General features: G+C 45.2%; 3 protein-coding genes across 3 annotated transcripts in view; 1 reads left to right on the forward strand and 2 right to left on the reverse strand.

Annotated features, from left to right (window-relative positions):
- LOC141088324 (musculoskeletal embryonic nuclear protein 1-like) overlaps nt 1–11847 on the reverse strand; it is a 123061-nt gene extending 111214 nt beyond the window's left edge. The window contains exon 1 of the mRNA XM_073574373.1: nt 11476–11847. Coding sequence (XP_073430474.1) covers nt 11476–11623 — 148 coding nt within the window. The 5' untranslated portion in view covers nt 11624–11847. The remainder of the gene's footprint in view (nt 1–11475) is intronic.
- Nucleotides 11848–44993: 33146 nt separating this feature from the next.
- Nucleotides 44994–190932, reverse strand: SFMBT1 (Scm like with four mbt domains 1). The gene is made up of 21 exons (XM_073574374.1): nt 190797–190932; nt 132354–132472; nt 127246–127340; nt 122193–122433; nt 117087–117175; nt 115093–115333; nt 114900–114994; nt 107431–107532; nt 104753–104906; nt 104159–104241; nt 97977–98103; nt 91085–91198; nt 87436–87475; nt 86021–86082; nt 78355–78491; nt 75350–75459; nt 72866–73041; nt 67350–67528; nt 65684–65881; nt 64158–64286; nt 44994–46668 (listed from the first exon to the last, which is right to left on the reverse strand). Exons 2-21 carry the CDS (start codon nt 132460–132462, stop codon nt 46528–46530), a joined length of 2622 nt encoding a protein of 873 aa, XP_073430475.1. The 5' UTR covers nt 132463–132472; nt 190797–190932; the 3' UTR covers nt 44994–46527.
- Nucleotides 48658–49250, forward strand: LOC141088327 (NADH dehydrogenase [ubiquinone] 1 alpha subcomplex assembly factor 2-like). The gene has a single exon (XM_073574375.1). The coding sequence runs from the start codon at nt 48704–48706 to the stop codon at nt 49181–49183; it is 480 nt and encodes a 159-aa protein (XP_073430476.1). The 5' UTR covers nt 48658–48703; the 3' UTR covers nt 49184–49250.
- Nucleotides 190933–288358: the final 97426 nt, after the last annotated feature.

A 288358-nucleotide genomic window follows, 5' to 3' on the forward strand; every position in this document is an offset into this window, starting at 1 on the left:
GGTAAGAAAACTTCTGTCCAGAAGAGGCTGGTTCTTACCAATTTGAAAGAAACCTATGAACTTTTTAAAGAAAAAAAATTCCACTTCTGCCAAAATCGGATTTTCAAAATTTGCTGACCTGCGACCGAAGAATTGTGTCCTGGCTGGTGGTAGCGGTACACACTCAGTATGCGTATGTGCAACACACCAGAACACCAAGCGCATGATTGAAGGGGGTAAGCTGAAAGATATTCAGATTGGCGAGTCCAACCTTGGCGATTACAAAGTATGTCTGTCTCAAATACTGTGTCCAGAAAAGAGTTGGAGTTGTTATCTGAATATTTGCAAAAAATGTCCTTCAGTGTTGGCTCTCAAAGAATGAATGAGGCAGTAATAAGCTTAGACTTTTCAGAGAACTGTTCCTTTGTTGTCCAGGATGAAGCACAGTCATTTCACTGGAACAATGAACAAACAACTGTGCACCCTTTTGCAATCTATATTACAATGAGAATGTAGAAATAAAGTACAAAAGTGTAGTTATGATATCTGAATGCTTACTTCATGATTCAATAGCTGTTCATTTGTTCCAAAAAAAAATTGATTTCAGTGATAAAAACAGACATCCTACCAAGTTTGAGCAAGGTCTACTACTTCTCGGATGGCTCTTCTGCACAGTATAAAAACAGGAAAAACTTTATAAATGTATGCCATCACAAGAAAGACTTGAGTGGAAGCTGAATGGCACTTTTTTGCCACTGCTCATGGCAAAAGTGTATGTGATGGCTTAGGAGGCACCGTGAAACGCCTTGCAGTCCGGGCTAGTCTCCAGAGGCCATATTCAGACCAAATCTTAACACCCATGCAACTTTTCAAATGGAGTGAGAAAAATATTCTTAACATCCAGTTCATGTATTGTACAAACCAGGACTACGAAGAGGAGAGTTTGTTAAAGCATCGGGTTACAGGAAGCAGAACGCATCAAAGGGACTCAGCAATACCACACTGTCATTCCATGTAGTGAAACAGAAATAAAAACAAGGATTTTTTCATTCAGCAAAGACAGTGAAGTGCATGAAGTGGTAAGATTGGCAATGGATGACATAACTGGTTATGTGACTTGTGAATATGATCGGCACTGGTGGCTGGCTACTGTACTCTCCAAAAATTGTGAAAATGAAGAAGTAGAAGTGACTTTTTGCATCCTTCTGGCCCAGTGACATCCTTTGTGTATCCAAGAAAACCAGACATTTTAAAAGTTAACAAAAATCAGATATTAACTCAGGTGGAGCCCAACACCATGACCGGCCGCACATACTCTGACACAAAAGGAAATGGCCATTGCTAGTAAGCGCTTATGGACCAGATTACATTTCACCCACTAGAAGGGACAAATTGATGATAAAAGGCCAGTTTAAAAATGTACTATTAATTGTTTGATTAGTTCATATTTTATAGAACGAGGATTTAGCTACTGTACTATTCTTCTTAAACACTTCATAAATGACATGTTTAGTGATGAATTGTTACATGTATAAATAGGTGGTAAAAATATTGGTTCTTTTAATCTTGTTTTTAACATATAATTTGGATGAGACCACTTAGAAAATCACACTTGAGGATATGATCACCTTTTTTCTTTTGGTTTGTTCAATGTATTCAGATTGAAAATGCTGAGCAAGTTGTGTTATGATGGTTAAGGTGGATTTATTCTGGCACTTCGGGATTTGTTTCTTGTGTTTCTTTATTGTTACATATAAATGTTGAGTTCAATACGTTGTAATTAGAAAAGAAAAAAGGAATAAACTCACAAACCTAAAATCAGATGATTCAAGGCTTAAGAAAAAAATACAAATTTGATAGGTCCCAAGTTGAATCCCTGTACAAATATAAACAAGAACACAAGTAACGCACATGCATTTTTTCACCATTTTAAAACATATGTTTTTTTCACAATTGCGCATCAAAATTATGAATTTGATTTCACAAAAGCAAAATGTAAAGAAACATAGTCTTGTGACATATCAAATGAAAGCCAATACCGTTCTGAGAAAAATGATGCCTCTCCCACCTTTGTATCTTAATTCTAGCCCAAGATATGATAAAAAATGTAAAGCCATACCAGGCCAAAATTCGCGCTCTCTCACAACTTTAGAAGTCTGTAAAAAATTAACTGATGAAGAAAAAAATTTAAAACTTTTAATTTGTAATTAACTAAACTTGTACTTCATAAAAACAAAAAATAAAAAAAATGTTATAGACATCAGGTAAAAAAATATTCATTTTTGGATCACTTAATAATAATAATAATCTTTATTTTTATATAGCGCTAACATATTCCGCAGCGCTTTACATTTTGCACACATCATCACTGTCCCCGATGGGGCTCACAATCTAAATTCCCTATTAGTATGTCTTTAGATATGGAATGACCCCAAATGAGCTTTAATGGGGATAAATGTAAGGTCATGCACTTGGGTAGAATGAACAAGATGTATAATTATGTGCTTAATTGTAAAACACTGGGCAAAACTGTCACTGAAAAAGACCTGGGTGTATGGGTGGACGACAAACTCACATTTAGTGGCCACTGTCAGGCAGCTGCTGCAAAGGCAAATAAAATAATGGGATGCATTAAAAGAGGCATAGATGCTCATGAGGAGAACATAATTTTACCTCTATATAAGTCACTAGTGCGACCACACTTAGAATACTGTGCACAGTTCTGGTGTCCGCTGTATAAGAAAGACATAGCTGAACTGGAGCGGGTGCAGAGAAGAGCGACCAAGGTTATTAGGGAACTGGGGGGTCTGCAATACCAAGACAGGTTATTACACTTGGGGTTATTTAGTTTGGAGAATCGAAGGCCTAGGGGTGATCTTATTACAATGTATAAATATATGCGGGGACAGTACAAAGACCTTTCTAATGATCTTTTTACTCTTAGACCTGTGACGGGGACAAGGGGGCATCCTCTACGTCTGGAGGAAAGAAGGTTTAAGCATACTCACAGACGCGGATTCTTTACTGTAAGAGCAGTGAGACTATGGAACTCTCTGCCATATGATGTTGTAATGAGTGATTCCCTACTAAAATTTAAGAAGGGACTGGATGCCTTTCTTGAAAAGTATAATATTACAGGGTATATACACTAGTTACCTTAATATTGCGTTGATCCAGGGAGCTAGTCTGATTGCCGTATGTGGAGTCGGGAAGGAATTTTTTTCCCCAATGTGAAGCTTACTATTTACCACATGGGGTTTTTTTTTGCCTTCCTCTGGATCAACATGTTAGGGCAAGTTAGGACAGGATATGGGTTGAACTAGATGGACTTAAAGTCTCCCTTCAACCTTAATAACTATGTTACTATGTTATTAAAAGTTAAGTTTTATGGTACCCCATGCTGTAAATCCAAGAAGAGAAGCAGCAAAAAAAAAAAAAAAAAAAATAATGAAGGTGGAGGAAATTTTATATATCACATCAAACAAATGTGGGGACCAGACATTTGATAGCTGCAAGATTAGAAGCATTGTAAATTGAACGTGAGAACGGGGCTTTACAGTCCTAAGGGCATTTTATAGATGTCCTGATAATAATAATAAATTTTATTTTTATAGCGCCGACATTCCGCAGCACTTTACATTTCAGAGGGGATTTGTACAGACAATAGACATTACAGCATAACAATAATCACATACAGTAGATTATAACAAATACCAAGAGGAAAGAGGGCCCTGCTCGCAAGCTTACAGTCTGAGGAAAGAGGTAGACACGAAAGGTGGGTGGTAACAGTTGCTCTGATTGTATGGACCAGCCATAATGTTAAGTGTGTGACAGTACAGACACAGAGGGATAATGGATGCATAAAGCATGTGGGAACATGATGCGGGAAATCTGGTTATGGTAAAACTTTTGGCTGTGTCACACAGGGATAGATTAGGTTAATGTGTTGAGGCGATAGGCCAGTCTGAATAAATGTGTTTTCAGGGCACGCTTAAAATTGTGGGGATTGGGGACTAATCGTATTGACCTGGGAAGTGCATTCCAAAGAATTGGCGCGGCACGTGTAAAGTCTTGGAGACGGGAGTGGGAGGTTCTGACTATTGAGGATACTAACCTCAGGTCATCAGCAGAACGGAGGGCGCGGGTAGGGTGGTATACTGAAACAAGGGAGGAGATGTAGGGTGGTGCTGACCCATGGAGGGCTTTGTGGGTGAGGGTAATAAGTTTATACTGAATTCTGGAGTGGATGGGTAGCCAGTGTAATGACTGGCACAAGGTAGAGGCATCGGTGTAACGATTGGTGAGGAATATGATCCTGGCTGCAGCATTCAAGACAGATTGGAGAGGGGAGAGTTTGGTAAGAGGGAGACTGATTAGAAGAGAGTTACAATAGTCGAGACGAGAATGAATAAGAGAAACAGTAAGAGTTTTTGCAGAGTCAAAAGTAAGAAAAGGTCGAATTCTAGAAATGTTTTTGAGGTGCAGATGACAAGAGCGAGCCAGTGATAAAGTGAGATGTACGACAGTAACAAAACAATCCACCAGAATAGAAAGAGCAGGCGCGGCTTCAAAAACCAAAGCAAGTGTCAACTAGGCAAAAAGAAAACCGCAGAAGAGGAGAACGTGGAAAAGAGGAAGCATCACCGCAACGATCCAACGCCAGCTCATGAAGCCAGTAGCCTTCACAGTCCCATTAAAGGGGGATTGACAGATTTGCTGCTCGCTTTCCATAGATAATTACTCACTCCATGTTTTGCTAATGTTGCAATACTTGTATGGAGAGGGTAAAAAAAAAAAAAAAAGGAGAGAGCCGATCTAAGCTCTCTCTGGGGGCCCTCGCTTGGCGGGGCCTATGGCATTGCCTTCAGGGGGAAAGCCAGCAGTTTCCCTTCCAGCGGTGACAATACCCTGTACAGCTCAGCACAGAACTGCTCTCTTCTTACCGAGCAAACATCAGCTGTTTTCCCAAGGACATAAGTTCCAGTAGTCAGTGCACAGGACTACACCCTTATCCCAGCTGCTACAGGGTCCCAGGACTGTCAGCGTGCAGCTGCATGCAGTGTATGTGCCAGCGGGGCAATATCCAGAACAGGATTACATTTGCTTCATTCGAGTCTTAATTTACCTAATTTCCAATTGCAGTAAGCAGCAAAATAATTATGTGGAATCAGTAACGGATTTAATCTTCATAGAAAGAGATAACAAAAGACACTTTGGAAAAACAACAGTCACCCACGGGATTACACTAAGTAGCAGCCTGAACGGAGTGCTGCACACAGCTGGGGTAACCTACTACACCAAGGGAGGGGGCCGCTGACAGCAGTAACGCAGCACCTTACCATCCTAACGGCGCTTATACACCAAGTGGGGACCGGAGCTAGAGACCACCAATGTCCAGGCAAGACCCCTTTTTGACAGTGCACAGAGTGTAGTGAGATCCAGCATAAAACTGGAGAAGGCTATGAAGTGGCAACCAATGTGGAGATTGGGCACTACATAGCACCCAATAACAGTGACTTGTGATGTCCTCCAGCCCTACAGAGGAGCCCCCCTCAACAATGAGGGACATAAGTACAGATAACATTTAGCAATCCCTGGCAGATGTCCAATGTCTCCCAAGATCAGACTCACTTCACATTTACACTCACAATTTGACACTAAACTCACACACCTTATACAGATGCCCACACGTCCACAGGACAGAGCTAGAAACCCTGTGCTATTTCTCCGGTGGTGAGCACAAGTCATTCAGACCTGGCTAAATGTCCACTTATGTCAATTCAGCCACTGGCTGCTGAACGGGACACATCAGCCGGCTACAGAGGGGGCAAAGAGTCAGGTGTTTATTGTGGCATTATTATGGAACCACTGTGAGTGCTGTACTGGGCCTGTGTGACCCCTCAGTATTCGGCGAGGGGGGAAGCACGCCATGAGAAAAAGTGCTGCCACTAATGGGCTCAAATCTGCTGTAACGTGTACGGTGACTATGCTCCAGCACTCGCAAGGTATACAGATAGGGTTAATATAGATATTTATAGTCTAATACTAAGGGACATACAGTGGCACATTCAGGGGTGGGTTACGTGTATATGCCCCCAGCACTGGCATGGATAGATATATTCTACACATACAGGGTAACATATAGTGGTGACCATGTCCCTAGCATGCCTGTATGTATCTGTATCACACACACTACACATACATTAAACACTAACACATATTATACACACACTCTACAAACTTACTATACACACACACACACACACACACACACACACACACACAATACATATATACACACACTATACATACATTCCACACACACTCTACAAACTTACTATACACACACACTATACATACACTATACACACACACACACACACACACACTAAACATACACACACTCTACAAACTTACTATACACACACACTATACATATTCACACACACTCTACAAACTTACTATACATACACTATACACACATTATACACACTCTACAAACTTACTATACACACACACAATACATATACACACACACACACACACACACACACTATACATACATTAAACACTAACACACATTATACACACACCCACTAAACATACACACACTGCACACTTACTATACACACACACTATACATACATTCTACACACACACTCTACAAACTTACTATACACACACTATACACATGCCATACATACACACTATACAAACTTACTATACACACGCCATACATACACACTATACACACGCCATACATACACACTATACACACGCCATACATACACGCCATACACACGCCATACACACACACTATACACACACGCCATACATACACACTATACACACGCCATACATACACACTATACACACACTATACACACACGCCATACATACACACGCCATACATACACACGCCATACATACACACGCCATACATACACACGCCATACATACACACGCCATACATACACACTATACACACGCCATACATACACACGCCATACATACACACGCCATACATACACACGCCATACATACACACGCCATACATACACACGCCATACACACACGCTATACATACACGCTATACACACGCCATACACACGCCATACATACACACTATACACACGCCATACATACACACTATACACACACGCCATACATACACACTATACACACACGCCATACATACACACTATACACACACGCCATACATACACACTATACACACACGCCATACATACACACTATACACACGCCATACATACACACTATACACACGCCATACATACACACTATACACACGCCATACATACACACTATACACATGCCATACATACACACTATACACACGCCATACATACACACTTTACACACGCCATACATACACACTATACACATGCCATACATACACACTATACACACGCTATACACACACTATACAAACTTACTATACACACGCCATACACACACACGCCATACACACACACGCCATACATACACACTATACACACGCCATACACACACACTATACACACGCCATACACACACACTATACACACGCCATACACACGCCATACACACACACTATACACACGCCATACATACACACTATACACACGCCATACATACACACTATACACACGCCATACATACACACTATACACACGCCATACATACACACTATACACACGCCATACATACACACTATACACACACCATACATACACACTATACACACGCCATACATACACACTATACACACACTATACACACACACTATACACACGCCATACATACACACTATACACACGCTATACACACACACTATACACACGCCATACACACACACTATACACACGCCATACATACACACTATACAAACTTACTATACACACGCCATACATACACACTATACACACACACTATACACACGCCATACATACACACTATACACACGCTATACACACACACTATACAAACTTACTATACACACGCCATACATACACACGCCATACACACACACGCCATACACACACACGCCATACACACACACGCCATACACACACACGCCATACACACACACGCCATACATACACACTATACACACGCCATACACACACACACTATACACACGCCATACATACACACTATACACACGCCATACACACACACTATACACACGCCATACATACACACTATACACACGCCATACATACACACTATACACACACTATACACACACACTATACACACGCCATACATACACACTATACACACGCCATACATACACACTATACACACGCCATACACACACACTATACACACGCCATACATACACACTATACAAACTTACTATACACACGCCATACATACACACTATACACACACACTATACACACGCCATACATACACACACCATACATACACACTATACACACGCCATACATACACACTATACACACACACACCATACATACACACTATACACACGCCATACATACACACTATACAAACTTACTATACACACGCCATACATACACACTATACACACGCCATACACACACACGCCATACACACACACACGCCATACATACACACGCCATACATACACACTATACACACGCCATACATACACACTATACACACGCCATACATACACACTATACACACGCCATACACACACACTATACACACACACTATACACACACACTATACACACGCCATACATACACACACCATACATACACACTATACACACGCCATACATACACACTATACACACACACACACCATACATACACACTATACACACGCCATACATACACACTATACAAACTTACTATACACACGCCATACATACACACTATACACACGCCATACACACACACGCCATACACACACACACGCCATACATACACACTATACACACGCCATACATACACACTATACACACGCCATACATACACACTATACACACGCCATACACACACACGCCATACACACACACACGCCATACATACACACTATACACACGCCATACATACACACTATACACACGCCATACATACACACTATACACACGCCATACATACACACGCCATACATACACACTATACACACGCCATACATACACACTATACACACACTATACACACACACTATACACACGCCATACATACACACTATACACACGCCATACATACACACTATACACACGCCATACATACACACTATACACACGCCATACATACACACTATACACACGCCATACATACACACTATACACACGCCATACATACACACTATACACACACACTATACACACGCCATACATACACACACCATACATACACACTATACACACGCCATACATACACACTATACACACGCTATACACACACACTATACACACGCCATACATACACACTATACAAACTTACTATACACACGCCATACACACGCCATACACACACACACGCCATACACACACACACGCCATACACACACACACGCCATACACACACACACGCCATACACACACACACGCCATACACACACACACGCCATACACACACACACGCCATACACACACACACACGCCATACACACACACACACGCCATACACACACGCCATACACACACGCCATACACACACACGCGCCATACACACACACGCGCCATACACACACACGCGCCATACACACACACGCGCCATACACACACACGCGCCATACACACACACGCGCCATACACACACACGCGCCATACACACACACGCGCCATACACACACACGCGCCATACACACACACGCCATACACACACACACGCCATACACACACACACGCCATACACACACACGCCATACACACACACGCCATACACACACACGCCATACATACACACACACTATACACACGCCATACATACACACACACTATACACACGCCATACATACACACTATACACACGCCATACATACACACTATACACACGCCATACATACACACTATACACACGCCATACATACACACGCTATACACACACACACTATACACACGCCATACATACACACGCCATACATACACACTATACACACGCCATACATACACACTATACACACGCCATACATACACACTATACACACGCCATACACACACACTATACACACGCCATACATACACACTATACACACGCTATACACACACACTATACACACGCTATACACACACCATACATACACATTATACACACACACTATACACTATACACACACATACTATACACACACGCTATACACACACACACTATACACACGCTATACACACACTATACACACACACTATACACACGCCATACACACACACTATACACACGCCATACACACGCCATACATACACACTATACACACGCCATACATACACACGCTATACACACACACACTATACACATGCCATACACACACGCCATACATACACACTATACACACGCCATACACACACGCCATACATACACACTATACACACGCCATACATACACACTATACACACGCCATACACACACACTATACACACGCCATACACACACACTATACACACGCCATACACACACACTATACACACGCCATACATACACACTATACACACGCCATACACACACACTATACACACGCTATACACACACCATACATACACATTATACACACACACTATACACACACATACTATACACACACGCTATACACACACACTATACACACACACTATACACACACACTATACACACGCCATACATACACATTATACACACACTATACACACGCCATACATACACACTATACACACGCCATACATACACATTATACACACACTATACACACGCCATACATACACACTATACAAACTTACTATACACACACCATACATACACATTATACACACACTATACACACACCATACACACACGCTATACACACACTATACACACGCCATACATACACACTATACACACGCCATACATACACACTATACACACGCCATACACACGCTATACATACACACTATACACACGCCATACATACACACACCATACACACGCCATACACACACATTATACACACACTATACACACGCCATACATACACACTATACAAACTTACTATACACACACCATACATACACATTATACACACACACTATACACACGCCATACATACACACTATACACACACCATACACACACTATACACACACACACACTATACAAACTTACTATACACACACCATACATACACATTATACACACACACACTATACATATATACACTATACACACACATACTATACACACACACACACACTATACACACACACATACTATACACACACACTATACACACACACATACTATACACACACACTATACATACACACACGTCTGCACAGCCCCACAGGACGCTCTGAGGAGGGCGCTCAGGCAGATACTCACACATCAGGATGCTGAAGGCCATCACAGCCAGCAGGCCCTGCAGAAAGATCCCAAAGCGTCCAGTGAGAGAGCCAGTGCTGCAGCCCGGGTGTGGGGTGGTGGGGCCAGCTCCGGTGGACATGCTCCTGTTCCCGGCTAGTGGGCCCATGGCTCCGTTACCGGGCCCGGAGCCAGCCCCAGCTGGTCACCGAAGCAACCACTGACTGGACGGGAGCCGGAATGGGACGTGTCAGCTGATCACGTGGTCTCCAGTAGTGAGCCACGTGATACAACTAGAGGTCCTGCCACACACACACGAGGGGGCGGGGCTGTTAGACCGAGACGCTTCCAAGCGGCGGAGTGCGGCCGGAGCTTAACCCGTTGCAGTCCCGTGTTGCCACATCGCGGATCTCTCTGCATCGGGTGGAAGAAGAAGTTACAGAATTGGTGACCGCATAAACAAGGAAACGAGCGCGCAGTGTCCGCGGCAGCCTGTCAGATCACTTGTTCTATTATGAAATCTCCTCTTGGAAAATGAAAGCCACATTCTGATTGGCTGGGCTGCTTCTATGGAAAAGCAAGTTATAAACAAAATCTGCTGTTGTTTTCCAGCTTCACCAGGACCCCGCGTGCTACAAAGCAGCCTGCCACTAGGGGGAGCTCGGTGTATAGGATTTACACAGCGTACACTGAGCAGTATATAGAGCTGTGAGCCGTTAGCGCCCTCTACTGGTGGCGGCTGGTAGCGAGCATTGCATAATTTATAGAATGTTCTGTCTACAGTGTTACATTGTTTGGAATATCAGGAAAAGTTACAAAAAAAAACAAGAGTATACTGACCATTTAATAAAACTGCCTATTTCTGCAATTCGGACACAGCCCTATTGTCGTAGGGGGCAGGCCATTGCCTTATATTAGAAATCCCCTGCAAATCACAGTTTGTAAAATTACACCTCTTAAAAGTTTTTACAAGTGTTTATGAATTCTTGTTAATTCTTCAGATGCTTCTCAGAAATGAATGTAAACAGAAATAAAAAAAATACAATTTTTCCATTAAAATGTTGATTTCTCATCAAATTTTTCATTTTTAGAAAGGATCATAGGAGAAAGCCCATGACAATGCATTACCCCATTTCTCCTGACTACAGCAATATCCTATTTGAGTTTATGCACTACAGGGGGAGCACACAGCCGGGCTCAGATGGGAAGGAGAGCTATGTGGCTTATAGGGGACAGACTGGAATAATATGGAAACAGACCAGGACGCTACAAGCCCACCAGTAAAGCCCCACACTATAAGAAAATGCATTACAATTACACTTTCTAATATCTACAGAGCTCCTGTATATAATGTCACTGGTGATCCCTGTATTACCTGTACACTGACACTATATACAGAGCTCCTGTGTATAATGTCACTGGTGATCCCTGTATTACCTGTACACTGACACTATATACAGAGCTCCTGTGTATAATGTCACTGGTGATCCCTGTATTACCGGTACACTGACACTATATACAGAGCTCCTGTGTATAATGACACTGGTGATCACTGTATTACCTGTACACTTACACTATATACAAAGCTCCTGTGTATAATGTCACTGGTGATCACTGTATTTCCTGTACACTGACACTATATACAGAGCTCCTGTGTATAATGTCACTGGTGATCACTGTATTACCAGTACACTGACACTATATACAGAGCTCCTGTGTATAATGTCACTGGTGATCACTGTATTACCGGTACACTGACACTATATACTGAGCTCCTGTGTATAATGACACTGGTGATCACTGTATTACCGGTACACTTACACTATATACTGAGCTCCTGTGTATAATGACACTGGTGATCACTTTATTACCTGTACACTTACACTATATACAAAGCTCCTGTGTATAATGTCACTGGTGATCACTGTATTACCGGTACACTGACACTATATACAGAGCTCCTGTGTATAATGACACTGGTGATCACTGTATTACCTGTACACTTACACTATATACAAAGCTCCTGTGTATAATGTCACTGGTGATCACTGTATTTCCTGTACACTGACACTATATACAGAGCTCCTGTGTATAATGTCACTGGTGATCACTGTATTACCAGTACACTGACACTATATACAGAGCTCCTGTGTATAATGTCACTGGTGATCACTGTATTACCGGTACACTGACACTATATACTGAGCTCCTGTGTATAATGACACTGGTGATCACTTTATTACCTGTACACTTACACTATATACAAAGCTCCTGTGTATAATGTCACTGGTGATCACTGTATTACCGGTACACTGACACTATATACAGAGCTCCTGTGTATAATGTCACTGGTGATCACTGTATTACCTGTACACTGACACTATATACAGAGCTCCTGTGTATAATGTCACTGGTGATCACTGTATTACCTGTACACTGACACTCTATACAGAGTTCCTGTGTATAATGTCACTGGTGATCACTGTATTACCTGTACACTCACTCTATATACAGAGCTCCTGTGTATAATGTCACTGGTGATCACTGTATTACCAGTACACTGACACTATATACAGAGCTCCTGTGTATAATGTCACTGGTGATCACTGTATTACCGGTACACTGACACTATATACTGAGCTCCTGTGTATAATGACACTGGTGATCACTTTATTACCTGTACACTTACACTATATACAAAGCTCCTGTGTATAATGTCACTGGTGATCACTGTATTACCGGTACACTGACACTATATACAGAGCTCCTGTGTATAATGTCACTGGTGATCACTGTATTACCTGTACACTGACACTATATACAGAGCTCCTGTGTATAATGTCACTGGTGATCACTGTATTACCTGTACACTGACACTCTATACAGAGTTCCTGTGTATAATGTCACTGGTGATCACTGTATTACCTGTACACTCACTCTATATACAGAGCTCCTGTGTATAATGTCACTGGTGATCACTATTACCTGTACACCGACACTGTATACAGAGCTCCTCTGTATAATGTCACTGGTGATCCCTGTATTACCTATACACTGACACTATATACAGAGGCCCTCTGTATATCACTGATCACTGTATTACCTGTATACTGACTGTATATACAGAAATGTGTATAATGTCACTGTGATCACTATTACCTATACATTATATACAGAGCTCCTGTGTATAATGTCACTGGTGATCACTGTATTACCAGTACACTATACACTATATACAGAGCTCCTGTGTATAATGGCACTGGTGATCACTGTATTACCTGTACACTGACTCTATATACAGAGCTCCTGTGTATAATGTCACTGTGATCCCCTTATTACCTGTACACTGACACTTTATACAGAGCTCCTGTGTACAATACCACTGGTGATCCCTGTATTACCTGTACACTGACACTATATACAGAGATCCAGTGTATAATGTCACTGGAGATCACTGTATTACCTATACACTGACACTATATACAGAGTTCCTGTGTATAATGTCACTGGTGATCACTCTATTACCTATACACTGACACTGTATACAGAGCTCCTGTGTTTAATGTCACTGGTGATCAATGTATTACCTGTACACTGACACTATATACAGAGATCCAGTGTATAATGTCTCTGATGATCCCTGTATTACCTGTACACTATATACAGAGCTCCTGTGTATAATGTCACTGGTGATCCCTGTACACTATGCACTATATGGAGAGTTCCTGTGTATAATCTTACTGGTGATCACTGTATTACCTGTTCACTTACACTATATATTAGACAGTATATAAAGAGCTCCTGTGTATAATGGCACCAGGGACCACTGTATATTGCTTATACAACTTACACTATATAGTATATACAGAGCTCCTATGTATAATGTCACTGTTGATCACTAAATATTATCCATACATTTACACTTTACACTATATAATAGAGTAGTTGGCGAAAATTTTCACTCCCTTGGCTTTTTACCTATTTGGTACATTACAACCTATGTCTAAATATTTTTGTAATCCAATTTGTGTGTGATTAATCAGGACCAAATAGTCTAAGGGCCCCGTTACAAGCTTCAATGTCCCAGTGATCCCACCAACGATCCGACGTGGATGGGATCGCTGGGACATAGTTAGCTGATCGCTGGTGAGCTGTCACATAGACAGACTCACCAGCGATTAGGACCAGCGAGCAAGCTGGTATCCAGGGTAAACAGTGGGTAACTAAGAGCCGCACGGCTCTTAGATACCCGCTGTTTACCCTGGATACCAGCTCCCAGCGTCGCTGATCGTTGGTCTCTCGCTGTCACACGCAGCGATGTGTGCTGCCCAGCGGGAGACCAACGATAGATTTATGGCCCAGAGCATTAGGCAACAATTAATGATCAGCCAACTGATCGTTGATCGTTGCTACATGTCACACGCAATGATGTCGTTTCGACATCGCTGCAAAGTCACCAAACTGGTGACGTTGCAACGATATCGTTCACAATATCGTTGTGTGTAACTGCAGCCTAAGTTGGTGAAGTGAAGTGAGAAAAAGGTAGACATACTGTATATTAAATTTATGGCATCAAACAATGAAAAATTGCCATGTGCATTCACTCTTTAGGCGATTAAACCACTAAAAATTTCTGGTGCAAGCAATTGCTTCCATAAGGCCGGGGTCACACTTTGTTCAGGCAGTCCGTTAGATGGACTGTGTTACACCGCGGTATAACGCAGTCCGTTAACGCTGCCATTGGCCCCCATTGTTGGGCGCATCGCGATGCATGCCGTAAAGCGGCATGCGTTCACAATGTGCCATCATTCAGTGACGAAGCCTGGGACGCGGGCTGCAGCATCTGAGGCTCCGTCACCGCTAGCGCAGATGAATCATCTGCGCTAGCGGGTATAGCATAACGCGTTCGCGTTCTGCTATACAGTTAACGCAGCTCGTCATCGCTATGCATTGAGCGGGCTGGGTTAACATAATGTGAACCTGGCCTAAGTCTCATGCTTAGTGACAGGACGTCGTCCTGTTTGCAATCTGTGTGTCACATGTCTGTCAGTATATACACTTTACCTTTTCTGAGAGGCCACAGAGGCTGAAACACCATTAACAAGAGGCACCACTAACCAAACAACACCATGAAGAAAGAGGCACCACTAACCAAACAACACCATGAAGAAAGAGGCACCACTAACCAAACAACACCATGAAGAAAGAGGCACCACTAACCAAACAACACCATGAAGAAAGAGGCACCACTAACCAAACAACACCATGAAGAAAGAGGCACCACTAACCAAACAACACCATGAAGAAAGAGGCACCACTAACCAAAAAACACCATGAAGAAAGAGGCACCACTAACCAAACAACACCATTATCAAGAGGCTCCACTAACCAAACACCATGAAGACCGAGGAGATCTCCAAACAAGTCAGGGACAAAATTGTTGGGAAGTACAAGTCAGGGTTGGGTTATAATAAAATAATATCCCAATCTCGGATGATCCCCCAGAGCACCAACAAATCCATTATCGTCAAATGGAAAGAACATGGCACCACAACAAACCTGCCAAGAGAGGGTGCCCACCAAAACTCAGCCTCGGCAAGGAGAGCATTAATCAGGCAGCACAGAGACCAAAGGTAACCCTGAAGGAGCTGCCGAGTTCCCAAGCAGACACTGGAGTATCTGTCCAAACGACCGCAATAAGATCTGCACTCCATAGAGATGGCTTTTAAGGAAGAGTGGGCAGAAAAAACCTTTACAAAAATTGTAAGGCTCGTTTTTAGTTTGCCAAAATACTACAAAATAAGTCAGCATCATGTTTAAATACTTAAAGGGAACCTGTCAGCAGGATTGTGCACAGTAATCTACAGACAGTGTCAGGTCAGCACCAGTATACTGAATAAAATGATACCTTGGTTGATGAAATCCATCTTTTGGTTGATTCTTAATCTTTATTTTCAGTTTTGTGTTAATGATTTGCTCATGCCCTAAGGCGTGGTTCATGTATGTGGTTTCATAATGCAGACTACTGACAGGTCACTGATCCCTCACTGACCTGCCCTCTAGTTTGCACAATGAATATACTAATGTGCATATTTGAAAAAAAGCAAATCACTTAACCAAAATAGCGGCACCTGTGCACACTCTCTTATCGGTTAGTGCCTATTATCTTCCTGAATATATAATCAGAGCACCACATAACCCAACCCTGCCTTAGGGCACGAGCATATTATTAACACAAAACTGTAAATAAAGATTAAACAACAACCACAAGACGGATTTCATCAACCAAGGCATCATTGTAATCAGTATAACGGTGCCGACCTGACACTGTAGGTTACTGTGCACAATCCTGCTGACAGGTGCACTTTAACATACAATATGGCTTAAAAGAATTACAGAAAGTAAAAAATTAATTGTTTATTAACCCCTTAACGACCGCCGATACGCCTTTTAACGGCGGTAATTGAGTGTACTAAAACCACAGCGCCGTTAATTCACGGCGCTGTGGAGAAAGTACATAGTGCCCCCCAGTGTCGGATTTTAACCGGGGTCTCGGCTGCCAGGGGTAGCCGAGACCCCAGAGAACATGAATCGGTCGGTTTTTACTGACCCCGCTTTTGCGATCGCCGTTATTAACCCTATAACGGCGACCGCAAAAAAAAGCCGTGATTATGCATTAAATTTCTCTTTCCTCTGATGTGATCGCACATCAGAGGAGAGAGAAATAGGGTTCCCGATCCCCCCGGTACCTCTCCGTGGCCCTCACTTCCCTCCCGGTGGTCCCGCGTCCCGTCTGCGTCCTCCGATGGGCGCCGCCATCTCGAAAATGGCGGGCACATGCGCAGTGCACCCGCCGGGAATCTGCCGGCTCCGGCTGGCAGATTCCATTCATTATTTTGATCACTATGATAAACGATCATAGTGATCAAAATAAAAAAAAGAGCACATAACCCCCCCGTTTATCACCCCCTTATATAGGCAAACATAATGAAATAAAGAGAATTTTTTTTTTTTCAGTTTTCCATTAGGGTTAGGGCTAGGGTTAGGGCTAGGGTTAGAATTAGGGTTAGGGCGAACTAGGATTAGGGTTAGAATTAGGATTAGGGATTAGGGTTGGGATTAGGGTTAGAGTTGGGATTAGGGATTAGGGTTGGGATTAGGGTTAGGGTTGGAGCAAGAATTGAGGGGTTTCCACTATTTACCAACTTTGGGGGTCTAAAAATTGGGGTCTAAAAAATCACTTTTGTGGAAATAAAAAAGACTTTTTATTTTCACGGCTCTGCGTTTATTAACTTCTGTGAAGCGCTTGGGGGTTCAAAGTGCTCACCACACATCTAGATAAGTTCCTTAATGGGTCTATTTTCCAAAATGGGGTCACTTGTTGGGGGTTTCCACTGTTTAGGCTCATTAGGGGCTCTGCAAAGGCAACATGATGCCCGCAGACCATTCCATCAAAGTCTGCATTCCAAAATGGCACTCCTTCCCTTCCAAGCTCTCCCATGCACCCAAACAGTGGTTCCCCCCCACATATGGGGTATCAGCGTACTCAGGACAAATCGCACAATAACTGTGGGGGTATGATTTCTCCTGTTACCCTTGAAAAAATAAAAATTTGGGGGCGAAAAGATCATTTTTGTGGAAAAAAATGGATTTCTTATTTTCACGGCTCTACGTTATAAACTTCTGTGAAGCACTTGAAGGTTCAAAGTGCTCACCACACATTAGATAAGTTCCTTAAAGGGTCTAGTTTCCAAAATGGGGTCACTTGTTGGAGTTTTCCACTGTTTAGGCACATTAAGGGCTCTCCGAACGCAACATGGCATCTGATCTCAATTCCAGCCAATTCTGCGTTGAAAAAGTCAAACGGCGCTCCATCCCTTGCGAGCACTGCCGTGTGTTGAAAAAGTGGTTTACCCCCACATATGGGGTATCGGCGTATTCAGGAGAAATTGTACAACAAATTTTGTGGTTGATTTTCTCTTTTAACACTTGTGAAAATAAAAAAAATTAGTTCTGAATTAACTTTTTTTCGCAAACAATTTACATGTTAATTGTTTCCTTCCACATTGCTTTAGTTCCTGTGAAGCACTTAAAGGGTTAATAAACGTCTTGAATGTGGTTTTGAGCACCTTGAGGGGTCTAGTTTTTAGAATGGTGCCACTTTTGGGTATTTTCTGTCATGTACACCCCTCAAAATGATTTTAAATGTGAGGTGGTCCCTAAAAAAAATGGTTTTGTAAATTTTGTTGTACAAATGAGAAATTGCTGGTCAACTTTTAACCCTTATAACTTCCTAACAAAAAAAAATTTTGCTTCCAAAATTGTGCTGATGTAAAGTAGACATGTGGGAAATGTTATTTATTAAGAAATTTGTGTGACACATCTCTCTGATTTAAGGGCATAAAAATTTAAAGTTTTAAAATTGCAAAATTTTCAAAATTTTCGCCATATTTCCGTTTTTTTCATAAATAAACACAAGACTTATCGAAGAAATTTTATCACTAACATTAAGTACAATATTTCACGAAAATATAGTCTCAGAAACAGCGGGATCCATTAAAGCGTTCCAGAGTTATAACCTCATAAAGGGACAGTGGTCAGAATTGTAAAAATTGGCCTGGTCATTAAGCTGCAAACCAGCTCTGTCGCTAAGGGGTTAATTCATGATTTTTATGGAACTAATTTGTAGACTTCCATGCGCTGCTCGACAAAATACAGAATCCCAATTATGGTGAAAGATTAATCATTTATTCCCAACGAGTTTCAAAGTAAGGACTACTTCTTCCTCAGGGGATGTTTGTCATGTCGAAACGCGTTGGGAATAAATGATTAATCTTTCACCATAATTGGGATTCTGTATTTTGTCGAGCAGCGCATGGAAGTCCACAAATTAGTTCCATAAGAATTGATGTATCAGCGGTCACTTGGTTGACCTTTGGACGTGCAGCAGCTGACTACGAATCTCATGTGCTTGATCTCTCCTACAAATAGGTGAGTGAATTTCTTTTCTTTTAATATTAACCCGGATAAGACCCTATTGCGCTTTTTTGTTCCTATAGTATATTGTATTAATTCATGATAGCATATAATAAATATAGGTTAAAACACACAAGAAAATACATGTACTACCACCTAAACCCCTCTCCAAAAAAAACAACAGTAAAAAAAAGACCTGCGCACAAAGACCATGGAACCCACACAATACAGATAATAGTGCACTTGGGTCGTTTCAATGCAATTGGGCTATCATATTCTAGAAATGTGCTGACACATTACTCTTTATGTGAACCTACCGCATTATGGGAAAAAGAGAGAAAAAAAAGAAAATCAAATCTCATGTACGGTAGTTTGAACATCATATTATAAAGAAAAACATTACAAAACATATAAACAGAAGGGAAGTTGGCTTCTTGTTCAATGCTCACATGGCAAAAAAAAAAGTAGAATAATCACTTTTGTTCTCCTTTTATGGTTCAGATAACTGAATTGGGGAAATATAACTTTCCCACAATCTACTGCAACAATGCAATCGAATACGAAATAAATGCTGAACCAACAAAATGTAAAAATGAGACAGAAGTGAAGGTCTATTTTCACTGCAAGATTATTGTAGATGAGTGTGTCTACCTCTTTTCCCAATACCCTTGCAGTCTAAAAAGGCTATTGATCACAGCAAAACACAAGTCGTATGGTGAAATAATCTTTTGTGCTGAAGAAAGGTTCATCGTTCTTGGCAGCACATCACGTTCTCGGTAGCACGTCTTGTTAAAAAAAACTCATGCTGCTGAGAACAACAGCAGTCTATGAGCACAGAACGATCCTTTGGTGATCCTTCAGTGTGCATCATTAAAGAGGACCTTTCACCAAATTAGTAATTTTGAACTGGACACATGATGCAATAGTGGATGCAAGCTAAATCCACCTTTTTTTTTTTCAATGGGAGTGTGTACTTCTTCTCCCTCTATGATGTTGACCAATTATAAGCAGGAAGAAACACTCAAAGGAAAGTAGTATGTGCCCCTGCAATAGCTTAAAGTGGTTTCTCAGTGTGTGAAATGTAGTTATACATCTCTAATCTCCTGGTGTAACCTCCTGTATGAGTCCATGTGGTGGGAGGGGCAGCACAGCTGAGTTTAGCTGTGTCACATTACAAACCCTTCTATCAGCTCTCCTGATTACGGAGTGTGTCAATATTTACACTAATGTCTGTTCCACTCAAGCAATTTGTAGTCACCTTGGAGTGAGATTAGGGCTGTCATTACATCTCTCACAGGAGTAACCTGCTTGTTCTAGACTGCTCGTGTCAGATGTAATGAGAACCTGCTTTGATCTCAAGGCACAGTGCTTACAAGACCCTGGCAGCAGAGTAGACATAAGTGTGATAGTGACACATGCCGAACATGCAGTGTGAGGGGAGGAGCAGTACAGCAGGGGTGACTGTACTGGGAGAGGATGAGAACTGATAGAAGGGTTTGTAATGTGCCACAGCTAAACTCAGTTACCCTCCCTTAAAGGGGCCTTTTCGAAAAGGTGTTTGCTATTTGAGCAGCTGACAGCAATTTCTAATCAAGTAGGAGGTTAAACCAGGAGATCAGAGCTATATCATTACATCTCGCAGACTGAGAAACCTGCTCTAAGCTATTGAGGGATGTGTTCTTTTTTTGATGTGTTGAGGAACTCATTTGTCAGACTGTGGTGCAAAGGGCCGACTCATTAGTTACACAAAAGTATTGCTTGACCAAGTTTACAAATTCCTGACCGACACATATTACATACTTTTGCATGGCTGCCTAGATTTACATGTAGCTTAACTATGAAATGTTCCTGCGCCAACAATCAATTTAAAAACTATTCCGTTTTCTGGTAAAAGGAATAGGAGTCGACTGATTCCCAACAGTTCATCCAAACTGGTTATTAATTTGTCTGCTGGTTCGGTGAACTTGTAGAATGCAGGTTGCCAATCTGGTACCCTGCTTCCTACATTCAATTGTATTTCTGTCTTTAAAGGGAACCTGCTACCTCTAAAACTACTATTTTCCTGCATTTACTGTATAGTGATAATCTGCAGGTGAATAGTGTTATATAATGTCTGCCTTATTGGAGCAGCGGCTATAAGGAGTAAGTTACGTTTTACTTTCCCTGCCAGTCATTGGAGTAGTGCAAGTAGCTGTGACAATCACCGCTCACTACACCGTAAGCTCGGTTGCAATCAATCCATTGCACATTGACTGACAGCATTGCACACATGCACACACAGTATGGAGAGAGGACACATGTAGAAGGGGCAGCATGGGGGGACAGCGTGAGGGTACAGTATGGAGAGGGAGCACAATATGAAGTGTGGGTAGTGTGGGGGAACAGTTATAAAAATGGGGTACAGTATGGAGAGGGGGCATTGTGGTTGGGTTGAGTGAAGATGGGGACAGCGTGGTGGGGGTTAGCATATAGGCCATAGTTCATAAGAGAATATGATGTGGCGGTTATACTAAACAAGGCAGGATCATCAGGATCATGTTGTATCATCATAGTTCATAAGAAAGGATGGTGTGTCATCATAGTTCACAATATAAATAGTGTAGCGGTCACGGTACATAAGGGTTGGACACAGTGGAGGTTATAGTTCATAGGGCAGATGGTGTGTCTGTTATAGTTCATAAAGGTGGACAGTGTCGTAGCTATAGATAAGGGAGGAGAGGGCTGTGGTTATAGTTCTTAAGGTTGGACGGTGTGGCTCTTATTGTTCATAAATGGAGATGGTGTGAAGGCAATGTTTTGTAGGAGTTAAATGTGTATTGGTAATAGCTATTAAGAGTGGACAGGGTGGCGGTTAGATCATGAAGAGGCATTTTGTGGTAGTTATAGTTCATAAGGGAGGACAGTATGGTGGTTGTAGTTCATAAGAGAGGACCATGTGGAAACAATATTTTATAGGAAAACTGGAGGCAATGTACCATTAGATGAGCCACAATTATTTATTCATGGACATTGATTTATTCAAGTGGGAATACTGAGAAAATATTATCAGGGAGACAAGGGCGCTTCCATGTGTAATACAATAACAACAGATATAGGTAGACTAGTATATTAAGCGCTCACCTGGTGAGCTATGCAACCTGACTTAGCGGTATGCAAAACTACGCAACTGCTGCCAGCTCCTATATGTATCAGCAACTTGGTCTGAGAGAACGAGTAGTGGATAAATACAAGAAATAGGAGTATAATGGCGCTGTCTAACCAAAACCACTTTTATTTCTGGTAGGATAAAAACCATGATAAAGTGTGCAAACAATTAAAATAAAGCTAAATGTACACATTTTCGTTCTTGTACGAGGACCTTCCTCAGGTTATGTAGTTCATAGTGATAACAGCAAGGCTGCGCACCCCTGAATGGAGGGAAAATGACAGGAATTTTAAAAAAAAAAAGTGTTTATTTAAATTACCTAGGCACACACTATGTTGAGTATCAGGCCGGGGTCACACTACCGTGGAATACGGCCGAGTGCTATGCGAGAAAACATTGCATAGCACTCGGCCCAGTGTTACTTTATGGGGCAGCTCAGATCAACTTTTTTTTCTCATGCATATTCGGCATGCGTGTAAAATCACAGCATGCTGCAATTGTACGTGTACAGTGCCTTGCGAAAGTATTCGGCCCCCTGGAACTTTTCAACCTTTTCCCACATATCATGCTTCGAAATAAAGATACCAAAAGTAAATTTTTGGTGAAGAATCAACAAGTGGGACACAATTGTAAAGTTGAAAGAAATTTATTGATTATTTTAAATTTTTGTTGAAATTCAAAAACTGAAAAGTGGGGCGTGCAATATTATTCGGCCCCTTTAACTTAATACTTTGTTGCCCTACCTTTTGCTGCGATTACAGCTGCAAGTCGCTTGGGGTATGTCTATCAGTTTTGTACATCGAGAGACTGAAATTCTTGCCCATTCTTCCTTGGCAAACAGCTCGAGCTCAGTGAGGTTGGATGGAGATCGTTTGTGAACAGCAGTTTTCAGCTCTTTCCACAGATTCTCTATTGGATTCAGGTCTGGACTTTGACTTGGCCATTCTAACACTTGGTTACGTTTATTTGTGAACCATTCCATTGTAGATTTTGCTTTATGTTTGGGATCATTGTCTTGTTGGAAGACAAATCTCCATCCCAGTCTCAGGTCTTTGCAGACTCCAACAGGTTTTCTTCAAGAATGGTCCTGTATTTGGCTCCATTCATCATCCCATCAATTTGAACCATCTTCCCTGTACCTGCTGAAGAAAAGCAGGCCCAAACCATGATGCTGCCACCACCATGTTTGACAGTGGGGATGGTGTGTTCAGGGTGATGAGCTGTGTTGCCTTTACGCCAAACATATCGTTTGGCATTGTTGCCAAAAAGTTCGATTTTGGTTTCATCTGACCAGAGCACCTTCTTCCACATGTTTGGTGTGTCTCCCAGGTGGTTTGTTGCAAACTTTAAATGACACTTTTTATGGATATCTTTGAGAAATTGCTTTCTTCTTGCCACTCTTGCATAAAGGCCAGATTTGTGCAGTGTATGACTGATTGTTGTCCCATGGACAGACTGTCCCACCTCAGCTGTAGATCTCTGCAGTTCATCCAGAGTGATTACGGCCTCTTGGCTGCATCTCTGATCAGTTTTCTCCTTGTTTGAGATGAAGGTTTAGAGGCACGTCCGAGTCGAGGTAGATTTGCAGTGGTATGATACTCCTTCCATTTCAATATGATCACTTGCACAGTGCTCCTTGGGATGTTTAAAGTGTTGGAAATAATTTTGTATCCAAATCTGGCTTTAAACTTCTCCACAACAGTATCACGGACCTGCCTGTTGTGTTCCATGGTCTTCATGATGCTCTCTGTGCTTCAAACAGAACCCTGAGACTATCAAAGAGCAGGTGCATTTATACGGAGACTTGATTACACACAGGTGGATTATATTTATCATCATTAGTCATTTAGGACAACATTGGATCATTCAGAGATCTACAATCAACTTCTGGAGTGAGTTTGCTGCACTGAAAGTAAAGGGGCCGAATAATATTGCACGCCCACTTTTCAGTTTTTGACTTGCCACAAAAATTTAAAATAACCAATAAATTTTGTTCAACTTCACAATTGTGTCCCACTTGTTGTTGATTCTTCACCAAAAATTTACATTTGGTATCACTATGTTTGAAACATGATATGTGGGAAAAGGCTGAAAAGTTCCAAGAGGCCGAATACTTTCGCAAGGCTCTGTACATCGTTTGAGACCCACCAATGCAAGCCTATGGGTGCGATAAAAAAAAAAAAAAAAAATCGCATAGCACACCTGTGTTCTTTGAAAAGCTGGCAATTTAGCTGCCGCATACAGTAAAATCACAGGGGGACCCAACAAGAAAGGATAGAATAGATATACAGTATACACATAGAATAGATAGATATATAGTTGTCAGTGACAAATGCAATTAGCACAGTGCGTGTGCAGCTTACTGTACATGTATTTAATTAATAAAAGATTTTTCTGAAAAAAAATGTGGGCACCCGCATAATTTTGTTAACCAACCGAGGGAAAGCAGACGACTGGGGGAAGATGTTTACAGCCTGGGAAGGGGGTAATACCCATGGAGCTTCCCAGGTTATTAATATCAGCTCACAACCTTATACTTAGCCTTTACTGGCTATTAAAATGGGGGACCCTTAAAAAAATGATGCAGGGTTCCCCTATAATTAATAACCAGTAAAGGCTATGCAGACAGCTGCAGGCTGATATTAAAAGCCTAAGAAGGGGCCGTGGACACTGCCCCCCAGACTAAAAACATCAGCTCTCAGATGACCCAGAATAGGTGCATTTCTAAGATGCACCAATTCTGGCACTTAGCCTCGCTCTTCCCACTTGCCCTGTAGCGGTGGCAAGTGGTGTGATAGTGGGGGGGTTGATGTCACCTGTGTATTTTGTCAGGTGACATCAAGCCCAGAGGCTAGTGATGGAGAGGTGTCTATAAGATGCCCCGATTTCTAACCCCATAGTCACATTGTATAAAAACACACATACCCAGAATAAAGTCCTTTAATTGAAAGAATGACTCAGACTCCTTTAATAAATCTTAATTAAACCATACTTACGACCTCGCCCATTCCAGTGACGCCAACGTCTCCTGCAAGAGAGTTAAAATAAAAAACAACAATATTCCTCACCTTTACGCAGAGAACATAATAATCCGTTTGTCCCACGACAGGTCCAGTTCTGCTACATCTAGATGGCAGGCTGCATGGTTGCATGATACGACCATACAGCCTGCCATCCTGCAGAGAAACTGAGCAGCATCTGCGATCGCTGCCCAGTGTCACCTCGAGGTGCTGTCAGAAATGTACTGGGAGTTTCACAGTCAATGAACTCACTTCACCTGACTGACGTCAACGCGAGCACTGTGAGAAAATTTCTAATGGAGCTATCGCTGACGTCAGATAGGTGAAGCGACTTCATTGGCTGTGAACTCCCAGGATCTATCTGATGGCAACATGAGCAGTTCTCCCCAATGCCCCATGAGGAAGCAATGATAAAGTGAAACGTACATTTGGGACAGTGTACAGACATGCTGCTGAAACCATACTAATGGATAATTGCTGCTTAATTTAACCCTTTTCTCATTGTTACCATCCTTTCTTCATTCAATCAACTGTGGTTGTCATCTTTCTCGTTTGAAACTATGTCTCCATTCAGTGTGTGGGTGAATTGGGATGTGAATTTACCTTGTAATTTACCATACTGCGCTAAATATTTGACATCCACCCCCATCCTATTTCACACTGAATACTGCAGACATATACAGTATACACTTGCCCTATACATGTTATACAATTGGTTTATCAGCAGGATGACTACTATCTGAGAATGTTTCTTTATTGATAACTTGTATGTGCATTTATCCTTGGATATTATGACTTGTACAGCATTTCTGGCTCTTTCAACTCTGGTTTAAATGTCACGGTTATACCTTAATTTTGCCCACTACTTATATGTTTATGCGTCTATACTTATTTATTTTTTTTCTAACAAAATTCATGTTTTTACTCATTAGCATGAACTGAGTTTTTTCCTTTTTTTAACCAGTAAAGCTGCCACGAGGGTGTCACATCCCCCGGAAGACCTGAAGTTAGACAGTCATGTTGGGTATTGAATCACAGGTCTTCTTTAGAGATGGTGTGATTCATGTCCTATTTTAAATGGATTTGGTTTCCTTCACTGCTGAGGGGGTTAAGGACTCTTTTCATACTGGCTGAGATCATACAGTCTGTTTGCTCTCAGCTGTTACTGCTTATCATTTACTCCCTCTACTGGCTCTGGGCGGTTAGTCTCTGCGGTGATTTATCTTCCTGTGCTGAGTGCTATTGTTAATTTGTTGTAGTAGTGTTGTTGTAGTAGTGTTCTGTGGTTTGCTGTAGTACGTGAGAGTTTATCTCCTGGTCCCTATTCCCATTTAGTTTATTTCTTCCAGTCCCTATCCTCCTCCCTATTGTTGGTTAGTGCCTTTGCATCATAGAGGTTTTCAGTTATCCCTGTTTTGTCTTTGTGTTTTGTTTACCTTTAATTTCTGTCCCATACCTCATGTGGGAGGGGACAGATCTGTCATGATCCAGGCCAGGGTTGGAGTCCTGTTTTTCCTTTTTCCCGGGCTGGTCATGTAGGGCTTAACCTTTCTCAGCCTCAGTATGGGTTCAGGTTTGCCTTTATCGCCGCTGCTTCCTGCAGGCAATATCAGTTATAGTTTTTGCCTAGGGCTGCTGTAGCTGACTCTGATTGGTCCTGCTAGTTTGCTATCTGATCTTGTGTGTCTGTTTTCCCCTATTCCTGTCCTGACTCAGTGTTTCCCTTTAGTGTGCTGACTCCCTGGTTTTGACTTGGCTTGTATCCTGACCTACTTCTGTCTTTTGTTTTTGTCTGATCCGCTTCCAACCATTGCTGATTCGTGAGGCTCAGTCTCTTGCTCCTCCATCATTGCCTGACAAGCTTTTTGTTCCGATTCAGTACCGGTTGAGGGTGCTTCAGGATTTCCATGATTCTGCTCTTAGTGGGCATCCTGGAATCTGGGCCACTCGTAGAGCTATTGCTAGGCTGTTTGGGTGGTCCTCTATGGCTTCTGATGTTGCTGTGTTTGTGTCTTCCTGTGATACTTGTGCCCATGCTAAAAGCTCTCATAACCGGCCAGCCGGGTAATTGGTGCCATTGCCAATTCCGAATAGACCTTGGACTCATTTGTCCATGGACTTTATCATTGATCTCCCTCCTTCCAATGGCAAAACTGTGGTCTGGATAGTGGTGGATAGATTCAGTAAACAAGCACATTTTGTACCTTTGGCGGGACTGCCTATTTCTGAAACACTTTCTAGGTTGTTTGTTGAGCCCGTGGTGTGACTGCATGGTGCACCTTTGAAGGTGGTTTCTGATAGGGGGTACAATGTGTCCAAATTCTGGAGGGCTTTTTGTAAAAGGTTAGGTATCACTTTGGCCTTCTCCTCGATCTATCATCCCGAAACCAATAGTCAGACGGAGAGGACCAATCAGTCTCTTGAACAAATTTTGCGGCGTCTTGCCATGTTCCAGCAGGATGATTGGTGGTGATCTTTGTTACCAGTGGCTGAGTTTGCCTTTAATAATCATATTAATCAGTCCACGGGCACCTCTCCGTTCTTTTGTAATTATGGCTTTCACCCCCATTTTGGCGAGTTTTCCAGGATGGACTCAGGGTGTCCTGGGGCTGATTCGGCTATTCAGTGGCTGAGGGAGGTATGGAGGGAGGTCCACAGGAACATTGGAGAAGCTCAGGGCAAACAAAGTTTGCGGATAAGCGACGGTCTACAAGACCCGTGTTCCTGGTGAGAGAAAGTATGGTTGTCTACCAAGAACATTTTGCTGATAGTTCCATTAAGTTAGGTCCCAGTTTTATAGGTCCTTATGAGGTTATTGAGGTTGTCAATCCAGTTGCCTTTCGCCTAGGTCTACCTCCGTACCTTCCTCTGATGGGTCTCCATCCCCTCTGCCTCCGGTTTCTGTGGATGGGCAGATGGAGTATGAGGTGGAAAGGATTGTGGATTCACATATGGTCCGTAGTTCCCTGCAGTATTTAGGCCATTGGAGGGGCTATGGTCCTGAGGATCGACCCTGGGTCCCGGCATGATCAGTTCATGCCGATCGATGGGTTCGGGCGTTTCATGTGCGGTATGCTGTGAAACCTGGGGGTCCGGTGGCCCCCCTTGAGAGGAGGGTACTGTCATGATCCAGACCAGGGTTGGAGTCCTGTTTCCCTTTTTCCCGGTCTGGTCATATAGGGGTTAACCTTTCTCAGCCTCAGTCTGGGTTCAGGTTTGCCTTTATCGCTGCTGCTTCCTGCATGCGATGTCGGCTATAGCTCGTTCTTAGGGCTGCTGTAGCTGACTCTGATAGCAAACGTAGCACGACCAATCTGATCCCGTGTCTCTGTTTTCCCCTATTTCCATCCTGACTCAGGGTTTCCCTTAAGTGTGCTGACTCCTTGGTTTTGACTTGGCTTGTATCCTGACCTGCTTCTCCCTTTTGTCTTTGTCTGATCCGCTTCCAATCGTTGCCGATTCCCTGGCTTGTCTCTGACCGCGAGTTTGCTTATTCCTTTGGTACTGCGCTACAGTCTAGGATTTGACCCGGCTTGTTTTACTATTCTGATGCCACCTGTGGTAGCCTCATTGCTGCACTGCAGGCCAGTTCTCTTTAGGTGCAGTCCTGCTTCCACTCTACTGCCAGCTTGTGGAGCCTGCACCTGCCTGCATTGCAGCAGCATGATAAGATCAGGGTTTAACAGGAGAATAGTAAGGTGTGAGACTCAGGCCTCTTTACCTTCAAGAGCAGGAATAATTAGGTTTCCAGTTCCAGGGACAGTTTGAGACCCCTCTTCCTTACCGAAGACCGTCACAGCATGACAAAAGGCCAAGCAAACAGCTGTGAGCTGTTCTTAATAGCCTGGGAACATTTTGGGATATTGTCCCTTTTCCCAGATTATTAACATCAGCCCCAAACTGTGGCCTTTCCCTCTGCTGCTTATGAAAATTACGCAGGAGCCCACATTTTTTTTTGTTAATTTAATTCTTAATTTTATACATGATGTACACAGCGGGTGCTGAATACAGCTCCCATCCTTGTTGCCTGGTCACGCTGATTTTAGGGAGACCAATGACAATGATGAGCGATGCCATCAGCAACCGGCGCCTAGGAACAGCATGAACTGTACTGCTTTTCCTAGGGGCCGGTACTTGTCACATGGATGTGACACACGGCCAGCAATCTGATACACTGATGTCAAATACGTACATACGGATGGCACATGGAAACAGATCACAGATCTCACCAATATTGGTTTTTCCAGTACAGAAGCCACCAGGACGTGTGAAGAAAGCCTTAGACAGAAAGGAGAGCGGTGAAAAACCTACAGAAAACATCATTGCATATTATTTATTGATGGCATATTAAGTTACACTGAAAAACAAGTCTTTGCTAAACTGTAGAATCATTTCCACAGTCGGGATATTCAAGAGAATTTATTCATTATGTAAATATGTCCGGATCTGCATAAAACAATTTTTCCATGTACATTAGCTAAATTTATAAATATATTTTCACATCCGACATTCAGTAAAATGTAATCAATAGATTAAGGTGACCCAATATAGCAAAAAATAAAAAAACAGGAATTCTTCTTTGAAAGATGAATATTTCATGTTACTTACTCATGTTATTTACAGAAGATTAGAAAAAAGAAGACTTCTACAAGAGAGACAATTGCATTTCCAGATCAATTGTTAGTCCAAGACACCCACAGGTTTTTATTTTTTTATAACTTTTTATTATAGTGTTTTCAAGCCCAATTTTGACCAAAATTAATATGTTGCTAGTAAAAACCTATAGACTAAACAGTAGGTTCAATACAAATTTTCTGCACTATTCTGTAAGCTTGTAAGCCCCCCATACACATTAGACCAGGTGTGCACAAGCTTTTTTTGGTTCAAGGGCCACATTTTCATACTAAACCAATCCAGGGTCCACACTAACAGTTAAAGGGGCATATACGACATATCAAAAGTATACACATGAGGTCAAAATTGTTGGTACCCCCCGTTTAAGGACAGAAAAACCCACAACGGTCACATAAATAACTTGAATCTGACAAAATTAAAGAATAAATAAAAAAAAAAAACTATGAAAATGAACAAGTGAAAGTCAGACATTGCTTTCAACCATGCTTTCACAGAATTAAAAAAAAAAAATAAAACTCATGAAATAGGCCTGGACAGAAATGATGGCACCCTTACCTTAATATTTTTTTGCACAACCTTTTGAGGCAATCACTGCAAACGATTCCTGTAATCGTCAATGTGACTTCTGCACCTCTCAACAGGTATTTTGGCCCACTCCTCAAGAGCAAACTGCTCCATTTGTCTAGTGTTTGAAGGTTGCCTTTTCCAACGGCATGTTTCAGCTCTTTCCAAAGATGCTCAATAGGATTTAGGTCAGGTCTCATAGAAGGCCACTTCAGAATAGTCCAATGTTTTCCTCTTAGCCATTCTTGGGTGTTTTTAGCCATGTGTTTTGGGTCATTATCCTGTTGCCAGACCCATGACCTGTGACTGAGACCAAGCTTTCTGACACTGGGCAGCACATTTCTCTCTAGAATCCCTTGATAGTCTTGAGATTTAATTGTAACCTGCCCAGATTCTAGACACCCTGTGCCAGATGCAGCAAAGCAGCCCCAAAACATAGCAGAGCCTCCTCCATGTTTCACAGCAGGGACAGTGTTCTTTTCTTGATATGCTTCATTTTTCTGTCTGTGAACACAGAGCTGATGTGCCTTGCCAAAAAGTTCCATTTTTGTCTCATGTGTCCATAGGGCATTCTCCCAGAAGCTTTGTGGCTTGTCGACATGTGGTTTGGCAAATTCCAGTCTGGCTGTTTTGTTTTTTTTTTTCTGACAATGGGGTCCTCCTTGAAGTCTACTTTGGCTCATACAATGATGGATGGTGCGATCTGACACGGATGTTCCTTGAGCTTGAAGTTCACCTTTGATTTGTTTAGAAGTTTTCCTGGGCTCTTTTGTTACCATTCGTTTTATCCATCTCTTTGATTTGTCATCAATTTTCCTCCTGCGGCCACGTCCAGGGAGATTGACTACGGTCCCATGGAGCTTAAATTTCTGAACAATATGTGCAACTGTAGTCACTGGAACATCAAGCTGCTTGGAGATGGTCTTATAACTTTTATCTATAACATGTTTGTCTGTAATGTTTTTTCTAATCTCCTGAGACAACTTTTTCCTTCGCTTCCTCTGGTCCATGTTGAGTGTAATACACACCATGTCACCAAACAGCAGAGTGAGCATCTGCAGCCCTCTATACAGTCCCACTCACTGATTCCAATATTGCAGACACCTGTGATGCTAATTAGTGGACACACCTTGATTTAACATGTCACATTACTTTCAGGGGTACTATCATTTCTGTCCAGGCCTATTTCATGAGTTTTATTTTTTTAAATTCTGTGGAAGCATGGTTGAAAAGCAATGTCTGGCTTTAATTTGTTCATTTTCATAGATTTTTGATTTATTACTTTTGTCAGATTCAAGTTATTCCTGTCACCATTGTGGGTTTTTTTGTCATCAAACGAGGGGTACCAACAATTTTGACCATGTGTGTATACAATAAATGTTCCATAGGTACATATTCTACTTACGGGACTCTTACCTCCATGAATCGGCACTCTGATACTTCACAGGTTTTTAACAAGGATTTAGAACTTGCTTCAGCTCCTAAATCCACACACATCAAATGCTCTTCGAATAAGTTTGACTGATTTTAATGGGAAAATTTTCTATATTTTGTTCACATTATTTTGAACATTTGTCAATAAAACCAGCAGGAAGCTTATTCAAAGAGTGTTTGCAGCATTTTTTTTCATGTGGATAGGCCCTAAAGATGTGGTGAATACACATGGCTCTCTAAAACATAGGTCAGGGCAGGGTTTTGTGCTTACTGCCTTCTGGTTCTCAATTCCCATAAACTACAGTGGAGTCACAGGTACTGAAGGAGACATGTCCTTTCTGGGGTGCCCATCAGGTGACGAGATTCCTTTCTTCTGATATGAGGCATCCAGAGATGCCATTAGTCCTTCCCAGTTCCTGATCCTAGGCTGCTGTCGCTACTCTTCTGCGTGTGGCTGCTCAGAAATTATCTGTGAGACAAGTATTTTTCTGCCTATATGGTTTGGGGGCCACACAGAATGACATCACAGAACACAGATTGTGCACCAATGTTTTAGACCAATGTTGGCTGAAGCCACCGATATCGACGGGTTCAGCCAATTGTATAATGTGTATGGAGGCGCTGGCCAACTGATGGTCGGGAAAGATGTCGATCATAATGTTCTCCCTGAGTCAAGCCACTAGCCGACGTGTCAGTTGGTGGCTTTCTCATATGGAACATATTATTGCGCAGCCAAAAAAACGTTCCTGTGTATGGGAAAGACAGCAGAGTAGCCGTCAGCCAATCAACTGACGCATTGTTTAGCAGGCAGGCATCTATTGTGTATGGCAAGCTTTACTTTAGCTTTTTGAAGGAAGATACCAGGGAAACTTCTAGGATAACGACATTGCAAAATGTTGAGCTCATGGTTTTCTCAGACTGATAAGATAAGACAAGTCCTCAGTTTAGATCGAGGCATCAACCACAGAGGATGTCCTAATGCTTCAAGAGTATAAAATTAGGGTGCTTTCACATTGCATTAGGCACCTGTTCAGTGGTCCTGTTGGGGCTTATATCCAAACCCCCAGCAAAACGGGGTCTGAACGCATGCGCCACCGAGGCCATAGCCTATAATGGTGTCGACAGAGCGAACGAGTGCTCTACTGTTCAGAATTTTCGGGCATATACACCTACAGGAGGTGGACACCCATATGCAGCTTACTACATCTGTGTGTCTCCGTCTCCAGTAGACATACACGACAGAAAATGATGCACGGCAGAGAGCACATTCACTTTGTCGGCACCATAATAGTCTATGGCCCCGTCGGCGCATATGGGATTCAGATGTAAATTCCAACTGGGTCTCTGGACATGTGTGTAAACACAATGGGAAAGAACCCTCAGAATGGAAAGTCTACCCAGATATGGCTGATTATAATAAATGTACATTTTGATATGTTGTCTGATTAGCTGTTGCTAATATGTTGCTATATTATACATTTTAGCCATCTTCTGTTTTAGTCTCTTTCATGCATTTTTAATTATCCCGTATTATTTCATCCATCTTGTGTGAATCCATTTAGTCCTGCAAAATCAAATTCATCATAAAACATCAGATCCTCTAGTCATATGCTTTGTTATTCAGTCCCAAAACAAAAAAACGAACATTGTACAATTTACCATCATGTAACACCCCATTTATTTTGCGCAGGACTTTTTCCTTTAAATCAAAGGTGGAGATTTGCTTTAATATTAAAGATGATCATAAATTATGTATCAGAAAACTACAGAATCTTTTAACATGTCGTCACAGCTATAGAGCAAGGGTGGAAACAAAATTATAAGCAGCTGGTGGATGGGGGAAATGACTAAACACAGTCATCGGATAATACATTTAACATTAGTGGAACCACTTTTGTTTTTCCTTTTATTTTTTTTCCTACTCAAAATCATTCCAAAATTTCCCTTCTTTAAAAGTCGTGTTATATAATGTATGATCACTTGAGGTCTAAACTCTGAGACGTCCACCAATCACGACAATGAAACTGTAGTGTTGCGCCCCATGCTAAGTTTCGATGCAGGGAATTGCAGTCAACGCGGCTTTACGGGAGAAAAACAGCAAAAGGGAAAATCAGCTGCGCCCCCCCCCCCTCAAATATGTCACATATCCCAGCAATATACCATCATTTTATAGGTTGGTAAGGCCTCTAAGAATGGAGCAAAACCAGTTTTAAAAGGTCAAAGGGATGTTTTTTTTGTAACAGTTAAAAATGTGAGAAATTTTGAAATGTAAAGTTTTGTCATTAGTAAAGATAATGAACTGATTTAATTACCATATGGAGTTGGTGAAAGTCAGCGTGTGCGTGGGTAGTGTAGAGCAAGGCGGGGGTGGGGAAAGTGGTACCCGGGAAAATTTATTTAATTTAAAATTTAAATATTTAATTTATTCTCCACATCTGAGAAAAACGGATGCCACGCTGATCAGTGTTTGACTAGATTATGATTAGCAGAATAGGATTGGTTTTTCTTAGATATGGAGAATGCGGTTGTGTGACCTTAGCCTAAGGGCAGTTCAGTTAAATCAGTCAAGGGATCAGATCTGCCAGAAGTAAAGCAAGCAGACCCCCGATTCATCAAGAATGGCAATTTTCTCACCCATCTTGATGAGGGGGCATGTTAGGGTCAGACGCTCCTGATTCATTAAGGCTGGTTTCACATTTGCGTTTTTTTTCGCGGTAATTTAGCGCTAAATAGCGCATGCGTTTTTTTTTCCTATACTTTGCATGGGATGCGCTTATGTGCGCATACACATGCGTTTGTACGCGTTTTACCGCGCATGCGTTTTTTTGCGGTATGCGCTCGGGCGCACAAAATGCAACTTGTTGCATTTTTTGTGCGTCCGATTTGCCTCAAAAAAACGCATGCGCGCGCAATGCGTTTTTTTACAGCAAGACACCCATTATAAGTCTATGGTGAGCATATGTGCGCATTGGCATGCTTATGTATGCGTTTTTTTGCACATGCGTTTTTTTTTTTACCATTAGTTTAGACAATGGAATTTAGGGGTTTGGGTAAAGTTAGGGTTAGTTAAGGGGGTTTAGGGTTAGGGTTAGGGTCAGGGTTAAGTATGGTTTGGTTAAGGGTTAGGGTCAGGGTTAGGGTTAAGTATGGTTTGGTTAAGGGTTAGGGTCAGGGTTAGGGTTAGGGTTAAGTATGGTTTGGTTAAGGGTTAGGGTCAGGGTTAGGGTTAGGGTCAGGGTTAAGTATGGTTTGGTTAAGGGTTAGGGTCAGGGTTAGGGTTAGGGTCAGGGTTAGGGTCAGGGTTAGGGTTAAGTATGGTTTGGTTAAGGGTTAGGGTCAGGGTTAGGGTTAGGGTCAGGGTTAGGGTTAAGGTTAAGTATGGTTTGGTTAAGGGTTAGGGTCAGGGTTAGGGTTAAGGTTAAGTATGGTTTGGTTAAGGGTTAGGGTCAGGGTTAAGTATGGTTTGTTAAGGGTTAGGGTCAGGGTTAGGGTTAAGTATGGTTTGGTTAAGGGTTAGGGTCAGGGTTAGGGTTAAGGTTAAGTATGGTTTGGTTAAGGGTTAGGGTTAGGGTCAGGGTTAGGGTTAAGGTTAGTTAGGGTTTGGGTTAGGGTTAAGTATGGTTTGGTTAAGGGTTAGGGTCAGGGTTAGGGTTAAGTATGGTTTGGTTAAGGGTTAGGGTTAGGGTCAGGGTTAAGGTTAGTTAGGGTTTGGGTTAGGGTTAAGTATGGTTTGGTTAAGGGTTAGGGTCAGGGTTAGGGTTAAGTATGGTTTGGTTAAGGGTTAGGGTTAGGGTCAGGGTTAAGGTTAGTTAGGGTTTGGGTTAGGGTTAAGTATGGTTTGGTTAAGGGTTAGGGTTAGGGTCAGGGTCAGGGTTAGGGTTAGGGTTAGGGTTAAGTATGGTTTGGTTAAGGGTTAGGGTCAGGGTTAGGGTTAAGTATGGTTTGGTTAAGGGTTAGGGTTAGGGTCAGGGTTAGGGTCAGGGTTAGGGTTAGTAAAGTCATGGTTTGGGTTAGTGTGAGGGGCCACCTAATGTTGGAAAAAAACGCAAACGCGGTAAAAACGCACTAAAAACGCATACAAACGCATAAAAACGCTGCGTTTTTTTCATGCATGCTCATAAAAATGCTTGAAAAAAACGCAGCAGTTGTATGCTTTTGTATGCGTTTTTCAATGCGTTTTTTTGCGGGAAAAACGCGCTGCAAAAAAAAGCAAGTGTGAAACAGGCCTAAGAGGCGCACAAGTCTCAGTGTCTGACAAGTGGCCCGTGCCTCAGTGCGCCTTGCCTAGTCTGGAGCGATAACAGAGACTGTATAAAAGACGAGATAGGGAATATAGCAGCCATTTTTAGGGTGATTCAGGATAATGAGAGAATGCCAGAGCTCACGGCTCAGCAATTTAAATAGGGAGAGAAATCCCTAAAACATAGGACAAATACTCCAGACAGCAGCATGTTGTGCAACTGCAGCACTGAAAATGATGATTGATCTGCGAGTAACAGAGATTTCATTGATAGGGAAGAGATTGATAGTGGTGATGAGTGAACCTGTTCGGATAAGGTGTTATCTGAGCATGCTCAGGTGCTAACCGAGTGTCTTCAGCAGCTGCATGTCTCGCGGCTGTTCGACAGCTGCAACACATGTAGGGATTGAATGTTTATCAGACAATCCATGCATGTGTTGAGGCTGTCAAACAGCCGTGGGACTCTAGCTTATTTTTCAGGCCCACTAAAGATACTCGGTTAGCACCTGAGCATGCTTGGATAACACCTTATCCGGCACGTTCGCTCATCACTAGTGTTGAGCTTTCCGATACCGCAAGTATCGGGTATCGGCCAATATTAGCTGTATCGGAATTCCGATACTGACTTCTGATACTTTTTTCGTATCGGATACAGGAATCGGAAGTTCCAAATAAAGCCATCAGCCTGCTCGATTTGATTAATGTAGTATGTATGTATGTTGTATGAATGCAGCATGTATGTTGTATGAATGTAGTATGTATGTTGTATGAATGTAGTATGTATGTTGGTGGTAGGTAGGTTGGTTGTAGGTAGGTTGTATATATGTAGTATGTATGTAGATGTATGTATGTTGTATGAATGTATGTAGTATATATGTATCCATCCATTTTAAGTTTATGCTTAGAACATACAACACTGCCCTTCACCTCTCCAAACAAACCTATTTCAACACCCTTATCACCTCACTGTCCAATAACCCGAAACGTCTCTTTGACACTTTTCATTCTCTACTCAATCCAAGAGTACAGGCCCCAACCACAGAGCTCAGAGCTGACGATCTGGCCAATTACTTCAAAGAAAAAATTGACCAGATTCGACAGGAAATTATCTCCCAATCACCTCATACCACGCACTGTCCTCCCTCCCCCACTGCATCTAGCTCACTCTATGATTTTGAACCAGTCACAGAAGAAGAAGTAAGCAGGCTCCTTGCATCTTCTCGCCCAACTACTTGCACCAGTGACCCATTTCCGTCACATCTCCTCCAGTCCCTTTCCCCTGCTGTCACCCCTCACCTAACTAAAATATTTAACCCCTCTCTCTCTCTTCTGGTATTTTTCCCTCCTCATTTAAGCATGCCATCATACATCCACTACTTAAAAAACCATCCCTCGACCAAAACTGTGCCGCTAACTATAGACCTGTCTCTAATCTTCCCTTCATCTCTAAACGCCTGGAACGCCTGGTCCACTCCCGTCTTATCCGCTATCTCTCAGAAAACTCTCTTCTCGACCCTCTCCAATCCGGTTTCCGCTCTTTACATTCTACTGAAACTGCCCTCACTAAAGTCTCTAATGATCTCCTAACAGCTAAATCAAATGGTCATTACTCCATGCTAATTCTCTTGGATCTCTCGGCAGCATTCGACACTGTGGATCATCAGCTCCTCCTCACTATGCTCCGTTCCATTGGCCTCAAGGACACCGTTCTCTCCTGGTTCTCCTCCTATCTCTCTGACCGCTCCTTTACTGTATCTTTTGCCGGTTCCTCCTCCTCTCACCTTCCCCTTACTGTTGGGGTCCCCCAAGGAGCGGTTATAGGCCCCCTCCTCTTCTCCCTGTACACTGCCCCTATTGGTCAAACAATCAGTAGATTTGGTTTCCAGTACCATCTCTATGCTGATGACACCCAATTATACGCTTCTTCTCCTGACATCATGCCAGCCTTTCTAGAAAACACCGGCGATTGTCTAAACGCTGTGTCTAATATCATGTCCTCACTATATCTGAAACTGAACCTGTCAAAAACTGAAATCCTGGTGTTTCCTCCCTCTACTAATGTACCTATACCCGACATTGCTATTTCTGTGGGTGGCTCCACTATTACTCCCCAGCAACAGGCCCGCTGTCTTGGGGTCATACTTGATTCCGAGCTTTCCTTTGCCCCCCACATTCGATCACTGGCTCGCTCTTGTCATCTGCGCCTCAAAAACATTTCTAGAATTCGACCTTTTCTTACTTTTGACTCTGCAAAAACTCTTACTGTTTCTCTTATTCATTCTCGTCTCGACTATTGTAACTCTCTTCTAATCGGTCTCCCTCCTACCAAACTCTCCAGTCTGTCTTGAATGCTGCAGCCAGGATCATATTCCTCACCAATCGTTACACCGATGCCTCTACCTTGTGCCAGTCATTACACTGGCTGCCCATCCACTCCAGAATTCAGTATAAACTTATTACCCTCACCCACAAAGCCCTCCATGGCTCAGCACCACCCTACATCTCCTCCCTTGTTTCAGTATACCACCCTATCCGCGCCCTCCGTTCTGCTGATGACCTGAGGTTAGTATCCTCAATAGTCAGAACCTCCCACTCCCGTCTCCAAGACTTTACATGTGCCTTGCCAATTCTTTGGAATGCACTTCCCAGGTCAATACGATTAGTCCCCAATCCCCACAATTTTAAGCGTGCCCTGAAAACACATTTATTCAGACTGGCCTATCGCCACAACACATTAACCTAATCTATCCCTGTGTGGCACAGCCAAAAGTTTTACCATAACCAGATTTCCCGCATCATGTTCCCACATGCTTTATGTATCCATTAGCCCTCTGTGTCTATACTGTCACACACCTAACATTATGGCTGGTCCATACAATCAGGGCAACTGTTACCACCCACCTTTCGTGTCTACCTCTTTCCTCATAGACTGTAAGCTTGCGAGCAGGGCCCTCTTTCCTCTTGGTATTTGTTATAATCTACTGTATGTGATTATTGTTATGCTGTAATGTCTATTGTCTGTACAAATCCCCTCTGAAATGTAAAGTGCTGCGGAATATGTCGGCGCTATAAAAATAAAATGTATTATTATTAATGCAGCATGTATGCAGCATGTATGTTGTATGAATGTAGTATGTATGTTGTATGAATGTAGCATGTATGAATGTAGTATGTATGTAGTATATATGTAGCATGTATGTAGTATGTATGTTGTATGAATGTAGTATATATGTAGCATGTATGTAGTATATATGTATGCATGTTGTATGAATGTAGTATTTATGTATGTTGCATGAATGTAGTATATATGTAGCATGTATGTAGTATATATGTATGTATGTTGTATGAATGTAGTATATATGTAGTATGCATGTATGTTGTATGAATGTAGTATGTAGGTAGGTTGTAGGTAGGTAGGTTGGTGGTAGGTAGGTTGGTTGTAGGTAGGTTGTATATATGTAGTATGTATGTAGATGTATGTATGTTGTATGAATGTATGTAGTATATATGTATGTAGCATGTATGCAGCATGTATGTAGCATGTTTTTGGTTTTTTTTTTTACATTCAACACATTAGCCGGATGATGGGACTACTACTGTCCCATCATTAGATAATGTGTCAATCACTGTCAGTGTAGCAGGCATCGTCCGATGGGACTTGTAGTCCCATCGGATGATGCCTGCACACACACAAGACCCCCGGCAGGCCCGAACAGACCACCGGCAGCCAGCACAGGCTCCCGGCAGAGGCCCCCCGAGAGGCCCATACAGACCACCGGCAGCCGGTACAGGCCCCCGGCAGGCCCATACAGACCACCGGCAGCCGGCACAGGCCCCCGAGAGGCCCATACAGACCACCGACAGCTGCACAGGCCCCCGACAAGCCCGTACAGACCCCGCCCGCACACACAGACACGCACAGTGTCTGCCCACGCAGCGCCCACACTCTTCCCCCCTCCCGAACAGGCTGTACAAGGCAAGAAAGCGGTTTTTTCAATTCCGATATTTCTGTCCCATTGACTTGAATGGGACTTCCGGGATCGGAATCGGCGATACCCGATACTTTTTTTTTTAGATCGGCCAATCCATTCCGATCTGATATTTTTAAGTATCGGGTGGTATCGCTCAACACTACTCATCACTAATAGATCGGACAGGTGCCAGACGCAGTCTTTTAATGAGACATAAAAGGGTATTTATCATTTGAGACACTGAGGCTAAGTTCGCACCAGCAAAACCTATGAGATTTCAGAAATCTCATGCACACACATTGGTTTTTTGTCATCAGTATTTTGTGCTCTGCATGGTTTTTTTTGGACATAGAGCATGTCACTTTCAGCATTTTTCACATTGACTTGAATTGGTGATGAAAAAAAACACTGAAGACAGACACCAAAAACGCAGGTATCCGGTTTTGCTGAGTTTTTTGTGCCAAAACCTGATTCTATGGAATAGGACTTTTTTTTCCCCCCCAACACTAAACTTTAGCAGCATGCACAAGAGACAAATCTAGCATGCCAAAACCGCAGCAAAAAAATGAACAAAAAAACACATCAAAAACAAAAGGAAAACATGCTTTTTTTCTGCATCTTCTTCCCTGCCAAGAGATTAAGCTTTCATGCAAAAAAAAAAAAACAAAAACGCCTAATGTGAACTTACCTGCAAGTTTTACTGTGGCCCTTGTGATTGATTCATTGTGACAAAGTGTTCCTCAGACCATGGTTTACATGGTGGACTGTGTGTGCAGTTTGGAGTGATGCTCTATTACTAGTTTGTTGTGCACATTTTCTAATATGAAGATTGCGAATAACATGCTCACACATTTACGATGTTGAATATCTATGACATAAAATTCCTGATTGGTGGCGTTGTAGCAATTAGGACAGTGACTTATTGGTTAGTCTTTAAATAAAGCTTTAAAGAGGCTGCACCTGAACATTCTCCACTCATGCACAGAGTGCGCTTTGGGGGCTTATAATACCGCTTCATTCACATGCTAGTTCAGTTCTAGGACGGAAGCCGGGCAATTATGTAAAACGTTAATTATACATGTTGCCTCTTCAGCGAGGAAGAGGACTAAGGCCATGTGCACACGTTGCGGAATTGCCACGGAAATATCCAGGGGAATTCCATTCCGAGGGAAATATTTTAATTCCTGCCTATTTCCCGTGGAAAAACTAGCGATTTGCAAGAGTAATTAGCTTGCAGAATGCTAGCGCTTTCCAAGCGATCTGTAGCATCACTTGGAAAACTGATTGACAGGTGGGTCACAGTCGTCAAATAGTGTTTGACTAGTGTGACCAACTTTTTGCTATGAGGCTGCCTATGCAGCATCAGTAGTAAAAAGATCTGATGCTAAAAATAAAATAAAAAAAATCGTGTTTTTCTCACCTTCCGGCGTCCCGAGCAGCGTTGCCGATCATCGCGATGCTCCTGGCAGGTCCCATTCCCAGTGAAGCATTGCGACAATGACTTTTGATGATGCAGCGAGACCGCAACAGTATCGCGAGACAGCGATGTCATCAAAGGTCGTTGGCGCAATGCATCACTGGGAACGGGACCTGCCGGGAGCATCGCTGAGGCCTGGTGACGCAGCGAGGGACATCACTAAGTGAGAATGACTATTTTAATTCTACTTTTCACAGGGATATCGTACCCAGAGCCTGGAGTAGAATCTCCTCTCCTCAACCCCCGGGTACCATCCGCAAATGTTCTGCTTACTTTTCGCATGGTGGGCACAGCCACACGCAGAAAGTAACCAGAACAATGCATTCCTATGTGTGCTATTTTTCCGCACAAAGAATGAGCATGCTGCGGATTTTCCAGCGATACAATTCCAAAGCGCAACTAGCGCACGGCCTGCGTACGATCTGCGCACCCTATGCTAAAGATAGGGTGCGCCAATCGCAGGCGCCGCTGTGCGCTAGGAGGCGGCGCTACAAGCAAGGGGCGGGCACGCCGGGCAGAGAGCCGGCTCGGGGGCGGAGCTACCCCCGGCCGTGCGTGCGCTTAAAAAGCGCTAATGTGAAACCACCCTTAGGCATGTTATTCTCCCAAGGAGAGACGTTTCCCCTTAGACCGCAGTCAGAGAGCTCTCACAGCCAAATCAGATTTCATGCTTTGCACTGAAGAGGGGCAGCACCCTGAAACATGTGTCTGCAAATTGAGATTCTGGTTTGACTTTTATGCCAAGTCATATGGCAAGGTTCATTAAAGGATCGATATTGACTTAAAATTGATTCTTCCAATAGATAATTGGAAGATATGCCATTGACATCAAGAAGGGGGCCATTCAGTGACAATCATGACACAGGCCCTGTGACCAAACATTGCTCTATGCTGTTACTACATTACAACACAGAGCAAGTGAAGGGGACATATTGTGATACACAAAAATACAGACAAGCAAGTTGCAAAAAAAAAAAAAAAAATCCAAACGATTCTGACATTTGGTGGTCTGCGGGTCGTGATGTGTCCCCATTTGCTTGCATTACGTTGCGGTGTAGGAGCGGCACTCAGTGGTCTTTGGCTGTGCAACCTGTGCATTCAAGCTGCAAAGCAATTCAGACAAAAGGTAAACTGAAGGAAAACGCAACAGAATTAGTTTTCAAATGAGCCGCTCTTATTAATAAAAACACAAAAAACAGTTCATGTTAAAATAGTACAAATTTATTAAAAACAGTGATTCAAGATATCAAGTTTGATTCGTTGTGTTTGAGTCTGTACATCATATAAACAGGTAAAACATTCCAAATATATATAGAAAAAAAAATCTAATAAATCGCGTGAAACTAAGACATTTTACGCTACAAAAACAGTAACTATAGAAGGTCGGCCTCCTATCGTTTGCAGCGCGTTCATTAAATAAATATATGTGTAACCTCCACCCTGGTTCTCATTTTGTCATTTAAAGAATTACGATAAATTGGGGAAGTTGAATGTTTTCCGACAATGTAATAAAAATAAATGCTGAGGATACAACAAAACACGACCTAAGAACATGACAACGTTCTTCTGATCTACCGAACTGTGTAGCACTAACATTTGCCGTTTTTTTTTTTTTACTATATTAACTTTTATAAATTATAGCTAGATTGCTTGGCAAATGCTAAAATAAAAAAAAATATATATAACACCGATTAACAATAAGTAAAATACTGTACACAGCAATGGCTCAGTGGCAAAAAAACCCTAAATATATATATTTAATATAAATTAAATATATATTAAAGATCAATGGGTTCTATAAATAAGCCTCATCACATAGGTAGCACAGATGGCACAGAACTGCGCCAACTCTAGTCTTTAAAAGTCCATTGTAGTTTCATGTAATAACACATGTATATATCACTGGGTCTTTTTAACTGGAGAGATTGGGGCGGTCCAGGCTGCTTAAAGGGTTTTGCCACAAGACAAGTGGAATGAGAGCACACGTGTGCCATTTGTCTAGACCAGTGGTTCCCAAACTCCAGTCCTCGCGGACCCCAACAGGTCATGTTTTCAGGATTTCCATAGTGTTACACATGTGAGAGAATTCGTGATGCCTTGATGATACTTCCATCACCTGTGAAATACTAAGGAAATCCAGAAAACATGACCTGTTGGGGTCCGCGAGGACTGGAGTTTGGGAACCACTGGTCTAGACTGTTCTTAAACTTTCAAGGCTTCCTGGACTTTGATGTAGTGTAGACAATACAACCGATGCACGGCTCCGTCCAGAACCCCAAAATATGTACAATTACAGAGACTTGTCTTTTACAAATGGAGGGAATGGAATAAACTGGCATAACCGGGCAGGCACTCCTTCCACTACGCAACATAAATTGCAAATCCTCAAAAAGAAATTCTGTGAAATTTAAATTTGCACTTGTGACTTTAAAATTTTATCCACTTGATTGTAACCGTTGGACTTTTTTGTTTTCTAATGTCATTACAAAATGTAATAAAAACTGCAGTTTTAATTTTTTTTTTTTATCCACTTGGATAAACAAATATTAGACTATGGATTATAAAGCTGCGTTATTTCTGCTACATGTGAATGTACCCCAATACATTAGAGGGAGTCTTTTCATAAACTCATTTGTAGAATGTGTGGAAAGCTGGAAGCAAGCAACAGCACCCACTACAGTGCCTCCGCAGGTGAAAAAAAGTATTACACAGGACTAATTGTGCATTAAACAGTGCTGAAAGCTATTTTTTTGTAGTTAGTATACACTCTGATGAGTGTCCTAAATAACACCCACCCCCTTCCCAGTTAGGGCCACATTACAGTGACATAGACCGGCTGATGGTCTCCCAACCCGAAGTCATTGGCATATACGAGTGGGTCAGGTTTGGGTCTGCAGACACATGGCCAAGTGTGAGATACTGATTTGTGAATCCGGTCTAACTCAGAGTACTACAACACTTTAAGAAAAAAAAAAAAAAAGGACGCTATACCTTAATCAAGTATTTTCCTTATGGAAAGCTGAAAGAAAGGATTCAGTTCCAGACTGACTAAACTGCTGCTTAGAGTTAATAATTTAAAAAACGCTTGACATCTTTGTATATAAATTTAGTAATATACACGTTTATAATAGACGCAAATGTATATACAAAAAAAAGTACAAGTAAAAAATGATAACTTTGTGCAAAGTTAACACAGAAAAGAGCTCAGCTAACCATCCCAAGGATGTTTTCAGATCTATATCATAACATTGTCCCTTTAACAAATATTAATGATCACTGTTTCTAGAAGTCTAAAATCAACAGAGGAAAAAACATGGCTGGTTCTGGGGTACCTTCATCACTTATTACAACATGTCACCCAGCTTGCTGTACTGCATTGCAGATCACGGGCCTAATAACCCATGGTAATGGCAGGTGTAGTCACCACACCTATACCCAAAGGTAAAATCGGTAGCAATGTCATCATACTCCCAACCCTAGGATGGAGAAAGCGTGAGGACTTGTAAACAAGTGACACATCTATAAAAAGTGCAATTCACTTAAGGCTCGCACAGAACGCCAGGGCTGTGTCAGACCAAAAATGTATGTCCACTCTTCCACAGTGGGATACTTTATCTAGGCAAGCTTTGGTAGAACGCCAGCTTCACTCGTTCAATGTGGTAGCACAGCCTAATAGCCATGGCAGGCTTGAGTTCCATACAGTCTTGAACAGCAGGTAGATTGAGCAACAAGAGTGCCTTCCCGTCAATTTCCTAGATGCAAAACAGAAGACCAAAAAAGGTTACTATGGCCAGATTGTCACAGTAAGAATATGTGCTAGCAAAGAGGTCTAAGGGGTAACGTTTCTCCTTGGGAAGTGTCAAGCCAAGCCTGGCATGTCAGTGAGGAGATTTATACGCCATGCATGCACCTCTGGAAAATTAAATATGCAAGTTGCCTCTTCAGAGAGATGGAGGACTAGAACTCTATCGCCACCTATTGGAAGCAGCCATCCTAAAAGTCAATATTGACCCTTTAACAAGCCTTGCAATATTGAGATTCTGGTTTGAATTTCATCCCAACTCATATGGCAAGGCTTGTTAAAGTGTCGATTTTGGCATTCAGGATAGCTGCTTCCTAAAGGTGGTGCTAGAGTTCTAGTTCTCTTGGTACCAAAGAGGAATTTCATCCATGACTTTATATTTTCCATGTCTTTATATTTTCCATGCCCACTAATGTTAGTAACCATCATTTGATCAGTGGCACTGTGGCTGAGAGCTTATCAGTATATATATGCATTTTAGCCCATTTGTATATTGCTTTAAAAGTGAGTATATGTAAAAGTAGAATGTCCCAGCCCAACAGTCATTTCTCCATGTGCCTTATTGGCTTCCACAACTGGGAAGACGCCCTCTCAGAAGAGGAAAGCTGGGATAGGTTCACACGACCATATATAAAAAAAACAAAAAAAAAAAAAAACACAACAACAACAAGTGTGGGATGATTTCTTTTTGTCACTTGTCATCCGTGTGCAGTCCATATGCAATCCATTTTTTCACAGAAGCAGATTTTAATTGTTTACAGGACCACTTTAAGTTTCCTATGTTACAGAATTGCAATGCATCCATAATTGGATGGTGTACTGGGTCATTCGATGCTTTTTCCACACACACACAGAACTGAATGCGCAAGTCTCATCCAATTCACAGAGGAAATTTGTACACGCTGCAATTTTTTTTTCACATGCAGATTTGGTCAGGTGAAAAATAAAAAAAATCAGTCATCTGCACTGCCTCATTGAATAACATTGGTCTAAGTGCTGTTCATTTTTTTTTCGAACAGTATGGTCCTGTGCATGAGACCTAAATGGAATAAAGTGCCTCCCTCCATGGACAAATGACAGGATTGTCCACTACATGGTTGCTACTGCTGGGAAAACATTAGCATATATGTTGTGCTATTGGGTCAATACCTACAGACACTTCCTTACAAATTAATATGGTAATATTAACCCCTTTCTGCCATTAGACGTACTATCCCGTCCATGTTACCTGGGACTTAATGCCCATGGACGGGATAGTACGTCACAGCCGATTGGCCGAGCTCACGGGGGGAGTGCGGCCGGGCGTCAGCTGATTCTCACAGCTGACACCTGGCACTAAGTGCCAGGAGCGGTCACAGATCGCTCCCGGCACTTTAACCCCCGGGACACTGCGATCAAACATGACTGCAGCGTTCCGGAACTGGCAGATCGCTGCCATGGAGACCCAATGTCGTCATGACGACATCCGGGTCTCCAGAGCTGAGAAACTTCCTATGCATGTCAGGAAGTATCTCAGGTTAGTGTATAGAAACTGCAGCGCTGACAGCTTCTATTGCATACAGATCTGTATGCTATAGAAGTTGGACACAGTGTAAAACTTAGAATAAAATAAACTTTTTTATAATTGAAAAAATATATATAAAAAAAAAAAAAAATCAATATTTATTTGATCACTTAGGCTGGTTTCACATTAGCGCTTTTTAAGCGCACGCACGGCCGGGGGTAGCTCCGCCCCCGAGCCGGCTCTCTGCCCGGCGTGCCCGCCCCTTGCTTGTAGCGCCGCCTCCTAGCGCACAGCGGCGCCTGCGATCGGCGCACCCTATCTTTAGCATAGGGTGCGCAGATCGTGCGCAGGCCGTGCGCTAGTTGCGCTTTGACCTGCGCTGCGCACTTTTGACGGTGCGCCGTGCGCACCAAAATCCGAAAAGTTTGATTTTGCCGGTAGAGCACGCTCTGTGTCTTCCTTGTTTACTCCCTCACACATCATGGACAAGCTGCGCTCCCTGCTGCAGAGGACACTGGGGACAGTGAGGCACCACATGGGCACGGACCAGTACGGGAATAAGTATTACTACGTGCCCGAGCAGAGGACATGGACAGGCCAAGCAATTAGAGCTAGAAGGATGGTGGATCCTGTGCAGAAAGAAGAGTACCTATATGAGACTGGACATATTCCTACAGAGTGGGAAGCGTGGATCAGAGGAAAAAGGAAAGACCCTCCGACAAATGAGGAAATTCTCAAGAATGAACAGTTAAGGAAGGAAATAAGCGCCAAAGGAGAGCAACTTTTGAAGATTGACGAGGCCATGTCACACACCGAAGGCAAACATGCAGTTGAGTCCATGAGAACTCAGATCAAAGGACATGCTTCTGCTCCAGTGTACGAAAAACCAGCCCCAACTGAGGAACCAACCAGCACCGCAAATACATTTGTGCCCGGATCGTGGAACCCACAGAAAAAGTAGCAGGGACACATGATATTAGGGCTTGTTATTGAGTCTCTACATTATCTCTGAGGGTTCTATGTTTTTTTTTTTTTTGCCACTGACCAGGCATATATATCCACATCGCTATATTTGACCTAAAGAGCTCATGCCTGACGATCTCATTTAATATGTTACCTACATTACATTGATAGTTAGCGTTTTGCTCGGTATATAAAACCGCATCATAACCTTCAGCAATGTGAGCAGGCGTCTATAAATAGCTACCTCAATATATGTAATCAACATATGACATATAATCCCATGTTAGACAGTCTGCTTAAGATATGGTACCTGTATTAAACTCATACTTCGCACAGAGCTAGATATAAATCGCGTCATAACCTTTAATAATGTGAACAGGCGTCGATATGCAACTACCACATCAAATACAAGGTATCCGCTCTCCCAGAATAGTCACTGTGAGAAATATGTGTATAAATATCTTACTTCTTACTATCTTCAGACAGTATACGCATTCTAAAGATGATCCCAACCATAGATCACTTAAATATTATAAATATGCGACTGCCCCATCAGAGTAATGTAGTGAGGACCTTATTAATAGGCAACAGGGGTTCAAATTAAAAATGCTCATAAATCCTATAGGGATATATCTACGGCAGTAAAGAGGGACTTTCTATATATCCAATATTCCACGACAATACATAGAGATTCCACTATAGCAGGGAACCAACAGAACAAAACCCAGGAGGCTGGTATCCTCCAGAAAAGGAGCATATAATTCAATTGTGGCTCATAAGAAACAGGCATATGACAGTTGCTCATTCAGCCCTCTCGGTTCGAGTGACTCCATCCTGAATATCCATTCACACTCTCTCCTAAGAATCACTTTATCCACATTCCCTCCTCTTGGGTTCACATGGACTACCTCTACAACACAGAATTTTATGTCACCGGGGTCACCTTTATGACACATCCACATGTGCTTAGCAAGCGGGGTTTCTCTTTTGTGTCTGATGTCTCCAAGATGTTCTCCCACTCTTCTTCTGAATTCTCTCCTGGTCTTACCTATGTAATTTTTTGGGCATGAACATGTAGCCATATAGATGACCCCTGCAGTTTTGCAATTTGAGAAGTCATGTTGAAAAAACACCCTACCAGTGCTCGCACTGCAGAAAGACTTCCCCGGTCTCATATATTTGAAAAAACTACAGTCCCCGCATTTAAAGAAACCACATGGTCTCCTGTCTAGCCAGGTACCACCAGCCAATGGTCTCCTATATTGGCTGTGGACCAACATGTCCCTAATTGATTTACCCTTTCTGAAGGTAATATTGGGACGCTCGCCAATTATATTTTTCAAATCTGGATCCAACCTGAGAACATCCCAATGCTTAGATAGGACCTTTCTGACCTCCTGATGGTTAACATCAAATGTCCCAATCACTCTTATTAATTCTGTCGAGTCTTCAGTCTCACGTTTCTGCAGCAATTTAGCCCTGTCTGCTTTTCTTGCAAAGTCATACGCAGTGTCAAGGACATGTTGCGGATACCCCTTGTTCTTAAACCGACAAAACATATCCCCAGCCTGTTTTTGGAACAGGTCATTCCTGGAACAATTCCTCCTCAACCGTAGGAACTGTCCCTTCGGAATGCCTCTCTTAAGGGGGACTGGATGGTGGCTCTGCCAATGTAACAAACTATTTGTACTCGTAGGTTTCCGAAATATACTTGTAGAGATGCCTCCCATCCGATCTTTTTGGATTTTAATGTCCAGGAATGGTATTTCCGTTTTCTGAATTTCTGAGGTAAATCTCAAGTTGACACTATTTTGATTCAGCTCTCTCACAAATTCTTCAAATTGATCTTTATCCCCTGTCCATACCATAAAGACATCATCTATGAACCTGTACCACATAGAGATCAAGCAGTGCCACCACTTCTCCTCTCCTCCAAAAACAATGGTCTCCTCCCACCAGCCCAGGAACAAATTTGCATACGAAGGGGCACAGGGGCACCCCATCGCGGTGCCCCTGAGCTGGTGGTAGAATTTGCCATCAAAACAGAATGCATTGTGGGTCAATATATACTGCAAAAGAGAGGACAAAAAATTATTGTGCCCTCTACAGGCTATTGACCTCTGACTAAGAAAGTGTCCCACACCTTTAATGCCTACATCATGTGGTATATTACTGTAAAGTGCTTCTATGTCAATGGAAGCCAACCAAGCATTCCCTTCCAGATGCACGCCCTCCAATTTTAGCAGTAGATCTGAAGTATCCCTCAAGTATGACGGCATACAAACCACAAAGGGGCGTAGTATCTGGTCAATGTACAGGCCACTATTTTGTGTCAACGAGTCCACTCCTGATACAATCGGCCTCCCCTTCAAGGGATTCAGGCCCTTATGTATCTTTGGTAATGCATAAAACGTGGCCACCAATGGGAACTTAGGAAGAATAAAATCAAATTCTGTCTTTGAGACCACACCCTCTGCTAAGGCCCCATTGAGGATCAACTGCAGTTCCTCTTTATAAGAGGCCATAGGGTTTTGCACAATTTTTTGTCCTCTCTTTTGCAGTATATATTGACCCACAATGCATTCTGTTTTGATGGCAAATTCTACCACCAGCTCAGGGGCACCGCGATGGGGTGCCCCTGTGCCCCTTCGTATGCAAATTTGTTCCTGGGCTGGTGGGAGGAGACCATTGTTTTTGGAGGAGAGGAGAAGTGGTGGCACTGCTTGATCTCTATGTGGTACAGGTTCATAGATGATGTCTTTATGGTATGGACAGGGGATAAAGATCAATTTGAAGAATTTGTGAGAGAGCTGAATCAAAATAGTGTCAACTTGAGATTTACCTCAGAAATTCAGAAAACGGAAATACCATTCCTGGACATTAAAATCCAAAAAGATCGGATGGGAGGCATCTCTACAAGTATATTTCGGAAACCTACGAGTACAAATAGTTTGTTACATTGGCAGAGCCACCATCCAGTCCCCCTTAAGAGAGGCATTCCGAAGGGACAGTTCCTACGGTTGAGGAGGAATTGTTCCAGGAATGACCTGTTCCAAAAACAGGCTGGGGATATGTTTTGTCGGTTTAAGAACAAGGGGTATCCGCAACATGTCCTTGACACTGCGTATGACTTTGCAAGAAAAGCAGACAGGGCTAAATTGCTGCAGAAACGTGAGACTGAAGACTCGACAGAATTAATAAGAGTGATTGGGACATTTGATGTTAACCATCAGGAGGTCAGAAAGGTCCTATCTAAGCATTGGGATGTTCTCAGGTTGGATCCAGATTTGAAAAATATAATTGGCGAGCGTCCCAATATTACCTTCAGAAAGGGTAAATCAATTAGGGACATGTTGGTCCACAGCCAATATAGGAGACCATTGGCTGGTGGTACCTGGCTAGACAGGAGACCATGTGGTTTCTTTAAATGCGGGGACTGTAGTTTTTTCAAATATATGAGACCGGGGAAGTCTTTCTGCAGTGCGAGCACTGGTAGGGTGTTTTTTCAACGTGACTTCTCAAATTGCAAAACTGCAGGGGTCATCTATATGGCTACATGTTCATGCCCAAAAAATTACATAGGTAAGACCAGGAGAGAATTCAGAAGAAGAGTGGGAGAACATCTTGGAGACATCAGACACAAAAGAGAAACCCCGCTTGCTAAGCACATGTGGATGTGTCATAAAGGTGACCCCGGTGACATAAAATTCTGTGTTGTAGAGGTAGTCCATGTGAACCCAAGAGGAGGGAATGTGGATAAAGTGATTCTTAGGAGAGAGTGTGAATGGATATTCAGGATGGAGTCACTCGAACCGAGAGGGCTGAATGAGCAACTGTCATATGCCTGTTTCTTATGAGCCACAATTGAATTATATGCTCCTTTTCTGGAGGATACCAGCCTCCTGGGTTTTGTTCTGTTGGTTCCCTGCTATAGTGGAATCTCTATGTATTGTCGTGGAATATTGGATATATAGAAAGTCCCTCTTTACTGCCGTAGATATATATCCCTATAGGATTTATGAGCTTTTTTAATTTGAACCCCTGTTGCCTATTAATAAGGTCCTCACTACATTACTCTGATGGGGCAGTCGCATATTTATAATATTTAAGTGATCTATGGTTGGGATCATCTTTAGAATGCGTATACTGTCTGAAGATAGTAAGAAGTAAGATATTTATACACATATTTCTCACAGTGACTATTCTGGGAGAGCGGATACCTTGTATTTGATGTGGTAGTTGCATATCGACGCCTGTTCACATTATTAAAGGTTATGACGCGATTTATATCTAGCTCTGTGCGAAGTATGAGTTTAATACAGGTACCATATCTTAAGCAGACTGTCTAACATGGGATTATATGTCATATGTTGATTACATATATTGAGGTAGCTATTTATAGACGCCTGCTCACATTGCTGAAGGTTATGATGCGGTTTTATATACCGAGCAAAACGCTAACTATCAATGTAATGTAGGTAACATATTAAATGAGATCGTCAGGCATGAGCTCTTTAGGTCAAATATAGCGATGTGGATATATATGCCTGGTCAGTGGAGCGTTTACTGTGTGTATGGGGTTAAACCTCAGAGATGACAATATGTCTGGGGTGCAGTGATTGGTGATTGCCGTGAGACTCTCTGTCTAAGGACATGTGACTGGTGGGTCAGCAGTGACGCTGTATGCACGCCAGGTGCAGTAACCAATCTAAGCCAGGATGACTGGAGAGCTCTGGGGAACCCTGTGTGTGAGGACACGTGATTGGTCATCATGACGGTGCATTAGAGATCCGTTAGCCGATTGGGGCAGCAGTAAATGGGTGGTGCTCAGAGATGCAATGGGATTGGAGTGGGCGGAGCTTAGGCTCTGCGCGGCAGGCTTAAAGAGTGGAGCAGTATGGAACATCGGTAAGCTATTTGCACCTTTATGGGACACGAATTATCGCAGCATCAGGCCTCCTGATGAGCCCTGGAAGGCGAAACGCGTTGAGGCATTAACTATTTGATGGCAGATGGCGACAAACGCAGATAAGTACCGCTGTTGCAGCTCTGCGTTCCCTATATATTTCTAACAGTGTGAGACTGTTGATGGCCTTTATAGTCATTTTTCAATCATCTTTTTGGGCTATGGCTTATTATTGAGTCAATGTAAAAGATGCCTCTCTTGGTTATGAATCGTCTGTACAAGATTTAGGCATTATTTGAACTGAGTTATCCCACTGGGTTGCCTTATGGCTGTCTGCTTTTTTGTGGGACTTTAATATGACCACCTAATGCCATGTGTGTTCTAAATTTATTTTAACCTCTTTTCTTGGGACACAGGGTCCTCTATAGAGTAGGTTGATCTCTGTCTAGAATTAGGGGTTCCCTTGTATCGAGTAGAAGGGACCACTAGTGGCTGTAGGGTTTGTTAGGGCCCCCAGGGATAGCCATCGTGAGCGGGGGCGCCACAACGTTCCCCCCTTAGGGTGCCAACCTCCGCAGCCAGGCAGGGTACAGCTTAGTAACGAATTAGGGACTCGTAGGGGTTACCTTAGTGTGGGCTATGTTTGAACACTAATTTTCAACTTCTGTCACATTTTTTCTGGTGTGTACCACATTTGTGGTTTTTAAACAATAAAGTATCGTTTTAGGGATTTAATATATGAGTTTATTTGAGAACCCTTGAAGGATTATATTTCAGATTTCCAAAGATTATGCCCCCATATGCTGCCCCATAAAATGCTCCATTGATTATGCCCCCATATGCTGCTGCAAATAAAAAAAAAAAACAAACAAAAAAACAACAACACGACATACTCACATCTCTGTCGCTGGGGGGCCAGGTGCCGGTGTCACCACTGGCTCAGGACCCGGCACCTGAGATATTCACCTGTCCGGGTTCCATCGCTGCTTGCCGCTGTCTGCAGAGTCCTCTGTCAGTGACGTTCAGGCAGCAGAGGGCGCGGCACGCACTAACCACATCATCGCGCCCTCTGCTGCCTGAATGTCACTAACAGAGGACGCGGCAGACAGCGGCAAGCAGCGCTGGAATGGGGACAGGTGAATATTGCATATGCTTACCCGCTCTTGGCACGGTCTCTGCAGCCCCATTCTCCCACGGTCTCCGGCTCCTTCCTTCAGCGGTCACGTGGTACCGCTCATTAAAGTCATAAATATGAGCATATTCATGACTTTAATGAGCGGTACCACGTGACCGCTGAAGGAAGGAGCCTGAGACCATGGGGCAAGCAGGGGGGCTGCAGAGACGCACCAGGGGGGGGGGTCAGTATGATCTGACACCCCCGCTCCCCCGCCGACCCCCTGGCGTATATGACTCACGTATAAGCCGAGAGGGGGACTTTCAGCCCAAAAAAATGGGCTGAAAATCTCGGCTTATACTCAAGTATATACGGTATATCAAAGCGCCAAATCATAAAAGAAAAGGTATAAATGAGGTATCGCTGTAATCGTACTAACCCGAAGAATAAAACTGCTTTATCAGTTTTACCAAACGCTACCCCCCAAAAGAAATTCATGAATTGCTGTTTTTTTTGTTTTTTTTTTAAATTCGTTTATTGAACCATAAACAGGTGCACAATACACATATTGGTTCATGACGTCAAGCATAATACAAAATATGCATGTTTCCTATGACATTAAAAAGTAAAGTAAAATGTACACATCAGTTATATGCAAATAAAATAAAGCATAATGCCTATTAAATCACAATGACCTTGTGTTGTTATTCCAGCAATGAAATCTACCTAACTTCTAAACCATGACAATTCCTACAAGAACAAAAACTAAAGCTACTCCGCAGCGTACTTTCACCTAATTAGCTATTTATGTGATATCTCCACTCTACAGAGTGAGGTGAGAGGAATTCCACCTTCTCCCAAATCTTTTCGAATTTACCTGGGCATCCTCTGTTCTGATACAACGTACGTTCATATGGGATAACTGAATTCACTGAATTGACCCAGGATCCAAGAGAAGGAGATGAACCCCCCATCCATCGCAACGCCAGAACCTTCCTTGCCATAAATAGTGTCTCCCTTAGGAAAATTCCAACATATTGACCCCATGTCTCCTCATTCCATACTCCAAATAAACAAACCAGCGGCTCAAGGGGAACAGGAGCTTGTACCAGAAAAGTCAATAGTGATGTCACCTCCCTCCAATATTGTGCAACGATAGGACAACTTTAAATCATATGGATAAAATCTGCATCTACGGAATGCCATCTCAAACATTCCAATGATTGGTATCGGCCCATCTTAAAGAGTCGAGTTGGAATCAAATATGATTGGTTCATAATATATAATTGTATCATCCTGTTAACAGATGGAGATACTCTGATCGATGACTCTAGAATTTCATCCCATTCCTCTTCCTGTGTATCTGGGATGAGCCTTTCCCATTTCTTCCTAATGGCGTCTATGGTAGATTTTGTCCCCACTGACAGCATATACGTATACAGAGAAGAGAGGAGACCCTGGGGGCCCTGTGATTTATGGATCCCTATCAAAGGTAGAGACAAGATAGTGCTATCCATACCCATACATCTCATGTGTGACTGAAAAGCCGACCTTAGTTGTAAATAACGAAAGAATTGGGACCTCGGGACATTGCGAGTAATCTGTAATTGTTCAAAAGAGATCAAAGTTCCATGATCATACAGATCGCCTATCATAAAGACACTATACTGAGCCCAAAACTCGGCAGATGGATGTTCAAGTAGCATCGGGAGATAGCCATTGTTCCACAGGGGCATCTCAGCCACAATATCCGCAAATCCAACCACTTTTTTTACCTGTTTCCATATTGATCGTGCAAGACGGAGCAGGGGCAACAATCGTGAGACACTGGCTTGCCTCATTTCCAAAAAACCCAGCGGGCAACTAATTTGTGCGGCATCAAGTAGATGATCTTCGGAATTAGGGAGGCGGCCGCCGGGCATCCATGTGCTTATGGCTCTGGCCTGCCCAGCCAGATAATACAGAAAGAAATCTGGTAATGCCGCCTCCCCTCCCCTCTTGGGTCTCTGCAGAGTGGATAGTTTAAGCTTAGGCCTGTTTTTTTCCCAAATAAAGGATGTGACCTGAGAGTTCAGATTAGCGAAAAAGGATCTGGGCACCACTACAGCACTGTGTTGGAGAAAATAGCTAATCTTGGGGAGTAATATTTTAATTAAATTAATACGTCCGGCTACAGACAGTGGAAGTTTACCCCAGATCATAAATTTAGCTTTGACCATCTCCAATAATGGAGATATGTTAAGTTGTAAATCCAATTTACTGTCTTGAGAAATATGGACACCCAGGTATTTAAAACTGGTTACAATGGGTAATGGGGAAAGAGTTTCAAGTCGTGGCATTGGAGCATGTGAGAGAAGCATCAGAGCGGATTTCTCCCAATTTATATCGAGGCCAGAATATTTACCAAATTTATTAATAATAGCAATCACTTTTGTCAGGGTTTCCCCTGCTTTGTCCATAAATATCACCATATCTTCAGCATATAAGGCTATGGTGTCTGTCTGATCCGCTATCTCTATGCCAGCTATGTTAGGGAAAGATCTTATGCGAATTGCCAATGCCTCAATAGCAAGAGCAAACAGAGCCGGGGAGAGGGGGCACCCCTGACGAGTTCCCCTATGCAGTGAAAATGGCTCAGATATGGAATTATTTACAATGACCCGGGCCTTGGGTTTCATGTATAAAATACTGACCCATTTTTGATATTTATCACCAAAACCATACGTCTGCAAACATGCCCAAAGAAAAGGCCATTCTAAAGAGTCAAAGGCCTTGGCCACATCAAGCGATGTCAACGCCCATTCGTTGTCCGGTACCAGAGAACTATATTGGACCACCGACTGGACCTGTCTAATATTAATGGAGGAGCTCTTACCAGGCATAAAACCAGTTTGGTCAGAGTGTATGAGGTCCAATATGACTGAGTTCAATCTTTTGGCCAAAATTTTTGCAAAAATCTTATAAATCTACATTTACCAATGATATGGGTCGATAAGATCCACAATCCAGAGGGTCCTTCCCCTCTTTAAGAACTATTATATTGGCCTCATAAAAGGATTCCGGCATGCAACCTCCCTCCCAAATCTCACGAAACACCGTCAACAAAAGGGGGGCCAGTATTTCCTGGTATTTTCTATACAGTTCAACAGGAAATCCATCCGGCCCAGGGGCCTTTCCAGAGGCCACATCCCTTATGGCATCCTCCACCTCTTCCAAAGTAAACTCAGCATCCATAAAGGCCTGTTGGGGGGGGCTTATAATGTGGGAAACTCCATATCTGACAGATAATTTAAACACTCCGGGCCATCACTATCAGCTTTTGAGTTATACAATGAACTATAATAATCAGAGAAGCATTTCAGAATTTCTTCAGTTGAAGAAACTAAAGTACCATCCGGACTGCGAATCTGCAAAACTGTATTGGTTGTATTATGTTGTCGTGCTAAATAGGCCAAAAATTTACTTGCTTGATTCCCCATCTCAAAATAAGATTGCCGGGCAAAAAATAATTTACGCTTGGTTTTAGTGTCAATATATTGAGTATATAGCCTTTGAGCAGTCAACCACTCTACCCTATTATTATTTGTTTGATTAGATATGTAGGCTGCCTCCAAATCTTTCAGACGTCGCTCCATCTCGCCATCCTCCCCCGATGTCACCCACTTAATATAAGAGATCGTAGAGGATAAACAACCCCTCAGATAAGCTTTAATAGTATCCCAAAATAGATTAATATCTCGGGGTTCAGGGTGGGACGAGACGAAGCAACGCAACTGATCGATCGTTCTATCTGGCGATTTTATCAACTTCAGCCAAAAGGGGTTCAGCCTCCATGTTGTCCTATTAGTCGATAGCCCATATTTAAGCTTAAGAACAACCGGACTATGGTCCGAAACCCCCCCCGTTGCCATGTTCAATACCATCAACCCATATTGCTAGGCTGCTGGATCCAAAAATGTAGTCTATACGGGACAGAGCGTTTAGTGGAGGAATGGCAAGTATACTCCCTTGCCTCAGGAGGACATATTCTCCATAGATCCAGCCACCCACTACCCGCCATAAATTGCGATAGCTGGGAAGTAGCCAAGGGGAGGGTCCCACTCTGTACTCCATCACCCAGTCTCAACCTATCCAGATGATTATTCATAACCAAATTAAAATCTCCCATAAAAATGACGTGGGCATCCGGGTAATTCAGGGCGAAACTCAATGCCTTCTGGATAATTGACATGTTGGCCGGAGGAGGGTTGTAAATACACAAAATAACATCTTTCTGAGAGTTGATCAGCGCATGCACAAACACACACCGTCCTTCAGGGTCTTTCCGGGCCTCTCTGATCTCCCACCGAACAACTTTATGCATTAACAATGAGATTCCCCTCGAGTAACTAGTGTGAAAAGCATGTATAAACCACTGTACCCACGGCTTCTGCACACACCGAACCGTATCCCTGGTCAGGTGTGTCTCAACCAGAGCCACAATATGAGGGCGATATTGTCTAATTTGTGAGAACACCTTGATTTTCTTTGGGGGGGGTTTATTCCTCTAACATTCCAGGTCATACAAATCAGCTCAGAACCCATTCCCACCTATCCAAATATGTTGCATCGCGGTACCCAAACAGAGATATCACCTAGAGAATAAAATTGGCATTGGCTGCGGCATTTACCTAAATAACTACAAAAACTACAATCCTTGAGAAAGAAAAAACAAAACAGGAACCTAATAATATAGGAGCATAGTCTCTCGCCCCTATCAAAAAATAAACAAGGGGATACCATCACTGCACACAGTGTCCGGTATTGTTGGTAATTGGATACTCGCCGAGAGAGCTCCAATTAGACCTTTACCCAAAAGGATCTCAATCAACAGTCGCCATATCATGGCTCCTTCGCTGGGGATCCCCCGTGGGATCGTAGCCACTCAGTCGCCTCCGCAGGATCCGTGAAAAACATAGAAGTACCTCCGTGAACAACTCTGAGCCGGGCCGGATAGATCATTGAATACATAATGTTTCTGTCTCTGAGCCGCTTCTTAATCTCGATGAACTGTGCCCGCTGCTTCTGCAACTCCATGGAGAAGTTCAGAAAAATGGATATTACAGCATTGTTAAACTTGATGGGACTCTTTAGTCGTGCGAGGCGCAGAATGGCATCTCTGTCCTTACAATTGAGGATGCGTGTCAGTAAGGGCCGAGGTGGGGCTCCCGGAGGCAGGGATTTTGTAGGGACCCTATGAGCCCTTTCAATGGCAAACACAGAGGAGAATTTATCTCCCAGGGAGGTCTTAAGCCAATCCTCCAGAAACTGCTCAGGGTGCTGACCTTCCGAGGGTTCAGGTAGACCAATAATGCGGATATTATTTAGGCGCATCCTGTTTTCCAAATCGTCCGCCTTTTTCTTCCAAGCATTCATAGAACCCGCCACCTTCGTTAACTTGGTCTCCATAGGCGTAATGGTATCTTCCACCCTGGACACCCTCGTCTCCACCTCCGTAATACGTCCCTTCATGGCCTGCATATCCTGGCGTAGTCTCCCCACCTCCCTGTACACATCCTCTATTTTCTCGGCCAGGGATGTCTTAGTCAGAGAGATAAACAAGCATCTCAGCAACTGATGCAGGCTAAGAGTCAATTCCTCCTGCTCCATCTCTTCCTCACCCCCAGAAGAGCAATTTTTGCATTGAATTTTGGAGGAAGTATTCCTATGAGGTCGTGCACTTTCGGAGGGATCAGGTCTTGCAAACTCCCTTAGCTTTTCTGCCACTCCCGGCCCTTTAAGTCGACTCATGGCCAGCTGTAATGCAATCTAGCCAAGTAGCCAGAAATGCACGTCTCGAACACTTGCCACCACAGAGGGCAGTCACAGCAGGGTTATTAATGGATCATAGTTCAGATCATAGAAAGGTGGCTATATGGAATTATGAGGGCAATGAGCACTGAACCAGAAAAGGTCTTTGTGGCCAGGGGAAGGAGAGGGGGCCCCTCACAGACAGCAGCAGCAGGGGAGGGTTCTCAGAGCCTCCCTCAGTAATGGCGCTAGCCGGCGCAGTGAGGATGGAGCTGAGGGGAAGTATCACGCAGGGCCCAATCTTGCAGGGCACTCACCGCGCGTCCCCTCTGTTTATCTGCCGGTGTCTTCACTGCACGAGCAGCGGAGCAGCAATGTAAGTCGGCGCCGCGGCTCTCAGCAGTTGAGCCGCGCGTCCCAAGATGGCCGCCGCCTCGTGGAGGAGCAGGACCAGCCACCCGCTCCAATCTCCCCAGCCGCCCGCTTACAAGAGCCACCCGCCCTCCTGCGGGTCACCGGAGGGATCTCGAAGTCCAGGGGGGTCCAAATGGCCGCAGGTAAGGCCTGTTTCACACTTCCGTTTTTGTGTCCGCCAAACGGATCCGTTTCCGTTTTTTTGACGGAAACTGATGCAAACGGATCCGTTTTTTAAAAACGGATCCGTTTTTTTGACGGATCCGCGGTAACCACTAATGGAAGTCTATGGGACAAAAAAACGGATCCTGCAAAAAAATGGCGGATCCGTTTTTTACGGAAACCAACGGATTTTGACGGATTTGAAAAAACGGAAGTGTGAAACAGGCCTTAGCCGCATAAAAAGGTGTCCAGAGTCAGGATATTACAGGATTTTGAGGAGCTCTCTCTAAGCGTCCTCTCTTGTCTGCTACATAGCCACGCCCCCTGATTTGCTGGTTTTTACTTACTCGGTCTTACAAAAATCGGAATAAAAAGCGATCAAAAAGTGTAATGTGCCCCAAAATGGTACCAATTAAAACGTCAGCTCGCTCCGCATAAAACAAGACCTCACATGACTCTGTGGGCCAAAAAAAGGAAAAATTATAGCTCTCAAAATGTGGTGATGCAAAAACTATTTTTTGCAATAAACAGCTGCCAAACATAAAAACCCGCTATAAATAATAAATAAAACCCCCCTTTATCACCCCCTTAGTTAAGGAAAAATAAAATAAATAAAATTTATTTCCATTTTCCCATTAGGGTTAGGGCTAAGGTTGGGGCTAAAATTAGGGTTACGGTTACAGTTGGGATTAGGGTTAGGGGTGTGTTGGGGATCGAGTTAGAATTGGGGGGTATACACCGTTTAGGCACATCAGGGGCTCTCCAAATGCGACATGGCGTCTGATCTCAAGTCCAGCCAATTCTGCATTGAAAAAGTCAAACTGTGCTCCTTCCCTTCCGAGCTCTGCCATGCACCCAAACAGTGGTTTACCCCCACATATGGGGTATCAGTGTACTCAGGACAAATTGCACAACCACCTTTGGGGTCCAATTTCTCCTGTTAACCTTGGGAAAATAAAAAACTAGGGGCAAAAACATCATTTTTGTGGAAAAAATATTTATTTTTACGGCTCTACACTATAAACTTCTGTGAAGCACTTGGGGGGGGTTCAAAGTTCTGACCACACATCTAGATAAGTTCCTTAGGGGGTCTACTTTCCAAAATGGTGTCTCTTGAGGCGGGTTCCACTGTTTAGGCACATCAGGGGCTCTCCAAATGCGACATGGCGTCCAATCTCAATTCTAGCTAATTTTGCATTAAAAAGTCAAACAGCGCTCCTTCTCTTTCGAGCTCTCCCGTGCGCCCAAACAGTGGTTTACCTGCATATATGGAGTTTCAGCGTACTCTGTACAAATTGTACAACAACTTTTGGGGTCCAATTTCTCCGGTTACCCTTGGTAAAATAAAATGATATAACAAATTTGATCTGAAGTAAATCTTTTGTGAAAAAAGTTAAATGTTCATTTTTTTAAAAACATTCCATAACTCCTGTGAAGCACTGGAAGGATTAAATAATCTTCTTGAATGTGGTTTTGAGCACCTTGAGGGGTGCAGTTTTTAGAATGGAGTCACTTTTGGGTATTTTCTATCATATAGACCCTCAAAGTGACTTCAAATGTGATGTGGTCCCTAGAAAAAAAAAATGGTGTTGTAAAAATGAGAAATCGCTGGTCAACTTTTAACCCTTATAACTTCCTAACAATAAAAAAAATTGGGGTTACAAAATTGTGCTGATGTAGATTGACATGTGGGAAATGTTACTCATTAAGTTATTTGTGTGCCATATCTCTGTGATTTAAGGGCATAAAGATTCAAAATTGGAAAGTATTCAGAATTTTTACCAAATTTCTTTTTTTTTTTTTTCCACAAATAAAACGCAAGTCATATCAAAGAAATTTTACCACTATCATGAAGCACAACATGTGTTGAACTAGATGGACTTAAAGTCTCCCTTCAACCTTAATAACTATGTTACTATGTCACGGGAAAACAAAGTCAGAATCACGGGGATACATAGAAGCGTTCCAGAGTTATTTCCTCATAAAGGGTCAGTGGACAGAATTGTAAAAATTGGCCCGGTCATGAACGTGCAAACCACCCTTGGGGGTAAAGGGGTTAAAAATCCTGGTTCACCTCTAAGTTGCAATCACCCAGAAGCTTAAATGTCAAGGACAGATTAGATAAATGCTGCAAATATATCATTAGTGTGTATGCCATCATGTGCCATTAACTAAAAACAAAAGAATTATACATTGCTTCTTTATAATTATGGAAGCCTTTAGATGCATTGATAACACACACCAAACAAACTCCGGTTCCCCTACATACTGCCGGAGTTGACAGCTCTACTTTTAGGGCACAGACAAATATCTCGTGGCCGCCGGTTCTCCTGAGTGGAGCGTGACAGTTGCATAGAAATACATCATGCTGTGACGCTCAGGTCTGGAGACCTGACGGCCAAGTCCGTGCAATGCAATCCTTGCACGAGAAATACGGCCGACTGTGTGCGCCTTCATGTTGCTTTCCTTCTGGTTCTGATTATCAGCAAAAAAGGCAGGGTGCCAAAACAAAAAAAAAAAAACAAATGCACCTGCCCATCTAAAAGTATCCCTGCAGTAATCCTATAACTAGTAGGTCATCCTTACCTGCTCTTGAAAGAGTCGTGCAAGATGAGCACAATCTGTGGACTTGATGTACTCCACTACATCATCAACAGTCCAGTCTATCGGAATTTCCTTCAGTGCCAAGGGTTCCCTCAGCTCAATACGGATATCCTGCAAAGTATCACAGTTTGTTATCGCCTAAACCCAACGTACACAAAAGAGACACTTTAGTCAATTATTTTAAAAGCAACTCAGGTTAAAAAATTGCTTAGAGGCACTAGATCCTTAAACCTTTCACACCATTGCCATTTTCCATTTATTCCTCCCCTTCTTCCAAGAGCTATAACCATTTTGTTTTTACGTCAATATGGCCGTATGAATGCTTGATTTTTACAGAATGGGTTGTACTTTTGAATGACATCACTCATTCCACTGGAAAGCAGGGGGGGGGGGGGGGGGAGAATCCAAATTCCAAGTGCGTTGAAATTGCAAAAAAAAAAAAAAAAAAGTCACAATTGTCTTGTTGTTTTCATTTACCATGTTCACTATATGGTAAAACTGACTTGGCCATATGATTCGCCAAGTCAGTATAAGTACGCAGATACCAAACATGTATAGTTTTTTTTTTATTTAAGGGGTGAAAAGGTTCGAAAATTTTCAAGAACTTTTTTTTTCTGCTTTTGTCGACATTTTCTGGGACATGAAACAATTTCATTTTTTCAGGCTATGGCGCTGTTATTTTTTGTGCCCTGAGACAACGATTTTACTGATACCGTTTGGGGGGTAGATGAGATTTTTGGATAGATTCTTACTGCATTTTATTACAATGTAACAGCAGCCCCTCAAAAAAAAGTTAAAAAAAAACAAACAAACAAAAAAAAAAAAACACAACGTAATTCTGGCGTTTCGATTTTTTTCGTTACGTCATTTACTGATTGGATCTATTATATATTTTAATAGATCAAACTTTTACGAACACAGCGATACCAAATATCTTTTAATGGTTTATTTTTAAATCAGAAAAAGGGGTGATTTGAACACTTTTTTTCCACTTTTTACAGGATTGAATAGTCCCTATAGGGACTAAATGCTTCTGTCAGACTGACAGCGGGATTTAACAGGCTAGCAGCCGCGAGCGAAGCTCCAATCCACACGCGGCTGTTGGAGGCATATGGCGGCTGATTAGGTCAGCTTTCATTTGCAGGGAGAGATGTGGTCTGGAAGCTGGCGTATGACGAACAAGTACGTTATATGTCGGTAAGAGGTTAAAAAAGTGGGTGTTTTTATGACAATTCTTGTTGTTTTCATCTTTATAGGTGATGTATAAAAAAAGTCCATATTTAATCTGAGTCACTGATCACTTAGGAGTCTGAAAATCATAGTTGCACCCAGATGCCACCTGTGCTGTTTGTTTTTAACAATGCAATGAACAGAAAAAGCTTTACAATTTTTTAATTTATTTTTTCATATATGTGAAAAACACTGATGGTAAAAACTGATGGAACAATGATGAAAATATAACCCAAAACTCAGATTGCTTTATTGTGAAGAATTTGCATTCACCATACCTTAGCTGACAGATTGTCACTTTCGAGCATCCAATGTTTTCTTTTCTTCTCACACTTAAGTGATTGTTCACTCCGGGTGGGTGAGGCTGATGATGACCCTTTTCCTGATATTTCTGAGCCTTCATGAGGTTCTTGGGCACTTTCTTCACTTGGGGAGTAATCCTCGTCATCGTCCTCCTCCTCTTCCTCACCACTTCCCTAGAGAAGAAAGAAATATTTAGATTATTGATATAAATGAAGAATAACTCAGGTGGCATCTCACAAAATTTGAATATCAAAAAGTTAATTTCAGTTCAATACAAAAAGTGAAACTCATATTATATAGTCATTACAGAGTGATCTATTTCAAGTGTTTATTTCTGTTAATGTTGATGATTATGGCTTACAGCCAATGAAAACCCAAAAGTCATTATCTCAGTAATTTAGAATACTTTATAACACCAGCTTGAAAAATGATATTAAAATCCAAACGTTGGCCTACTGAAATGTATGTTCAGTAAATGCACTCAATACTTGGTCGGGGCTCCTTTTGCTTCAATTCCTGCATCATTGCGGCGTGGCATGGAGGTGATCAGCCTGTGGCACTGCTGAGGTGCTATGGAAGCCCAGGTTGCTTTGATAGCAGCCTTCAGCTCCTCTGCATTGTTTGGTCTGGTGTCTCTCATCTTCCTCTTGGACAATACCCTATAGATTCTCTATGGGGTTAAGGTCAGGCGAGTTTGCTGGCCAATCAAGCACAGCGATACTGTTGTTTGTAAACCAGGTATTGGTACTTTTGGCAGCGGGGACAGGGGCCAAGTCCTGCTGGAGAATGAAATTTCCATCTCCAAAAAGCTTGTCGGTAGAGGGAAGCATGAAGTGCTCTAAAATGTCCTGGTAGTCTGCTGCGCTCTTTGGTCTTGATTACTGTGTAGGTTCACAGTGTTTTATCATGAAATGTACGGGCTATGCTCGCATCAGCATCATGGCTTCTGTTACGTCACAAGACAGATACTAGTGTCACCCCACTGAACCACCCTATTAACTTACAATGGGGTCAGTCTGGATTCAGCAGAATTACATTTTTTTTTTTTTTTTTTTACAGCAAAAATAGTGTTACATGTGGTGCTATTCTCACCCTCAAATCTCTTGACCAAGATTCCTTACATTGCCTCCAATACAAAAGGTGGTTAAGGGCAGAAGAATAGTCCATTAGATAGGTGATAACTTGCAGATTAGTAGGGGTCAGACTGCTGGGACCCCAACCAATCCTGGGTACACCGCTATGAAATGCTCTATTTATGGTCTATGGTACCGACAGGGATAGCCAAGCCCAGTGCACAGATTTTCCATCATCCTGAAGACAACAAAGAAGTGGCCACCCCTCCATCTGATGGGGCATTTAGAGTACCATGTGTGGAATCAGTTCTGGTTCCATGAGTCAAACCCCCACTGAAAAGCAAGTAATCAAGGGTGAGTAAGACAAGATTTGAAAGTGGTGGACAGACTGACCGGCGGCTCCCCTGACCAGAGCGTGACAGCTGCATAGAGATACATTAAGCTGTCACATTCAGGTAGGGAGAGCCGCTGGCCAGTTCTCTGCCTACGCCCTTAAAATAAAATCAGTATATGATGTCATTATGTCATTAAAAAGGATTGATGTTTTTGGGAAGGAAAATACATTTACCTGGGGACTTCCAACAGGAGTGTTCTCTATAGAGTTGGATGAGCGCTTCTTCTTGTGGACGAAGAATTGTTTCCTTCTCTTTCTCCTCTTAGTTGGCTTCTTCAGGGCTGCCTCTATACTGCGCAATATGCCTGTAGGATTGCTCAGGTTTTTTCCACGACGTTTTCCATAATAATGAGCTATTCAATACAAGATAAGAACACAGTGTGAAAATTCACTTACAGTCAGAAGAAATGCTGATTGTTAAAATGCACCTAAACGGCCCACATCAGAAGAGGGAATTAGCTCTAGTCAACATTACGTAAAAAAATCTCTAGTATAAATACTAATGGAACGTTATATTCCTTTTTTTCTTTTAGTCAAATGACAATTTAAACAATGTATTGCAAAGGAAAAAAAAAAGTATCCAGGAAAAAAAAAATTCTTCAGCCATGAAAAGCATGTGCAGAATAAAACGCAAAAAAGGTGACTGGTCGGGAACAGGGAAAATGGCCTGATCCTAAACTGGTTAATCAGTAATCACCTTTTTAATTTTTATTTCGTAAATCAATGGCAGATTTGAAAATAAACTTTGTAATATATCTTACCATTAGAGAAATTTGCTTATTTCTGCCCCTGGATTAAACTTTCACTCTTAATTGAAGGGTAAAATCTCTACTCCGTGAAGACAGATTTTACTCAATACTGAGAAAGAATCTCAAGGGTATGTGCACACGTTGCGGATTCTGGGCCTGTGGATCCGCAGCAGATTCTCCTGCGGTGTACAGTACCATTATATTCAAAGGTCAAATAAACGCTGTGCACATACTACGGTTTTGAATCCGCAGCATGTCAATTCTCTGTGCGGATTACTCTGCGTTTTTACACCTCTTCCATTATAGGAATCCGCAGGTGTAAAAACGCAGGTGAAATCCGCACAACATCTGCAGTAAATCTGCACTAAATCCGCAGGTAAAACGCAGGTCATTCTACCTGCGAATTTAGCAAAATCTGCGCGGAAACATCCGCAGCAGAAACCGCAACGTGTACACACACCCTAAAAGCAGCAAGTCTCATCTCCTATGGAGGGTGGGAACTAGAGGTGGACAGACATTCTGATGCAAGTTCTCAGGAAAAGACCGGTGGTGCTCAAAGTTCTATGGAAAATTGTATGACTATGTGCATATGTTACATTTTGTACATTTTGAATGTGGTTAGGAAAACACGCAGCATTTTACAGTACCAGCAAAGTGAATGAGATTTTTGAAATCTGATGCAATTCTTGGTTATTTTTCCCTTGAAAGTTTGCAGCAGATTTCAACCATATTAATGAGTGGGGGTGATATGCTGATTAGTAGGGGTCAGCCTGCTGGGACCCCAACGAATCCAGGGTACACAGCCATGAAATGCTCTATTTATTGTCTATGGTACTGACAGGAATAGCCAAGCTCAGTGCACAGATTTTACATCATCCTGAAGACAACAAAGAGGTGGCCACCGCTCCATCTAATGGGGCATTTTAGAGTCCCATGTGTGGAATCAGTTCTGGTTCCATGAGTCAAGCCCCCACTGAAAAGCAAGTAATCAAGGGTGAGTAAGACAAAATTGAAAAGTGGTGGATGGACTGACTGTCGGCTCTCCTGACCAGAGTGTGACAGCTGCATAGAGATACATTAAGCTGTCACATTTGAGTAGGGAGAGCCACCGGACAGTTCTGTCTGCCTACGCCCATAAAATAAAATCAGTATATTATGTCATTAAAAAAGGATTGATTTTTTGGGAAGGAAAATACATTTACCTGGGGACTTCCAGTAAAAATGAGCTCAGAGACGGGGCCCTCAGCAAGTCACTTGCTTGGTTGCTATTGACAATGGCAACTAAATGGTTAATCAGCTGGGATCCTGGTTGTTAGAGAAGATAGCCATGCACCCGCTCTACCCAACAGAGGACACCCACACAAGATTTATTCCACAGTGACAAAACCCCTGTGCTGTGAAATATGGCTCTATGGTTTCAGCAATAATAAAAAACAAAAAACAAAAACAACAACCTGTTAATGTGTCATGTTATGAGTTCAATTTCTCCTTCACCTCTGATGTCTGATGAACTCCCTCTCCTGGTGAAAGGAGGTAGTGAAATTGATCTGGATGGGAAGAACCTGTCATCTGAACAGGTGGAGTGTGATTGGACATCCGGAATTTCTGAGTGGATATAAGGCAGCCGACGCCCTGCAGGGTTTGCTGGTGATCCTTTCTGCTCTGAGCTCTGGCATCCAGTTTAGTTCCTGTCTACTAAAAGCTAAGTTTTTGCTCTGCTATTTTTCCATGAGATTTTGTCTGTTTACTTAGTGTTTGTGTTCAGCCTGCCCAGGTTGGGACAGGCTGAACTCCATTTTTGTCTCTGATCAGTTGATCTCTTTGCTCTGTCTTCAGAATATACCTGAGTGCTGATATAGTGATTTTGAAGTCTAGTGACTTCAGGGCCTTTTCTATCAGACGTGTTGGACATTATTTTTGGCAGGGTTTTTTGCGTGATTTCAGCCAGCATCTTTTCTGTCCTTTCCTATCTAGTTAGTTGGGCCCCATCATTTGCTCAGCCTGTCTCTGTCTGTGTTTGTGTTTTCATCTGTTTTTCACCGACAATACATGTTGGGGGCTGTCTATTGCTTTGGGGTCTGCTCTGGGGCAGTTTAGATTTCCCCTTTCTTTAGGCTTATTTAGCTCTCCGGCTGTGACGAGGGGTCTAGGGCACCGTAGGAACCCCTCACGGCTACTGTTAGTTGTGGTGAATAGGATCAGGGGTCTGCAATCTGCTAGCTTCCAACCTCTCCGGTTTTCTGGACTTAGCTTGTGTTTTTTTTTTTTTCCCTCCTCCGGTGACTCATTCATAACAGTGTCCAGTCTCCAAATCATAGAATCGTAGAGTTGGAAGGGACCTCCTGGGCCATCTGGTCCAACCGCCTGCTCAAAGCAGGATTCGCTAAATCATCCCAGACAGATGTCTGTCCCGCCTATGAAGACTTCTATTGAAGGAGAACTCACCACCTCTCGTGGCAGCCTGTTCCACTCATTGATCACTCTGTCAAAAAGTTTTTTCTAACATCTAATCTGTGTCTTCTCCCATTCAGTTTCATCCCATTGCTTCTAGTCTTTCCTTGTGCAAATGAGAATAAAGATGATCTGTTGTGAGTTCATTCTCTGGTTCACCAGTTGTGAGTTCTCCTTTCGGACTCCCTCTGGTGGTGACGGGAGGTAGTGAGGCTGATTTGATCGGTGGAGATCTGCCACCTGAGAATGAGGATGACGATTGGACCTCAGGAATCTCAGATTGGATTTAAGACAGCCGACGCCCTATTCAGTTGCTGGTGATTCCTTCTGGCTTGTCAGCTCTTGGTTTTCTGCTCTGTTCCAGTCATCTAAAGCTAAGTTTTTCTGCTAATGTTCACACTTGATTTTGTTGGTCTATTTAGTTTTTGTGTGGTCAGTCAGCCCCGGCTGGGGGCTGTGCTGAATTTCCACTCTTATTTTGCCGATTTGCTTTTTGTCCCTTACTGGTTTGGCCTCTTTTTGCTCTGTCTCAGAATATTTCAGAGTGCTGATATAGTGGGAGAAGTCTAGTGACTTCAGGCTTAATTTTGCTATCAGAAGTGTTGGACAGTATTTTTGTAGGGTTTTTTGCAGGTTGCAGACAGTGTCTTTCCCTTTCTAGTTAGTTTGGGCCCCATCGTTTGCTCAGACTATTTTCATGCCTGTGTTTGTGCTTTCATCTTGTTTCACTGTCAATACATGTGTGGGGGCTGTCTTTTCTTTGGGGTCTGCTCAGGGGCAGTTAGTTTTCCCCTTTTCCTGCTTTAGGCTTATTTAGTCCTCCGGCCGTGCTGAGGCGTCTAGGATCATCGTAGGTACGCTCCACGGCTGCTGCTAGTTGTGCGGTAGGATCAGGGATCTGCAATCTGCATAGATACCAACCTCTCTGGTTTTCTGTGACTTAGCTTGTTTGGCTTTTTTCTCCTCGGTGACCCATTCATAACAATGATCCTTCTGCAATGTGACAGCCCTTGAGATATTTGTAGACAGCTATTAAGTCTCCTCTCAGTCTTCTCTTTTGCAGATTAAACATTCCCAAATCCTGCAACCTTTCCTCATAAGACAGGGTTTGCAGACCAGTCACCATTCTGGTCACTCTTTTCTGAACTTGCTCCAGTTTGTTGATATCTTTTTTAAAATGTGGCGCCCAAAACTGGACACAGTATTCCAGATGAGGTCTGACCAAAGAGGAATGGAGAGCAATGACTTCACGTGATCTAGACTGGTAGCTTCTGTTTATACATCCTAGAATTGCATTTGCCTTTTTTGCTTCTGCATCACACTGTTGACTCGTATTCAGTCTGTGATCAATTAGTATGCCCAAGTCTTTTTCACATGTGCTGTTGCTTAGCCCTATTCCTCCCATTTTGTATGCTTTTTTTTTTTTTTAAATTTTATTGCCCAGATGTAGTACTTTGCACTTTAACCTGTTAAAAACCATTCTGTTAGTTGCTGCCCACTGCTCCAGTTTATTTATATATTTTTGAATCCTCTCTCTCTCTTCTCTAGTATTAGCTATCCCTCCTCCTAGCTTTGTGCCATCAGCAAATTTAATCAGTTTACCCTCAATTCCTTCATCTAAATCATTGATAAAGATGTTGAACAATACAAGATTTCTTCTGCTATCGCCTTCAGAATTCTGGGGTGTAACTCATCTGGACCTGGAGACTTAAATTCATTTAGGTTAGCCAAGTGTTTCCTCACTAACTTTCTGTTTATAGATATCCTGGATTCTTCTATTACCTTAATAGGACAGTGAAGAACCGTTGATGTTACATTTCCTTTCTGAGAGAAAACAGATGCAAAATAGGAATTTAAAAGTTCGGCCTTCTCAACATCCTGTCTTACCATTTCATCATTTTCATCCTGTAAAAATCCTATAGCATCTTTGACTTTTCTTTTACTTTTGACATATCCTCAAAATCCTATATTATTACTTTTGACATCTCTTGCAAGCCTCAATTCATTGTCAGCTTTAAATAATCTCATTTGTGCCCTGCAATTTCTGCAGACAGCCTTACATTCTTCTTTAGATATGCCTCCCTTTTTCCCTCTTTCTGGTTGGGGCAGCGTGACCTTGCTTACAGTTTTCCTTTTACTGTGCATATATATTTGGGAACAGGGCAGGACTTAAATGATTTCACTCAAATATGAGCAGAAACCAGTCAAGAAAATAATTTAAACAGAGTCTCCTTTATTATTTTTCCCCTTAGGACTGGTTGAGACATCCATACTTCATGGTGCGGATACAGAGCGCAGTGCCCAGACAGATTGGGGGTCTCTACACCTGGAATCGTAGCCTTAAAGGCATATTGTATAGCAGGTTGTAAGTTAGCATTAGGAGACCTCCGGTCAGACCGAGCCTTGAGGTTCTTTCACAAATCGTGATATACGGCCATCTGAACCCCACCGGACAGGGAGGACGGCAGACACTGCAGTGCTAATACTTACTGTACTTAGTCTTTGTTAGCACTGAACAGTTTTCAGAGCACTGATCATGAACCATCAGCGGTCCAAAGAGATTTGGGCAACATTCAAGTTTAATACAAGTTTTCCGACAGAACTCCGACACCTGGTCTGAGGTTCTCACCAGCTCCACTGTAGCACGGTATGTTTTACCTTTATATCTGAAAAGTAAAAAAAAAAAAAATCACAGCATGAAAAGATTAATAATTAGTTTCAATTTTAAAAAATAAATAAATGATATATTTTTGTTAACATAATGAAGAGGTTCTGCCAACTGAATATAGTGCCCTACTGTATAGAAAACAGGGCTCAGAACTCCAAGACTGCAGTTTTCTCGCAGTGCTTTTGTGTACCACTTTGGCTACTAGGAGTACACTGATCACTTACAAGGGCATTTGTCACCAACTCGTGCTGCCCGAACTACGACCAGCACAAATCAAATAAATCAGACTGTAAACGTGTGAATTGGTCACTATCAAAATGCTCAAGTCTGAGGTAAGATCTGTACGCCGTGAAGATGGACTTCACCATTACTGAGAGAGAGAGAAGATGGTGGCTGCTACTAATAAGATATCTAGATGGCAGGGTGAGGAGGGCGGAGCTCTGCCTCTAGCTCCTCCCATCTACATAGAGTTGCAGCCCAAATGTGGAACTTTTTTTGCAATTTCACCACACTTAGAATTCTTTTTTCCTGTTTTCCAGTACACAATGTGTTAAAACCAATGGTGCTACTGAAAAGTACAACAACTCATCCTGCAAAATACAAGCCCTCACATGGCCATATTGAATGAAAAATATAAAAAGTTATGACTCTGGGAAGAAGGGGAGCCAAAAACAAACACGCAAAAATGAAAATACCTCTGGTCGTGAAGGGGTTAAGGCACAGTATAAAAAGTTATGACTCTGGGAAGAAGGGGAGCCAAAAACAAACACGCAAAAAGGAAAATACCTCTGGTCGTGAAGGGGTTAAGGCAGGGGCACAACCACTGAGGTGGGCAGAAGCCCCGCTAGACCCATGCGTGGTGTGTGATCAGCAGTCACTGTGTGAACACGGCTGAGGCCGGCCACTCACTAACCAATGTGTGCATTCGCTAACTGCACAGGAAAACGCTCGCTGGTTATTTCAGGCTCCTTTCACATATAGCGTCCCGCTACTATGGAATTAATAATAAAACAAAAAAAAAAAACATACACAACTTTGGTAACCTATAATTATACGAACCTGAAGAAACATGTTACCAGGTCATTTTTTTTGGCACAATGATCACAGAACAACAAGACCCAAAAGACAATAACGGAATTACTATTTTTTTACCATTTGTCCTCACTTGACATTCCCCCACCTATTTTATTTCTTTATATGTGAAAATGAATGATGTAATTCATTACCACTAGTCATCTTGCAAATATACAAGTCCTCTCATGGCCATGTCAACAGAAAAATAAAATAAAGCGATAAAAAGAAAATTGGATATGTCCCTAAAACGTAATCTGTCAGCATGTTTTATGCTAACTCATCAGAGAGCAGCATGATATAGGGGGAGAGACGCTGATTCCAGTGATGTGTCTCTTACTGGGCTGCTTGCTGTTATTTTACGAAAACCGCCGTTTTCTCTCCCACAGATCTGGTAGTTCTCTGAATGTTGAGCTCTGTATAACCCCACCCACAACCCTGATTGCCAGCTTTCTGCCTATGCAAAGTGTACACAGAAAGTACACCAATCAGCAGTAAGGGCAGGGTTATACAAACCTCATGAATATTGAGGACTACCTGGCAGCAGGTTTAATAGTTCTCTAGTGATCATCTCCTCCTGATAAAACCATGACTGTATCAAAACTACACTAAGCAACCCAGCAATTGACATTACTGGAATCAGGGTCTCTGCCCCTACATTTTGCTGCTCTCAGATTAGGTGGCAAAAACCTGCTGACAGATTCCCTTTAAGCATTAACATGCTACCTCTGATTTCAATAGTGAAGGTGATCTTTAGAGCACTATAACAGCTAAACAGGGCAAGGGGGAGAGAAAGAAAACCAATCTAGTCTTCTTTCATATATCTATGGCAGATAAGACGGCACTCTATGGGATCTACAACAACCTAACCGTTATCACTATCCAGTGGGTAGGTAATAATTAGGGATGAGCGGACCCGTGGACGTTCAGGTTATTGTACTCGACCCTTATTCCAAAATTCGGTCATGAGAACTGTACCCGAACTCACCCTCTCTGCTCCCAGACTTCCCCCGGAACTTTGAACACTGCAACGAACGTCCGGGAGAAAACGTGTTCGGCGTTTAGCACTGGACACAAACTGTCTCGCATGAACCCCAAACTTTTAAGCTCAGGTTCGCTCATCTCTGGTGATGAACGACAAACATTTTTATGGAGAAACAATAGACCTATCCGATTTCTACTAAAATCTTACGCATCAAGGTAGTATGATAGCGGTATGGATAAGAGGAGCTTACTTGGCTTTCAGTATCTCTGCACGTTGAGGCCACAATGGCTCATCCTGTAATTCCAGTTCCCGCAGAACCCTGCTGGGCTTGTACGCGGCATTGATGATTAATGATAACACCTGTGGTTAAAGACAAAACAAGATATAAAGCTCTCAATATTTGTAGAGAACTCCTTGTAAATGTAAGCATTACAGACCAAATATACTCAAGGCAGAGCCACGATTACAGGGAACGAACGAAGAACAATCACAGGTCTGAAAAACTGTTCTTTTAACTGAACCTCTAATTAAAAGGGAAATGAACAATCAGAGAATAACCTATTAACATCCATTTTTCTGACGTTTTTAAAATGTGTATATGTAATGTATCTGTATATGAATGCCTTCCTGACATATGTGTACATTACATGTTGGTTATGGCTGTATGAAATGTGGAGCAAGCCCAACCCATACACTACGGCTGTCACCTGTGTCCTACAGCTGGCTCCGGATCGATTGAAGGTAGAATGCGCAGCAATTTAATAACTTGTGCAGACAACCGTATTATGGATCCAAGTGTGATATAAAAAAACATGAGTCCGAGGAAAAATTTGCAGCACGCCCGAGTTTCATCTGCTATTCAGATTGCGCTTAGCCATCCGATGAGTGCGTGGAAACCACCGGACTGCACTCGGATGACATACGATGCAGTCGGATTTTGAAGGACTGGCAGAATGGAGGAGACTGAAGTTTTTTTCTCCATCTTCTCCTCATCCAAGAGAATCAGATCACAGTAGGATCAGTCTCCGATCAGTGTCATTTGCATAATTGACTCGATTCTCACGGATGAGAGAATATACGCTCGTGTGACCCCGGCCTCAGATGTAGTTGTCAATGGCTAGCTAAGGTTAGATCAGCGGCATGTGGAGTGGGTTGAGAGAAAACGGACCAGGTCTATTAAGTCGATCATAAACCCCCCGCAATACAATCACAGATGTCATTTGGGTTACCATAGCAGCCTGGCGACTCTGTAGCCCTTATTGATGTTATTTTTCTACTCCTTTGAAGCAGGGCTGTGGAGTCGGTAAATCAAACCTCTGACCCCTCAATTTCCCCGACCCCACAGCACTGGTCACTACTGAGCATGTGCATAAAGTGCAGCACAGATTCAACTCATCTACGACTCCACAGCAATGGTCACCACTGAGTATGTACATAAAGTGCAGCACAGATTCATCTCCACTAGGACCCCACAGCACTGGTCACTACTGAGCATGTACATAAAGTGCAGCACAGATTCATCTCCACTACGACTCCACAGCACTGGTCACTGCTGAGCATGTACATAAAGTGCAGCACAGATTCAACTCATCTACGACCCCACAGCAATGGTCACCACTGAGCATGTACATAAAGTGCAGCACAGATTCATCTCCACTACGACCCCACAGCACTGGTAACTACTGAGCATGGACATAAAGTGCAGCACAGATTCATCTCACCTGAAATGCGACAAAAAAAAAAACAAAAAAAAAAACACCACACTGATCTGGTGCCGCTAGGCGAAAATAGATTTAACTGAACACAAGGTTCTTAGTTTAACATTCTGATCTGACTGCACAATGAAAGAAAAAAGGATGGCACTCACCGTTACCAAAAGTATAAGTCTTTATTTCATGGATAAAAATGCATGGGCTTGGGAGCAATGCAAAGAGTGCCATCCTTTTTTCTTTCATTGTGCTATTGGATTTTGTTATATTTCTTCAGGATTGAGCACCCGTTCCTGGGGTACGTGGCGTTCATATAGTGTGTGAAGGGTCTCTTTAGATTTGTTTAAGAGATCACGGTGGTGGAGCGGTGCCGAATCTGTTTCTCTTTTTTGGATTTTATTCTGATCAGACTGTATGAAGCCCACTGCCATGTCACAATGAACCTCTCAGTGGGTCCTAACTTTTATTACCTTAAAAGGCAGTGACAATGCACCAGCTGCAAGACCAAATCCCCATGACTAGAGATGGGCGAACGCAAACAGTGAAGTTTGGGGTCTGTACCAAACATGACTTCACAAGGAAGTCAATGTTACTGTTCAGGTTCGGTCCCCCAGGTGTTTCCCGCGCTGTCATGTGCACGACCAAAGAAAAAGATAGCTAGATTGCTCAGCATGCTTACGCTGCCATTGTTCAAAGCAGTAAAAGCCCGATTTACACGGGACGAAAAACTGAAGAGAATGATGATGCTTTATGCTGTATAAAAGATCACTTCACCAGATGAATTAGCATCTTGCGCGTTCATGAAATGATCGGCAGTTTGTTTACTTGGCAAGATAATCATGAAACAAGCATTAGCCCACAAATGGTCTGGCGTTTTTATTTTCGTAGAAACCCCTTTCCAGTTGTCAATTCATTATTATCAAAGGCAGCATTACAAAGAAAGATAGCACCTATAAATAGGTAAAGAATCACAACATTCACAATTAGTCATGGTCAAAGCTAACTTCCTCCCCTTCTCTGCTCAGTGATCTACGCATAAGAGTTCAAAGAATGGCCACAACACATTCTAACAAAATCAATGAGTAATCTCCAGACTGCGGGTTCCGTGGTCCACGCTGCAGTGAATCTCCTAAATACTAGAAGAAATCAAGGCAAGATGGCTGTCTCCACAATAACGTACTGGAAATAGAAATAAAAAACCCAAAACATTACAAAAAATAAATATGATAAATATGGATCACCATGTAGTTTTAATTATTACAAATGTAAAAAAATTATTGATTACTTTCATGAAAGGATTGTTATGCATGAAAACACATCTAGGCAATAACTGGGGACAATCGGCTGTGTTCACACTCAATTTCAATGTTTTTTTTTTGGAGATTACTAGTTTACACACTGACCACTCCAAGGTACTGGTGAAGCACTGCTTGCCAACATACTACCCGCCTTTTCATCCATTGCATTAGTGCAGGACAAAATATTGGCCCATATGACAATCTGAGTAACTTTGTCTTCCCATATGTTCTTCTAGGTTGCACAGTACCTCTTTCAGGACCAAAACACAGTTTCCCGGACCCACGGACTTGGGCAGCTCTGCTATCCTTCCTTTGTTTAGATAAGGACCTGAGAAGCAGCGATGATTGAAATAGATCTTGGGGCAGAGATATTTCCCATTAGATGCTGTGGAAGAAATTTTAATAAACATTTAACCAGAATGTATAGCTTTGTGTTGCATATTTTGCACATTGTTAGGATTTATAGTGCTACAATCACTTCTACGGTAAAGGGTATTTTTACATTAATCATGTAAATATGTACTTATCTGCATAACACATTAATACATTGTGTCCATAAATGGAATAATTTATTTTCACATCTGACATTCCTTTTAATGCAATCAACAGATTAAGGTGACCTAATATAAGAAAACGCCACACAAAATGTTGTTTAACAATCCACTTTTAAGAATGATTGTGTGAGGTCACTTAATGCAAAAACTTTACTAGATTTTCATGTCTTTTTTGGGAATTCAAAAGCAACAGTAAGTGACTTGTCACTGTCCAATATGATCTCAATTTTTTTTTATACTCAGCTTAATTTTTTACGCAAGATTCTGGTTTAATATAAAAGAAAATTTCCACTTTTAAAAAGGACTTTGTCCACTTATCCAAATACAGAAGGAAAATTCGTAGAATGTGGCGGAACACACAAATAACTACAGCACAATAGTAACATCAAATGAAGAATTTAGTTAAGTGTCCACCTTACTCTGTTACTCTAAACCCGGTCCTAACTTTTCTGCCCATTTCTTCATCTCTTTAAGACAGTTAATCAGGCCTCAATGACTTTTTTGTTTTTCTAAAAGGATATTCTGCAGTTCTCTAATTAGTAACATTTCAAAGCAGTTTGTATCGGCAAGTACTTTGAAATTTACATCTTCTTAAAATGTTTCTCCTGTCTCAAGAACAGAGGAATTTTTCGTTGTATTGCTTACCGCTCCATAACCTATGCTACCAGACACCCTGCTATCTACGAGTGGTGGTCGGTCTCCTAGGCAAGGAAGGCAGCGCTTACAAGCTATTCTTCAATAGATCTGAAGATGGACAGATCGCTTGATCCTGCTGGCTTTAGTTCCCATCTGCTAAGCCAACACTGCAGAGGCAAAACTGCCTGAACTTAAAGAATGGAAGTGCGCACAGCTCAGGTTCAGCAGTGCAACCATGCCATGGGTCCAAACTTACAATAATCAAGAGCACACCCTCTCTCAGGAAAGTGGGAAGCAGAGGGAATGGGGTGCGGCGCACTCCTGAACACAAAGGATGAGAAAACCCTTTTAAAAAGGGAACCGGTCATGTAAAATAATGCCATTAATCTGCATTTAATGGCGTTCAGGCACCTTGTAGTGCTGGCACTGAGAGCCCCGCTGTCAGGAGAAAAGATGGATTTTTGGTTCTTACCGTAAAATCTCTTTCTTGGAGCCTTCATTGGGGGACACAGATTACCATGGGGCGTATGCTGCTAGGAGGCTGAAACTATGCAAAAACAAGAAAATTGGCTCCTCCCCGGCAGTATACACCCGACAGATACCAAGTACCTCAGTTGGTGAGAAAGCAGTAGGAGAAGCCACGGAACTTTAAACATATGTACCAACCCAACAAGGAGCTCAAAGCCCAACACGGTACAACTGAAACAGGGAGGGTGCTGTGTCCCCCAATGAAGGCTCCAAGAAAGAGATTTTACAGTAAGAACCAAAAATCCATCTTTCTTTATCGCCTTATTGGGGGATACAGATTACCATGGGACGTTCCAAAGCAGTCCCAAGGGCGGGAACAGCAATAAGGAACGAAAGAACCGGAAAGGCTTAGGTCGGCCCGTGAGCCACCGCCGCCTGCAGAACCTTCCTACCAACAACTGCATCAGACGAGGCCTGGGTATGAACCCTGTAGAATCTCGCAAAGGTGTGCAAGGACGACCAGGTTGCGGCCCTGCAAATTTGCAAGGCCGAAGCCTGGTGACGAACTGCCCACGAAGCCGCCACTGCCCGGGTAGAGTGAGCTCTCACTCCTGGAGGGGGCCGTTTTTCCTGAAGTCGGTACGCTTCCAGAATGGTAGAATGAATCCAGCGAGCAATCGTGGATTTAGATGCCGGAAGCCCTTTCCGGCGACCTTCAGAGATGATCAGCAAGGAATCGGACTGACGAAAAGAAGCGGTCCTGGCGAGATAGACACGCAAGGCTCTAACTACGTCCAGTTTGTGGAGAGACTTCTCAAGAGGGTGAGAAGGAGCAGGACAAAAAGATGGGAGAACGATATCCTCATTGATGTGGAAAGAGGATACCACCTTTGGAAGAAAATCAGGAACGGGCCTGAGGACGACCTTATCCTGATGAGAATCAGGTAAGGGGAACGACATGACAAGGCCGCCAACTCAGAAACTCTTCTGATGGATGTAATGGCAATCAAAAAGGTTAGCTTCCACGAGAGAAGGGACAAAGGAATGTCCTGGATAGGCTCGAACGGCGCCTTCTGGAGAGCGCTAAGGACGAGATTGAGATCCCACGGGTCTATCGGCGAATGATGAGGAGGAGCCACATGGGTGACCCCTTGGAGAAAGGTTTTGACCTGCGGTAAGGAAGCGAGCTCTCTTTGGAAGAGGATAGAAAGAGCGGAGACCTGGCCCTTGAGGGTACTGAGGGACAGCCCCGCATCTAAGCCAGACTGGAGAAAACCAAGTATAGATGGAATGGAGAAGGACATTGGAAAGACTTTATCATCGCACCAACGGAAAAAAGTCTTCCAGTACCTATGGTAAATGCGGGAAGAGGCTGGTTTTCTGGCTCTGATCATAGTCTGAATCACCTGGTTGGACAAGCCTGATTCACTCAGGATCGCAGCCTCAATGGCCATGCCATTAAACTCAGAGAATGAGAATTCTCGTGGTAAAGGGGGCCTTGCGAGAGAAGGTCTGCACGGACTGGAAGTTTCCAGGGAACGTCCGCGAGCATGTTCACCAGCTCTGCGTACCAAGGTCGTCTCGGCCAATCTGGAGCGACTAGAATCACTGGTACGCCTTCCGATTTTATCTTTTTGACCACTCGTGGGATCAAGGCCAGAGGCGGGAACAGAAAAGGAAGTTGGAACTGGGACCACGGAATTACTAGAGCGTCGGATGCGACGGCTAGAGGGTCCCTGGACCTGGCTACGAAACGCGGAACTTTGTGGTTCATCCGAGATGCCATGAGATCGACGTCCGGAGTGCCCCAATGGTGGCATATCTGATTGAAAACCGTGGGATGAAGGGACCATTCGCCTGACGCTAGGCCTTGACGACTCAAAGTCGGCTGCCCAATTTTCCACCCCTGGAATGTGAACGGCGGAGATTGCCGGAACGTAACGTTCTGCCCAGCGGAGTATCTTGGCCACTTCTGACATTACTGGCTTGCTGCGCATGCCCCCCTGGTGGTTTATGTACGCCACAGCCGTGGTGTTGTCCGACTAAATACGGACCGGCTTGCCGGAGAGGAGAGGCTGCCAGTGAAGAAGGGCCAGGAAGATTGCTCTGATCTCCAGAAGAAAGGGAGAAGAGCTTCCTGTGGATTCCAGCGTCCTTGGGCCACTTTCTGATGGAACACGGCTCCCCATCCTAGAAGGCTGGCATCGGTGATGATGACTTGCCACTGAGGCGGAAGGAAGGACCTCCCTTGGAGAACTGATGCTGGCAGTGACCACCAAGTGAGAGATTGCCTCACCCTGAGAGGGAGGAGAATGGGACGGTCCAAGGACATCGTGGTCCTGTCCCAGGCTGAAAGCAGAGACCGCTGGAGGGGGCGAAGATGAAATTGTGCGAAGGGCACTGCTTCCATGGAAGCCACCATCTTCCCCAGAACCTTCATGCAGAACCGAATGGGAATTGGCCGTTTGAGAATTCTGATGCCCTTGGAAAGAGCCGCAAATTTTTCCCTCGGAAGAAAAACGCAGGCTAGATTCGTGTCGAATTCCATGCCCTGAAAGGTCAGATGCTGAGTGGGGATCAGAATGAACTTCTCCCTGTTGACTAGCCAACCGAGGCGGCAGAGTGTGTCCAGGGTTATCTGAAGACTCTGAAGGCAGTCCTGATGGGACGAGCCCTGGATCAAAAGATCGTCCAGATAAGGGATGATGAGGATCCCTCTGGAGCGAAGGATGGCCATGACGGTCGCCATCACCTTCGTGAAAACACGGGGAGCGGAAGCTAGGCCGAAGGGAAGAGCCGTGAACTGATAGTGATCTCCCTGAATCGCAAATCGAAGATATTTCTGATGTTGCACACAAACCGGAATGTGCAGATAGGCGTCCCGTATGTCCACAGAGCAGAGGAATTCCCCGGGTTCCATGGAGGCTATCACCGACCGAAGAGACTCCATTTTGAAATGAAGAATCTTCACGTGGCGATTGAGCAATTTGAGGTCCAGAATTGGACGAAGGGAGCCGTCTTTCTTTGGGACTACGAAGAGATTTGAGTAGAACCCTGAAAACCGGCGGAAAGAAGGGAGGAAATGGCTTGAAGGAACCCCGGAATCTGGGACCGCTGTCTTGGAGGCCGAGACCGGAAAAAACGTCTGTTCGGGGGGGAAGCAAATTCGATCTTGTATCCGGATGCGACGATTTCTCTGACCCAAGCGGATATGACTTTCGCTACCCAGGCTGATGCGAAAATAGGACAGAGGGAGGCACCGGATGCCTCAAAAATTGACTTAGCCAGAGATTCAATCTGCCTGTCCGTAGGCTCTTTAAGCGATGCCCCATCTGGCAGGGATAGAACCGTTTTAGAGGCTATCCGGGAAACTGGGGGATCCACCTCGGGAGCCTTGGTCCATTTTGTGAGCAGGTCTGCCTCAAAGGGGTAAAGCACGTCTAGGTACTTGCGGCCTGAGAAACGTTGCTCAGGGCGCTCCCAGTGTTTGGATAAGGTAGTATCGAACTCTTTGTGATTGGGAAAGGTTCGAGACGGAGGTTTTTCTCGTTTAAGGAGCACAGAGCATTCCTGAGGGGGAGCCTTATCTTGCTTAATTTTAAGGGTTTGAAAGATAGCCGAAATGAGTCTATCGACCACGTCCCGTGTTTTAGAAACGGAGTCTGCTTCTGAACTAGATTTCGATTGAGATTCATCGCCAGACTTAGGGTCGTCATCGGAGGAAGGGGAATGAAACCTGGCAGACTCAGAGGGACCCTGCGAGCTAGAGGACGAAGTAGACAGAGCCCGCTTCCTAGCGCTCCTGCCCTGTCTCTCGGAAGGTCGCGGTCAGGAGTGGGCGACTCACCCTGAGAGGCGGTCGGCGCACAGGTGGCAGTAGATAGCTGTGGTAGTCGTTCTAGGACCTGGACCAGGGACTGAGACACTTTAGTCAGATCAGAGACCGACAGACATAGCAACGGCCTGCTCTGGGAGAGGGGAAGTACCCTCATCACGGGAATTGGTGTGCTCCTGAGAGGCTGACATAGCTGAAGGACTGCAGGATGCGCAGAAGGGTGACGACTGACCCAAAGCCCACTTCTTTTTACAGCGTGCACAGGCGTAGTGAGTAACGGTGGACTTAAAGGAAAGTGCCGTTGAAGGGTCGGGCATAGGTGGATAACTCGTTATGGCCACACTAAATAGACAGGGACTGCAGAGGAGAGCCAATATGCCATAAAGCGCCGAGCCTACCGGGAATCTGACGAGCAGCAGGACCCTGAAGAGTCCCCCAAGCAGTGAGGAAGCAAGTGAAATTGCAGGATGGAAGCTGGCAGTGAAGTCGGGGGGCGGAGCTTGGCGCCAGGTCGTGATTGGACAATGGCAGTGTAGGGGCACGGTATTAAAAGATTGATGCCTCTAACAAGAAAGGCGTCCTGTGATAGGGTGGAATGGGCACGAGAAAAGCGCGCCCAGAGTGAGGAAATGAGCGCATCCAGAGTGGGGAGAAAGTGAAAGTGACGCGGTCTCCTCTCCCGCCTGGAACTGTAAACTGAAATGGCTGCGGCGCCGGTACATAGAGGTGAGCCTGCGCCACACCGCTGTAAAACCCCCCTGTAATAAAATAAAACCCCCACAGATACTCAGGAGACCGCTCCATGTGGGACCGCTGGGTGCTTCTGCACAGAGGGGAGCGCGGCTGCAGCGTGAGATGCGCGGCTTGTAGTGGGGAAGGAGGAGCGGGAAATTCTAATGCTCAGAGAAATGCAGGGCTGAAGGGAACGATCAGACTCTTACCTGACGTCCCTGAAGAGGATGACCGCAGGGGCCATGCGAGCAGACAGGCCGCTGGGAGAGGTCCTCTTACCCTTTGTCATGCAGAAGACGGTGTTTTCTTGCTGGGAGCGAAGGATAGCCCACTGGCTGCCGCCGTCTTACTCTCAGCCCTGTCCCGGGAGAGGGGTGAGGAGTTGCTTTGGCAAGGACTGGCCACCAGTCATCAGCCCATAGCAACGAATGGGGATAGGGGAAAAAGTCCTGCCTGCGGTACTGAGAGTTGCGATGTGGATGACACCACACTGCTCACTCAGCCGCCTGATATGGGAAATCAGGGCGATAACTACACCCTGTTTCCCGACGGAGAACCTGAAAAACAAACGAGAAAAGATTAAAAAGTTCGACAAAACACCTAAGGAAAGAAAGGAATTAGTAACTGCGGATCTGAGTAGATCCCGGTCCACCTCCTACAGACACCAAGCACAAACTGAGGTACTTGGTATCTGTCGGTGGGTGTATACTGCCAGGGAGGAGCCAATTTTCTTGTTTTTGCATAGTGTCAGCCTCCTAGCAGCAGCAGCATACACCCCATGGTAATCTGTGTCCCCCAATAAGGCGATAAAGAAATGAATTTTATTCCTTCCGGCAGTGGGGCGGCGCCGGCACGGTTTCAGTCAAGGCTCTGAACCGTATTGACTGCATTATTTTACATGACAGGTTCCCTTTAAAGGGTTTAATCATCATTTGTCTTCAGGAGTGCACAGGTAGTCCCGGCAGTGGGGCTCTCAGTACTGATGTTGCTCGGTGTCGGAACGCTATTAACCTACAGATTAGCGCTGTTTCGTTTTACATTACAGGTTTCCTTTAGAACTTTTTTTTTTTTTTTTTGGGGGGTGGGGGGCTATTTATGCACAATTCAAGGGGTTGTGAAGTTTGTCAAAAATACATTCACAGATCAGTGTGAAGTTGATATTAAAATAGCTCTAAGACCATCATCTATGATCCTGGCTATTGAATTACAGAGATTTGAGCTACGCGAGTTAGGCAACGTCCTGACTCGGTACACCTTGTCGCGGGGAGATGGCATTATTTTGCTCAAAAGAGCATAAAAGGTAACTAAGTACCCCATGTTATTTACATGTACTACTACTTTTTACTTTCCGCAGAGTATTGGCTTCTTTTGTTTTTAATCTTGGGTTCGGTCTGTTAAATGGTCACAGTGTGAATGTGCACCTATGCATTGCACTTATACCAACATATGTTCCGGCTCATTTTTTGGGGTATTGATATAAAAACAGCCCTAAAGCCTTTATTTAACTGAAATCCTGGTTATTGAATTACCTAGATTTTTTTTTTTTAACCTAATAATTGAATATATTAGGATTAGCAATAGTTTCACTAAGAGGAAGATATAGTCGTTATCGTTTCCAATTGTAATACTATAGTAAACTTTGTTCGGATACACAATTTGGAAAAAAAAAAAAATAGAGAAATAGCTTACTGGTGTTGCCAGTGGCAGTATCTGACCCATTCACTCCATGCCCATTCTTAGCAGGCAAATCACTAAAAGAAAAAAAATAGGTAAAGTTTCTATAACGAATAAAATATGCAACCATGTAAATTGTGAGGATGGGACTAGCAGGGTAAAGATGGCTTCTAGTGATGAGCGAAGGTAAGGTGTTATCCGAGCATGCTCGGTGCTAACAGAGTGCCTTCGGAGTGCTCAAATGCAATGTTAGAGTCCCCGTGGCTGCATGTCTCGAGGCCGTTCGACACATGCAGGGATTGTCTGTTTGTATGCGATCCCTGCATGTGTTGCGACTGTCTAACAGCCACGAGAAATGCAGCCAAGGGGACTCAAACATATTTTTTGAGCACACAGAAGTCTATTAGCACTAGAGCTTGCTCAGATAACACCTTATCCCAGCACATTCGCTCATCACTAGTGGCTTCACTACCCAGTTATCAGAGAAAACTTCTACGTTGAACATTAAAAACATACTGTGTAAATGACAATTGGAAAAGAAATAGCAAAATCAGCAGGAATTCAATCTTCTGACACAACCACTGCAGGAATCTGTTTAAGAAACAGTGGGCCATCACACCATGACCTCCATTATGGCAGGTTTACCATATGGGTTAATACTTTTGATATTGCCAAGTTGGTGCCAACTGCACGCAAGATATGGAAAAGAGGTTTCTACCACTACCGAAACCAAGACAAACAAGATCATGCCTACCCTTTTTCTAAATCGGATTCCCATTACTGTATATGCATACATTTTTTTTTTTATGCTGCTCAAAAATGCTGAATTTTCAAATGCAAACTGCATCAGGAAACTTTTTTTTGTAAGAGTTTTGGGAGAATTCATTTCCTTGTGCTTAGTTTGAAACAGACTCCATCAGGACCCGCTTCAAAAAGGAGTGACATGCATAAAAAATAAATAGCCCCAAGCACCAAACATTTGAACAGCAAAGTGATTTTTACAGTAGAAATGAATAGGATGGAGTTTTTCATCAAGCATTTGAGTGATTCTTCACTAAAAAAAAAAAAAAAAAAATATATATAATTGGCAAAAAAAAAAGCACCTGTCCTTAGAACCCTACACACCACATAAGTTACGGCACAACCATAGTGGAGTCACGTGACGGATCCGAGGCTAGGCTGTGGTTTCCATTTATAAAACAAACCCGTGACTGACTGAGCTCACGAGGAGAGAGAGCAAGCTCACATGCAGTAATGGCTGGTCAGAATATAGTGGGCACCCGTAGGAATAAGTTCCGCCACATATTTTGACTGAGAATTGCTGCCCGCAAGGACCAACATGTAATAAATGCCATATACAGCAGGTATGGTGTATCACTGCAATTTCAACAATTGTAACTGTGTGCAGATTTGCACATTTCAGTACTTACGGCTCCTGAGAATTACTGGCAGTCTTCTTACGAGGTTTTGCTATAGAAAATAAAAAGCACAACAGTTAGATGTCTATGCACATTATTCTTCCAATTTTAAAATCAGCAAAAATATAGTGACTCTACATACAGAACAGACAAAGAATAGTTAGGAGACGGAAGTTTTTGTCAGATTATATACAGATTGATATACAGCTCTGGCAAAAATTAAGAGACCACTGCACAGTGTTATAAAAATCAGCTTCTCTACATGTCTGACAGCCATTCCATTCCAGTGTCAGTTGAATTCTGACCAGAGTACACCTCATTCTACTTAATGTGCTTCTGACTAGGTGATCACCTGAACCAAATATTATTTAACGAAGGAAAGTATAAAAACCCTGCTGTGGTGTTCACAATAGGACAAGCTGGATGGCAAAACAAGAGCTAGTAATATCCCAAAAGTAATAGGAATGAAGAAATAACAACCATGCCAAGGAGTTGACAAGAAAAGTCTTGAGTGAGGAAAAGACGGGCTCAATTCTGGCTTTACTAGCAGAGGGATACAGGGAGCGTCATGTTGCCTCCATCCTTACAATTTCTAAGACCGCAGTCCATTACAACAAGGTCAAGCAGCGGACATTGGGGACAACAAAGCTACAGACCAGCAGAGGGCGAAAACGACTCTCCACTGACCGGAATGAACGCCATCTTATTTGAATGTCACTCAGCAACCACAGGATAACAAAGTGACCTACAAAAGGAATGGAAAATGGCAGCTGAGGTGGAGTCCACTACAAGAACAGTTCGTAGCAGGCTCCTAGAGGCAGGGCTCAAGTCATGTAAATGTTAAAAAAAGCCTTTCATCAATGAGAAGCAAAGGAGAGCCAGGCTGAAATATGCCAAAGACCATAAGGATTGGACCATAGAGGACTGGAGTAAGGTAATCTTCTCTGATGAGTCTAATTTTCATCTTTGCCCTACACCTGGTCATCTAATGGTTAGACGGAGACCAGGAGAGGCGTACAAGCCACAGTGCCTTGCACCCACTGTGAAATTTGTTGGAGGATCAGAGATGATCTGGGGATGCTTCAGCAAGGCTGGAATTGGGCAGGATGATCTTTGCGAATGACGTATGAATCAAGCCGCATACAAGGTTATCCTGGAAAAACAGTTGATTCCTTCTGCTCAGGCAATGTTTCCCAACTCTGAGGACTGGTTTTTCCAGCAGGACATTGTGCCATGCCACACAGCTAGGTCAATATGTGGATGAAGGAGCACCACATCAAGTCCCCGTCATGGCCAACCCAATCTCCAAACCTGAACCCCACTGAAAACCTATGGAATGCAATAAAGAGGAAGATGGATAGTCACAAGCCTTCAAAAAAAGAAGAACTGCTGACACTTTTGTATCAAGAGTGGCATAAGGTCACCCAAAAGCAGTGTGAAAGGCTGGAGGAAAGCATGCCAAGACGCATGAAAGCTGTGATTAAAAATCATGGTTATTCCACAAAATATTGATTTCTGAACTCTATCCTGAGTTAAAACATTAGTATTGTTGTTTCTAAATGATTATGAACTCGTTTTCTTAGCATTATTTGAGGTCTGCAAACACGGCTTTTTTAGTTCTTTTGACCATTTCTCATTTTCTGAAAATAAATACAAAATTTAGTGTTTGGAAATTGGAAGACCTGTTGTCAGTAGTTTATAGAATAAAAGAGCAATTTACATTTTACTTATTTTTAAGTAAAATGTAAATTGCTTATATATATATTTTTTATACCTATAAAGAGAAAAATCAGACAAACTGAAAATTTTGCAGTGGTCACTTAATTTTTGCCAGAGCTGTATGTTTATTTTACTCATATGGCACATTAATTCCACAGCGTTTTACTGACATCACATCTGTCCCCATTGGGGCTCACAAATCAGTATTGTCTTTGGCGTGTGGGGGGAAAAAAAAAAAAAAATGGAATAACGGGAGGAAACCTACACAAACATGGGGAGAACATAAAACAAACTCCTTGCAGATGCTGTCCCTGGTGGGATTTGAACCCAGGACCCAAGTGCTGCAAAGTAACAGCGCTAACCACTGAGCCACTGTGCTACTCATACATCTCATTACTATCACACACAGCAACCAGGCAGTCCTGTTATAGCAATGATAAAAAGCAGGGAGCACTCCCCTTATGTATACAGTGGACTCAAAACTATTCTTTTTGACCTTTACTAGACAAACAGAACAATATTTTGTGCCAGCTGTACAGAAGACGAGTCCCCAAAAATATACTGCTGTAGGGAAAGCAGGCTACTATTACGACAGGTCAAAGAGGAAAAAATAGGTGGCACTCCGCGATGCATTAAAGCAATCCTTTCTTTATCGAATACAAGTGGTACATGGATGCAGGGGAGCAGGTGCAGTGGAGGACGACAGTGGAGGACTTCAATGGGTCCAGGTATGTTTTAAGTTGTTTGGTGCTGGTTTTTGTCATTTTCCACATTAGTATTATAAACAGATCTGCCTTTCCATTTGACTAGAAAAAGAATCTGAGCGGAGAGCCCCAAAGAATTGCACCTATATGAGAAATCTGATTTTTTTTTTGTAGCCATTTTGTTTTAAAGTGGATCTGCTTCCCAAATACTTGCAATACGTAAGGACAGCATGTTATAGGAACAAGTCCATTTTTCTAGTAAAGCAGCACTCCAGCGTTTTTTTTATTGCACTGACGGAGTGATGCTGTAAATGTAATTCTCCTGCCCTATCTTCTACTCGCCTTCAGCCGCCTTCACAGTTTCCCAGCGTCGCTCTTGTCAAAAAGTGACCTGTCACTTTTCAATACAAGTCTATGAGAGCCTCATACTCGCTAGTCTCTCCACAGGAAGCGCCGCAGGAAGCTGACGACGAGAAACAGTCCTGGACGTTCTCGCGCAATCAGCGATAACCAGCGGGGGAGCCGGTCGTAGGTAAGTATCACACACAGCGATAACGCTAGCAATATCGCTATAATGTCACAAGTTATAGTGATATTGCTAGCGATATCGCTTAGTGTGACAGGCCCTTAAGAGCGCAGGTTATGCCTTACATCATCATGGCATCCTGCATCAATATGCATTTCTCCTGATGAACCGTGCAAACGGGGAAACGTGTCGGGATGGCCTGAACATACGCTAAGTTTCAATTATTTGCATCATTGTATATTGCTCTATTTTTAAGGCCTTATGTCCCTACGATTGAGGGGCTACCTACTGGTATAACCATATGTGATTAAGTTTTTTTTTTATTAATGAGGGAGACTATTGCTTGTATATTAATATTGTGGGTTATATGGGTTTTTTTTTACCCTACACACTGGGATAGGTGTTTTTTACTATAATAAGGAATTAAAATTGTTTTTAAGGGAAATATATGTTCACTATTTGATTACTTCTCCCGGAATAATTCTGTTAAAGTGTGGTACTTGGTTAACAATCAACAAAATAGCCAAGGGGAGCGTACTTCCCTCATGAAGACAATGGGCTCATAACTATGTATTCTTTAAATTGCTTTTTTAGCAGTTGATAGGAGGAAGAATCTGTCCCTGCAACATGCTGCCCTTTCATTAGCTACAATACTTAGACAACAGATGGTTCTGTTTTATTACAATGATTGAAATCCCAAGTGAAAATTTACCATTCGTGGGAGGTGGGGTACATAACGGGTGCCCATTAGTTTCACACCATCCCATTGGAAAGATGTCCGTGGATTCCAAATGCACAATGCACTCCGGAACGGGAGCCTTCATACCTAGTGAGCAATACAATATAAATATTATCACATTTATTAGGCTAAAGCCTCCATACAGCTTATGGCTGTCAGCCAATGGTTTAGTTGGCAGCTCTCAGACACAGGAGGGCTCACTCAACTGAGCGAAACAGATTCCTCTATAAGAGAGCCGCTTGCCAATCATCTTTAGTGGTGGCTTATCTCAGGGAGAACAAAAGGATCAGCAGTCCAAAATCAGAGATACCAGATCCTTAACTGACCAACAATTATCAAACAGTTGGCCAAAAGGATCGTGTGATTCCCACTCACACGCAGGCAGGTTTCCCCTTAAAAATCAATAGAGAGCCATGTCATGCCCTACAAAGGCGATGCAATAAGGACTAAGCACTGCTTCCTCAGCTCTTTCTATAATCTTCATTGACTTTTAAAAGGAAAACCAGGCCAAGATTAGTGATCAGATGAGGATCACAAGACCTCAGTCCTCCAAATAAATCAATGATCCACAGAAGTGCGAGCCGCACCCATCAGGTACTTGCTCACACTGCTTTTAAATAGGCATTCAAACAAGACGACAAGTTTTTCAATCGGAAACTGCTTTAGAAAACGCTTTTTAGGCAAAATGTTTAATTTCCTGAAGGGTTTGGCATAATTTTGGAAAAGTTTTTTCCTCCTGGAGCTTGTCTTCTAGCCTTTTGATTCGACAGTGCCTTGTTTAGAGCTGCTTATCAGTAGCCACTTAACAGAAATGACATGCAGTTTTTTCCAACCAGGCATTTTTCAAAACCACAATTACAAAAATAAAGATATTCAAATTCCTTGTATCAACTTGACAGTGGATTTCCCATACAATCAGAAGAGTTTTTAAAGGACTATTTGTTGAGATCTGCTTTAAAAAAACAAAAAAAAAAAAACCTCAAACAACCTCAGGGTGAACATGTCCAAGACGGCAACGACCATAATTTTATAGCATAGAGAGAAAGTCCAACAATCTCAGTACGCTTAGGCTACGTTCCCAGGATGAGCTTTAGGCAAGCTTTTGATGTTGCAGATTCTCTGCATCCATTAAGCAAAATAGATTACTAGCAATTTTTCGACAAAAAACAGACTAAAAAAAAACTCATTGCGGGAACATAACGTGAGGATATGTGAACTTTTTTTTTTTTTTTTTTTAAGGAGTTTTTGTTAGAGAAATTGAGCAGAAACTTAAAAAGACTAAAAAGTTTTGAGGATTTGGAGAGTTTTTAGAGTGGAAACTGAGCAGAAAATTTAGATAACAAAACCCTCCAATGAGAATACAAGCAAGTCCCTCTGTGCAAGGAATTAGGGGGTGTACAGTTTTTGAATGCTCCTGATGTCTCTATGATGCAAGTGTGATGGAAATGGAAAGGAAAAATTCACTTAATAATCTTTATTTTTATATAGTGCTAACATATTCCACAGCGCTTTACAGTTTGCACATATTTTCATCACTGTCCCTGATGGTGCTCACAATCTAAATTCCCCATCAGTATGTCTTTGGAATGTGGGAGGAAACCGGAGTGCCCGGAGGAAACCCACGCAAACACGGGGAGAACATACAAACTCCTTGCAGATGTTGTCCTTGGTGGGATTCAAACCCAGGACTCGCTAGCCACTGAGCCACCGTGTTGCCCTAGGAACTAAGGTCGTATTCCTACATGTATTTGTACATCCCATTGTTCTGCTCCATTATACAAGCATAACAGCAAAAAGGAGATTTTTGTGTACTCACCATAAAATCTTTCTCTTAGCCTCTAGTTGGGGGACACAGAACCATGGGTGTTATGCTGCTGTCCACTAGGAGGCGACACTATGCATAATCTGAAAAAGATTAACTTTGGCTCCTCCTCTGCAGTATACACCCCTGGACGGCGTCAGCCTTCTCCAGTTTTGTGCAAAAGCATTAGGAGGAACGTAACAGAAATAACATAACCAAGCCTGTAAGAAGGCTACTATGTATGAGCTCAAAGAACAATATGAGAACTCAACCGCAAACAACGGCCCGTAAGGGCAACTGGGTGGGAGCTCTGTCCCCCAATTAGAGGCTAAGAGAAAGATTTTACGGTGAGTACACAAAAATCTCCTTTACTCTGTCGCCTCATTGGGGGGACACAGAACCATGGGACGTCCCAAAGCAGTCCCTGGGTGGGAAGCAATGGACGAATATTGTGCTAGCAGGTCCCTAAACTTGGGGCACTGCTGCCTGCAGAACCCATCTACCCAGGCTCGCATCCGCTGAGGACTGGGTATGAACACTGTAGTGTTTCGTAAACGTGTGTAGGCTAGTCCAAGTGGCTGTCTTACACACTTGTTGTGCCGAAGCCTGGTGCCGAATGGCCCAGGAGGCCCCTACTGCCCGCGTAAAGTGCGCCGTGATACCGGCCGGAAGAGGAGAGTTGTTAAGTCGGTAAGCCTCTTGTATGGTGGACTTGATCCACCTGGCAAGGGTAGCTTTGGAAGCCGGCAGACCCTTGCGAACGCCCTCCGGAAGAAGGAAAAGGGAATTAGACTTCCGGAAGGGTGCAGTCCTAGACACGTATTTACGCAATGCCCTGACAAGGTGAAGCGTATGCAGAGCCTTCTACACTCTATGAACCGGAACCGGGCAAAGGGATGGCAGTGAAATTTCTTCATTGAGGTGGAAGGTGGACACAACCTTCGGAAGGAAGGCTAGTACTGTACGGAGAACCACCTTGTCCTGGTGAAAAGCTAGGAAAGGCCGTCTGCAGGAGAGTGCTGACAATTCAGACACCCTGTGCAGCGAGGTGATTGCCACCAGAAAAACCACTTTCTGTGACAGGATACGGAGTGGGACTTCCTTATGGGGTTCGAAAGGTGGTGCCTGTAATGCTGTCAGGACCAGGTTGAGATCCCACGTTTCCAGTGGGCGTTTGTAGGGGGGAACCAATCGGGAAAATCCCTGGAGAAAAAAGTCCTTACTTGCGGCTTGTTAGCAATACGCCTTTGGAAAAGCACTGAAAGCGCTGACACCTGGCTCTTAAGCGAGCCTAGGGATAGCCCGGCGTCCAGGTCCGATTGAAGAAAACCCAGCACCTTCGGGAGGCAATAAGGGAGTGGGACCTGTCCACGGGATTCGCACCAGGTAAAGAAAGCTCTCCAGGTACGATAATAAATCTTGGCGGAGGCTGGCTTTCTTGCTCTGATCATGGCTGTGATGACGTCTGGTGAGAGCACTGCTTGGGTTAGAACCCAGGTTTCAAGGGCCACGCCGTCAAATTGAGAGTCCCTGAGTTCAGATGGTAGAACGGACCTTGTGACAGAAGGTCGCTATGGTTGGGGAGACGCCAGGGGGCGTCTGCTGTAAGTTGCACGACGTCGGCGTACCATGTACATTTGGCCAGTCTGGCGCGATCAGGATGGTTGGAACGCCCTCTTGTTTAATCTTCCTCATGACTCGAGATCAGGGGGATGGGTGGAAAAATGTACAGAAGCTGGAACTGGGTCCAGTCCTGCACCAGGGCATCTGCTCCGAGCGACCGCGGGTCGCGTGTCCTGGCCATGAAATTGGAGACCTTGGCATTGAAATGGGATGCCATTAGGTCCTGCCGGTCTGCTGCGTCCCTGAGGGTTGAGCTATCTGGCAGTGAGAGTAGGGTCTGTGCTGCTAGCCTAGAGACTGGGGGGTCCACTTCGGGTGGGTCTGTCCACCCCTTGGTGTCCTTCTCTGGGAAGGGGTACCTTGCTTCCAAATATTTGCGATTGGCAAATTTCTTCTCAGGCCGCGAGAACTGCTTAGTACGTATCGTCTGAAACTCCGGGTGATTAGGGAAGACCTTAGGTGGTTTCAGGACACTTTCAAAGCAAATTTTATGTTCTGGGGCTTCCGGGGTTGGATCAGAAATTTCCAGCACCCGGTGGATGGAAGAGACTATGTCCTCAACTAGCGCTGTAGTGCTAGGGGGACAAGGTACCGCAGACCTCTCCGTTTCGTTGTCTGAGTCGGAGTCACAGATGCCTTCCGAATCCTGCGTGTCACTAAGTCGTTCCCTGGTGGGCAAAGTGGAGTGGAGGTCTGCTGTGGTCGGAAATCGCTGTGAGGATCCTGCCTTGTCTGTCTCTGGTAGGGGACGGTCTAGGTAACCTGGAATCATGGTGTATCTCCCTGGAGGGAGATGACCGTGTGCTATGGGATGATGGCAGATGACCGCGACCTGTGGGTTCGCTTACGTTTGAGTGTCGGAAACGGCATGTTCCCGAGACAAGCTATCCTTTTGCTGGGTAACGTTCATAGCCGAGACATGCCCCTGCAGAGCCTGCAGTAGTGTGGAGGTTAGATTATCTATGGACTGTGTCAGACTGCGACATCTGAGCAGCCCATTCCGGCGTGGTAGCCGACGCTGAAGCATTGGTAGGGGCTTCCTGGGGTTCTGACCCAGTGTTTTGGATGCAATCCCGGCAATGCGGGTACGTGCTACCACTGAGGAGAGTGGTTTTGCAGGCTGTGCAGAATGCATAAAAACAGTCCTGTGTGGTTCTCTTTCTCAAGCCCGGCATAGTGCACAGAGGCTGGCTATCAGGGACCCTACAGGGGTGGTTGCGCAGAGGAGCCTATAGGAAAGCCTTATAGGTGATATTGGTTCACAGCTGAGTAAAGAGAACCCAGCTGTGATATTACCCCACCAGTGTGCCCCTAGGTCCAGCGCTGACAAATCACAGTCCTGTGCCCCCTGGAGACTGCTGACGTTGCTGTGGGCGTCCTGTCAGAGATGGCTTGCGGCAATGATGGCCACAGAGATGCTGAGGAGGAGAAGAAGGGGGCGGAGAGCTGAAAAGGGCGTGCAGGGCTATGTAAAAACGCACCCTTTCTGCCTCGATCCGCCCCTTCTATGACACTATAGAGTCATAATAGTCATCCGGGGGGCGGGGAAAAGGTGCCGACTTCAGCTAGGCCGAAGCCGCGGTCTAAATTAGAAGCCTGATGCCCAGGAGGGCTCCAGGCCGGCGCGAATGTCCGGGAGGGGGTTGGATCTGAACCAGACCCCCCCGGATTGAGAGACAGTAGCGGTGGGGCCAGCAGCGATAGCGGTATCCGTATGGGGGATCCCCCTGAGGCGCTATGGAGCCGATGCTGCCGCAGAGACAAGGGCGCAGGGAGCCCTGTCTCTGTATGTGCCATGTCTGTCTGCACTCTACCCCGGCCCCAACAGGAGCCCGCAGCGAGGCTGGGGTCCCTGGCTGTTTAAGCTGCAGAATGCTACCTTATATAGACTGTACCTGTGGTGTCTCAACTTAATGCCCCCAGAGGGGGATTAAGGAGGGTGCGTCTGTCACCATCAGGGGTCTTCATCCTCGCCTCGACCTCAACCCAGACCCCAAAGAGGTTGGGGAAGGAGGGGGGATCTCGACTTTGAACCAGTACCCAAGGGACTGGGGAAGGAGCGACATGAGGAATAGCCACCTCAACTTCAACACCCTATAATAAGGGCCAAGGAAGGAACCATGCCGGGGGTCTCGCAGGAGACCCACTTTTCTTCATCTGTAATCCGTCAGGAAAAAAACGGAAAAAAATAAAAATAAAAAAAAAAATAAAAACTTTGTGTGCCTCCTATGCGACACTAAGCAAAAACTGGAGACGGCTGGCGCCGTCCAGGGGTGTATACTGCAGAGGAGGAGCCAAAGTTAATCTTTTTCAGATTATGCATAGTGTCGCCTCCTAGTGGACAGCAGAACACCCATGGTTCTGTGTCCCCCAATGAGGCGGTATAGTAATTAATATAAGTGCAGGATCGGACAAGGCACCGGTGGCACTCCGCGCACCCTCAGAGTCTATACACTACCAACAACCTATCCTAATTGAAATTGGATGTGATCTATTTGTAGAAACTACTTCATTGGTGAATATGCAGACATCATGCCTACAGCCATCCATGTTGACTATAATGGGGTCCTTCAGGATGCTGTGCTACATTGTTTTGTTTTTTTGTTTTTTTACAGGATCTGTGAGGGCATCTCCATCACAGATGTGAACAGAGTCTTATTGGACTTAAAATAAGTCAAACAAGAAAATATGCTTTTTTTTTTAATCCAGTCTTCTACAGCTCAGCATGTGTAAAATCCACTGTAAGTCGAGTTTTATTGTCCCAAAAAAGGACATTGGTAGATAATGGGTTTAAACTCAATTCACTTTTATTGTGCTAAACTTTCTAGTAGAATTTTGCAATTGTCTTTTTCACACTCAGTCATTCCGATGGCTGGTTAGATTGCAATGCTGAGTTTTCTCCCTTTGCTGTGGGAGAGACCACGTGATTGACATTTGTAAAACGTGAACATAAATTGTGCTATTAAAGGGAGTCTGTCAACACAAAATGACTATTCAAACCAAGCACAGGCGCTCAGTGCACCCTTGGTGTAGCCAATCATTTAAAGTACACCTTCTCACCTACTTATTTACCATTTATCTCCACCATACTGTGGCTCTATAAAGCCGGAGCTGTCAATAGAGATAGAGGGCAAACAAGTAGGTGGGAAAGAACTGAACTCTTTGGCCACACCAAGAGTGCACCGAGCACCTGTGCTTGGTTTGAACAGTCATTTTGTGCTGACAGACTCCCTTTCAGTAGTGAAAATTAAAAATTTTAACTTAATTTATGGACCGCGATGCATGGACTTGATCAAGAGTCTCCGGACCGGAGATTGAAGGTTAATAGGAATATATAAGGCTGTTGAGTACAAGTCAGGAGACCTTAAGCCAGTCCATGCATTAGAGTCCATACATCTGAATGAGGCTTTCTGCTCAAGTATAATTTAAAAGGACCAAGACCTTCCAGCTGGAGCCAGATGTAGAGGCCGGTGACCCTCGTTACAGTGGCAACACAGATATTCTGTGGCTGAAAGGGATTAACAGCCTCAAGCTTCATGCGTTCCTGAAGAACATGTTCACTCTTTGCCTATGAAGAGAAGAAAATCATATTGGTCAGAATGTGTCAAAATGAGTCAACATTTAATCACTTCTAAAGTACATCTTCAGTGGTCATTTTATTTAAAGCTGTGCTTCTAAACTAAAGATCACTGACCCTACTCATACTCAACTTCCGCGTCTTCACCTTTTACCACCACCGCTCCCAGTGATCTCTGGCAGTGACCTGCTGTCACTTTTAAACGCAACTCTATGGGAGCCTAGTTCTGGCTCTCATACTTGCATTGAAAGCGTGTGACCGTTACCTCCAACTTCCAGATAGTCAGACGTTGCGAGCACAAGATGGCATTGTGGGATTGGAGCGGCGCCAAGAAAAAAGGTGAAGGTGCCAGAGGGCGAGTACAAGACTATGTTCAGGGACCTTACATTAGAAGCCCAACACATTTTCACACTGGCCCCTAGGATTTTATACTAGAAGCTGCTACTACCATATCTCTCCAGAAGATCTTTCAGCAGTCAGATAATGAAAGTTCTCTCTATACAGAGTAGATAACACACAGCCTACCATTTACAATAGTGGGAAAAGCTCACCCCCTCCCTGAACTTGTCCTGATGCTCAGATTAAAAGCTCAGGAGACCTCTAAACAAAATGATGGGGTCTGCATCAGTGTATGGCTACTAGTGTCAATGTGTGTAACAGGAAGGAGCAGGCCCAGTGGCCAATAGGAGGCCCAGTGGTCAATATGAAAATTGCAAAATACTTAATTGCATGTGTATATTAACTCCTTCCCAACATACACGTAACTGCTTCATCACACGTGGGGTGCCCGTTTTGAAGCAAGCTCAGATACTAGCTTTGCAATTTTCCCTTAAGATAACGGCAGTGTTATGTAGCCAGACTGCATCGCTAACACCGCGTTCAGGCACCTGTTTGATTACCCCGTCGTGGCTCGAGTCCGGAGCCCTCAGCATAACAGGATTTGGGCGTATACGTCGATTGAGCCTTAGACTAGAATGGTGCTGACAGAGCGAACGTGAGCTCTGACGTGCACCAATATCTGGAGAGCACGCCTACAGGAGCCTGATACTCAGACAATGTAGACTACACCTTGGTGTCCACATCCAGAAGGCGTACACTCCCAAAAATGATTAACGGCAGAGCGCACCTTCTCCGTCGGCACCATTCTAGTTTATAGCCACGTTGGCATAAACGCCTGAATGCCGTTTTGCGGGGGGGGGGGGGGGGGGGGGGGGGTTCGGATGAAAGCCCTGTCGGGTCCGACGAACGGGTGCCTGAACGCAATGTGAGAGCACTTTAAACAGCAGTGAGTGGAAGCTGACTCGCACCTGCAGCTATTAACCACTTAAAAGTTGTCGTCAATCTGTGACACAGCATTTAAAATGCATTAAAATAATAATTAAAAAAAACGCACATTAAACATAAAATATTAATTTAAACAAGGTCATTTTCTGATTATACATTCCATTATTCTCTTACAGTACATAGGAAACTTTCCTTGTGCCGCACAGTGGGTTACTTTTACTTCAATGAACCCATTACATAGGCTTTGTATATTTGTTTTTATATCACATTTACTCACCTATATAGCGCCATCATATTACTAAGCGCTTTGCATCACTGTTCCCATTGGGGCTCACAAGCTAGATTCCCCATTCGTCGTAGGAGTGTGGGAGGAAACCCACGCAAACACGGGGAGAACATACAAACTCCCTGCAGAGGTTGTCCTTGGTGGGATTGTAACCCAGGACCTCGTACTGTAGAGCAGCAGTGCCCCCGATCAGTTACCTGATGAGACGTGCCTCATCTTGTAGGAGAGACGAGTACAGCGTTACCTGCCTGTCTATAAGCATGGTCTTAACTATTAGGGCAAAGAGTCATATTTGTGAATGGTCCAATAGTTTCTTGCCAACAGACTAATTATCCACAAAGACTAATTCTCTGCACTCGCGGCTGTTCAGTCACAACACATGCCGGGATTGCCTGTTTGTTAGACAATCCCTGCATGTGTTGTGGTTGTTGAATAGCGGCGAGACATGCAGCTGTGGGGACGCTAACATTTTTCACGTCGAAGACACTTGGTTGGAACACGAGCATGCTGAGATAACAACTTAACCCAGCACGTTCGCTCATCACAAATAAGGACATCAATGAACTATTCCCGACCTAATGTTCCTATTTGGGATCAGAATCTGGATTTAGAGGGTACCCATATGTGTTATCTCCCACCCAATCTGACCAACTAAAGTGGAAAGACGCTCCTGCACGCTGGGTGGCACAGCTCCCATGGCCTCATACCATGCCACGAGAGGTTTGTTCATGAGGTCAATTACTTAGAACAGGGCCAGTGCATGATGTGCTCTGGCCGAGGTTAGGGGGCCACAATAACGGTACCATCCAGCATGCAGGAACATCCCCCCAATATACATGACCCGGTCAGGCAGCGTACATATATGGTATCTGCCAATCTTGGAGCCGATAGGAATAGGTTTTGTATCCTAATTGAATCAATGATGTTCCATTCTCCAGGACGTTCCTGCTTCACTACAGAACAGCTTGCTGATTGGCTGGAAACAGCAGGCAATATAACTAGATCTGTTAACATTGTCAATTCATCCTCATTGTAAGAGTATACGGAGCTCAGGGGTCTGACTATTCATTACCTTCCCATAGCGGATTGCTTGGGGAGTAATGAAGATAAAAGGGTTGAATTTAATTACACTTTTTAATTGCAAAGCAGCAATTAATATGCATCACAATAATGGGTGTTATTTTGGCTACAGGACACAGATACCCCAAGGAGTCTTAAAGGAATTAAATAGGACATAGTCACAAGCAAGTCTGAGAGCCAGACAGTACAAGCCGAAATTATACACCAGTCAACAACTCATCCAAATAATTTAAAAAAAATAAATAAATAATTTCCTGGAGATAATGTATATCTATATTTGGCCACTAGAGGACACTGCAGGGCACAGAGTCAGAAATCCAAGAAATTGTAAATGTGTACAAGAGCGTTCTGCAGCCTACACATTACCACCTGTCAGCAGCCACTTTAGGCTGGCAAGTGGCCAACAGTAGTGCTCTTACATGTAAAAACAGCACAGAAAAGCATCTGCTCCCATTCCCAATAGATAGTTATGAAACATTTGTTTTATGAAAGTCTTGAACTGGTGCATTTTTTTTTGCACATCTAGAAGGGTACAGACAATAAGGCTTCTCCCCACATCTAGCTATTTGTCATTCTGATATCTAATGCATATCTTACCTGTTTATATATATATCATATTTATAATTTGCCTAGTTACAAATCTCATCTGACTTTTTTCTTGCTGACACTGCATGTTTTTTGTTAGAGAGCTATGGATTTCTACAGTTCTGCTCAAAAGTTTACATACCCCGGCAGAATTTTTGCTTTCTTGGCCTTTTTTCAGAGAATATGAATAATAACACCAAAACTTTTTCTCCACTCATGGTTAGTGGTTGGGTGAAGCCATTTATTGTCAAACTACGGTATTTTCTCTTTTTAAAACCGATATCCAGTAAGCAGTCCCGAAAGCTTGCTTTGTAACATCATTCACTATTATTTGTTAGCCATTAAAAGGTGTCATACCCACAAGATTCCTATTTTGTTTCTCTCACTGAGAGCACTTTATATATTTTTCTCTTTTTAAATCATGACGACAACCCAAGACATCCAAATGACCCTGATCATAAGTTCACATACCCTGGTGATTTTGGCCTGATAACCTGCACAGAAGTTGACACAAATGGGTTTTGAATGGCTACTAAAGGCAACATCCTCACCTGTGACCTGTTTGCTTGTAATCAGTGTATAAAAGCAGAGTGAATTTCTGGGATCCAGACAGACTCTTGCATGTTTCATCCAGCCACTGACGGTTCTGGATTGTGAGTCATGGGGAAAGCTAAAGAGTTGTCATTCTCTGAAAAAGGCCAAGAAAGTAAAAATTCTGCTGGGGTATGTAAACGTTTTAGCATAACTGTATAACCAAGATAAGGTGGCCTGACGATGCTTCCCTGCTGGCTGCGCACAGGGCAATTACTCAACCTGACCCCCTAGTTTTGTACCTGCCTTAATATTAAAATACTAGATTATGGCCCGATGCTATCGCATCGGGAGGATGCGATAGCGTCACACCTCTTGCCATGTTAACCCTCAACACACACACTCCTCTCACCTTTCACCATCTCCACTCACTCTTTCACTCCACATACGACCCCTTCTCTCACTCCGTCTCTCATACTCACGCAGTCATCGCCGCTGCTCCACGATCCCCGACATCTTCTTCCGCCGGCGCCATCCTGGATCCAGGTGTTGTCCACGCCGGCGACATGTTCTTGCGGCGACGCCATCTTGAGTATCGTGAAATCCCGCGATACTAAAGATGGCGTCGCCGGAAGAACATGTCGCCGGCGTGGACGACGTCGGGATCCAAAATGGCGTCGGCGAAATCTCGCGAGTTTTCGCCGACTCCATTTTGGATCCCGACGTCCTCCACGCCGGCGACATGTTCTTGCGGCGACGCCATCTTGTCTATCGCGGGATTTCGCCGATGCAAAATGGCGTCGCCGCAAGAACATGTCGCCGGCGTGGAGGACGTCTGGATCCAGGATGGCGCCGACGGAAGAAGATGTCGGGGATCGTGGATCAGCGGCGATGACGGCGTGAGTATGAGAGACGGAGTGAGAGAAGGGGTCGTATGTGGAGTGAAAGAGTGAGTGGAGATGGTGAAAGGTGAGAGGAGTGTGTGTGTTGAGGGTTAACATGGAAAGAGGTGTGCGGTGACGTCACCGGTTACAACTGGACGGAAGTTGTTACAACCGGAAGCTGCTTAGGGCATTTATTATTATAGATTAAATTCTGGTCTGTTTGTCATGTACAGTAAATATGCAATAAGAAGTTACAAAAATTCCGCCAGTGTATGCAAACTTTTGAGCACAACTGTAAGTGGAAGAGAAAACATTACAAAAAATAAATTACAATATTAAAAAAAGGATCTACCGTATATACTCGAATATAAGCCGAGATTTTCAGCCCATTTTTTTGGGCTGAAAGTCCCCCTCTCGGCTTATATTCGAGTCATATACACTGGGGGGTCGGAGGGGGAGGGGGGGCGGGGGTGTCAGGTCATACTTACCCGTCCTGACGCTGTCTCTTGAGCCCCCAGCTTCTCCACGCTCTCTCTTCCTGCCTTCAGCGGTCACGTGGTACCGCTCATTAAAACTCATGAATATGCGCATATTCATGAGTTTTAATGAGCGGTATCACATGACTGCTGACCGCAGGAAGAGAGAGTGCGGAGAAGCTGGGGGCTCAAGACACAGCGTCAGGACGGGTAAGTATAGCGATACTCACCTGTCCTGCGTCCATGGCTGCTTGCTGCTGTCTGTCATCGGTCAGTGACTTCAGACAGCAGAGGGCGCGGTGACGTGAGTAGTGCGCACCGCGCCCCCTGCAGTCTGAATGTCACTGACCGATGACGTGGCAGAGAGCGGTGAGCAGCCATGGACGCAGGACAGGTGAGTATCTGACACCCAGCGACGGAGAGGTGAGTATGTCATTTTTTTTATTTTTACATGCAGCAGCAGCAGCACATGGGGGAATAATCTAAGGAGCTTCTTATGGGGTCAGCATATGGGGGAACAATCTATGGAGCTTCTTATGGGGCAGCATATGGGGGAACAATCTATGGAGCTTCTTATGGGGACACCATATGGGGGAATAATCTATGGAGCATTTCCCACCCTAAGCTTATACTCGAGTCGTTAAGTTTTCCCAGTTTTTTGTGGCAAAATTAGGGGGGGGGTCGGCTTATACTCGGGTATATACGGTATATAAAAATTTATGTATATATTTTTGCACAACCATGGACTCCTCATTACTTATTGCAGAGGAATGAGCAGCATTTTCCACTACCGCCATGCCATGTTTGCAGGCTATGGCTTTTGTTTCCTTTGTCCTGCTAATAAAGACTGCTCTGTACATCTGGTGTCAAATGCAAGAAAAGTCTGGAAACCTGCAAAGTTTCAACAGTGAAAATCTCACCTCGGGGAAGCAACTGTCAGGAGCCGCATGAGCATTGCAATGAGTCAGATATTTATCCCAGTCAAAGGCCCCTTCTGTATAACCTGGGGGAGAACGAAGACAAAGTGAGACATGTTACCTAGATTTCCCAGACGTAGAAGCAGACAACCTAGGAATGCTGCATGCAACACAATGGGCGTTTAGAGAATCTTCAGTCAACATGGCCATCACATCAATAAATCTTGGTGAAAGCACAACGCATTTATATCAGACAAAAACCTTCAACATATCGAAGAACGATTTACCAGATTTTATACCACCACCACTAGCCGGACCTACTAACGCCAAGAAACTAGTGTCCTAGCCTCATTGTGGTTCACTGACATTATGCAAAAAAATATAGTAAAAAAGTAATTAAAAGTCACATTAAAAGGAATTGGTCGCCAGTTTTGTCATAACTAAAACTAATTAAATTCCCTTTAGCAGACATGTCAAGTCTTTTTCAAATCTATGACTTGGCTTATGGAGATATAGATAGCGAAAGAAAGAATCCAAATCTCAAGCAGACAGACAATCATTTTTTAATATATATTTTTGTACTTTATATGGCCTTACCAGGAGGGGACTGAACGGTTAGACCCATCTTTACACTCCAACGTGCAGGGAGAATTTGTGGGCTATTCCTGTGGCACACCATGGACTGGTGACTCCTACAGGTCTCTGGCCTTAGATCGTCAAGTTCAACCAGAAAATACTGATTATTGAAGACCTGGAAGACAGAGGCACATGGATTTATTGCTTTAGGGTTTCAGCTGTTTTTTTAGTGCATATTTCTTGTAGTGTTTAAATAGATTATCCAGATTTGTGATGAAAAATCACTGTAGACTTTGAATCCTCACAGAGCGCCGTCAGATTCTCCAGTGCTGGTGACGAGAGCGGGTGGTCATGTGACTGCAAATACATACTTTCGGACGCATTTCGACTAGACACGCGAGGTCTCGCTTAATTCGAAATTCAGAGGTTGTGCACGACTAGTCGGAAAGTGGCCAGAAGTATGTATATCGCATATATCGGGTCACATGACCACTAGGTCTCGTTATCAACCCGCACTGTGAAAATTCATATGAAATCAATAGGGTCAGATAGCTAACCTACTTTAACCAAGCATTCCCAGCCAGCACTTAAAATGTAAAGACTAAAAAGGGGCTTCACACTGCGAGGGACATAGATATTGGTCTGTTTTATCCTGCAAAAAGGCCCTTCCGTGTGCATGTTGTATTGATTCTTTGTGCAGACATAATATAAATATATATATATTTTTTTTTTTCTCAAAAAAAATGAAGGCAGCACTCCAATAGCAAAGATAAGTATGATTTATTGGCCCATGTCTACACACACACACACACCTCTTTATACACAGTGACACTGTGTATATGCTATATTAGGACAACCCTTTTTGAATCATAGTGTAACAATTCAGCAGTCTCTGCAGACTCCTCACAAATTTGGACAATCCCTTTAACTGCATTTTTTTTATGCAGCCAGATGTTACTCTGAAGTCAATAGTTCACATAGAACACGTTTTGGTTTCTGGAACTTTTTCTACGCGTGGGCATTTTATAGTTTTTTTCCCCCCACATAGGCTTACTATAGGACTTCAATGACCCCCCCCAAAAAAAACTGCATGTACAAAATGATGCTAGCCATCACAACAAAAAGATTTGTTACATATTTTAATAAAAGGCATTTTAAAATTACCTTTTTTTTCTCATGTGTTTTAAAATGCCAGAAAGCCAGGGTGGGTTGAGTTAAGAAGAGGCTGCTCACACTGCTGTGCCCCATCTGATCTAATACTGGCAATACTGGGAGTGCTGAGGTATGAAGAGTCTGCTCACACTGCAGTCTCCTGTCTATCTGATCCAATACTAGCAATAGCAGGGGAGCAGAGTTAAGAAGAGGCTCCTCACCCTGCTGTGAACCCTGTCTATCTGATCTAAATGTTGGAGATACCAGGAGGGTTGAGGTAAGAGGCTGCTCACACTGCTGTTCACTCAGACTTTCTGAACTAATACTGGAGCTATCAAATACACTTAGGTGAGATGAGGCTGCTCACACTGCTGTCCTGTCTATCTGATCCAATACTGGAGATACCATGAGTGCTGAGGGAAAAAAAAAAAAAAAAAAAGCGGCTTCTCACATTGCTGTTCACCATGTCTATCTGATCTAATATTTGAGTTACCAGGAATGCTGAGGTAAGAAGAGGCTGCTCACACTGCTGTCCACCCTGTCTATATGATTTAATACTGGAGATACCAGGTGGGCTGAAGTAAGACGAGTCTGCTCACACTGCTGTCTACTCTGTCTATATGATCTAATACTGGAGATACCAGGTGGGCTGAGGTAAGAACAGGCTGCTCACACTGCTGTCCACCCTGTATCTGATCTAATACTGGAGATATCAGGGATGCCGAGGTAGGAAGAGGCTGCTCACACTGCTGTCACTCTTCCTTTCTGAATGCTGAAAGGCTGCTATGACCTAGAGTTAGTTTGACAATACCTGGTATAAATTATATCCAGGTGACAGCAGTGCAAGTTATCTCTGTGCAAGCTGACAGGCACATGTCCGAATAATATTATAGGACATATCTCTAAGTGAAACTTTATTTTCTGATACTGCCATTTAATGTACTAATGCGACTAGCTTTCTACAGAATGATAATGTGATTTTCTAATCAAAGGTATATAAAAATACAATTTTTTTATGCCATTTTATCACTATTTATATTTTCACATTACTGGAGAATACCTTTAACGGATAAGTCATTAGATGCTCATGCCTTAGGCCGGGTGCACATAGCATTAACGGCCCGTTGAACGCATAGCGTTGACGGGCTGTGTTAACGCTATGGCATAATGCGATATGCTATACCGCTAGCGCTGATGTTTCATCAGCGCTAGCTGTGACGGAGCAGCCTGCGTCCGAGGCTCCGTCAGTGAATGACTGCACGTCGCGAACGCGTGCCGCTTTACGGCATGCGTTGCGATGCGCCACATAATGGGGGTCTATGACGGCGTTAACGGACTGCGTTACACCGCGGTGTAACGCAATCCGTTTAACAGACTGCCATAACGCAGTGTGACCCCAGCCTTATCTGTCCAAAAAGGTCAATGGCAAATGTGAACTTTCATGATGTGTATTTAATTTTTTTCTTGCCGTATGTTTAGTATCAAGCTAAATGTGTCCATAAGGTAAGAGCCCAGTGTAGTTATGCAGTTTCTGGTGCACGTGTTACCTTATTCACTGTTGCAGGAACAATGCAAGATGGGTCTTTGTGATTTATTGCCTCTATTTTCATGCCAGTGGTGAATGTATGGTTGGGAATCTGTGTCTGTTTCTAGAAAACAAAATCAGTAGAGATAACTAAATGGAACAGATTGTAAAAATGATTAACTTATTTATTTTTAATGTATACATTGCGAATTTAATTTCTAATGAATATACAGCTAGAGTTTTTGTCTAAAACAACACATGAAAACACACCCAGAAAATAAATGCATAGGACTACTGCTAGAACGGAAAACTAGAGAAAGTTTGCTAAAAATACACAGAGGGAATGCGTGTTAATCTCATCTATATCACGTAGGTTGGGTCCATTAGTGCCCTTAACTGACAAACCCAGATTTCTCCCCTACTTCATGTGCGGACTCCTTTCTAATCTGGGACAGATCCGCTGGGGTTGGCTTGAGACGTTCCCATGGGATCAGGCTCTTTTCTTTAACTTACAGAACTTGGTGGCTCTTGTCCAGGTAGGCGTCTATCCTGGCTGGCTTATTTCTGACTAGTATAAAGGGTAATATCACCCTGTTTGAAACCTTAAACACTCAAAGTAGGTCCTTGTACGAAACTTCTATCTTGTATACACAAATTAGCACCAGGTCTAGCAAAGAACTATGAAGAGCAGATCTGAATGTGCATATTCTGGCCTTGAGGGGTTTTGAGATAATTTAAGCATGTTGAACTGAAAAATGGGTGATGCCAACTATCAGAGGAGGTGCTATAAGCTGGATGAAAGTGTGGTGGGAGAGATCGATGTGAGAAAATTAAACGGAGGTATTGTGGGAACCTCTGGATCTCGGTAAACAACCTTAGAGGGATTTCTATGGAAAAGCTTTGGCCGTCGTTATACCAGTAATGGGGGCTCTGTATTACGCTACTGTGAGGAGGCGGGCGCTGGATGTTGTTCGCGACTCAGACCTAAATGTGGATAGTGCCCCTATCTCAATATGGATTATGGCTCTCAAGGTCAGAAAGGTTGCGTTCCACTGCTCTACCCTTCACAGGGTCTTGAGAGGAGGAACTAGGCAGCCAAATTTCAGGAAGAATTGGCAAAAAACATTCATAGTCTCTCAAATTATCTACTGCGTCCCATGTTCAGGAAAAAAACAACTAGATTTTATCTAGATAGTACCGTTGCCCCACTATGCTACATAGGGTCTTCCCCTCTGACGGGCTTGTGGGAGCGCCCATTGGGTTGTGGAATTCAATGTTCTCACTGTACAATAGTCTCACTGGAAGCAGAGTCACACCCTCTCCCTAGATAGGCCTACTCTCCATTACTCCGGATTCAATCTCAAAGGCAAAGAAAGATATCCTTGCACACTTTCCATCAGCTGTTAAGTCAATTACTCCACGTCCCTAGGAGGTTAATAATATGAAATTGGAAAACATCTCAAGGCCTTCAATCGCAAATGGACTTGTTGGATATTATTCAGTGAGGAAGTAACCTGGCAATTTGGCTGACAGAAAAGAATACTTAAAATAGTGTGTTGTGGTAGATGTGAACGCCTTTAAAGTGCTGGCTTCAATAAGTTGTGTTTTTTTTTTGTTTTTTTTTTTACTCCATCTCACCATTCTGTCTTTTCCCAACCTCCTTTCGTCCATGCATTCCTGTAGCACATACATAGCCATTCGGCTTATCTAAACACTTACACTCATAATTAATCAAACAGATTATACGCATATTCTCATGTTTAGCGACAGCTTAATATTAAATCAACTTTTATTATTATCTATCTCTATAACAAAAAAAAAAATAAAAAAAAAATAATCAGGCAGCACTTTATATTTTGCGTTGGACAACCGCATAACTCAGGAAGTATTGCACCCAAAATCTGTTCGTTTGTGCTGCTCTGTTTTTTTCTATTTAGTGTGTGTGTGTGTGTAAATATATATCTATCTCTCTATCTCTCCATTTCTGGTGACTACCTCTTGAAGCTCATCAAGAGAATGTCAAGAGTGTGCAAAGCAGTAATCAAAGCAAAAGGTGGCTACTTTGAAGAACCTAGAATATTAGACACAGTATTTTCAGTTGTTTTTTGTTAATTATATAATTCCACATGTGTTAATTCATAGTTTTGATGCCTTCAGAGTGAATCTACAATTTTCAGTCATGAAAATAAAGAAAACTCTTTGATTGAGAAGGAGTGTCCAAACTTTTGGTCTGTACCATCTCTATCTATAATATTTCTCTCTCTCTCTCTCTCTCTCTATCTCTGAGTGTAGAGCCTCGCCCACTCTGCATAGCCACATTCACTATAATATCCCACATCATCCCGTCAGCCAGAGCCACCGGACTACTACCCCCAATATCCCACATCATCCAGAGCCACAGGACTACTACCACTAATATCCTACATCATCCCATCAAAGCCACCAGACTACTACCCCTAATATGCCACATCATCCCGCCAGCCAGAGCCAACGGACAACTATCACTAATATCCCACATCATCCCATCACAGCCGCCGGACTACTACCCCTAATATCTCACATCATCCCATCAGCCAAAGTCATCGGACTACTACACCTAATATCCCACATCATCCCGTCAGCCAGAGCCACTGGACTACTACCCCTAATATCCCACATCATCCCGTCAAAGCCACCAGACTACTACCCCTAATATCCCACATCATCCCATCAGCCAAAGCCATTGGACTACTACCCCTAATATCCCACATCATCCCGTCAGCCAGAGCCACCAGACTACAACCACTAATATCCCACATCATCTCGTCACAGCCATCGAACTACTACACCTAATATCCCACATCATCCCATCAGCCAGAGTCACCGGACAACTACCACTAATATCCCACATCATCCCATCAGCCAAAGCCATCAGACTACTACCACTAATATCCCACATCATCCCGTCAGCCAGAGCCACTGGACTACTACCACTAATATCCCACATCATCCCATCAGCCAAAGCCATGGGACTACTACCACTAATATCCCACATCATCCCGTCAGCCAGAGCCACCAGACTACAACCACTAATATCCCACATCATCCCATCAGCCAAAGCCATCGGACTACTACCACTAATATCCCACATCATCCCGTCAGCCAGAGCCACCAGACTACAACCACTAATATCCCACATCATCCCATCAGCCAAAGCCATCGGACTACTACCACTAATATTCCACATCATCCCGTCAGCCAGAGCCACTGGACTACTACCAGTAATATCCCACATCATCCCGTCAGCCAGAGTCACCGGACAACTAAATATCCCACATCATCCCGTCAGCCAGTGCCACTGGACTACTACCACTAATATCCCACATCATCCCATCAGCCAAAGCCATCGGACTACTACCACTATTATCCCACATCATCCCGTCATCCAGAGCCACCGGACTACTACCACTAATATCCCACATCATCCCATCAGCCAAAGCCATCGGACTACTACCACTAATATCCCACATCATCCCGTCAGCCAGAGCCACCAGACTACAACCACTAATATCCCACATCATCCCATCAGCCAAAGCCATCGGACTACTACCACTAATATCCCACATCATCCAGTCAGCCAGAGCCACCAGACTACAACCACTAATATCCCACATCATCCCATCAGCCAAAGCCATCGGACTACTACCACTAATATCCCACATCATCCCGTCAGCCAGAGTCACCGGACAACTAAATATCCCACATCATCCCATCAGCCAAAGCCATCAGACTACTACCACTAATATCCCACATCATCCCGTCAGCCAGAGCCACTGTACTACTACCACTAATATCCGACATCATCCCATCAGCCAAAGCCATCGGACTACTACCACTAATATCCCAGATCATCCCGTCAGCCAGAGCCACCAGACTACAACCACTAATATCCCACATCATCCCGTCAGCAAGAGTCACCGGACAACTACATATCCCACATCATCCCATCAGCCAAAGCCATCAGACTACTACCACTAATATCCCACATCATCCCATCAGCCAAAGCCATCAGACTACTACCACTAATATCCCACATCATCCCGTCAGCCAGAGCCACTGGACTACTACCACTAATATCCGACATCATCCCATCAGCCAAAGCCATCGGACTACTACCACTAATATCCCACATCATCCCGTCAGCCAGAGCCACCAGACTACAACCACTAATATCCCACATCATCCCATCAGCCAAAGCCACTGGACTACTACCACTAATATCCCACATCATCCCGTCAGCCAGAGCCACCGGACTACTACCACTAATATCCCACATCATCCCGTCAGCCAGAGTCACCGGACAACTAAATATCCCACATCATCCCATCAGCCAAAGCCATCAGACTACTACCACTAATATCCCACATCATCCCGTCAGCCAGAGCCACTGTACTACTACCACTAATATCCCACATCATCTGATCAGCCAAAGCCATCGGACTACTACCACTAATATCCCACATCATCCCGTCAGCCAGAGCCACCAGACTACAACCACTAATATCCCACATCATCCCGTCAGCCAAAGCCATCAGACTACTACCACTAACATCCCACATCATCCCGTCAGCCAGAGCCACTGTACTACTACCACTAATATCCCACATCATCCCATCAGCCAAAGCCATCGGACTACTACCACTAATATCCCACATCATCCCGTCAGCCAGAGCCACTGGACTACTACCACTAATATCCCACATCATCCCGTCAGCCAAAGCCATCAGACTACTACCACTAATATCCCACATCATCCCATCAGCCAGAGCCACTGGACTACTACCACTAATATCCCACATCATCCCATCAGCCAAAGCCATCGGACTACTACCACTAATATCCCACATCATCCCGTCAGCCAGAGCCACTGTACTACTACCACTAATATCCGACATCATCCCATCAGCCAAAGCCATCGGACTACTACCACTAATATCCCAGATCATCCCGTCAGCCAGAGCCACCAGACTACAACCACTAATATCCCACATCATCCCGTCAGCAAGAGTCACCGGACAACTACATATCCCACATCATCCCATCAGCCAAAGCCATCAGACTACTACCACTAATATCCCACATCATCCCATCAGCCAAAGCCATCAGACTACTACCACTAATATCCCACATCATCCCGTCAGCCAGAGCCACTGGACTACTACCACTAATATCCGACATCATCCCATCAGCCAAAGCCATCGGACTACTACCACTAATATCCCACATCATCCCGTCAGCCAGAGCCACCAGACTACAACCACTAATATCCCACATCATCCCATCAGCCAAAGCCACTGGACTACTACCACTAATATCCCACATCATCCCGTCAGCCAGAGCCACCGGACTACTACCACTAATATCCCACATCATCCCGTCAGCCAGAGTCACCGGACAACTAAATATCCCACATCATCCCATCAGCCAAAGCCATCAGACTACTACCACTAATATCCCACATCATCCCGTCAGCCAGAGCCACTGTACTACTACCACTAATATCCCACATCATCTGATCAGCCAAAGCCATCGGACTACTACCACTAATATCCCACATCATCCCGTCAGCCAGAGCCACCAGACTACAACCACTAATATCCCACATCATCCCGTCAGCCAAAGCCATCAGACTACTACCACTAACATCCCACATCATCCCGTCAGCCAGAGCCACTGTACTACTACCACTAATATCCCACATCATCCCATCAGCCAAAGCCATCGGACTACTACCACTAATATCCCACATCATCCCGTCAGCCAGAGCCACTGGACTACTACCACTAATATCCCACATCATCCCGTCAGCCAAAGCCATCAGACTACTACCACTAATATCCCACATCATCCCATCAGCCAGAGCCACTGGACTACTACCACTAATATCCCACATCATCCCATCAGCCAAAGCCATCGGACTACTACCACTAATATCCCACATCATCCCGTCAGCCAGAGCCACTGGACTACTACCACTAATATCCCACATCATCCCGTCAGCCAAAGCCATCAGACTACTACCACTAATATCCCACATCATCCCGTCAGCCAGAGCCACTGGACTACTACCACTAATATCCCACATCATCCCATCAGCCAGAGTCACCAGACTACTACCACTAATATCCCACATCATCCCATCAGCCAAAGCCATCGGACTACTACCACTAATATCCCACATCATCCCGTCAGCCAGAGCCACTGGACTACTACACCTAATATCCCACATCATCCCGTCAGCCAGAGCCACTGGACTACTACACCTTATATCCCACATCATCCCGTCAGCCAGAGCTACTGGACTACTACCACTAATATCCCACATCAACTCGTCACAGCAATCGGACTACTACACCTAATATCCCACATCCTAACTTCCATACCGGGTATCCACTTAAGAAGGAAGATGTGCGATGGGGATATGGGCAGGGAGGGGGTGATTCATTTCTGTCATGTGCTTTCTGCTTCTTTTTGGGGGGCAGACAATGGCTGGGAGCTTATGTTCCCGGGAATATTAGATTTCACCCACCATGGAAGTGTCTGCCGAGGTGTTGTCGTGGCGTGAGAAAACTATTGCTCATAGCAACCAATCACAGCTCAGCTTTTAAAAAGTTCTGGTGAAATGAAAGATGCTTCGTGATTGGTTGGTGATACACACATAAATCTATATTTTAGCCAATATACACACACAGGTAATCTAGAAACAGCCCTCTCCTTTGAGGAGAGATGGACAGAGAGACAGCGAGAAAGACAGGGAGAGAGACACAGAGAGAGAGAAAGAGAGACAGAGAAAGAGACACAGAGAGACCTGCCGATTTTGGTGGCACTGGCCAACCATGACGTGCATGGTGACCTCCCAATTTTTCGCCATCAATAGTGGAGGAGAGAAGGATCAGGTTAGTTAAAATTTCCATGTACATTCCTTGTTTTACTACTAAAATATTGTTGTAATTCAAAATGCTGGATGCTGTTCTCCCCGACATTACTGTCTGAAAGACCCCATACATAATGGCAAGGTTTTCAGACTGACTTTAATGTGTTTGGGGGCCTTAATATTGAGTGTCTAAGGCCATGTACACACGCTGCGGATTCTGCTGCGGATCCGCTGCGGATTTGGCCTCTGCTGATCTGCAGCAGTTCTGCAGACAATGTACAGTACAATGCAAGTCTGATTTACAATCCGCTGTGCACATGCTGCGGATTTTCAACTGCGGAAAAGCTGCGGATTCTGCTGCGGTTTGCCACCTATTCCATTGTCCAGGTGCCAATCCACAGGTAAAACTGCAGGTCATTTTAGCTGCGGTTTTACCTGCGGATCAGCAGATACAAATCTACTGGTGAATCCGCAGCGTGTGCTCATAGCCTTAGTCTCACTAAGTTTTCACATAAGTAGATCAATTCCATACAAGAATAAATTTCCACCTTATACAACCACCAAACACGGTTACCAACCTGGAAAAAGTCGCCTGGTATAATGTTTTCAGGGTCTTCTAAGCACTTTGCCAATATTTCTTTCCATTTTTCGTCTGTGTTCAGATGAACAATTTCTGCATTACAAAAAGAGAAAACCTGAATTGCTTTCATTGCTGTGGATTTGTACAAGAACCAAGTTCTCACTAATGACCTGTACAATAAATGCACTTACCTTGGGGAGGCTTTACTTCAAAGCCATTCTTACTAGCCCAACCAAGTTCATGCAAGGACGGGTTAAGGTAGAAGCAGTACAGACTTGGCCACTCGGGGGCGCCTTCATACTGCAGCTGAAGTCTACCGCCAATGTTGTCTACCACGTGAACTGGCCAGGCAGCCAAGGAGTCTTGCGAGTGCTGCAGCTCCAGTCTGCCACCAGGCCCAAACAGATCTAATGGATCTTTTCCCCTATGTGGCTGCATGAAGATGAAAAATTTTACTTAGCAAAACATTAAATCACTAGAATAAACCAAAAGTCATCAAGGCAGACTAACACCAGCAATTGCACAAATGGAATGCAAGTGGTATATGCAATCTAGTTCAAGTCAGCTTCTGATAATGGCTAAAATTCATGTTACGCTGGAAAAATATTACAATTTTAGAGTCCTCAGGGGTTGATACCTTTTAATGGTTAACTGAAGAGATGGTAAATTGTAAGTTTGAGACTACTCAGGTCTCCTCATCAGGCATAGAGTAACCCAACCTGAAGAGTCACATACATCTACTGTATATTGAGGTCTGGTCATGATGGTTGTGATGCCCCTTAATGGTCTGAGGAGCACATTCGTTATATGATGTAGAAAGACACGAATCCATGCGACACTCATTCCGCTCTGAGTGTGTCAAAAGGTTGTCAAGTTTGTATTAAAAGGTAACTTCAAATCTTAGGGAGACAGAAAAATTTGGGAGTACAAAGTACTCATGTCCGTGAACAGGGATGTAAAAATGTTTGGTCCAGGCCATATTAGGACCATAAAATCCCAGGTACTCTCAGCTGCATCGCATCTAATGTAGTGTACATGAAATTATATGTACCAAAATGTCCAGCTAGGGGTCGGTATGTGGGGATGACCGGGCAAAAAGCTTAGAACAAGGATGAATTCTCACCGCCACACAATGAGGAAAAAAAACAAAACAGTGCTACCTGCGGCCAAACATTCGATGCCTCATCACAGCACTATGGACATGAAATTACTTGTATTAAAGGAAACGTCAAATCTCAGAGGGAAAGAAAAATTTGTGAGTACAAAACTATGACAACCTTTGACACATTCAGCAGGAATGAATGTGTCACATGGATTTATGCTAGTTTCACACTAGCGTTACCAAGCGCAGCGCCGCCTAAGCTCCACCCTCAGCCGCACCCCTCCGGTCAGCTCCTCCTCTGGGCACATGACGCTGCATGCGACCAGCGTACCCTATATTTAGCGTTGGGTACGCTGGCATGTTTATGCTGGTGCATGCGCAAAAAGTGTGCATGCGCCGGCAAAAACATACCAGCGCACCCAACGCTAAATATAGGGTATGCTGGTTGCATGCAGCATCATGCGCCCAGAGGAGGAGCTGACCGGAGGGTGCGCGGAGCTTAGCGGCGGCACTACGCTTGGTAACACTAGTGTGAAACTAGCCTTAGGTCTTTATGCAGCAACTAACAAATGTGCTCCTCAGACCTTATGGAGGCATCATAACCATGGACCAGACCTCAATCACAGGACAATAAAACTTTCACACTCTTTATCTATGAACTGTTCCAATATTTACAGCCACTACTCTTCGGAGTCCCATACTGATAGTTCTGCTTCACGTCACTTGTCTCATCTATTGCATTATTCCTGCGTCCTGTTGTGAATAAATGTGACTTCAGATGTTGTATTAGTCTATGTCCAATGAAGAGACCCGACTAGTCTCGAAAGCTTACAATTTGTTACCATATTGTCAGTTCACCATTAAAAGGTATCAACCACTGAGGACTGTCAAACCGTAATATTTTTGTCTGCTGGCTAACACTGTACAAAGCTACAATTTTTCCTGTTACACTGGAGTGACTTCTATAGGAGTAAACCTCCCCATTTTTATTAACAAGATTTCCTCATTTCCTTTACATTCAGTGTATTATATTTATTACAATCACTACAGTTTCACTCTACACTTTGTGGAGGGTATACTTACGCCCTCTAGCAGATGAGAAGGTGCACTGCAAGTCCCTTTTAATGTCTCTGCAAGAAGTTCTTCCCAGTTCTGCAATTTGCTTTTTAGAACTGCAGGGGGAAAGATTCCAGCAATTCAGAACAGAACAATGAGGAAGTATGATCTATTGAAATACTGGCTAAAACAAACACTTACCTATCCCTCCTGTACAGTCAGCTCTTTGGATTCTATGGTCATAGTACTTTGCAAATACTACCACATATAAAAGGTAAATCTGTCACCAGGTGTTTGCTACCCTGAGAGGAGCACGAGGAAGGGGCAGAGACCCTGATTCTAAGGAAGCATTGCTTAAACGCTAATTTTATCAAAACTGCAGTATCTTCTGTAGATCTAACAGTTCTCTTAAAGGGAACCTGTCACCCCCCAGGTGTTTTTAAGTGAAAGAGCCACCTTGTGCAGCACTAATGCTGCATTCTGTCAGGGTGGCTCTGTTACTTAGCTTCCGTTCCACCGCAGAAATAATAGTTTATAAAATTGTTTAAAAATACCTGAATTTTGACAGGGGGGCAGGTCTTTCCCCCTCTGACAGACGCCTCTCATCGATCAGTCATTTCGTATTTATCGCCGCCTCCTCCGTTTTCTTTTGAAATGCTGGCGCCTGCGCTGTAATATAGTTTTGTGGGCATGCGCAGTAGTTCTCTGCGGCTCTCATGCCCAAGATTCCCAGCCCCGCAGTGTAAATAAATCTTAAGAGACTGTGGGGCGGGATCTGTGGCCACGCGATATGAAGGCCAGGATGTGATCTGAAAGCACGGGCACATCAGGCAGCGTTAACTGCGCATGCCCACAAAACTAAAGTACAGCGCAGGCGCCAAATACGAAATGACTGATGGATGCGAGGCGTCTGTCAGAGGGGGAAAGACCTGCCCCCCTGCCAAATTTCAGGTATTTTTGAACAATTTTATGAACGATTATTTCTGTGGTGTAAGGAACGCTAAGTAAAAGAGCCACCTTGACAGGTTCCCTTTAATGCTGAGCTCTGCATAACCCACCAACACCACTGATTACCAGCTTTCAATGTACACTGCTCATAGGCAGAAAGTGTGTGGGGAAGGGGAGAGAGGTTGCACAGGGCTCGTGAACATGAAGGACGAACATGACAGCAGGTTTATTAGTCCTCTAGTTATAAAATTATTGTTTTATGAGCAGGAGATCAAAAAGTACAGCAAGGAGACCAGTAAGTAACATCACTGGAATCAGGGTCTCTGTCTCTATGCCGCTCTCAGATTAGGTGGCAAAAACCTGCTTTCTATACAGAAGAGGATGTACTTGAGAAAACCTGCGCTCCGGCTATTAAAGAAAAACACATACACAAAAATTTTTTTTTTTTTTTATAAACCCCATGATGATATTTCACATACCACGATTAAGGTTCCTATGTGAAACACATCGGTTATATATTGCGGATTTTCATGGTGACCAGTGCATTCATTCACTTCTTTAATTATATATGTAAAGATAGCTTTTCACTTTAACTGAATTAGTCATCGCTGGAGAACAACCTTTCTCGTTTATGTCTGAGGATATTTTAGGGACAATAGCTGAACTATTCAGAGATACATGTTTATATTTACCTCTATGAATAGTCAGAGCGACAAATAAATTAAGAGCATTCCATATTAATCAAAAGGGTGATCGTGAAGACCACTGCAACGTCTTCCCCTCCCAAAAGAGCTTCAGTTGTGAGAATCAATAGTTTTCCAACAAAATCCAAACTAGAAAGGAAACATCCCACAAAGACTGTATGGGAAAACCAGGAAACTAGATAGTAATTATCCATCATACATTAAAAGATATATTGGCTTATTCCCATCTAGCTGAGCGTACATGCACTTCCAATGGGGAATTGGGAGAAAGTGTTCGGTCAGCAGCTTAATGAATTGGCATCTTTATTAATGAAATAAAACTCTTAGATACACACACACCCTAGGTAAACCCAAGGAAAGCGTACTTGCACTCATCACTATTCAGAACCTATCAATCGTATAGATCATTAGTATGCGATCAGTGAAGATCCGACACCTTACATTCCGCCCCCCTCGATCAGCTTAATGGGATACAACACTCAAAGTACCGTATTTTTCGGATTATAAGACACACTTTTGTTCCCCCAAATTTTGGGGAAAGTGGGGGGTGCAGCTTATAATCCGAATGTGTGCTGTAGAGGAGGGGGGGCAGCTCTGGAGTGGAGTCAGGGGGCTGGGGTGCGCTGGCTGCGGGCTGCAGGAGGTCCTGTGCTACCGCTCATTAGGCTCATGTAATATTCACTGCACCCGCTGTCCATCACCTTGGTGCTGAAGCCACACCGAGTTGGTGGACAGGGGAGCAGTGCATATTGCATGTGCCTGCACTCTCCCCCCCACTGCCCCATCACTATAGTCACCTTCTGATGATGGCTCCTGCTCCCAGCTCTCCCCTGCCTCTTCCTGTGTCTGTGCCAATAGGACCTGCAGTCACGTGACTCCCAGTGTGCAGAACTGCGGTCATGTGATGGAAGGTCCTGCAGCTACAAAGAAATGCCTGTATGAGCAGCTCCTGGATGTCAGCACAGACACAGGAAGAACCGTGGGGGAGCTGGGAGCCATCATCGGAAGGAGAGTTAACTGTTTGTTATTTTATCATGTGCGTGCCAGCAGCACAGGGGGGCATATCCAGGATGGCTTGGGGGGGGGAGGGTCATGTGCATGCCAGCTGCACAGGGGGGCCTATGCAGGATGGGATGGGGAGGGGGCCATGTGCGTGCCAGCAGCACAGGGGGGTTTATCCAGGATGGGATGGGGGGGCCATGTGCGTGCCAGCAGCACAGAAGGGCATATCCAGGATGGGATGGGGGAGCCATGTGCATGCCAGCAGCACAGTGGGGCAATGTGCCAGTGTAGCAGCACAAGGGGGCAAGGTGCCAGTGTGCCAGCAGCACAGGGGGGCCATGTCACAGCACAAGGGGGCCATGTGCCAGGATAGGGGTTTAATAGATACCAGGATGAAGGACATATATATGATTTGTAAGACGGACACTGGCATTATAAGACAGACCCCCATTTAACATAAAAAACTTCTCTTTTTCTTCATCAAATTTGGGGGTGCGTCTTATAAAGCGAAAAATGCCGTAAAAGCAATTTTTTTTTTTTACTTATTTTTAAAAGGCTGGTTATAAACATCTCAGGATACTTAACGCCAAGAGGAACGTTTGGCGCCTGCAACATTTATTACATTGGTCATGATGGATTGGTCTTCTGCAAAAGAAGGTATTTAAAAGTGAATACAAGTCCCCGTCACAATGTCGTGCTTCACTCCAACTCTAGCTTTACTTTTTGATGTTTAGTTTTTATAGTGAAGATTAATAATGTCAGGAATAGAGTGGAGCGAATTTTTTCAGATTCCGTTCCGAATACGATCGGACTTGAATATTGTTTTTGCAATATTAGTCAAACACGGCTGAACATCATTAGAGTCAATGGGAGAAGAAATTACTGAATATGTTCAGAACCGATCATAAGAAATCCGCTTATCTCTAGTCATGACTCCAATACAACACTGACAATACTTGCTGACGGTTTCCTTCTATGGCAGAATTAGTAACAACTCTGGACTATAATAAAGATGGTTTCTAATTCTGTAGCTTTTTTAGCTTCATTAGCAGTGACATTTACGTGTTCACATTTCACATTTTTTATTTTATGGAGAACATGGCTAATTTCAGAAGCTAGAAGGGAACAGAGCTAACCAAGAGGCTTTTTTTCTGTAAAACCGAAATATTAGAAGGCGTGAACAACCACCTAATCTGGTCAAAGAAGCAGTTTCAGTCTGGAACCGAACGTTTTCTCCTTGCCAAGGGCATTGTTTGCTACAACCGGGCTCACTCTAGGGAATGAGAAAACCTTGTGCCCATCAGTAACGACAGGATGCACAGTATATTACACGTATTCAGGCAAAAATGAGCTGTCCGTGCAGCCTATAATAAACACTATGAATAATGTCTGTGAACTGCAATTACCTGCATGACTAACATGATAGGAAAGCTTTCATTTCATTTATACAACTGAATAAATCAATGTTTTTTTCCTTCTTATATCTGCAGCCTCTATAACAAAGCAATAACAGCTCTCGCTGGTCTGAATACATTACAGAGGCTGAAATGTGATTGATACTATGCACTTTACATTCAGAGTAATGCAGGAATAATGCAATCAATCTAAGTTCTAGAAAAGTGTTGTACATTGAACTTTAAAGACATATTCCGTGTCCCTCCACTGATAATCACTTGTGTATGTTTGCCATTAGCGAGCTGGTGCCCTGCTAAATATGGGAGGACCATTGTTCCACTTTACCACCTGCATCAATGTTAAGAGTAGCCCTCAGAAGTTTTTTTTCCGTATACTGATAATTTACAAGAAATTTTCTAGCTGTGTAATTTGTTACATCGCAGCTCAGTTGCATTAATGCATTCGCCACCTTCAAGATGAGCATCAACATCATGTGATCTATCCTCTGACTACCTGTCCTCTGACTACTTGTCCTCTACATGCTACAATGTGCAAACAGGAAGTCAGTCTCCAAGAGGTTCCCTTTAAATGAAGGCAATTGTATCTTCCTGCAAGGAAGGTAGTCCTAGAAGGAGGATTTTTTACAGGTGACCCAACAACACATTTTTCTAAGTGCATGCAAGTACATCGTAGAGATCCTCCGAAGGTCATCACTTTAATCCATGTCAAGGAACAATAGGAAAATAGTGGGAGACACCGACTAGTACACTCGCTTGTGGTTGTAAGGTAATATATTGTAGGTGGAGATCAATGATTAAAATTACTTGCAAAAGTGATCTCTGCAACAAAGCAAATTTGAGGTAACACTACAGAACACCTTGACTTATGCCAAATAATACCCCTTTAAGTAGTGCCTAAGTTAACGACCACTCTGCAGTTCCTGCCTGCCCGGATCAGTAAGGAGCGTGCAGCAAGAGCAGGCTTTGCGGTTTACAGTGTGATTGAGCTGCTCTGAAGCGTGTGATATTATACATTATTTTCATCTGTTGGTCATGAAAAGCAATATTTTAATTAATCGTCTTACTTTCTGGTGGTCTAAGGGTCTTCTTGTTCTGTTGGGCCCAGCCAATGGAATGAAGATCAGAGGTCACAATATCACACCAGAAGTCAGCAGATCGGTCTTCTCCGCATCCATCATATCGCAACAGCAGCAGTTTGCCACAAGTGGTGATGATACTTGCGATCCAGTAAGACTGGGGCTCTGTTCCAAGTGGAACTTCTAATTTCATTCCTGGAGATAAACCAGTCTGCACGGAAGTGTCAACCTGTGCAAAGCCAGATCATAGGCATAAATCGTATGAATGGTCAGAGACATAATGTGAAAATAGGGGTTTTAAAACAAAAGTTTATCTAAGCACACCATTCTTATACATAAAAACATTAAGGCTTTGTGCCCACGATGCGATTTAAGCGTTTTTGCCGCGATTTTCGGAGTGAAAACGTTGAAAAATCGTGTACAGAACGCCCCCCCATGCATTCCTATGGCATTCCGCACATGCTGTGCTAATGCTGCGCTTTTTTCCACGGCGGAATCGCATCGCGGAAAAAATCGCAGCATGATCATTCTTTTGTGCGGAATCGCAAAGAATTGCCACGATTCCGCACCCATAGGAATGCATGAGAACCGCTTGCTTCCCGCATGTGGCTATACCCACCATGTGTGAAGTTAAGCGTCTCATGTGCGGTTGGTACCCACGGTGTGGAGGAGAGGAGACTGTCCTCCAGGCCCTGGGTACGAAATCTCTGTAAAAAAAAAATAAATAAAATAATAAGAATAAAAAATAAAAAAATCAGGGTATATTTACCTTTCGAAGTCCCGCGCTGCCTTCCCGGCCACAGCGTTCCCAGTAATGCCTTGCGAGACCTGTGATGACGTAGTCTCGCGTGACTCTAGCGGTCTCGTGAGATCGCTATAGCAACAAGAGACCAACGTCATCACAGGTCTCGCAAGGCATTACTGGGAACGCTGAGGCCCGGGATGACAGCGCGGGACGTCGGAAGGTAAATATACCCCGATTTTTTACATTCTTTCTTTTACTATTGATGCCGCATAGGCGGCCTCAATACTAAAAACTTGGTCACGCTTGTCAAACACTGTTTGACGAGTGTGACCAACCTGTCAATCACTTTCCAAGCGATGCTTCAAATCGCTTGGAAAGTGCTTGAATATCACACGCGAAAATCGCGGCAAAATCGCGGTAAAATTGTGCGGAAAAAAAATGCGCGATTTCTGGGAAGGAGTCCGGTTTTCAGTGTCCGGATTTAAACGCAACGTGGGCACATAGCCTAAATGTATAAAGGTCACGCCAATAGAACAAATACCTGCAGGAACGAGAAACAGAAAAGCAGTTCTTAATGCCGAAGAGTCCTATTGGATATACAGACTTGGCAGTCTGTACCCTGATGGACTGAATGAGATCTCTGATCTTGTATAGATCAATAGATTCCTCGTTCTTGGTTTTGCAAAAAAAAAAAAATTTAAACATTTTTTGGAATTTCTTTTATTTATTATCTTTAGTACCTGCAGTTCTTCTAGTTTACAGTCTGACCACTTGCACCAAGAGAAGTGAGGTGTTTACATCAGGCATGTGTACACGGACACGTGTAATTGCCTAAAATTTACAGATATACTGCATTAACCCTGAAGGAGGGATGATGTTATATAATATACACACAACATTCTTTTCTTGGGGATGGAGTTACAATATACTGTACGTACTTTAACTGCTAAAGATTTTGATAAATAGTGATTGGCTCCTCAGTAGAATGAAAATGGGGTGTAAATAGCTTGCAACAAAATCATTTCATTATACACCTGATGAAGGCCTACATGGCCGAAACGCGTTGTGGTTTTTTTTAAAACAAAAAATGTTTTAATGTTTTTGTCTTTTATAAAATCTTGCATTTTACCTAGCCAATAAAATGTCATCTGATTCAACATCAGAGATACTTAGTTCTTGGGCTATATAACCCTCTTGTTCAAAATTCGGTTAAGGATCCTCTGAAGGAAGCGCCCTGAAACTTCTTTATTCGCAAAGCCAGAACAAAGAACACAAATTGATAGTACGGAAAGAACTTTGAATACAGAAATCTGATGGTCTCCAAAAACGATAAAAAGAGAGCTTTCTGCTCAGTTATTCAACACAAATTGTTCTCAGCTCCATTTGTAATGAGATTTTGGAGTTTAAATGCATCTTTATTGCTAGATAGTGTTCCCCAGGCTTCCCAAAATACAGTAGCAGGGGGAAAGGGAGAAAAAAAAAAAAAAAAAAAAAATCATTTTTAGTAGTAATGGGATGATTATATCCTGACTGAATGTGGTTACCAAAGCAGTTAACAAATCTTTCAAAAGAATAAATCAATCATTGGCCTTAATTCTAAAACACTTTACCTACACTTCTTTGAAGGGGGTTCTCTGGGAGAAAAAAAAAAAACCATGAGGAGAAAGAATTATGAATAATTTCCTAAATGCCTTTAAATCACACTCATTTTGTCCAGGGAGGTAGTCATTATAGTAACCTGTAGACAGCGTGTAGTATAGGTTATCTCCAGATCACAACAGCAGAGCTTCCTACTGCCCATGCTCACTGGAACCTGACCTGATCTAACAGTCTGTCCTAATCTGTTCCGTTTTTATGTACACAGGATGATTCTAAAAGATTCAAGAGGTAAATTTCTAAATGTATTACATGCACAACAGTGAATGGTACACAATAATGAACAAACATTTTAAGTTTAGCGCATAAAACTGTTTACAAGTGTTCCACAGTGGGGAGAACAAGTATTTGATACACTGCTGATGTTGCAAGTTTTCCCACCTACAAAGAATGGAGAGGCATGTAATTTTTAACGTAGGTACACTTAAAAAAACAAACAAAAAAAAAACCACATTGTTTGATTTGTACATCATTTAATTACATTTTATTGTCTGAAATAAGTCACCGACCAACCCGCAAGAATTCTGTTTCTCACACACCTGTTAGTTTTCCTTTAACAATCCCTCCTACACTGCACTCATCTGTATTAATTGCACCTGTTTGAACTCGTTACCTGTATAAAAGACACCTGTCCACACACTCAATCACAATTCAGCCTCTCCACCATGGCCAAGACCAAAGAGCTGTCTAAGGACAACAGAGACTGAATTATAGACCTGCAAAACATTGGGATGGGCAACAGGACAATAAGCAAGCAGCTTGGTTAGAAGGCAACAAATGTTGGCACAATTATTAGAAAATGGAAGAAGCACGAGATGCCTGTCAGTCTTCCTCGGCCTGCTGCTCCATGCAAGATCTCACTTAGTGGGGCATGGATGATTCTAAGAAAGGTCAAGAATCAGCCCACAACTACAAGGGGAGAACCTAGTCAATGACCTGAAGAAAGCTTGGACCACAGTCTCAAACATTACCATTAGTAACACACTAAGCCATAATGGATTAAAATCCTGCAGGGCATGCAAGGTTTCCCTGCTCAAGCCAGCATATGACCGGGCCCATTTGAAGTTCACCAATGACCATTTGGATAATCCAGAGGAGGCATGGGAGAAGGTCATGTGGTCAGATGAGACCGAAATAGAACTTTTTGGTATAAACTCCACTCACCGAATTTGCAGGAGGAAAAAGGATGAGTACAACCCCAACAACACCGTCCCAACCATGAAGCATGTTGGGGGGAGGGGACATATACTTTAGGGGTACTTTTCTGCAAAAGGACAGGACAACTGCACCGTATTCAAGGGAAGATGGATAGGGTCATGTATCACGAGATTTTGGCCAACAATCTCCTTACCTCAGAGCATTGAAGATGAGTCATGACTGGGCCCTTTCAGCATGACAATGACCAGAAACACACAGCCAAGGCAACTAAGGAGTGACTCCGTAAGATGTATGTCAAGGTACTTTAGTGGTCTAGCCAATCTCCAGACCTGAACACAATATAAAAATCTTTGGAGGGAGATGAAACTCAGTATTGCCCAGCGACAGCCCCCTAAGACCTGAAAAGATCAAGAGAAGATCTGTATGGAGGAGTGGGACAAAATCCCCGCTGCAGTGTGTGCAAACTTGGTCAAGAACTACAGGAAACGTCTGACCTCTAACTGCAAACAAAGGTTTCTGTACCAAATATTAAGTTCTGTTTTTCTATTGTATCAAACTTATTTCACGCAATAAAATGCAAGTTAATTATATAAAAAATACGTGATTTTCTGGATTTTTTTTTTTTTTTAAGATTGCCTCTCACAGATGAAGTGTTTTCCAACGATTAAAATTACAGACCTCTCCAATCTTTGTAGGTGGGAAAACTTGCAAAATCTGCAGTGTATCAAATGCCTATTTTTCCCACTGTGCGTCCTTTTGTCACATGACATACATCTATGCGGTAATCCAGTTTGATCTAACAAGCTGCAGCATATCCCAGTCAATGATCATTAAAGAGGCAGTAATGAGTGGCTTCAGATCAACTCTGACCATTCTTGACTGGCCCAGCCAGAGCCCTGACCTAAACGCTATTGAGCATCTCTGGAGAGACCTGAAAATGGCTGTCCACCAACGTTCACCATCCAACCTGATGGAACTGGAGAGGATCTGCAAGGAAGAATGGCAGAGGATCCCCAAATCTAGGTGTGAAAAACTTGTTGCATCATTCCCAAGAAAAGACTCATGGCTGTACTAGCTCAAAAGGGTGCTTCTACTCAATGCTGAGCAAAGGGTCTGAATACTTATGACCATGTGATATTTCAGTTTTTCATTTTTAATAAATTTGCAAAAAATTCTACATTTATTTTTTTCCAGTCATGCTGGGGTGCAGAGTGTACATTAATGAGAAAAAAACAACAACTTTTTTTTGAATTTACCAAATGGCTGCAATGAAACAAAAGAGTGAAAAATTTTAAGGGGTCTAAATACTTTCCGTACTCATTGCAGCTACTTACTAAAGAAGTGCTTAAAGTCTGATAAGAACTTCAAATTTTACACTTGATTATCAAAGCCTTTGTCTGAAGCATGACCATATGTAACGACACCACCTGCCCCGAGCGGAAGCTAAAATATGAACGTTAAAGATTCTTTTCAATAACTTACATGTTTGAAAAAGCTGTGAGGAGCGCTCATACTCCCAGTCTCTTCTAGATATTCTTCCCAGTTAAATTCTGCCTCCTCAATTCTGAAGTCTGCATCTTTGCCGAAAATAAAGACAAATTAAAATTAGAAAAGTTTATCACATTATTGTTTCCATTAAATGGGAAAGTAAGAACAAAAACCATCAACATATAACGGAGATTAAATGTTTGGACGTTGTGGGCAACCCACGTTGCTGGTATTAGATCTGAAGGAATACAACTGAGTAGAATAAGGCTATGTGCACATAAAGTGTGATATGACGAAACATCAGATCCCATTCGGATCATTGTTAGGCTAAGTTCACACGAAGCGGAACTCCAGCAGAAGTTACCGCGGGAATTCCGGAATTCCATTCCGCAGGAAAACATTTTAAATTCCCGCGATTTTCCAGAGGAAAAACTAGCGATTTGCAAGCGTAATTCACTTGCCGAATGCTAGTGTTTTCCAAGCGATCTGTAGCGTCGCTTGGAAAACTGATCGACAGGTTGGTCACACTCAAACACAGTGTTTGACGAGTGTGACCAACTTTTTACTATTGAGGCTGCCTATGCAGCATCAGTAGTAAAAAGATCTAATGTTAAAAAAAAAAAAAAAAAAGTGTTTTTCTCACCTTCCGACATCCCGCACAGCATTCCAGATCCTCACAATGCTCCCGGCAAGTCCCATTCCCAGTGATGCATTGCGGCAATGACCTTTGATGACGCTGCAGTCTCGCGAGACCGCGCCGGCAAAGGTCATTGCCACAATGTATCACTGGGAATGGGACCTGCCGGGAGCATCGCTGAAGCCTGGGGACGCTGCGCGGGACATCGGAAGGTGAGAATATGACGATTTTTTTTTTTTAATTTTAATTCTATTTTTTACCGGGATATGGTACCCAGAGCCCGGAGGACAGTCTCCTCTCCTCCGGACCGTGGGTACCATCCGCAGATGTTGTGCTTACTTTTCGCATGGTGGGCACAGCCACATGCAGAAAGTAAGCAGAACAATGCATTCCTATGTGTGCGGGATCGCCGCGATTCTGCAAAATTAATGAGCATGCTGCGCATTTTTCTGCGATGCATTTTGGCCGTGGAAAAATACGCAGCATTAGCACAGTATTGCGGAATCCCATAGGATTGCATGCGATGCAGTTTTTTTTGCGTTTTCTTGGCAAAATCGCGCGTTTAAAATCGCTGCGAAAACGCAAAAAAAACACTACGTGTGAACACAGCCTAAATGCGGTATATTCGCTACGCATTTTGAAGTACTCTTACTTCTTCAGGACATCCACAAAGCTCTGCGCTCTCTTGAAGCAAGAATACTTCAAAACGCGTAGAGCATAAACTGAATTTTTTTCTCCTCCTAAATTGTAGCTTTTTATCGGATATAATACCATAAAATGGGTTACCCACAACTTCCGAAGATTCCATTACAACGTTGGTTATGCCAATCTGTGGAGCTGCAGAAACTGGCATCTGTCTTTGATATGTATTATCATATTATGTATTTGATAAAGATGAGCAGCATCACCTTTTACCTAATGCAATTGCACCATTATTGTTCCCCCAGCCACTTCCTAACATATTATAGAGAGGCAGTCATGTGTTTTGAAAATCAATATTGGGGAAAAAAAAAAAAAAAATTGCTCCAAGCTTTTATTTTATCATATACAATTGCTAAAGTATCACCATCACTGCATCTAGTCCTCTAATTTCTATTCTTAATTATATAGATTAAAAAAAAAAAAAAAAATTGGGAATTCACTGACCGTGTAACAAATGTACCATTATACGGCCAAGTACTGTGCCCATATTATTATAGTGCAGCAGTCTTTCAATGAAGGTTAAATTAAAAGAAAAAAAACAAAAAACAAAGACTAGAAATATAACTACTACATACATATACATGTCTGTTGAATAAAAACAAGCATTCATATCATAAAATCAATGGGGAGCTACACAACAAGACATAAAAATTACATCAGATTTTGGGCCACACGAAAATGCAGGTCAACAGCATATGATATCGTGGTAAACACAACATCAGGAACCGCTATATACAGCTCTGGCACAAATGAGACCACTGCACATTTTTATAAAAATCAGCTTCTCTACATGTCTGACAGCCATTCCATTCCAGTGTCAGCTGAATTCCATCCAGAGGACATCTCATTCTACTTAATGTGCTTCTGATTAGGTGATCACCTGAACCAAATCTTATTTAATGAAGGAGAGTATAAAAACCTTGCTGTGGTGTTCACAATCCTCTTGCAATAGAACAAGCTGGATGGCAAAACAAGTGCTAGTAATACCCCAAAATAGGAATGAAAAAACAACAACCATGCCAATGGAGTTGAAAAGAAAAAAGTCTTGAGTGAGGAAAAGGGCTCAATTTTAGCTTTACTAGCAGAGGGATACAGTGAGCGTCATGTTGCCTCCATCCTCAAAAATTTCTAAGACGGCAGTCCATTACAACAAGGTCAAGCAGCAGACATTGGGGACAACAAAGCTACAGACCGGCAGAGGGCAAAAACGACTCTCCACTGACCGGGATTGACCGTCATCTTATTCGAATGTCACTCAGCAACCGTAGGATGACATCAAGTGACCTACAAAAGGAATGGCAAATGGCAGATGGGGTTTAGTCGGCAAGAACAATTCGTAACAGGCTTCTAGAGGCAGGTCTCAAGTCATGTAAAGCTAGAAAAAAAGCTTTTCATCAATGAGAAGCAAAGGTGAGCCAGGGTGAAGTTCGCCAAAGACCATAAGGATTGGACCATAGAGGACTGCAGTAAGGTAATCTTCTCTGATGAGTCTAGTTTTCAGCTTTGCCCAACACCTGGTCGCCTAATGGTTAGGCCTGTTTCACACTTCCGTTTTTTCAAATCCGTCAAAATCCGTTGTTTTCCGTAAAAAAAACGGATCCGCCATTTTTTTGCAGGATCCGTTTTTTTGTCCCATAGACTTCCATTACGGTTACCGCGGATCCGTCAAAAAAACGGATCCGTTTTTAAAAAACGGATCCGTTGGCATCAGTTTCCGTCAAAAAAACGGAAACGGATCCGTTTGGCGGACACAAAAACGGAAGTGTGAAACAGGCCTTAGACAGAGACCTGGAGAGACGTACAAGCCACAGTGTCTTGCAGCCTCTGTGAAATTTGTTGGAGGATCGGTGATGATCTGGGGATGCTTCAGAAAGGCTGGAATTGGCAGCCTTCTTTACGAAGGATGTATGAATCAAGCCGCATACAAGGTTATCCTGGAAAAACATTTGATTCCTTCTGCTCAGGCAATGTTCCCCAACACCGAGAACTGGTTTTTCCAGCAGGACAATGCACCATGCCACACAGCTGGGTCAATGTTTGGATTAAGGGCCGCCACATCAAATCCCTGTCATGGTCATTCCAATCTCCAGACCTGAACCGCATCGAAAACCTCTGGAATGTAATCAAGAGGAAGAGGGATAGTCACAAGTCAAACAAAGCTGCTTAAATTTTTCTACCAGGAGTGGCATAAGGTCACCCAAAAGCAGTGTGAAAGACTGGTGGAAAGCATGCCAAGGCGATTGAAAGCCGTGATTAAAATTCATGGTTATGCCACAAAATATTGATTTCTGAATTCTTCCTGAGTTAAAACAGTATTGTTGTTTCTAAATGATTATGAACTTTTCTTAGCATTATTTGAGGTCTGCAAGCACTGCATTTGTTATTTTGACCATTTCTCATTTTCTGAAAATACAAACAAAATTTAATGCTTGGAAATTCGAAGCCATGTCAGTAGTTTAGCCATTTACATTTTACTCAAAAATATACCTATAAAGAGAAAAATCAGACAAACTGAAAATTTTGCAGTGGTCTCTTAATTTGTAACTGAACTGTATGTGAAAGTATGACCAAAGAATAAATTTAGGGTATGACGCGTATAATAATAAACATCAAACATGATAAAAAATGAAAGCCCTAGATGAAATGTAGACAAGACAAAAAAAAGCCAAAACAGGTACAAATGCACACAAAAGGAATAGTTAATGGAAAAAGGAGCTCCCAATCCAACACAAGTTCCATCTGAGCTTTTTGAAGGATTACAATTATTAATTTTTATTTATTTTTTTTGGGTTTGGAGCGAGACTCCCTTTAATCCTTTAATCCAGACCTGGGTAAAGTGTGGCCCGCGGGCCACATCCGCCCCTTTGGCTGTCTCAGTCCGGCCACTTCCTCACCAATCAGTGTGTGAAACAGCTGGTGCGATTATGTCATTTCATCGCGTCAGCTGTGAGCTGCGGTGAGGAGAGTCAGTGCACAGGAGGGAGACAAGTAGAGCACCAGGGAACGGGACCAAGGTGAGTATGTGGTGTTCATCTTTTTCATGTGTATGGGATGTTTGGGTGGGCATGGGGAGGCTATGGGGGTGTCGTGCTGCTCGAGGGGAGGCTATGGGGGGGTTGTGCTGCACAAGGGGAGGGTATGGGTTATGGGGGTGTTGTACTGCACAAATGGAGGCCATGGGGGCCTCTTGCGGCACATTGAGAGGCTGTGTGGGGCTCGCGCTGTTTATAGGGAGGCTGTTTGGGGCTCATGCTCTATATAGAGGGGCTGTGTGGCGCTCATGCAGTATAGAGAGAGGCTGTATGGGGCTCATGCTGTACATAGGGAGGTTGTGGGGGGGCTCTTACAGTATATAAGGGGGGCTCATATGATGATATACAGAAGGATCTGTACTTGGGTTCAAACGATATTTGGGAGGATATCAGCATACTTAATTCTGCTCAATATTAAGTGACAAGATCAATAATTATAATATGTTGACATTAATATTGAATAGAATTTCGGCATATTTGTTCGACCCTCGACAACAGTCATGGTCTCTCATGTGGCCCCTCAGTAAAATTGCCCACCTCTGCTTTATTCTCAAGATTTGTTTTAGTGTTCTGTACAGCTCATCTTCCTGGAAATTGGTGATCTTACATGGGTTTGTATAGACAAAATTATATCCTTGCAATGGCGATTTAACATGTAATTAATGTAAATGATAGCTTAAAAGAAATAAAACTTTGGCGCGTAGCCAATACGATGGTTTCCATACTTGTACCTTCGTGGTTTTGCTCCTGGGCGCTCATATCAGCAGGGGGACCGGCAGTGGTTATTGCAGGATTTGTAAGCAGAGTTTGTGACATCGGTCCAGCACCAAGAGTTCCCATTCACACAACACTAAAAGAAAGAATATATTACACGTAAGTGAGCAGTCCAGCACACCGGGGGCTGCCATGTGTTGTAGTAGCACATTACTCATCTACTGCACGTCCTCAGGTCCTGCTATAGCTAGTGTTGAGCATTCCGATACTGCAAATATCGGGTATCGGCCGATATTCGCTATATCGGAGTTCCAATACTGAGTACCGATATTTTTACAATACCGAATACCAGAATCGGAAGTTCCCATAATGCAGTGAGCCAGTTTTGTTAGCCATGTTAACTAATGACATGGCTGTGATTGGCTGCTGAAATGATGTCATGATGCGCGGTCTGTGCGGGCCTGCCGGGGGTCTGTGTGGGCATCGTCCGATGGGACTACAAGTCCCATCGAGCTATGCCTGCTACAATGACAGTGATTGACACATTAGCCAATGATGGGACAGCAGTAGTCTCATCATCCGGCTAATGTGTTGAATGTAAAGAAAAAAAACAAAACATACATACATACATATATACAACATACAAACTTCATATATACTACATTCATACAACATACATACTAAATTCATACAGCATACATACTACATATATATTACATTCATACAACATACACACATACTACATATATACTACGTACATACAACATACAATTCATTCATACATTCATACAATACATACATATAGACATACAGTACATATAACAGAGTACATACTCACCATCACTTGTCATCACTCGTGGATTTCTGCGATCAGGGAGTATATCGGTTGTTTGTTATTTTAATATTTTTTAACAGATGACACTGGCTTTGGGGATCAAAGTAACAAGTGATGGTGAGTATGTACTCTATGTTATATGTACTGTATATCTATATGTATGTATTGTATGTAGCATGCATGTTGTATGTATGTAGCATGTTGTATGTAGCATGTATGAATGTAGTATATATGTAGTATGTATGCTGTATGAATGCAGTAAGTAGTATGTATGTTGTATGAATGTAGTATATATGTAGTATGTAGTATGTATGTTGTATGAATGTAGTATATATGTATGTATGTTGTATGAATGTAGTATATATGTAGTATGTATTTATGCATGTTGTATGAATGTAGTACATATATTAAGTATGTATTTAGTATGTATGTTGTATATATGTTGTATATATGTATGTATGTAGTATGTATGGGTTTTTTTTACATTCAACACATTAGCCGGATGATGGGACTACTACTGTCCCATCATTGGCTAATGTGTCAATCACTGTCATTGTAGCAGGCATAGCCCGATGGGACTTGTAGTCCCATCAGACCATGCCTGCACACACACACAGCCCCCGGCAGGCCCGCACAGTCTCCGCCCATGCACCGCCCACACTCTTCACGCCTCCCGAACTGGATGTGCATGGAAAGAAAGGGGTTTTTTTCATTCTGATATTTCTGTCCCATAGACTTCCATTGGTTTCCGGTATCGGAATCGGCGATACCCGATATTTTTGGGGTATCGGTCCGATCCGATATTTCCCGATATCGGAAGGTATCGCTCAACACTAGCTATAACCTTCATTACTCACTGAATTAAGAAAGCTATTTAACTACTTATATTACATGAGGTAATCAGCAGAAGAGATCACAAGTTTTATATCTCAAGATCACAGTTTTCCTGAAATGTTTAAGACGCATTAAAAAGTGATGGTACGTTGGTGTGCGTGGGGGGGATGACTTCTGGGAGCACAATGAATCCCAAGACTCATGTGCATCTATGCTTAATTATGGTTTCACTGTGCACACTAGTTCTTGTCACGATTCCACCCTTCAGTGTGTCTGGGATGCAGTTACTGACAAGCTCAGTGTCCAGTCTAGAGCAGGGGTGTGAAGAGCTGTCGGTATATTGATTGACGGCTCAGCCATACAATCCTGAGACTGGGAGGTGATGGCTGTCTCCAGGTGTTCATCATCCTAGGCGATACTTAACTGAGCCGTTTCGCCCAGACGTACATTCAGCTACAGTGTAGTTTGTCTCTCTGTGCCTTGTGTTCTGTTTGTAGATCTTTCGTTGCCTGAACTTGGACCTCGTTCTGACGATCCGTCAATTCAACCCCTTGATCCGTTATTCTCCTGCTATTCTGACCTTAGAATACCTAACTACACTTTTGTCTCTTCCTTCTGCTTATGAGGTACCTTCCTGGGTTTTGACCTCGGACTCCTGCCTATCCCTTCTCACAGCTTGGCAGTGAGAAGTGACTCAGCGCCACAGTTCTACTTGCCAACTTGACTTTTTTTTTTTTCCTGGACAAAATACCTAAACATCACGGACAGAAATTTTTTTTCTTTTTTTACAGACACTAGATAACCATAATAAATCATTACAATTGGAAGTGATTCTTTTACAGCAAGTAACTCTGATATAAAGACATCAACTGCATTCACCATGATAATTGCAGTTAAAATAATCTGTAAAGGCTTCTCCAAGATAAAAAAATACTTGAATCGTCCAATTATTATTTATTTTTTTTTTTATTACGGAGTGAAAAAAAAAAAAAATGATAAGAGACCTAATTTAACAGACTGTCTTGAAAGTTCTGCATGGTTGGCAACCCTAATCACCAGTTGTGTGCTTGTGGAGGGGATAGTGAAAGCAAGTTGTATATATTTACAATCGAGCAGTGCTGCAATTGTCTGCACAACAAAAACAGGATAGAAACTGTGCAGGGAAAAACGATGGTATTTCATTCTCTGAATTGAGGATGGAGAGTTGTCCAAAATTTAAAAAAAAAAAAAAAAAATTATGGCTGCCTTCTTCCACACCTGTCCACAGGTTATGTGTGTATTGCAGCTCGGTCATATCAGTCATATCAAATTAACCCCTTCATGACCAAGCCTATTTTGACCTTAATGACCAGGTCATTTTTTGCAATTCTGACCAGTGTCCCTTTATGAGGTAATAACTCAGGAACGCTTCAACGGATCCTAGCGGTTCTGAGACTGTTTTTTCATGACATATCGGGCTTCATGTTAGTGGTAAATTTAGGTTGATAATTTTTGCATTTGTGAAAAAAATGGAAATTTGGCGAAAATTTTGAAAATTTCGCAATTTTTAAATTTGTATTCTGTTAAACCAGAGAGATATGTGACACAAAACAGTTACTAAACAACATTTCCCACATGTCTACTTTACATCAGCACAATTTTGGAAACATTTTTTTTTTTTTTTGTTAGGGAGTTATAAGGGTTAAAAGTTGACCAGCGATTTCTCATTTTCACAACAAAATTTACAAAACCATTTTTTTTAGGGACCACCTCACATTTGAAGTCACTTTGAGGGGTGTAAATGGCAGAAAATACCCAAAAGTGACACCATTCTAAAAACTGCACCCCTGAAGCTACTCAAAACTACATTCAAGAAGATTATTAACCCTTCAGGTGCTTCACAGGAACTAATGCAACGTGGAAGAAAAAAATTGACTTAATTTTTCCAACAAAAATTTTCTTTTAGCATCAATTTTTTCATTTTCACATGGGTAACAGGATAACATGGATCATAAAATTTGTTGATCAATTTCTCCTGAGTACACCGATACCTCATATGTGGTCATAAACCACTGTTTGGGCGCACGGCAGGGCCCGGAAGGGAGGGAGCGCCATTTGACTTTTTGAATGGAAAATTAGCTCCAATCGTTAGCGGACACCATGTCGTGTTTGGAGAGCCCGTGTGCCTAAACATTGGAGCTCCCCCACAAGTGACCCCATTTTGGAAACTAGACCCACTAAGGTGCTTATCTAGATGTGTGGTGAGCACTCTGAACCCCCAAGTGCTTCACAGAAGTTTATAACGCAGAACCGTGAAAATAAAAAATATTTTTTTTCCCCTCAAAAAATGATTTTTAGCACAATATTTTTTATTTTCACAAGGGTAATAAGATAAATTGGACCTCAAAAGTTATTGTCCAGTTTGTCCTGAGTACGCTGGTACCCCATAAGTGGGGGGGGGACCACTGTTTGGGCACACGTTGGGGCTCGGAAGTGAAGTAGTGACGTTTTGAAATGTCGACTTGATGGAATGGTCTGCGGGCGTCATGTTACGTTTGCAGAGCCCCTGATGTACCGAAACAGTGGAAACCCCCCACAAATGACCCCATTTTGGAAACTAGACCCCCTAAGGAGCTTATCTAGATGTGTGGTGAGCACGTTGAACCCCCAAGTGCTTCACAGAAGTTTATAACGCAGAACCGTGAAAATAAAAAATAATTTTTTTTCTCCACAAAAATTTTTTTAGCCCCCAATTTTTAATTTTCCCAAGGGTAACAGCAGAAATTAGACCCCCAAAGTTCTTGTGCAATTTTTCCTGAGTACACTGATACCCCATATGTGGGGGTAAACCACTGTTTGGGCACACGTCGGGGCTCGGAATGGAGGCAGCACTGTTTGAATTTTTAAACGCAAAATTGGCTGGAATAAATGGTGGCGCCATGTCGTGTTTGGAGATCCCCTGATGTGCCTAAACAGTGGAAACCCCTCAATTTCATCTCCAACCCTAACCCCAACACACCCCTAACCCTAATCCCAACCCTAATCATAACCCCAACACACTCCTAACTCTAATACCAACTGTAACCCTAATCACAAACCTAACCATAATCCCAACCCCAACCCACCCCTAACCTTAATCTTAGCCCTAACCCTAGCCCTAATTGAAAAATAAAAATATTTTATTATTTGTCCCTATGGGGGAGGGGGGGGGGGGGGGAGATAAGGGGGGCGGTGATTTACTTTTTTTTTTATTTTGATCACTGTGAGAGTTTATCACAGTAATAAAAAAAAAAATGAATCTGCCGCCGGGAAGTTTTCCAAGATGGCGGCGCCCACGGACCGGGACGGCGGGACACCAGGACGGCCAGGGGGGGTTAGTAAGTATCGTGGGGGGGGGGGGAAGCGGAGGGAAGGGGGCAGAATGTGACAGCGGCGGGCCGATCGCCGCCGTCAGTCGGCGGGGGGGTTAACTTAGTGTCTCCAGCCATGTCTGATGCTATTTCAGCATCGGCCATGGCTGGATTGTAATATTTCATCAATTTTCATTGATGAAATATTACTATCGCTCTGATTGGCTGTTAAAAGTGAAACAGCCAATCAGAGCGATCGTAGCCACGTGGGGGCGAAGCCACGCCCCCTGTGGTGAAGAACTAAGCCCCCTGTATCTGCGGGTCAGGTGACCTTTCAGTGACCCCGGTCACCCGACCCGCAGGGGGGCTTTAAAGTCATGACGCCACATAGGCGTCACTGGTCAGATTTGTACCAGTTTTCATTACGCCTATGTGGCGTCATTAGTCGTGAAGGGGTTAAACGAAGCTTAACTGTAATAACGCACACACCTGATGGATAGGACGTTTTAGCCAACAATTCGGCTTAATGGGAGATGTAAAATAGCACGTCTTCAAACAACAACTATGTTCTCATTAAACCCAAAAGACTCAAATATCAAAGCTTACCATTTTTGGAAGTTGGAGTTGTTTTTTTTTAGATTTGGGTATCTTAGGAGGATATCTGTGCAGGTAACTATTACTGTGCAAATTTATTAGGTAACTTAAAGGGGTTGTCCGGGCTTTTCACATAATCTCAGTGCATATCTGGGCTGCAGAATGCTGACAATAAGTAATTTACCTTCTGTGGCAGGTTTGCAGCATTTCTAAGATATCTCTTGCTTCTATGGAAAATCGTCCGAGGGGGGTGTTCTGGCATTGAAATGAGAACTGGTCGTTTCCTCCTACTCTACTAAAAACATGCCCTCTATAGCAACAACCCCACCCTCCATAGCAACAGGCCCTCCATGACCACATGAACAAGCCCTCCTCACACAGTAACAAATCCTCCCCCTATAGCAGCCTCACTGCAGAGAGCAGGACCACCCAGCTGCTCCTCCCCCAGACACACGCTGAACAGTGATCTATGGAAAGTGAAACTATTGAGAAGGAAACGACCAGTTCTCATTTCAATGCCAGAACACCCCCCCCCCCGGACGTTTTTCATAGAAGCAAGAGATGATATCTAGCAAACCCTGCAAACTGGCCACAGAAGGTAAATTACTTATTGTCATAATTCTGCAGTCCAGATATGCACTGAGATTATGTGAAAAACCCGGACAACCCCTTTAATAAAAACCAAATATATACCCATCTCACTTGTTTATTTTCACCAGGTAAACCAATATAACAATGCAAAAATTTAGAAACAAACATTTCTGAAATTCAAAAAAAAACAACAAAAAAACAGTGACCAATATGGCCACGTTTCTTTACGATGACACTCAAAAGCCTTCCATCCATAGATTGTCAGTTGCTTGATCTGTTTACGATCAACATTGCATGCAGCAGCCACCAGAGCCTCCCAAACACTGTTCCGAGAGGTGTACTGTTTTCCCTCCCTGTAGGGCTAGGGTTAGGGCTAGGGGTGTGTTGGGGTTAGAATTGGGGGGTTTCCACTGTTTAGGCACATCACGGGCTTTCCAAACGCAACATGGCGTCTGATCTCTATTCCAGCCAATTCTGCGTTGAAAAAGCTCTGCCATGCGCCCATGTGGTTTACCCCCACATATGGGGTATCAGTCTACTCAGGACAAATTGCAAAACAACTTTTGGGGTCCAATTTCTCATGTTACCCTTAGGAAAATAGAAAAATTGGGGCAAAAATATCATTTTTGTGGAAAAAAAAAAAAAGATTTTTTATTTTCACGCCCGGACGTTATAAACTTCTGTGAAGCATTTGGGGGTTCAAAGTGCTCACCACACATCTAGAAAAGTTGCTTGGGGGGTCTAGTTTCCAAAATGGGGTCACTTGTGGGGAGTTTCAACAATTTAGGCACATCAGAGGCTCTCCAAACGCGACATGACACCCACAGACTATTCCATCAAAGTCTGCATTCCAAAACGTCACTACTTCCCTTCCAAGCTCCGACGTGTGCCCATACAGTAGTTTTCTCCCACATATGGGATATCAGCGTACTCAAGACAAATTTGACAACAACATCTGGGGTCCAATTTCTCCTGTTACCCTTGGGAAAATAAAATTGGGGACTAAAAGAACAAGTTTGTGGAAAAAATATTTTTTTATTTTCACGCCAGGGCGTTATAAACTTCTGTGAAGCACTGGGGGGTTCAAAGTGCTCACCACACATCTAGATAAGTTCCTTGGGGGGGGTCTAGTTTCCAAAATGGTGTCATTTGTGAGGGGTTTTCACTGTTTAGGCACATCAGGGGCTCTCCAAACGCGGCATGGTGTCCGATCCCAATTCCAGCCAAAAAAGTCAAATGGCGCTGCTTCCCTTCCGAACTCTACCATGCGCCCAAATAGTGGTTTACCCCCACATGTGGGGTATCAGCATACGCAGGACAAATTGCACAATAACTTTTGGGGTCATGTTACCCTTGGAAAAATAAAAATAGAGGGTGAAAAGATCATTTTTTTGGAAAAAAAAAATATGATTTTTTAATTGTACGTTATAAACTTCTGTGAAGTCCTTGGGGGTTCAAAGTTCTCACCACATATCTAGATAAGTTCCTTGGGGGTCTAGTTTCCAAAATGGGGTCACTTGTGGGGGGGGGGGGGTTTCCACTGTTTAGGTACATCAGGGGCTCTCCAAACGTGAAATGGCGTCCGATCTGAATTCCAGCCAATTTTGCATTGAAAAAGTCAAACGGCGCTCCTTCTCTTCTGAGCTCTGCCATGCGCCGAAACCGTGGTTCCCCCCCCACATATCAGGTATCAGCGTACTCGGCACAAAATCCCAATTCCAGCCAAAAAAGTCAAATGGCGCTGCTTCCCTTCCGAACTCTACCATGCGCCCAAATAGTGGTTTACCCCCACATGTGGGGTATCAGCATACGCAGGACAAATTGCACAATAACTTTTGGGGTCATGTTACCCTTGGAAAAATAAAAATAGAGGGTGAAAAGATCATTTTTTTGGAAAAAAAAAATATGATTTTTTAATTGTACGTTATAAACTTCTGTGAAGTCCTTGGGGGTTCAAAGTTCTCACCACATATCTAGATAAGTTCCTTGGGGGTCTAGTTTCCAAAATGGGGTCACTTGTGGGGGGGGGGGTTTTCCACTGTTTAGGTACATCAGGGGCTCTCCAAACGTGAAATGGCGTCCGATCTGAATTCCAGCCAATTTTGCATTGAAAAAGTCAAAACGGCGCTCCTTCTCTTCTGAGCTCTGCCATGCGCCGAAACCGTGGTTCCCCCCCACATATCAGGTATCAGCGTACTCGGCACAAAATGCACAATAACTTTTGCTTCCAATTTCTCCTATTACCCTTGCTAAAATAAAAAAAAAATTGGACCTGAAGTAATTTTTTTGTGGAAAAAAGTTAAATGTTGACTTTTTTTTTTTTTAAAAAACATTCAAAAAATTCCTGTGACGCCCCTTAAGAGTTAATAAACTTCTTGAATGTAGTTTTGAGCACCTTGAGGGGTGCAGTTTTTAGAATGGTATCAATTTTGGGTATTTTCTATCATATAGACCCCTCAAAGTGACTTCAAGGGAACCTGTCACCCCCCAGGCGTTTTTAAGTAAAAGAGCCACCTTGTGCAGCACTAATGCTGCATTCTGTCAAGGTGGCTCTGTTACTTAGCTTCCGTTCCACCACAGAAATAATAGTTTATAAAATTGTTCAAAAATACCTGAAATTTGACAGGGGGCAGGTCTTTCCCCGTCTGACAGACGCCTCGCATCCATCAGTCATTTTGTATTTGGCACCGCCTCCTCACTTTTCTTTTGAAATGCTGGTGCCTGCGCTGTACTTTAGTTTCGTGGGCATGCGCAGTTAGCGCTGCCGCCCGTGCTCTCAGATCACATCCTGGCCTTCATATCGCGTGGCCACAGATCCCGCCCTGCAGTCACTTATGATTTATTCACACTGCAAGACTTGGAATCTTGGGCATGAGAGCCGCAGAGAACTACTGCGCATGCCTGAGATTCCCAGCCCCGCAGTGTGAATAAATCATAAGCGACTGCGGGGCGGGATCTGTGGCCGCACGATACGAAGGCCAGGATGTGATCTGAGAGCACGGGCGGCAGCGCTAACTGCACATGCCCACGAAACTAAAGTACAACGCAGGCACCAGCATGTCAAAAGAATACTGAGGAGGCGGCGCCAAATACAAAATGACTGATGGATGCGAGGCGTCTGTCAGAGGGGGAAAGACCTGCCCCCCTGCCAAATTTCAGGTATTTTTGAACAATTTTATAAACGATTATTTCTGCTGTGGAATGGAAGCTAAGTAACAGAGCCACCCTGACAGAATGCAGCATTAGTGCTGCACAAGGTGGCTCTTTTACTTAAAAACGCCTGGAGGGGGTGACAGGTTCCCTTTCAAATGTGATGTGGTCCCTAAAAATAAAATGGTGTTGCAAAAATGAGAAATCACTGGTCAGCTTTTAATCCTTATAATTTCCTACCAAAAAAAAAAAAATGAAAATAAATAAAACTTTGGTTCCAAAATTGTGCTGATGTAAAGTAAATATATGGGAAATGTTACTTACTAAGTTTTTTGTGTGCCATATCTCTGATTTAAGGGCATAAAAATTCAAAATCTGCAAAATTTTAGCCAAATTTCCGTTTTTTTCACAAATAAACACAAGTTATATCAATGAAATTTTACCACTAACATGAAGTACAATATGTCACGAGAAAACGTCAGAATCACCGGGATCCATGGAAGCGTTTCAGAGTTATTACCTCATAAAGGGACAGTGGCCAGAATTGTAAAATTTGGCCTGGTCATTAATGTGCAAACCACCATTGGGGGTTAAGGGGTTAATAGCTCATTTTCGTATTACATATTCCATTTACCCCAGTCGTAATGGCCATCAAATTATTAACCTTTTCCAATAAATTCATGTTAGCCACTACAAAGTCCTTAGAATTTTGGCACCCCACCTATTACTTTATACTAATGTTTCTGAAACCCACCATTCTGATAACGATTGCCTTTTCGAACATTAGATTATGAATTTTAATATCTCAGAAAATCCCCTTTAAAAATGTATAATTTGTTAACCAATTCCTGGCCAGAAAAAGGCAATTTCTTGTTTTAGATTTCTTGTCTTTTGTTGGTTACACTGAGGGTGGAACTGTAAATCAGAATTTTTTCCCGCGGGTAGTCCTATGGACACAGCAGTGGTGCAGAGTCCAAATGCCTTAACCTGCACATCATACACAGGCATATATAACCAAGTGCAAAAACGCTGATAAATGTAACTATAAGCAGTCACACTTGGATCATTTTAGTTGTACAATAAACCTGCAACTTTACAGCAATTTCCAACTCTGCCCTATTCCATACACCTCCTCATAGCACATTATACCCGAGCGTCCAGAGATCTCAGCTGGGCGACTTTTAGTTCTCAGCACAGTCCAAATTACAAACTATCGACTGTGCCCCTCATTCATCATAAAGTCTATCACAGACTATACTTTAGGTCTCAGAATTGTAAAAATAAAAGGCAGCAGATGAAAGCTACATGGAGTTACACTGAGTGTGAGTAAGTGTCAACGTTTCCACAAGTGTTTCACTTTCACTTCACTAGGATTCCTTTCTTTACAAATAAATTGCATATGAAACAAACGAGTGCAGTCCGGACCTACAACCTGAAAGTAGAAAACAATACTTCGTAATAAGCCTGTACCCTACATCTATTTCTGGGAAATTTGGGTATCAGTAATTAAGGTCTCATCACCATATTGACTATTGTCCAGCTTTTCTAGTCCAGAAACAGCCATTTTGTCATGTTGTACATCATTACTGGGAGTGTGAGGTGCTACAACTGTTACTTTGTAATCCTTTCAATCAGTTCTAGGCAAAATACTGGCCAGAAGTAGCCTTTTGACTGTTCCTGTCCGGCCCCAAGACCAGGACAGGCAAAGGGCTGCAAACAGTGGGTTCTCGCGCCGCTCAGCTTTGCATCCCAATTTTTCCAGTATCTACATCCTCGGGATGCAAAATACTCTGATGTGCCATCAGATGAGATTCCATCTCCTCCTCGCTCATCAGCAGCACCTGGCATCTCCTTTGTAGATTCTTGGCACTACAAGTTGTGCACAATTTTTGGCAACATGTTAAGCAGACTTATGCCTAGTAATATTCCTAATATTCCTAGGAAAAGCCGCTGCTAGCTGTGACTAATGCATACAGTCAGATGATTGCTCTCTATATAAACGCTAGTCTGACTCCTCCATACCGGGAAATGCGTCAAACGCTTTTGTGTTGTATTTTTAAGTGGTCTTTCCATGCAAATAGAATTTCTGATCCGTAGTTGGGGATAACATCTATCAGTGCCATTTCAGCAAACCCATCACTCTGAACAGGCACTCTATGGTACACATCGGGAAGATGTTCAATTTATGGACAGTGTGTTTCAAAATAGCATAGGACTTGAATAGGGAGGGTCAGCACAGGCCCCTCGGTGCACCATGGCGTGGCCAAACAGAGCTCCTTCCCACATACCCATTTTCTCTATATCTCCACTGCCTCCCCCAACTCATTGATTCACCGCTCTGGCTTAGTAGAGCCATTGAAAGGCAGAGTTAAATGGAAAACAAGTAGGTTTTAGGCTGTGTGCCCATGTTGCGTTTTTGTAAGCGTTTCCGCAGCGTTTGTGCCGGCTCCGATGCTACAGAAATGCTTGCAAGATGCTTCTAATTCATTTGCATGCGTTTTTGGCTTTTTGTGCCAATGCATGCGTTTTTAACCGCTCAGGAATCGCTTAGCGGCTAAAAACGCAGCATGCACATTATTTTCCGCATAGCTAAGCGTTTTAAGCCATCCCCAAAGTTCCCAGAAATCACGTGTCAAAAAACGCGTCAAAACGCGCAAGAAACGCGCAAAAAACACGCGTCTTTTTCCGCACGTTTTCTGGGAAAGGGTATCCTTTTCCTGAGCGTTTAAAAACGCTAGCGTGGGCACATAGCCTTAAGGTGCACTGAACTGTTAGGCCATGCCAAGGGTGCACCGAACGCCTGTGCTTGGTTTGAACAGTCATTCTGTGCATTCAGACTCCTTTTAAAATCTCTGCTCCTTTAACGGTGTGTGCACACGTTGCGGATTTTGCTGCTGCTTTTTCCGAGCGGATTTGGCTAAATCTGCAGGTAAATCTGCAGGTCAAACGACCTGCGTTTAACCTGCGGATTTAGTGGGAATTAGCCTGCTGTTTCCCCCTGCGTTTTGACACCGGGAGATGGAGCAGGTGTCAAACTGCTACGGATTCCGCACAAAGAATTGACAGGCTGCGGATTTAAAATCGTGGAAAAATACGCAGCATGTGCACTGCGTTTTTCAATTTCCATTGACTATAAAAAGGTACTGTACAACGCAGCTGAAACTGCTGCGGATCCGCAGGGCCGGATGCGCAGCAGAATCTGCAACGTGTGCACATAGCCTTAGGAGAACTCCCCTCTGGACTTCTAAACCTAGTGATTGTGTATTCAAAGATTGTCGTCAATTACTGAACTGAAGAACAGCTCCTATTCTCTTAGTAGAGGCTGCTGCAGAACAGCATTACACATTGAATGGAAGCATTTACATCCAATAGCCACTTGATCAAATATCAGCTGACCCTATAACCACTGTCCTCTTAGTAAAGCGCATAAAAATTCACACTAAAAAAAAAAAAAAAAGTCTCATTTCTGGAACTGTATGCAGGATTTAAAAACAAAGAAAACTGAATAATCAGGAGAGCAGAGGGAATGAAATAAGAGCAAAAACTGGTCAATTTTGACCTGTGATGGGTGCTCCTTAAGAAGGCCATACAAATGAGATGAATGTCTGCCGAAACCTCCGATTTGTCCGACCACCTAATATATAGAAGGCTGTCCTAATTCGCTGATGTAAAGTGGCGGAGAAATGAAGATTAGGGTATGATACATTTTTAACATGCCCCACTCTTTTCTCGTGAGAACAAGATTATTCTTCTCTACTACCTACCGAGGATGTATGTAGCCAAGAAAAATATGCATAACTATGGGGGCAGGAGGAATATTAGGCAGTTTAAGGGGTACATTATTTATTGTAACTGTGGAGAAACACAGAATTAAAAAAAAAAAGTCTTAAAAATATATCACTATAAGGGTATTTGCACACAACATCTTTCAGGTGGGATATGCCTGAAAAAAAAAAAAAAAAAACATTTTAAAACCAACATAAAAAAAAAAAAAAAAAAAATACACCGCGCACAGCAGTGTGAGGGTAAGTGCACACATTGCGGATTCTGCTGAGGATTTTGGTAAATCCGCAGATAAAACGACTTGCGTTTTACCTGCGGATTTAGTGCAGATTTTCTGCAGTTTTTGTGTGGATTTCACCTGCGTTTTTTACACCTGCAGATTCCTATAATGGAAGAGGTGTAAGGGTAAGTGCACACGTTGCGGATTGTGCTGCGGATCTTTCCGCGCGGATTTGGCAAAATCCGCAGGTTAGCCGGTTTGACACCTGTACAATGGAGCACGTGTGAATCCGCACAAAGAATTGACATGCTGTGGATTCAAAACCACAGCAGATCTGTGCAGAAAAATCTGCAGCATGCACACAGAGTTTTTTATTTTACATTGAATATAAAGGTAGTGTACAACGCAGAAGAATCTGCTGCGGATGCACAGGCCGAATCTGCTACGAATCCGCAGCAGAACCCGCAACGTGTGCACATACCTTAAAATTGACTTGCTGTGCTCATGTTCACACTTTTACTACTTTTAACCATTTCAGGGTTGGAAAATCATGTCAATCTTTGGGCGGCTTAGAGTAGGAAGTCACTTTAGTGGAAAGTAGGGGGTAAAGATGGCGGTAGCTCTTTGACGCTGTGAAATACATAAGCAGAGCCGCCAGCAAGCCGTTTTCAGGAAAAAGACCATCTGAGATTTCCTGAAGCAGCTTCATAATTTAAAAAAAATAAAAAATAAAATAACCTGACAAATCACAACTATAATGGGGCTTGATTCAATATCGTGTTTAAGCCAGAACGCTGGTGTAAAGAAAAATAAAACAAAACTTTAATACGTCGCGGTTTTTTTTTTGCAAAGCTACAAAGTTCCCAACCAGCTGTGCCAATATGGGCGTGATTGGTCGTGTCACGGGAATGAAGTTACTCCAGCAATGCCACTCCACGACTGGAGTACATTTCTGGCGGCCATCAGTTGCGAGATGCGCCCAACTCATTTAACGGCACATCGTACTCCAGCAAGCCCCTTCAACACTGTCAAGCGCAATACCAGTCTTAATGAATTGGCCCCTTGGTCTATGTATAATTTACTAGTGAATTTCAATGACGCCAGGACTTTGTGGTTTGTGATGGCTGCATGCCATGATTTGCCTTCTTTCACTTTTCATTACAACTGCATTACCAATACAAGTCAATATAATCCTTTTAACAGTCATGATCACACCGCTTGCTGGAATGGCGTGCGTTCCTAATGATTGAAAGTTTGCGCTAACAGTCCAGCCATGTCACTGACCCAAAGTGTGCGCTCTCGATGCCGCTACCAGAGTCTCTGCACTGAGCAACCACCGATGCAGCCAGGCACAGAAAGCTTCAGAACAGTAGGGAAGGAAAACAAAGTTTATCAGCTCACAGTCCAGGGAGTACAATTCAGTATGAAAACAGGGAGAGAAGGAACACACCAGGCTGGTAGAAATGGGAAAGGACTTGGATCCAGCACCAATGGGAAAATATTAAAAAGAGGATTTCCAAGACTATGAAAAAACAAAAATGTGTCTAAGCACTAACAAGTAGGTAGTTGCTACCTACCTACCTGTTGTGCTTGGCGCCATTTGTTGCTGACAAAGACCGCTCCTGCAGGCGATTCAGCTGCCTGTACTGCTATCACATTGACAAAGCATCAGCTTCATTTCCAGTCCACTCTGTTGGACGTAGCTTACGACGCCATTCTGATTGACAGCCAGATTCCCACTGCCTATTAGCATCATGTACAAGTCCCATCCCGGCAACAGAGCGGAGCACAAAAGAAGCTGCCGCTCTGAAAAACATGGCATTCAGCTGAATCCCCAGCAGGTGCGGTCTGTGACCACTTCGTGCTGGCAATAAACGGTGATGGGCACAAAAGGCGGGTAGACGGCAACTACCTGACTGTTAGTGCTTAGGCACATTTTTTTGTTTTTCAGAAACTTCCAGATATCCCCTTTAAAATAACTTCTTATACAGTTAAAAACAAGTAGAGAAAAAGCAAAAATAGAATAGAATTAGGGTCCATAAGCTTTTGTGTTTTGGGTTAGCAACCCAGCTATGAGTGAAGGTTGTTAACCTGAAACACAAACCTATGTATCCCTAATTTTTAAAAAAAAATCTTTTCACTTTTTCCATACATCATGTGGTAAAGAGTCAGAATAACCTGTGTTTTAATCACTGAATCCTCTGCTTTTTGGGATTTTTTTTATCCAGTGGGCGGTCCGATCAGTTTTTAAACTGTGCTATGCTCACTCAACTTTTTAACAAAATGTAAGGCAAGTGAGGTCTGGCAATCAAGCTAAGGGGAGATACGCAGCATGTTGATTTTGGGGGCGGAATGCTGCACTGAGCCCTTGGGGATCACCAGGTCCCACAGAAGCATGGACAATGCCATTATTTCTGTCTGTAGCAGGCGAAAGAACATGGTAATCAGTCCAGCCCTACGTATTCAAGAGTTTCTCAGGATGACCATTGGGGGTTTCCAGGTGTCAAACCCCCACCTATCAGTTATTTTCACCTCTGAAAACAGAGCCATGCTACAGTTCCCATCCACTACACAGTCAGCAGATCTGTGTCATACCTGACCCGTTCCGTTACATCCGATAGCCATTAGCGCTGAAAAATGTGGGTGCCAGAACCTCCCCAATTTCATATTTTGCTCATCAATATCCTAAGCCCAGGCAGCCCCTTCAGTCCTAATATTGTGTGTATCAGGTGTCAGCAACCTGAAGCACTCCAAGCAGCAGCTGTCAGGGCGCGCAGGGTGTTGGAGCTGTAAGGGGGTGAAGTACAGGAAGAGCCGGGGAAGGGTTGCCTCCTCTGCTCTGTGCCTGTAACCACTGAGCAGGGCAGCAGGGGGTAAAAGGAGTCGGGTACAGGAAGGGAGCCGAGCAGAGATCGGGAAAAGTGCGAGCGCTTTCCTCAGAGCAGCAGTCAGGAGAGGACGCTGACACAGACCGGGAGAGAGTGAAAAGTGAGGATGAATGAACTCATGGAGATCTGCGGAGACACCATCACATGTTTCTCAACGCAGTGATTCTAGGGCAATGCCCCCACCCTTATGGGAAATATGTAAATATATCAAAAACACAAGCCGGAGACACCATCACATGTTTCTCAACGCAACTGTGGATGGATACCATGTTTTGGCATAGGTGGTTTCCTTCATTGGAGACTGCCCTTCCCGTGGTTGTTCCCTCCCGGGGAAAGACCTGGCTGGTCATTGCTTGCGTTGAGAAACATGTGATGGTGTCTCCGCGACTTGTGTTTTGATATATTTACATATTTCCCATAAGGGTGGGGGCATTGCCCTAGAATCACTGCGTTGAGAAACATGTGATGGTGTCTCCGCAGTGTTGGATGTTGATCTCCATGAGTTCATTCATCCTCATTTTTCACAGTCTTTTACTAGGCATTGCTCCTACCAGCCAGTTTCCTACTCCACACTGATGAGGGGCAATACCCCGAAACAGCTGTCTGTGGATGGATACCATGTTTTGGCATAGGTGGTTTCCTTCATTGGAGACTGCCCTTCCCGTGGTTGTTCCCTCCCGGGGAAAGAGCTGGCTGGTCATTGCTTGCGTTGAGAAACATGTGATTGTGTCTCCGCGGCTTGTGTTTTGATATATTTGCAGACCGGGAGACAGATCTCCTGTTCACAAGGCAAAGACCGTGGCCGTGATGACTCTGACCCTCGTGCGATGTCCCGGTAACCACAGTGTTGGTGCAGAGCCCCTGATTCCTGTGGAAAGGCTTCACTGTAGAGTTAGGAGAGAAGGACTCGGAGCAGAGGGTACCTCGTTTGTCTCGTACCCCTCTGGCTCCTGCAATAACCCCACAGACCCCGGCTGGGGACTGTTAAAGACCACAGAATACAGAGAGACTTCAGACGACAAGCGCTGCTGGTGATTCTGGCGCCAACGTTCGAGAAGGTCGACCCTTCAATCAAGACCCCCTTCAGACTGATAAGTTGCTTCATAAGAAAACTCTGTATAATACTGTTTATGCCATTTTGACTGCTTTCTGAACTTGTTCTCATATTACCAATACTTGCACTGGTATTTTGCCAGTATTAATCCCTGTAAATAAACCTCCCTTTAACTGTTGGTCTGTCTGTTCCGTGGTGACATACTCGGCACCTGCACTTCATTACATAGCCTCACAACAGCTGCAGGTTGCCGACACCTGTTGTACAGAGATATTTTAGGGAAATTTGCCTCATCATAGAAAGACAATAAAGTTTCAATCTCAAGAATAAATAAATACGGGTGTGGGGAGGAGGACCCCCATATAGTGTTTGGGCCGGAACCAAGGGGACCGCCATCAGCGTTATTGAAGGAAGCACAAGAGGGGAATTACAAAGGGAGACATGCGACTGAGGTTGTCAGGGCAACAGGGGGAGGGGCTAGGGTAAAAGGAGCAGGGGACGCGCTGAATGGCAGGTGGGGAAGAGAGGGAGTGAAGGCAAGACGCAGGGTGACTTGCAGGGGCACAGAGAGGAGCCTGCGAGGAGAAAGCAACCGATTGACCGACAAGAGAGACGTGAGAGACTGTGCCCAGAGACTGCTCCCCGCTCCCGTTCTGAGAAAATTATCCCCGCTAACCCCCGCCTTGAAGGGAGAGGAACTATACCTCCGGTTGTGGCCGTGAGTACTGGTAACCAGGCCTCAGAGACCTGGGCCCTTCCCCCCAGCCTTCCCCCATCACGCCGACCCGGCCATCATCGGCCTCAAGATACGCCACATTGTCACAGGCGGGAAAAAAGGCTCGCTACCCTGGCTTAGGACGAGACTCCTTGGTAAAGGACGGCTACAGGCCTTTCTGGGGAACTGCGTCATCACCGCGCCCCAGCGGCAGCGTTTCCTTCAGGGCCTGTTGCGCCCCAGCGGCAGCGTTTCCTTCAGGGCCTGTTGCGCCCCAGCGGCAGCGTTTCCTTCAGGGCCTGTTGCGCCCCAGCGGCAGCGTTTCCTTCAGGGCCTGTTGCGCCCCAGCGGCAGCGTTTCCTTCAGGGCCTGTTGCGCCCCAACGGTATTATTTTCTTCAGGGCCTGTTGCCCCACCGACATCACTTTCCTCAGGACAGCCGCCTCAGCGACCTCAACGCGGCCACGCTACTGAACCCCGCAGTCCCTGAAAGGCTAAGTGAAACTATATTTGGTTAAGTTTGTTGAGTCCCTGCGTGGACTGTTGATGTTGTTTTCTTTATTCTTGTTTTGTTCAGCCTAGCCCATCGGCTAGTTATATAAAAGTGATTTCGAAAACCACCATTCGTCTAGTGTCTCGTCACTGCATCCTGCGAACCTGTCCGACCCTACACGGGGAACACTGTAACTCATAATAGAGGAGATCTTAAGGATGTAGATGAGCTCTTACACAATTTCTCTTACTGATCACGTTAAAAAAAAAAAAAAAAATGCAGCAGTATTTATATAAACGCTTAACCAAGAGAAGCTCTTGATATGAATTATTATTTATTTATATAGCACCATTGGTTCCATGGTGCTGTACATCAGGGGTCCCCAACCGCCGGTCCGTGGCCCAGCACCGGGCCGCTGCAGTGCCCTTGCCGGTCCGCGGACACAAGGGGAGCCAGTGGCGGTCAGTGGCGTAGCGGGGACTGGGGCGGCGCGCAGCAGTTCTTAGCGGCGGCCAGGGAGCGATCCAAGCAGCTCTGCTGCCTGCAAGAGGGAATAGCAGGAGCGGAGCTGCAAGGACCCGTCCACTGCGTCCAGCTTCCTGCCCGCCGCCCGCGCTTCCTGTCTCTGACTGACAGAGGAGCGCGGCCGCTGCTGTGTCAGAGCGAGGAAGCGCGGGCGGCGGGCAGGTGAGAGGAGAGAGGTGGTGTGTGTGTGTGTGTATATGTATGTCTGTGTACATGTATGTATGTATGTATGTATGTATGTGTTGGTCTGTGTTTGTGTAGCCTGGCCCTGGAGATGGGGACATGAGGAGAAGACCGTGAGGGGAGTGATGGAGAGATGGCAGTGATGGGGTGCAGGCAATGATGGGGAGAGGGGAGTGATGTGGTGAAGGCAATGATGGGGAGAAGGGAGTGATGGGGTGAAGGCAATGATGGGGAGACGGCAGTGATGGGGTGAAGGCAATGATGGGGAGACGGGAGTGATGGGGTGAAGGCAATGATGGGGAGACGGGAGTGATGGGGTGAAGGCAATGATGGAGAGAAGGGAGTGATGGGGTGAAGGCAATGATGGAGAGAAGGGAGTGATGGGGTGAAGGCAATGATGGAGAGATGGCAGTGATGGGGTGAAGGCAATGATGGAGAGATGGCAGTGATGGGGTGAAGGCAATGATGGAGAGAAGGGAGTGATGGGGTGAAGGCAATGATGGGGAGAAGGGGGTGATGGAGCACTCATTCAAAACCTATGGTGAGTTGAGTCACATTATAAATGTTATTTAATTATAAGTATGCACTGCTACACTACAACCGTGTCCATAGCCCCGCCCCCTTATGACAAAAGCCCCGCCCCTGCCACACCTCCATCCCCGCCCTGCCGGGCTATGGAAGAATGGTCTTGCTTGAAACTGGTCCCTGGTGCAAAAAAGGTTGGGGACCACTGCTGTACATGAATCAAACTACAATTTACAGTGTGTAATAATCTGAACAATTCAGCGTTCCTTCCCTTTTTCACAGAAAAGAAGGAATCGGCCAGCACGAAGCTAGCATTTCACTGACTGCGGTGACAGACATTTATCTGTCTGTGGCCATCAATGGTCTTAGAAGTAAAGTTAGCGTGCACTCCGTCTGGATTGCGAGGTGCCGGTGCAATGGACCAATTAGTCCCAATAGCAATATAGTTTAAAGTCACCGCACACTCATATGGATTTAATGCTGATTAGTATAAATTTTATTATATACAAATTTATAGGAGCAAACAAGAATATATGGTAGAAGCGATAAACACTTGATGTTTCGGCTCTACCAGAGCCTTAAGGGGGCTTCACACATAGCGATAGCGCTAGCAATATCGCTAAAGTGTCAACGATTTTGTGACGCAGCAGCGATATTGATAGCGATATCGCTACATGTGACACCTCCGACTGGCTCCCCCACTGGCTATCGCTGATCGCGCAAGAATGTCCTGGGCCGTTTTTCGTCGGCGGCTTCCTACTGGGCTTCCTGCTGGCGCCGACGAGCGGACGCGGGCAGAGGACTTAAACGCCGCGTCTGACAGGTACCGACCGCTGCTGCGTCGCTGCATCGCTGGTGAGATCTGCCTGTTTGGCAGCTCACTAGCGACCATTTAGCGATGCACCAGTGATCCTGACCGGGTCATATCGTTGTCGGGATCGCTGGTGCATCGCTAAATGTAACGGGGCCCTTAATCACTTTGTTTTGTTTTCCTCTGAATGTTTTTGTTTTCATTGTCTGACATATGCCCCTTTTGTATTTGCAGCGATGAAGTGACTAAGGCTCTGGTAGAGCCGAAATGTCAAGTGTTTATCGCTTCTACCATATATTCTTGTTTGCTCCCATAATTTTTATATAATAAAATTTATACTAATCAGCATTAAATCCATATGAGTGTGCGGTGAATTTAAACTATATTGCCATCACTGCTCTGTCTATACGGAATTAGCCATAACAAATTTCATAAATTGCGTTTGTTTTTTTTTCGTCTGCAGTATTCATTGCATTTTTTGCACCAAATTCTTCAAAAATGGCATTGAGAGCCTTGAGGAATTTTGCACAGTTTAAGATGCTCCTGCATTAGATTTAGAAGAAAAAAAAAAAAAAAAAAAAAAAAAAAAAAGTCAAACGATACTTTAAGGCGTTGCACTTTAATTGTCAAATGTGCAAAAATAAGAGGTTTTGCACTTCACCATTGCAGTGGAGAACTGCAACTACCGTATATTTACCAACCAAAAGTCAAAAACTACAGCAGTGACCCGCGTCTGCTTACCATAATTTGCGATTGACTGGAGACTAGCTGCTATAACGTCTCCCACACATCACACAGATGGATTCCTACTCTTCAATCCGGAACATGCTGTGATTTCACTCCGAAATCAGACAGTGCGAGAAACTACATAAATCGCATTTCATCAGGACCATCAGTACGGCATCCGATTATTACTGATACATGACAATTCTGTAACAAACTATAAATGATCCTGTAAAATATTAATAGCAGTTGCGTAATATAAATGAATCCGCCTTATGAATGTGATAATATGATGAGAGGTTTCCTCTAGTATATAATAATGATTTGTGTGGAACACAAATATCCCCGGCTAGAAATCAATGGCTAAAAACCCCATTGAAAGAAACTAAGCAGCCAGAGACGATACATGTGGGTGGCTCTGTAGAGTAACTATGTAAGTGCGATAAAGATATAGGGAATATGAATGCATGAGTTCTCGTCCCGACAGATACTAGTTAATCTGATGGTCCCTAGTGATGAAACTAATAAAATGAAATTATCTACGGGTTGGAAAAAAAGTTTTGACTCAGATATATACAAATTCTTTAATGTGGATGCTAAACGATAAATAACCTTAATTTTATTAATTTTAAAACATGGAAGAAGTATATGTATAATGAGAAGAGAAGGGAGAAAAGAAAGGAAAAAAGGAGAAGGAAAGGGAGGAAAAGGGAGAAAAGAAAAAAAAAACCCACATAGAAATTTTTTTTTTTAAAATTAGATTCCAAGCAATATAGATTCCACCTACAACTAGCCTCCCAACAGTTTGGAGAGGTGTGCATGTGTTTTCAATCGATGATAATTGATTGAAGGTTGGGAAAAAAAAAAAAAAAATCGCAGCATGGTAATTCTTTTGTGCAGAATCGCAAAGAATTGCCGCGATTCCGCACCCATAGGAATGCATGAGAATCGCTTACTTCCCGCATGCGGCTATGCCCACCATGCGGGAAGTTAAGCGTCTCATGTGCGGTTGGTACCCACAGTGTGGAGGAGAGGAGACTGTCCTCCAGGCCCTGGGTACCATACCCCTGTAAAAAAAGAATAAAAAATAATAAATCGGGGTATATTTACCTTCCGGCGTCCCGCGCTGCATTCCCGGCAATGCCTTGCAGCACGGTCCAGTGATGACGTAGTCTCGCGAGATCGCTATAGTAACGCGAGACCAACGTCATCACAGGTCTCGCAAGGCATTACTGGGAACGCTGTGGCCCGGGATGGCAGCGCAGGACATTGGAAGGTAAATATACCCAGATTTTTTATTTTTTTTAACATTTTATCTTTTACTATTGATGCCGCATAGGCGGCCTCAATAGTAAAAAGCTGGTCACACTTGTCAAACACTATGTTTGACGAGTGTGACCAACTTGTCAATCACTTTCCAAGCGATGCTTCAAATCGCTTGGAAAGTGCTTGGGAAAATCGCGGCAAAATCGAACAGAATCGCGGCGAAAACGCGCGGAAAAGACCACGCGATTTCTGGGAAGGAGTCCGGTTTTTAGTGTGCGTTTTAACACGCAACGTGGGCACATAGCTTTAAAGATATATATGATTTTACCTGATGAAGGCTAATTTTATGTATAGCCGAAACACGTTGTGTTTTTATGTCTAATAATAAACAGGATATCCCTTTAAATATTCTGAGTATTTAATGAATCAGCCGGAAGCGGTCCTTGACAAACTGGAAATCCTTTTCTGTAATATAAATAAAGTTTTAAAAAAAAACTGCACACAGATGACAAGTGAGAAAAAAAAAAAAAAAATAGTCCCACTTTGCTGTATGAGTATGGCATGGATTTTTTTTTTTTTATACGCTAGTGTGAACAAGCCCTTAGGCTACCTGCTGAGGCTGTTGTAACAATGTTATGTACTAGTAGTAATTACAATACTAGTCTGCAGGAACTAGTGGCTAGCAATCTAGAAGAAAAGTAAGGTTTCAACAAGTGGGAACACCTGTGGCTTCCTCAGGCATGCCGACAATGACAAACCATTATCCTGCCCGTTACTGCTCGAGTAGGCACACACGGACTTGAGCTCCTCAAGCAGACGTAAAAAGAGCCTGTCAGGACGATGTAATGTAAAGACTTGGCTGTATTACTGACTAAAATACCTTTGGTGAAGAAATGGTGATTGCAGAAAAAAAAAACTATTTGATATTTTCTGCTCATTAGCTTTCGGTGCACAGCACAGGGGCCGGACTGGGCCTTCTCCCTGCGACTCCCCGGCCCATCCGTCTGCCTCCGGTCTGTGAATCACAGCGCCATTACAGCAATGTCTTTATAAAATCGTGCGGACAGGTCCTCAGAATGTGGGGTGCATGGCCAGGAGACATAAAATATAGTTCAACCGAAACCAAAATGATCCAGAACCTAAAGAACCAGCCCCCTAGGGAATCCTCACACTGCCACCAGCAAGCATGGGAACAGCACGCACTATCATTCCGTGTATCTGTGCAGAGCGCACAGCAGAGACGACCGTCCTGGCTGATGAACTTTGTCATTTCAGTTAATGTCTATACAGAGTGTTCACTATGTGAAACTGTTCATGGCAGTCTTGATGGGGTGGAAACAGCACTTAAAGAAAAAAAAAAAAAAAAAAAAAAAAATCAGTTTTTGGGTAACCTGACATTATTAATTAATAATAATAATAATAATAATAAATAATAATAGTAATAATACACAAGAATGCAGGGGTTGTGTAACAACGTTGCGACTTTTCAAAAAGGGATTTATGCAATATTTCTAGCAATATGCAACATACAAGTACGGCAGATGTTCAGTAGGGGATAAATACATTTATTATTGCACTGTTATGTAGAGCTTAGCAAACCATATTCTATGGCCACTGGATGGGAACCTTGTGAGCCTCCTACTTGCCGGCATCCCCGGCTCCTCTTCCGATTAGTCAGCCTAGTGCAACGTCATTGTTGCGGCATGCTGAACACACAACGTCACACCAAGCCGGCTAATCAAGAGAGGAGCTGTGGATGCCGGCAGGTAGGAGGTTCGCAGGGCTCCCTCCCAGCAACCACGGAAAATTGACCAGGCCACTGTTTTGGCAATTTCCTGCTACTTAGGTTGGATAAAGCTAAATTCATGTGCTGATTACATGAATCTTTAGCGCGTTTCTCCTGCAAAAAAAATAACACTTGCGTTGTTTATATGTGGATTTTCTTAGTCTCATTCAAGTCTATGGGGAAATGCAAATGAAAAGCATATTTACCGCTAGAGAAACTGATACATTGAGGATTTCAAAAACGTATCGCATGTTAGCGTAAAATAAGAAGCACAGAGGGTGTCAGATTTAATCCCATACATTTTGCTTTAACTGTAAAACACTGCGGTTTTTTTTTTGCGCAACGAAAATATTAATTGTAAATTTGCATGGCGAAAAGACTTGATGTTAATATGTTATTTTTGTTTTTTAAACATCTTAGATGCTTCAGGCTTTCAAAGACAAAAACAGAAAAGAAAAAAAAAAATGGTAGTAAGTAATCTATATATTCTGCTGTTTTTCGTTAGAAAGATGCTCAATACTTTTATTGTAAAGTCAGTAGAGAGGTTAACAAAATGCCTGGAAATTGTCGAAGAAAAAAAAAAAAAAAATCACGCAGTAAATATCCAAAAAAAGATCACAACTCACAAAACTCTAGAGAAAAGAAGAGATTCCTGAAGCGCCTTCTGCGTGAGCAGATTTTGGCAGCATTTTTTTGGCCCCCATAAATTACATGCAGCATTTTCTAATGCGTTCTTTTCGCAGCATGGTTTTAGCAGTTTGGTTTTTTTTATATCATTTTTTTTAAAGTACGGTAATTTGACAATTGTCTTATCTGGTTGGATTGATTTTGTCACAAATTTAACATGAGAGGGGATTCCTTGACTGAGATTCTTTTTTGGCTATGTTCCCATGATGACTATTTGGTGAGTTTTGTTGTTACAGACTTTCTGCAGCATATCTGAAACCATTATGTAAATTAGGTTACTTGCATGTTTTAGTTTGTTTTGTTTGGTTTTTTTTTTTTACAGTGCAATATTTATCTGTTCTTTTTGGGATGACATACATTAAAAGGGGTGATCCGGCACACAAAGTAATCTTCATCCTTAAATTGCTATTTATTTAATGCCATAATCAAAACTATTTTTTAATATACTTGAATAAAAAACTCATCATTTGCAGGGGACGGCGATGGTCTCTGCTTGCCAGGTACGCTGCCACGTGCTGGCTCGTTATTGATGAACTGAGCGCACTGTCATTGTGCACATTGCACAGTGAAAGTGAATAGGGACTAGCCAAGCCCCTGAAATAAAGGTCACTAATAACAAACACTTTGCTTCAGGGAAGTAGCTAAGGCTGGGCAAAAAAACAAAACAAAAAAAAAAACAAGAGAAAGCAGTTTTTAGTTCAAGTTCATTAGAAAAATAGTTGATTGCCGCATTACATGGACATGTTGCGGCCCACCCTTTAAGTCAAGTGGCTTTGTCTTTGATAATTCCTGGTATTTGGCTTTGATCAAAACAATCGATTTAGTCATGTGCAGATCAAATGCGTTTTTAGTGTGTTTACACAGTGGAAACACACTAAAAACGCATCAGATTTTACCTGCAGATTTCTGCATTTAAAGAGGTGTTCCCATCTCCAAGATCCTATTTAACATGTACAGTTGTGGCCACAAGTATTGACACCCCTGCAATTCTGTCAGATAATACTCAGTTTCTTCCTGAAAATGATTGCAAACACAAATTCTTTGGTATTATTATCTTCATTTAATTTGTCTTAAATGAAAAAACAAAAAGAATTGTCCTAAAGCCAAATTGGATATAATTCCACACCAAACATAAAAAAAGAGAGTGGACAAAAGTATTGGCACTGTTCGAAAAATCATGTGATGCTTCTCTAATTTGTGTAATTAACAGCAGCTGTAACTTACCTGTGGCACCTAACAGGTGTTGGCAATAACTAAATCACACTTGCAGCCAGTTGACATGGATTAAAGTTGACTCAACCTCTGTCCTGTGTCCTTGTGTGTACCACATTGAGCATGGAGAAAAGAAAGAAGACCAAATAACTGTCTGAGGACTTCAGAAATCAAATTGTGAGGAAGCATGAGCAATATCAAGGCTACAAGTCCATCTCCAAAGACCTGAATGTTCCTGTGTCTACCGTGCGCAGTGTCATCAAGAAGTTTAAAGCCCATGGCACTGTGGCTAACCTCCCTAGATGTGGACGAAAAATAAAAAAATTGACAAGAGATTTCAACGCAAGATTGTGCGGATATTGGATAAATAACCTCGACTAACATCCAAACAAGTTCAAGCTGCCCTGCAGTCCTAAGGTACAACAGTGTCAACCCATACTATCCGTCGGCGTTGTTTTGGAAGAATGTTCTCTGGTCAGATGAGACAAAAGTAGAGCTTTTTGGGCAAAGGCATCAACAGAGTTTACAGGAGAAAAAAAGGCATTCAAAGAAAAAAACATGGTCCCTACAGTCAAACATGGCGGAGGTTTCCTGATGTTTTGGGGTTGCTTTGCTACCTCTGGCAATGGACTGCTTGACTGTGTGCATGGCATTATGAAGTCTGAAGACTACCAACAAATTTTGCAGCATAATGTAGGGCCCAGTGTGAGAAAACTGGGTCACCCTCAGAGGTCATGGGTCTTCCAGCAGGACAATGACCAAAAATACACTTCAAAATCACTAGAAAATGGTTTGAGAGAAAGAACTGGAGACTTCTAAGGTGGCCAGCAATGAGTCCAGACCTGAATCCCATAGAAGACCTGTGGAGAGATCTCAAAATGGCAGTTTGGAGAAGTCACCCTTCAAATATCAGGGACCTGGAGCAGTTTGCCAAAGAAGAATGGTCTAAAATTCCAGCAGAGCATTGTAAGAAACTCATTGATGGTTACCGGAAACGGTTGGTTGCAGTTATTTTGGCTAAAGGTTGTGCAACCAAGTATTAGGCTGAGGGTGCCAATAATTTTGTCTGGCCCATTTTTGGAGTTGTGTGAAATGATCAATGTTTTGCTTTTTGCTTCATTCTCTTTTGTGTTTTTTCATTTAAGACAAATTAAATGAAGATAATAATACCAAAGAATTTGTGTTTGCAATCATTTTCAGGAAGAAACTGAGTATTACCTGACAAAATTGCAGGGGTGTCAATACTTTTGGCCACAACTGTAGTAGGAATAATAATAATAAATAATAATAATATTAGCAAATGTCTCCAATTAGAAATTTAGCATAGTGTTTGATTAGCTACACCTCTTTCTTCATGTGCAGGCATTGCAGGACCTTAGGTATCCATGGAAACGACCACTAGCAATAAGCTGTCACTATATCAGTGGTTGTATCCATGGATACCCAAGATCCTGCAATCCGGGCACAGCGTCAAACAGAAGAACAGAGGGCATGGGATTTATAGAAATCCCATCCACTGTGTTTGTAAAGGTACTGTCACACTAAGCGATATCGCTAGCAATATCACTATAACTTGTGACGTTATAGCGATATCGCTGTGTCTGATACTTACCTACAACCCGCTCCCCCCGCTGCTTATCGCTGATCGCGCGAGAACGTCCAGGACTGTTTCTCGTCGTCAGCTTCCTGCTGTGACGACGAGCGACGCGTGGAGCCGGGCAGGAGGACGCAGGATCGCCTGGTGTGACAGGTAAGTAGCGACCCCCGTCCCCAGCGATGTCGCTGGTGAGATCTGCCTGTGTGGCAGCTCACTAGCGACCACTTAGCGATGAACCAGCGATCCTGACCGCGTCATATCGCTGGTCGGGATCGCTTGTACATCGCTAAGTGTGACAGTACCTTAACCCCTTCACCCCCAAGGGTGGGTTGCACGTTCATGACCGGGCCAATTTTTACAATTCTGACCACTGTCCCTTTATGAGGTCAAAACTCTGGAACGCTTCCATGGATCCCGGTGATTCTGACATTGTTTTCTCGTGACATATTGTACTTCATGATAGTGGTAAAATTTCATTCAAATAACTTGCGTTTATTTGTGACAAAAACGGAAATTTGGCGCAAATTTTGAAAATTTTCGCAATTTTCCAACTTTGAATTTTTATGCCCTTAAATCACAGAGATACGGCACACAAAAAACTTGATAACTAACATTTCCCACATGTTTACTTTACATCAGCACAATTTTGGAACCAAAGTTTTTTGTTAGGAAGTTAAGGGTTAAAATTTGACCAGCGATTTCTCATTTTTGCAACACCATTTTATTTTTAGGACCACATCACATTTGAAGCCACTTTGAGGGGTCTATATGATAGAAAATACCCAAAAGTGACACCATTCTAAAAACTGCACCCCTTAAGGTGCTCAAAACCACATTCAAGAAGTTTATTAACCCTTTAGGTGCGTCACAGGAATTTTTTTGAATATTTAAAAAAAAAATGAACATTAACTTTTTTTCACAAAAAAAATACTTCAGGTTCAATTTTTTTTATTTTACCAAGGGTAACAGGAGAAATTGGACTGCAAAAGTTATTGTGCAATTTGTCCTGAGTACGCTGATACCTGATATGTGTGTGTGTGTGTGTGTGTGTGGGGGGGGGGGGGACGACTGTTTCGGCGCATGGCAGAGCTCAGAATGGAAGGAGCGCCGTTTGACTTTTTCAATGCAAAATTGGCTGGAATTGAGATCGGATGCCATGTCACGTTTGGAGAGTCCCTGATGTACCTAAACAGTGGAAACCCCCTACAAGTGTCCCCATTTTGGAAACTAGACCCCCCAAGGAACTTCTCTAGATATGTGGTGAGAACTTTAAACCCACAAGGGCTTCACAGACGTTTATAAAGTACAGCGGTACAATTAAAAAAATCATTTTTTCCAAAAAATGATCTTTTCACCCCAATTTTTATTTTCCCAAGGGTAGCAGGACCCTCAAAGTTATTGTGCAATTTGTCCTGAGTACGCTGATACCCCACATGTGGGGGTAAACCACTATTTGGGCGCATGGCAGAGCTCGGAAGGGAAGCAGCGCCATTTGACGTTTTTGGCTGGAATTGAGATCGGACACCATGTCGCGACTGGAAAACCCCTGATGTACCAAAACAGTGGAAACCCCCCACAAATGACACCATTTTGTAAACTAAACCCCCCCAAGGAACTTATCTAGATGTGTGGTGAGAACTTTGAACCCCCCCAGTGCTTCAGAGAAGTTTATAACGCCCGGGCATGAAAATAAAAAAAATTGTATTTTTTCCACAAACATGATCAATTAGTCCCCAATTTTTTTATTTTCCCAAGGGTAACAGGAGAAACTTAACCCCAAAAGTTGTTGTCCAATTTGTGTACGCTGACACCCCATATGTGGGAGAAAACTACTGTATGGACACACGTCGGGGCTCGGAAGGGAAGTAGTGACGTTTTGGAATGCAGACTTTGATAGAATGGTCTGCGGGTGTCATGTGCGTTTGGAGAGCCCCTGATGTACCTAAACTATTGAAACTCCCCACAAGTGACCCCATTTTGGACACTAGACCCCCCACGGAACTTATCTAGATGTGTGGTGAGCACTTTGAACCCCCAAGTGCTTCACAGAAGTTTATAATGCTCGGACGTGAAAATAAAAAAAATCATTTTTTTCCACAAAAATGATATTTTTGCCCCCAATTTTTTATTTTCCTAAGGGTAACAGGAGAAATTGAACCCCAAAAGTTGTTTTGCAATTTGTCCTGAGTATGCCGATACCTTACATGTGGGGGTAAAACACTGTTTGGGCGCATGGCAGAGCTTGGAAGGGAAGGAGCACCATTTGACTTTTTCAACTCAGAATTGGCTGGAATTGAGATCAGACGCCATGTTGCATTTGGAGATCCCCTGATGTGCCTAAACAGTGGAAACCCCCCAATTCTAACTCCAACCCTAACCCCAACACACCCCTAACCCTAATCTCAGCCATAACCCTAACGGGAAAATGGAAATACATACATTATTTTGATTTTATTATTTTTCCCCTAACTAAGGGGGTGATTAAAGGGGGGTTTGATTTACTATTTATGGCTGTTTTTATGTTTGGCAGCTGTCACATGCTAAAAGACGCTTTTTATTGTAAAAACGGAGATTAGACCTACCGGTAATGTTATTTCCAGGAGTCCATCCTGACAGCACCATGGGGTTGACCTTTCATCCTTACAGGGACAGGAAATACACGAGAGGTTAAAAGGTCCCCTCCCACACCACACTCCAGTGATTTTCCAAGTACCACACCAGTATGGATGCAATTAAAATTTATTGAGATTTAGTACAAGCATATTGACACCAATACAAATCCTAGGGAGGGAACTACCAGTGCTGTCAGGATGGACTCCTGGAAATAACATTACCGGTAGGTCTAATCTCCCTTTTCCAGGACGTCCTATCCTGACAGCACCATGGGGAATACCAAAGTAGGAATTCGCTTAGGGTGGGACTACTGCTTGTAGCACTCTACGACCGAAGGTCGACTGGCTAGCTGTCAAAGTGTCCAACTTATAGTGTCTACAGAAGGTGTTCGGTGTAGACCAGGTGGCGGCCCTAAAAATTTGATCTACTGAGGCCCCCGCCCTCTCTGCCCATGATGTCGCTATTGCCCTGGTGGAATGGGCCCTAAGTTCTACGGGTATAGGAAAACCTTCGGCCTCGTAACCCGAGATGATAATTGTCTTAATCCACCTTGCCAGGGTCTGTGTAGCTGCGCTTTTACCCTTATTTTTACCGCCGTACTGGATAGTTTTGTGTCCTGTCGCCAATCCCGGGTGACCTGTAGGTAGCGGATGACTGCACGTCTAACATCCAGGGAATGGAACAGTTTTTCTTTATCATTTTTTGGGTCTGGACAAAATGAGGGTAGGATTATCTCCTGGTTTAGATTATGCGGAGATGCTACTTTCGGGAGGAACCCCGGGTCTAACTTGAGCACTATGTGATCCTCAAAGATCTGAATGTAGGGGTTCTGGACTGAGAGGGCCTGGATCTCCCCTAAGCGCTTGGCTGAGGTGATCGCTACCAGAAATACGGTCTTTTGTGTGAGCTTTGCAATGTCTATCTCTGATATTGGCTCATAAGGGGGCCTACACAGAGTTGAGGACTAGATTTAAGTCCCATGGGGGGACCATCCTTCTTAATGTGGGTCTTAACCTCTAGGTGGCTTTGGTAAATCGCGCTATCCATGGATGGGAGGATAGGGAGAAATTGAAGAAAGTACTTAAGGCCGCTATCTGGACCTTGAGAGTGCTCGGGGTTAGGCCCTTATCAAATCCTGCCTGTAGGAAATCTAGGATTTGAGGGATATTGGGCCGAGACAGGTCTACAGGGGCACTACCACTTTCTGAGCAGAACCTCTTCCAGATCTTATGATATATTGCCCGCGTGACAGGTTTACGGCTGGCCTGTAATGTAGAGATCACTTGGTCCGAGAGGCCACTGGACTTCAGGATGTCCCTCTCAGGATCCATGCTGCTAGTTGCAAGCTTCCTGGGTTTGGGTGTTGAATTGGGCCCTGGGCAAGTAGGTCCGACGACGTTGGTAGATGGAGTGGTCCCTTCTGAGCCATTTTCTTGAGGAGGGGAAACCAACTCCGCCGGGGCCAAAAGGGTACGATTAGCATCACCCGAGCTCCCTCCTCCTGGATTTTCCTGAGAACCCTTGGTATTATGGCGATAGGGGGAACCCGTATAGTAGTCCCCCTCTCCAGCTCTGGTTCAGGGCATCGATCTCTTCCGGGTGGTCCGCTGGACTGAGGGAGTAGAACCTCTCCAGTTTGGAGTTTCTTCTTGTCGCAAAGAGGTCCAGTTGGGGTGTCCCCCAGCGACGGCACAAGTCTCTGAAGACTTCTTTTAGCTCCCACTCGGTGGCCCGGACTTCTTGCCTGCTTAAGTAGTCGGCTATAATGTTTTGGGAGCCTTCCAGGTGTATTGCAGACAAGGAGCGGGTGTTGTTTTCTGCCCAAGTGAGCCGCTAGGTCCTGAAGCTTCCCGTGCCTTGGACCCCCTTGGTGGCGTAGGAAGGCCACTGTGGTCACGTTGTCCGACATGATCTTTATATGCTGGTTCTGTAGGCATGACTTGCTTCTCTTCAGCGTTTCCCAAACCGCTCGTAGTTCTCGGTAGTTTGAGGACTGTAAGCTGATGTTCTTGGGCCATGTTCCCTGCAGGTATCTTCCCTCTAGGTGAGCTCCCCATCCTTCCCTGCTGGCATCCGTGGTGATGGTCACACATGGAGATAGGATCCAAGGAACCCCCTGGCTGATATTTCTGTGGTTGGTCCACCACTTCAGGGATGATCTTAAAGCTGGAGACGGCCGGAACTTCTTGTCCAGTGAGGACTGACGTCTGTCCCATCTTGACAGGATCTCCCTCTGCAGGATTCTTGTGTGGGCCTGGCTCCACATAACGCAGGGTATGCATGCGGTTAGGGTGCCCAGAATCTTCATCGCGGTCCTTATTGAAACCTGGTGCTGATCGAGTTGACAAACCTTGCCCATGATGGGCCTTTTCTTCTCTTCGGGTAAGAGTGAGATTCTTCTTCTGGAGTCCAACATGACCCCCAGGAATTTTTTCTGAGAACTGGGCCGAAGATCTGACTTTCCTCTGTTCAGGATCCAACCTAGGCTCTCGAGCCTGGAAATTACTGAAATGAGTTGTTCCTTCAACTCCTCCGCTGTACGGGATACCACTAAAAAGTCGTCTAAGTAAGGCACGATGATTATGCCCTCTTGTCTTAAATTGGCCACGATCTCGGCGACCAGTTTCGTAAAAACTTGAGGTGCTGACGCCAAGCCGAACGGAAGGGCCAGGAACTGAAAGTGGTAGTATCTGCCGCCTTTCTTTAGGGCGAAACGTAGGAACTTCTGAGATTGAGGATGGATGGGCACGTGATAATACGCACTTTTTAAGTCTATAGTGCACATGAAAGCGTTGTGGTCTATCAGCGGGATGGCGGTTTTCAGGGATTCCACTCGGAATCTCTTGTACCGAACCCATTGATTTAATGGTTTTAAATTTATGATGGTTCGGCTTTCTCCTGACGTTTTTTTTATCGTGAAGAGAGTTGAATAGTGCCCCTGACATCTCTCCGCTTCTGGGACGGGAACCACTACCTCGGTCTTTAATAGATCTCCTATGTCGGCCCATATAGGATCTATCAGGGCTCTGGAACAGGGTTCTGTGACTACGAATCGTGCAGGGGGGGTTTTGTGTAAATTCGAGGGAATAACCCTGGGAGATTGTATTGAGGACCCATGGGTTCTGGGAGATGAGCTGCCAAGCCCCCGCAAAGTGTCTGTGATGCCCCCCTACTCGTACGGCGTCATTGCCTTCTGCTCCTGGAACTTTGCCCGGAACGAGACGCGGGAGCCCTACTTCCCCCCCCCCCCTCGAATATTCCCAGCGCATAGATTTCCCCTTTCCTCTATATTCCTGCCTTTGGTAAGGATGGAATCTCTGAAAAGACTGCTTTTTAGGTTTCTCCTCTGGAAACCCTTTTTTTGTCGTCAGAGGCACTCTAGAATTTTATCTAAAGCCGGCCCAAATACTTCCCCCCCCCCCCCCCCCCCCCCCCGAGAAGGGTATGGAACATAATTTATTTTTAGACTGGTAGTCCCCTGACCAGGTTTTCATCCATATGGCTCGACGGGCCGCGTTGGATAAAGAGTTATTCCTGGCCGAAAATCTCACAGATTCTGCCGAAGCATCCGCCAGAAAACCAGTTGCGATCTTTAATAGGGGAATGCTCTCAAGGATATCGCCCCTAGGGGCTTTTTCCTTTAATTGTTGTTCCATCTGGTCAATCCATAGATACATGGACCTAGCGACTGAAGTGGCGGCTATGTTTGCTTTCATCACCGCCGCTGAGGCCTCCCAAGCCCTTTTCAAGAGCACGTCGGCCTTCTTGTCCATGGGTTCTTTGAGACTGGAAGAGTCCTCAAAGGGAATTGAGGTCTTCATCGACACCTTAGCCACCTGGGAATCGATTTTAGGCACCTCATCCCAAATGTTGATGTCTTCCGGGTTAAATGGAAGTCGCAGTTTAAAGTCTCGCGGCACAATTAGTCTTTTCTCGGCATCCTCCCATTCTTCCAGGATCATCGCCCGGATATGGTCATTGACTGGGAAGACCTGACGGACCTTGGCTCTTAGCCCCCCGAACATAGCGTCCTGGATGGATTGCTCCTTCGGGGCTTCCTCGATCTGCATCGTACTCCTCACTGCCCTGAGGAGCTCGTCCGTATTCTCTGATGTGAAGAGGTACTTTTTCCCTGTCTCTAGGGGTTCAGAGGTGATCTCGCCTTCTTCCTCCGGGTCCGTACCCCGTATCTCCTCCTCTGAAGAGTGGTCGGACTCCCATCTTGGCCTTTTGGATTGGGAACCGTCGGCCGACTGCGTGGGTAGGCAGGCAGAGACGGAGGCTTGGACCTCCTCTCTGACCACTGTGCGCATCTCCGTGACCTCTGATGACCCGCAGGGTACAGTCCTCGCATAAGGGTCTTCCATGTGCTCGGCAGCTTGCTGGCACAGATGGGGCATTTGGGCTTGCTTGACCCCCTAGATGCTGCTGCCGCCGGGGTCGGCGCCGACTTGTCCTAACAAAGGAACAGGAGACTGTTTTACTAACAGCTCCTGCCTTTGAACTCATAACCCACCCGGCCTCCTACTCACGGCCGCCGGGTCTGGCTCGCTCCTGCGTCCGTGTTCTCCGTCCATGATCCTGAAGGTGACCGGTCGCTCTGTACCGCTGCCCGCTTTCCCCCCCCGTTCTTATCCTACCTTGTCTTGCGCTGGAAACGCTTCTCCCGCCATGACGCTCTCTCCTGACGACGCAGGCCCAAACCGGAAGTCGTCATACCCCGGCGACCGGAAGTGACGCGCCGCCGTCTCTCGCAGGAGTCGCGCTGGAGGGGGAGGAGCGATACATCGTCCCGGAGCGACTCTCCACGGGACCGCAGGCGGGAAACCCCCCTTAGGGGGGTGCCGCGCGCACCGTCCGACCGGAGGAGTTGGCGGTTGGGACCCCGAACCTCCTGGCCCCGGTAAGTATTCACAGCTCCTGCTGCTTCCTGCCGCCGCTGCAGCGCTCTCGTGCCTGTCCTTACAGGGACAGGAAAAACACTGGAGTGTGGTGTGGGAGGGGACCTTTTAACCTCTCGTGTATTTCCTGTCCCTGTAAGGATGAAAGGTCAACCCCATGGTGCTGTCAGGATAGGACGTCCTGGAAAATAGTTTTTGCATCACCACATATTGAGAGCTATAATTTTTCCATATTTTGACCCACCGAGTCATGTGAGGTCTTATTTTTTGCGGGACGAGTTGACGTTTTTTATTGGTACCATTTTCGGGCACGTGACATTTTTTGATCGCTTTTTATTACGATTTTTGTGACGCAGAATTAACAAAAACCAGCGTTTCATGAATTTCTTTTGGGGGGGGTGCGTTTACACCGTTCCGTGTGCGGTAAAATTGATAAAGCGGTTTTATTCTTCGGGTCAGTACGGTTACAGCAATACCTCATTTAGGTAATTTTTTATGTTTTGGTGGTTTTATGCAATGAAAACTATTTTATATAAAAAATAATTATTTTTGCATCGCTTTATTCTGCGAGCTATAACTTTATTTTTTCGCTGATGATGCTGTATGGCGGCTCGTTTTTTGCGGGACAAGATGACGTTTTCAGGGGTACCATGGATATTTATGTGCATCTTTTTGATCGCGCGTTATTACACTTTTTGTTTGGCGGTATGATAAATCATTTTTTGCTTCGTTTTTTATTTTTTAAGGGGTTAACTAATGAGACAGTTTTATAGGGCGGGTCGTTATGGACGCGGCGATACCTAATGTGTACTTTTATTTTTATTTTTTTTTATTATTTCCAAAAAATGGATTTATTGGGGGAATTTTTTTTCTTTTTTTAATTTATTTGGCGATTTTTTTAAAATTATTTTAACACTTTCTTTTTTAACTTTATTACATAGTCTCAGGGGGGACATAACTGTCCTGTGACAGATCGCTGATCTGTCACATCACAGATCACTGTGACAGATCAGCGATCTGTCACAGGCACTGCTGCAGACTTCCTCATGCCTGCGCTTTGCAGGCAGTGAGGAAGTCAACTCCCTGCAGGCCCCCGTCGCCATCTTGGATTCGGGGGCCTGCAGGGAAAGAGCCCCCCGCAGCAGCGCTGCACATTGCGCTGCTGTGGGGGGGGGTTCAGGGAAGCACGGAGGGAGCCCCCTCCCTGCCGATGCTTCCCTTTAACCCCCGGTACACCGCGATCATGTTTGATCGCGGTGTGCAAGGGGTTAACGTGTCGGGGGCGGTCCGTGACTGCCCCTGACACATTATCACAGCTGACACCCGGCACAATCAGCTGGCACCCGGCCGCGATCATCGGCGCTCACCACGTGGGCGCCGCTGATCGCGCTATACGTATTATCCCGTCCATGGGCATAGGGGCCCGGGTGCCATGGATGGGATAGTACGTCTGATATCAGAAAGGGGTTAATATAGAACGCAGCACTCTGAATGCAGCGCAAGTGCGTTGAGCCTAAAATGCTGCTATACCTGATCGTGGGCACATACCCTCATATGTGTAATAAGTAATGTGTAATAAGTGACAAAAACTCATCATGGGTACATAGCCTTAACCCATAAGAAATTTTCAGACATTTGCTTTAAAAAAAAAAAAAAAAAAAAAAAAGAGAAAAGGTTTCTGTCCTTATTTTATGAGACCCCTAATGTTTTCATTTTTCCATCAATGGAGCTGTATAATGGCAGGAGAGTCCACGGTTTCAAAGTTAAAACAACATTTTGATTAATACTTATTGATTTTGTGGATTTTCAACAACCCAAAAAAAAAACAAAAAAAAAAACCCCACAATTCTGGGGCTTAAAATATTCTCCACCTTATGGGTTAAATAAATTTTATATATTTTGACATTAGATTTTATAGGCTGAACTGGATGGACTAATGTCTTTTTTCAGCCTAACTAGGTTACTATGTAGATTGTTTCCAGACACCACTCAGATAGAAAATAACGTCATGTGAACGTAGCCATAACCAAGTTATAAAAAAAAAAGAAAAAAAACACAACCAACAAGTGTCTACCATCTTTTGCACCTTCTCTTCTCCATTTATGGAACCAAAAATAAATCATTTGCTCACAAAATAAAAGTGTTTATATTTTCCAATATCCAATTTATCGCCCAAATCTCCTACCTGCAGACAACACTCAGGTCACAGGTACACAAAAAGTGCACTAGGTGTCCATAGCAACCGACTAATGGGAAGATGAAAAGTGGAATGCTATCAGTTGCCATGGAGACGCTGTACTCCCTTTCCTTCTTTTTATAAAGAAGGGTCAGCTGTCCAGTATGAGCTGTGACAATCTTGTGGTCAAAAACACTTGACAATTCTTAGGAGTATATGGTTAAATAGATTTTAACTTAGGAAAAACAACAATAATTCATGTGTTTAAGAAAATGCTCACATACCAGATTAATAAATACGATACAGATGTTCTCAGCAATGTCCAAGTCATGTGGCACAAAGCGCAGACTTGACTACCAAGAGTGAAACATCAAAACAAATATATGTGGAAAAATCTTCGAAGACACTTTGAAAAGTACTCATCAAAGATGATGGCTGGTATGCCTAATATATGGCGAGGCAGAAAATAGGTCACAAGAAAACTGGTGTGAAAAAAAAAAAAAAAAAATGTCTTTGCAAGTTGTCAGTCTTTTGGAGAGGTTTTAGTGTATTGGAATATTTTTAAATGGGGGTCATCAAAAATATTTGCTGGCCATAATACTGGATAAGAGAATTGGGATCACATGACCTAAATTTAGAAAATCAGCCCAAGGGACCCAGAGAGCAGCACCTATCAGTGTTTATAGCATGTGGCCATGAAAAAAATATATTACAATAATGTCTAGGTGTATATTCACACTTCGCAGCATTTATGCAGCCCCACCCAAAAAAAAAAAAAAAAAAAAAAAAAAAAAGCGTTAGTTCCAGAAAAGTGAACTGAACCAAAGCTTGTTTTACCCCTTAAATCTGCAGCATGTCAATTCTTTCAACATCAATTCTATTCGAATAGGAAAAAAGGAGATTTTTGTGAACTCACCGTAAAATCTCTCTTAGCCTTTAATTGGGGGACACAGAACCATGGGTGTTATGCTGCTGTCCACTAGGAGGCGACACTAGGCATAATCTGAAAAAGATTAACTTAGGCTCCTCCTCTGCATTATACACCCCTGGACGGCGTCAGCTTTCTCCAGTTTTGTGGAAAAGCATTAGGAGGAACGTAACACAAATAACATAACCATGCCTGTAAGTAGGCCACTATGTACGAGCTCAAAGAACAATATGAGAACTCAACTAACAACGGCCCGTAAGGGCAACAGGGTGGGAGCTGTGTCCCCCAATTAAAGGCTAAGAGAATGATTTTACATTGAGTACACAAAAATGTCCTTTACTCTGTCACCTAATTGGGGGACACAGAACCGTGGGACGTCCCAAAGCAGTCCCTGGGTAGGAAGCAGTGGACGAATATTGTGCTGACAGTCCCCTAGATTTGGGGTACTGCTGCCTGCAGGACCCGTCTACCCAGGCTCGCATCCGCTGAGGACTGAGTATGCACTCTGTAGTGTTTTGTAAATGTGTGCAGGCTAGTCCAAGTGGCTGCCTTACACACTTCATGTGCCGAGGCTTGATGCCGAATGGCCCAAGAGGCTCCTACCGCCCACGTAAGTGTGCCGTGATACCGGCCGGAAGAGGTGAATTGACAAGGCGGTAAGCCTCTTGTATGGTGGACTTGATCCACCTAGCAAGGGTGGCTTTGGAAGCCGGTAGGACCTTGCGAACGCCTTCTGGAAGAAGGAAAAGTGAATCAGACTTCCGGAAGGGAGCAGTCCTAGACAAGTAAATACGCAATGCCCTGACAAGGTCAAGCGTATGCAGAGCCTTCTCCACTCTATGAACAGGAACCGGGCAAAGAGATGGTAGTGAGATTTCCTCATTGAGGTGGAAGCTGGACACAACCTTCGGAAGGAAGGATGGGACTGTACGGAGAACCACCTTGTCCTGATGGAAAACCAGAAAGGGTTGTCTACAGGAAAGTGCTGAAATTTCAGACACCCTGCGTAGCGAGGTGATTGCCACCAGAAAGACCACCTTCTGTGACAGAAGTCGGAATGAGACCTCCTTAAGGGATTCGAAAGGAGGTGTCTGCAATGCTGTCAAGACCAGGTTGAGGTCTCACATCTCCAATGGATGTTTGTAGGGGGGAACCAATCGGGAAACCCCTTGGAGAAAAGCCCTCACTTGCGGCTTATTAGCAATACGCCTCTGAAAGAGCACTGAAAGTGCTGACACTTGGCTCTTAAGCGAGCCCAGGGATAGCCTGGCGTCCAGGCCCGACTGAAGGAAACCAAGGACCTTTGGAAGGGAGGGGTGGAAAAATGTACAGAAGCTGGAATTGGGTCCAGTCCTGAACCAGGGCATCTGCTCCTAGCGACCGCGGATCGCGCGTTCTGGCCATGAAATTGGGAACCTTGGCATTGAGATGGGATGCCATCAGATCCACTTCCGGGGTCCCACAGCGATGGCAGAACTGACAAAAAACGTCGGGATGGAGAGACACCACCCCCCACCCAGTGTTTGACAAGTGTGACCAGCTTTTTACTACTGAGGCTGCCTATGCGGCATCAGTAGTAAAAGATAAAATGTAAAAAAAATAAAAAATGGTGTTATTCTCACCTTCCGGCGTCCCTCGCATGCGTTCAAGTAATCCTTTGCGAAAATGCCCGCGATGACGTCCGATCTCGCGGGATCGCGATGTCTCACGGTAATTCGCGATGACGTCGCGCGAATGACCGCGAGACTTCGCGATCCCGCGAGAACGGACGCCATCGCGGGCATTTTCGCAAAGGACTACTGGGAACGGAAGCGTGGAGAGAGGAGGGAAGCCTGCGCGGGACGCCGGAAGGTGAGAATAACAATATTTTTTATTTTAAATTCTATTTTTTACAGGGATATGGTACCCAAAGCCCGGAGGACAGTCTCCTCTCCTCCGGACCGTGGGTACCATCCGCAATTGTTCTGCTTACTTTCCGCATGGTGGGCACAGCCACATGCGGGAAGTAAGCGGAACAATGCAATCCTATGGGTGCGGGATCGCCGCGATTCCGCAAATTAATGAGCATGCTGCGGTTTTTACCGCGAAGCGATTCCGCCGCGGTAAAAACCGCAGCATTAGCATAGCATTGCGGAATCCCATAGGAATGCATGGGATGCTTATTTTTCGCGTTTTCGCGGCAAAATCGTGCGGTTAAAACCGCCGCGGAAACGCGAAAAAAACGCCACGTGTGAACTCAGCCTAAATGTTCTGGGAGCCGTGGCGAGACCGAACGGGAGGGCCACAAACTGGAAATGGTCTTGGTTGATTGCGAATCTGAGAAATCTCTGATGGGCGGGAGCAATCGGTATATGCAGGTATGCGCCCTGTATGTCTATGGAGGCGAGATATTCTCCTTTTTCCATGGACGCAACGATTGACCGGAGGGATTCCATGCGAAAGTGACGAACTCGAACATACTTGTTGAGTTGCTTGAGGTCTAGTATGGGTCGGACGCTGCCTCCCTTCTTGGGGACCACGAACAGATTGGAGTAGAACCCTCGGAAGCGCTCGTCTGCTGGAACCGGTACTATGACTCCTGCTTGCAGGAGGGAAGAAACCGCTTGATGGAAGGCTCGAGCTTTGAGTGGAGGCTTTGGAGGAACGGAGAGAAAGAACCTGTGCGGTGGGCTGGTAGTAAACTCGATCTTGTATCCTGAAGACACTATTTCCTTGACCCACTTGTCTTCTGTAATAGGAAGCCAGACCTGCTGAAAGATTAGCAGTCGTGCGCCCACAAGTGGGGTGTCTTCCCGAGGGCATGAGTCATGATGAGGGGAAAGTCTGAGCTTTTCCTCCTTTGGATTTTGCCTGGCTTGCTTTTGACTGCCAGTTCCTGTCCGGCCTCTGTGCCGCCCGTGTGTTGTCTCTGCGGGGGGAGCGGTCACGATTTTGTGCTGGGCGCGAGATGGACCAGCCTGAAGAATTCCGAAAGGATCGGAAACGAGATTGATTACGTCTTTTAAACGAGCGTTTTGGTTTTAGTTGAGGGAGAGAAGTACTTTTACCCCCAGTAGCATTGGAAATCATTGTATCCAGCTTTTCACCGAAAAGACGTCCACTGAATTACGGGAGATTTGTCAGGGACTTTTTTGAGGCCGCATCCGCCTTCCATTCTCTCAGCCAGAGAATATACGCTGGATTGTGATGGCGTTTGATGCTATTCCCGCTACCCCTCTTGCAGAATCCAACGCTGCATGGACCATGTAATCTGCCACTACTGCAATTTGCACCGCCCGGTCCGCCAACTGAGGATTTGAAGCTTGGAGGCCCTGTTGCAATAGATTAGCCCAGACCATAATGGCCTTAGCTGCCCAAACTGAAGCAAATGCGGGAGCCAGAGAGGCACCTGCCGCTTCGAAGACTGAACGAGCCATGCGTTCTACCTGTCTGCTGCGTCCTTGAGGGTTGAGCTGTCCGGCAGTGAGAGAAGTGTTTGTGCTGCCAGCCTAGAGACTGTGGGGTCCACTTCAGGCGGATCTGTCCAATCCTTAGTGTCCTTCTGTGGGAAGCAGTACTTTGCTTCCAAGTATTTGCGATTGGCGAATTTCTCAGGCTGCGAAAAATGCTTAGAAAGTATTTTTGGAAATTCCGGGTGATTAGCGAAGACCCTAGATGGTTTCTGAACACTCTCCAAGGAAATCTTGTGCTCTGGTGCTTCCGGGGTTGGATCAGAAATGTCAAACCAGACCCCCGCGGATTGAATGGTAGGCTAGCGGTGGGGTCATGAGCGCAGCCTGGGCCCTGTGGGGGGTCCCTTTGAGGCGCTATGCAGCTGGTGCTGCCGGAGAGACAGGGGCACAGGGAGCCCTGTCTCTGACAAGTGCCATGCCTGCCTGCACCTCCCCCAGTCCCAACAGGAGCCCGCAGCTGAGCTGGGGTCCCTGGACTTGTAAGTGGCCGAATGGTGCTTGGTACAGGCCCTACCTGCGGTGTCTCAACCTAAAGCCCCCAGAGGGGGATTAGGGGGGTGCTGCTGTCACCGTCAGGGGGCTTCATCCTATCCTCGATCTCAACCCAGAGCCCAAGGGAACTGGGGAAGGAGGGGGGGTTCTCGACTTCGAACCAGTACCCGAAGGACTGGGGAAGGAGCGACATGGGGAAGAGCCATCTCGACCTCAACCGGGTACCCCTTAATAGGGGACCGCGGAGGGAGCCATGCTGGGAGTCTCGCTGGAGACCCGCTTTTCGTCATCTGTTGAAAAAAATCAAGGGAAAAAACGGAGTAAAAAAAAAATCTTAGGTGTGCCTCCTTGCGACACTAAGCAAAAACTGGAGAAGGCTGACGCCGTCCGGGGGTGTATACTGCAGAGGAGGAGCCAAAGTTAATCTTTTTCAGATTATGCATAGTGTCGCCTCCTAGTGGACAGCAGCATAACACCCACGGTTCTGTGTCCCCCAATTAGGCGACAGAGTAAAATAAACCGCATGAAGTCGCAAGCAGAACTCCGTTTAATGCAGCTTCTTTCCTGCCACCACTGAAAAAAAAAAAAAAAAAAAAACGCCATGTGTGAACATACCCTAATTAACCAGAAAACAATCCTAAAAATGGATTGCATTCGGACCAATGTTATTCTATTATTGTGTGCTCATCTGCAATTTTTTTTCCAGATCGGATCACGATCGGACTAGGAAAAAAAAAAACATTTTATTGCACCGCACATGGACCATGCAAGTCCACTCATTGAAAACCCAACATTTCAGCAGCAGCACAGTAAAATCAGTGTGACATGAGAGAGAGATAGAGACAAGTGAAAATATTATATATATATATATATATATATATATATATATATATATATATATATATATATATATATTAGTTCGGTGCTCTTGTAGCTTACTTTACATGTATTTTTTACCGACAAAATTTTTCGGGAAAAAAAAAAAAAAAAAAAATGGCGTGGGACCCCCCCAAACATTTTATTAACCAGCAGAGGGAATGGAGGCCCCTTCCTAGGCTATTCATATCAGCCCGCAGCTATCCGCCTAGCCTTTGCAGGATATTAATTATAGGGGGGACCCTAAATTTGTTTGCTTTTTTTAGGGTCGAGTCCCACACGTTAATAACCAGGAAAGGCTAACTATACAGCTTGAGCTGATATTAATAGCCTGGAAAGCTCCATTGGTATTATTCCCTTCCATGGCTATAAACATCTGCTCTCAGCTGTCCGCTTTCCCTCTGCTGGTTAATAAGATGTCGGGGTATCCCACACACTTTTTTTTCTGAATGGAATTTACAAAAAAAAACAAAAAAAAAAAAAAACACATGCACAGCAACCTACAGAAAGCACTCACATTTATATATCCTCTATATCTTTTCGTATCTGTCTATATAGCTATATATAATTTCCTTGGAAAACAGGGTAAATTACATAGAGCAATTCTCTATGTAAAAGCTCATGGAGAAAAAAAAAAAACAAAAAAAAAACCACATTCGCATGTAAATCAGATCTAAGCTGTGAAAATAGGATTATAGTCGCACGAAAAACGCTTGACACTCGTCCGACTTTCCAGGAACAAAATTGGAACGATTTTAAAAATGCCAGTGGGACCCCGGTCTTAGGCAATGTGGCCACTAAGTTTTTGGTGAGCTTTTGATGCCGAGTATTTTCACTCCATCAAAAAACGCAGCGTCTTAGCTGTTCCAGCAAAGTGGATGGGATTTCACAGGAATTTCATGCCTACTGCACTTTTTTTTTTTTTTTTTTTACTTCTTTTAAGGCTAGGTTCACATTGCGTTAGGGGTATCCGTTTAACAGAAGCGCAAAAAAAAAAAAAAAAAAAAAAAGAAAGCCAAAAAATTTTTTTTGCTTTTACTAATTTACTTAGTAGGTGCAGAAAATCTGCATCATCAAAAACTAGCCAAAAGCTTATTGTGGGAACGTTGCCCATGGGATGGAGTCAACAGAAAATTACCTGTTTAAATCATGTTTTTATATTGATATTTATTATTACAAATGTTTTCTTTTTTTAAATATCACAATCTTAAAAACCAAGATGAATTCTGAAATCTTGCTATTTTCACATTGGCCACAAGAGCGTAAGCAGCGACAGACTGACTTAGGCCGGTTTCACATTAGCGCATTTTCAGCGCGCGCACGGCCGGGGGTAGCTCCGCCCCCGAACCGACTCTCTGCCCGGCATGCCCGCCCCTTGCTTGTAGCGCCGCCTACTAGCGGACAGCGGCGCCTGCGATCGGCGCACCCTATCTTTAGCATAGGGTGCGCAGATCGTGCGCAGGCCGTGCGCTAGTTGCGCTTTGACCTGTGCTGCGCACTTTTGACGGTGCGCCGTGCGCGCCAAAATCAAACTTTTCAGATTTTGGCGCGCACGGCGCACCGTCAAAAGTGCGCAGCACAGGTCAAAGCGCAACTAGCGCACGGCCTGCGCACGATCTGCGCACCCTATGCTAAAGATAGGGTGCGCCGATCGCAGGCGCCGCTGTCCGCTAGTAGGCGGCGCTACAAGCAAGGGGCGGGCACGCCGGGCAGAGAGCCGGCTCGGGGGCGGAGCTACCCCCGGCCGTGCGTGCGCTGAAAATGCGCTAATGTGAAACCAGCCTTAGCCCTTCTACGTTGTACTGCAGTATGTATTAAGCCTGTTCTCATAAGAGCAAATGTCCTTATAAAGGGAGGGGGGAGCAAGTGAGCTGTGATATCACTTTTTGTAAATGGAGGACCCTGTGTTATCTGCTGTATATAGGAGGTGTCGCCTTGTATTGTAATAAGTTTGTGATAATAAAACTTCCAAAAAGTTCTCTGCAAAAATACAGGAAGTGTATGTCTAAAATTAGGCTCTGTGGCTGTTGTGAAAACTGCATGATTTCTGTAAATGATATGGAAAAAAAAAAAAAAAAAAAAAAGTAAAAATAAGATTTAACCCATTAATAAAAACTAATTTTGACCTTGACTGCATTTGTGCAAATATAATTTTGGCAAAACTGTTTTTTTTCTTTTTTTTTGGGGGGGGGGGGGGGGGGGACAATAATAAAAACGCAACTTTCAATATTTCTTTAACCCCTTAGTGAGAGCCAATTTTGACTTTAATGACCAGACCAATTTTTACAATTCCGACCACTGTCCCTTTCAGAGGTTATAATTCTGGAACGCTTCAATGGATCCCGCCGATTCTGTGATTGTTTTTTCGGGACATATTGTACTTCATGTAAGTGGTAAAATTTCTTCGATATGACTTGCGTTTATTTAAGGGGGAATAAAAAAACTGAAATTTGGAGAAAAAAAATAAAAATTTTGCAATTTTCAAACTTTTAATTTTTGTGCCCTTAAAGGGAATCTGTCACTCTTTTTTTGGCCTTTCAGCTGCCGGCATAGACATCGGGGGCTTATCTACAGCATTCTGTAATGCTGTAGATAAGCCCCCGATGTAACCTGAAAGAGAAGAAAAACACGTTATATTATAATCACGGAGGTGGGCGGTCCGGTCCGGTCCGATGGGTGTCGCCGTCCCGTTCGGCGCCTCCCTTCATGCGATGACGTCCTCTTCTCCCGTCCTGTAATGGCTCCGGCGCAAGCACACTGCTCTGCCCTGTTGAGGGCAGAGCAGAGTCCTGCAGTGCGCAGGTGTCGGGAGGGGTCTGGCGCCCGCGCACTGCAGAATTCTGCTCTGCCCCCAACTGGGCAGAGCAATGCGCCTGCGCCATTTCAGGACGGGAGAAGAGGACGTCATTGCATGAAGGGTGGCGCCGGACCGGACCGCCACGCCCATCGGACCGCCCACCTTGATGAGTATAATATAACGTGTTTTTCTTCTCTTTCAGGTTACATCGGGGGCTTATCTACAGCATTACAGAATGCTGTAGATAAGCCCCCGATGTCTATGCCGGAAGCTAAGGCCTGTTTCACAAATCCGTTTGTGTCCATCAGTCAAAATCCTCCGTTTTGCAAAAAAAAAAAATGGATCCGCCATTTTTCTTGGCGGATCCGTTATGTTTTCCCATTGAGTTGCATTACCGGCGGATCTTGACGGATGCCCATCCGTTGGATCAGTTTTTTTGCGGATTCGCCAAAATTTTGACGTCCGCCGACATGCCCGAACGGACCATGCAACGTTTTTTCGGGCGGGCGGATCCGCATTTCTCACTGCGCATGCCCGAAAGACTTCACTCAGCCGCAAATTTAACCCTAAACTCTGTTCTGTCGGCTGAAAAATTCTCTCTCTCTCCCCAGGCAGCGGTTCCTTTAAAATTCCTCCTTTGACGGATCCGTTAAAATAACGGTCCGGTGCCAAACGTTGTGGTCAGTACAGGAACGGATCCGTTATCCGCCATTTTAGCGGATTTTGACTGACCAAAAAAAAAAACTGATGTGTGAAACAGGCCTAATAGGGCAAAAAAAAAAAAAAAAAAGGGTGACAGAGTCCCTTTAAATCAGAGAGTCATGTTACACAAAATAGTTAATACGTAACATTTCCCACATGTCAACTTTACACCAGCCCAATTTTGGAAAGAAAAATTTGTTAGGACGTTAAGGGTTAAAAGTTGACCAGTGATCTCATTTTTCCAACAAAATTTACAAAACCATTTTTTTACGACTACCTCACATTTGAAGTGAGTTTGGGGGGTGGTCAATATGACAAAAAAAATAACCAAAAGTGAGACCATTCTAAAAACTGCACCCCCCCAAGGTGGTCAAAACCATAGTCAGGCCATGTGCCCACGTTAGCGTTTTTTAAACGCTCAGAAAACTGGACTCCTTCCCAGAAACCGCGCGTTTTATTTCCGCACGATTTTTGCACAAAAACCGCGCGTATGATGCTTTTTTTCCCGCGCGGTTTCTGGAAAGCTTGGAAACATCTAAAAACGAGGACCTATGCGGAAAATAATGAGCATGCTGCGTTTAGCCGCTAAGCGTTTTCTGATCAGAAAAAAAAAAAAAAGCGCATGCAGTGGCACAAAAAGCCAAAAATGCATTAAATTGAATAAGAAGCTTATTTTAAGTGTTTCTGAAGGGTCTGATCCGGCACAAACGCTTCAAAAAACGCAACGTGGGCACACAGCCTCAAGAAGTTTATTAACCCTTCAGGTGCTTCACAAGAACTAAAGCAATGTGGAAGGGAAAAAAAATGAACATTTAACTTTTTTCACAAAAAATTTAATTTAGACCCAAACTTATTTTCACAAGGGTAACTGGAGAAAATGGACCACAAAATTGGTTGTGCAATTTCTCCAGAGTACGCGGATGTGGATGAAAGCCGCTGTTTGGGCACATGGCAGGGCTCAGAAGGGAGGGAGCATCATTTGACTTTCTGAACACAAAATTGGCTGGAATCGATGGCGGGAGTAATTTCGCATTTGGAAAGCCCCTGATGTATCTAACCAGTGGAAACCCCCTAATTGTAACCCAAACGCCAACCTCACAATCCTACCTGCAGAGAATGGAAAAAAATTACAATTTTATCTAATTAAAAGAGATAAGGAGGGTTTCATTTACTATTTTTTGTTTAAATTTTGTTCACTGTGATAGACCCCATCACAGCGATCAAAATGAACCAATAGGAAAAATCTCTTCTTGTTGCCGGGTACTAGCTGGCAGATTTTGGCAGGCGCACTGTGTATGCACCCGTCATTTCCTTGTAGGAAGATGACGCAGAGGACCGGGGGACGGAGCAGGAAGGTCCTGGGATGGCGGAGGTATCGGGTTGTGTTCGGGGGAGCCCCATTTCTCTCTCCCCTGGTATGCTAGATCATATCAGAGGAGAGAGAAATGAATGGAAGATTCAGACTTTTTTGTGATCTCCATTATTTGGTGCATAATGACAGTAAATACCGACCCAAACCATGCTCTCCGGGGTCTCTGCTACCCTCAGTAGTGGAGACCTAGAGATTTTACGATGCGGGGGGGGGGGCACTAACTACTTATTTCTCAGCGCAGCTAAAAAGCAGCGCTGAGGAATACGGACCCTTAACTGCTGCCGTTAAGGGGTTAAACGAGGTTGTCCTGCTGTACAAAATAATTAATAAACATTTCCCATATGTCTACTTTACAAACGTCATTTTATTTTGTTAGTATGTTAGCAGGGTTCAAAGTTATAGCAGCAATTTCATTTTTTCAGCAAATGTACAAAACCTGTTTCTTAGGGACTTACTCAGATTTAAATGGATTTAGAGGGACCTATAAATTGGAAACTTCCCAAAACCATTTTAAAAGCTGCACCGTTAAAATATTTCAAAATTGCTGTCAGGATTCTTTTTTTAACCCTTCAGATGCTACAGAGGAATTAATGCAAAGTGGAATGGAGAAAACAAAAATTAAAATTTTACCTTTAAAATGTTGCTTTAGCCACAATTTTTTCACTTTTACAAGAGGTAAAATTTGCTACGTGCTTTCTTACGAGTGCAGAGATACCCCACATATACTCAAAAAAGTTCTGTTTGTACAAACGGCAGAACTCAACAGGAGGAGCAATATTTGAATTTTCAAAGATAAATTTTGGGTGAAAGATTGTGGGCACCATGTCACAATTGCAGGGCCCCTAAAAGTGCTTAAACAGCAAAAAAAAACAAAAAACAAAAAAAAAAAACAAAAAAAAACTAGTGACCACATTTTGGTAACAAAACCTCTCAAGGATATTATTCAGCGGTGTAACGAGCACTTTGAACCCACAGGCACAAGAGAATGTTAACATTAGGTCATCATATTGACTATATGAAAAGCCTAACCCTAAGGGCAAAGAATGAAAAATAATACAAAAAAATTAATCTAAGTGGATAATCAAGTGGGTGTACAATGAAGCACAGTCCAAGTGCTGTGTTATTTACTAATTATTGGGCTTTTAATCACAGTGATCAAAAGTCAGGAACCAATAGGAAGAATTCAGCGGTTGCAGGCCAACAGGCGCCCGCCATTCTGCTTCGGGAACAGAAGGAGGGGGGCTGGCAGATCCAGTAGGTACTACGGTACCGTGGGAGGCTTAGGGGCATCATTTCTCTCTAACATGTCAGAGGAGAGATCATGCCAGAGATATCATTTTTACACCGCATCTAACTTTTTTTAAGTGATCGCCATTATTCGCTGAATAATGGCCATCACGTGATCGAGAACTGTAAAAAGCCTGTCCCAATTGTGTTCTCCAGGGTCTCCGCTACCCCCAGTAGCTGAAACCATGGATATTTTCTGACTCTGTGGGGCACTATTACCTTATTAATGATCGCAGGTTTTATTCGTATCGGCGGTCATTAAATGGGGTTAACAAAATCTAGAAGTTGAATAATATGATACACAGGACCGTAGATCAGCCGCCACAGTCGTAGGCCATGTGAGAACAGAGTCCTGGGAATCTCATCCTACCTGCAACACCCCCTGGCTCGTCTTCCTATCAGTATGTTTGGCACAATAGTTGTTAAATCCTATGGAGACTCTGAGTCTCCAAACGTTTTAAGCAGGAGCCACCCCTGGCTCACGCTGCACTCAGCGAGATTCGGTGGCTCTGAAGAACTGTGACGTCAGTAACTATACTGCTCATCAGAGTCCCTGAGTTCTAAAAACTGCACCCCTCAAGGTTTTCAAAACCACATTCAAGGAGGTTAACTCTTCAGCCGTGAAAATAAAGAAAAACTTTTTTTTTTTTTTTTAGAAGAAAAAAAAAAAAAAAAAAAAAAAAAAGGGTTTTTTAGACCCAAATTATTTATTTTCACAAGGTTAATAGAGGCAAATGGACCCCAAACTCTGCTGTGCAATTTCTCCCGAGTACCCCATACGTGGTCAAAATCTACTTTTGAGGCGCAGTGCAAAGCTCAGAAGGGAAGAAGCGCCATATTGGAGTTCAGATTTTGTTGAGGGTGCCATCACATTGACACGGCCCCTAAGGTGCCAGAACAACAGAACCCCCCATAAGTGACCCCATTTTACAAACTACACCTCTCAATTAATTCATCTAGGGGTTTAGTGATCATAGTGACATTACATGTGTCACAAAATTATCTTGGGCAGTGAAGAAAATTACATTTTTACCATTGAAATTTAGTTTTAGCCCCAGATTTTACATTATCACACTGGGAAATGGGTAAAAATGGCACCAAATCCTGGCCAGATGAGCTAACAGGCCACTGCCCCTGGCTGACCATCAGGCCATTTTTCGGCAAAGGGTCACGGTGGAGACCATCGGTATAATGTGAATGCATCATTTTGTCCCGATGAGAGAAGAGAGGGAGCTCCCTCCCTCTGCGGTCACTAGTGAAAGGGGCATCCAAGGGGTTAAATGCCCGTGATGGGTGATAGCACCGATCGTGGGCATTGCTGCAGGGTGCCAGCTCTCATATACAGCTGACACTCGCACTTGATCGCGGCGCTCAGCATGAGCCCACGTGAACATGGCATCATATATTTACTACGATTTCTGGGAACAAAGCTCCCGCAGTGCTGTATATATGTGGCGCATGTCGGAAAGGGGTTAAGGTTACGCTCACATCTGCGTAAATAAAGTAGCTGAGATTATCAGCCAGAAAAATTGGTGAGTGTCATACGTTTCTCACCTAGTATTCTTATGACATGAGTATGCAATGCATTAACGTCAGCTTTTAAAATCAGTAATTTTGTCATGTCAAGCTAGTGTCCTAACTAATTAAACAATATTATAGATATGTAGATGATAAATAGGTAGTAATAGGTCAGTGACATATAATCAGTGCTTTGTGTGTGTAGTTTTCTATATTTGTATTTAGCTAATAGACAAAGAAAAAAAACGTGATGGCTGACATCACAAAGCTGATATCAACCCCAAAATAATCTCGCTTGCCAATAGACCAGGGCAAGTGGGAAGAGCTGAGGCTGTGTGCCAGAAGAGGCACATCTAATGAATGTGCCATTTCTGGAGCCGCTGAGGGCTGGTGTTATTAGACTGGGAAGGGGCCAACATCCATGGCTCCTTTACAGCCCGCAGATGTCTGCTTAGCCTTCGCTGGTTATTAAAAATAGGGGGTCACACCCTTTTTAATAACCATTGAAGGCCAAGTAGACAGCTGTGAGCTGATATTAATAGCCTGGAAAGCTCCATGTTTAATGTCCCCTTCCCAGACTATTAAGACCAGCTCTCAGCTGTCTGCTTTCCCTCAGCTGCTTAAAAAAGGGTGTGGGGTGTTCATTATTTTTTATTAATTTTAGTTATTTGCTAGTAGACGAGTCTGATATAAAAAAAAAACAAAAAAAAAAAAACACCAGCATTGCATGGTCTGTGTGTCGGGCGATTTTTTTTGCCCTTGCACACATCAACTCATTGGCGAGTCTCACCCGTTTTAAGCAGCATGCATACGAGTTGCTGCTGGTTTGATGCTGTGTACTATGCAGGGTCAAACCGGCAGTGGCCAGATGTTACAGCATAGCGGATGGGATTTCAAGAACTCCCATGACCACTGTGTCCACAGACGCCGGGGGCTTATCCACGGAGATGGACATGTGGCGCGTCTTTCCAGACCGCAGCATGTCATTTTCTCTTGCGGAGACGCTAGTCACCGCAAGAGAAATGTCACCAATAGAATGTATTGGACGTGGTGAATCCAAACGGTTCAGTGATCACATGCGGATTCACCTGCGTTCAATAGAAAATAGTGCTTTGGACAAGGTGAACATGCGCTGCGCCCAAAGCGCTGCCAGTTCCGGACTAACTGAATAAAATCGTTGTGAGTGTAATGTCATTTTTTTCCCCTCACATTGCACACCAATTTTATATGCAGATTTAAGCGAACCCAAAGGCCCTGTGCACATGGTGCGGATTCTGCTGCCGATCTGCAGGTGAAGTACAGTACCATTAAAGCCTTTGTAAAAAAAAAAAAAAAAAAAGCTGTGCACATGCTGCGTTTTTCTCCGCGCGGTTTTTGTGCGGAAAAAAAAAAAAGCAGCATGTGACCTCTTTTGTGCGGTTTTGCTACAGTTTTCCACCTACTCCATTCTACAAATCCGCAGGTGGAAAACCGCACAAAAAAGGAAGAAATCCGCAAGAAAAATGCAGGTCATTTGACCTGCGGATTTAGTAAAATCTGCGCGGAAAAATCCGAAGGAGGATCCGCACTGTGTGCACATAGCCTAAGGGTGTGTGCACACGCTGCGGACTGATCCGCGTGGATTTTGCTAAATCCGCAGGTCAAAAGACCTGCGGTTTATCTGCGGATTAGCCTGCGGTTTATCATCTCTACAACGGAGGAGATGGCAAACCGCTGCGGAATCCGCAGAAAGAATTGACTGCACCCTAAGGCTGCAGTACTACAGCAGGAGAAAAACTGCAAGGTGAAAGTACAAGGTATTTAAAAAAGGAAAACAACATACAATAAATATTTATAATCCAATGCTTTCTATTATTTTCTGCCTAAGGGGACAAGGATCTAAAGAGTGCTTATAGAATGTAATAATAGCTGAAATAACAAGTTTATTGCTCATTACCAACATCGCTGAAGTTATACATAGTGCAAGGTAAGACAAGAAGTCACCAATCTGGCCACATTCTTTTTTGTACTTTTTAATAGTCTTCTGAGAATATGAAAGCTGAAGTCTATTGCACTTTTTCCAGGAATTTTTTTCTTTCCTCCTACTATCACTTTAATTTTCTCTTTCTATTAGGCCACGTTCACACCATCAGTAGTTGGTCAGTATTTTACCTCAGTATTTGTAAGCCAAAACCAGGAGTGGATGATAAATACAGAAGTGGTGAGGTGTTTCTATTATGTTTTCTCCTCTGATTGCTCCTCACCTAGTTTCCGCTCCTCACCTAGTTTCCGCTAACAAATACCGACCAAATACTGATAGTCTGAGCGTGGCTTTGAGGTAGGCATTGGAGCTTATTCACAAGTCCATGTAACTGTTTAATGTAAAAAACAAAATTTTTTTAATTTGTATTGTCCATCCTTTATTTGCAATCACCAGACAGAGTCCTTTCTGCAAAACTGACCAAAGAAGAACACTTTTTTTTCTTTTATTGGAAAGGGGGACCATCGGTTTCAAAAAAGAGCAGACATGTAAATAGAATATGTGTTGTCCAGAAGAAAAAGAAAAAAAAAAAAACCTGACAGCACACAGATGTGTTAAAAAAGCTTCAGGCTGTGTGCCCATGATGAGTTTTTGGTGCATTTTTGATGCTGCGTATATTTCTCCCAGTTGGATCTACTTCTGCCTGAGGCTCAAAAGCTGCAAATGTGTTTATAAAAAATAATAAAGTTGTAGGAATTTTTCAGCTAAAGCCATAAAGGAATTGTACACGTTTTTTTCCCCATGGGGTAAAAAAAAAATGCTGCATTTTATAGCACCAGAAGGAGAAAGATTTCTGAAATCTCATACACATACTGCTTAATTTCTGCTTGTGGCTTTGAACCCAAGTGATTAGCCGTTAATAAGTTTGCAAAACATGGGCAAATTTTAGAGGAAGAAATCCACGCCAAACATGAACCCTGATAAAGAATATACATATGCATTTTGATTCCCATAGGAGAAACCATCCAATTTACTTTTGTCATGGAATCCACAGCAGAAACCCAAGTGGATTTCTTCTATGGATTTGTAGATTAAACTGCTGCTGCTGCATACATGACATTTCACCACTTTTAATGAGGTTAATGCACACATGGCTACTTGAGAGACGCGACTTATTGAAATTGTTTTTACATCTATGGGGGAATAAAATCTATTGACCTTAGGACAATCAGGATCTCCCGCTGAACAAACAGGCGCAAGTCTCTGGGTTGCGTTTACGTGGATTTCGGACATGAGAATTTTTTTTGTTGCACACATTTTATGTCCAGGTTTTTAATCCAGTTTTTCCAAATCAAAGCTAGAAATTGATCTAAAACAAAGAGACACCTCTAAAAAGTACAGAGACTAACTTTTCTTGAATCCGCTTCTGGATCAAAAACCTGAACGTGTGACCACAGCCTAATGGTTTGTGCATATCTTTTTCAGGAGGGTAATCCGGTCAAGTCTTTAAATAATAAGACACTTCAGAAAATATCGTCCTTTTTACTTTCCCGGATGTGTCTTTTTTTAAGGCAGACTTTTGTACTGACAAATACAGTGGGGCAAAAAAGTATTTAGTCAGTCAGCAATAGTGCAAGTTGCACCACTTAAAAAGATGAGAGGCGTCTGTAATTTACATCATAGGTAGACCTCAACTATGGGAGACAAACTGAGAAAAAAAAAAATCCAGAAAAATCACATTGTCTGTTTTTTTTCATTTTATGTGCATATTATGGTGGAAAATAAGTATTTGGTCATTAACAAAATTTCATCTCAATACTTTGTGATATATCCTTTGTTGGCAATGACAGAGGTCAAACGTTTTCTGTAAGTCTTCACAAGGTTGCCACACACTGTTGTTGGTATGTTGGCCCATTCCTCCATGCAGATCTCCTCTAGAGCAGTGATGTTTTTGGCTTTTCGCTTGGCAACACGGACTTTCAACTCCCTCCAAAGGTTTTCTATAGGGTTGAGATCTGGAGACTGGCTAGGCCACTCCAGGACCTTGAAATGCTTCTTACGAAGCCACTCCTTCGTTGCCCTGGCGGTGTGCTTTGGATCATTGTCATGTTGAAAGACCCAGCCACGTTTCATCTTCAATGCCCTTGCTGATGGAAGGAGGTTTGCACTCAAAATCTCACGATACATGGCCCCATTCATTCTTTCATGTACCCGGATCAGTCGTCCTGGCCCCTTTGCAGAGAAACAGCCCCAAAGCATGATGTTTCCACCACCATGCTTTACAGTAGGTATGGTGTTTGATGGATGCAACTCAGTATTCTTTTTCCTCCAAACACGACAAGTTGTGTTACTACCAAACAGTTCCAGTTTGGTTTCATCAGACCATAGGACATTCTCCCAAAACTCCTCTGGATCATCCAAATGCTCTCTAGCAAACTTCAGACGGGCCCGGACATGTACAGGCTTAAGCAGTGGGACACGTCTGGCACTGCAGGATCTGAGTCCATGGTGGCGTAGTGTGTTACTTATGGTAGGCCTTGTTACATTGGTCCCAGCTCTCTGCAGTTCATTCACTAGGTCCCCCCCGCGTGGTTCTGGGATTTTTGCTCACCGTTCTTGTGATCATTCTGAACCCACGGGGTGGGATTTTGCGTGGAGCACCAGATCGAGGGAGATTATCAGTGGTCTTGTATGTCTTCCATTTTCTAATTATTGCTCCCACAGTTGATTTCTTCATTCCAAGCTGGTTGGCTATTGCAGATTCAGTCTTCCCAGCCTGGTGCAGGGCTACAATTTTGTTTCTGGTGTCCTTTGACAGCTCTTTGGTCTTCACCATAGTGGAGTTTGGAGTCAGACTGTTTGAGGGTGTGCACAGGTGTCTTTTTATACTGATAACAAGTTTAAACAGGTGCCATTACTACAGGTAATGAGTGGAGGAAAGAGGAGACTCTTAAAGAAGAAGTTACAGGTCTGTGAGAGCCAGAAATCTTGATTGCTTGTTTCTGACCAAATACTTATTTTCCACCATAATATGCAAATAAAATGAAACAAAAACAGACAATGTGATTTTCTGGATTTTTTTTTCTCAGTTTGTCTCCCATAGTTGAGGTCTACCTATGATGTAAATTACAGACGCCTCTCATCTTTTTAAGTGGTGGAACTTGCACTATTGCTGACTGACTAAATACTTTTTTGCCCCACTGTAACAGGTTTTATTTTATTTATTTATTTTTAACTCCATTCAACAATGAAGAAACTGCTAAGCGCATACCCGAAAAGTGTGTGTTTACACTGCACGATTGTCAGAAACGATAATCGTGCATTGTAAACAGGCTGCCGATCACCCGATAAACGCAGGAATTATTAAGGACCGTGCAGGTCAGATTCGCCTGATATTTTACTCTAATTTCTGGATCCAGGAGAGAATAGGGTCAATTATGCAAATTTCACTCTTATCATACTCTTATAGTGGGCTCAGATTTTCTCAGGAAAATCACAAAAAAAAAACAAAAAAAACCTTCTCAATCCTCTTCATTCTATCAGTCCGTGAAAAATCAGACTGCACTCAGATGTCATCCGAGAGCAGTTCAATGTTTTCCATTGACTCATTGACATCCTGCGATTTTTTTCTTTGAACTGGCTCTGTTCAAGGAAATCGGACATGTGAACGGCCCTACAGAATACCATTGCTCCTTGAACGATCGGATGTTTTGTCGGATCCCACTTGGACTGAAAATACGGTTATGTGCACCTGCTGTGAAATACAGTGTAAGGAACCTGTCACTCATTTAGAAACTCAGACAAAAGAAGTGTGTAAAAGCTGACACATTTTTATTATAACTTTTTTGTTCTGAAGTTTATAAGGGTCCCCAAGATAAGTCTAGGGGGAAGAAAAAAAAAAAAACCACTAAGAAAGGAGAAGGAAAATGTGGTGGCCATATCCATAACATGCCGCTATGATAAAAAAAATGCCGAGGATTTCTAAAAATTCTACGAAAAATACCAATGGACCAAAATGCTTTGTATGTAGCCATTTACATAGTTTGGTGCCGATTTTCAAGTAATATTAGGCCATAGTATTTTGGGGGCACAAAAAAAAAAAAAAAAAAAAAACACCAGTGAATGTGCAGATAGAAACCATCTGACCAAAGTCTCAGGCATCAAAACAAGCCTTTATGTGGTATGTTCGTGATATAACAAGTCAATGCAAAATGCAGAGTGAACGGTCCCCAATGTCTGAAACATATCTTCTTGTAGATGATGGTTTTACTCTACAGATACTCATATATTGAAATTAACCCAAGTTTCTCACTACATCTAACACTGAGCGACAGATGTTACGTACGCAAAATCCACCCTCATCTTACAGGGCCGACAAAGCGGATGAGTTTTGACTTAATTCTATCCACATGTGACTTTTTTTTCAGGGGGTCCCGAAGTGGAAGCAGAATGTGCTAAGAAATGGACTTAAGTCAAGTCTTCAGCAGATAAGATTGTTTGGGTATGCACCCCTCTTGGTGCAGATTTCACCCATTCATTTTAACGGGGACCCTAAACCTGCAGGTTGAAAGTGTTATCCTGGCATTATGTTATAACATTCACGATTATATATAGCACCAAAATATTACCTCCAATGATGTGCAAAGCTTTCCCAACCAATAAGCCATTGGTTGTCAACAATAGAATAAAAAAAAAGAAAAAAAAAAGGAAAAACAGCACAAGAAAAAGTAAAAAAAAGTGGACTTTATTGCTGCATGGCAACGTTTCGGATATAGTATCCTTGCTCAAGGCTTGAAAAAGGATACTATATCTGAAACGTTGCCATGCCATTGGGCAATAAAGGCCATATATATATATATATATATATATATATATATATATATCTGCATCTAAAGTTTGTGTGTTTTCAGTTTAGCAATCAGCATAGAAAATCTGAAAATACATGTCAACCTAGGGAGGGAAAAAATGGATTTTACATAAAAAAAAAAAAATATATGGTGAATGACAAAAATTAACAAGAGGGGGAGGGGGATGGTCTAACCTAAAATGGGTTAATTAAGAGGACACCAATACAAGCAGCAGTCCCATTATGTGGTATGGACGGATCTCTACCTTCATTTTTTCCCCACTTTATTTGCCAGATGACAGACTTTAAAGATGCAGCTGCAGTCCATGAAGGGTTAAATGGAGGGTCTCCCCCCCAATAGGTGCCTGTTCCCAGGACTTGTACACACCATGCATTCCGGCTGCGGACTTTGCATGAAGTTGTTGATCTCAGAGGGGTCTTTTTCTTTTCATTTTTTTTTTTCTTTCTTTGCTGTCATTTCTATCAGCCCACAAAGTGTTAAGAGAGGAGCTAGAGTGAGAGGGGCACTTGTGGCCCCCAATATTCCCGTGTCCCCGGCTATCCCTGCCCCCTCCCCTGCTCACACATATACACAACATCCTCCTACAGGAATACAGGGCTGCAAACTTGGGAAGCTCTTCAGAAAGCCCAGAAGCCCCAAAGAGGGTGGAAAAGCCCCTCAGCAGCCGGCTCAGACTCCGCCCTGTCTGAGGAGACCCGTTGCTGAGCTTCTTCTTACCCGTCCGGACTTTTTCCAGGCAGATTTGCCGGGCCCGGTGCGCTGCTCTCTCTCCCCTCAGCTCCTCACCCCCACCGCAGTGCTCACTGCCTCATTCCAATATGGCCCAGAGGCCGCCACTGCGCATGCGCCCCGCTCGCCTCCTTCACTCTCTGCCGTCTTTAATTTTTTTTTTTTTTAGGGCATTTTTCGCTCTTCCTCCACCCACTTTTTTTTTCCTCTTTAGCTTTCTTTTTGCCTGTCTCCCCTCCTCCCCGTTCACGGTGTTTAGGGGTGCACTTCTGTCGTTTTCTTATGACACGTCGTGTAATAATAGTAAGGTGCCTTTGGAAGTGTCTCTTATCACAGGAAGTGCCATTTTCTGCACTGGAGCCTTGATAAGACCCCAGAATAGGGATTTTGAGGAAAGGAGCCGTGCTGTGGACTGTGTTCACATTAGTGACTTTGGGGTATAATGGTATTAAGCATCTGTAGCTGGTGGGGGGTCCTGGGGACCCCCATGGGGCCACTGATACAGGCAGAAGGCTGTTTACACAGAAATGGGTGAAACCCCCATGGGGGGCTGTGTGTTTTGTTTTTGAGCCCATAGCATCCCCTCAGTGGTGAATATTCACTATTAACTGCGTATGTGCTGACTATCGGGGGACCGATACATGGTCAGGACCCACATACAGATCTCTATGGGTATACTTGTGCGGAGACGTATATATGCCTGATTTCTTCTACCCCCTCCCCAATATTATATTATTGTACTAGATCAATACAATATTATTAACGTGTGATATGACGAAACATCAGAGCCCATTCGGACCATTGTTATTCTATGGGGTCTGACTCTTCACAGGTCACGTCTCAGCATGCAGTATATGCATCCAATATTCGGATCGCACTCGGCCATGCAAGCCAACAAGTCCGCGCAAACTATCAGACTGTACTCGGATGACATCTGAGTTCAGTCCCATTTTCACAGACTGACAAAATAGAGAAGACAGAGAAATTTTTTTCCCATCTTTTCCTCATCCGAGAAAATCAGATCCCACTCTGATCACCATCACCACCCGATTCTCACGGATGGCAGAAAATACGACTGTGAGACCGTGTCATTTGCCAACGGCAATCAGTCAGGAGTCCAGCTTTTATTTCGCATTTGATATATACTTTTTTTCCTGCTGCGTATTTTCGCATAGCTTCTTAGGCTACATTTCCACAGTGAGCTTTTGGTGAGGTTTTGACGTTGAAGAATTAATACACCATTTTTTTTTCATTGCGTTTTTGTGTGCAATTTTTTACTGTGTTTTTTGTCCCTTTTTGGCGTGGCATGCTTTAAATAAACCTGCTTTTTTATGCTTCCTGGTATTTGGCCTTGACAATACTTTATTGATATAGGTACTTAGGTGCCGATTACATGTGTTTTTATTGTGTTTCCGCCGCAGAAACACGTGCGATTTTTCTCCATGTGGATTTTTTGCATCTAATGCAAGTCTATGGCCATGTGCACACATTGAGTATTTGGTGAGTTTTTTACCCCAGTATTTGTAAGTCGAAGCCAGGAGTGGAACGGTCAGAGGAAAAGTATAATAGAAACACGTCAGCACTTCTGGATTTATCACCCACTCCTGGTTTTGGCTTTCAAATACTGGGGTAAAAAAAATCACCAAATAGTGAATGTGTGCATGTGGCCTATGGAGGAAATCTGCACAGAAAATTCAGCGAATCAGCAAGTGAAATTGATATGTTGCGGATTCGAAACCCGCACCGCAGGTCAGTTTACACTGAGTAGAAAAGAAGCACAGTGGACATGAGATTTCTATAAACCCCATCTGCTTTTCTGGAACCATAAGATGCTGTGTTTTTGATGGAACAAAAACATGCAGTATCAAAAACTCACCAAAAGCTCAGCGTGGGAACGTAGCCTCATGTAGCGTAAACTGACCTGAGACGCGTTTTTTTTAAAATCCGCAGCGTGTCAATTTATCTAAATCTGCATTTTATTTGCAGATTTTCCACATAGACTTAAATGAGATAAGGAAAATCTGCAGGTCAAAAAACACACATGCTTTTTATTTTTCTGCAGAGGAAACGCACTAAATAGCACAAGTAATCCACACATGACCATCGATAAAAAATGTTATCAAAGATAAGTCATAGGAAGTTTCCAAAACAAAGCAGTTTTATTTAAAACATGACGTACCAAAAAGGCAGAAACCACAGCTAAAAAAAAAAGCAATAAAAGTTCTTGTAAAAAAATGTGCTAAAAACGCAATAAAGAAATGCAAGTATCTTAAGTTAGCTAACAGGCTCAGAAATTTTGCAGTATCAAAACCAAATACTTATTAGGGGAATTTAGCCTTCGAATTGGTGCAAAACCATCTTTTCCAGACAGGTGATCCCAACAAATTTTTCTAGAGTAACACTCTTCAGGATACATGTTTATTATTTATTTATTTTTATTTTGTTTCCTGAGCTTTTTTTTTTTTTTTCAACATTTTTGGCTGCCGGCATTTTTGTTTTGACTTTTTTTTAAGTCTTGTTTTTGTTTTTTTTAGGGTGTGTGCCCACGTTGCGGATTTGGCACTGCAGATCCGCAGCAGTTTTCCATGTGGTGTACAGTACCATGTAAACCTATGGAAAACAAAATCCACTGTACACATGCTGCGGAAAATTCTGCGAAGATTTGCTGCAGTTTATTTTCCGCATCATGTCAATGCTTTGTGCGGATTCCGCAGCGTTTTTACACCTCTTTCATTATAGGAATCCGCAGGTGTAAAAACGCAGGCAAAATCCACACAAAATCTGCAGAAAATCCGCAGTAAATCTGCTCTAAATTCGCTAGTAAAACGCAGGTCATTTTACCTGCTGATTCAGCAAAATCCGCAGTCAAATCCGCAACGTGCACATACGCTTAAACTCCATTAGACAATGCTAAAAACGTTAGAGGCAATTCAAGCAAAAATACTGGCAAAATGTTCAAAAACGCTTAGCCATTTTTTTGTGTTTTCCTATCATGGACTTCTTTGGAAACCGGAAGTGGTTAAAAGATGCTTAAAAGACTGAACATAGAGTAATTTTTACATAGACGTGCATGTGTTCATTCTTTTTCGTGTTTTCTGAGCACTTTTTTGGTGGATTTTAGAGCGGTGGATCACTCTGGAAAAAAAACATTGTGTGCACATACTCGTATAGGTTTTTAACAAAATAAAAGCTGTCTCCTGATTTGCTCCACTTTCTTTTGCTTAACCTCCCCCATTGCCTTTTTACTCCATACAAAGAGGTTATCCCAACCTTTAGAATCTATCCACAGGATCCAGCCAGGACCCCCACCGATCACTAGAATGGAGGTCCTCTAAGCCACTGTTTTGAAGGAATTTGAATAGAGCGATGGTCACACATGCGCACTGCTGCTCCATTTTATGTCTATTTCTATATGTGTCCTGTAATCTTTGTAAATGGATCACTAGGATTTATAGGAGCCTTCTATTTATTTAAACTCCCCCATAATCGGGGACTTAAGGCTCCACCCCATTGTAGTGATCGTGGGCTCCCACCCGTGGGTTCTCCAGTGATTAAACAGTATCCTGTTATAGGCGTTACCTTTTTTTTTGTGTATGGAAAAAAAAACATCTTTCATTTTACATTTCTATAATAAATAACATTGAAACAGTAAAAAAATGCACAATAAAAAAAATAAAAGTTTTTATATAAACCTTTGTTTATTGTTACATAAATAATTACACAAACATATTGGTTTATTGCATTCTTCAACACACAATAAGGCTTTTCACCCAAAAATCAAGAAGCCAGGTAAAAACAAAGGTCCTCGCGCTGTCTCCTGCAAAATAGTAAAAAAAAAAATCCTATTCAGATGTTAATTTGTATTTCTCTATTGGGAAACTGGATAACAATAAATACAGTGCCCATTACTGACACCCAGCTTTCTTAGGGCCCCGTCACACATAGCGACTCACCAGAGATCCCGACAACGATATGACCTTGCCAGGATCACTGGTGCATCGCTACATGATCGCTGGTGAGCTGTCACACAGGCAGATCTCAGCAGCGATCAGGACAGCGACACGCGGGTAACAAGCGACGCACGTCGCTTAGTTACCCGCAGTGGACGTTAAGATACCAGCGCGCTGGTGCTGGGAGCTGGTAACCAAGGTAAACATTGGGTTTCTAAGGCTGGTTTCACACTTGCGTTTTTTTGCACTGCGTTTATGCGCATGCGTTTTTTTTCCTATTCTTTATATGGGTGCGCATTGGCATGCGTTTGTACGTGTTTGTATACGCATGCGTTTGTTTGTAGTGTGCGCCCGGGCGCACAAAATGCATCCTGTTGCATTTTTTGTGCGTCCGACCTCTCAAAAAAAACCGCATACGCATGCAATGTGCACAAAATTCACCCAAACACACATTATAGTCTATGGGAGCACTGACGTGCGCATGGTCATGCGCATGTCAGCACAAAAAAAGCTTGCTTTTTTTGCAAAAACCATGCGCAAAAAAGAAGAAAACGCATACAAAACGATGTGGGTTTTTTGGCGCGTTTGCACTGCGCACGCAGTGCAAAAAAAGCAAGTGCGAAAGTAGCCTAAGCGCCGCGTGGCGCTTAGAAACCCGATGTTTGCCTTGGTTACCAGCTCCCTGCACCAGCGCGCTGGTATCTAACGTACACATCGGGTTTCTAAGCGCCGCATGGCGATGTTTACCTTGGTTACCAGCTCCAGCTCGCTGATCGCTGGTGTCCCGCCTGCCACATGCAGCGATGCTGGCCAGCGGGAGACCAACGTTCAAAATAATGTCCTGGCCGTTCGAGCACGATCAGCGATACCCGGCAGGGGGGCGGTCGCTGATAAGTGTCACGCAGAGTGATCTCGCTGGTGAGATCGCTGTTGCGTCACAAAACTTGTGACTAAGCAGAGATCTCGCTAGCGAGATCGCTGTGTGTGGCGGGGGCTTTAGAGTCCGGAATGGGAAATCTGTCCAGTTAATTAGGATTGTAGGAGTGGGGTATTAAGTGGAATAGTAATTGTAGCAATTGCTATATTGTTGGCTTGCTATATAAGCCTTTCTTAGGAATTATAAAAAGTGTTCTAGGTAAAAGATTCCTTTACATTAACATCAAAATTTTAATTTATCACACATGTATAAAAAAAACAACAATACTGAATTCCTAGATGGAAATATAAAAACACAAATCTGAACAGCACCTAAGTCATTTCTCGATGTTAATGACTAGCATGCAAATTGTAATATTAACCCGAGCTTCTTCGATGAGCGTTCGTTCTATGTTTTTGCCTTGAGCAATATTATCTGCGTTATTGTCTCTATCCTCTATCTGCACTAGTATTTGCACACCAGTTCTCCTGCAAGTTGATTTCAAACGTTGAAAATTTCTACCCGCAACGTTACTCCATGTAAGATGCGCATGTCTTTTCCACACTGATTCATGCAATTATAATTTACAATTTTTTTGTGGAAATGCATCAAAAGTCAACTACAAAAACAATGCTGGGCCAGTGTTTAATGCACCAATTTAGGGTAAGTGCACACGTTGCGGATTGTGCTGCAGATTTTTCCAGGTGGATTTGGCAAAATCCACAGGTAAATCTACAGGTCAAAAGACCTGTGTTTTATCTGCGGATTAGCCTGCGGGTTTCCCCTGCGGTTTGACACCACAATGGAGCAGGTGTAAAACCGCTGCGGATTCCGCAAAAAGAATTGACATGCTGCGGATTTGAAACCGCAGCAAATCCGTGCAGAAAAATCTGCAGCATGGTTTTTATTTTCCATAGAAAATAAAGGTACTGTTCAACGCAGCAGAAATTGCTGCAGATCCGCAGGGCCAAATCCGCTGTGGATCCGCAGCAGAATCTGCAGTGTGTGCACACACCCTTAGGTGGAAAATCTGCATAAAAAAGTTGCAATTTTGCAACAGAAATTGTCATGCTGCTGATTAAAATGACACAACAAAAGGCAATCTTTGCGCTCAGATTCCACACCAGAAAAATGCTGTATGTCGATGAGATTAAGTTAAAAGTCATCCACTTTGATGGTCCGGTAAAATGGTGCAGATTTTGCATATGCACCAAGTAGGCAACGTGTGAATTTAGTCTAAAATGCTTCTTTACTCGGTATTAAAATTTAGGCTTCAAATGGTTAATAATGCCTACAAGATAAAGGCAAAGAGTTCCATAGATATAGATAAGTCTATGCTTATATAAACATGTAAACAATAATATTGTTTACAATAAACCAAATGCAAAGTGAAGGAACAAAAGAGAGCCCATTAATATTTGGTGTTACCGCCCTTTGTCTTCAAAACATCATCAAAGCATGAATTAGTGTAGGAACATCCATCTCCACACTTCAAAGAACTTGGACTAGAAGTTGTTCCAAACATCTTGGAGAACTAACCACAGAATTTCGGTGGATGTAGTCTTGTGCAAATCATTCTGTATCAAAAACCCACACAGAATTGATGATGTTAAGACCAGGTGGAGGCCATATCATCAGTTCCAGGGCTACTTGTTCTTCCTTAGGCCGGGGTCACACTTGCGAGAAACTCGCACTAGTCTTGCGTCTCAATACCCGGCACTCAGGACGGGAGTGTGTGGCTGCATATATTTCTATGCAGCTGAGCGCTCCGGTCCGAGAGCAGGCAGCAGTGCTGGGTATTAAGACACAAGACTCGTGCAAGTTTCTTGTAAGTGTGACCCCGGCCTTACTCCGAGTATAGTTCTTAAATTGCTGTATTATTGGGGCCGCTGTCCTGCTGCAGAAGACAGACGCCTCCCGGATGGAACTGTGGCGCCCCTGAGGCTTCAGTCGCCACAGAGGTACTGCACCTTTTCCTATGGTGTAGTGCCCCCACCATCCAGGTAGGCTGGGAACTCCTTTCCGCATTCCAATGCCTGCACCCCACACACAGGATAGTTCAGCAGGGACCCATCCATGCTTCATGCTGGAAAGGTCATAGGGTGCCTTTTGTGGTGCCTGGCTTCGTAACACGAGAGGTGCTGGGGAGGCGGATGGTTAGATATAAAAGAGTGGGAAGACTGAGAGTTAGAGGTTAGTTGGTTGGAGGAGAGAGGAGAGAAGATGGGTGTCTGAGGGACGTGCTGCAGCAGGTCCCAGTGATCTGGGCTGCTGGCACGAGAAAGACCAGAGAAAGAGACTGATAAGATTGATAACCTAACCTTCCATAAGAGAGATAGAACAGATCAGAAAAAGGAGAATAGAAGGACGGTGGGAAGCAGGTTGAGAAGAAAGAGAGATAACCCTTCCAGTCCAGAGAGCGCAAAGGCCGGGGCCCGGTCCCCGAGGTTGATTGGATCTTTATGTCCGGCAACAGACACCGGAGGAGTAGTGAGCCACTAACGCCTTGCTCCCACCATAGACTTGGGACACAACAGCAACTGAATAGAGAGCCAGGACGCAGTGAGGAGTCCCCGAAGCAGGCTACAGCTGTCTGTCATACAAGTAAAGACTAGGAACACCTAGAGAGAGGCATTCCAGGGTAACTAAGTACTGGAGTGCTTCGCACCTAAAGGCGCATTGGAGGAGTCGTTCAGTAAGGTACATGTTGGCGGAGTGTGGAAGGGAGAATCCTAACTTGCCTGGAGGTTGGCTGGAGCCCTGACCTGGAGAACACAGTATGGAGGCAGGCAGTTGTGTGAACTGCAAACAGTGAGTAAAGCTTTGGAACCGCATACTCTGGTGTCCTCCAGTTATTCCAGCACCGCTACACCTGGGTACCATCATTCATACCATTTTGCGCCTCTCCTCATCCATTGCGCCTACACTGCCCTGGGACTACAGCTCCACCTGTGGGGAGCTGTACCATCTCGGCTGCACCACACCATCGGTCCCAGCGGATCTGTATGCAGCGTTGGCTTACCATCTTACTGTGACGTCCGCCTGCAAGTCTGGGCTGCAGTAAGACAGCACCCCGAGCAACCCCGATACTCTTTACCCCTATACAGGGATCTGGATTTACAGCAGAGCCCAGGAGGCGCTGTCTGAATATGAGCAGTGGCCAGAGCAGGACGGTCGCCAGAGAGGGTTAAAAATGGGACCAAAAGCGAAGTCAGAAATCCGGGTCTTAACCAGGCGGGCAGCAAAGGTACAAAAACGGCAGGCAATAGCAGAGTCAAATTCAGGCCAAAGTCAGAGTCATAAACCAGGAGGACGGCAGAGGTACAGAATCGTTAGGCAGTAGCAGAGTCAGAAATCCAGGCAAAGGTCAGAGTCATAAACCAGGAGGACGGTAGAGGTACAGAATCGTTAGGCAGTAGCAGAGTCAGAAATCCAGGCAAAGGTCAGAGTAATAGATAGCAAATAGCAACTAGCACACAGGGGAAACCAAGACTATATCTGGCGGCCTGCAAGACAGGCCCCAAGGTATTTGAAGGATAAGGTTATCCCTCACAGGCTCACAGTCTGATGATGCCATTCAGACGGCCCCCATGACCAGGCCAGATGGTGATGCCTCAACCCTTTCATGACTGACAAAGGAGAGGAGCCTGCACCCACCAGATGCCTGCGCAGGAGGCCCTTCTCTGTCACCACCACCCAAGGGTGAAGCCACGGCTCCTCCTAGTGGCTGAGGCAGGAACAGCTGTCCCCGAGTCTGACGGTGACGTGACCGCCTGGCACCTCCCAGTGGTTGGGACCGGAACAGCAGTCCCTGTATCTGACGGCGATGTGACAGTCCGGCACCTCCCAGTGGCCGAGGCAGGAACAGCAGTCCCTGTATCTGATGGCGACGTGACACTTACTTGCCAAACACCACGGGTGGCGTCACGAACTACTCATATAAACTTTAACATCATTAACATCACCGCCATTGATATTGGGCGCCCAGGGCCACGGACTGGGTCACCTGTTGTGAGTTCATTTTCCCCTTCACTACTGAGGCCCGAGGAACTCCCTCTTCTGGTAAAGAAAGGTAGTGAGCCTGATTATCAAACACCTGAGTCTGATGATGATGACTGGCTGAGTGGAGTTACTGACTGGATATAAGGCTGCCGACGCCCTTCTGCCCTGCGGGTGATTTCTCTGTGGGATCCTTGGAGACCAGTCTGAATTCCTGCTCCTCTAAAGCTAAGTTTTCTGCTTTTTGGCTTTTTGCATTTGTGCTTAGACTTTGTTTTGCTTTGTTTTTCTGGATTTCTGCCATTCCCTGCTGGAGTGTGCTGAATTCCTTTAGCTCTGTCTTCTGAAAATACCTGAGTGCTGATTTACTTTTTGAAGCCTAGCTGCTTCAGGGTCTTTTTCATATCAGCTTGTTGGCTTATGTCTTTGATAGGGTTTTGGCAGATTGCAGACAGCAACCTTCCTTTCCTGTTCTGTTTAGCTAGCTTGGGCCCCATCGTTTGCTCAGCCTATCTTTCTATCTGTGTGAGTGTTTTTTCATCTTGCTTCACCGTCATTATATGTTGGGGGCTGCCTTTTACTTTGGGGTCTGCTCTGGGGCAGTTAGATTTCCTTTTCTGTCTTTAGGCTATTTAGCGCTCCGGCTGTGATCGAGGGGTCTAGGGCATCATAGGAACCCCCCACGGCTACTGCTAGTTGTGTTGATAGGTTCAGGGGTCTGCAATCTGATAGTTGCCAACTTCTCTGGTTTTCTGGACGTAGCTTCTATTTTTGTGTCTGCCTCCTACGGTGACTCAATCATAACAGAATCACCCGCCATACCGCAGATCCTAGGGTACTCAATAGCAGGAAAGAATTGTATAAAAAAAAAAAAAAAGTGTGTATATTTTTTCCTCTATATCTCTGACGCCGTAGGGGGAATTTTTTTTTTTCTCTCAATGGAGATAAAGAAATTGTCTGATCGTGTGGAGCAGCTCGCTGCGGAAGTGCGGGGAATTTCCGCTTACCTTGCTCATTCACATGCTGCTGAACCAAAGATTCCTACACCTGATGTATTTTTTGGGGATCGGTCTAAATTTTTGAATTTCAAAAATAATTGTAAATTATTTTTTGCCTTGAAGCCTAACTCGTCAGGGAGCTCCGCGCAGCAGGTTAAAATTGTCATCTCTTTGCTGCGTGGCGATCCCCAGGATTGGGCGTTTTCTTTGAAACCAGATGATCCTATTCTGACTAATGTGAACGCATTTTTTCAGGCCTTGGGGTTGTGGTATGACGAACCTAATGCCATTGATCAGGCTGAAAAGACCCTGCTGGCATTGAACCAGGGTCGTGATTCTGCAGAATTGTACTGTCAAAAATTCCGAAAGTGGGCAGTACTTACTACCTGGAATGATAATGCCTTGGCTGCTCTCTTTCGGAAGGGGTTGTCAGAAGCCGTAAAAGATACTATGGTGGGATTTCCTGTTCCCTCTGGTCTTGACGATTCTATGTCATTAGCCATTCAGGTTGATCGGCGTTTGCGCGAACGCAAAGCTGCACGAGAGGTGTTGCCACCTGTTGAACAAATGTCTGAACCTATGCAATGTGATAGAGGTTTTTCCAGAGAGCAGCGTCAGGAGTTCAGAAGGCGTAATAAGTTGTGTTTTTTCTGTGGAGATGCCTTGCATATTATTTCTGTCTGTCCTAAACGAGAGAAATGCTTTGCACACACGTTTTCTGTTGGTGGTGTTCAACCTAAGTTTCTTCTGGCTATTACTCTGATCTGCTCCCTGTCCACATTTTCCGCCAAGGCTTTTGTGGATTCGGGAGCAGCCCTAAACCTAATGGACTTGGATTTTGCTAAACGTTGTGGATTTCCGATGACACCTCTGCAGACGCCTATCCCTTTGAGGGGGATTGATGCTACTCCTTTGGATAAAAATAAACCTCAGTTTTGGACCCAGGTGGTAATGCGGGTCGCCCCAGACCATCAAGAAAATTGCAGATTTTTGATGTTGCATAATCTGCATGATACTATTGTTCTGGGGTTTCCCTGGTTACAAATTCATAATCCAGTTTTGGATTGGAAATCTGTGTCTGTGGTGAGTTGGGGATGTCGGTGTGCCTTTAGTGAGGCTCCGGTGTTTTCCACCTCTCCTCAGTCGCATGATGTTCCTGATTATTTGGCGGACTTTTATGATGTATTTAGTGAGAATGAGTCTGCGTCTCTGCCTCCTCATAGGAGTTATGACTGTGCAATTGAACTGAGCCCGGGGTGTAAATTTCCCAAGGGTCGGCTCTTCAATTTATCTGTACCCGAGCACGAGGCTATGTGATCCTATATTAAGGAGGCGTTGGAGAAGGGTCATATTAGACCATCCTCGTCACCCTTAGGTGCCGGGTTTTTTTTTGTAGCCACAAAGGATGGATCATTAAGACCTTGTATTGATTATCGTGCCCTCAACAAAATTACTGTTAAATATCAGTATCCGTTACCCCTGATTTCTGATCTATTCTCCAGAGTTAAAGGTGCTTGCTGGTTTACCAAGCTTGACCTCAGGGGGGCGTATAATTTTATTCGCATTAAGCATGGCGATGAATGGAAGACGGCGTTTAATACTCCGGAGGGACATTTTGAGTACCTGGTGATGCCTTTTGGGCTCACTAATGCCCCTTCTGTCTTCCAGTGCTTCATGAACGATATTTTCCGAGATTTTGTCGATAAATTTTTGATTATCTATCTGGATGATATTTTGATCTTCTCCAAGGATTGGGATTCTCATGTGGAACATATTCGGACTGTGTTCCGGATCTTGAGGGAGAATTCTCTGTATGTCAAAGGATCTAAATGCCTTTTTGGAGTACAGAGGATTTCTTTTTTGGGATTTATTTTGTCCCCGTCAACTATTGAAATGGACCCGGCCAAGGTACAGGCCATTTACGATTGGGTTCAGCCCACTTCTTTGAAGGCCCTCCAGAAGTTTTTGGGTTTTGCTAATTTTTATCGGAAATTTATAGCAAAATTTTCTAGTATTGCCAAGCCATTGACTGATTTGACTAAGGCCTCTTTCACACATCAGTTTTTCGCCGTCAGGCGCGATCCGGCTTTTTTTTGTAAAACCGGATCCGGCAAAATGCAATGCCGGTTCCAGTTTTTCCCCATTGACTTGCATTAGCGCCGGATCGCGCCGGATGGCATTGCGTTTCATCCGTGTTTTGCCGGATCCGGCTACTTGTCTCATTCCGGTGTCTGGAAAAAACGGCTACTGTAACGTTTTTTGTCTCCGGCGAAAAAGCCGGAAGCGCCGGATCCGACGCTTCCGGCTTTTTGCCACAATGAAAGTCTATGGGCGCCGGAATGCGCCGGATCCAGAAACAGACGGATCCAGCCACTGGATCCTTTTTTTTTAAGTCTGCGCATGCTCAGATCCAATTGGCCAGCCCCCAGGAAACAGATATAACCTGCTAGACGGATCCGGCAGAAAAACGGATCCGTTTCTACAGTTCTCCAAAATTTATGCCGGATCCGTTTTTTCTAAAAATAGCCGGATCCTGCCTGACGGCAAAAAACTGATGTGTGAAAGTAGCCTAAGAAGGGTGCTGATGTGTTAAATTGGTCTCCGGAGGCTGTTTCTTCCTTTCAGGAGCTGAAGCGAAGATTCACCTCCGCCCCAGTTTTGCGGCAACCTGATGTCTCACTTCCGTTCCAGGTAGAGGTGGATGCTTCTGAGATTGGTGCAGGAGCTGTTTTGTCCCAAAAGGATCCTGTAACATCTAAAATGAATCCCTGTGCTTTCTTTTCCTGAAAGTTCTCTCCATCTGAACGTAACTATGATGTGGGGAATCGGGAACTGTTGGCCATGAAATGGGCATTTGAGGAGTGGAGACATTGGTTGGAGGGAGCTAAGCATCAAGTCGTGGTCCTCACTGACCACAAGAATTTGATTTACCTAGAGTCGGCTAAGCGCTTGAACCCTAGACAGGCTAGGTGGGCCTTGTTTTTTACACGTTTTGATTTTGTGGTTTCTTTTCTTCCTGGAACTAAGAATGTCAAGGCAGACGCCCTCTCTAGGAGCTTCTTTGCTGATTCTCCTGTGGTGACCAAGCCTGCTACCATCTTAGGCGAAGGGGTAGTTCTTTCTGCCATCTCGCCCGACTTGAGACGTGCTCTGGAAGAGTTCCAGGAGGACAAACCTGAGCGTTGTCCCAGTGGAAAGTTGTATGTTCCTGGCCAGTGGAAGAAGAGATTGATGTCTGAAGTTCATTGCTCTGCTTTGGCTGGTCATCCAGGTATTTTTGGTACTAGAGATCTGGTGAGTCGGTCTTTTTGGTGGCCCTCCTTGTCTCGTGATGTCAGGAATTTTGTGCAGTCCTGTGGGACTTGCTCCCGGTCTAAATCGTGTTCTCGCTCTAGTGGGTTGTTGATGCCTTTGCCTGTCCCCAAGAGGCCATGGACCCATATTTCAATGGATTTCATCTCTGATATGCCTGTCTCTCAAAGGATGACTGTTATTTGGGTGATTTGTGATAGGTTCTCTAAGATGGTTCATCTTGTACCACTCCCTAAGTTGCCGTCTTCCTCTGAGTTGGTGCCCCTGTTTTTACAACAGGTGGTTCGCTTGCACGGGATTCCTGAGAACATTGTATCTGACAGAGGAGTCCAGTTTGTGTCTAGATTTTGGAGAACTTTCTGTTCCAAGCTGGGAATTCAGTTGTCCTTCTCCTCTGCTTTTCACCCTCAGACCAATGGGCAGACAGAGAGAACAAACCAGACCTTGGAGTCGTGTTTGAGATGTTTTATTTCTGCTGATCAGGATGATTGGGTTTCATTTTTGCCCTTGGCCGAATTTGCTTTAAATAATAGAGCTAGTTCTGCCACTTTGATGTCACCTTTTTTTAGTAACTTTGGGTTTCATCCTTGATTTTCTTCAGGGCAGGTGGAGCCCTCTGCCTGCCCAGGTGTTGACACTGTGGTGGAGAGAATGCACCAGATCTGGGACCAAGTGGTGGATAAGTTATCTCTCTCCCAGGAAAAGGCCAAGCGGTTTTCCAACCGACAAAGGACCATTGGTCCCCAGTTTAAGGTTGGTGATATGGTGTGGTTATCATCAAAAAATATTGCTATGAAGGTGGCTTCTCCTAAGTTTAAGCCTAGATTTATTGGACCTTACAAGATTTTGGAGATTATTAATCCGGTCTCTTTTCGTTTGGCTCTTCCTGTCACATTTAAAATCCATAATGTGTTCCATAAATCTTTGTTGAAGAGGTTTGTTGAACCTGTTGTTCCGGGGGTGGCACCTCCTGACCCTGTATTGGTTGAAGGTAACATGGAATATGAGATAGAGAAAGTACTGGATTCCCGTCTGGCTAGACGGAGACTCCAGTATTTGGTTAAGTGGAAGGGTTATGGTCAGGAGGATAATTCCTGGGTCTCTGCCTCTGATATTCATGCCAAAAGATTGGTGCGTGCCTTTCATCGGGCTCACCCTGATCGCCCTGGTGGCGTGGTTGAGGGTTCGGTGACCCCTCCTCAAGGGGGAGGTACTGTTGTGAGTTCATTTTCCCCTTCACTACTGAGGCCCGAGGAACTCCCTCTTCTGGTAAAGAAAGGTAGTGAGCCTGATTATCAAACACCTGAGTCTGATGATGATGACTGGCTGAGTGGAGTTACTGACTGGATATAAGGCTGCCGACGCCCTTCTGCCCTGCGGGTGATTTCTCTGTGGGATCCTTGGAGACCAGTCTGAATTCCTGCTCCTCTAAAGCTAAGTTTTCTGCTCGGCTTTTTGAATTTGTGCTTAGACTTTGTTTTGCTTTGTTTTTCTGGATTTCTGCCATTCCCTGCTGGGGTGTGCTGAATTCCTTTAGCTCTGTCTTCTGAAAATACCCGAGTGCTGATTTAGTTTTTGAAGCCTAGCTGCTTCAGGGTCTTTTTCATATCAGCTTGTTGGCTTATGTCTTTGATAGGGTTTTGGCAGATTGCAGACAGCAACCTTCCTTTCCTGTTCTGTTTAGCTAGCTTGGGCCCCATCGTTTGCTCAGCCTATCTTTCTATCTGTGTGAGTGTTTTTTCATCTTGCTTCACCGTCATTATATGTTGGGGGCTGCCTTTTACTTTGGGGTCTGCTCTGGGGCAGTTAGATTTCCTTTTCTGTCTTTAGGCTATTTAGCGTTCCGGCTGTGATCGAGGGGTCTAGGGCATCATAGGAACCCCCCACGGCTACTGCTAGTTGTGTTGATAGGTTCAGGGGTCTGCAATCTGATAGTTGCCAACTTCTCTGGTTTTCTGGACGTAGCTTCTATTTTTGTGTCTGCCTCCTACGGTGACTCAATCATAACAGTCACCGCTGCTGTGACACATTCCCGCCTTGACACCGGCCCGGTACCGAGTACCCCGCTGCCCTGCGTGTGCGAGGGCGACCCAATTTTGGCATCACGAACAGGATGACGAGACCCGATGCCATCGGGTTCTGTGTGCCTTGGATTTACAACTTTTCAAAATGTGCAGAAGACCAAATTTAATAGACTGTAAAATGGACATTAGAAATGGCCGCTGACGCGGAGAAGAAGGGCGTGAAGAGATGGGAGGTCCCAAGAAAAGACCGCGAAGAGTCTTGGGCCGTCCCTGCCTGAATTAATATGTGACCGATGCATGGCCCACCCCCCAAGGGGTTCGTATACTGGCTTGGTATGGAGGCGCTGGAAGAAGACGCCGCCCCTGGAAGGAGGGGCAGAGAAAGCTAGTGGTGAGCAGAAGGGCGGAGCAAGAGGAAGAACGCCAGAACGCCATTTTGGAGAGTGAGGGAAGGAGGCCTGCAGAGCGCGGGGAAATATCTCCCTGGCGCCATGGCTGAAGACTCCGACCCTGTCTCTGCGATGAACCGCCAGCCGCTGGAGGATGGAATCGCCCAGCTGACTGAGCAGTCTGCACGCCCCGGAGGGCCCTACACCACCGGCGCCCCTGAACTTGGTACCCTTGCCACCGGTACCTGTCACCGCTGCACCGGAGCAGAGACCACACCGCCAGGAGGCCCCAGGTACGTCTGATGTCCCGACAACTGGGAAGGCCCTGGGGTGCATCACGATCGCAGCGGCTGGCCAGGTCGTGCTAGATCTGGTCTGGGACCGGGATACCAGCCCCTGGAGGGGATCAGCACTAGTAACCTAAACTAAATCTCGTTACTCAGGAGGGTTTGTTGCACCAGTTGTGCCTTTGTCTTTTTGTTCATCATGTTGCCCAGTTTTTGTTTGGCAGCGTTGTTTTTTAAATGGAACTGTGGAGATCATAGATGCTGATTGATCCAAAAACTTTTATTGTAAATAGTTGCACCTCTTTAGGTGCCCTTTCTTGGTTTTACATATAAAGACACGTTGATGTCTACCTCAAGGGACACTGCAAGAAATCCCGGCTGGGAGCAGTGTTCAGCACCTTACAAGAATTTTGAATGTTTTATGATAACGTATATGATAATGTTGTGTCTTGTGAAAAGTAAATGTCTTTTATAGAATATTTGATAGATAGAATGTGAGAATTGAATAAAGACTGAAGAATTGAATTTGACAGGTGACAGGCCAAGAGTAGATGGTCAGTGTCTTGCGTCCAGTAGAAGGAAGAAAGAAAAAGAGAATAATTGATAGAAAATGTACTAAAGAAAATGTGTTGAGTATAGCACTTTGAATTAAGAATTGCACTTAAGTAAATTTTTGATACTAAGATAGGAAGTTAACCTGTTTGTAACGTTTAAGAAATGTGCCTCCTACATTAGGAAGATTAGATAAGTATTGTTGAATAGCATTTAAAAATTTTTGTGTGTTCCTGTATTGTACCTTTTGTTGTCTTGCAACCTGCGGACGTGCTGTGTTTAACGGGGGGTATGTGGTGCCCCTGAGGCTTCAGTCGCCACAGAGTTACTGCACCTTCTCCTAAGGTGTAGTGCCCCACCATCCAGATAGGCTGGGAACTCCTTTCCGCATTCCAACACCTGCACCCCACACACAGGATAGTTCAGCAGGGACCCATCCATGCTTTATGCTGGAAAGGTCATAGGGTGCCTTTTGTGGTCCCTGGCTTCGTAACACGAGAGATGCTGGGGAGGCGGGTGGAGTTATAAAAGAGTGGGAAGAGTGAGAGTTAGAGGTTAGTTGGTTGGAGGAGAGAGAAGAGAGAAGATGGGTGTCTGAGGGACGTGCTGCAGCAGGTCCCAGTGATCTGGGCTGCTGGCACGAGAAAGACCAGAGAAAGAGACTGATAAGATTGATAACCTAACCTTCCATAAGAGAGATAGAACAGATCGGAACGAAGGAGAATAGAAGGACGGTGGGAAGCAGGTTGAGAAGAAAGAGAGATAACCCTTCCAGTCCAGAGAGCGCAAAGGCCAGGGCCCGGTCCCCGAGGTTGATTGGACCTTTATGTCCGGCAACAGACACCGGAGGAGTAGTGAGCCACTAACGCCTTGCTCCCATCATAGACTTGGGACACAACAGCAACTGAATAGAGAGCTGGGACGTAGTGAGGAGTCCCCGAAGCAGGCTACAGCTGTCTGTCATACAAGTAAAGACTAGCAACACCTAGAGAGAGGCATTCCAGGGTAACTAAGTACTGGAGTGCTTCGCACCTAAAGGCGCATTGGAGGAGTCGTTCAGTAAGGTACATGTTGGCGGAGTGTGGAAGGGAGAATCCTAACTTGCCTTGAGGTTGGCTGGAGCCCTGACCTGGAGAACACAGTATGGAGGCAGGCAGTTGTGTGAACTGCAAACAGTGAGTAAAGCTTTGGAACCGCATACTCTGGTGTCCTCCAGTTATTCCAGCACCGCTACACCTGGGTACCAGCATCCATACCATTCTGCACCTCTCCTCATCCATTGCGCCTACACTGCCCTGGGACTACAGCTCCACCTGTGGGAAGCTTTACCATCTCGGCTGCACCACACCATCAGTCCCAGCGGATCTGTATGCAGCGTTGGCTTACCATCTTACTTGCCAAACACCACGGGTGGCGTCACAAACTATTCATATAAACTTTAACATCATTAACATCACCACCATTGATATTGCGCGCCCAGGGCCAAGGACCGGGTCACCGCTGCTGTGACACATTCCCGCCTTGACACCGGCCCGGTACCGAGTACCCCGCTGCCCTGGGTGTGCGAGGGTGACCCAGAACTGCATGATGGATAAGTATCTGCCTTTTTTTTTTACCAACATTGAGGACACCATTAATATTGACCAAATCCCCAACTCATTTGCTGAACTGCAGCCTCAAACTTGCAAGGAACCTCCCCCATGTTTCACTGTTGCCTGCAGACACTAATGGTTGTACTGCTCTCCAGCCCGTTGGTGAATAAACTGCAAAATATTTCTCATTTTGGCTCATTAGTCCAGAGGACGTGCAGGAAATTTTCTGCTTCCTAGTTCCCATGTTTTTTTGTGCATAATTGAGTCACTTGGCCTTATTTCCATATCACAGTTATGGTTTTTATGCACAATTCTACCATAAAGACCACTTCTAGCCAGATATCTTCGACCAGTAGATGTGTGTAGCTGTGCCCTACTGGTTTCTGATAGTTCTGCGCTGATGGCACTGCTGAACATCTTCCAATTTTGGAAGGGAAGTAATCATGATGTGTCTTTCATCTGCTGCACTAAGTTTTTTTGGCCAATAACTGCATCTACGGCCACCAACATTACCATTTTTTGTGTCCTCCATGCTGAAAAATACAGTCAAAAATATAATGTGTGCAGCTACAAGTGTACCAAGATAAATTGATGAGATTGTGGAGGCAAAAGGACAGTACACAAAATACTGATTTGATTTATATTTTTGACTGATTCCCATTACATTTTGTTCATTGTTTAAAAAAATAAACTATTAACATTTCTATTTTGAAAGCAGTCTTACTTTGCAGCAATTTTTGCACACCTGCCTATGACTTTTGCACAGTACTGTATACACTCACTGGCCACTTTATTAGGTACACCATGCTAGTAACGGGTTGGACCCCCTTTTGCCTTCAGAACTGCCTCAATTCTTCGTGGCAGAGATTCAACAAGGTGCTGGAAGCATTCCTCAGAGATTTTGGACCATATTGACATGATGGCATCACACAGTTGGCGCAGATTTGTCGGCTGCACATCCCTGATGCGAATCTCCCGTTCCACCACATCCCAAAGATGCTCTATTGGATTGAGATCTGGTGACTGAGGAGGCCATTTGAGTACAGTGAACTCATTGTCATGTTCAAGAAACCAATCTGAGATGATTCGAGCTTTATGACATGGCGCATTATCCTGCTGAAAGTAGCCATCAGATGTTGGGTACATTGTGGTCATAAAGGGATGGACATGGTCAGCAACAATACTCAGGTAGGCTGTGGCGTTGCAACGATGCTCAATTGGTACCAAGGGGCCCAAAGAGTGCCAAGAAAAAATTCCCCACACCATGACACCACCACCACCAGCCTGAACCGTTGATACAAGGCAGGATGGATCCATGCTTTCATGTTGTTTACGCCAAATTCTGACCCTACCATCCGAATGTCGCAGCAGAAATCGAGACTCATCAGACCAGGCAACGTTTTTCCAATCTTCTACTGTCCAATTTCGATGAGCTTGTGCAAATTGTAGCCTCAGTTTCCTGTTCTTAGCTGAGAGGAGTGGTACCCGGTGTGGTCTTCTGCTGCTGTAGCCCATCTGCCTCAAAGTTCGACGCACTGTGCGTTCAGAGATGCTCTTCTGCCTACCTTGGTTGTAACGGGTGGCAATTTGAGTCACTGTTGCCTTTCTATCAGCTCGAACCAGTCTGCCCATTCTCCTCTGACCTCTGGCATCAACAAGCCATTTCCGGCCACAGAACTGCCGCTCACTGGATTTTTTTTCTTTTTCGGACCATTCTCTGTAAACCCTAGAGATGGTTGTGCGTGAAAATCCCAGTAGATCAGCAGTTTCTGAAATACTCAGACCAGCCCTTCTGGCACCAACAATCATGCCACGTTCAAAGGCACTCAAATCACCTTTCTTCCCCATACTGATGCTCGGTTTGAACTGCAGGAGATTGTCTTGACCATGTCTACATGCCTAAATGCACTGAGTTGCCGCCATGTGATTGGCAGATTAGAAATTAAGTCTTAACACACAGTTGGACAGGTGTACCTAATAAAGTGGCCAGTGAGTGTATATTACTTAAATAATAGTCATTTTTGTAAGAACATTTTCAAATTGATTGTATTTTGAAATTATGTGATTCCCAGGACAGTAGTTGAAGTATTAGTGCATTTACAAGCAGTGTAACATAAGTTATGAAATCATCACAATAACATTACTTCCTACTATTAATAACAATAATTAATAACACTTTTTTAGCTAAATACTGTGAGCTAGAAAATACAAATGCAAACATTTCCCATTCATCAAATTAATTGTGTATCCCTAAAAAATCTTATTTATGTGTGGAAAAAAAGTCTTAAGAGATATCCCCATCTCTTAAAGCCATAGCATATCTATAGCATAGTGTTCCCCAACTTCAGCCCTTAAGAACCGCCAACAGTTCATGTTTTCTGGATTTCCTTAGTAGTGCATGCTTCTTAACAAGATCAGGTTTGGACTCCTCCTAATTATAAGGTGATGGAGTGGGAAAAGAATGTAAAGTAGCTGTCCTATGAAAATAAGTTATCTCCTACTATCCACAGTATGGGGAGCAGGTTCGCAGGATGCAGTGACGAGACACTAGACGACTGATGGTTTGCAAAATAACTTTTATCTAGCTTTAGCCACTGGGCTTGTTTGAACAAACATACAATTGCGAACCAAACAAACAGTCCACGCAGGGACTCAACAATCTTATTAAAATTCTAAAGTCACTTAGCCTTCCAGGGACTGCTGGTTTTGCGAGTTTGGCTGCGTTGAGGTCGCTGAGGCAGCTGTCCTGAAGTTTCGCTTCCCCAGGAAGGAATGGGGCTCAACAGGCCCTGAAGGAAGTGATGACGGTGGGGCGCAACAGGCCCTGAAGAAAGCAATACCGTTGGGGCGCAACAGGCCCTGAAGAAAGCGATGCCGTTGGGGCGCAACAGGCCCAGAAGAAAGCGAGGCCGTTGGGGCGCAACAGGCCCTGAAGGAAACGCTGCCGCTGGGGCACAACAGGCCCTGAAGAAAGCGCTGCCGCTGGGGAGCAACAGGCCCTGAAGGAAACGCTGCCGCTGGGGCGCAACAGGCCCTGAAGAAAGCGCTGCCGCTGGGGCGCAACAGGCCCTGAAGGAAACGCTGCTGCTGGGGCGCAACAGGCCCTGAAGAAAGCGCTGCCGCTGGGGCGCAACAGGCCCTGAAGGAAATGATGGAGGTGGCGCGCGGTGATGACGCAGTTCCCCAGATGACCTGTAGCCGTCCTTTATCAAGGAGTCTCTCCCAAAGCCAGGGTAGCGAGACTTTTATCTCGCCTGTGACGAGGTGGCGTATCTTCAGGCCGGTGACGGCCGGGTCGATGTGATGGGGGAAGGCTAGGGGGAATTGCCCAGGCCTCTGTGGCCTGGTTACGGGTACTCACGGCCACAACCTGAGGTAAAGTTCCTCTCTCGCCAAGGCGGAGGGTAGCGGGGATGCTTCTCTCAGAACGGGAGCGGGGAGCAGTCTCTGGGAACAGTCTCTCACGTCTCTCTTGTCGGTAAATGTCCAGCTTTTTCCTCACAGGCTCCTCTCGGTGCCCCTGCAAGTCACCCTGCGTCCTGCCTTCACTCTCTCTCTTCCCCAACTGCCACTTCAGCGCGTCCCCTGCTCCTTTTACCCTAGCCCCGCCCCCTGTTGCCCTGACAACCTCAGTCGCATGTCTCCCTTTGTAATCCTCCTGATGTGATTCCTTCAATAACTCTGATGGCGGTCCCCTTGGTTCCGGCCCAATCACTATATGGGGGTCCTCCTCCCCACATGAGTAAGGTTAGTGGCCGAGCTGGGGGGTGGTCCCTCTCTTCTCACCGCGCAGAGATAAAACAGAGACAAGATGGAGGCAGATTCTGGGTGCAACAGGTCCAAGTTTATTTCACTTGCCGTCCGTCTGACGGCCTCAGAGCACTCCACACTTTATTTACTCTGTACTGGGGACGCGTGTGCGTACACCGTCCCCTCTTCACTCGTCGACGCTCCTGACAGGTCCATCACTGTGGCCGCCTTAGGCCCGTAAACCAACAGCGCTTCCACTGATCAGTCGTCGCGTCAAATACGGTGTCTCACACCCAGTGCCTCGTCCCTTCTGTGGTTCTTCCTGTCAGGACCACCCCCCGCGTTCTCTCTCCTCAGTCCCCCTGGTTTAGATTCTCCTCACAGCGCACAGACTGTCGCAGTCCTCCTGTCACTGGAGCTCCCCCTGGGGACTGGAACCTTCTGGAACCCTCCCTCAGTATTTATAGCTCTCCCGGTCCCCTGTCACTGTAACCCCGCCCCCCATGACCAACGGTTTCTAAAGCCCTAAGCTGATGTCAAGTCCTTTGCTCACACTCCTCCCTGCCAAATAATGGTCAACCCAAGTTACTGCACGTCCACTACACTTTCCTAGCTGTTTCCCCACTGTAATAACTGACACCTACCTACACTGTGCAAACCTTTCCTTCTTCACTCTGACTAGTCCGTCCGTCTGGTCACCTTCCCTACACTCTCCCTTCCTTTGTCCATTGTCGTCCTCGACAATTGTCATCCCTGCCTTCGTCGTTCTGAAGCTACACCTACATTCTGTTGTCGGACCAGCTGTTGAGCCAAACCCACTATCTGCGGGGGCCGAACCATACTGGGAGCACTATGCTCTGAGCAGCCTACTGCTACTCACCAGGGCGCACGCCACATGACAACGTCTTTCAAATTGGGCTAGGTACACCCATTTTCTCTCTATGGCGTGTACCTTCCCCTACTCTCCCCTACTGTCACCTTCCACTATTCGATACGCCATGATCGAGGTCTCTTACCTCCCAGATCATTACCAGCGCCCGCCTTCCTTCTTCAGGGGTGTCCGTGGTGTTGGGGACCTGACCTAGGACCGCTGTCTTTCTCACGTCTTCCAACTCATTTTCCCTTCTTTCAATTACATGTCATGGTCGGCTTCCCGGTCTCCCAGACCTCCTCAACTCTTAGATCCCTACCGGATCTCACACTTTCCTTTGGTCCCGCAGACCTTCCCTTACCCGGACCTGTTGCATTTTACCTTGGCATATTATACATTAAACAACTTTATAATAGCACAAGCACCCATTTTTATATTTTTTTTTCGTTTTCTTTTGCTCATTTTAAAACCAACATATAACAACATAACATTGCAGATCCCCTTTCGTCCTCCCCCCTTCCTTGGACCAGGACACTCCTCCGCTTTTCCGTATCCCCGTTCTGTCAGGCAAACATATTTACGTATACTTTCCATACAAGGAACATAGAAAGAAGAAAGAAAGAGAGAAAAATAGTTGCATCAGATAAACAACAACAAAACTTTTTTTTTTTTCAAACACAACTGACCTTATAACCTGCACAACGCTGCTGCAAACTTCTGACAGTTCAATCCGCCTTCTAGCGGTCAGTAGTGAGGGACCCCACAGCCGTGGAGTTTTGGGAATACTGAGGGTGTCCATTCAAGTCCTCTTTACGGGGGATCGCTTCCTTCGGGCTCCTCTAGCACTGCCACCGCATAATACCCGCGGGGGGGCAGTACTCTTTATAGTACGACACCCAGTCCCCCTCATGTAGAGCCCGGCCGTGACGAATAGATGCCACATTAATATAGACCTTTTGTCCAGTCTCATCCCGGATAAAACCGTATCCTCTATCAATGTTGGTGTATACCAGCCATCCCCGGGATCTTTCCACCGCCATGCCAGCCTCCCCCTTTGAGTGGAGCAGGCTCCATACCTCCTGCTCCCGAACTTTCTTTTGTTTGATCACCTCCGCGACCCAAACGGAGGGTGCCGTGCCAGTCCCAGAGTCCGGTGGGCGGGACTTCGCTGTAAAAGCGCGTGGGGCAGAGGCGGCCGATGAAATCTGCGGCCCAGCAGCCGCTGGGGCCGGGTGGCGGGTGAGGACAGCTGGGTCCTTGAGGGCTGGAGTTACAGGGCCTGTCAAACAGGCCGCAGCCGGTTCTAATGCTGGCAATACCGCGGCCGCAGGGTAGGCCGCATCCAAAACTTCTAACGGAGCCGGAGTAACGGCCGGTTCCAACAAGGCAGCTCTTGGCAAGGGGAGCGCAGCAGCGTCTTCTTCGGATGAACGCCGTACTGGTAGCTCCGGGCAGGGTAGCTCAGGGACTTGAGCGGGGGCCTCGCTCAGTTCTGCATACACCACGGGGCCCATGGTAACTAGGCTTTCCGGTGCGCAGGGGGCTGCGTGCTACAGCAGAATGGTGGGGGCCGCCTGCGGAGGCACTGATAGGGCCGGGGGTACTCTTACCTTCCCCGGCGCTGCAGCCTCCGTCCCATCATCATGCGGTGGCCCCCGCAGCCTCCGTTCCTTGCTCCACTGTCCGGCGGGCCTTCCCTCCGGACTCGGGGGCTCCGCTGCAAAGTCCTCTGCTGGTATTGGTGGCGGCCGCTCTCGATGACTCCGCTCAGGCTCCGCTCCCCAGCTCAGTATTCCGCTGCTCACCCGTGGCTCTGAGGGCGACTTCTGGCACAGCTCCATCTCCCGCCTCCATTGCCACTCTAGGCGGCCGATGCCCCGACACCCGCAGCGTCTCATACCGTCCGTTGGGCAGCAATCGAATGGCGCCAGACAGCTACAGCCAAGCTTTTCTTCTGTGCCACTCCTCCTGCTGGGTGGGGCATCGGCAGGCCTTTCCACCCATCTGCCAGGGTCCAGTACATGGGAGCGTCGGCCTCCGGGCACATACTGCTGTCCACGGGGGTACGTTAGATGGGGTCCCAGTCCATTCAACACGACTGCAAACACCCGGACCTCTCCCCTGCGCTGTAGTAATGGCGCCATCTTGCGCAGCACCTGATACCGCCCCGGATCTTCTGTCAGCACCACGGAGTCACCACAGCGCTCCCAATTTGTAATCCACAGGTATTTATTATCCAAGCAGCACAGTTCAAGTCCTTCTCCATCCTTTAAGGCAGGCCCGCCGCAGAAGATGATGTATTAGCGGCGGCGATCCTGCCGACTACGCCAAATGTAGGGTTATTGGCCGAGCTGGGGGTGGTCCCTCTCTTCTCACCGCGCAGAGATAAAACAGAGACAAGATGGAGGCAGATTCTGGGTGCAACAGGTCCAAGTTTATTTCACTTGCCGTCCGTCTGACGGCCTCAAAGCACACCGCACTTTCTTTACTCTGTACTGGGGACGCGTGTGCGTACACCGTCCCCTCTTCACTCGTCGACGCTCCTGACAGGTCTGTCACTGTGGCCACCTTAGGCCCGTAAACCAACAGCGCTTCCACTGATCAGTCGTCGTGTCAAATATGGTGTCTCACACCCATTGCCTCGTCCCTTCTGCGGTTCTTCCTGTCAGGACCACCCCCCTGATGTTCTCTCTCCTCAGTCCCCCTGGTTTAGATTCTCCTCACAGCGCACAGACTGTCGCAGTCCTCCTGTCACTGGAGCTCCCCCTGGGGACTGGAACCTTCTGGAACCCTCCCTCAGTATTTATAGCTCTCCCGGTCCCCTGTCACTGTAACCCCGCCCCCATGACCAACGGTTTCTAAAGCCCTAAGCTGATGTCAAGTCCTTTGCTCACACTCCTCCCTGCCATCTAATGGTCAACCCAAGGTACTGCATGTCCACTACACTTTCCTAGCTGTTTCCCCACTGTAATAACTGACACCTACCTACACTGTTAAACCTTTCCTTCTTCACTCTGTCTAGTCCGTCCGTCAGGTCACCTTCCCTACAATGGAGTGGGAAAAGAATGTAAAGTAGCCGTCCTATGAAAATAAGTTATCACCTACTATCCACAGTATGGGAGATAGCATGCTGATGGTCAGACTGCTGGGATTCGCACTGATTACCAAAACGGGGAACTTTTATCCCTGTAAGGCCTCTTTCACACATCCGTGTCTCCGGTACGTGAGGTGACAGTTGTCACACGTGCAGGAGACACAAACTCATGTAGACCCATTCAAATGAATGGGTCTGTGTGTTAGCGTGGGTGGTCAGGAGCGGGAGCTCCGAGAGTGGACCCTCTGGACCGTGGCACCGAGGGACCCCGGGCGAGCTGCCAGGTGGAACCGACCCCTATACAGGGACCGTTAGGAGCAGGCCCAGGGGTTCGAGTACCACGGTAGCCGGTACCGAGAGGGGCGGCTCAGGATGGACCGGAGTAAGACTGAGACTGGAGTAGGACGGCAGGAGCACTGAAGACAGGACTGGAGTAGGACGGCAGGAACACAAGGCAGGACTGGAGTAGGACGGCAGGAACAGTGAAGGCAGGACTGGAGTAGGACGGCAGGAACACAAGGCAGGACTGGAGTAGGACGGCAGGAACAGTGAAGGCAGGACTGGAGTAGGACGGCAGGAACACAAGGCAGGACTGGAGTAGGACGACAGGAACACAAGGCAGGACTGGAGTAGGACGGCAGGAACACAAGGCAGGACTGGAGTAGGACGACAGGAACACGGGTAGCAGGACTGAGAAGCTGCTGTGAGGAGCAGCCGAGACAGGAACTGCAGGAGCAGAGTGTGCACGATGGAGCGAGGCCAGAGTGTCAGGAAACACAACGATCAGGCGCCTCCCTCAGGGGGAAGCGGCCTGATATGGCCCCGTCTGGTCAGCCATTGGTCCAAATGTGCTTCCGGGTCAGGGCACAGCCGGAGCATAAGAAGCAGGAAGGAGGCGCGGCCGCGGCCTATGGCGCATGCGCATAGCATGCAGGGAAGGCATCGGTCGCGGGTCTGTCTCAGGTGACCGCCGCGGCCGTCGGGTGGAGAGAGGCTGCGGCGTGGGAGCGGAGGGCGACTGCGGCGTGGGAGCGGAGGCCGGGTGAGTATGGCGGAGCGGTGTAACAGTACCCCCTCCCCTAAGCCGCCCCCCCCGGAGATTAACAAGAAACCTCTTGAGGATACGGGGAGCATTAATATTCTCCCGAGGCTCCCAGGATCTCTCCTCAGGACCAAAGCCCTTCCAATCAACGAGAAAGAAAGTCCTACCTCTAACCCTTTTCACAGCGAGGATGTCCTGCACTTCAAAAACATTGTCGGCACCCACCGGCTGAGGACCAAGATCAAGCGAGGAATGGAAACGATTCAGCACCACAGGCTTCAGGAGAGAGACGTGAAAGGTGTTTGGGATCCGGAGCGAAGCAGGCAACCTCAATTTGTAGGCAACTTCGTTAATACGTCCCAGAATTTCAAACGGACCGATGTAGCGTGGACCCAACTTGTAGGAGGGCAGTTTTAGTCGGACGAATTTGGAGGAGAGCCAGACCTTGTCGCCAACACGATACGGAGGAGAATCCAACCTCTTTTTGTCTGCATAGTTCTTCATCTGATCAGCGGATCTCTTGAGTGATGTGTTGGTCTCAGCCCAAATCTTAGAAAATTCCGAGGACAAGGCATTGGCCGCGGGTACCTCAGAGGCAGGGGTTATCGGAAGAGGGACACCAGGATGTCTGCCAAAAACAATGAAAAACGGAGACTTGGCCGAAGACTCACCAGCATGGTTGTTATAAGCGAACTCTGCCCAGGGGAGTAAGCTGACCCAATCGTTCTGGTGGGCGTTAGAGAAGTGGCGTAAGTATCCCGTAAGCGTCTGGTTGGTACGCTCTACTTGTCCGTTGGACTGTGGATGGTAGGCCGAGGAGAAGTCGAGGGAAACGTTCATAAGCTTACAAAGCGAACGCCAGAACTTGGAGGTAAACTGAACCCCTCGGTCAGACACAATGCGTCGAGGTAGTCCATGAAGCCTGAAGACTTGATGAATGAAGATCTCGGCCAGCTCCGGCGCTGAGGGAAGACCGGGCAGAGGGATGAAGTGAGCCATCTTGGAAAAACGATCCACCACCACCAGAATGACTGAGCAGCCCGCAGAGCAGGGTAGGTCGGTGATGAAATCCATGGCGATGTTCTCCCAAGGAACCGTAGGGACAGGCAACGGAAGCAACAAGCCAGACGGAGATCTCCGTGGTACCTTGTTCTTTGCACAGGATGGACAAGAAGCCACAAAATCGAGTACATCTTGGCGAAGTGAGGGCCACCAGTAGTGACGTTTGATAAGATCAAGGGTCTTCTTAGTTCCGGCATGGCCGGCCAGTTTGGAGGAGTGCCCCCATAGAAGAACCTTTTGCTTGAGATTCTCTGGCACAAGCGTCTTGCCAGGCGGAGGAGTAAGCCAGTTCACTGGAGCCACGGTGATGATCCTAGTGGGATCAATGATATGTGACGGTTCCTCCGTGGATTCGTGTGGTTGGAAGACCCTGGACAGGGCGTCGGCTTTGGAATTCTTGCTGCCGGGACGGAATCGGAGCTCGAAATCAAATCGGGCAAAAAATAAAGACCATCTGGCCTGGCGAGGGTTTAGTCTCTGGGCAGACTGGAGATAGGCCAGATTCTTGTGGTCCGAGAAGATGACAAAAGGATGGACAGCTCCTTCCAGGAGGTGGCGCCATTCCTCCAAGGCCAACTTGATGGCCAAAAGTTCCCGGTCACCGATCGAGTAGTTACACTCGGATGGAGAAAAGGCCTTCGAGAAGAAGCCACAAGGGTGCAGGCGACCGGAGGCGGTTCTCTGGGACAGCACCGCCCCGGCACCAGTCGAGGAAGCGTCCACCTCGAGTACAAAAGGTCGATCGCTCTCAGGGCGATGCAGGACCGGAGCCGTGGAGAAAGCCCGTTTTAGGGACAGAAAGGCCTCCTCTGCCTCAGGAGACCAATCCTTGGAAGTAGACCCTTTACGGGTAAGCACAGAAATGGGTCTTGTGATCGCGGAGAAGTGGGAGACAAATTGCCGGTAATAGTTGGCGAACCCGAGGAATCGTTGTATCGCCTTTAATCCGACGGGGCGAGGCCATTTGAGGATGGCAGACAACTTCTCGGGATCCATCCTTAGACCAGCGTCGGAGATAATGTATCCCAGAAATGGCAGAGAGGTCTGTTCGAAGAGACATTTCTCGATCTTTGCATACAGACGGTTCTCCCGAAGACGCTGAAGCACCAGGCGGACACTCTTTCTGTGGGACGAGAGGTCCGGCGAGAAGACGAGGATGTCGTCTAAGTACACGACCACACAGGAGTACAAGAGATCCCGGAAGATCTCGTTGACGAACTCTTGAAAGACTGCAGGAGCATTGCAAAGACCGAAGGGCATGACCAGGTACTCGTAATGGCCATCTCGAGTGTTGAAAGCGGTCTTCCACTCGTCACCTGCACGGATACGGACCAGATTGTAGGCTCCTCTGAGGTCCAGCTTGGTAAAGACCCGAGCCCCTCTGCGACGGTCAAACAGTTCCGGAATGAGTGGAAGAGGGTACCTGTTCTTGATGGTAATCTCATTCAAGCCCCTATAGTCAATGCATGGCCGTAGAGTCCCGTCCTTCTTTTTGACGAAGAAGAACCCGGCTCCCGCGGGCGAAGAGGATTTCCGTATAAAGCCTTTGGCGAGGTTCTCTTGGACGTACTCGGACATGGCGGTGGTCTCCACGGGAGACAGAGGGTAGATTCTTCCCCTTGGGGGGGTTGAACCAGAAACAAGTTCAATTGGGCAGTCAAACGGCCGGTGTGGAGGGAGGACCTCTGCTTCCTTCTTATCAAAAACATCGGCGTAGGAGCTGTAAGCTGGAGGAAGACCCGGGAGGTCTGGAGGTGACCGTGGAGCGGCCGCCAGGCGGACAGGAGTCAGACAGCGAGCTTGGCACGGGTGCCCCCAGCGGAGTATCTCCCCAGAAGACCAGTCGAGAACAGGCTGATGAGTCCTTAACCATGGAAGACCGAGTAGAATGGCGTGAGAGAGCTTAGGTAAAACGTAAAAGGCTATCTTCTCTCGATGTAAGGCTCCGATTTGCAATTCCACCTCTTCAGTGACCAAGGTGACGGTCACCTGTAGCGGTTTGCCATCCACGGTGGCAATCTGAATTGGGTTAGATAGAGTGACTACAGGAATTTGGTATTTGTCTACCTCTTCCGGCCGAATGAAGTTACCCGCTGAGCCCGAATCCACGTAGGCCACCTCGGAACCACGCCTCCCTCCTGAAACCAAAAGCACAGAAATCGTAAGGGGTTGAGAGGAATCATCATCATCACCTAGGAAGGCCTCTCTTACCTGACCTAGGTGGAGTCGTTTCCCTGTCTCTTAGGACAGGTGCGGATATAGTGTGACGAATGACCGCAATAGAGGCACAGACCTTGTGCCCGTCTCTCTCTCTGACGTAACTCGGCCAACCTGAGATGATCTATCTGCATGGGCTCACCCGAAGAGAGGGAAGAAGATCCGACTGAACGTGAGCTGGCCGACTGAGCGAAAGGAGGAACTGACCTGGAGGAGCGCCTGTCTCTCACTGACTCCCGAGCGCGCTCCAGGAAGCGCAGGTCAATGCGGGTAGCCAGCGAGATAAGGTCCTCTAAGGTGGACGGGGTATCTCGACCAGCGAGTTCATCCTTTATTTTACTAGAAAGACCGCGCCAGAATGCCCCCACCAAAGCTGCATTATTCCAGCCGAGCTCAGAGGAAATAGTGCGAAAGCGAATAGCGTACTGTCCGACCGTGAGAGAGCCCTGGTGTAAGTTAAAGAGTGACTCAGTGAGAGAGGCTAACCGGCCCGGCTCATCGAAAACCTTACGAAACGTATCCAGGAAAACCGGGAGACTCGAAACGACCGGGTCGTCACGTTCCCAGAGCGGGTTTACCCAAGAAAGGGCCTCTCCCTCCAGATGGGACATGATGAAGGCCACTTTGGCCCGGTCCGAGGGATATTGCTGCGGCAGCCATTCAAAGTGGAGACTACACTGATTTAAGAACCCCCTACAGAGCTTGGGATCCCCGGTGAAACGAGGCGGCTTGGCGAGGCGGGGCGTCGGATGAGCAGCAGACGCAGGGGGAGGAGTCGGCACTGCAGCGGCAGCCTGGAGGGCCGACAAGCGACTATCAAAGGAGGCCATGTAGGACAAAATGTGGGTTTGAGTATCTTGCTGCTGGCCCAGCTCCTGTTGGAGACTGGCCAGCTGAGTGGCATTTCCAGGATCGGCCACCTGTAAGGCCGACAAACGGGTGTCCATCGACTTCATGATTGACATAATGCGCCCCTGATTCTCCCGTAGGAATAGCAACTCTTTCTGGGTAGCAGCCGTAGTACCGGCGGAGTCCATGGCCTGATCGTACTGTTAGCGTGGGTGGTCAGGAGCGGGAGCTCCGAGAGTGGACCCTCTGGACCGTGGCACCGAGGGACCCCGGGCGAGCTGCCAGGTGGAACCGACCCCTATACAGGGACCGTTAGGAGCAGGCCCAGGGGTTCGAGTACCACGGTAGCCGGTACCGAGAGGGGCGGCTCAGGATGGACCGGAGTAAGACTGAGACTGGAGTAGGACGGCAGGAGCACTGAAGACAGGACTGGAGTAGGACGGCAGGAACACAAGGCAGGACTGGAGTAGGACGGCAGGAACAGTGAAGGCAGGACTGGAGTAGGACGGCAGGAACACAAGGCAGGACTGGAGTAGGACGGCAGGAACAGTGAAGGCAGGACTGGAGTAGGACGGCAGGAACACAAGGCAGGACTGGAGTAGGACGACAGGAACACAAGGCAGGACTGGAGTAGGACGGCAGGAACACAAGGCAGGACTGGAGTAGGACGACAGGAACACGGGTAGCAGGACTGAGAAGCTGCTGTGAGGAGCAGCCGAGACAGGAACTGCAGGAGCAGAGTGTGCACGATGGAGCGAGGCCAGAGTGTCAGGAAACACAACGATCAGGCGCCTCCCTCAGGGGGAAGCGGCCTGATATGGCCCCGTCTGGTCAGCCATTGGTCCAAATGTGCTTCCGGGTCAGGGCACAGCCGGAGCATAAGAAGCAGGAAGGAGGCGCGGCCGCGGCCTATGGCGCATGCGCATAGCATGCAGGGAAGGCATCGGTCGCGGGTCTGTCTCAAGTGACCGCCGCGGCCGTCGGGTGGAGAGAGGCTGCGGCGTGGGAGCGGAGGGCGACTGCGGCGTGGGAGCGGAGGCCGGGTGAGTATGGCGGAGCGGTGTAACAGTGTGCACATGTCAATGTGTTTCCATGGACCGTGCGTCTCTGGGCAAAACACGCTGACATGTCCGTTTTCGTCAGCATGGACGGCAAAACGTCCTGAACATGTGCACACCGAGAACAAACATTGATCACATGGAGAACACATATTATGGCCTCCGTGTGACATGTACCAACGCTGGGGAAGAAGCGCTACAGTAAGCGCTATTCCACGATGGCAGGTGCTGAAGCCACTTTCATCATTCTCCCGTGCTCTGCCAGCGAACCGCGCGAGCAGAGGAGAATTACGGTATGAGCGTTATCTTAAAAGTCTGAACGACAGCAGGTGGGGGCTTTTGGGACTCTTACCTTTATCATCCGACACCTGCTGCCGCTAATAACAGTGACAGTAGGTGCGGATGATCGGGTTATTCCACAGCCCCACATGCTGTCGTTCGGACTTTAATATAACGCTCATCATTCTCCTCTGCTCGCCGGCAGAGCAGAGGAGAATGATGACAGCCGTCTTCAGCACCTGCCGCCGGGGAACAGCGCTTACAGTAGTGCTTCTTCCCCAGCTGCTATCCGTGTTGTACTGATGCGGCACACGGTTGTGACACATGGACATCTCCGGTACCGTTTTTTCCGGCACTGGAAATAAATGGACATGTGAAAGAGGCCTAAGAATGCAGCAACAGTGCACATGTGCGACCTTGGCTTTTTCCATCACCCCCATGATATGAGAATGAATGGAATGATGGTGGGCCGCTTGCCCTATCATACCATTTTGTAATGGAGACAAAAGTTCACCATTGGGGATAAAAATTCCTTGTTTTGCCTTTTGGTGCAGGTTGAACCAACACTGATCAGCAAGTGTGTGCCATTATATATATATATATAAACATGTATACAGTTGAAACCAGAAGTTTACATACACTATATAAAAAGACACATCTGCATGTATTCCCAATATCTGAAAAGAAATCAGAATAAACCTTTCCTGTTATAGGTCCATTAGGGTTACCATAATTATTCACATTTGCCAAATGCCAGAATAATGAGAGACAGAGAGAATGTTTTAAAGCATTTTTATTACTCACTGTAACGTCAAACGTTTACATACATTTTCATTGCCCTTAAACTGAATGACTTGGGTCACACATTTGGGATCTTCTTCCACAGGCTTCTCACAATAGTTGGTAGGAATTTGGGCCCATTCCTCCAGACAAAACTGCTGTAACTGCTCTAGGTTTGTAGGACGCCTTGCTCGCACCGGCCTTTTCAGCTTTGCCCATACATTTTCAGTAGCAATGAGATCAGGGCTTTGTGATGGCCACTCCAGAACATTTACTTTGTTATCCTTAACCCCTTAGTGACGGAGCCAATTTGCAGCTTAATGACCAGGCCAATTTTTACAATTCTGATCACTGTCATTTTATGAGGTTATAACTCTGGAACGCTTTAAAGCAGCCCGCTTGTTCTGAGAACATTTTTTCGTGACATATTGTACTTCATGTTAGTGGTAAAATTTACTCGATATGACTTGCGTTTATTTGTGAAAAAAAAACAGAAATATGGCAAAAAATTTTAAACTTTTGCAATTTTCAAACTTTTAATTTTTATGCCCTTAAATCACAGAGATATGACACACAAAATACTTAATAAATAACATTTCCCACACGTCTACTTTACATCAGCACAATTTTGGAAACAAATTTTTTAGAAAGTTATAAGGGTTAAAGGGTTAAAAGTTGACCAGCGATTTCTCATTTTTACAACAAAATTTACAAAACCATTTTTTTAGGGACCACCTCACATTTGAAGCCACTTTGAGGGGTCTATATGGCAGAAAATACCCAAAAGTGACACCAATCTAAAAACTGCACCCCTCAAGGTGCTGAAAACCTCATTCAAGAAGTGAATTAACCCTTTACATGCTTCACAGGAACTGAAGCAATGTGGAAAGAAAAAATGAACATTTAACTTTTTTCACAAACATTTTACTTCAATTTTTTTTATTTTCACAAGTGTAAAAAGAGAAAATGAACCACAAAATTTGTTGTGCAATTTGTCCTGAGAACGCCAATACCCCATGTGTAGGGATAAACCACTGCACCGCTTGACTTTTTTAATGCAGAATTGGCTGGAATTGAGATCTGACGCCATGTCGCGTTTGGAGAGCCCCTGATGTGCCTAAACAGTGGAAACCCCCCACAAGTGACATCATTTTGCAAAATACACCCCCCAAGAAACTTATCTAGATGTGTGGTGAGCAGTTTGAACCACCAAGTGCTTCACAGGAGTTTATAACGTATAGCCGTGAAAATAGAATAATCATTTTTTCGACAAAAATGATCTTTTCACCCCAAAAGTTTTTATTTTCCCAAGGGTAACAGGAGAAATTAGACCTCCAAAGTTGTTGTGCAATTTTTCCTTAATATGACGATACCCCATACGTGTGTGAAAACCACTGTTTGGGCGCATTTCCCCTTGAGAAAGCCGTGGCGAAACGCGCGTCGAGGTCGAGCGGGTCGTCCCCCTACCTACACAGCAATATTATGGGTGAGTGACTATGGCAGCCGGGTACTGGGCTTGATTTTGGTATTCACCGACTAACCCCTTTTTATGGTAGTACATGCTGCTGTTTTCTTAGGTATTTGTTACCGATGTTATATATATTTTTTGGGGCCATTTATTGCCAGTCATTGACTGTTGCGTTTATTTAGCAACTTCCATGTGCTATGACCTCAATTATGTATGTGGTCTTTATGGCTTATTGTCACTCTGATTGTAGGTAGGGGTGATTACCCTTTTTGTTATCATGACTGTCCTTTTCTTTTTTCACCTCTTATGTAATTATGAATGTTTGATATTCTCTTTTAATGTGATTAAATAAAGATTGTTCTTACTTTTTTCATATTTTCTTGTTGTGGTTTATGGTTACTCAATCCCCCTTCTTTTATTTGCATATGTTTGGGCGCATGGCAGAGTTTGGAAGGGAAGGAGCGCCGGTTGACTTTTTCAGTGTAGAATTGGCTGGAATTGAGATCGGATGCCATGTCGCATTTGGAGAGCCCCTGATGTGCCTAAATAGTGGAAACTTCCCAAAAGTAACCCCATTTTGGAAACTAGACTACCCAAGAAACTTATCTAGATGTGTTGTGAGCACTTTTAACCTCCCAAGTGTTTCACTAAACTAATAGCAAAGCCACAAAAGAGGCTAAAATCCTCCAAAAATACAGCAGAAAAAAGGGCAGCAACGCTTACTTGCCCAGGTCTTTGAACAAATGCACTATAGGATGCAGCCAACCCATATAGCAACATGGATGTTGGCATCACAGGTGCAAAATACTAAATAGACAGCCAGTCAACACCTTCATGGAGGGGGTGACTGCTTAGTATACATTTGCACAATAAAGGATTGTATACTGTTCACACAAAGGTAATGCATAGTGTCTGGTTCTCAGTCTATTAGTCAAGCCCCTACTATTCGATTAGGCGGGCTGGCCAGTAATCTCTCAATGCATCCCAGTGTGAACACCCCTGTATACAATGTATTTTGCGTACTAAATTTTTCAAGTGCAGCCAAGCCCGGCACGTTTGGTCTTGGATGCAGGGGTGTTCACACTGGGATGTGGCCACTGCCTTTCAGGGATTATCTACAGCATTCTATAATGCTGTAGATAAGCCCCCGATCTGACATGCAAGATAAGAAAAATAAGTTTTATTATGCTCACCAGGGGGGGCGGGCTGGTCCGATGGGTGTCGCAGGTCCGGGTCTGGCGCCTCCCATCTTCTTACGACGACGCCCTCCTGCTTGCGTCATGGCTCCCCCACATCACGCTCCAGTGCAGGCGTACTTATCTGCCCTGTTGAGGGCAGAGCAAAGTACTGCAGTGCACAGGAGTCGGGAAAGCTCAGAGAGGCCCAGCGCCTGCGCACTGCAGTACTTTGCTCTGCCCTCAAAAGGGCAGAGAAGTATGCCTGCGCAGGAGCATGATGAGGGGGAGATATAAAACAAGCAGGAGGGCGGTGTTGCAAGAAGGTGGGAGGCGCCGGACCCGGACCTGCAACACCCATCGAACTGGACTGCACTGGACTCCCCCCCAGTGAGTATAATAAAGTTTTCAGTTAATGATACGCTTGTTCTCCAGGGCGGCCTGTGGGTGGGGCATCACGTAGGGCTCTGATTAGCTATTCACCTGTGTGGAATTCTGACAAGTCACTGATCCCTCACTCTCACTAACCTGCCCCCTAGTTTACATACTGAATATTATATGTATTGAAAAAAAAATCACATTCATCATGCGCTGCAGCATGATCGCAAGTATAATATGCATTTAAATATTTTATTATTATTTAATTAAAAATTATGTCTCAAAATGGTGCCAGCTGCACCTGTGCAGTAGCATCTATCGGTGATCCGATAAATGCTACTGCGCAGGCACCACCAGCGCCAATTTGGTGGAGACAATTTTTTTCCTCTAGCAAGATGGCGCCAGTGGCGCCTGCGCTGTAGCAGTTATCAGATCGCTGAAATATGCTACTGTGCAGGCGCGTCCGGTGCCATTTTGAGACAGAATTTTTTTTCTGAATAAATTTATATCAGCAAACAAATTAATTAAAGGGAACCCATCATCAATTTTGGCCGCTATAAGATGCGACCACTGCCTTTCAGGGCTTATCTACAGCATTCTATAATGCTGTAAATAAGCCCCCGAACCGACTGCAAGATAAGAAAAAATGAAGATTAAACAACCGTAAGATGAATTTCATCACCAGGTATCATTGTAATCAGTATAGCAGCGCCGACCTGACACTGTCTGTAGGTTACTGTGCACAATCCTGTTGACAGGTTCACTTTAAATATAACAAACATTCCAATTATTGTTTTTCTCTCTGTACAATACTTTAGTAGCTGAGTATCTTGTGTAGATAACACAGAATAAAGCCAATTTGAGTTTTGAGCAACACTGGCACATTTGTGCATATATGTTACAACCCCTGGTCCATGCCAAACCATAAGTTTAATGACCCAAAGTGACAGCTCAAAGAATCCTATTAGTTCAAGTCTATTAATGGGTTTGTTTGACCTTGGGGCACAAGTCTTCAGTCGCTCTATGTGAATGCAGACTTGTGAATTTTCAAAGGGTGCCACGCATTGTGCGCACTGTCAGCATTATGCGGTCATGTGTCCGCAAGTATGCGATTTGTATTGAGGGAGGCTGCACACGTCTAGTCGGCACCTGACTGAATATACAGTTGTGGCCAAAAAGTATTGACACCCCTGCAATTCTGTCAGATCAGTTTCTTCCTGAAAATGATTGCAAACAAAAATTCTTTGGTATTATTATCTTCATTTAATTTGTCTTAAATGAAAAAACACAAAAAGAATTGTCCTAAAGCCAAACTGGATATAATTCCACACCAAACATAAAAAAGAGGGTGGACAAAAGTATTGGCACTGTTTGAAAAATCATGTGATGCTTCTCTAATTTGTGTAATTAACAGCACCTGTAACTTACCTGTGGCACCTAACAGGTGTTGGCAATAACTAAATCACACTTGCAGCCAGTTGACATGGATTCAAGTTGACTCAACCTCTGTCCTGTGTCCTTGTGTGTACCACACTGAGCATGGAGAAAAGAAAGAAGACCAAAGAACTGTCTGAGGACATGAGAAACCAAATTGTGAGGAAGCATGAGCAATCTCAAGGCTACAAGTCCATCTCCAAAGACCTGAATGTTCCTGTGTCTACCGTGCTCAGTGTCATCAAGAAGTTTAAAGCCCATGGCACTGTGGCTAACCTCCCTAGATGTGGACGGAAAAGAAAAATTGACACGAGATTTCAACGCAAGGTTGTGCGGATGTTGGATAAAGAACCTCGACTAACATCCAAACAAGTTCAAGCTGCCCTGCAGTCCGAGGGTACAACAGTGTGAACCCGTACTATCCGTCGGCGTCTGAATGAAAAGGGACTGTATGGTAGGAGACCCAGGAAGACCCCACTTCTTACCCCGAGACATAAAAAAGCCAGGCTGGAGTTTGCCAAAACTTACCTGAAAAAGCCTAAATTGTTTTGGAAGAATGTTCTCTGGTCAGATGAGACAAAAGTAGAGCTTTTTGGGCAAAGGCATCAACAGGCATTCAAAGAAAAGAACACGGTCCCTACAGTCAAACATGGTGTAGGTTCCCTGATGTTTTGGGGTTGCTTTGCTGCCTCTGGCACTGGACTGCTTGACTGTGTGCATAGCATTATGAAGTCTGAAGACTACCAACAAATTTTGCAGCATAATTTAGGGCCCAGTGTGAGAAAGCTGGGTCTCCCTCAGAGGTCATCGGTCTTCCAGCAGGACAATGACCCAAAATACACTTCAAAAAGCACTAGAAAATGGTTTGAGAGAAAGCACTGGAGACTTCTAAGGTGGCCAGCAATGAGTCCAGACCTGAATCCCATAGAACACCTGTGGAGTGATCTAAAAATGGCACTTTGGAGAAGGCACCCTTCAAATATCAGGAACCTGGAGCAGTTTGCCACAGAAGAATAGTCTAAAATTCCAGCAGAGCATTGTAAGAAACTCATTGATGGCAACCGGAAGCGGTTGGTCACAGTTATTTTGGCTAAAGGTTGTGCAACCAAGTATTAGGCTGAGGGTGCCAATACTTTTGTCTGGCCCATTTTTGGAGTTTTGTGTGAAATGATCAATGTTTTGCTTTCTGCTTCATTCTCTTTTGTGTTTTTTCATTTAAGACAAATTAAATGAAAAATTGTAACTAATAAGTCATGTCAGACTAACTTAATTTCCTTCTATGACCGAATCACTGATTGGGTGGATCAAGGAAATGCTGTAGATATAGTATATCTTGACTTCAGCAAAGCATTTGACAAAGTATCTTATACAATCCTTATTGAAAAAATGACTAAGTATGGAATGGACAAGGCAAATGTTAGGTGGATTCATAACTGGCTTAGTGATCGGACCCAAAGAGTAGTCGTAAATGGCTGCACATCCAGTTGGAAGAATGTCTCAAGTGGGGTACCACAGGGCTCTGTCCTGGGCCCTGTATTGCTCAACATCTTTATCAACGATTTAGATGAAGGAATTGAGGGTAAACTGATTAAATTTGCTGATGACACAAAGCTAGGAGGGATAGCTAATACTAGAGAAGAGAGAGAGAGGATTCAAAAAGATATAAATAAACTGGAGCAGTGGGCAGCAACTAACAGAATGGTTTTTAACAGGGAAAAATGCAAAGTACAACATCTGGGCAATAAAAATGAAAAAAGCATGTACAGAATGGGAGGAATAGGGCTAAGCAACAGCACATGTGAAAAAGACTTGGGTATACTAATAGATCACAGACTGAATATGAGTCAACAGTGTGATGCAGCAGCAAAAAAGGCAAATGCAATTCTAGGATGTATTAACAGAAGCATACAGTCTAGATCACGTGAAGTCATTATTTCCCTCTACTCCTCTTTGGTCAGACCTCATCTGGAATATTGTGTCCAGTTTTGGGCACCACATTTTAAAAAAGACATCAACAAACTGGAGCAAGTTCAGAAAAGAGCAACCAGAATGGTGACCGGTCTGCAAACCCTGTCTTATGAGGAAAGGTTGCAGGATTTGGGAATGTTTACTTTGCAAAAGAGAAGACTGAGAGGAGACTTAATAGCTGTCTACAAATATCTCAAGGGCTGTCACATTGTAGAAGGATCATCTTTATTCTCATTTGCACAAGGAAAGACTAGAAGCAATGGGATGAAACTGAATGGGAGGAGACACAGATTAGATATTAGAAAAAACTTTTTGACAGTTAGAGTTATCAATGAGTGGAACAGGCTGCCACGAGAAATGGTGAGTTCTCCTTCAATGGAAGTCTTCAAACAGAGGCTGGACAGACATCTGACTGGGATGATTTAGCGAATCCGGCTTTGAGCAGGGGGTTGGACCAGATGGCCCAGGAGGTCCATTCCAACTCTACGATTCTATGATTCTATGAAATGAAGATGATAATACCAAAGAATTTGTGTTTGCAATCATTTTCAGGAAGAAACTGAGTATTATCTGACAGAATTGCAGGGGTGTCAATACTTTTGGCCACAACTGTATGCAAACTGCATACTTGCGGTCACACAACTGCCAGCTTCTGGCGCCAGCAGCAGACAATCCTGACAGCGTGCACAATGAGGACTTTGAGGAATCACAAGTTTGCGGTCACATAGAGTGACTGAAGACTTGAGCATGGACATCCCCATTAACCCCTTTCCGACATTGGACGTAAAGTTACGCCGATGTCGGTCTCCCTCTCTTTGATTTGGGCTCTGGCGGTGAGTCCATATCTTTTCCGGGACATGTCAGCTGTTTTGAACAGCTGACATGTGCCCAAAATAGCCACATGTGGAATCACGATCCACCCGCGGCTATAAACCCGTTAAATACCGTTGTCAAACACTGACAGTGGCATTTAACTCGCGCTTCCGGGACGGAAACCCACCCACCGGTGACCCACTTCATGTGATCACGGGTCACCAGTGGGTTGGCATGACAACCAGAGGTATCCTGGAAACCTCTATAGTTGTCACTGCCGGCTTGCTGTGAGCACCACCCGGTGGTCGGCGCTCATAGCACGTGAGTAATTCTACTACATAGAGGCTATCTGATCATCGCCTGTATGTAGCAGAGCCGATAGGGTTGTGGCAACTTCTAGTCTCTCATGGAGACTATTGAAGCATGCCAAAAGTAAAAAAAAAAAAAAAAAAAAGTTTTGAAAAATATAAAAGATACAAAAAAAATAAACGTTCAAATCACCCCCCTTTCGCCCCATTCAAAATAAAACAATTAGAAAAAAATCAAACGTGCACATATTTGGTATCACCGCATTCAGAATCACCCGATCTATCAATATAAAAAGGATTAACCTGATTGCTAAACGACGTAGCGAGAAAAAAAGTCAAAATGCCAGAATTCCTTTTTTTGGTCGTCGCAACATTGCATTAAAATGCACTAAAGGGCGCCCAAAAGATCGTATCTGCACCAAAATGGCATCATTAAAACATAGGCTCGACACGCAAAAAATAAGCCTTCACCCGGCCCCAGACTCCAAATAATGGAGACGCTACAGGTCTCAGAAAATGACGCAATTTTTTTTTTTTTTAACAAAGTTTGGAATTTTTTTCACCACTTAGATAAAAAAGAACCTAGACATGTTTGGTGTCTATGAACTCGTAATGACCTGGAGAATCATAAAGACAGGTCAGTTTTAATATTTAGTGAGCCTAGTAAAAAATCCAAGCAAAAAACAAGTGTGGGATTGCACTCTTTTTGCAATTTCACCGCACTTAGAATTTTGTTCCCGTTTTCTAGTACATCACATGGCAAAACCAATGGTGTCGTTAAATAGTACAACTCGTCCCGCAAGAAAAAAGTCCTCACATGGCCATATTGACAGAAAAATAAAAAAGTTATGGCTCTGGGAAGAAGGGGAGCACAAACGAAAACGCAAAACCGAAAATACCTCCGGCCATGAAGGAGTTAAGCTAGGTTTACATGTTGCGTATTTGGTTTAAAATGCAGATTTCTAAACGGCATCAGAACTCTGGGCTTCTTTTCCACACTTATTCATATAAATGTGTTTTGAATCTTAGAAAGGGGACTATGTAGAGTTTGTATGTTCTCTCCATGTCTTCACGGTTTTCCTCCTGTGAGGAGGAGGACTCCCAGACAGTGACTAGGCCAGTACCCAGGGGACCGCCATCAGGAGGACAGTAAAGGGAGAGACATGACTGAAGTTGTCAGGGCAACAGGGGGCGGGGCGAGGATAAAAGGAGCAGGGGGCGCGCTCAAGTGGCAGTTGGGAGAAAGTGTGACAGGAGGCAGGAAACCGGGTGACTTGAGGAGACTCGGACAGGGGCCTGTGAGGAGGATACTGCGCACTCACCGACAAGTGAGACGTGAGAGACTTTTACCGGAGGCCGCTTCCCGCCCATGTTCACAGAGAGCCACGCCCGCCGTCCCCCGCCCCTGTGAGACAGATCCCTTACCTCAGGTCGCGGCTGCAGCTACACATAAAACGGCCACAGAGGCTTGGACACTGCCCCCCAGCCTTCTCCCACCGCGGCGACCCTGTCATCACCGGCCTCAGGGGACGCCACCTCGCCATAGGTGACATTAGAGGCCCTTGTCCTGGCTACGAAGGGATCCTTAGCGGTGGACAGCCACTGGACATTTAGGGGAACTGAGTCATTACCGCGCCCTACCAGCATCGTTTCTTCAGGGCCTGTTGCGCCTCACTGGTATCTTTTCTTCAGGGCCTGTTGCGCCCCACCGGCATCGTTTCTTCAGGGCCTGTTGCGCCCCACCAGCATTGTTTCTTCAGGGCCTGTTGCGCCCCACCGGCATCGCTTGTTCAGGGCCTGTGGCGCCCCACCGGCATCGTTTCTTCAGGGCCTTTGGCGCCCCACCGGCATCGCTTCTTCAGGGTCTGTTACGCCCCAAGTCTTCCTGGAATATCGAGGCATCAAGACAGCCGCATCAACAATCTCAAAGCGGCTGCATCTGCGATCCCGAGTGACGCAAGGAAGGATAAGTGGACTATAGCAATAAGTACCATAGTTTGGCCATATTTTGGTCTTTGACACGCGGACTAGCCGGGTACTTCCCGCTACTTAGAAACGTATTGTTTATTTTATTGAGTCCCTGCGAGGACAGATTTGTGGTACCCCTTCTTCTGCCTGTTCAGCATAGCCCTCGTGACGCCAGTTTATAAAAGTTAATTACACAAGTCATACCCTGTCTCGTCACTGCATCCTGAGAATCTGCTAGACCCTACACTCCCACACTTTATAAGCATCCTGATTTATTAATTATCATTCCAAAAAATTGGGAAAAGCACTGAGTTTGTGTGTCTATGAAAAATTAAATTAGATAAATAATTTTGGAAGACTGGAGAAATTAGAGAGACTGATTCAATATCTTTCTGTACAGCATTCTGGAAGTGCCACAGGAGACTGCGATGATAAATGCACAAATATTAATTTTCTATTCATTTTAGCCAACAGGCAGTGGCACATTGGATAGATATAGAGTGCGTGTATCTCTCTATCTATCTATCTATATATACAGTATATATATATAGACCTATTTTTGCATTTTGTCTTTGTAGTAGGAAATAAAACACACAGATATGACACATACCTAACCGATGTAGTAACCGTCTCCCTTTGACCTTTTAGCTTGACTAGATAACTGCACAGATTCACTTCCAGATTTACCGCAGCTAAGCCAGCCATAATCATAATAATTTCCAGTCAATAGAACAAGTAATAAACCCTATGTGCACCTTGATTTTTTGATTGATCATTTGATTCCTAAAAGTAATTTCTTGCTATATAGTCTTCCTTAGATTTTTTTTATCTTTTTGCTGCTGCTGAGTGTATGTAAGCAAGGGCATACATAAAAACCATAGTGCCTTTCCCCAAGAATATGTTTGGTCAGCTAGCTGAGGTCATGATGCATAGGGCATATGTGGCGCCCCCAGGAATATGGTCGCCACACTGCCATTGCCTTCCTCCAGGGAGGGTGATGTCAGGCTTGGAAGCAATGAAGGGTCTCTCTGGCAGTTAACCATAACATGCAACACAGTTCCCACTCCAGGGCAACAGAGGGAGCTCTGAACCAAAACTAGGGGAAGAGCTTCTCTCTGGGGGCCAGGAGGGGAAATTAGTCAGTTCGTGTGAGGAGGGCAACGTGTGTAGACGTGAAGGGAGAAACTGGAAGTTGAGCAGAGAGTAGAGAGCTCACTTCTAGTGACAGCGCATGATCTGGAGCCTGGTCTCCAAGGTTGTATGGATACTGATGGTCCTGCAACAGAAACCAGAGGAATAGGAAGCTGTAAATGCTCTATTCCCACATAAGACTCGGAGGCAAAAGAGCAACGGGTGAGCCAAAAGAGGAGATAGAAGGCTACAGCTGTCTGCCATACGAGGTAGATCTAAAAGGGAACAAGAAGGAGGAACTTCAGTGTAACGCAGTACTGCATGTACCTCAAGTAAGCATGGGTCGCCCTCCCAGGGCCGTGGGGTACTCGGTACCGGGCCGGTGTCGGCAGGATGTGTCACAGCAGCGGTGACCCGGTCCGTGGCCATGGGCGCCCAATTAATAGGGGGAGTTTGAATGGTGGAATGTAGTTAATGGAATAGTTTGTGACGCCACCTGTGGTGTTCGGCAAGTGAGATGTTAAGCCAACGCTGCTTGAAGATGGTGCAGCCAAGATGGTGAAGCTCCCCACAGGTGAAGCTATAGCCCCAGGGCAGTGTAGATGTGGAGTTAGAGGAGAGGCACAAGCGGTGTGGAAGTTGGTACCCAGATGTAGCAGTGCTGGGTGTGTTGACGCAAGAATCAATGGAGGACACCAGGGCTTGTAGTTCCAAAGCTTTACTCACAGTCTGTAGTACACACAGGTGCCTGCCTCCGTACTGTGTCCTCCGGGTCAGAGGCTCAATCAACCTCCAGGTCAGATGGAATGCTCCCTTCCAACGCCCCGCCAACATGTACCTTTCTGAACGTCTCCGCTTATAGCGCCTTTAAGTGTGAAGATCTCCTAGTACTGAGTTACACTGGAGTTCCTCCTGACAGATGTTCCCAAGAACTCTACTTGTACGGCAGACAGCTGTAGCCTGCTTCGGGGACTCCTCACTCCTGAGTCCCGGCTCACTATCCAAGTTGCTGTTGTGCCCCCAAGTCTTAGATGGGAGTAGTGCATTTACAGCCCACTACTCCACCGGTGTCTGCTGCAGGACCATTAGCATCCATACAACCTCGGGGACCGGGCCCCGACCTTGCACTTAGAACTTCTAGGCAGGGTTCTCTCCTAACCCACGTCCTCTGTTCCCTTTTACTCCTTCGTTCCGTACTAATCTCTCTCTCTTATGGAAGATCAGGTTTCAGTTCAATGTCTTTCTCCTTCTTTCCTTTCCCGTGCCAGCAGACCCAGGTCACTGAGGTCTGCTGCAGTACCTCCTTCCTCCATCCCTCTCTCAGGGTTCTTCTTTCCTCACTCCTCTCTGAGTGGCTTCCTCTCTCAGACTGACCTGTAATCCTAAACATTCCCGCTCCTTTATGTATTATCAACTCCACCCGCCTCCCAGCACGTTTCGTGTTCCAAGCAGGGAGCCACCAAAGGTGCTCTGCTACACTCCAAGCAGGGAGCCGCAATGTGGCTTTGCTGAACTACTCTGTTGTGTGGGGTGCGAGTGTTGGAGCGTGGTCAGGAGCCTCCAACTTACCTGCATGGTGGGGCACCACACCTCAGGAGGAGGTGCAGTACCTCTGTGGCGACTGAGCCTCAGGGGCACCACAAGCGCCTGGAAGTAGACTACACAACCCATCTGCATAGAGAGATTCCTGAGTTGCTTCCAGGCTAATCAGCTCCTGTGCCATCTGTAATTGGGACCCTGGACTGCATTTGCCAAGCAAAGTAAAGGTAAAGAAACTGCACCCTGTTGTGTCCTTGCCACCTTCCTGCAACCTCTTCAGCACTGCTACATCTCTGTGCCAAACACTGCACCCTCTTCCTAAACACCTATCCTCACTGCCCTGGGACTACAGCCCTGCCTGTGGAGGGCAACACCATATGTCCCAGAGGATCTGTCTGCAGTTTCGGCTTAACACCTCCCTTGCCGAACACCACAGGTGGCGTCACGAATCATCCACTCATAAACTTTACTCCATCACTTCATCCCTTTTACATGGGTGCCCAGGGTCACGGACCGGGTCACCGCTACTGTGACACTTCCCTCTGAGATACCGGCCCGGTACCGAGTACCCCACTGCCCTGGGAGGGCGACCCACATACCTCACAACTTTTAAAGGCTGTGAGAAGGACATATGTGGCGCCCCTGAGGCTCAGTCACCACAGAAGTACTGCACTTTCTCCTAAGGTGTGGTGCCCCACCATCAAGGTAAGTTGGAGGCTCCTGACCACGCTCCAACACTCGCACCACACACAATAGAGTAGTTCAGCAAAGCCACATTGCGGCTCCTTGCTTAGAGAGAAGCAGAGCACCTTTGGTGGTTCCCTGCTTGGAATACTAGACGTGCTGGGAGGTGGGTGGAATTGAGAACATATAAATGAGCGGGACAGTTCTGGGATTGAGGTTCAGTTGAGTCCAGAGGTGGAGTAGGAGAGAGGAAACCACTCGGGAGGAGTGGGGATCCCTGGAAGAGGGATGGAGGAAGGAGTGCTGCAGCTGCCTCAGTGATCTGAGCCAGCTGGCACGGGAAAGGAAAGAAGGAGGACATTGAACTGAAGCCTGAGCTTCCATAGAAGGGAAAAGACAAGTACGGAACGTAGGAGTAAAAGGGAACATAGAGGACGTGGGTTAGAGGAAGAACCCTGCCTAGAAGTTCTAAGCGCAAGGCCGGGGCCCGGTCCCCGAGGTTGTATGGACACTAATGGTTCTGCAGCAGACACCGGTGGAGTAGTGGGCTGTAAATGCACTATTCCCATCTCAGACTTGGGGGCACAACAGCAACGTGGATAGAGAGCCGGGACTTAGGGGTAGAGAGTTCCTGAAGCAGACTACAGCAGCTGTCTGCCGTGCAAGTCCAAAATCATAAAAAATGACAAGATTTATTAAACATATAGTACTGACAAATTACATACATATATGACAAAACTGAAGGATCAGATAATGTCCGCTGCTTATTAGTCCTACAGATTACAATATAAAGTGCTTAGTGCTTATAATGGATATGGGCCATACTTAAGGGATAAAAAGGAAAGGAGAGATCCTAACAGGTGCGCATCCTGAAAAAATCCCACTATCCCATGCAATAGTGCTTACCCATATTAAACTCCACCAGGACAACAAGCAGCGCCGACGCGCGTTTCGCCCTTTTTCTCAAGGTGCCGTGATGTGTTGTGTAAGGGACCGGGTTATATATCCTGTTACCAGGTGCTCAATCATGCGGCGCGTGTGTCCGGTGTCCTGCCCCGGAAGCTTCATCACCAATGGGACTATAAGTCAATTAAAAAGAAAAAGAAGAAAAAAAGACAAAAAAAATGAAAAGAAGATAAATAATATTCGTATTCACGTTGGTGTATCATATTATTCTTATATATATGTCACATATTTTTTGCTTTATTATGAGTGTACTTCTTTGAAGTACTTCACATGCACTCTTTTTTTCATATATAAAAAGATGACATAGTGGATAGTGTAATCACATGTCTATTATAATGGATTGTATTTTATCAATCACCAATGCTCACATTTACTAATAATGATATAGTTGTCATTAGATTGCATTCATGTAATATTTTAGCATTCGTTCACACACGTATTCATTTTGCACAGCCACCATTCTTAGGATCCATTTCCCCCTCCTTAGATGTATTGCCTAGACTGTGGCTCTAGTGCGCATGTCTGCGGTGCGTGCCCGTGGAGCATTGCTGAGGCGCACCAGTGACGCTTGCGGGTCAGTGACGTCACAGTGACGTCGTCTGATGCGCGACGCCACGCTGTCGCCGGTGGTGATGCAGCTTCCGGGGCAGGACACCGGACACACGCGCCGCATGATTGAGCACCTGGTAACAGGATATATAACCCGGTCCCTTAAACAACACATCACGGCACCTTGAGAAAGAGGCGAAACGCGCGTCGGTGGCGGCGCTGCTTGTTGTCCTGGTGGAGTTTAATATGGGTAAGCACTATTGCATGGGATAGTGGGATTTTTTCAGGATGCGCACCTGTCAGGATCACTCCTTACCTTTTTATCCCTTAAGTATGGCCCATATCCATTATAAGCACTAAGCACTTTATATTGTAATCTGTAGGACTAATAAGCAGCGGACATTATCTGATCCTTCAGTTTTGTCATATATGTATGTAATTTGTCAGTACTATATGTTTAATAAATCTTGTCATTTTTTATGATATTGGACTCGTACTCCATTTCTCCCTGTGTAATATGTTATGCTGGAGTGTCCATTCCTCATTCCCATTGAGTCGGCACTACAAAGTGGGCGACTCTATTGGGATATATATATTTGGTTCCGTATGGTGTTGTTTTATATGTCTGCCGTGCAAGTAGAGTTCTTGGGAACATCTGTCAGGAGGAACTCCAGTGTAACATAGTACTAGGAGATCTTCACACTAAAGGAGCTATAGAGGAGACATTCAGGAAAGGCAAATAAGTTGGCGGAGTGTGAAGGGGAGCATTCCATCTTGCCTGGAGGTTGACTGAGTCCCTGATCCGGCGGACATGGCACAGAAGCGGGCATTACAGACTGTGAGTAAAGCTTTGGAACTACATGCCCTGGTGTCCTCCATTCCTTCCTGCGTCCGTCTGCCTGGCACTGCTACATCCCTTGCGCCGGACACTACACCATCTAAGTGTCTCCACATCTACACTGCCCTGGGACAACAGCCCTGCCTGTGGAGGGCTATACTATCCTTGCTGAACCACACCATCTGTCCCAGAGGATCTGTCTGCAGCGTCGGCTTAATACCTCCCTTGCCGAACACCACAGGTGGCGTCACGAACTATTCATTTAACTACATTCCACCATTTATCTTCCTATTACTTCGGCGCCCAGGGCCACGGTCCGGGTCACCACCACTGTGACACATCCCACTGATACTGGCCCGGTACCGAGTACCCCACAGCCCTGGGAGGGCGACCCACATACAGCTTTGGCAAAAATTAAGAGACCACTGCACAGTTTAATAAAAATCAGATTCTCTACATGTCTGACAGCCATTCCATTCCATGTCAGTTGAATTCCAACCAGAGTATACCTCATTCTACTTAATGTGCTTCTTATTAGGTGATCACCTGAACCAAATCTTATTTAATGAAGGAAAGTATAAAAACCTTGCTGTGGTGTTCACAATCCTTACAATAGAACAAGCTGGATGGCAAAACAAGTGCAAATAATATCCCAAAAGTAATATGAATGAAAAAATAACTTTTAAACATGCCAAAGGAGTTGAAAAGAAAAGTCTTGAGTGAGAAAAAGAAGGGCTCAATTCTGGCTTTACTAGCAGAGGGATACAGTGATCGTCATGTTGCCTACATCCTTAAAATTTTTAAGACTGAAGTCCATTACAACAAGGTCAAGCAGCGGGCATTGGGGACAACGAAGCTACAGACCGGCAGAGGGCGAAAACGACTCTCCACTGACCGGGATGATCATCATCTTATTTGAATGTCACTCAGCAACCGCAAGATGACATCAAGTGACCTACAAAAGGAATGGCAAATGGCAGCTGGAGTGAAGTGCACGGCAAGAACAGTTCATAACAGGCTCCTAGATGCAGGGCTCAAGTCATGTAAAGCCAGAAAAAAAAGCCTTTTACCAATGAGAAGCAAAGGAGAGCAAGGCTGAAGTTTGCCAAAGACCATACGGATTGGACCATATAGGACTGGAGTAAGGTCATCCGCTATGATAAGTCTAATTTTCAGCTTTGCCCAACACCTGGTCGTCTAATGGTTAGACGGAGACCTGGAGAGGCGTACAAGCTACAGTGTCTTGCACCCACTGTGAAATTTGGTGGAGGATTGATGATGGTCTGAGGATGCTTCAGCAGGGCTGGAATTGGGCAGGTTAATCTTTGCAAAGGACGTATGAATCAAGCTGCATAAAAGGTTATACTGGAAAAACAGTTGATTCCTTCTGCTCAGGCAATGTTTCCCAACTCTGAGGACGGTTTTTTTTTCCAGCAGGACAATGCGCCATGCCACACAGCCAGATCAATCAATGTGTGGATGAAGGACCACCACATCAAATCCCTGTCATGGCCAGCCCAATCTCCAGACCTGAACCCTATTGAAAACCTGGAATGTAATCAAGAGGAAGATGGATAGTCACAAGCCATCAAACAAAGAAGAACTGCTTACATTTTTGTACCAGGAGTGGCATAAGGTCACCCAAAAGATGCCCCTACTGCCCCACACACACAATCTGATGGTCCCCAGACACAGTATGATGGCCTACACAGCACCCCACACACTATGATACTGCCCTCCAGCCCATGATATAATGTGTTGGCCACCCACATTGGGGTATGAGGACCTCATAGCTCCCCACTTAGTATTTTGGTCCCCCACACACATTTGGATAATTCCCACAGCTCTGTCACACAGTGTGGTGGCACCCATAACCCTCCACAAGGTATTGTGGCACCCACAGCCTCCCACACACTGTATAATGGCTACGATTTAGTGAAATATTTTCACCTGCAGCAATGAGGTTATGATGCTCAAGAAGAGTGGTGATTCAGGGACACGAAAGCTCCTTTTTGCACCATTATATTCAACTGTATCTGTATCCCAAACTCAAGATCTCAGTGGAGAGAGTGTCATTCAGTCCTGGACCCCCTGAACTCATGTGTTCCTTAGTGACCTTTTGGTTTGCCAGTGTTAATGGTACAACACTGCTGTAAATCATATATTTAGCTGAATGATCTGTAAAAAAGATACAAACCCATAAGAGCTCCTATTCCTGAAGTTTTCTCTGTTCACTCCATTTTCTCAGTGTTAGAGATAGCAGGAGAGAGAGGGTTGTACACAGATCTTCAGTAGAGATGGGAGAAAGAAGTTCGGGGAAAAAAGGTTATAGTAGTGACTCGCCCCCAGAGGCTGTGGGGTACTCGGTGCCGGGCCCGTTGATCACAATGGGAGATGTAACATACATAGTAACATAGTTTTGAAGGCTGAAGGAAGACCTTATGTCCATCTAGTTCAGCCTATTTTTAGTGCAGCTGTTCTGCATTGTTGATCCTGGGGAAGGCAAAAAAAAACCACAACACAATACTCCAAGTGTGGTCTGACAGGTGATTTCTACAGAGGGAGAATTATGTTTTCATCTCGTGTCCCCAGACCTCTTCTAATGCATCCCATGACCCTATTTGCTTTGGTGGCAGCTGAATGACACTGGGCACTCCAATTGAGCTTCTTATTGACTAAGATGCCTAAGTCTTTCTCCATGTCTGATTTCCCCAGCAGTTTCCCATTTAGTAAGTAATTGTAGCTTCTGTTTCTCCTTCCAATGTGCATACCCTTACACTTATCTGTGTTAAACCTCATTTGCCATTTTTCAGCCCAATTCTCCAATTTATTCAAATCTGTCTGTAGTTGCAAACTGTCCTCCTTTGAGTTAACTACCTTACATAGTTTTGTATCATCTGCAAATACTGTTATTTTACTGTGTAAGCCATCCACTAGATCATTAATAAATATATTAACCCCTTCACTACCAAGGGTGGTTTGCACATTAACTCCTGGGACAATTTTTACAATTCTGACCACTGTCCCTTTATGAGGTAATAACTCTGGAAAGCTTCCATGGTTCCTGGTGATTCTGACATTGTTTTCTCATGACATATTGTACTTCATGTTAGTGGTAAAATTTCATTCATATAACTTGTGTTTATTTGTGAAAAAAAAGGAAATTTGGCGAAAATTTTGAAAATTTCGCAATTTTCCAACTTTGAATTTTTATGCTCTTAAATCACAGAGATATGGCACACAAAAAAATTAATAGATAACATTTCCCACCTGTTTACTTTACATCAGCACAATTTGGGAACCAAAATTTTTTTTTGTTAGAAAGTTATAAGGGTTAAAAGTTGACCAGCGATTTCTCATTTTTACAACACCATTTTATTTTTAGGGACCACATCACATTTGAAGCCACTTTGAAGGGTCTATATGATAGAAAATACCCAAAAGTGACACCATTCTGAAAACTGCACCCCTCAAGGTGCTCAAAACCACATTCAAGAAGCTTATTAACCCTTCAGGTGCTTCACAGGAATTTTTTGAATGTTTAAAAAAAAATGAACATTTAACTTTTTTTCACAAAAAAAATTACTTCAGGTTCAATTTTTTTATTTTAACAAGGGTAACTGGAGAAATTGGACTCCAAAAGTTATTGTGCAATTTGTCCTGAGTACGCTGATACCTGATATGTGAGGGGAACCACTGTTTGGGCGCATGGCAGAGCTTGGAAGGGAAGGAGCACCGTTTGATTTTTTCACTGCAAAATTGGCTGGAATTCAGATTGGACGCCATGCCACGTTTGGAGAGCCCCTGATGTACCTAAACAGTGGAAACCCCCCACAAGTGACCCCATTTTGGAAACTAGACCCCCGAAGGAACTTATCTAGATATGTGGTGGGCACTTTGAACCCCCAAGGGCTCCATAGAAGTTTATAACGTACAGCCGTACAATTAAACAAATCATATTTCTTCCACAAAAATGATCTTTTCACCCCCAATTTTTATTTTCCCAAGAGTAACAGGCCCCCAAAAGTTATTGTGAAATTTGTCCTGAGTACGTTGATACCCCATATATGGGGGTAAACCACTATTTGGGCACATGGCAGAGCTCAGAAGGGAAGCCGCGCCATATAACTTTTTTGGCTGGAATTGAGATAGGACGCCATGTCGCATTTTGAAAGCCCCCAATTCTAACTCCAAACCTAACCCTAACCCTAGCCCTAGCCCTAACCCTAGCTCTGACCCTAGCCCTAATGGGAAAATGGAAATAAAAAAAAAAAAAAATATTTTATTATTTTTCCCTAACTAAGGGGGTGATAACGGGGGGGTTTGATTTACTATTTATGGTGGGTTTTTATTTTTGGCAGCTGTCATACGCTAAAAGACGCTTTTTATTGTAAAAATAGTTTATGCATCACCACATTTTGAGAGCTATAATTTTTCCATATTTTGACTCACCGAGTCATGTGAGGTCTTATTTTTTGCGGGACGAGTTGACGTTTTTATTGGTATCATTTTCGGGCACGTGACATTTTTTGATTGCTTTTTATTCCGATTTTTGGGACGCAGAATGAACAAAAACCAGCGTTTCATGAATTTCTTTTGGGGGGTGCGTTTACACCCTTCTGCGTGTGGTAAAATTGATAAAGCGGTTTTATTCTTTGGGTCAGTACGATTACAGCGATACCTCATTTATGTCATTTTTTTATGTTGTGGTGGTTTTATGCAATGAAAACAATTTCTATATAAAAAATAATTATTTTTGTATCGCTTTATTCTGCGAGCTATAACTTTTTTATTTTTTTGCTGATGATGCTGTGTTGTGGCTTGTTTTTTGCGGGACAAGATGACGATTTCAGTGGTACCATGGATATTTATATGCATCTTTTTGATCGTGCGTTATTGCACTTTTTGTTCGGCGGTATGATAATAAATCATTATTTTTTGCTTTGTTTTTTATTTTTATTTTTTAAGGGGTTCGCTAAAGGGGTTAACTAATAGGACAGTTTTATAGGGTGGGTCATTATGGACGCGGTGATACCAAATATGTGTACTTTTATTGTTTTTTTGTTTTTTTTATTTTCAAAAAATGAATTTATTAGGGAATTTTTTTTTTTTTTTAATTATTTTTACACTTTTCTTTTTTTTACTTTATTATAATGTCCCATGGGGGACATCACTGTCCTGTGACAGTCGCTGATCTGTCACATCACAGATCGCTGTGACAGATCAGCGATCTGTCACAGGCACTGCTGCAGGCTTCCTCATGCCTGCGCTCTGCGGGCAGTGAGGAAGCCAGCTCCCTGCAGGCCCCCGAAGGTCTCCGTCGACATATTGGATCCGGGGACCTGCAGGGAAGGTGACCCCCGCAGCGGCGCTGCACATCGCGCTGCTGTTGGGGTCGCGATGCTTCCTTTACTCCCCGGTACACCGCGATCATGTTTGATCGCGGTGTGCAAGGGGTTAACGTGTTGGGGGCGGTCCGTGACCACCCCTGACACATTGTGCCTGGTGTCAGCTGTGATAATCAGCTGACACCCGGCCGCGATCAGCGGCGCTCACCACGTGAGCACCGCTGATCGCATTAGACGTACTATTCCATCCTTGGGACTTAGGTCCCAGGTCACATGGACGGAATAGTACGTCCAATGTAGGAAAGGGGTTAAATAGTAGGGGGCCCAATACAGATCCCTGTGGTACCCCACTAGTAACCCTGGCCCAATCTGAGTATGCACCATTAATAACCACTCTTTGTTTTCTATCACTAAGCCAGCTACCTACCCATCTACACACATTTTCCCCTAGCCCAAGCTTTCTCATCTTACTTACCATTCTTTTATGTGGGACAGTGTCAAATGCTTTAGAGAAGTCGAGATAAATGATATCCAATGATTCTCCTTGGTCCATTTGAGAGCTTACATCCTCATAGAAGCTGATCAGGTTAGTTTGACAGGAGCGATCGTTCATAAATCCATGTTGATATGGAGTTAACATTTATTAACATTGAGATATTCCATAATGGTATCCCTTAGAAACCCTTTAAAAATTTTACCCACAACAGATGTTAAGCTTACCGGCCTATAGTTTCCAGGTTCCCTTTTACACCCCTTTTTGAATATTGGTACCATATTTGCTTGCCGCCAATCAAAAGGAACAGACCCTGTTTCTATAGACTCTTTAAATATAAGGAATAGAGGCCTGTCAATCACATTACTTAACTCCCTTAATACCCGAGGGTGAATGCCATCAGGGCCTGGTGATTTGTCAATTTTAATCTTACTAAGGCGGTTCTGCACTTCTTCCTGGGTTAGGCAGGTAATACTTAATGGGGAGTTTACATTATCACTCTGCTTTTCCCCTGGCAAATCCTTTTCCTGTTTGAACACTGTTGAGAAAAAAGTATTTAAAACATTTGCTTTTCCCACATCACTCTCTATGATTTCACCCTCATTGTTCTTTAAAGGGCCGACACCATCAATTTTAATCATTTTACTGTTTATATAATTAAAGAATAGCTTGGGGTTTGTTTTACTTTCCTTAGCAATGAGTCTCTCAGTTTCCACTTTTGCTAAATGTGACATGTCACAGCGGCAGTGACCCGGTCCGTGGCCTCAGGCGGTCAATGTAAAAGGGGTAGAGTGATGGGGGTAAAGTTGTTGAGATGATTTGTGACCCCACCTGTGGTTTCTGGTCAGTTTGACCAGCGCTGCAGGGTTGCTTCTCTGGGACAGATGGTGTGGTGCAGCAATGATGTTGAAGCTCCCGACAGGTGGAGCTGTAGTCCCAGGGCAGAGAAGATGACATTGGCAAGTGGGTAGATGGTGTAAAGAAGTAGATGTAGCAGAGCCAGGTGCAAGGCGCAGGAATAAGTGGAGGACACAAGGGCATGTAGTTCCAAAGCTTTACTCAGTCTGCTGCGCATCCAGGTGCCCACTTCGGTGCCGTGTCCGGTGTCCTCCAGGTCAGGGTCTCAGCCAACTCCCCAGGCAAGGTAAAGTACACCTTTCCAGCACTCCTCCAACATGTGCCTTCTCTGAACATCTCCATACTAGCTCCTAATATGAAGTACTTGTAGTTGCGTATTAAACTCAAGTTCCTCCTTCTTGATGTTACTTAGAACTCTACTTGTACGGCAGACAGCTGTAGCCAGCTTCGGGGACTCCTTGCTATCAAGTCCTGGCTCACCCACTTTGCTGTTGTGCCCCCAAGTCTTAGGTGGGAATAAAGTGGTGACAACTTCTATTCCTCCGGTGTCTGCTGCAGGAACATCAGTATCCATACAACATTGGGGACCAGACCCCGGCCATGCGCTTAGAACTTGAGGAAGGGCTCTGCTCTGACCCTAGTCCTTAGTTCTCTTCTTCTCCTTACGTTCCGTACTAAACTTTCTTCCCTCTGAAGAATCAGGCTTTCTATGGCGCTTTCCTGTGCCAGCAGCTCCAGGTTACAGGAGTCTGCTGCAGCACTTCCTTCACGCCATCCCTCTCAGGGGATCTTCTCTCACAGGCTGGCCCTTTCCTAATATTCTCCCGCTCTCTTGTGCAGTCTAAGCTCCACCCACCTCCCAGCACTCTTCGTGTTCCAAGCAGGGAGCCACCAAAGGTGCTTTGCTACACTACTACGGTATGTTGTGTGGGATGTGAGTGTTGTAGTGTGGTCAGGTGTCTCCACCTTACCTGGATAGTGGGGTACCACACCTCAGGAGGAGGTGCAGTACCTCTGTGGCAACTGAACCCTCAGGGGCGCCACAGTAGACAAAGAGGAAAGTACATGAAGAGGAGAGTATAGTGTTGGAGCTGTTCATAATTCATGAAGGCAGCAGAATACATCAGAGCTCACATCCAGTCTACAGTATATTACAGGAAGAGAAACTCCTACAAGAGGAAAATCTGAAACTTGGATAAGACTGCAAACTAAATATTAATGAGGCGGTATGAAAATAAACAAAGGAATGAAGGTTGTAGGCTAAAAATGATTTTCTTTAACTAAAGGTAACCACTAACACTTATAAAAAATATATATTTTCTTTCATGTCTAAAGTACCGTATATGGGCTGGACATACAGTATACGCACTAGTAATGCCCCCTTTAATTTAAAATAATCTCTGGAGGCAGATTCTCAGGGAGATCTATGTCTGGCCCATAGATCTTAACAGCTCATTTATATATTAAGAAAAACATGGATTTCTCTAGAATAAAACATTGAGACGCAAATATCAAGGTATTCAGTTATCTATGCCCTGCATCCCTATATGGATGGCTTAGGAGGGTTGATCCCACTGACAGATGCCCTTTACGTATAATATTTATGTCTAAAAACACCCATTGAATTATCTTCGGTCAAGTAGCTCAAAATCACTTTCTTAGCTAAACCATCCCAGGGCCAGAGTTAGGGGCATGCAAGCTAGGTATTTGCCTATGGCCCACACTCCCACAGGTGCCCCCAGGCAGTGGTGTGCCGCTAATAGTGGCACACCACATGGTCGCTATGGGGCCCATGAGTCAGGGTCATAGATGCTGGTAGAGTTTAAATCAATTATGGAGGAGAGAGCGTCAGGTAATGCTTCCTTTTCCATAATTCCCCTCTGCATCTGACGAAGTGGGCGTGATGATGTCACTTCATTGCGCGCCACGCTGTGCCGAGCAGTGGAGCTGATGAGGGTAACAACTCTGCTGGAATCACTGCATGGCCTCCCATCCCCCGCACACCAACTTACTCACTGGTCCAGGTCATACTGTGATTTCTGTCTGCTGCCAGCTCCATGTTCTGTGCCTCTTGTCTCTCATCTGCTCTGTGCTTGTTTCCTGGCTGTGTTCATAGGGGGGCGGCGCCAGAACTCTCTGGTTCTTATGGAATCAGGGTGCACCTGTCTAATGTGTCCCTGACCAATTACCAAGAGCCCTCTAGTATTTAGGGCAGCTTCACCCTGATCTTGCCTGTGCAATGTGTTTACTCAGTTAGTGTCTTGCTACTGAGCTGCCAGGTCTTGCTCTGTGTTCCTCCTTCTCTGGAGGCTTTACTCCTTGCTTTGCTTGGTACTTGTCTGCCCTCCTGGAGGCAGAATATCCTGGTCTGTGTCTTTGCTCCAGCCTTGCTTTGTACCTGTGTACTTTGGTCCCTGTGCCTTGGTCCTGTACCTTGTCTTGCATTGTCACCTTGTCTGAACTCTGTCCTACCTCTGTCTGTCTCCCTGTCTTTGGCTTTTTTCCCTGCTGTGTCTCTCCTGGTGTCCTCCCTGTCTGCTTGTGTTCCGCACTCTTTCGGCTCTGTTCATGCTCCGCTCTCTTGTGACTCTACCTGCTCTGTACTCTTTAGGCTCTGCCTGTGCTCTGTACTCTTGAGGTTCTGCTTGGTTCTGGTTCTGTTGCTGCATAACCTCTTGCTGCTCTACTATTCTTATCTGCAGTCTTGCGGCTCTGCTCGTGCTCCGCTCTCTTGCGACTCTGTCTGCTCTGTACTCTTTAGGCTCTGCCTGTGCTCCGTAGTCTTGCAGTTCTGCTTGGTTTTGCTGCTGCAGAACCTCTTGCTGCTCTACTCTTCTTCGCAGCCTTGCGGCTCTCCTCCTGTGTGAACAGGTCCAAACCTGTTCCTTCACACTCCAATCGTTCCTGTCAGTACCCGTACCTGCTCCTCCTGTGTGAACAGGTCCAAACCTGCTCCGTCATACTCCACTCTTTCTTGTCAGTACCTGTACCTGCTGCTCCTGTGTGAAGAGGTCCAAACCTGTTCCGTCATACTCCACTCTTGCCTGTCTGTACCAGTACCCGCTGTGTGAACAGGTCTCTACCTGTTCCTTCATACACCACACCAGCCTGCCCTGCGCCTCAGCCGTGCCTGCCCTGTGTCTCAGTCATACCTGCTTGCCCTGTGCCTCAGCCGTGCCTACCTGCCCTGTGCCTCAGCCATGCCTGCTTGCCCTGTGCCTCAGCCATGCCTGCTTGCCCTGTGTCTCAGCCGTGCCTGCTTGCCCTGTGTCTCAGCCGTGCCTGCTTGCCCTGTGTCTCAACCGTGCCTACCTGCCCTGTGTCTCAGCCGTGCCTACCTGCCCTGTGTCTCAGCCGTGCCTACCTGCCCTGTGTCTCAGCCGTGCCTGCTTGCCCTGAGTCTCAGCCATGCCCACCTGCCAGTGTCTCGGCCATGCCCGCCTGCCAGTGTCTCAGCCGTACATGCCTGCTCATGTCTCTGCTGTGCCTGCCTGCCAGTGTCTCAGCTGTGCCTGCCAGTGTCTTGGCTGTGCCACTGTCTCCCCAAGTGGGATCAGCAGCCACAGTCAGACACCACTCTGGAGTGGCACCTGGCAGCTGCCTGCCGCACAAGCCTGACCTCACCATCAGAGGTTCCAGTGAAAACCAAGGCAGCTGTCCTAGTCATGCCCCTTCCAGGGTAGTCTGGTTTGTGGCACAGTGGGGCCATAACCCATTGACTCACGCCCAACAGTCAGGGCGTGAGCGTGACACTGAGTAGACGTGCTGCAGAGACTAGAGCAGCTGGGGAATGAGGAGAAGTGAGTAATGTATTTATTTTGAAATCATTGAGTATGTGGTGGCCATAACATTGGAGGACTATAAGGTGTGCATTATACTATATGAGGCTGCATTATACTCTATGGAGGCTGTATTATACTATGAGGCTGCTTTATGCTATATGGGGTTGCTTTATACTCTAATGAGCTGCATTATACAATATGAAGCTGCATTATACTTTGAAATAAAACCTACAAGAGAAAAAAATAGCAAAACCCCTGCTGTAACTAAGTAAATAAAAACCAAAAAGTGCATTTAAATAACACAGAGTCAAGCTCAATGTTTGTGTTTTTTCATTGTACTTTTTAGGGCTGCATTATACTATATGGGAGTGCATTATCCTCCATGGCGCTGCATTATAATCTATGGGGCTGCATTATACAGTATGGAGGCTGCATTATACTGTAAGGGGGTTGCATTATACTCTATGGGGTCTGCATTATACTATATGGGGCTGCATTGTACTCTCTGGGGCTGTATTATACCCTATGGGGGCTGCTTTGTAGTCCATGTAGGCTGCACTATACGCTATGGGGCTGCGTTATACTCTATTGGGGTTGTGTCACGGGGGGCTTAGTTCAACTAAGGCTGTAACTCCCGGGGCCCCTGTGATGTCCCTCTAACTAGGGGAAACCCTGTCTGACCCTCAACCCAGGGTTTTTGCTGAAGGTGCAAATGCCTGAGCCTCCACCCTTTCCTCATCTCCTGCTCAGCCCTGCACTTAACCCTCCACCCTCCACCCAGTGAGGAGTCACAACACCAAAGCCCCCACACAAATATGACAGACGGGGAACTTAAACTGCACTGCGCTGCACACAAACAGGAATAAACAGTAATGTGAACAGGGCACAACTAAACACAAATATGGGAAGGAGAAAGGATAACAACGGATCATACGACACCAGATACGAATCTCTCTCTCTGCAACACCTCCACTCCAGACCGGAACCACTTGGTATGAAACACAAGCTATAATCAGCGATGCCCATAGGCCGGCATGACTATTTAAAGACCGTGGGCGTGACTAACCATCCAACCTGGTCTCCAGCAGGATTAACCCCCGAGAGCCTGAAGATCAAGCCGGCGCCACTGAGGCTATAGTGGCTGGAGGTGGAACTACCTCTGCCTGCCGGACGCAGTGGTGTGAACAGCGTCCGACATGACATTACCCCGTCTTCTACGAGGGACCTCCGGACCCTCAAGACTCATAGGACCCGGCTTGTCCGGATGACGACGGTGAAAAGAACTGACCAGCCGATCCGCATGTATGTCTGAGGCTGGAACCCAAGACCTCTCCTCCGGACCATACCCCCGCCAGTGCACCAAATACTGAAGAGTACGGCGTACTACTCGAGAGTCCACTACCTTGGCGACCTCAAACTCTAAATCGCCATCCACCATGACTGGAGGTGGCAACGGCGTTGTGTCCACAGAGCCTACCACCTTTTTCAATAAAGCCCTGTGAAACACGTTGTGTATCTTGTACACCGCGGGAAGTTCCAACCGATAAGCCACTGGGTTAATGATGGCAGAAATCCTAAAAGGCCCAATAAACCTTGGACCCAGTTTCAAAGATGGAATTTTGAGTTTTATGTTCTTCGTAGCTAACCACACCCATTCACCCACACACAGGTCCGGACCTGGCACGCGTCTACTGTCAGCCACCCGTTTGTACCTGGCACTCATGCTCAACAAATGCTGTTTCACCCGCCTCCAGACTGATGACAATTGGGCTCCTAGCTGATCCTCCTCCGGGACACCCCCTGAGTCACCCTGACGTAAGGTACAAAACTGAGGATGTTGACCGTACACACAAAAGAATGGAGACTCTCCTGATGACTCTTGGCGGTGATTATTTAGCGCGAATTCGGCCAGGGGAAGGAAAGTAGACCACTCCTCCTGGTTGTCGGACACAAAGCATCGTAAATACTGTTCTAGATTTTGGTTCATGCGCTCAGTTTGTCCATTAGACTGTGGATGAAACGCCGATGAATGTGACAACTTGATCCCCAAACGTGAGCAAAAAGCTTTCCAAAACCTCGCCACAAATTGCGTACCCCTATCAGATACTATGTCCGACGGTACTCCATGGAGTCTGACCACCTCCTTCACAAATACCTGAGCCAATGTCTTAGCATTGGGCAATGAAGACAACTCCACAAAATGCGCCATCTTTGAAAAACGGTCAACCACCACTAGGATGACCGTGTTCCCCGCCGAGGCTGGCAAGTCAGTGATGAAATCCATGGAGATTTCTGTCCATGGCCTATTGGGTACCCCCAGAGGCTGTAGCGTGCCAGCAGGACGGGTACGGGGTGACTTAGCCCTAGCGCACGTGATGCAAGCTGCCACGTATGAGACCACGTCCTGCCGGATTTTGGGCCACCAGAAATGACGTGATACCAGCTCTAAGGTGCCCCTCACCCCTGGATGACCAGCCAGTACCAAGTCGTGGTGTTCCTTCAACAGCTTAAGCCGAAGATGCAGGGGTACAAATGATTTGTTGGCGGGAAGTCCTGGTGGTACCTCCTCCTGGGCCTCGGCAATCTCCGCCTCTACCTCCGTCGTGAGAGCAGAGACCACTACCCCTTTCTGGAAGATGGGAACTGGCTCTTCCCGAGGTTCTCCCCCCCGGAAAACACCTAGACAAAGCATCCGCCTTGGTGTTTTTAGCCCCGGGACGGTAAGTCACAAGAAAATTGAAACGAGTAAAAAACAATGCCCAGCGAGCCTGCCTAGGAGACAGACGCTTGGCCGACTCCAGATAGAGCAGATTCTTATGGTCGGTGATGACTGTGACCTGGTGAGCCGCCCCCTCCAAGAAGTGTCGCCATTCCTCAAAAGCCAGTTTGATGGCTAACAACTCCCTGTTGCCGATATCATAATTCCGTTCGGCCGGCGACAGCTTCTTGGAGAAGTAGGCGCATGGATGCATCTTGCTCAAGGACAAGCCTTGAGACAGTACTGCCCCCACTCCCACCTCCGACGCATCAACCTCCACCACGAAAGGTTTAGACACGTCTGGTTGCACCAGAATGGGGGCTGAAGCAAAACTATTCTTCAGACGCTCAAATGCACGTATAGCCACCTCAGGCCAGTTCACTAGATCGGCACCCTTTTTTGTCATGTCCGTGAGCGGTTTGGCGATAGTCGAAAAGTGTCTTATAAATTTCCTATAATAATTGGCAAACCCAAGGAACCGCTGGAGTGCTTTCAGACTCTCTGGCCTCTCCCATTGCAGCACCGCTTGCACCTAAGCGGTGTCCATTTTAAACCCGGCTGCGGACACAATATATCCCAAAAAGGGCAACTCCTGGACAAAAAATAAGCATTTTTCCAGCTTAGCATAGAGCTGATTCTCCCGGAGCAACTGTAACACCTGCCTGACATGCTCCAAATGAGTGTCCCGATCGCTAGAATAAATGAGGATATCATCCAGGTATACAATCACAAATCTCCCCAGGATATGAGCAAATACATCATTAATAAAATGTTGGAAAACGGCAGGCGCGGTGGTCAACCCAAACGGCATAACCAGACTCTCAAAATGACCCTCAGGAGTGTTAAACGCCGTCTTCCACTCATCCCCCTGACGGACCCTTATGAGGTTATATGCCCCCCTGAGGTCCAGCTTGGAAAACCATTTCGCCCCCGCTACCTGGTTGAACAAATCCGGGATTAACGGCATTGGGTAGGGATCACGGATAGTAATCTGGTTTAACTCTCGGAAATCCAGACACGGGCGTAACCCCCCATCTTTCTTCTTAATGAAGAAAAACCCCGCGGCTACAGGCGAGGACGAAGGCCGGATGTGTCCTTTGCTCAGACTCTCCGCAATGTAGTTTTTCAGAGCTTGTCTCTCAGGACCAGAAATATTAAACATCCTGGCCTTAGGTAATTTGGCCCCGGGTTTTAACCTAATAGCACAGTCATAGGCTCTATGTGGAGGCAGTTCTGAGCAACCCTTCTCAGAGAAAACATCCGCGAAATCCTGCAAAACCTCCGGAAGGCTGGGTGTCACGGCGGACACACATGTGGCCAAGCAATTGTTTTGGCAGAAACCACTCCATTGTACTATGTCCTGAGTTGTCCAATCAATTACCGGGTTGTGCCTGGACAACCATGGAAAACCCAGGACCATTTGTGCTGGGAGATTACGGAGGACCCTACATGTAACCGACTCAGAATGTAGGACCCCAATGTGGAGTTTCGCCTGTGCCACAAACTCCGTAATCTCCTCTTGAGGGAGGGGAACAGCATTAATGGTCACCACCTGTATGGGGTGAGGAAGTTTTTCGATCTTAAACCCTTCGGTGTGTGCAAACTTCTCATCTATGAGATTGGTGGCGGAACCGCTATCCACAAATACTGATATTGGTAGCTCTCTGCCCGCGATAATAACCTTGGCAGGGAGCATACAATGAGATACCATCATGGAGGATATGCATACGCTCAGTTGGGTCTCCTCCATACCCACTGAGCTTAACAGTTTTCCGCCGATGTGACCCTCTTAGGTAGTACCGGGCAAACGTTAACATAATGACGAGTTTTACCACAGTAGAAACATGCTCCGGGCTTCCGGAATCCCGGAGCGCGACGCTTAACCTGTGCCACGCCAGCAATCTGCATAGGTTCAGAGAACTCATCAACTTCAACCACACTTGCACCTCTGCTTTCCCCCAGAGGTAGCGTCTCCTGTGCCCCCTGACGAAACAGGCGATCAATACGTATCACCAAACTCATGGCAGACTCCAATGATGCCGGAGTCTCATACATCAGGAGGGCTTGTTTAACCCTCCCTGATACCCCATGAATATACTGGCTCCGCAGGGCTGGGTCATTCCACTGTGTCTCTACGGCCCAGCGGCGAAATTCCGAACAATAGTCCTCTGCCAAGCGCTCCCCCTGGCGGAGGGCGCGGATTTTAGATTCTGCTAGAGCCAGTCGGTCAGGATCATCGTAAATGAGCCCGAGGGCAGAAAAAACATTATCAACAGAATGAAATGTAGCAGAGTCGGCTGGTAAAGAAAATGCCCATGCTTGGGGGTCCCCACTCAGTAATGACAACACTAGCCCTACCCGCTGGGCCTCATTACCTGAGGAGATTGGCCGCATGCGGAAGTATAACTTGCAGGCCTCCCGAAATACGAGAAATTTGCTGCGATCCCCTGAAAATCGTTCTGGCAGCGGAAACTTCGGCTCTGCACCGATACCTGCAGATGCCGTTTGCACCTTCGCTACTACCAGGGCCTGCTGCTGAACTGCCCCTTTCAACTCGGAGACCTGTATGGACAGCGCCGCCAACTGGCGGGTTATGGACTCTAATGGATCCATGGACTCTTGAAAAAATGTGGGCCGATTATAATGTCACGGGGGGCTTAGTTCAACTAAGGCTGTAACTCCCGGGGCCCCTGTGATGTCCCTCTAACTAGGGGAAACCCTGTCTGACCCTCAACCCAGGGTTTTTGCTGAAGGTGCAAATGCCTGAGCCTCCACCCTTTCCTTATCTCCTGCTCAGCCCTGCACTTAACCCTCCACCCTCCACCCAGTGAGGAGTCACAACACCAAAGCCCCCACACAAATATGACAGACAGGGGTAACTTAAACTGCACTGCGCCGCACACACACAGGAATAAACAGTAATGTGAACAGGGCACAACTAAACACAAATATGGGAAGGAGAAAGGATAACAACGGATCATACGACACCAGATACGAATCTCTCTCTCTGCAACACCTCCACTCCAGACCGGAACCACTTGGTTATACAAACACAAGCTATAATCGGCGACGCCCATAGGCCAGCATGACTATTTAAAGACCGTGGGCGTGACTAACCATCCAACCTGGTCTCCAGCAGGATTAACCCCCGAGAGCCTGAAGATCAAGCCGGCGCCAGTGAGGCTATAGTGGCTGGAGGTGGAACTACCTCTGCCTGCCGGACGAAGTGGTGTGAACAGCGTCCGACATGACATGTTGCTTTATACTCTATGGGTTCTGCATTATACTCTATCAAGGACTATGTAAAGTGCACTGTACTATTTGTACTCTATGGTTGCTGCATTATACTCTATCAAAGACTATTGGGTGTACATTATACTATATGGGGGCTGCATTATACTGTACGGAAGACTATGAAGAATGCATTATACCATATGGAGAACTATGGGGAATGAATTATACTATTTGAAGGACTATGGGGCGCAATTTACTATAGGGAGTGCATTGTACTATATGGAGGACTATGGTGAGTTCATTATACAATATGGAAGACTATCGGATGCATTATGCTATATGGAGGACTATGGGGAGTGTATAATACTATATGGAGGACTATGGGAAGTGCATTATACTGTATGGAGGACTATGGGGTGCATTATACTTTATGGAAGACTATTGGGTGCATTATACTAAATAGAAGGCTATTGGTAGTGCATTATACAATATAGAGGACTATGGGATGCACTATGCTACAATGAAACCTATGGGAAGTGTATTATACTATATTGGGGACTATAGGAAGTGCTGTTATGAATGGGTCACCGAGGAGGAGAGCGCAATAGGCTATGCCACCAGAGCACCAGAGAGGTTGGTCACTCAGCAGATTGCAGACCCCTGATCTCAACAACACAACTAGCAGTAGCCATGGAGCGTTCCTAAGTTGCCCTAGATGCTTCGTCACAGCCGGAGGACTAACTAAGCCTAAAGACAAAGGTGAAATCTAAACTGCCCCGGAGCAATAAACAACCCCCAAACATATATTGTCAGTGAGACAAGATGAAGCACAAACACAGACAGAAAATAGACTGAGCAAATGATGGGGCCCACACTGACTAGATAGGACAGGACAGAAAAGGCACTGTCTGCAATCATGCAAAAACCCTAACAATTCCAACATGACTGATGTACAAAAATACTGAGGTTTGCACAAACCTCGCCCCCACTATGTCAGCACTCAGGTGTGAACTGGCAGCTAGCAACAGGCTAATACAGCAGGGGACTGAGCAAACAAACATAAGATACAAAAATACAGGGCAGGAGCCAGCAGCCCCTGGGGGAGCGAGCTGACCCCTGACAGCAAGGCAAAATCAGATGCAAAGCAAATGACACTTAGCTGAAAAATGCAGGATCAGGCAGGTGACAGAAATCCTCAATAAGCAAAGAAAGGAGTATCACCGGCAGCCACTGAGAGAAGTCTGCTCGCTTATATAGTCCAAGTCACTACCCCCACTCCTCCAATTATCTTCTGCAGCTGTTGGGTTAATATCATGTTGACCAGCTCCACAACCAGCAGTATCTACCAGAGGGAGCCTTGCCTCAAAGGTCGGATTAAGAGAGTTCACAACAGAGTGCATTATACTATATGGAGGACTATGGAGTGTGCATTATACTATATGGAGGACTATAGAGTGCATTTTTCTATATTGACAACTATGGCATACATTACACAATTTGGAGGACTATGGGGTATATTATAATATATGGAGGATTATAAGGGGTGCGTTATACTATATTGAGGACTATGGGGTGCACATTACACTATATGGGGGAATATGTTGTGTCCATTATACTATGAGGTGCATTATACTAAACAAGCAAAATGCTGCCTTTTCATAAAATGAGTAGATTGTTTATTCCTGAACAGAAACCTTGTTCTCAGCAGGACAACACCCAGTGAAAACTGCAGATGTGCTGCTGATAACATGATATGTTTGGGAGCCGATTGATCTACTAGTGATCATTCTGTGCCCGTCATTCTTCCTCAGCTGGTGTTAACAGGGTGGGAAAAAAGCGTAAAACGACTTCAATATAGTGGATGACGCTTGTTTAACAGCCTGAACTGTAAATGCAACTGAAATGTTTCTGTGTGATGGTTCAATATTCACAGAGCTGTAGGAGAGATCAGCGCAAAAATAGGGTCTTATGCGAGAGATATGACAGGCGGTAAAATCAGATCACGCTTACCTTCCTGACATATTCAAAAAGCATGTCAAATGGAATTTCTGCTGCAGCAGATTCATGGGTCAGCAACTGACCACAAGACATCAAAGGATGGATGGAAAAGTTTGTGGATGGTTTCTGCGCTTGTGGTCTTTCCTGATGAAGAAGTCATTTGTACTTTGAAACACGTAGAATAAACCACCACCAGTGCTAGATAGCTGAAAGAAGCAACAAAAATGGACCTCATAGGACCTCCTATGGTTGTTACAGCTTTAGTTACACCCGTAGTTGTCATAATGGTTGACACCAACCTTTCTCGAAAACAGACATATAGATCAGAAATTGTTGAATACAGTCATGGCGGAAAGTGTTGGCACCCTTGCAATTGTTCCAGAACATGAAGTATTTCTCCCAGAAAATTATTGCAATTACACATGATTTGTTATACACATGTTTATTTCATGTTTGTGTATTGGAGCAACACAAAAAGAAAGAAAAAGGTAAATTGGAATTCATTCATTTTTTCATTAAAAAAACAAAAATAAAATGGGCTGGACACAAAACATGTATGATGGCAATAATTTTCTGGTAGAAATACTTCATTTTCTGGAACAATTTCAAGGGTGCGAACACTTTCGGCCATGACTATTGTGGGGATAGATAGCTCAGCTGGGATCTTTGCTTTGGCACAAGCGTGTGGCTATGAAGTCACTTCAGCAGACTAGCAATATGAACACGGCATATTTATTGTGCACACTTGTCATCCAATGTTACACATGCCAAACATGAAATAAAACGTCTAAGGCCGTCTGGCCACTAACTAACAATAGCAGGCTAACTACAAAATAAACCTATATAACAGCAAACAAATCCATGTTATCTTACTGTGTCAGTTCCCAGCTCAGCAGACGATAGCCTGAGAGATTCCAGCTCCTCCTGATTATATCAGCTGGACCAGTCAGGAAACCAAAACCTGGATTGAATTAGTGGGGAGAACTACCAGTCCTTTCCATGCTGATCACTAAGGAAACCAGGACTGGATTACAGTGAAATAAACTGGCTTCATCATCAGTACAGGGAGACATATGAAATGAAATGGGGAGAAATGAGAAATATACCTGTTTTCTAGTACCTCTCCCCTTGGCACCTCACACACCCCCCTCCTCTGTTCGAGCCCGTGGGGTCGGACACGACGAGTCACCAAGCAGTGCGTTCTAGACAACGCATCTGCATTTCTGTGCGCTGTGCCCGCCCTGTGCTCAACGGAAAATTTAAACCCTTGTAATGCTAAGAACCAGCGTGTCACCCGTGCATTGCCTTCTTTTGCCCGGGACATCCACGTTAGGGGCGAATGGTCCGTCACTAGCCTAAACTGGCGACCTAGTAAATAATAGCGCAAGGTGCACAGGGCCCATTTCACAGTCAGGGCTTCCCGCTCAACTACACTGTAGTTCTTTTCTGCTCTCGTAAGCTTTCTGCTTACGGGAACTGGGTGTTCCTCGCCATTTACTTCTTGAGACAAAACCGCGCCGAGGCCCACCCCAGAGGCGTCTGTTTGGACAATAAACTCCTGTTTAAAGTCTGGTGCAACCAACACTGGTTGGTCACAGAGGACTGTTTTCAATCGCTGAAAGGCCTCCTCTGCTTCTGCGTTCCACTTTATTGTGACAGATTTCGACCCCTTAGTAAGATCTGTGAGAGGAGCTGTGATGGTCGCAAAATGTTTGATGAACCGCCTATAATAACCAACGATCCCTAAAAAAGCTCCAACCTGTTTTTTGGTTACCGGTCATGGCCAATTTTGAATAGCATCCACTTTATTGGCTTGAGGCTTCACGACGCCTCTCCCTATGCTATATCCCAGATAGCGAGCCTCTTCCAATCCCAACGTACATTTCTTGGGATTGGCAGTCAACCCAGCTGTTTTTTAGGGAGTCTAAGATGGCTTGTACTTTTGACAAATGCGTGTCCCAGTCATTGCTAAAGATAATAATGTCGTCCAAGTACGCAGATGCATACTGGCCATGGGGTTTTAGGACAATATCCATTAGACGTTGGAAGGTGGCTGCGGCAACATGCAACCCAAATGGCATATCTCGGTACTGGAATAATCCCTGGGGCGTAACAAAGGCAGTTTTCTCTTTGGCTGATTCCGTGAGGGGAATCTGCCAATAACCTTTTGTTAAGTCAATAGTGGATATGTACCTAGCCGAACCCAGTCTCTCTATCAGTTCATCGACTCTTGGCATCGGGTAGGCATCGAATTTCGATACTTCGTTTACTTTCCGAAAATCGTTACAAAATCGGATAGTCCCATCGGGTTTTGGCACCAGTACGATAGGGCTAGCCCAATCACTCCGGGACTCCTCAATGACCCCGAGCTCTAACATCTTCTTCACTTCCTGGGCAATGGCTTGTCTCCGAGCCTCCGGAATTCGATATGGTTTAAGCCGTACCCGCGCCTGTGGATCAGTAATAATGTCATGTTTAATTAGGTGAGTCCGGCCAGGAAGTTCCGAGAAAATATCTGCGTTCCTCTGTATGAACTCCCTGGTCTCTTGTTTTTGGCTTTCGGATAGCGTGTCTGCAATACCCACTTCTGGCGGCGCTACCTGAGGGTCCTTTACCTTAGAAGGTGGTGCCCTTCGAGGCCCATCCTCAAGGGCAGCTCCTGCCACCAGACTCTCCCTGTCCCGCCAGGCCTTAAGCAAGTTTATGTGGTATATTTGTTCGGGCTTTCTCTTGTCTGGTTGGTGTATCTTATAATTTACTTCACCTACTCGTTCCAGCACTTCGTATGGTCCCTGCCATTTTGCAAGAAATTTATTCTCTATGGTAGGCACCAATACCAACACCCAGTCTCCGGGTTGAAAGACTCGTGTTTTTGCCGCTCGGTTGTATACCGTGCTTTGGGCATGTTGTGCGCGCTCTAAACACACTTTAACTATTGGCATAACTGCTGCAATTCGGTCCTGCATAAGTGTTATGTGTTCAATTACACTGCGATAAGGAGTCACCTCTTGTTCCCAAGTCTCCTTGGCAATATCTAACAGGCCTCTAGGACACCGCCCATAAACCAACTCAAAAGGTGAAAAGCCTGTGGAGGATTGGGGTACCTCACGTATAGCGAACAGGAGGTATGGTAGTAGGGCATCCATACTCTCCCGTCCTTATCCACCACCCTTTTCAACATTCCCTTTAGGGTTTTGTTAAAGCGCTCCACCAAACCATCAGTCTGAGGGTGATATACTGAGGTACGTAAATGGGAGATTTTTAGCAGTTTACATAAATCCTTAAGTATACGAGACATAAAGGGGGTCCCTTGATCCGTAAGTATCTCTTTCGGAATGCCGGTGCGGGAAAACATTTTAACCATCTCCTTTGAAATTGATTTCGCATTGGCATTCCGCAAGGGCACTGCTTCGGGATAACGCGTGGCGTAATCCAATACTACCAAAATGTACTGATGACCCCTGGCAGATTTAACTAATGGACCGACTATATCCATTGCTATCCTCTCGAAGGGCACCTCTATTATTGGTAAGGGCACTAAGGGGCTTCTAAAATGTGACATAGGTGCGGTCAATTGACACGTAGGACATGACCGACAGTACTGGGTCACGTCTCCCACTAGACCCGGCCAAAAGAAACGTTGCAGAATACGGTGTTTTGTCTTTTCTACCGCCAGGTGACCTCCCAAGGGATGTTTATGTGCCAACTCCAAAACTACCTGGCGAAAGGACTTAGGTACCACTAGTTGTTCTACCACCATCCCTCTCACCTTGTCTATGTGATACAACATATCCTGCTGCACTGCCACGTGTGGGAACTCGTTTTGAGCCCCTGGGTACAATGGTCTTCCCTCGGAGACCTTTATGTTTTCCCACGCCCTTGCTAAAGTAGGATCCTGGTGCTGAGCGGTCCCGAACTTACCACGGGCCACCTCAAGGTCAGGCATTTCTAAAACATCCTCTAGCTGGTCGGCCTCGCCTGCATACACAGCCAGAGGAGAGTCCACATATTCTAGTACTTCCTCTGAGATGAGTTCTCCGTCGTCTTGCTGCAATGGTTCAGGGGCTAGCTCCGGAGCACCGTCTTCAACTAGAGGGTTCATGCCACTTTTGAAGTTCCACAAGTCCCAAAATAAGGGAAAGTCTCTCCCCAGGATTACACTGTGTCCCATAGACTTTATGACTGCCGCCTGATGTCTTTTGGTCCCTACTGGCGTGGCAAGAGTAACCCAGGCAGTGGGGTAGTTCTTAGTATCCCCATGGATGCAACTAATGCCCACGGTTAAGTTCATTAGGGCGCCGGAGTCCACCAAACTGGCATGTACCAAAGATACTTGGCTGCCGGAATCCAAGACGGCATTCACACTATAACCGTCAACCTCGACATGGCACACGTTTTCCCGTGAGGGTCTCCGCCACACAGACTGACTGCACATATAATGAAAGATGCCTCATAGCATTACAGTCCATTGGCTCTGTAGTCATTGGGCAGTTAGCTGCTACATGGCCAAGCCCGCGACATCGCCAACATTGTATAGGCCCTTGTCTCCTCGATGGAGATCCCAGACAAGGTCTGCTGGCTTGATGTGAGTCCGTACCACCTCCATAGTCCTTTGTAGGTCTGCTACCCTTCATTGTGACGTTCTCTTCTTTTGAAGATGGAGTAGGTTTCGCAGGACTCTCCAGCGATTTCTTGGGGGGCCAGTGGGGTGCTAACGTCCCTTGGAGTAGGCTTTCAGAAGCATTGTAGCGTTCGACCATATTCACCAACTGGTCAGCGGTAGTTGGGTCACCCTGTCTAACCCACCTCTGGATCTTAGCGGGTAAGGACCGCAGGTACTTGTCTAGAACAACACGCTCCACCATCTGTGCGGACGTCAAAGCCTCCGGTTGCAGCCATTTTTTTACTAGATGGATGAGATCATGCATTTGTGAGCGGGCTGGCTGATGCTCCACAAAATTCCATAAATGCACCCTCTGTGCACGTACATACGTGTTTACTCCCAGCCTTGCCAGGATTTCGCCTTTGAGTTTGATATAGTCCATAGCATCCGCTCCACTCAGATCGTAATAGGCTTTTTGTGGATCTCCGCTCAGAAATGGAGCCACTACCTCAGCCCATCTGTCCAGTGGTAAGTGCTCACGTTCTGCAATACGTTCAAACACGGTGAGGTATGCTTCCACATCATCGTCTGCGGTCATTTTAAGCAAAGTCTTCTGTACGGCTTTCTGCGCACTAGCAGCGCTTTGTGCACGGTCTCCCTCATCTCGGGGTTGCCGAACCAAGGCCTGTTTTATTGCCTCCAACTGCTCTTGCTGCATCTGGTGTTGCTGCTCCAGAGCCTTCTGGAAGCAAGCATTAGTCTGCTGTTGTTGCACATTTGCTTGCAATAACTGCTTCACTAGTTCCTCCATATTACTGGACTCTTGGCTCTTCGAAAGCGCAGAAGCTTTCAGCCACGACATACACAGCGTTTTCTCTGCAGTCACAGTCCAGCAGCCACAAGTGCCCGCATTCGAAACACCATTTGTGGGGATAGATAGCTCAGCTGGGATCTTTGCTTTGGCACAAGCGTGTGGCTATGAAGTCACTTCAGCAGACTAGCAATATGGACACGGCATATTTATTGTGCACACTTGTTATCCAATGTTACACATGCCAAACATGAAATAAAACGTCTAAGGCCGTCTGGCCACTAACTAACAATAGCAGGCTAACTACAAAATAAACCTATATAACAGCAAACAAGTCCATGTAATCTTACTGTGTCAGCTCCCAGCTCAGCAGATGATAGCCTGAGAGATTCCAGCTCCTCCTGATTATATCAGCTGGACCAGTCAGGAAACCAAAACCTGGATTGAATTAGTGGAGGGGGAACTACCAGTCCTTTCCATGCTGATCACTAAGGAAACCAGGACTGGATTACAGTGAAATAAACTGGCTTCATCATCAGTACAGGGAGACATATGAAATGAAACGGGGAGAAATATACCTGTTTTCTAGTACCTCTCCCCATGGCACCTCACACTATGTATATATACACATTTGTATGTACATTAGTAACTGTAGCAATTATTACGCAACTTTATGGCGCTTCGTATAAAGCACCGGAAGTGGTGCTCCATGATGTGCTGGGAAGTTAGAGCTTCTCATTTTTCTGCAGCTGCGCGCAGATAATGCTCTTGTGAAACATCGTCACTCGTAAGTGAAAATGTTTTAAATGTATCCCGAATTGCTTAAATCCTAAATCTGCTTCGTTGTCACATTTTTAATGTTGTTCTGGAAAGCAATATAATTCAGAACTTAAAATGCAATTAAAGCTGGTGCTAGCTGGGTGCGCTGTAGTGTTAAACGTTAACTCTTGAGGACGAGGCCATACAAGTAAGGAAGTAAGGCCACATGAATATGCTGAATTTCTATGTGTAGTCATTAGTGTCGAGCGATACCTTCCGATATCGTGAAATATCGGATCGGATTGGACCAATACCCAAAAAGTATCGGATATTGCCGATTCCGTTACAGGAAACCAATGCAAGTCAATGGGACAGAAATATTGGAATTAAAATAAACCCTTTCTTTCCTTGAAGGTTAATTCTACATGAAGAAAAACAACTAAGAATAGTGTAGACTGTATTGGGGGAGGTGGAGGAGACATTAAAGGCATAGAGGTTTAGCCCAATCAAATGGAATAGCAGGAATACATTTTTTTTTTTAAGACGTTCGGAGTTACAAAGATATTGACTATGTTAACCTTTGTTATATTTTGTCAGATATGTATGTTTCACTACTTCCATGCTTTTCACCTTCTTTTTTTACTCTCCCACACTTTCTCCTTCATGATCCTCAGCAGCAGCAGCAGCAGCAGCAGCAGCAGCATCGTTTTCATCAACTTCTTCTTCACCTTATTCATCATCTTCTTCTTCTTCTTCACCTTCTTCCAATTATTCTTTTTTTTTACATTCTTCATATTCTTCTTATTCAACTATTATTCTTCTTCATATTCTACTTCTTCATCTTCTTCCTATTCTTCTTCTTCTTCATCATATTCTTATTTGTGACAGGCATTCCTGTAGTTGCTATGTATAAAAGTTTGAAGATTACAGCTTCCATTCTGCCTGTCACAAAAGACTTACAACAGGATTTGTCTGCGTTCAGTTTGGCCTGCACCAGCAGGCATTTTCCAGGGGCACCACAAGGAGGAACGAACTCACCCCCATACACTGCTTAGTCTTCTTCTGCTTATAATTTAGATAATATCTTTTGCTCTGATTTTTAGTCTCATGCTTAATGTTCTTCTGCTTTTTGTTCTTCTGCTTCTTAGTCTTCTGTCTCTTGTTGTTCTGTATCTTGGTGGTTGTCCTCATGTTCTTTGTCCTCTTGGTCATCTTCTTCAGGGTCATCTTTTTGGTCTTCTTTGGGGTGGTCTTCAGGGTCGTCGTCAGGGAGATCGAGTGATTACCAAAAACCATTTCAAAAAGCTTGAACTTGTAAATGTAGCAGAAGGTACAAGAAGGCTGAGGAACTGCCGAGAACCAGCTGACGGTACTGGAACCCGGATGGGTAGCAGAAGGTAACAAGAGCCAATGGCACTACCGAGAACCAGCTGACGGTACTGGAACCCGGTTACTAAGCAGGAGGTACCTGTGCTAGAAAGCACTACCAAGGACCAGCAGACGTTTCTCGAACTCGGATACCGAGAAGGAGGCACCTAAGCCAAAAGGCACTGCCGAGAACCAGCTGACGGTACTGGAACTCGGATGGGTAGCAGAAGGTAACCATGAAAAACAACGTTGCAAGGCCGCGAGCCTGCCGCAGTTACCGAAACCCACAGTCCTACAGGGGGTGCTTGTCCTATTGGCACTACGGAACCAGCCTTTATTGCCAGATCCCGCAGCCCACATAGGAAGCACCTAAACTGCAGGCAGCATAGAGTCGGCTAACCCGACCGCAACATGACAGGACAACGTATTGGTGGCAAAGTGACGTTGACACTACCCGGAAACAGCCGGCGTGCTGGAACCAGGCTGGGCAGGAGGGAGTACCCGTGGCAAAGACACTGCCGAGAACCAGCTGACGGTGCTGGAACACGCATGGGTAGCAGAAGCTACAAGAGCCAATGGAACTACCGAGGACCAGCTGACGGTGCTGGAACCTGGAGGGGGAGCAGAGGGAACAAGAGCCAATGGCACTACCGAGGACCAGTTGATGATACTGGAACCCGGTTACTAAGCAGCAGGTACCTGTTCTAGAAAGCACTACCAAGGACCAGCAGACGTTGCTGGAACTCGGATACCGAGAAGGAGGCACCTAAGCCAAAAGGCACTGCCGAGAACCAGCTGACGGTACTGGAACCTGGATGGGTAGCAGAAGGTAACCATGAGAAACAAAGTTGCAAGGCCGCGAGCCGGCCGCAGTTACCAAAACCCACAGTCCTACAGGGGGTGCTTGTCCTATTGGCACTACGGAACCAGCCTTTATTGCCAGATCCCGCAGCCCACATAGAAAGCACCTAAACTGCAGGCAGCATTGAGTCAGCTAACCCGACCGCAACATGACAGGACAACGTATTGGTGGCAAAGTGACGTTGACACTACCCGGAAACAGCCGGCGTGCTGGAACAAGGCTGGGCAGGAGGGAGTACCCGTGGCAAAGACACTGCCGAAAACCAGCTGACGGTGCTGGAACACACATGGGTAGCAGAAGCTACAAGAGCCAATGGAACTACCGAGGACCAGCTGACGGTGCTGGAACCTGGAGGGGCAGCAGAGGGAACAAGAGCCAGTGGCACTACCGAGGACCAGTTGATGGTACAGGAACCCGGTTACTAAGCAGGAGGTACCTGTTTTAGAAAGCACGACCAAGGACCAGCAGACGTTGCTGGAACTCGGATACCGAGAAGGAGGCACCTAAGCCAAAAGGCACTGCCGAGAACCAGCTGACGGTACTGGAACCCGGATGGGTAGCAGAAGGTACCCCTGAAAAACAACGTTGCAAGGCCGCGAGCCGGCCGCAGTTACCGAAACCCACAGCCCTACAGGGGGTGCTTGTCCTTTTGGCACTACGGAACCAGCCTTTATTGCCAGATCCTGCAGCCCACATAGGAAGCACCTAAACTGCAGTCACCATAGAGTCGGCTAACCCGACCGCAACACGACGGGACAAAGTTTTTGAGGCAAAGTGATGTTGACACTACCCGGAAACAGCTGGCGTGCTGGAACCAGGCTGGGCAGTAGGGAGTACCCGTGCCAAAGACACTGCCGGGAACCAGCTGGCGGTGCTGGAACCCAGGGTAAATATTACAAACAGAGTGGAGACAGAGGCCTAATTGGAGCAAGTTTAAATCTGTAGTTGTGTGAGTGTGGACAGAGCAGGAGAAATTGCCGGACACACAGCTGGGGATCAGCTGACATTACTGAACCCCAATAATACTGGAGCATATGTTGACTGTGCAGACGCCACTTCTGAGCAGCAACTGGCGGTGTTGGAGCCCAGGGTTAATACTACAAACATAGTGGAGCCAGAGACCTAATTGGATCAAGATTAATATCTGTTGTAGACTACTACTGATTTTAAACTTGCTCCAATTATGCCTCTGGCTCCACTCTGTTTCTAGTATTTACTCTAGGCTCCAACACCGCCAGTTGCTGCTCAGAAGTGCCGTCTGCATAGTCAACACTTGCTCCTGTGTTATTGGGGTTCAGTAACGTCAGCTGATCCCCTGCTGTGTGTCCGGCAATTTCTCCTGCTCTGTCCACATTCCCACTACTAGTAGTGGGAATGTGGACAGAGCAGGAGAAATTGCCGGACACACAGCCGGGGATCAGCTGACGTTACTGAACCCTAGTAACACAGGAGCAAATGTTGTGCAGACGGCACTTCTGAGCAGCAACTGGCGGTGTTGGAGCCCAGGGTAAATACTAGAGACAGAGTTGTGCCAGAGGCCTAATTGGAGCAAGTTTAAAATCAGTAGTAGTGTGAATGTGGACAGAGCAGGAGACATTGCCGGACACACAGCAGGGGAGCAGCTGACATTACTGAACCCCACTCACACAGGAGCTAGTGTTTTTCTCAGTGCAGACAGCACTTCTGAGCTGCAACTGGTGGTGTTGGAGCCCAGGGTCAATCATGGTGTAGGCTGAGGACTATTTGAAGCAAGTTTAATATCTGATGTTGGGATGAATATGGAGGGAGCAGGTGATATTGCCGGACACACAGCAGGGGAGCAGCTGGCATTACTGAACCCCACTAACACAGGAGCTAGTGTTTTTCTCTGTGCAGACGGCACTTCTGAGCGCAACTGGCGGTGTTGGAGCCCAGGGTCAATCATGGTGTAGGCTGAGGCCTATTTGGAGCAAGTTTAATATCTGATGTTGGGATGAATGTGGAGGGAGCAGGAGACATTGCCGTACACACAGCAGGGGAGCAGCTGACGTTACTGAACCCCACTAACACAGGAGCTAGTGTTTTTCTCTGTGCAGGCGGCACTTCTGAGCAGCAACTGGCGGTGTTGGAGCCCAGGGTCAATCATGGTGTAGGCTGAGGCCTATTTGGAGCAAGTTTAAAATCAGTTTTTGTGTGAATGTGGAGGCCGGGGAGCAGGAGATATTGCCGGACACACAGCAGGGGAACAGCTGGCGTTACTGAACCCCACTAACACAGGAGGTGGTGTTTTTCTCTGTGCACATGGCACTTCTGAGCAGCAACTGGCGGTGTTGGAGCCCAAGGTCAATCATGGTGTAGGCTGAGGGCTATTTGGAGCAAGTTTAATATCTGATGTTGGGAGGAATGTGGAGGGAGCAGGAGATATTGCCGTACAAACAGCAGGGGAGCAGCTGACGTTACTGAACCCCACTAACACAGGAGCTAGTGTTTTTCTCTGTGCAAATGTGGCGCCCCCAGAAGTATGGCCGCCATAATGGCATTGCCTTCCTCCAGGGAAGGTGATGTCATGCTTGGAGGCAAGGAAGGGTCTCTCTCGCAGTTAACCTATACATGCAACACAGTTCCACTCCAGGCCAGCAGGGGGGACTCTGAACTGGAATTAAGGGGAGGAGTGCTCTCTGAGGGCCAAGAGGAAGGAGTGGTCAGTTAGTCTGAGGAGGGTGAAGTGTGCAGACATGTGGAAGAAGCGCGGAGATCGAGCAGAGAGGAAAGGCTCATCTCCAGTGAGAGCGCATGAACTGGAGCCTGGTCTCCACGGTTGTATGGATGCTAATGATCCTGCAACAGACACCAGAGGAGTAGGAGGCTGTAAATGCCCTACCCCCATCTAAGACTCGGAGGCACAACAGCACGGAGTGAGCCAAGAGAGGAATAGTGGCTACAGCTGTGTGCCATACGAGGAGTGAGAGTAGAAGAGAATTGAGAGGAACTTCAGTGTAACTTAGTACTAGGAGTACTTCACTCAAATAAGCACTAGGAAGGAGACTGCACAGCCCATCTGCTGAGAGAGAATCCCTGAGTTGCTTGCAGGCTAGCCTGCTCCGTTACCATCTGTAATCAGGACCCTGGACTGCATTTGTCAAGTAAAGGTACAGAAACTGCACCCCGCTGTGTCTTGTCTGCTTCCTACCCTTCCGGCACCGCTACATCCCCATGCCAACCACATCTACACTGCCCTGGGACTACAGCTTCACCTGTGGGGAGCTTTTACATCTTTTCTGCACCATACCATCAGTCCCAGAGGATCTGCATGCAGCGTCGGCCTAACATCTCACTTGCCGAACACCAAAGGTGGCGTCACGAACTATTCCATTAACTACATTCCACCATTCAATCTCCCCTTTTTACAATGGGCATCCAGGGCCACGGACCGGGTCACCGCTACTGTGACACATCCCGCTGACACCGGCCCGGTACCGAGTACCCCACAGCCCTGGGAGGGCGACCCAATTTTGGCATCACGAACAGGATTACGGAGCCCGGTAACCCCCCGGGTCCTGTGTGCCATAGACTGTGTTTGTGTAAAAGACTGTGTGAAATTCGCACCATTGCCGCCATTATCCCGCTGATTGGCGTGCGGGGGATGAAAAGGGGCAGGCCTTCATGGGTGGAGCCCCTCCGAGAGTGCAAAGCAGTGAAGTCCCGCGCGGGAAGAGGAAAAAGCGCACGAGAAGTGGGAGGAGCTGAGGCCTACAGCCCGGAGCGTCGGGTCTGCGAAGCTGCCGCCGGTAAGCTCACCCAACCCCTGGCCCTGGCTAACGTTAACTAGGGGGGGGAAGAGAATGTCTGCGCCACACAGCAATGCAGCAGCGGCCGCCGCCGCCAACCCCTCTGCACCGCAAGGAGTAGCGCCCACCGCAGCGGTCCCCATAATGCTGCTGTCCATGCCCTACATACCGGGTGCGGCCGGGCTACCGCAGTACTCGGGTGAGTCACATACCCTGAGTGAATTTAAAGAGAGACTGTGCAGTTTGTTTCAAGTATATCCCCTGTCTGAAAGCCAGAAAGTGCACATCCTCATTGGACAACTGACAGGTGCAGCACAGAGAGAGGTGAAAGCCTGGCAGGACACTGATAAAGAGACTGTTAAAAAGATTCTAGCCAAGTTGAGAAGCACCTTTGACACACGCACTGCAGCTGAAATCAAGATGCGATTCTTTGGATGCAAACAGAAGGCACAGGACAGTATGAGGGACTATGCTCTTAACCTGCAGGAGGCGCTGCGAGCCGTTAAGCGAGTTGATACTGACAGTGTGAAGGAGGAAGATAAACTGTTTATAGCAGTTATAGCATAAATATACTGTTATAGCAGTATAGACTTTATAATACTGTTATAGCAGTTCATTGAAGGACTCCTATCCAGTACCCACAGAGGACAGTTGCGCATCATAACCCTGCAAAACCCTGATCTGGACTTTGCTGATTTCAAGGACAAGGCTATTTGGGTACTGCAGGAATCCACTGACAGCCGTCCAGCGCCCCCTAGGCGCTCAGCGATCACCTACCACCAGGAAGCAACATCTTTCCCTTCCATCCCTGTGGAGGCTGATGCACAGACTCTGGATAAAGATCCAACTGAAGAGCTGCGTCTTCAGGTCCAAGAGTTGACCAAAGGAATGGCTGCACTCACTAAAACCGTGCAGTCCCTGCAAGTGTCCTCCAAGGAGGAGATCCAGCTGGCTTCCAGTCCAGAGGATGTCCCGTGGCTCCGGAAGAGGAGAGTCCCGCCACTCCGAGGGAGGAACGACGACCGCTATGACCAGGACGGACGTCCCATCTGTCGTCGCTGCTACAAGGCAGGTCATCTTGGAAGATTCTGTCCTTTAAACGAGCAACCCCTGGGGCAGAGGGCCAACCCCCAGGAATAGAATCACAAAGCCCAAGGAACTTTATAGCCAAGTATGTTGGAGGGAGACCGATTCTCCCTGTGGTGATTGATGGCATCCCCATGAACGCTTTGCTGGACACTGGCTCCCAGGTGACCACTATGCCCTATATCCTTTACAAGCGGTATTGGGCTGACTCTGAACTTACCCGTGGCCCAACTGATGAACTGACAGTAGTTGCCAGTAATGGTCAGTCTTTGCCGCAGATTGGATGTAAAGAGATTACTGATAAAGTGGGTCAGATAGAACTAAAATCTCAAGGTCTGATAGTTGTAGATATTGATCGACGAGAATGTAATCCCATGATGACTCTTGGTACAAATGTAATTGAAAACTGTCTTTCCGAGGTTATTGTCTTGTTGCAATAGGTGGCTGAGACTGCTGGTTCCAGTGAACAATGAGTCCTGCAGAAGGAGATCAAGGCCCTGATGCAAAGACAACAGGTAGAACTCTCTGGCGGAGAAATTGACAGCGTCAGAGTGAGTGATGCTTTTCCCATTGCAATACCCCCCAGATGTGAAATGTTGATTTGGTGTCGGGCAGCTATAGGTCTCAGAGGGAAAGATTACCAGGCATTGGTAGAACCAGTATACTCTGATAGCAGGCCCACTGTCCTGACAGCCAGAGGGGTGGTTGATGTACGAAAAGGGAGAGTACCTGTACGCCTCTTGAATTGTGGGGAGGAGGAGGCCACAATACCTCGGTACGCCACAGTTGCTAAGCTACTCACTGTTAATAACAACTCATTGCAGGCAGCAGAGCCCTTGGTCTCATCCGACCAGGTGGAGAACAATGGTGTCACGTCGCTGTCAGACTCAGGGCCTGCTGTTCTGGCTTCGGCCACTAGGAGGCGCCGGACTGGCACGTCGCCGCCAGACTCAGGGCCTGCTGTTCCGACTCTGGCCACTAGGAGGCGCCGGACTGACACTTCGCCTCCAGACTCGGGGCCTGCTGTTCCGGTCTCGGTCACTAGGAGGCGCCGGGCAGTCACGTCGCCGTCAGACTCGGGGACGACTGTTCCTGCCTCCACCACTGGGAGGCGCCATGGTTCGCCTCAGGGTGAGGGTGGTGACAGAGAAGTTGACCCTGCGCAGGCATCTGGTGGCTGCAGGCTCCGCCCCTCTGTCAATCATGTAGGGCTTACTGCATGTCCGTCTGGCCTGGTCCTGGGGGCGGTCCTGGTTACATCATCAGTCCGGGAACCTGTGAGGGATGACCTGATCCCTCAAATACCTTGGGACTGGTCTTGCAAGCAGCTGGATATATTCTTGGTTCCCCTGTGTGCTACTGTGTAATTTGCTATAGTTAAACTCTGACCTCAGCCTGGATTTCTGACCATTCTATTGCCTGCCGGTTTTGTACTTCTGCCTCTATTCTGATATTTTGACGCTGACCTTTGCTTGGATTCCCGACTCTCCTTCTGCCTGCTGATTTTGTTCCTTGCTGCCCTCCTGGTTTTACTGACCCTGGCCTGGACTTTTGACTCTCCTTCTGTCTACTGATTTCGTACCTCTGCTGCCCTCCGGCCTCCGACTCCTGCCTCCTGACTTTGATTACGGGTTTTAGTTTTGACCCCTTGGCGGCCGTCCTGCTCTGGTCCACTGCTCCTCTAAACAGCTAACCCCTGGGCCTTGCTACAATTCCAGATCCCTGTATAGGGGTTAAGGGTCTCGGGGTTACTCGGGGTGCTGTTCCTACTGCAGCCCAGATTCGCAGATGGCCGTCACATTATATCCGACCACAAAAACTGCTTTCTTCGTATATGTCCATCATATATAAAAGCAGTCTCCTGAATTTTTTTTTTTCTCCTTCTCCTAAGTGAGCCGATTTTTGGCCTGAACACCTGTTGCAGTGCACAGCCTGGAAGATCATTCTCATTCACAAGCATGCTGCAGTCTGGAGTCTTCAGGGAGAAAACTGAGCGTCAGAGATCCACATTCCTGGAGCATCGGCCTCTGGGCAGCTTTGGTCGTGCTGGCCCAGAGGCTCAGGTATTGCCCGCAAATGCGGCTAAACTTTTGTTACCCGTCTCACTCTCGTTTTCTAATAAATCTCTGTGTGTGAAGGTTTATGTGGATTGTGGTTCCGCGGGCAACTTTATGGATTTTTTGCTCGCAAGGAATCTTGGTGTATGTTTGCTAAGACTTAATGCCCCTATTCAAACCACTGTGATTAATGGTACATCCATTATCCAGGGTGGAGTAGAATTTGTTACTACAGAAATTGCTATGTCAGTGGGTGCATTACACAAAGAACATATGTCGTTTTTTGTTATTCACAATTTATCACATCCAGTTGTGTTAGGCATGCCATGGCTGCACCAGCATAATCCGGTTATTGACTGGCACCTAGGGGATATCGTGCGCTGGAGTCCACAGTGTCAAAACCACTGTATGTCGCTGTCAGTGAACCAAATTAAACTTAAAACACCCTTTATACCATACGCATTTAGGGACTATGAAGGTGTCTTTTCCATAGTGGAGTCTGAGAAATTACCTCCTCATAGAGAATATGACTGTCCTATAGACTTGGTTCCAGGTGCCCATCTCCCTAAGGGGAGAATATTTAACCTCTCTGGTCCAGAACGTGTAGCCATGAATGATTACAAAGCAGACAGCTTGCAAAAAGGTTTTATTAGACCCTCCACTTCACCTGTAGGAGCTGGGTTTTTCTTTGTGGAAAAAAAAGATGGTGGACTCAGACCATGCATTGATTATCGGGAGCTGAACGCTATTACTGTAAAGAATCAGTATCCGCTTCCACTCATCCCTGATCTTTTTAACCAGCTACTGGGAGCCCGTTGGTTCACTAAACCTGATCTCCGGGGAGCTTACAATCTTGTTCGCATAAGAGATGGAGATGAGTGGAAAGCAGCGTTTAACACACCTCTTGGTCATTTTGAGTATCTTGTGATGCCGTTTGGGTTAAGTAATGCACCAGCCGTGTTCCAACACTTTGTGAATGATATCTTCAGAGATATCTGTGGGGTATATGTAGTGGTTTATCTAGATGACATCCTGATCTACTCCGCTGATGTTCTTACACACGCGCAACATGTCCGTTCTGTGCTCCAAAGACTTAGAGAACATTCTCTATACGCCAAGCTGGAGAAGTGTGTTTTTATGGCTGAGGAGGTACAATTTTTGGGGTACATGATTTCTGCTAAGGGGTTTCGCATGGATCCTGCCAAGATCCGACCCATTAGAGAATGGGTGCATCCCAAAACTCTAAAAGCGCTGCAGCGATTCTTGGGATTTACAAATTATTACCGTAAATTCATCAAAGGCTTCTCTGAGATCGCCAAACCGCTCACGGATCTGACCCAGAAGGGGGCAGACGTTGTTAATTGGAAGCTTGAGGCACTTCAGGCATTTTTGGTTTTAAAAGATTGTTTTACTGCCAACCCAATATTAATTCAGCCTGATCTAGACCGCCCCTTTGTGATAGAGGTTGATGCCTCTGAGGTTGGAGTAGGGGCAGTGCTTTCCCAAGGCACTGCCTCCCTCAATTAACTCCGTCCATGTGCCTTCTTTTCCCGAAAATTCTCTCCTACTGAGAAAAATTATGATATAGGGAATCGGGAATTGTTGGCCATAAAGTGGGCCTTCGAAGAATGGCGCCACTTCCTCGAAGGTGCTAAACACAAGGTTACAGTGATCATGGATCACAAGAACCTGACCTACTTGGAGTCAGCTAAAAGACTGAATCCTAGGCAGGCTAGGTGGGCTTTGTTCTTCTCAAGGTTTAACTTTGTGATCACGTTTCGTCCAGGGACTAAAAATGTAAGGGCTGATGCCCTCTCTCGGAGTTTCTGCCCCTCACAGGCTGAGGACTCGGAACCAGTTCCAATACTGTCCAATGGGATCGTGGTGTTGGCCGTGTCTCTGGACCTTCTGGAGGAGATCCGTAGGTCCACAGAGCCAGTCCCAGACATGACGCCCCCCCAGAAACTGTTCGTTCCAGCCCCGTTTCGTCTACAAGTTCTGAAGGAGTCACATGACTCTGTCCTGGCAGGCCATCCTGGTGTTAATAATACTGCCAGACTAGTGACCAGGAATTTCTGGTGGCCAACGGTCGTGAAGGACTGTAAAGATTGCGTTTTAGCTTGCGAAACTTGTGCTCGTGCTAAGTCTCCCCATAATCGGCCTGCCGGCTGGTTCGGACCCACATCTCCATGGACTTCATTACTGACCTGCCGCCCTCAGAAGGGAAGACATGTATCTGGGTGGTGGTGGACAGGTTCAGTAAGCAGTGCCATTTTGTTCCCCTCTCTGGACTACCTAATTCAGACACCTTAAGTAAATTGTTCGTCATTCATGTAATACGACTGCACGGCGTTCCAGTGAATATCGTGTCCGACCGAGGTACCCAGTTCGTTTCTAAATTCTGGAAGGGATTCTGCAAACGCATTGGCGTTGAATTATCTTTCTCCTCCGCTTACCACCCTGAGACTAATGGACAAACTGAGCGTGCCAACCAAGCCCTGGAGCAGTATCTTCGCTGCTATGTCTCGGAACACCAATCCGACTGGGTGGAACATCTCCCGTTAGCCGAATTCGCCCTAAATAATAACCAATACCAAGAATCCATCAAAACCTCCCCGTTCTTCTGCAATTATGGTTTACACCCACGTTTTGGTTCATTTTCGGCTAAGATGTCGGAGCTCCCGGGGGTAGAGAAATCCATACATCACTTAAAGACCATCTGGTCGGAGGTGAACTCAAACTTGAAAGGCTCCCAGGTCAGACAGGCTTCGGCCTCAAATAAATGGCGGTCCAAGGGGCCACACCTGGGAGTTGGGGACAAAGTTTGGCTGGCTATCAAAAACATTAAGCTTAAGGTACCATCTGCCAAACTGGGCCCCAGATTTATTGGTTCCTATGAAATATTAGAGGTAATTAACCCGGTAGCCTTTCGCTTAAAGCTCCCTCAGTCTTTCAAAATACCCAATGTTTTCCACAAATCCCTCCTCAAGATGTACCGCTCCCCAATTCATCCCGTCCAGTCCCCTCCTCCTCCAGTTTTGGTCAAGGGTGCCTTGGAGTATGAAGTCCAGGGTATCCTTGATTCCCGTTTGGTGAGAAAGTCCGTGCAATATTTGGTGCATTGGAAAGGCTATGGTCCAGAGGAGAGGTCCTGGGTCCCCGCTGGTGACATCCATGCCAAGGGGTTAATTAGACGGTTTCACCTCCTTCATCCTGACAAACCAGGTTTTGAGGGTCCGGAGGCCCCTCTTGGAAGGGGGGGTACTGTCACGTCACGTCGCTGTCAGACTCAGGGCCTGCTGTTCTGGCTTCGGCCACTAGGATGCGCCGGACTGGCACGTCGCCGCCAGACTCAGGGCCTGCTGTTCCGGCTCCGGCCACTAGGAGGCGCCGGACTGACACTTCGCCTCCAGACTCGGGGCCTGCTGTTCCGGTCTTGGTCACTAGGAGGCGCCGGGCCATCACGTCGCCGTCAGACTCGGGGACGGCTGTTCCTACCTCGACCACTGGCAGGCGCCATGGTTTGCCTTAGGGTGAGGGTGGTGACAGAGAAGAGGCCCCTGTGCAGGCATCTGGTGGCTGCAGGCTCCGCCCCTCTGTCAATCATGTAGGGCTTACTGCATGTCCGTCTGGCCTGGTCCTGGGGGCGGTCCTGGTTACATCATCAGTCCGGGAACCTGTGAGGGATGACCTGATCCCTCAAATACCTTGGGCCTGGTCTTGCAAGCCGCTGGATATATTCTTGGTTCCCCTGCGTGCTACTGTGTAATTTGCTATAGTTAAACTCTGACCTCAGCCTGGATTTCTGACCATTCTATTGCCTGCCGGTTTTGTACCTCTGCCTCTATTCTGATATTTTGACGCTGACCTTTGCTTGGATTCCCGACTCTCCTTCTGTCTGCTGATTTTGTGCCTTGCTGTCCTCCTGGTTTTACTGACCCTGGCCTGGACTTTTGACTCTCCTTCTGTCTACTGATTTCGTACCTCTGCTGCCCTCCGGCCTCCGACTCCTGCCTCCTGACTTTGATTACGGGTTTTAGTTTTGACCCCTTGGCGGCCGTCCTGCTCTGATCCACTGCTCCTCTAAACAGCTACCCCCTGGGCCTTGCTACAATTCCAGATCCCTGTATAGGGGTTAAGGGTCTCGGGGTTACTCAGGGTGCTGTTCCTACTGCAGTCCAGATTCGCAGACGGGTGTCACAAATGGCTCTGGAAAGCAGCTAGAGGAGTGGTGCCAGCAACTGCAGGTGGGGACTGACTCTACACCTTCATACCAGAAAAATGGGGTTTACAGAGTGACACAAGGATATGAGCGGGTATTCAGCAAACACCCACTAGATTTTGGGCAGGCAAAAGGGGTGCAACATCATATCCCCACTGGAGATCATCCACCCATAAAAGAAAGGTACCGGCCTATACCCCCAACACAATACCAATGTGCTAAGAGTATGTTGAGAGAGATGAAGGAAGCTGGGGTTATCAGAGACAGTTGCAGCCCCTGGGCAGCTCCCATAGTTTTTTTTAAAGAAAAAGGATGGTACCATGAGAATGTGTGTTGATTACAGGAAAATTAACAGCATTACACATAAAGATGCCTACCCATTACCTAGAATTGAGGAGTAATTAGCTGCACTTAAAATTGCTAGCTACTTTTCCACCTTGGATCTCACTAGCGGGTATAGGCAGGTTCCCGTGGCAGAGGTAGATAAGGAGATAACAGCATTTACCACCCCAATGGGTCGCTGTGAGTTCAACTATAAGCCGTTCGGGCTCTGCACCGCCCCAGGAACATTTCAACGGCTGATGGAGTGCTGCCTGGGTCACATGAACTTTGAGACAGTCCTGTTATACTTTTGATAATGTCATTGTTTTCTCCAAGACTTATGAGGACGACCTGGAACACCTGGCTGAGGTGTTTGAAGCCTTGTCCAATTTTGGCCTGAAGGTGAAGCCTTCCAAATGCCACCTCCTGAAGCCCAAGGTACAGTACCTCGGTCATGTGGTGAGTGCAGAAGGCGTGGCACCAGATCCTGACAAGGTCACAGTCATCCGGGACTGGCCGAAACCCAGCAACCTCCATGAAGTACGCCAATTCCTTTGACTGGTACGCTACTACCGAAGATTCATCAAAGGCTTCTCTGAAATAGCCACTCCTATGCAAAATCTTCTGATGGGACAGTCTAAGAAAGCCAAACAGAAGAATTCCACATTTGAATGGACTGAGGAGTTGGAGAGATCCTTCACCCGACTGAAGATGGCTCTCACAGGAGATGAAGTTCTGGCCTACCCAGATTATGACAAGCCCTTTGTGTTGTATACTGATGCCAGCAACGTGGGACTGGGAGCAGTACTGTCACAGGTACAGAATGGAAAAGAGTGATCTCCTACGCCAGCAGGAAGCTGCGTCCCACTGAAAGGAACCCTGACAACTACAGTTCCTTCAAGCTGGAGTTCCTTGCCATAGTCTGGGCTGTCACTGAAAGGTTCAAGCATTACCTAGCTTCAGCCAAGTTTGCTATCTTCACGGACAACAATCCGTTGACCCACTTGGAGACTGCGAAACTAGGTGCACTGGAGCAGCGATGGATGGCTCGGCTGTCTAACTATGAATTCACCATCAAGTACCGAGCAGGGCACAAGAATGTCAATGCTGATGCGCTGTCCAAAATGCCTAATCTGCCAGATGCAGGAGAAGACCCTGAGGCTCTTGAGGAAATAGAATTGCCTCCATTCCACCGGTCAATTGCGGCCCAACGTGCTCAAGGAGTGAGGAACAGACGGTCTGGCTTGAAAGTGGTCACCCTAAATCCATTGCCCCATCATGACTGGGCAGAAACTCAGGATGATGACCCCGCAGTCCGCCTGGTGAAGGAGCTACTGTCACACGCTGACTCACGCCCAGAGTCGGATGCTCCGGAAGAAACCCAGCAGTTGTGGAAGGAAAGAGGTCGGCTGTTCATCTATGAAGGAAAGCTGTGTCGGAGGAGTATCAATGCCCGTACTCATGAGCTGGTCTGGCAGGTAGTAGTCCCAAAGAGAGAGGCATCAATGGTCTTGGAAGCATACCACAATGGAGCTGGACACTTCGGATGGAAGAATTTGGAAGAATTGCTCCGGGAGAGATTCTACTGGGCTAGTATGAGGAAAACCATTGAAAAGTGGTGCCGGGAGTGTGGACAATGCAACCTGCGCAGACAGGATTGAGACAGCCAGAGAGTTCCTCTACAGCTGATAGTAACCGAACAGCCACTCGAGTTGTTAGCCCTGGACCATGTGAAGCTGGTTCCAAGCCGGTCAGGCTACATCTATGCTCTTACCATCGTGGATCACTACTCAAAATTCCTGGTAGTTGTGCCTGTCAAAGATCAAACAGCCAGGACAGCAGCCAGAGCATTCCAACAGCACTTCTGTAGACAACATGGGTATCCTGAGCAAGTGCTTACAGATCAAGGTCCAGCTTTTGAGGCAGAAGTGTTCGAGGAATTCTGTAACTCGTATGGTTGTAAGAAGATCCGGACAACCCCTTATCATCCACAGACCAATGGCATGTGTGAGAAGATGAACCAAGTAGTGATTAACCTATTGAAGACATTGCCTTTGGAGGAGAGAAATCTGTGGCCAGAAAAGTTGCCAGATCTGGTAGACCTCTACAACCATATTCCAGTGAACTCCACCAACTGTACCCCAGTCTACCTAATGAGAGCGAGGCCTGGTAAACTGCCTATTGATTTGGACATGGGAGTACTGACACCTGAAGTAACGTCACCAGATGCTGACTGGGACACAGAGAGGCAGCAACAGTACAGAAGAGTACAAGAGTGTGTGGAGAAGAGTCTATCTCAGGCAAGGCAAAAACAAGAAAGGCACTACAACCAACATGCACCTGCAGTTCCCATGTCACCAGGAGAACAAGTCCTCAAGAGGAAAAGAAGACTGCATAAATTGGATGACCAATGGGAAGCTGAACCCTACACCATTCTACCCTCAAATTTTGACAATACCAAGGTGTGCCTCATTAGCAAAGATGGAGGAGAAACCTCAGCAGCAGTATCAAGGGATCATTTGAAATTATGCCCTGACCAGTTAAGAGAAAGAATGGAAGAACAAGATAACATCCAACCCATAGAAGAAGAAAAGGTCAGCACTATACTTGGAGAATTCCCTGCCAATTGGACTAAAGTAAATGATGCAATAATGGTTCCAGCATTGACATTTCCCCAACTGGTAGCACAGGAAGAAGTGACTCAAGAAAATCCTGAAGATCAGGAAAATCAGGTAGCAGATGCCACACCAGCAGTGGAGCCAGAGAACCCTCGCCCTGCCAGTGGTGAACCTGTTATGCCCATGGTGAGTCTAAGAGTCCCTAGACAATCTAGTATCCCCGTGCTACACAGAACCACCAGTAGTGTATCCAGTGCATTACCCACTACACCAGTAGGATCCCCAGTCACACCAGCATTACGCAGGTCTATCCGTGTTACACAAGGTATACCGCCCATCAAATATCGTATATAGATAAATAAATGTAAATGTTGAAATTGTGTGTGTGTATGTGTGTATATATATATATATATATATATATAACTGTTTTCAAGTTTTGTGCCTACAGGTAACCTGTAAGAGTTTCCTCTGAATTTTCCAGTTTTTACCTTGTTTCATGGACAATGAACCACAGGACTGTGTGTGGTCAAAAACTTTCTTTGTAATTAGTTCACCATTTGCCCAGGAATGGACCATGGACATTGATGCTTGGACTTGTCATCATAGGACTGTTTTTGGAGCTCTTGGTTTTTGTACATTTTTCAAAATCTTGTACAATTATATTTGTTATATGTTATTCATGTTTTCTTTTATCAGCCCAGGAGTGCTGACTTGCACTAGGGGGGAATGTGGCGCCCCCAGGAGTATGGCTGCCACAGTGGCATTGCCTTCCTCCAGGGAAGGTGATGTCATGCCTGGAAGCAAGGAAGGGTCTCTCTAGCAGTTAACCTATACATGCAACACAGTTCCACTCCAGGCCAGTAGGGGGGACTCTGAACTGGAATTAAGGGGAGGAGTGCTCTCTGAGGGCCAAGAGGAAGGAGTGGTCAGTTAGTCTGAGGAGGGTGAAGTGTGCAGAAATGTGGAAGAAGCCCAGAGATCGAGCAGAGAGGAAAGGCTCATCTCCAGTGAGAGCACATGAACTGGAGCCTGGTCTCCATGGTTGTATGGATGCTAATGATCCTGCAACAGACACCAGAGGAGTAGGAGGCTGTAAATGCCCTACCCCCATCTAAGACTCGGAGGCACAACAGCACGGAGTGAGCCAAAAGAGGAATAGCGGCTACAGCTGTCTGCCATACGAGGAGTGAGAGTAGAAGAGAATTGAGAGGAACTTCAGTGTAACTCAGTACTAGGAGTACTTCACTCAAATAAGCACTAGGAAGGAGACTGCACAGCCCATCTGCTGAGAGAGAATCCCTGAGTTGCTTCCAGGCTAGCCTGCTCCGTTACCATCTGTAATCAGGACCCTGGACTGCATTTGTCAAGTAAAGGTACAGAAACTGCACCCCGCTGTGTCTTGTCTGCTTCCTACCCTTCCGGCACCGCTACATCCCCGTGCCAACCACATCTACACTGCCCTGGGACTACAGCTTCACCTGTGGGGAGCTTTTACATCTTTTCTGCACCATACCATCAGTCCCAGAGGATCTGCATGCAGCGTCGGCCTAACATCTCACTTGCCGAACACCACAGGTGGCGTCACGAACTATTCCATTAACTACATTCCACCATTCAATCTCCCCTTTTTACATTGGGTGCCCAGGGCCACGGACCAGGTCACCGCTGCTGTGACACATCCCGCTGACACCGGCCCGGTACCAAGTACCCCACAGCCCTGGGAGGGCGACCCACAGACGGCACTTCTGAGAAGCAACTGGCGGTCTTGGAGCCCTGGGTCAATCATGGAGTAGGCTGAGGCCTATTTGGAGCAAGTTTAAAATCAGTGGTAGTGGGAATGTGGACAGAGCAGGAGACATTGTCGGACACACAGCAGGGGAGCAGCTGACATTACTGAACCCCACTAACACAGGAGCTAGTGTTTTTCTCTGTGCAGACAGCACTTCTGAGCAGCAACTGGCGGTGTTGGAGCCCAGGGTCAATCAGGGTGTAGGCTGAGGCCTATTTGGAGCAAGTTTTAAATCAGTTGTTGTGTGAATGTGGAGGGATCAGGAGATATTGTCGGACACACAGCAGGGGAGCAGCTGACATTACTGAAACCCACTAACACAGGAGCTAGTGTTTTTCTCTGTGCAGACAGCACTTCTGAGCAGCAACTGGCGGTGTTGGAGCCCAGGGTCAATCAAGGAGTAGGCTGAGGCCTAATTGGAGCAAGTTTAATATCTGATGCGGGGTGAATGTGGAGGGACCAGGAGATATTGCCGTACACACAGCATGGGAGCAGCTGGTGTTACTGAACACCACTAACACAGGAGCTAGTGTTTTTTTCTGTGCAGACGGCACTTCTGAGCAACAACTGGCGGTGTTGGAGCCCAGGGATTACAGTTCAGGTGGTAGAAACATGAACACACAGGAGACCTGGATACTGTTTCCAACAAATTATTTAATCTGGAAGAGGACTAATTCCGGCGAGATCCAGGCCTTGTTCATTTTCAGAAATGTAAGCCGGTCAACGTTAACGGAGGATAGTCGCATGCGACGGTCTGTTAGTACACTATCTGTGGCACTAAAGACGCGTTCCGATAATACACTAGCAGCAGGGCAAGCCAGCACCTCCAATGCATACTGGCTAAGCTATGGCCATGTATCCAGCTTAGAGACCCAAAGCTTGAAGGGGGAAGAGCCGTCTGGGAGTACACTGAGAGGGCAAGACATGTAGTCTGTCACCATTTGACGGAAACGTTGCCTCCTGCTGACTGGAGTCGTCTGTGATGGTGTAGACATTTGTGGCGGGCCCACAAAACTTTGCCACATTTGGGCCATACTGGTCTTGCCTTGTGCTGAGGCGTTGCCTCTGCTCCCTCTTTATGCAGAGCTTCCTCCACTGCCTCCACGCACAGAGCTGCTTTGTAAAGCACTAGCAGCACTGCTCCCGGGTGGAATGGAGAACATGATGGAATGCACCAGTGTGTCTTGGTACTCCCGCATTTTACGCTCCCGGTTCAACGGCGTTATGAGGCTTTGTAAGTTGTCCCGGTAGCGAGGATCTAGGAGGGTGTACACCCAATAATCAGCCGTGTTGAGAATGTGGGCGATGCGGCGGTCGTTTCTCAAGCACTGCAGCATGAAATCAACCATGTGCTGCAGACTCCCAACTGGCCAAGAAACGCTGTCCCCTGCTTGAGGCGTCATCTCTGCCTGCTCTGCATCACCCCACCCTTGCTCTACATACTGACTACTAGAGCATTGTGCACCTCCCTCCTCTGGAGAGATGTCTTTGTAGCGCCCCTGAGGATTCAGTTGCCACAGAGGTACTGCACCTCCTCCTGAGGTGTGGTACCCCACCATCCAGGTAGGTTGGAGGCTCCTGACCATGCTCCAACACTTGCATCCCACACGACACAGTAGTTCAGCAAAGCCACATTGCGGCTCCCTGCTTGGAGTGTAGCAGAGCACCTTTGGTGGCTCCCTGCTTGGAACACTAAACGTGCTGGAAGGAGGGTGGAGATAGAATACACAAAAGAGCGGGAAGGTTTAGGATTTCAGGGAGTTCGGAGTCAGTCAGTGAGGAGTGAGGAGAGAAAATCCCTGAGACAGGGATGGAGGAAGGAGGTGCTGCAGCAGATCTCAGTGACCTGGGTCTGCTGGCACAGGAAAGGAAAGAAGGAGTAAGACATTGAACAGATACCTGATCTTCCATAAGAAGGAAAAACTAGTACGGAACGTAGGAGTAAAAGGGAACAGAGGACGTGGGTTAAAGGAAGAACCCTGCCTAGAAGTTCTAAGCGCAAGGCCGTGGCCCGGTCCCCGAGGTTGTATGGACACTAATGGTTCTGCAGCAGACACCGGTAGAGTAGTGGGCTGTAAATGCACTATTCCCATCTCAGACTTGGGGGCACAACAGCAACATTGATAGAGCCGGGACTTAAGAAGCAAGGAGGCCCCGAAGCAGGGTACAGCTGTCTGCCGTACAAGGAAAGTTCTTGGGAACATCTGTCAGGAGGAACTCCAGTGTAACTCAGTACTGGGAGTACTTCACACTTAAAGGCGTATAGAGGAGACGTTCAGAAAGGCACATGTTGGCGGAGTGTTGGAAGGGAGCATTCCATCTGACCTGGAGGTTGACTGGGTCCCTGACCCGGAGGACACAGCACAGAGGCAGGCACCTGTGTGTACTACAGACTGTGAGTAAAGCTTTGGAACTACAAGCCCTGGTGTCCTACATTCATTCCTGCGCTCGCACACTCAGCACCGCTACATCTGGGTACCAGCTTCTACACCGCCTGCGCCTCTCCTCTACCCCTACATCTACACTGCCCTGGGACTACAGCTCCACCTGTGGGGAGCTTCACCATCTTGGCTGCAACACACCACCAGTTCCAGAGGATCTGCATGCAGCGTCGGCTTAACATCTCCCTTACCGAACACCACAGGTGGCGTCACGAACTATCATTCAATTAACTACATTCCACCAATTCAATTCCCCCATTACTTGGGCACCCAGGGCCACGGACCAGGTCACCGCCGCTGTGACACATTCCGCTGACACCGGCCAGGTACCGAGTACCCCACATCCCTGTAGAGCGACCCATCTTCCTCCTCCATTGACTCCTCCTCATCCTCCTCACAATGTGTCCCCTGCCTAGGACTTTGTGAGGAACCACATTGCGTAGACTGTCCAGAAGCAGATGGCATTTGTGACTCCTCATCCTCCACCTCTTCCAAAACCTCCTCCCTTAGTGCTTGCAGTGTTTTTTGAAGCAGGCAGATAAGGGGGATAGTCATGCTGACTAGTGCATCATCTGCACTCGCCATCCGCGTGGAATCATCGAAGGCATGCAAAACGTGGCAGATGTCCTTCATAGAGGCCCACTAAGTGGTGGTGAAGTGAGAACGACGCGCAGTGTGACTTGTTTGCACCTGATGCAGCTGGTACTCCATTACTGCTGCCTGCTGCTCACACAACCTCTCCAACATATGTAACGTTGAATTCCACCTGGTGGGTAGGTCACATATTATGCAATGTTCCGGAAGGTGGAATCGGCGCTGCAGAGCTGCAATGAGCGATCTTGCCATGCTGGAACACCGAAAGTGAGCGCACTCTATGCGGACCTTGTGCAGCAGTGCATCAAGATCCGGATAATCCTTCAAAAAACTCTGCATGACCAAGTTGAGCACATGTGCCAGACATGGGATGTGAGTGAGGTTGCCTAGGCCCAGAGCTGCCACCAGATTTCGGCCATTGTCACACACTACCAAGCCTGGCTGGAGATTCACTGGCACAAACCACATGTCGCTCTCCTGCTTGATGGCATTCCAGAGCTCCTGCGCTGTGTGGCTTCGATTCCCCAAAAAAATTAATTTCAGTACGGCCTGTTGATGTTTGGCCACGGCTGTGCTCATATCAGTCGTAACAGGTAAGCGTTCATGGGTCCATGTGGAGGTAGACCATGACGGCTCCTGCAGCGCTGATTCTGAGGAACTGGAGTATGAGGAGGAGTCAATGTGTACAGACTGGATTCCTGCAATCCTTGGAGTTGGCAGAACACGTACAGCGCCACTCTCAAGATCTGTACCCGGCTCCACAACATTTACCCAATGGGCAGTGAGGGAAAGGTATTGTCCCTGTCCATGGTTACTAGTCCACGCATCGGTGGTCAGGTGGACCTTGCTACTGATGGCGTTTAGTAGCGCATGTTTAATTTTTCCCTCCACATGCTTTTACAGGGCAGGGACGGCTTGCCTGCTGAAATAAAAGCGGCTGGGCACTATGTATTGTGGGACTGCCAATACCATGAAGTTACGTTAGGTGTCAGTCTCCACCAGCCTGAATGAGAGCATTTCAAGGGTCAGTAGTTTTGCAATGCCAGCATTCAGAGCCTGTTCTCGGGGATGGTTTGCCGAGTATGGCCGCCTTTTCTCCCATGCCTGTGCTACCGATGGCTGTAGAGTGGCCTGGGAGTGTGAGGATGACAGGGAACGTGGTGCTGTGGGTGTAATTACACTGGGTCTCTGTACAACAGTGCCAGAGGTTCTTCCAAGGCGATCCTGTGAGGAAGCCGAACCAGCTGTGTGTGAGCTGGAGGAAGAGGCTACAACACAAGCTGAAGAGGTAGTAGGTGGTGCTGTAGGTTGGCCTACGTCTTCTGTGTGTCTTTGTAACTCCACCATGTGCTTGGTCCGCACATGTTTCCACATATTTGTGGAATTGAGGTTGCTGACACTTTTCCCTCTTTTGACTTTCTGATTACACAGCTTGCATTTGACAAAGCAAATGTCATCTGCAACTGTGTCAAAAAAGGACCACGCACTGCAAGTTCTGGGAGCGCCCGTTTTGGGTTTTGGAAGAGGAATGCTCCTAATGGGTGCTGAAGTGGAGGCTACAGGCAACCAAGTCTGCCCCCTCCCTCTCCCTCCTGTCTTGGCCGTTCGGGGAATCTCTTCCTCAGAGCTGCTCCCACCACCTTCCTGTTCCTCACGATATGATGGGTCAAGGACCTCATCATCTACACTACCATCTTCAAACACCTGCTTCTCCTGGGTAGTCTCGCCAGCACAGTACGCACCAGAAAGTGGCACCTGAGTCTCATCAGATGCGTACTGAGGTGTGCTGACCATAGGCACTGTCCCACCCGCCTCTTCAGATTCAGAGAGACAAAGCTGTTGCGCATCACTGCATACTCCCTCTTCACGTTCTAGAATGCTGCTTGGCTGGCCCCCTCTTTGCAACCCAAGAGATTCAGAGAACAGAAGTAGAGAATGAGATGTCTCCTGTCCAGGGCTCTCTGACTGCCTGGGCAATTTGGCAGGTGGTGAAGAGACAGATGGTTGCTCTTCAGTGCTCTGGACCTGAGAGGATGTGGAAGTAATTGAAGTCGATGCGTTAGCTGCCATCGATCCGACAATGGCTTCAATTTGTTCCTCCCGCAGCAGTGGGGTATTGCGAGCTCCTACAAAGCTGCGCATAAAGGACTGTTCCCCGTTAAAACTGGGGGATGCTGAGTCACTGGTGCCCGCAGCAGGCACAGAATCCCCACGTTCTCTCCCTGCTGAAACTCCATGCCTACGACCACGTGCCTTACTCCCTGCCTTCTTCATCTTGGTAGACTGATAAAGATAGGCAGAAAAGTACTAAGGGCTTAGTGTGCTTATTCCTGAACAGCTGCTAACAGGTATAAGAAACACAAATTTTATAAAGTGTGTGGACTACACTTTTTAATATGAGCTAATGTGGCCTACACAACTGTCAAGTGGAGTGTTTGGTGAACTTTATTTACGTGTTTTTTTTTGTTTTTTTTTCCAAAAAGGCTCCTCTATCTACTCCTATATAGTGTTTGCAACCAATCTAGCTGGATACGGATGGAAGCACACTAATAGGAGAAATTCAGGAAAAATAAGCAGCACTACAGCAAAAAAGGACAATGTATAAGGCAGTGACGCACGCTGAGCGGACTACAACCAGAGGTGGGTGCAGAACACACTACAGCGTGAGCTGCACTCACACACAGAGACCTCACAGACAGCCGTGAACACTACAGTGCAGAGAACTGTGCACTAGCATTGAAAAGCTGCAGAAGGGCTCCGCTATCTACTCCTATATAGTGTTTGCAACCAATGTAGATGGATACGGATGGATGCACACTAATAGGAGAAATCAGTAAAAATAATATAGTAACAAAATGAGCAGCTATTAAAAAAAAATATATGTATGAGGCAGTGACGCACGCTGAGCGGCCTACAACCAGAGGTGGCTGCAGAGCACACTACACCGTGAGCTGCACTCACACAGACCTTGCGGACAGCTGTGAACAGCGCTGCAAGGCAAAAGAAAGCTTCACACAGGGGTTGCTACAGTAGCCTGGGTAAAGCACTATATAGCAAATCGCTATCTCTAACTGTCCCTCAGAGTCAGAAGAGCAGCGTCCTGTCCCTAACTGAATTCACAGCAGAGTGAACCAAAAATGGCAGCGGCGGCTTTTATAGTGCATCATGACATAATTTCAGCAGCCAATCACAGCCATGCCATTAGTTAACATGCCTACATGCCTAACAGGATGTGCCCACACTTCTTAGGATTCCTCATTGGCTGAATCAAATCAAACTGGCTCATAGCATTATGGGATCTTCTGATTCTGGTATTCGATATGCTAAAAGTATCGGAACTCAGTATCGGAATTCCGCTACCGCGAATATCGTCCGATACACGATATTTGCAGTATCGGAATGCTCAACACTAGTAGTCATTAAATGTGGAGGCGATACTTTCAGATTACCTGCAGTTCTGTTGACTAAAATATCTCTAAAGTTCAATTCAGTAAGTTAATTTTTTTTTTTTTTTTTTTTTAAAAAGTGAAATGTCTTAAAT

This window comes from Dendrobates tinctorius, unplaced genomic scaffold (assembly GCF_039654945.1).
Source record: "Dendrobates tinctorius isolate UK_male_01 unplaced genomic scaffold, ASM3965494v1 ptg000038l, whole genome shotgun sequence".
NCBI classification, from domain to species: domain Eukaryota; kingdom Metazoa; phylum Chordata; class Amphibia; order Anura; family Dendrobatidae; genus Dendrobates; species Dendrobates tinctorius.

Bases quoted from the DNA above. Each gene is read 5' to 3' on its own strand.
- SFMBT1 (XM_073574374.1), bottom strand. From the start codon at position 132,462: ATGGGAACTCTTGGTGCTGGACCGATGTCACAAACTCTGCTTACAAAT. The intron at 104,242-104,752 runs GTAAGGCCATAT...GTTCTCCCCCAG, and splicing joins AACCGTTCAGTCCCCTCCTG to GTTATACAGAAGGGGCCTTT. The intron at 86,083-87,435 runs GTAAGTACTGAA...TTTTTCTTTTAG, and splicing joins GCCAGTAATTCTCAGGAGCC to TGATTTGCCTGCTAAGAATG.
- LOC141088327 (XM_073574375.1), top strand. From the start codon at position 48,704: ATGGACAAGCTGCGCTCCCTGCTGCAGAGGACACTGGGGACAGTGAGG.